Consider the following 288,358-nt stretch of genomic DNA (forward strand, 5'->3'; position numbering starts at 1 on the left):
ATTCACCGTCATCACTTTCAAATTGAGCCTCACCTAATTTCTCCCCATAGTGTTTCCACATTTCACACATGGACACCTAAATTCATATTTCTCCCATGTCCTATTAAAAGCAAATTCCACAAATTTCTTAACTCCTATTTGATATGCTTCATTAAGTCTATCATCAAGAAGGTCCATCCAATCCTTATTAGGTGCCATATTATCATAGATGGATGATAATGATGTCAAGATTACCTATTAAAGGACAATATCCACATAAAAGTTAAAAAGGAAGGATAAATTTTTAATAGACAAATATCCACATAAAAGTTTACGAAAAGTGAGTGCAAATTATCCATCATTTATAAGAAAGAGAATCTACAAGTCTAAGATATGCTCTACAAACAAACATTTTACTCTTCAAGACCTACTACTGCTCAAGAGAATTAATAAGCAAGTAGGTTATTATTATTATTATTATTATTATTATTATTATTATTCAAAAGAGTCGAGATGGAAAGGGTGAATAACAGTAAAAATATTTTTTTTTGCTAAAATATGGATCACTTCATTAGATAGCCAAAAAATTGAAGGTCGATAACTGATGATTTTTATGAAATGAGAAAGGAAATAAAAAAAAAATAAATATGTACTTTTATAATATATTTCAATTTTTAATATGTTTATTTTAATGTAATAGATAATTAATTTTGAAAAGAAAAATAATTAACATAAAAACAAAGGTATTCATATTTATTTTATCATATATAATAATGCATATAAAAAACTTATTAGAACTTTACCTTATTAAAGATTTTATTAATAAAATTTAATTTAAAATTTAATATAAATTATATTTATTAATTTAAAGTTAAATGATAATCCCAGCAAAGTATGCCTTGATTATCAACATGGTATTCCCCTCCATGATCAGCATCTAACATGCTATTTAATTTACTCATTTATAGCGATTTCTAATTAGATTTTTGTTTCATTAGAAAGGGAAGTATATGGCTGGCTAGATTGATTCCCATTATATAATATTGTGCCCTACTATTAAAAAGCTTGGAAGAAACTAATGGAATTTTTTTAGAGGTTAGACTTAGAAATAGGTTGACATCCTTTGCAAAAGCAACAAAGGCAAGCAGCCTTACTAAAGAGTTTTATCCATAAAAATTATTTTTTAAAGTAAGAGCCACAAACATATAATATCAATCGAGAATGAGAGTATTATGAAATAGAAGGCCACAAATAGATTTTATTAGTAAATAAAGGAGTCTTATCATTAATAATCAATCATTTGACAAAGAAATTTAAAATAATGCCCTTGAGGTAAATGCTAAAATCCACAATATTTAACCAAATAAAGGGGTCATGCATAGATTAAAAAATAATAATAATAATAATAATAATAATAATAATAATAGAGGGTCATGTATAGCAAGGTATGATCACCCAAAAACATTAAGTAATTGTCAAGTCCAATGGTAATCTTAATTCCTTACGCCATGCAGAGTACAAATAATGACAAAATTTGATTAAGTATATATAAATAATATAATAAAAAAGGAAATTAATTGTACAATATGAAGCAAAATGACACTGACCTTTGCTTTTGTTAGTAGCTTATAATAGATACTACTTAAGGTATAATCTTTGGAGGTACCCAGAGTTGCCTCAGTAGCCTTTAAAAGTTAAAGAAGGGATAATATATATAAAAAGTTAATAAATTAAGTATACTAGATTAAAGTTCAAAAAAGTATGAATTTTGTAACTATTTATGTAACATCCTTATTTTCGTAGTCCGTACATTCTACTGTTTTGACGGCTAATGTCTGCCCTGGAAAGTCGGAATGTCTGAAACTACACTTTAGTGATAATGAACAGACATATAATGATGAAATAAATAATAAGAAAATGCAAGAAAAATCAAAGACAAACGAAAGAGAGAAAATGAAGCTAAGTTAAACGAGCCGACATCACAGCAATGGGTGACCGCACTGGGAAGGCCGTTGCCGACACTAGGACCGCGGGAAACCCTCAGAATTTAATTCCAGGATGTAAGTAAAGGTCTATTGAAATATAATTGACACTAGAATTATTAAAGAAGAATTAATAAATTAGTACAAAGAAAAATGAAAAATCAAGAAACAGACAAAAATCGGTGTTACTGAAAAATCGGGAATATAGCCCAAAGTGGGGTATTTTGGTCATTTGACACCTAGAGTTGTCTTTTGACCTCAATGCCCATTAAAAATAAATGATATTACACTTAGAGAATGTCATGAAAAATTAAAATGGAATACAATATTTAAATAGTGAAAGAATTGAGCTAAATGTGCAAATTAGGAAACTTTTAAATCATTAAACATTAATTTATTGGTTAGTGCTCCACTAACCTTAAATAAATGGGATATATCAAAGTGGAATTGGGCAAAAGTCATCATCTTCAAGCTTGAGAAATAACCAGCCAAAACCTCCATGGAAATCCACCATGGCCAAACTCCCTCCATCACCATGCAACCATGTTCAAGCCCTCATTTCACCATAGTTTCTTCATCAAAGCTTGCACACACACCTTGGGCAGTATATTGGAAGCAAAAAGAAGAGGATTTGATGAATTTTTGGTCAAGCTCAAAAAAGGTTAGTGCTAGTTTTTCATCCCTTGCTTCATTAAAGTTTGTATTAAGGTTGAGATGAGTTGGATGGTGAAGAAATTTGAAGGATTTGATGAGTTATTGATATATTCAATTTTGGACAGCCATGAAAGTTTATTGTAGTTGAGTTTTTCTTACCTATAATGGATGGAAATTAAGGTTGAATAACTTAAATGGAGGAAGTAGTAAGTTAAAATCTAAGTATGTGCATGTAGTGCTTGAATTAAGGGTGTGTAATGGAACCTTAATGCTTTGGGCAAACTGCCATGTTTGGCAGCCTATTAAACCATGAATTTGTGTGTGAACATGTAGTTATTAATGAAATATGCTAATGTTAAATTGTGGGTAGCAAGTGTAAGTGTTATTGAAGTTTGATTATGTTGAAGTGTATGTGTAATATTGACATTGAGATATGTTGAATTTTGGTGGAAGTGAATGTTGAACTTAATGGTGAATTGTGTGCATTGAGCACTTGAATATTCTGCCCAAAAGTGTTGCTGGAATTGTGTACAATATATATATGGAAGTGTTATTGATTGAATATTGAAGTAATGAGGAGGAGAAGGAATATCAAATTGGAAGTGTATGTGCTTTGTGCAGGTTGTGTATTGAAGGCAGTACCTAAATTAGGTCATAAGTGCCAAACTATGAACCCTATTGGTATGAGGCCAAAGGGGGGTGAAACTAGACACCAAATAGGCCAAATTTCATGTAGAAATGTTGCCAAAATTCTGCCTAGAAACTGACCTTAAAAATGACCAAATCCGGAATAGCAACCTTGCAACCCAAATTTTTGACCATATGAACAGTAGTCCTTGGGATGACCATAACTCACTCAAACCAGGTCTAATTGACCTGAAATTTTTACCATGGTTAGTTTAGACATAGATCTACAATTCTTATGAAGACACCAAACCCCAGAAATGTCACACCCTACCCCTCTGTAAGGCATAACATGATCCCGTAGTATACCTAATGAATTACCAACTCCGTCTACTGATAACCCATTAAATACACTACAAGGGATTTTAAAAACTTTTCTTACTTCTTTTATAGTGGTGAGCAGTAATTACAGGTATTAAAGACTTTCGTGAACTGAAGTGAAATAACTGACTCATTTGTATTATTTGGAATTCCTGTAAAAATTTTGGCAAAGTGCCATCTGTATTTTGGACGAAACAGTTCTTCAGAAAACCTGTAAAAAGCACTTCAATATATTTTCAAATCTCAACTCCAACACATTTCTCAACACAATAATTTATCAACTCAATTTCATAGAAATTTTTCAAAGTCTGAGATAAGGAAATATAATACAATTTTTTTTTTACAAGTCAAATAACTCATAATTAATTTACAACTTCAAGGTATAATTTGAATTTACAACTGCTCAAACCAACAACAAAATATACATACAGTGAATATACATTACAGTACAAAATGCAAAATACTGGTATACTCATTATACCCGGAGATCTCTTGCTGGAGATATATGCAGCCTAGTCTGCTGCCCTATCTGTCTCTCTACCTGCGACAGCAATAAAAAGCTATCGCTGAGACAACGTCTCAGTGGTGCACAACATTAACCAAATACAAATTTAAATCACAATTCATAATTCAAATAAATGATGGATACGTAAAACCATAATTAAATTCAAGACAATAAATGTCATAAAGAATTTAACACGTTATCACCTTAAATCTCAGTAATCGAAACATAGTTAAATTCAAAAGACAGTGAATGTCAATAAGAATTTAAACTCCATTTCACAAATTATCAAATTGCATAATAATACAATTTAGTCAAATAATTTAAGAATACAGTGTTGCTAATTCATTCACATCTTAAGCCATGACACAAATTTCCGATCAATGTCGCGTTGTACACCACGACAAAGCAATCACAACCCCACTAATCGAAATCAATGAGGAAGGGAGCTAGCTACATAATGAGTACTCATCCGATCACCTCAACTGGTAAACCAGAGAGGGAAAAATAAACGATCACAACCCCATAAATGGAGAAGGAATGATACGACACTGTCATGCTAAGTGTGAACACAAAATCAATTCCAAACATTTTATTCAAATGATTCGTGAGAATCCAATAAATTTCCCAAGTCATAATTTCATTCACAAAATGGCAACACAATTCATAATTAACTTCAATTTTCACAAATCACACAAAACCAATTTTTCCACAATTTCAAACCATTTACAATGCTTTTTAAGCAATGAGTATCCATCAATATCATTCAAACAATTTTTCACAGTTTCAAATCATTTACAATGCTTTTCAAGCAATAAATATCCATCAAACTCATTTCGACAATTTAAAACAATAATATACAAATAGTCAATATTTATTTCAATTGAAAATAATTCAAAAGAAATAGTTGTTGTGCACAAACCTCTGATGACTGTCTCCTCGGTCCGACTCGGTGTTTCTTTCCTTTCCTCGAGTCTTTAGTAACTGAGAAACACAATTTGAAGTGTTTCAGTACTAAATTATATTGTCTCTATCGATAATGTTTGGTAATTAATTCACTGAAAGCTATTATTCACTGAATACCTTTATTTGCTTAATTACCTAATATACCGACCCTCGAAGCGTTTTAGGTAAATTAGGTTTTAGTGTCATTAATATGCCACATTTGATAGGGTTTTAGGGTTGGTACGTTTTGCCAAACTCTTTTCCTTGTTTAGTGCATTTTAATGCAACTTGCTGGATTCCGGAATACTAGTTGGACCTAGCCGGACGGCCTAGTTCCCTCGGTTTTCGAGTTTTGGTCAAAACTACAAACTTGTAGATCTATGTCTTATGGACCGCGGTGCAAAATTTTAGGTCATTCCGAGTTAAGTAGACCGAGTTATGGTCATTATACTATTGCTGGTCAAATGGCATCAAATTAGGTCATTTTTAGGTCAATTTGGTCAACTTTGGTTCGGCCAGTTTTTGGACCCGAACTTGTGCAAGTTGTTTGACTTGCTTATGGTCATTTCTGGGTTTTGGTGTCTACATAAGACTTGTAGGTATGGGTCTTAACTATTCGTGGTTAAAATTTCAGGTCAATTGGACCTGTTTTGAGTGAGTTATGGCCTAAACACTCACTGCTGCCCAATTGGTCATTTTTCAGGTCCTAATTGCACCTAATCCGAATTGGTCATTTTCTTAGGTCACCTTGCAAGCAGAATTTTGGTATGTTTTCTCAATTAAAGTTGGCACGTTTTGTGCCTAGTTTCACCTCCAATTGGTCTCATACCAATTGAGGTTACACATTTAAACTTATTGGTCTATTTGCACACTGCCCTCTATATGCCTTTCAAACCCCAATTCAAACACACATTTATCTTGCTCTACTTTAAATCCCCTTACCTAATTCTGATTTTATACCATTCCATATTCATTTATCACTTATTACTATGGTCAATTTGGACAGAATACAAATATTCTCAATACATCAAATACAACCCTAAACCACAAAGTCCAAATTTAGCAATATATGTACATAAATACACCTAATCATTACATATAATTTCCACTACTAATTTACATACACATTCATCAATTCTTCTATGTCAACATTCTGCCAACACTTCCATGAATATATACATTTATTCAAGTGTCCCCAAGTTGCCGAAATCTTCTTCAACACCAAATTGCCCTACAATTCATCAATTCTCATCCAAGTGCCAAAAATCACCATATAAATATGAAGTAATTCACTAGGTTATTAAATCATCATGATCAACACCATTTCTCATCAAATATATGCACAAATATTTCATCAAATACATGACTCCATGGCTGTCCAAAATGAACACAACAATAACTCTTCAAACTCAAAAATTTTCTTCACAAATCCAACACCCATAACATGCACACAAAACTTAACAAAGCTATCTTCAAAAACACTAACTTACCTTATGGTTGGAGCTTGTTAAACCTTGCTTAAACCTCTCAAATTTGGTATCAAACTCTTCCTTGTGATGAGTAGACAAAGTTTCATGAAGGAACCTAAGTGAATGGAGTTGAAATGGAGGAGTGCATGGAGCTTGATTGAAAAATGGCCATGGAGGATTTTTCTTCTTCAATTCGTCTAAGTTAAGGGAGTGAGGAAGATGAACATTCTGCTGGATATAGTGGACTTACACCTGCCCCATTATGTGTTTATTATATTCCTTTAGTGGCCCACTCACTCAATTTTAACTATATAATAAGCTTACATGTTTTATTTACACATTTTTCACTCCATTTTGGCTACTTGTATTAGGTACCCTCAATTTAATTTTTCATTTTATTTTCTAAGTGTAATATTATTTATTTTTAATGGACATTTAGGTCAAAAGACAATTCGGGATGTCAAATGACCATAATGCCCCTGTTCGGGTTGCATTCCCGATTTTTCGGTAATACCGGGTTTTGTCTGTTTTTCGATTTCTCACTTTTCTTTGTACTAATTATTTAATTTTTCTTTGACCTTTCTAATGATATTTATACTTCAATAAGGGTCTATTTAAGTCCTAAAAATATTTTCCAGGGTTTCCCGCAGTCCAGGGCTAGTCAACGGTCCACGCCGTGACTTCCAGTCTGATCACCATCGCTAGGGTTTTCGGCTCGCTTAACTTGGTTACATTTCTTTGCTATGATTTTTCCTTTGTTTTTCTTGTATTTTCTTTTCTTGTATTTCATTATTTATGTCTCCTCATTCGTATTGAAGTGTAGTTCTAGGCATCCTAGCTGTCCGGATAGCACTGGTCACCGGAGCAGCAGAACGCACTACCGAACATGGGGGTATTACAATTCTCCCACCCTTAAATAAATTTCGTCCACAAAATTTTACCCAATAGCCATCTTACAATAGCCATACGTTTATTTTCTCCTTTCTATACGATCATATAATCTTCTTTTTCTCAAATTTGTATAAGTCTTTTAACAATCTAATACAATGTTTAATTTGTTTGGATAACACCAATCTCCTCTTACTATTATGCTGTCTAATATTTCGGTTCACGTTGCTTCCTGAATGACCCTTGAGGTCATGTTAGAATCATTCATCAGTCATGGGTCCTCTGACCATTCTAATCCATAGTCTTCCTCACATTTGTAATATTTTTTTGTATATATATGAATCAACTGTTCAAATTTCTACTTCCATAACTCTTTTTATCTGTCAATATTCTATAACTTCTTTTTGTACTGAACTATAACCTTTCGATATTCTAACTTTTAAGTTTTGGATCCCTAAGTAGGATTTTCAAACTTATTTCTAACAATTAAATTCTATCCTGGCATAACTATACCAAAACAGATGTCGTTGGCAACTATTCTCATCTAGATATACTATCGGGTAGTACGTAGCTCTACACAATAATCTCAAGTTAGTACTGAAATCTGCAGCTTACTCAATAGATCAAACTTTCCTATCTTTTATCCTTTTCGAATTCACTAATATCCGAACTTATTCTTATTACAATATCCATTAACAATTACTAACAGTAACATCTCTGCCTTCATCTAGAGCAATTCTATTTCTGTAACTTACTTTTACGTCCCCTTGCCTTACATTAAGTAGGCTTGCCAATTAGCTTTATAATTTATAGTGTGTCAGGAAATACTTTTCGCTGATAAACTCTTCCAAAACTAATTTCACTTATTATCACAATCCTTATCCTAAAGGACTAATCACTAATGCATCAAAATTTATTTCCCTGACCTCCTGTCCTAGCGGACTTGTTACTAGCACCTCAAAGTCCATTTTTGTACATGGAACCGCAATGCAATCAATGATGCTAGTACACACATAAGAATGGGTAGAACCCGGATCAAATAACACAAACAAATCTTGGTTAAAAGTTGAGAAGGTACCAGCCACAACATCAGATGTCTCGGCCTCTTCCCTCTGTCTCATCGCATAGACTCTGACTGGAGTACTGTCTTGTTCTGAGTGTTTTACTGTGCCTTGGCTGCCTGCTGGGCTACCTCTACCCTTGCCTCTACCTCTGCTAGGTGGTTGTGAGCTTCTAGTGACAGGGCTTTGAACTGACCCTTCTACAGTAGTAGGAGGTGGTCCAACTCTGCGACTACTGGTGCAGTCCTTGGCAAAGTGTCCTGTGCCTCCACAGTTATAACAGGCTCCAATAGCCTTATAGCATATCCCACCATGATATCTTCCACAATTTTCACATTGGCGGGAATGGTAGGAACCTCCGATACTCTGCTGACCAGATAGAGGAGGTTTATGTCCCGAATGTCTTCCCCTACCAGACTTCTTGCCACCTCTGCTGTGTCCTTCATAGTTCTTCCTCTTTCCAGTGGGACCACTGGAACTCTGTTCTACAGATTTTCCCTCTTTCTCTGTCTGCTCTGACCTCTTCTTCTCAGGAGCAGTCTCAAACTCAATTCTTTCCAACTCTAGAGCTTGAGACACAAGTTCAGAGAAGTTAGTGTGTTTGAAGCCGATCACTTGTACTCTGATACTGGGCTTCAAGCCAGTTTCAAACTTCTTGCATCTTTCCCTGCTGGTAGAGAGTAGACTCACTGCATAATGGCTAAGGCGGGAAAATTCTCTTTCATACTCAGCCACTGATCACTTTGTTTGGACTTAGGAATTCTTGCAGTTTCTGGTCTACATAAGCATCAGGGACATATTTCTGTCTGAATTCCCTGAGGAAATCATTCCAGGTTACCACTGCTGGTTCTACCAGACTGTGGGGAATGGTTTTCCACCAGTCATAAGCATCCCCCTATAGTAGAGATACTGAGTATTCGAATCTGAGCTCCTCTGTGCAATGCAATTTCTTGAATACCCTATCCATCCTCTCTAATCACTGTTCAGCTTCTAGAGGATCTACTGTACCCTTAAACTCTGTAGCCCCATACTTCATCAATTTGTCATACTGCCTCGTAGGAGACTGTGGTTGTACTACTGGTGTCTGTATTGGGACTTGAGTAGGTGCATTACTAGCCATTTGTTGGAACATTGCAGCCATCTGTGGCGAATCGAGCAGAAGCAGATGCTGCGGTGGTCTTTGTTGAACCACTAACATTATGTATAGCTGGGGCATCCCCTTGCACCTCAGCCTCAATAGATTGATCGACTGAACGATCACCCTCTTCCATAGTCAATGCGAGGATTTAAGATCTCCTGAACAATAACACAAGGATTTTTACTCTCGTTAGTGCATATTTATACTGTAATGTACTGTATGTATCAAACAATGATATTGAGCAGTTGTATTGTGAAGAAAGAATATTCAAATAACATGTGAAAACAGAATTTAAAAACTTTGCTCTGATACCACCAAAACATGACACACCCTACCCCTCTGTAAGGCATAACATGATCCCGTAGTATACCTAATGAATTACCAACTCCGTCTACTGATAACCCATTAAATACACTACAAGGGATTTTAAAAACTTTTCTTACTTCTTTTATAGTGGTGAGCAGTAATTACAGGTATTAAAGACTTTCGTGAACTGAAGTGAAATAACTGACTCATTTGTATTATTTGGAATTCCTGTAAAAATTTTGGCAAAGTGCCATCTGTATTTTGGACAAAACAGTTCTTCAGAAAACCTGTAAAAAGCACTTCAATATATTTTCAAATCTCAACTCCAACACATTTCTCAACACAACAATTTATCAACTCAATTCCATAGAAATTTTTCAAAGTCTGAGATAAGGAAATATAATACAATTTTTTTTTTACAAGTCAAATAACTCATAATTAATTTACAACTTCAAGGTACAATTTGAATTTACAACTGCTCAAACCAACAACAAAATATACATACAGTGAATATACATTACAGTACAAAATGCAAAATACTGGTATACTCATTATACCCGGAGATCTCTTGCTGGAGATATATGCAGCCTAGTCTGCTGCCCTATCTGTCTCTACCTACTGCGACAATAAAGCTATCGCTGAGACAACGTCTCAGTGGTGCACAACATTAACCAAATACAAATTTAAATCACAATTCATAATTCAAATAAATGATGGATACGTAAAACCATAATTAAATTCAAGACAATAAATGTCATAAAGAATTTAACACGTTATCACCTTAAATCTCAGTAATCGAAACATAGTTAAATTCAAAAGACAGTGAATGTCAATAAGAATTTAAACTCCATTTCACAAATTATCAAATCGCATAATAACACAATTTAGTCAAATAATTTAAGAATACAGTGTTGCTAATTCATTCACATCTTAAGCCATGACACAAATTTCCGATCAATGTCGCGTTGTACACCACAACAAAGCAATCACAACCCCAGTAATCGAAATCAATGAGGAAGGGAGCTAGCTACATAATGAGTACTCATCCGATCACCTCAACTGGTAAACCAGAGAGGGAAAAATAAACGATCACGACTCCATAAATGGAGAAGGAAATAAACGATCACAACCCCATAAATGGAGAAGGAATGATACGACACTGTCATGCTAAGTGTGAACACAAAATCAATTCCAAACATTTTATTCAAATGATTCGTGAGAATCCAATAAATTTCCCAAGTCATAATTTCATTCACAAAATGGCAACACAATTCATAATTAACTTCAATTTTCACAAATCACACTAAACCAATTTTTCCACAATTTCAAACCATTTACAATGCTTTTTAAGCAATGAGTATCCATCAATATCATTCAAACAATTTTTCACAGTTTCAAATCATTTACAATGCTTTTCAAGCAATAAATATCCATCAAACTCATTTCGACAATTTAAAACAATAATATACAAATAGTCAATATTTATTTCAATTGAAAATAATTCAAAAGAAATAGTTGTTGTGCACAAACCTCTGATGACTGTCTCCCTGGTCTGGACTCAGTGTTTCTTTCCCTTTCCCTGAGTCTTTAGTAACTGAGAAACACAATTTGAAGTGTTTCAGTACTAAATTATATTGTCTCTATCGATAATGTTTGGTAATTAATTCACTGAAAGCTATTATTCACTGAATACCTTTATTTGCTTAATCACCTAATATACCGACCCTCGATGCGTTTTAGGTAAATTAGGTTTTAGTGTCATTAATATGCCACATTTGATAGGGTTTTAGGGTTGGTACGTTTTGCCAAACTCATTTCCTTGTTTAGTGCATTTTAATGCAACTTGCTGGATTCCGGAATACTGGTTTGACCTAGCCGGACGGCCTAGTTCCCTGGGTTTTCAGGTTTCGGTCAAAACTACAAACTTGTAGATCTATGTCTAATGGACCGCGGTGCAAAATTTTAGGTCATTCCGACTTAAGTAGACCGAGTTATGGTCATTATACTATTGCTGGTCAAATGGCATCAAATTAGGTCATTTTTAGGTCAATTTGGTCAACTTTGGTTCGGCCAGTTTTTGGACCCGAACTTGTGCAAGTTGTTTGACTTGCTTATGGTCATTTCTGGGTTTTGGTGTCTACATAAGACTTGTAGGTATGGGTCTTAACTATTCGTGGTTAAAATTTCAGGTCAATTGGACCTGTTTTGAGTGAGGTATGGCCTAAACACTCACTGCTGCCCAATTGGTCATTTTTCAGGTCCTAATTGCACCTAATCCGAATTGGTCATTTTCTTAGGTCACCTTGCAAGCAGAATTTTGGTATGTTTTCTCAATGAAAGTTGGCACATTTTGTGCCTAGTTTCACCTCCAATTGGTCTCATACCAATTGAGGTTACACATTTAAACTTATTGGTCTATTTGCACACTGCCCTCTATATGCCTTTCAAACCCCAATTCAAACACACATTTATCTTGCTCTACTTTAAATCCCCTTACCTAATTCTGATTTTATACCATTCCATATTCATTTATCACTTATTACTATGGTCAATTTGGACAGAATACAAATATTCTCAATACATCAAATACAACCCTAAACCACAAAGTCCAAATTTAGCAATATATGTACATAAATACACCTAATCATTACATATAATTTCCACTACTAATTTACATACACATTCATCAATTCTTCTATGTCAACATTCTGCCAACACTTCCATGAATATATACATTTATTCAAGTGTCCCCAAGCTGCCGAAATCTTCTTCAACACCAAATTGCCCTACAATTCATCAATTCTCATCCAAGTGCCAAAAATCACCATATAAATATGAAGTAATTCACTAGGTTATTAAATCATCATGATCAACACCATTTCTCATCAAATATATGCACAAATATTTCATCAAATACATGACTCCATGGCTGTCCAAAATGAACACAACAATAACTCTTCAAACTCAAAAATTTTCTTCACAAATCCAACACCCATAACATGCACACAAAACTTAACAAAGCTATCTTCAAAAACACTAAATTACCTTATGGTTGGAGCTTGTTAAACCTTGCTTAAACCTCTCAAATTTGGTATCAAACTCTTCCTTGTGATGAGTAGACAAAGTTTCATGAAGGAACCAAAGTGAATGGAGTTGAAATGGAGGAGTGCATGGAGCTTGATTGAAAAATGGCCATGGAGGATTTTTCTTCTTCAATTCGTCTAAGTTAAGGGAGTGAGGAAGATGAACATTCTGCTGGATATAGTGGACTTACACCTGCCCCATTATGTGTTTATTATATTCCTTTAGTGGCCCACTCACTCAATTTTAACTATATAATAAGCTTACATGTTTTATTTACACATTTTTCACTCCATTTTGGCTATTTGTATTAGGTACCCTCAATTTAATTTTTCATTTTATTTTCTAAGTGTAATATTATTTATTTTTAATGGACATTTAGGTCAAAAGACAATTCAGGATGTCTAATGACCATAATGCCCCTGTTCGGGTTGCATTCTCGATTTTTCTGTAATACCGGGTTTTGTCTGTTTTTCGATTTCTCACTTTTCTTTGTACTAATTATTTATTTTTTCTTTGACCTTTCTAATGATATTTATACTTCAATAAGGGTCTATTTAAGTCCTAAAAATATTTTCCAGGGTTTCCCGCAGTCCAGGGCTAGTCAACGGTCCACGCCGTGACTTCCCGGTGCGGTCACCCATCGCTAGGGTTTTCGGCTCGCTTAACTTGGTTACATTTCTTTGCTATGATTTTTCCTTTGTTTTTCTTGTATTTTCTTTTCTTGTATTTCATTATTTATGTCTCCTCATTCATATTGAAGTGTAGTTCTAGGCATCCTAGCTGTCCGGACAGCACTGGTCACCGGAGCAGCAGAACGCACTACCGAACATAGGGGTGTTACAAGAAATGTCCAGAACTAAGTCAAATAGCTTGCACAAATTCAGGTACCAAAACTGCCAGAACTAAACTGACCAAATTTTGCACTAAAGGTGCAATCTGTCCAGCTTTAGTAAATTGACTATATCTTGGTCTATACAACTTAGAATGACTTGAAATTTTACCCCGAGTGCAATAAGACATAGAGCTACAATTCTTATGAAGACACCAAAACTCAGAAATGGCCAGAACCAAGTCAAATGGCTTGCACAAGTTTGGGTACAAAAACTGCCGAACCAAACGTGACCTAAAATTGATCAAATTTTGCACTAAAGGTGCAATCTGTCCAACTTTAGTAAATTGACCATATCTTGGCCTATACAACTCATAATGACCTGAAATTTTGTCCTGCATGCAATAAGACATAGACCTACAAGTTTGTAGTTTGGACCGAAACCCAAAAACTAAGGGAACTAGATCGTCCGACTAGGTCAAAATAGTACACCAAAATCTAGTAAATTGCAATAAAATGCAATACACTTGGAAATGAAATTGGTAACATAGACCAACACTAAAGGGCTATAAAATGTGACATATTGGTAACATTAGAATTGACTCACGTAGAGTGCGTCAAGGGTCAACATTATAGGTCGACTAATGAAATGAATTAAAGGGAATAGTACCAAGAGAAATAGGACTTTAAGCTAGACAAATCTAGCACACAAAAATTGAGAAATTGACCAAATTTTGCAGCAAAGGTGCAATATGTCCAACTTTAGTAAATTGACCATAACTTGGTCTATACAACTCGGAATGACCTGAAATTTTGCCCCGCGTGCAATAAGACATAGAGCTACAATTTTGCTTCTTTGACCAGAAGCTAAAAACCAAGAGAAATAGGACTTTAAGCTAGACAAATCTAGCACACAAAAATTGAGAAATTGACCAAATTTTTTACCAAAGGTACAATATGTCCAACTTTAGTAAATTGACCATAACTTGGTCTATACAACTCGGAATGACCTGAAATTTTGCCCCGCGTGCAATAAGACATAGAGCTACAATTTTGCTTCTTTGACCAGAAGCTAAAATCCAAGAGAAATAGGACTTTAACCTAGACAAATCTAGCACACAAAAATTAAGAAATTGATCAAATTTTGCACCAAAGGTGCAATATGTCCAACTTTAGTAAATTGACCATAACTTGGTCTATACAACTCGGAATGACCTAAAATTTTGCCCTGCGTGCAATAAGACATAGAGCTGCAATTTTGCTTTTTTGACCAGAAGCTAAAAGCCAAGGGAAATAGGACTTTAAGCTAGACCAATCTAGCATACTAAAATTGAAAATTGGTAATTACATAAAATGATGCTTGAAGTGATTTGGCAATGAATGCCAACTTGTGAAAAGGGTAAATTGCGTTATATTGACAACATATTGAATTGTAAATTGTGACATGTTGATGCTAGAATCAACTTATCCATGATGCATAAAAAGGTCAATAATTTTATTGACTAGTGAAAGGTATAAATATGTATAAACCCTATGAATAAGGAATTAAATATGTAACATTGTAATATGCCCTAATTTGCCTAGTTGACTAGTTTGGATAGGTTGACATGCCAATAGGATTCTGACAGCTGTTTTGTAAATGACTTTATGTCATACTGTGTTTTATGGCTTATTATGCCATACTATGATTTTAATAGCCTATGGCTATACAGTTTGTGTTATTATACTCGGCTTAATGCCTGATTGATTATATGGCTTTTTAGCCACACTGTTTGCACACCGAGAGATACTTTGTGACCGATGGTGTGACGGCCCGAGGTACTAGGTACCCAGTGCTAGTATATCCATTTATTCAGTCTGGTCAGTGTATAGGCTATATGGGCAGTCATTTAAAACATTTTTCAATTTAGGAAGCTAAGTTAAGTATAATGAAATTTCAGTACAATTAAATTAAGTATAGAATGAATGAGTAAAAGAAATTAGTAAAAGAAACATAACAAAAATATAAATTGCAGAATCGTAGAGACTTGAAATACAATACAGTTAGAATAATTTGTATACTGGGTAGTATTGCTGAAAAGTTATAAACTAAACACTTCCAAAGAGGAACAAACTAGTTTATAAGATTGTTGATACTAGAAATACCATACCAAATTAAATTGATTCCTGAGTATCTGAATTATGATTTATTTCTTTCTTTATTTGCATATATTATTTCTTGTTATACTATTGCACCACTAAGCAGAAATGCTTAGCGCAATGGAATTGCTTCCTTGCGTAGGTACTAAAGGTGAAACCAGTAGACTGTCGACTGAGATTTTTGGAGTCCAGATCTGCAGAAGTGTTAGAAGAGTTCAAGGTTGTCACCTCCTCAGCAATGCATGTAGATAGGGCTCATAATTATACATGTTATGTATTTTGTTCATTCTAAGTATATTGTAATTTCATGTGTGCATTATCCTGTACTTGACAAATTTATGTACTTAATTGGAAAATTATATAATTTAATGAAATGTAAGAATTTTGATGTCTGAATTGATTATCTAATCATAACGATTCTGAATGAGATTGAGTTTAAGAAATTTTGAGAAACTGATGAGATATTATTGAGATAAATTGAGCTATGAATTTGAATATGTTATGAATTGTCTTTGGCAGGTTCAGAAGAACTGTTAGTCCAAATTACAACCGACACTTTGTCGGATTATCGTTAAAATTTTTGAAATTTCCAAATTAGTTAGATTTTGATAAAAGTAAAAATAGCCTAAACCTTAAATATAGTTTTTGAATAAATAAATCAAGAACTGTAATGAAATCATATAAGATTCAGGTGCTTCGGCACTTCGTGTAACACACTTTACTCGGCTACACTGTAGATGGGTGAGGGGTGTTACATTTAGTGGTATCAGAGCACGGTTTAGGCGTTCCTAGGCAAAGATAAGTGGAAAGATAGTGTGCATACATGCATTGCATTCATAAGAGTCGAGGTGACACTATGTAGATCTGTTTACTTTTGATTATTCAACGTTAAGATATGGACATAGAGCCACAGAGAGCATTAGAAAAAGAATTAGAAAACCTAGTTCATGAGGTTATAACGTAATAACTACGTAATGTTCTCAATGTTTGTATTGTAAGCTGCAGATTACAGTACCAACATGAGATTATTGTGTAGAGCTACGTGCTTCCTCGTGGTAGAATAAAATAAGAATATTTGTAAGTAATCTACAATTTGATACAGTTATGCTCGAATAGAGTACTATTATGGGAAATAAATGTGAAAATTCTAGTTAGAAATTTAAAACTTCAGAACTAGCCTATCGAAAGACTACACTTGTAAGGTAGCTAGAGTCAGTGACTCGGTTACATTAATGTGAACTACCTGTACCACAGTAATTGTTATAAGCATAGAGATATCAGTACGACTTATCATCCTCAGACGGATGGACAGTCAAAATGAGTAATTCAGGTAAATTTTGAAACTCAATGAGTTCCTGTAAACAATGAAATAAAATGATAATAATAACCTGTAATATGTGATAAGCCCTCGAGAATATACTGAGAACTTGTGTCATTGAATCTGAGGGGAGACGAGACAAATACCTCCCACTAACAGAATTTGTATACAATAATAAGTGTCAAGTTAGCATATAAATGGCACCATATGAAACACTGTAAGGGAAAAAGTGCAGAACACCAGTACGTTGAACTGAGTTGGGAAAAGATATCTAGACATTGATATAGAGTCTTATAATTATTTTGATACTTTTGTCAGAAAAGAATGGTTTAGGTATTTGAAAATATATTTAGAAGTTGTAGTGATATTCCCTCTGGAGGCAAGAATAGATACCTTCCATTGATGGAGTTTGTGCATGGTGATGTTTATTAAATAAGCATGATGATACCAAGGTATAAGGTCTTGTATGAGATAAATGCAGAATTCCTAGACAAAGGGTAATTTAACAGAGTTGGAATTGGTAAAAGAGACTGAAGGACTGGAAAAGAATCCTAGTATGAGAGATCAAGAAACTAATGAATAATAGAATTTTATGAGTAGGAATACTAAAGGCAGAGGAAAACAATGAAGGAAAAGTGAATAAAATTATGAGACAACGATAAGCTCGATTATTTGAATCAGATGAATTTCGAGGACGAAATTCCTTTTTCGAGGGGAAGAGTTGTAACATCCTTATTTTCATAGTCCGTACATTCTACTGTTCCGACAGCTAATGTCTGCCCTGGAAAGTCGGAATGTCTGGAACTACACTTCGGTGATAATGAACAGACATATAATGATGAAATAAATAAGAAGAAAATGCAAGAAAAATCAAAGACAAACGAAAGAGAGAAAATGAAGCTAAGTTAAACGAGCTGACATCGCAGCGATGGGTGACCGCACTGGGAAGGCCGTTGCCGACCCTAGGACCGCAGGAAACCCTCAGAATTTAATTCCGGGATGTAAGTAAAGGTCTATTGAAATATAATTGACACTAGAATTATTAAAGAAAAATTAATAAATTAGTACAAAGAAAAATGAAAAATCAAGAAACAGACAAAAATCGGTGTTACCGAAAAATGGGGAATATAGCCCGAAGTGGGATATTTTGGTCATTTGACACCTAGAGTTGTCTTTTGACCTCAATTTCCATTAAAAATAAATGATATTACACTTAGTGAATGTCATGAAAAATTAAAATGGGATACAATATGTAAATAGTAAAAGAATTGAGCTAAATGTGCAAATTAGGAAACTTTTAAATCATTAAACATTAATTTATTGGTTAGTGCTCCACTAACCTTAAATAAATGGGATATATCAAAGTGGAATTGGGCAGAAGTCATCATCTTCAAGCTTGAGAAATAACTAGCCAAAACCTCCATGGAAATCCACCATGGCCAAACTCCCTCCATCACCATGCAACCATGTTCAAGCCCTCATTTCACCATAGTTTCTTCATCAAAGCTTGCACACACACCTTGGGCAGTATATTGGAAGCAAAAAGAAGAGGATTTAATGAAGTTTTGGTCAAGCTCAAGAAAGGTTAGTGCTAGTTTTTCATCCCTTGCTTCATTAAAGTTTGTATTAAGGTTGAGATGAGTTGGATGGTGAAGAAATTTGAAGGATTTGATGAGTTATTGATATATTCAATTTTGGACAGCCATGAAAGTTTATTGTAGTTGAGTTTTTCTTACCTATAATGGATGGAAATTAAGGTTGAATAACTTAAATGGAGGAAGTAGTAAGTTAAAATCTAAGTATGTGCATGTAGTGCTTGAATTAAGGGTGTGTAATGGAACCTTAATGCTTTGGGTAAACTGCCATGTTTGGCAGCCTATTAAACCATGAATTTGTGTGTGAACATGTAGTTATTAATGAAATATGCTAATGTTAAATTGTGGGCAGCAAGTGTAAGTGTTATTGAAGTTTGATTATGTTGAAGTGTATGTGTAATATTGACATTGAGATATGTTGAATTTTAGTGGAAGTGAATGTTGAACTTAATGGTGAATTGTGTGCATTGAGCACTTGAATATTCTGCCCAAAAGTGTTGCTGGAATTGTGTACAATATATATATGTAAGTGTTGTTGATTGAATATTGAAGTAATGAGGAGGAGAAGGAATATCAAATTGGAAGTGTATGTGCTTTGTGCAGGTTGTGTATTGAAGGCAGTACCTAAATTAGGTCATAAGTGCCAAACTATGAACCCTATTGGTATGAGGCCAATGGGGGGTGAAACTAGACACCAAATAGGCCAACTTTCATGTAGAAATATTGCCAAAATTCTGCCTAGAAACTGACCTTAAAAATGACCAAATCCGGAATAGCAACCTTGCAACCCAGATTTTTGACCATATGAACAGTAGTCCTTGGGATGACCATAACTCACTCAAACCAGGTCCAATTGACCTGAAATTTTTACCATGGTTAGTTTAGACATAGATCTACAATTCTTATGCAGACAGAAAAGCCCAGAAATGGCCAGAACTAAGTCAAATAGCTTGCACAATTTCAGGTACCAAAACTGCCAGAACTAAAACTGACCAAATTTTGCACTAAAGGTGCAATCTGTCCAGCTTTAGTAAATTGACTATATCTTGGTCTATACAACTTAGAATGATCTGAAATTTTGCCCCGAGTGCAATAAGACATAGAGCTACAATTCTTATGAAGACACCAAAACCAAGAAATGGCCAGAACCAAGTCAAATGGCTTGCACAAGTTCAGGTACCAAAACTGCCAGAACTAAAACTGACCAAATTTTGCACTAAAGGTGCAATCTGTCCAGCTTTAGTAAATTGACTATATCTTGGTCTATACAACTTAGAATGACTTGAAATTTTGCCCCCAGTGCAATAAGACATAGAGCTACAATTCTTATGAAGACACCAAAACCCAGAAATGGCCAGAACCAAGTTAAATGGCCTGCACAAGTTTGGGTACAAAAACTGCCGAACCAAACGTGACCTAAAATTGACCAATTTCGCACTAAAGGTGCAATCTGTCCAACTTTAGTAAATTGACCATATCATGGCCTATACAACTCATAATGACCTGAAATTTTGCCCTGCATGCAATAAGATATAGACCTACAAGTTTGTAGTTTGGACCAAAACCCAAAAACTGAGGGAACTAGGTTGTCCGGCTAGGTCAAAATAGTACACTGAAATCCGGTAAATTGCAATACACTTGGAAATAAAATTGGTAACATATACCAATACTAAAGGGCTATAAAATGTGACATATTGGTAACATTATGTCACACCCTACCCCTCTGTAAGGCATAACATGATCTCGTAGTATATCTAATGAATTACCAACTCCGTCTACTAATAACCCATTGAATACACTACAAGGGAATTAAAAACTTTTCTTACTTCTTTTACAGTGGTGAGCACTATTTACAGGCGTTAAAAACTTTTGTGAACTGAAGTGATAGAACTAACACATTTGAATTATTTGGAATTTCTATAAAAATTTTGGCAGAGTTGTAACGATCAGGAACCAGCCACTAGAGGAATTGTCCGCTTTGGCCATAAGCCTCACGGTTTTGTCCCATAGGTGGAATGGAGAACTTCCCAGGAGGTCACCCATCCTAGGATTTCTCTCAAACGAGCACGTTTAACCCTGGAGTTCTTCCAACTCTCCAGGCCATTCCACCAAAAGGCGCCTCTAGTGATTAGTTCCCCCATCTTATATATCATTACTTTTGAGCCCAAGACCATCTCCGTGCTTTACCGATGTGGGATTTGCCTAAGGGATCATCCTTTCGCAGGACCTTTTTCCCCCCCTTTCGGGACTCAGCGTCCTCGCTGAGGTTTGCCCCACATCGCCCAAGAGGACACGCGAGTACAAAATTGGACCTAGTGTCCTACCAATGCACTGTAGTCTGTGAGGTGACACGGACGCTATGCAGAACTGTGAACTGCCTTACCGAATCTGTAGTCTACTGGGCCCTCTGTCCAAATCTTCAGTACCTACGCGTTGCAAAAGCGACGCGCTAAGCATAAAACTTAGTGGTGCCAATAATACAAGAAAATATAATATGCAAATAAAAATAATAATTTCCTTGCTATTGTGTTCATAATAAATGAATAATTACTAACTTATTGTGTAGTCGAGGCTAATCATGTTTCATAATATTAACTTCTTCATGCATTTCGTTAATTATTTTCTTCATGATATTGAGCTTCTTTGTATTTTTGTAATCATTCCTGATACTTAATTTTCGTATTTTCTTTAATAATCAGTTCAATCACAGTTATACTTTTCCGTGCCCAAGTAACCTATCTTCGACGATCGGATCGATAACGGGTCGTTGGCACCGACACCGCGGTGTCTCGTCGTCATACCATGGGACGCAGAACGCCAACCATGTATGCGATCAAGATGGCTAAAAAGCCATGATATCACATAATCGGCATAAAAGCCATGAATACCGCATAAAAGCCATGAATACGGGCATAAAGCCATGAATACAGCATAAAGCCTTTCGCGATCTTGCTAAAACAATACCCTATTGGCATGCCAATCTATCCAAACCAATCACATTAGGCTCATCTGGGCATTTTGCAATTTTAAGTTACACAATAATTGAATTTCAAGTTTTCATCTCACTATTCATTTAAGTAGTCAAATAAAATGTTGCCTTTTGCATAAACAATAGGTACATTGGTTTTAGTACTCCCAACATACCACATTTTGTATTCAAAACTTGTTGGTTTTGGTCACTTTCTCAAAGCTTAGGTCATTTTGGCAAAATTGCCAATTTTTGGTTTTAGTGTCACTATTCACCTCATTGGTCAACAAAAATGTTGACTTTTGAATAGAAAATAGGTGTATTGGTCTTAACACCTCAAACATACCACATTTTGTATTTCAAACTTGTTGGTATTGGTTGCCAATACCATTTCTAAGTTTAATGCTAATTGAACAAAATTTTCAGATTTGGTGCTTCATCTTTATTGTTCCATTTGATATTTCTACAGTGGGAATTTGAGGAAACGGTAAACATGAAAGTTGTTCCTTATTTTGTCTAGTTGAATTTCTTTTTTTGAATCACTCCATTTGGAGTTTTGTAGCTCAAGTTATGGCCAAAATAAGTTTACTGTTCACATGTACTGTTCATGCTGAAATTTTGGGTTTTGACAGATTTTGGTCCAACTTTGGTCAGTAATTTGACCAAGGTAAGTTCATAATTTGGTCTAACTTTCTTCATATGACATGTTCTACCATACCTTAGGTTTCCATCGGTTTAAGAATCGCCTAAATCCGAGTTTTCTAGAGGGAGTTATAGTCATCCAAACATTACTGTTCAAATGTAAATCTGCAGAGTTGCAGGTTTGATAACTTAACTTTGCCCAATCATTTGAATGGGTTAATGGCATTATTTGGGGTAGGTTTCTTCATGAAAGTTGTTTGTCTATATCTTATCTTGTTGCTGTAAAAATTTCAGGTCAATTAACAAAATCTACAGTGAGTTATGGCTAAATGAACAGTTACTGTTCATTTGGTCAATTCTGCAGGGGCTGTTGCAGGGTGTCCGGATTGGGGCCAAGTTTTGGTCCTTTTGCTTTGGTCTTTTGGGCATGGTTTCTTCAGCAAAAATGTGCCATTATAAGCCTAGTTTCATGTCCAATTGGCCAAACACCAATTGGACCAACACAGCCCAAGTTATAGCAGTGCAAGTGGACTGAATTTTCAGTCCCTCTCACTGCCCTAGGGCAGCCTACAACTTCACTTTGCAATCCTATTTTTTAGTCCATAATATGGTCAACTTACCTAAAATGGTCACTAATTGACCATTAAAATGTGCTCTAACAATTTCATAAGCCAAATCAATTTTCACTCCCCCAAAACCCTAGCTTCACCTTATGTTTTCTACAAGATGTCTTAGTTAGCATATCAATTTATTATCCTTGTGTATATGTATCTTAAACATCATTTCTAATCCACTCTAAGTCCAACAAAACCCTCATTTCTATTCCTTCAATATGGCTACCGAAATTCATGGCATTCATACACATGGGTTTGGTTCATTTATTCCACAATTTCTTACCTATTACACATCTCTAACATGGAATTAATGTGTTTTAAATACATATGTGCACTAACCTTGAATGGAGCCACTTCTAAGACTTCAAAACTTCACTTTCTTCCTTTCTTTTTTCTGTCCAAAGCTTGCTCTAGGTGTGAGGACCAAGTTTTATGAAGGCATATAGGGGTTTTATGGTGTAATTGGCTAGGTTTTGGAGCTTGGGTGAGTACATCAATGGAGGGAGATGGGGAGAAGTCACGTTTTGGTGAAGAAGAAGAAGAATGGCTGCTGTAATTTTTGGTTATTTGGTCTTCATTTAGTCTCTTTATTAGTTAGTCAAATGATGGCTTAATTGTGATTGGTCATAATTTATAAATGACATCATCAATATGTCATAAATGAGCTTTTCTTTGATTTTTCTTTTCTTTTCTTCACTACTCAATTTCAATTTAATTTCTAGTAATGTTTATTCATATTTTATGTCATATTAATTATTTACTTAACTGGACAAGTCGGCCAAAAATCACCTCTGAAGGCGAAATGACCAAAATGCCCTCCGTTTGGCTTAACGGGTCAAAATTGTCTGTACCGATTGAAAAATTTTTCTAAATATTTTCTTGGCATTCTAATGCCATAGGAATCTCAATGACCCTTCTTTGGAGTCCCAAAAATTATTTTATGAATTTTTCCCTGGGTCTAGGGCTCCTCGTTATAGAACCGCAACTTACCTCGTTACCCATCGCTTGGGCAGGCTCATTTGACTTAGTTGCATTTTATTTCTAAAATTTTTACTAAATTTTTCTTATTAATATTTGAGTTAATTTTGGTTCTGACTTTAGTTTAAATATTTTTACGACGTTCTAGTCCGACCGACATGGCCACCGAACAAGATCAGACGGAGTTGCTACGAGGAGGGTGTTACAACTCTTCCTCTTATTTAAATTTCGTCCTCAAATTTACTCGACTTAAGTAATCGAGGAGTTGCTACCTCCTTGTCTCTTCACTTCCTTGTATCGCCTCATCAGTGTCTGGGTTTGGCTCTTCCTGAGCTTCCATAGCAAATACTTGTGGTGCCACCCTGACTTCGGGCTTTTCAACGGTCCTAGAAATAATCTTCTGTGAAATGTCAGCCGCTCTACCCGATCTTTTACCCCTTTGAACTATAGGGCAGGTCTATCAACTTGTACCGAGCTATTGAACCACTCCTCTGAGGGCAATCTCTTATGAAATGATCCGTAGCCCCACACTTGAAACACTCTCCGCTTAAATGACACTCCCCTCTGTGTCTTCTACCACAATGCATACATTCAGGCACTGGGGTTAATCCTCTTGTTATTGTGCCCGGGGAACTAGCTATATAGATTCCAATCTGGCCTCTGTGGCCCTGTGTCTGATCTTGTAAACAAGAACCCTTAAACTTCTTACTATCAGTTGGTATACTTGACCGTCCTGGTCCAAATTCCCTCTTACGCTGCCTATCTTTCCTATTTTGTTCATTTATTCTCACTTTCTCCACTTTTAATGCAGCTTCCACTAGCTTGGTGAAATCAGTGATTCCCAAGGCAGTGATCATGAGCTTTATATTGTCGTTCAATCCCTCTTCAAATCTCTTGCACCTCTCGGCTTCATTAGGGACTATCTCCCTTCCATAGCGGCTCAATCTTACGAATTCCTTCTCATACTCGGCCACTGACAACTGTCTCTGCCTCAGGTTAATAAACTCTCTTCTTCTCTCTTCTAGGTATACAGTACCCACATATTTCTTCTTGAATTCGGAGAGAAAGAAGTCCCAAGTTACAGCTTCTGGCTGCACTTCACTGGATACCGTGTCCCACCATTCGTAGGCATCATCTTGCAACAAAGATATGACAGCTTCCAGGTTTTGCTCTGGAGTGCAGTGGAGTTGTTTTAGAACTCTGCCTGCATTCAACCAATTCTACCGCAGCAGTCATCTTCTCTCTTGCCATAGAAGTCCACAGCTCCAAACTTTCTTAGTCTTTCCAGGTGTGATTTCTGCTGTGGAGCTGGTGGTGGTGGTGGTGGTGCTGACATTACCCCAGCCATTTGTCTAAAGAAGTCGGCCATTTGCTGAAACATGGCCTGTGGAGGTGGCGAGCTCTGCTTGAGCTGGCGGAGCAGATTCTCTCATGCCCCCAGTCTCAGCTGCTGCAGGTGGAGCATGACTCTCCACTTCCTCCTCAACGGCTCTCTGAGATGAAGGGTCTATATCCTATTTAACAAAGACAAACAGATCTGCGTTAGTGTCACCTCGACTCTTACAAATGCAATGCATGGTATGGACTCAATCTAGGCCCAGAAACGCCTAAACCCGCTCGATACCACTAAATGTGACACCCTTACCCGACTACCGTGTAGCCGAGCAAGGTATGCCACTCAGTGTGCCGGAGCACTCTATTTTATCTTAATTCATTTTTATCATAGTTTTGAATATAACTTGTGAAATATAATTCATTTTAAGCCATTTATCGAAATTATTATTTATTTGAGGTTCCGAAAATATTCTAGAAAATCCGTCAGAGAAACGACTAAAAAAGGAGAAAAACGTTCTTCGGAACCTGTGAAAAACACTTCCTATATTCATATTCAATCATCTCAACTCCATTTGTTATAATCTCAACATTTTTCAACCATTCATTTCTCAATCATTCATCTCATTTGATCCATTTGCATCACATCAATTTACAACAATTTCTTAACAATTCCTCTATTTGTCCTTCATTCATTTCACATCATCATTATACTCAAATCATAAATAAATTCTCACATGTGATTTATAATCACAAATTACAAGTACTTACATTAATACAAAATTATATTACATTTGTTTCAAATACACATGATAAAATAAGAGTTTAATTACAAAATTTACAAAAAACATAAAATACAAAATTGGACCTAGTGTCCTACCAATGCACTGTAGTCTGTGAGGTGACACGGACGCTATGCAGAACTGTGAACTGCCTTACCGAATCTGTAGTCTACTGGGCCCTCTGTCCAAATCTTCAGTACCTACGCGTTGCAAAAGCGACGCGCTAAGCATAAAACTTAGTGGTGCCAATAATACAAGAAAATATAATATGCAAATAAAAATAATAATTTCGATAAATGGCTTAAAATGAATTATATTTCACAAGTTATATTCAAAACTATGATAAAAATGAATTAAGATAAAATAGAGTGCTCCGGCACACTGAGTGGCATAACTTGCTCGGCTACACTGTAGTCGGGTAAGGGGTGTCACAAGAGTGCCATCTGTATTTTGGATAAAACAGTTCTTCAGAAAACCTGTAAAAAGCAATTCAATATATTTCCAAATCTCAACTCCAACATATTCTCAACACCACATTTTTTTCAACTCAAATCCACAGTGATTTTTCAAAGACTGAGATACAAGAAATATAATACAATTTTTACAAGCCAAAATAACTCATGATTATTTTACAACTTCAATGTACAATTTTAATTTACAACTGCTCAAAACCAAAAACAATATATACATACATTGGTCATACATTACAGTAAAAAATGCAAAATGTTGGTATACTCATTATACCCGGTAATCTCTCGCTGGAGGTACTAGCAGCCTAGTCTGCTGCCCTGTCTGTCTGTCTACCTGCGACAGTAATAAAAAGCTATCGCTGAGACAATGTCTCAGTGGTGCACAACATTAACCAAATACAATTTAAATCACAATTCATAAATCATATAAATAGTGGATACTTAAAACCATAGTTAATTTCAAGACAGTAATTGTCAACAAGAATTTAAACTCCATTTCTCAATATCACAATAAATTTCAGTAAGTCAGATCATGGATAAATTCAAAAGACAGTATATGTCAATAAGAGTTTAAATTCATTTCACAATCTCACAATACATATCAATAAATCACACACAGCTTAAATCATGTTCTAAGGTTCAATTCGTCCCAAAAGCCGATGGCTAATGAGGTATTCAATTCGTCCCAAAAGTCAATGACTAATGAGGAACTGCAAGCCCTTGGGTGGTACTTATCAGAGCACTTGCAGGCGTTACGTATCGCCGTCCCTGCAAGCCCTTGGGTGGTACTTATCAGAGCACTTGCAGGCGTTACGTATCGCCATCCCTACAAGCTCCTGAGTTCACTCGTGAGAGTACCCAAGAATCATAGGCGTTACGTATCGCTGTCTCTACTTTTCTCTGATAACACTAAACACATTTTATCTCCAAATTTCCAATGCTTTTCAATCAATAAGTATCCATCAATATCATTCAAACAATTTTTCATAGTTTCAAACCATTTACAATGCTTTTCAAGTAATAAATATCCATCAAATATCATTCAAACAATTTTTCACAGTTTCACAATTCAAAACAACAATATACAAATAATCATAATTTATTTCAATTGAAAATAATTCAAAAGAAATAGCTGTTGTGCACAAACCTCTGATAATTGTCTCCTGGTCTGGACTCAGTGTTTTGTTCCCTTTTCCTGAGTCTTTGGTAACTGAGAAACACAATTTGAAGTGTTTCAGTACTAAATTAAATTGTCTCTAACGATAATGTTCGATAAGTAATTCACTGAAAGCTATTATTTGCTTAATCACCTAATATACCGACCCTCGATGTGTTCTAGGTAAATTAGGTTTTAGTGTCATTAATATGTCACATTCGATAGTCTTTTAGGGTTGGTACATGTTACCAATTTCATTTCCTTATTTAGTGCATTTTATTGCAACTTGCTGGATTCCGGTATACTAGTTTGACCTAGCCGGACGACCTAGTTCCCTCGATTTTCTGGTTTGGGTCAAAACTACAAACTTGTAGATCTATGTCTTATTGCACACGGGGCAAAATTTCAGGTCAATCCGAGTTATGTAGACCAAGTTATGGTCATTTGACTATTGCTGGTCAAATGGCATCAAATTAGGTCAATTTTAGGTCAATTTGGTCAACTCTGGTTCGGCCAGTTTTTGGACCCGAACTTGTGCAAGCTGTTTGACTTGCTTATGGCCATTTCTGGGTTTTGGTGTCTTCATAAGACTTGTATGTATGGGTCTTAACTATCCATGGTCAAAATTTCAGGTCAATTGGACCTGTTTTGAGTGAGTTATGGCCTAAACACTAACTGCTGCCAAATTGGTCAGTTTTCAGGTTTCAATTGCACTTAATCCGAATTGGTCATTTTTCATGTCACCTTGCAAGCAGAATTTTAGTATGCTTTCTCAATGAAAGTTGGCACATTTTGTGCCTAGTTTCACCTCCAATTGGTCTCATACCAATTGAAGTTACACATTTAAAGTTATAGGTTAAAATGCATGCTGCCCTTAATTACCTTGCTTAAACATACATCAATGACACATTCACCTTACTATATGTCCACTTCCCTTACCAATTCTGTTTTGGTACATTACCAAAACCATATACCACTTCACTTTAAAGTCACTTTGGGCAGATTACACACATCCTCAATACACCAAATAAACTCAATTTTACAAAGTCTAAGTACAATCACATATACACCTAAACATTACTCATTCTTACATACACTTTACACAACCAACCTATATACATATCCATCAATCCTCAATGTCAATATTCTGCCAATACCTTCATGAACTCATACATTTATCAAAGTGTCCCAAGGCTACCGAAATGTTCTACAATGCCAAAGTGTCCCACAATTCGTCAATCTCCAATTTAAGTGCACAATCACCACATTTTCATGGAAATAACTTACTAGGATATTAAATCCCTCTACTCAACATGAATTTACATCAAATATATGTAATAATAAATCATTAAATACATAACTCCATGGCTGTACAAAATGGACATATCAATAACTCCTCAAACTTGAAAATTTTCTTCACAAATCCAACACCCATAACATATACACAAAGTTTAACAAAGCAATATTCAAAAATGTAAACTTACCTATGGTTGGAACTTGCTAAACCTTGATTAAACTTCTTGATTTTGGTATCAAGTTCTTCCTTATGATGTGTAGACAATCTTTAATGAAGCAATCTAAGTGATTGGAGATGAAATGGAGGGATGGATCAAGCTCCAAGTGAAACGGCAATGGAGTTCTTCTTTCTTCTCAAATCGGCATGGTTGAGGAACTTTGAAGAAATGAATTTGCAGATTGCATATTAGGTGTACACATGCCCCATTTAACTTAGTTTATTCCTTTAGTGGCCCACTCACACTTATTAAATCATATAATAAGTTAAATGTGTTATTTACACCTTTTTCACTCCACTTTTGGCTATTTGTATTAGGTACAACCAAATTAATTCTTCATTTTATTTTCTAAGTGTAATATTATTTATTTTTAATGGAAATTTAGGTCAAAAGACAATTCGGGATGTCAAATGACCATAACACCCCTGTTCGGGTTGCATTCCCGATTTTTCGGTAACACCGGGTTTTTGTCTGTTTTTTTATTTCTCACTTTTCTTTGTACTAATTATTTAATTTTTTTTTGATATTTCTAATGATATTTATACTTCAATAAGGGTCTATTTAAGTCCTAAAATATTTTTGAGGTTCCCATGATCCAGTATTAGTCAACATCCACGCCAGTGACTTCCTACGCGATCACCCATCGCTAGGGTTCTCGGCTCGTTTAACTTGGTTACATTTCTTTGCTATTATTTTTCCTTTGTTTTTCTTGTATTTTCTTTTCTTGTATTTCACTATTTTATGTCTCCTCACTCATAAAAAAGTGTAGTTCTAGGCATCCTAGCTGTCCGGACAGCACTGGTCACTGGAACAGTAGAACGCACTACCGAACTTAGGGGTGTTACAATTCTCTCCCCCTTAAATAAATTTCGTCTCAAAATTTTACCTGGTATTAGTCTCTGAACAGCTGTGGGTGCTGTCTCCTCATATCCTCTTCACGTTCCCAAATAGCTTCCTGGCCTGAATGATGGTTCCACAGCACTTTAACCAGGTGTATCTGTTTATTCCTCAGCTGCTTCACCTCATAAGCTAGAATTTTTATGGGTTCTTCCTCGTATGAGAGGTCTCGATTTACTTCAATCTCTTCAACTAATAGTACATGAGATGGGTCTGATCTGTACCTCCTTAACATGGACACATGGAAGACATTGTGTATCCTTGCTAACTCTGGAGGTAATGCCAACTGATATGCCAAAGGACCCACTCTTTCCAGAACTTCATATGGTCCAATGAAACGAGGACTCAGTTTCCCCTTTCTGCCAAATCTCATAATTCTCTTCCAAGGAGAAACTTTGAGGAATATCTTATCACCCACTGCATATTCAATATCTCTTCTCTTTAGATCAACATAGGACTTCTGAGGGTCTGATGTAGCCTTGAGTCTGTCTCTAATTAATCTGATTTTTTCCTCTGTCTACTGAATAATTTCTGGCCCAATCATCTTCCTTTCACCTACTTCATCCCAACATAAGGGAGTTCTGCACTTCCTGCCATACAATGCTTCATATGGAGGCATCCCAATGCTTGATTGGTAGCTGTTGTTATAAGCAAACTCAATCAAAGGCAAGTGTGCATCCCAACTACCTTCAAATTCAATCACACAAGCTCGTAGCATATCCTCCAATATCTGAAAAACCCTTTCAGACTGGCCATCTGTCTGTGGGTGGAATCTTGTCTTTGAAGTTCAATCTAGTTCCTAGGGCTCTCTCAAGACTACCCTAATCTAGAAGTGAACCTAGGATCTCTGTCAGATACAATTGATACTGGCACTCCATGCAATTTTACAATCTCATATATGTACAATCTGGCCAATCTTTCCAGGCTATAGTCCATCCGAACTGGCAAAAAGTGAGCAGACTTGGTCAATCTGTCAACTATAACCCATACTACATCATGACTACTCTGTGTCCTTGGAAGTCCTGTAACAAAATCCATAGTTATTCGTTCCTATTTCCACTCTGGTACTGACAAAGGATGTAACAAACTAGCTGGAACTTGATGTTCTGCCTTTACTTGCTGACAAGTTAGGCATTTGGAAACAAACTCAGCTATATCTCTCTTCATGCCCATCCACCAGTAATGCTCTTTCAGCCCTCTGTACATTTTAGTTCCACCAGGGTGCATAGCAAATGGAGACTCATGTGCTTCCTTCATAATGATCTGTCTCAATTTAGCATCATTAGGAACGCACATTCTGCCCTGATGTAGCAATAAACCATCATCTCTTACAGAGAATTCAGGTTTCTTACCTTGCTGGACTTCTTTCAGTAGCTTCTGATATTTTTCATCACTCTGAGCAGCCATTCTGATCTGATCAATCAACACTGGCTGTACATGCCAAGCAACTACTGTCTGTCCCTCATCATCAATCTCTAAACTGGCATGCTGTGCTTTCAATTCACATACCATGGACAAAGGAGAAACTCTGAGACTCGCCATAGTCTTGCGACTTAAGGCGTCAGCCACTACATTTGCTTTCCCTGGCTGATAGTCTATTAAGCAATCATAGTCTTTAATGAGTTCTAACCATCTCCTCTGCCTCAAATTCAATTCCTTTTGGGTGCCTAAGTACTTCAAGCTCTTGCACCTTCAACTGATAATAACCAGATCGCAAATCAATTTTGGAGAATACAGCTGCACCCTCCAACTGATCAAACAGATCATCAATGCGAGGCAATGGATATCTATTCTTTATTGTCACCTTATTCAACTGCCGGTAATCTATACATAAGCGGAGAGTACCATCCTTCTTCTTAACAAACAATACTGGTGCTCCCCAAGGTGACACACTAGGGCGGATGAAGCCCTTTTCAAGTAGTTCTTGCAACTCTGTCTTCAACTCCTTCAACTCTGTTGGTGCCATTCTGTATGGCATTATGGAGATTGGTTCCACACCAGGCATAACATTAATTTCAAACTGCACTTCTCTTTCCGGAGGTAATCCTGGCAATTCATCAGGAAACACATCTGGAAAGTCATGTGCTGTAGGGATGTCCTTCAATATTGAACTCCCCACTTGGGTGTCTACCACATGTGCCAAGTAGGCTTCATACCCCTTTCTGATCATTTTTCTGGCTAGTGCAGCCGAAACGATGTTTGATGGCAATAACTGCCTCTCCCCTTATATTAGTGTAACACCCCTAAGTTCGGTAGTGCGTTCTGCTGTTCCGGTGACCAGTGCTGTCCGGACAGCTAGGATGCCTAGAACCGTACTTCAATATGAGTGAGGAGACATAAAATAATGAAATACAAGAAAAGAAAAACAAAGGAAAAATCATAGCAAAGAAATGTAACCGAATAAGTGAGCCGGGAAACCTAGCGATGGGTGACCGCACCGGGAAGTCACGGCGTGGACCGTTGACTAACCACGGATCATGGGAACCACGAAAATATTTTTTGGACATAAATAGACCCTTATTGAAGTATAAATATCATTAGAAAGATCAAAGAAAAATTAAATAATTAGTACAAAGAAAAGTGAGAAATCGAAAAACAGACAAAATACGGTGTTACCGAAAACTCGGGAAAGCCACCCGAACAGGGGCATTATGGTCATTTGACATCCCGAATTGTCTTTTGACCTAAATGTCCATTAAAAATAAATAGTATTACACTTAGAAAATGAAATGAAAAATTAATTTGATGGTACCTAAAATAAATAGTGGAAATAATGGGTTAAATGTGGATTAATTGAAAGTTAACTTATAATATGTTTTAATTTTAGTTAGTGGACCACTATAGGATTAATTTATCATTGAAATATGGCTGATATGGTCCACTCACCATCTGAAATTCCATCTTCCTCAAAATTCTCTCAAATGGCCGAATTGAAGAAACCTTGAAACTCCATTGACGTTTTTCTTTGAGCTTCATTTCCTCTCTCCATTTCAACTCCATTCTCTTAGGTTCTTTCATGAAAAATGGTCTACACACCACAAGGAAGATATTGATACTAATTTTGAGAAGTTTGGTGAAGGTTTAGCAAGTTACAAATAAAGGTAAGTTTGCATTTTTGAGAAATCCTTTGTTAAAGTTTTTATGCATGTTATGGGTATTGGTTTGGTGAAGGAAAATTTTGAGTTTGAAGGGTTATTGTTGTTTCCATTTTGGACAGCCATGGGTCACGTTTTTGATGAGGTATTTGTGCATATAATTGATGGGAAAGAATGTTAATAATGGTGATTTAGTAACTTAGTGAGTTATTGCATGTTTATATGGTGAATTATGCACTTTGATGGGAATTGGCATATGGTACGGCAATGTGATGTTGATGAATGATTTGTGGCAGCTTGTGGACACTTGAGAAATGGTGTATATTGAAGGAAGAGTGGGCAGAATATTGACCTAGAAGGATTGATGATATGTATGTGAATGAATGTTGTAAAGTGTATGTAAAGTTTGTAATGTTTAGGTGTGGTTGTAATGGTAATTAGAAATTGTAATTGTGAATGCTATTTGGTGTGTTGAGGGTGATTGGAATCTGCCCAAAATAATGCTTATGTAATGTAGAAAATGTTTTTGGTAATGTGCCAAAACAGTTTGATAGGGTATGGAAGTAAACCTTGCAAGGTAAATAATGTGTTTGAAGTTGGGGTGTGAATTGCATATTGAGGGCAGTGTATATTTTAGCCTATAACCTTGAATGTGTAACCTCAATTGGTATGAGACCAATTTGAGGTGAAACTAGGCACAAAATGTGCCAACTTTCATTGAGAAACCATGCCAAAATTCTGCTTGCAAGGTGACCTAAAAAAATGACCAATTCGGATTAGGTGCAATTAGGACCTGAAAAATGACCAATTGGGCAGCAGTGAGTATTTAGGCCATAACTCACTCAAACCAGGTCCAATTGACCTGAAATTTTAACCATGAATAGTTAAGACCCATACCTACAAGTCTTATGAAGACACCAAAACCCAGAAATGACCATAAGCAAGTCAAACAACTTGCACAAGTTCGGGTCCAAAAACTGGCCGAACCAGAATTGACCAATTTGACCTAAAATTGACCTAAAATGGTACCACTTGACCAGCAATAGTGTAATGACCATAACTTGGTCTACTTAACTCGGATTGACCTGAAATTTTGCACCGCGTGCAATAAGACCTAGATCTACAAGTTTGTAGTTTCGACCGAGACCCGAAAACCGAGGAAACTAGATCGTCCGGTTAGGTCAAACCAGTGTTCCGGAATCCAGCAATTTGCATTAAAATGCACTAAGCGAGGAAATGACTTTGGTAAAACATACCAAACCTAAAACCCTATCGAGTGTGACATATTAACGACACTAAAACCTAATTTACCTAAAACGCATCGAGGGTCGGTATATTAGGTGATTAAGCGAATAATTGAGTTCAGTGCATTATTTACCAAACCCCATCGATAGAGACAGTTTAATTTGGTATGAAACACTTCAAATTGTGTTTCTCGATTAACAAGGACTCAAAGAAAAGGGAAAGAAATCTTGAGTCAAGACCAGAGACAAATATCGAGGTTTGTGCACAACAACTGCTTTCTTTTGAATTATTTTCAATGGAAATAAATATTGATTATTTGTATATCATTATTTTAAATTGTGGAAATGTGTTTGAGGAATATTTATTGATTGAAAAATATTGTGAATAGTTTGAAATGTGAAAATGGTTTGAATGACATTGATGGATACTTATTGATTAAAAGCATTAGAAATGGTTTGAAACCACAGCTATCATGTATATTGATTGTATTCCTCTCTAGCTTGTCTAGTGGGATGAATTGAATTCCCTCTCCGCTGAAGTGTTGAGGTGTGTGCTGTTGAGGACAAATAGAATGAGTACTCATATTTTTGCTAGCTAGCCATGTTATTCCTCATTAGTCATCGACTTTTGGGATGAATTGAATACCTCATTAGCCATCGACTTTTGGGATGAATTGAATTATGGATCATGATTAAGCTTTGTGTGATTTATTTATGTGCACTATGAGAGTGTGAAATGGATTTAAACTCTCATTGACATATACTGTCTTTTGAAATCAAAACTGATCTGACTTATGGAAAATTCTGGTGATATTGAGAAATGGAGTTTAAATTCTAGTTGACAATTATTGTCTTGAATTTAATTATGTTTTTAAGTATCCACTATTTACATGACTGATGAATTGTGATTTAAAGTGGATGTGGTTAATGGTGTGCACCATCGAGACATTGTCTCATGATAGCTTTTATTGTCGCCGCAGAGAGATAAACAGTAAGCAGACTAGGTGCATATACATCCAAATGAGGGATTACAGGTATATTGAGTATACCGCTTTTGCTTTTTGTAATCAGAATGTATGACATCGTATGTACATATTGTATTTGGTTTTGAGCGATTGTAAATTAAATTGTACCTTGAAGTTGTAAATTAATTATGAGTGTTTTGGATTGTAAAAGTTGTATTATATTTCCTTATCTCGGACTTTGAAAACTTCCTATGGAATTGTGTTGATAAATTGTTGTGTTGAGAAATGTATTGGAGTTGAGATTTGGAAAATTATTGAAGTGCTTTTTTTTACAGGTTTTCTGAAGAACTGTTTTATCCAAAATACAGATGGCACCTTGCCAAAATTTTTACAGAAATTCCAAATAAATCAAATGAGTTAGTTGTTTCACCTCAGTTCACCAAAGTTTTTAACACCTGTAAATAGTGTTCACCACTGTAAAAGAAGTAAGAAAAGTTTTTAAAATCCCTTGTAGTGTATTTAATGGGTTATCAGTAGACGGAGTTGGTAATTCATTAGGTATACTACGGGAACATGTTATGCCTTACAGAGGGGTAAGGTGTGACATGTTTTAGTGGTATCAGAGCAAAGTTTTTAAATTCCGTTTTCACCTGTTATTTGAATGTTCTTTCTGCATAGTACAACTGCTCAATATCATTGTTTGATACATACAGTACATTACAGTATAAATATGCACTAACGAGAGTGAATATTCTTGTGTTATTGTTCAGGAAAGCTAAGATCCTCGCATTGAATATGGAAGAGGGTGATCATTCAATCGATCACCTATTGAGGTCGAGGTGCAAGGGGATGCCCCAGTGTACAAAATGTCGTGGTTCAAAGAAGACCACCGCAGCGATCGCAGATTCCTCGCTTCGCCGCCAGATGGCTGCAATATTCCAACAAATGGTCGGTAATGCGCCTACTCAAGTCCCAATTGGACACCCGTGGTACAACCACGCCTCCTACAAGGCAAGATGATAAATTGATGAAGTATGGGGCTCTGAGTTTAAGGGACAGTAGATCCTATAGAAGTGAACAATGGTTAGAGAGGATGGATAGGGTGTTCAAGAAACTTCATTGTATAGAGGAGCTCGACTTGAATACTCGGTATCCTTACTACAAGGGGATGCTTATGATCGGTGGAAAACCATTCCCCACATGCAGTAGAACCTCTGATCTTGACTGAATGACTTCCTCGTGGAATTGCATGTAAATACATCCTCGATGCTTATGTAGACCGAAGCTACAAGAATTCTTAAGTTTGAAACAGAGGCGGATCGGTGGTGAGTATGAAAGAGAATTTTCCCGCCTTAGCCATTATGCGTTGAGTCTACTCTCTACCAGAGGTAGAGATGCAAGAGGTTTGAAAGCGGCTTGAAGCCCAAGATTAGAGTACAAGTGCTCGGCTTCAAACACACTAACTTCTCTCGAACTTGTTTCTCAAGCCCTAGAGTTGGAAAGAGTTGAGTTTGAGACTGCTCCCGAGAAGAAGAGGTCGAGAAGACAGAGAAAGAGGGAAAATCAAGATCGAGTTCGGTGGTCATACTGGAAAGAGGAAGAACTATGGGGACATGGCGAGAGGTGGCAAGAAATCTGGTAGGGGAAGATATTCAGATGAGACCTCCCCTATCCGGTCGTGAGTACCGAAGTTCCTACCCTCCCGCCAATGTGAAACTTGTGGAAAGAATCATGGTGGAATCTGTTACAAGGCTATTGGAGCTGTTATAATCGTGGAGGCACCGGACACTTTGCCAAGGACTGCACCAGAGTCGCAGAGTTGGACCACCTCCTACTATTGCGGAATGGGTCGATTGAGCCCTGTCACGAAGCTCACAACCACCTAGCAGGTAGAGGCAGGGGTAGAGGTAACCCAAAGAGTGCCAAGGCACGATAAAGCAGTCGAGAACAAGGCGGTGCTCGATCGAGTCTATGCCATGAGACAGAGAGAAGAGGCAGAGACATCCGATGTTGTGGCTGGTACCTTCTCAACTTTTAACCGTAATGTATTTGTGCTATTTGATCCGGTTCTACCCATTCTTATGTGAGTGCTAGCATCATTGATTGCATTCTCGTTTCTATGTACAAAAATGGACTTTGAGGTGCTAGTAACAAGTCCGCTAGACAGAGGTCGAGGTTAATAGGATGTATAGAGATTGCCCTTTGGTGATCCAAGGACACACTTTCTGTCGATTTCATTGAAATGCCCTTTAGAGATTATGATATCATCTTGGGCATGGATTGGTTAGCTAGACATCATGCCATGATTGATCAGAGGTGAAGACGATCACTTTTGGTCTCCTCGATGCTGATGTGGTAATACAAGGGGAGAGGCGATTATTGCCATCAACCATCATTTCGGCTGCACTAGCGGAAAAATGATCGTGAAGGGGTGTGAAGCATACTTGGCATACGTAGTAGACACCCGTGGGGAGTCCGGCATTGAAGGACATCCCTACAGATATGACTTTCGGATGTGTTTCTGATGAATTGCCGGATTACCTCGGAAAGAGAAGTGCGATTTGAAATTAATGTTCGCTCGGTGTGGATCCAATCTCCATAACGCCATACGAGAATGGCACCAGCAGAGTTGAAGGAGTTGAAGATACGATTACAAGAATTACTTGAAAAGGGCTTCATCCGCCTAGTGTGTCACCTTGGGAGCACGGTGTTGTTTGTTAAGAAGAAGGATGGTACTCTCCGCTTATGCATTGACTACAGCGGTTGAATAGGGTGACAATAAAGAACAGATATCCATTGCCTCGCATTGATGATCCATTCGATCGATTGAAGGGTGCAAGATTCTCCAAAATTGATTTGCGATCTAGTTATCATCAGTTGAAGGTGCAAGAGCAGAGAATCCCAAAAACTGCTTTCAGAACTCGGTATGGCCACTAAGAGTTTCAAGTCATGCCATTCGGGGTAACAAATGCTCCACCGCTTTTATGGATCGATGAACACTATCTTCGACCATATCTTGATCAATTTGTGGTGGTGTTTATTGATGACATTTTGATATACTCGAGGAGTGCAGAGGAGCATGATAGACATCCATGATTGTGCTGCAGACTTTAAGGAGAAACAGTTGTACGCCAAATTGTCGAAATGTGAATTTTGGCTGAAGGAAATCTCCTTTTTTGGTAATGTGGTGTCAGCTGAAGTGATCAAGGTAGATTCCAGCAAGGTAGAAGCTATCCTTAATTGGAAGCCGCCAGAACATCACGTAAATTCGCAGTTCGGGCTTAATGGATATTACCGTCGGTTTGTGAAGGGATTCTCTATGTTATCTTCTCCACCAAGCCGCCGGAAAGATGTAAAATTTCGATGGTGATAAATGTCGTGAGTTTTGATGAGTTGAAGACGTGATTGAATCAAGCTCCAGTTCTCACTTTACCTACTCCGGGTAAAGAATAAACAGTTTATAGTGATGCTTCTCACAATGGGTTAGGCTGTGTACTGATGCAAGATCGGAATGTCATTGCTTATGCATCACGCCAGCTGAAACCGCATGAGAGGAACTACCCAACACATGATCCGAGTTAGCGGCTATTGTTTTTGCTCTGAAGATCCGAGACACTATTTGTATGGGGAGAAATGCTACATTTACACAGATCACAAGAGCTTGAAGTACTTAGGCACCCAGAAGGAATTGAATTTGAGGCAGAGGAGATGGTTAGAACTCATTAAAGATTATGATTGCTTAATAAACTATCAGCCAGGGAAAGCAAATGTGGTGGCTGACGCCTTAAGTCGCAAGACTATGGCAAGTCTCAGAGTTTCTCCTTTGTCCATGGTATATGAATTGAAAGCACAGCATGCCAGTTTAGAGGTTGATGATGAGGGACAGACAGTAGTTGCATGGCATGTACAGCCAGTGTTGATTGATCGGTCGAATGGTCGCAGAGTGATGAAAAATATCGGTTACCGAAAGAAGTCCAACAGGGCAAGAAACCTGAATTCTCTGTGAGAGATGATGGTTTATTGCTACATCAGGGTAGAATGTGCGTTCTTAGTGATGTGGAATTGAGACAAACCATTTTGAAGGAAGCACATGAGTCTCCATTTGCTATGCACCCTGGTGGAACTAAAATGTACAGAGGGCTGAAAGAGCATTACTGGTGGATGGGCATGAAAAGAGATATAGCTGAATTCGTTTCCAAATGCCTAACTTGTCAGCAAGTAAAGGCAGAACATCAAGTTCCAGCTGGTTTGTTACATCCTTTGTCGATGCAGTGGAAATGGGAGCGAATAACTATGGATTTTGTTACAGGACTTCCAAGGACACAGAGTAGTCATGATGCGGTATGGGTTATAGTTGTGATTGACCAAGTCCGCTCACTTTTGCCGATTCGGATGGACTATAGCACTGGAAAGATTGGCGGATTGTACATATATGAGATTGTAAACCGCATGGAGTGCCGGTAGCAATTGTGTGCGATAGAGATCCTAGGTTCACTTCTAGATTGCGGGGTAGTCTTGAGAGCCCTAGGAACTAGATTGAACTTCAAAGACAAGATTCCACCCACGCATGATGGCGATCCGAGAGGGTTATTCAGATATTGGAGGATATGCTACGGGCTTGTGTGATTGAATTTGAAGGTAGTTGGGATGCACACTTGCCTTTGATTGAGTTTGCTTATAACAACAGCTACCAATCAAGCATAGGGATGCCTCCATATGAAGCTTTGTATGGCAGAAAGTGTAGAACTCCCTTATGTTGGGATGAAGTAGGTGAAAGGAAGATGATTGGACCAGAAATTGTCCAGCAGATAGAGGAAAAGATCAGATTGATCAGAGATAAACTCAAGGCTGCATCAGACCGCCAGAAGTCCTATGTTGATCTGAAGAGAAGAGATATTGAGTATGCAGTGGGTGATAAGGTATTCCTCAAAGTTTCTCCTTGGAAGAGGATTACGAGATTTGGCAGAAAGGGGAAACTGAGTCCTCGTTTCATTGGACCATATGAAGTTCTGGAAAGAGTGGGTCCTTTGGCATACCGGTTGGCATTACCTCCAGAGCTAGCAAGGATACACAGTGTCTTCCATGTGTCCATGTTAAGGAGGTACAGGTCAGACCCATCTCATGTACTAACAGTTGAAGAGATTGAAGTAAATCCAGACCTTTCATATGAGGAAGAACCCATAAAAATTCTGGCTTATGAGGTGAAACAGCTGAGGAACAAACAGATACACCTGGTTAAAGTGCTGTGGAACCATCATTCAGGCCAGGAAGCTACTTGGGAACGTGAAGAGGATATGAGGAGACAGCACCCACAGCTGTTCAGAGACTAATGCTGTGTAAAAATTTGAGACGAAATTTATTTAAGGGGGAGAATTGTAACACCCCTAAGTTCGGTAGTGCGTTCTGCTGCTCCAGTGACCAGTGCTGTCCGGACAGCTAGGATGCCTAGAACCGTACTTCAATATGAGTGAGGAGACATAAAATAATGAAATACAAGAAAAGAAAAACAAAGGAAAAATCATAGCAAAGAAATGTAACCGAGTAAGTGAGCCGGGAAACCTAGCGATGGGTGACCGCACCGGGAAGTCACGGCGTGGACCGTTGACTAACCACGGATCTGGGGAACCACGGAAAATATTTTTGGACATAAATAGACCCTTATTGAAGTATAAATATCATTAGAAAGATCAAAGAAAAATTAAATAATTAGTACAAAGAAAAGTGAGAAATCGAAAAAGCAGGACAAAATACGGTGTTACGAAAACTGGAAAGCCACGAACAGGGGGCATTATGGTCATTTGACATCCCGAATTGTCTTTTGACCTAAATGTCCATTAAAAATAAATAGTATTACACTTAGAAAATGAAATGAAAAATTAATTTGATGGTACCTAAAATAAATAGTGGAAATAATGGGTTAAATGTGGATTAATTGAAAGTTAACTTATAATATGTTTTAATTTTAGTTAGTGGACCACTATAGGATTAATTTATCATTGAAATATGGCTGATATGGTCCACTCACCATCTGAAATTCCATCTTCCTCAAAATTCTCTCAAATGGCCGAATTGAAGAAACCTTGAAACTCCATTGACGTTTTTCTTTGAGCTTCATTTCCTCTCTCAATTCAACTCCATTCTCTTAGGTTCTTTCATGAAAAATGGTCTACACACCACAAGGAAGATATTGATACTAATTTTGAGAAGTTTGGTGAAGGTTTAGCAAGTTACAAATAAAGGTAAGTTTGCATTTTTGAGAAATCCTTTGTTAAAGTTTTTATGCATGTTATGGGTATTGGTTTGGTGAAGGAAAATTTTGAGTTTGAAGGGTTATTGTTGTTGCCATTTTGGACAGCCATGGGTCACGTTTTTGATGAGGTATTTGTGCATATAATTGATGGGAAAGAATGTTAATAATGGTGATTTAGTAACTTAGTGAGTTATTGCATGTTTATATGGTGAATTATGCACTTTGATGGGAATTGGCATATGGTACGGCAATGTGATGTTGATGAATGATTTGTGGCAGCTTGTGGACACTTGAGAAATGGTGTATATTGAAGGAAGAGTGGGCAGAATATTGACCTAGAAGGATTGATGATATGTATGTGAATGAATGTTGTAAAGTGTATGTAAAGTTTGTAATGTTTAGGTGTGGTTGTAATGGTAATTAGAAATTGTAATTGTGAATGCTATTTGGTGTGTTGAGGGTGATTGGAATCTGCCCAAAATAATGCTTATGTAATGTAGAAAATGTTTTTGGTAATGTGCCAAAACAGTTTGATAGGGTATGGAAGTAAACCTTGCAAGGTAAATAATGTGTTTGAAGTTGGGGTGTGAATTGCATATTGAGGGCAGTGTATATTTTAGCCTATAACCTTGAATGTGTAACCTCAATTGGTATGAGACCAATTTGAGGTGAAACTAGGCACAAAATGTGCCAACTTTCATTGAGAAACCATGCCAAAATTCTGCTTGCAAGGTGACCTAAAAAAATGACCAATTCGGATTAGGTGCAATTAGGACCTGAAAAATGACCAATTGGGCAGCAGTGAGTATTTAGGCCATAACTCACTCAAACCAGGTCCAATTGACCTGAAATTTTAACCATGAATAGTTAAGACCCATACCTACAAGTCTTATGAAGACACCAAAACCCAGAAATGACCATAAGCAAGTCAAACAACTTGCACAAGTTCGGGTCCAAAAACTGGCCGAACCAGAATTGACCAATTTGACCTAAAATTGACCTAAAATGGTACCACTTGACCAGCAATAGTGTAATGACCATAACTTGGTCTACTTAACTCGGATTGACCTGAAATTTTGCACCGCGTGCAATAAGACCTAGATCTACAAGTTTGTAGTTTTGACCGAGACCCGAAAACCGAGGAACAAGATCGTCCGGTTAGGTCAAACCAGTGTTCGAATCCAAAGAATTTGCATTAAAATGCACTAAGCGAGGAAATGACTTTGGTAAAACATACCAAACCTAAAACCCTATCGAGTGTGACATATTAACGACACTAAAACCTAATTTACCTAAAACGCATCGAGGGTCGGTATATTAGGTGATTAAGCGAATAATTGAGTTGATGCATTATTTACCAAACCCCATCGATAGAGACGGTTTAATTTGGTATGAAACACTTCAAATTATGTTTCTCGATTAACAAGGACTCGGCAAAGGGAAAGAAATCTGAGTCAAGACCGGAGACAAATATCGAGGTTTGTGCACAACAACTGTTTCTTTTGAATTATTTTCAATGGAAATAAATATTGATTATTTGTATATCATTATTTTAAATTGTGGAAATGTGTTTGAGGAATATTTATTGATTGAAAAATATTGTGAATAGTTTGAAAGCTGTGAAAAATGGTTTGAATGACATTGATGGATACTTATTGATTAAAAGCATTAGAAATGGTTTGAAACCACAGCTATCATGTATATTGATTGTATTCCTCTCTAGCTTGTCTAGTGGGATGAATTGAATTCCCTCTGCTGAAGTGTTGAGGTGTGTGCTGTTGAGGACGAATAGAATGAGTACTCATATTTTTGCTAGCTAGCCATGTTATTCCTCATTAGTCATCGACTTTTGGGATGAATTGAATACCTCATTAGCCATCGGCTTTTGGGATGAATTGAATTATGGATCATGATTAAGTGTGTGTGATTTATTGATGTGCACTATGAGATTGTGAAATGGATTTAAACTCTCATTGACATATCTTGTCTTTTGAATTCAAACTGATCTGACTTATGGAAAATTATTGTGATATTGAGAAATGGAGTTTAAATTCTTGTTGACAATTATTGTCTTGAATTTAATTATGATTTTAAGTATCCACTATTTACATGACTTATGAATTGTGATTTAAATTGGATTTGGTTAATATTGTGCACCACTGAGACATTGTCTCGTGATAGCTTTATTCTTGTCGCAGTAGAGAGATAAAGTGACAGACTAGGCTGCATATACATCCAAATGAGGATTACCTGGTATATTGAGTATACCGCTTTTGCTTTTTGTACTGTAATGTATGACACTGTATGTACATATTGTATTTGGTTTTGAGCAGTTGTAAATTAAATTGTACCTTGAAGTTGTAAATTAATTATGAGTGTTTTGGATTGTAAAAGTTGTATTATATTTCCTTATCTCGGACTTTGAAAACTTCCTATGGAATTGTGTTGATAAATTGTTGTGTTGAGAAATGTATTGGAGTTGAGATTTGGAAAATTATTGAAGTGCTTTTTTTTACAGGTTTTCTGAAGAACTGTTTTATCCAAAATACAGATGGCACCTTGCCAAAATTTTTACAGAAATTCCAAATAAATCAAATGAGTTAGTTGTTTCACCTCAGTTCACCAAAGTTTTTAACACCTGTAAATAGTGTTCACCACTGTAAAAGAAGTAAGAAAAGTTTTTAAAATCCCTTGTAGTGTATTTAATGGGTTATCAGTAGACGGAGTTGGTAATTCATTAGGTATACTACGGGAACATGTTATGCCTTACAGAGGGGTAAGGTGTGACAATTAGCACATCACTGTACTGAGGGAGACCAAAAGTGACTGTCTTCAGCCTACAGTCAATCATGGCATGATGCCTAGCTAACCAATCCATGCCCAAGATGATATCATAATCTCTGAAGGGCATTTCAATGAGATTAGACAAAAAAGTGTGTCCTTGGATCACCAAAGGACAATCTCTATACATTCTATTAACCCTGACTTCCTATCCTAACGGACTTGTTACTAGAACCTCAAAGTCCATTTTTGTACATGGAACAACAATGTAATCAATGATGCTAGCACTCACATAAGAATGGGTAGAACCCGGATCAAATAACACAAGGAGATTTCCCTCCCGCATAGCTGCAAAAAGAGAAAAATTTCAGATAAATTAAAAAAAATAACAATAAAACAAAACAAGTAAAACTTGAAATTAAGTAGAGGAAAAGACTAAGGATTTGCCTAGTTGTGGATGGAGAGAAAGCATAGTGAAAGGAAGGAGCTTAGAGATCATTCTTATGCTTCAATGGTGAAGGAAATGAGTAGATTTCCACTTTTATTACGCTGAAGGAAGTGAATGGTATGATTTTAGGTTTTATGTTTTTTTTTTTGTTGAAAATTAAATTAATTTAGTTTTTTTTTCTAATAAGCAAATAGAATTAAAAGAATTGCCTTCCTTATCCCTTTTTTTTTTTCTCTCAATAGAGACGATATCCCATTATCAATAGCGACCAAATATTTTACTCTTCGTAAAAGGGTTTAGTATTTGCAATGAGTAATAAATTTGGTCATTAATACCACCCTATAATGACCATGTTTTGCACCCTTCCCAAAAAATTGGTCACTAAAAATTCAATTTCTTATAGTGAGGGTTAAAGTGTGAAATCTTAATTCTTGAATTGTTTTAGTCAATCGATTTCTGAATTTATAACTTTGCTTTCTTATAATTCTCAACATTAGTAAGTTAAAATTAATCCCTCAATGTATTCGATAGTTTAAACAGTCAATATTGCTATCTAGATTGGTACTTACGTACATCAATTCCCTGTGAGAATGAAACTTTACTTACTATTGCATTACTTGTTCATGATCCGTGCACTTGCGGGGTTGCAAACCAATAAACAACACGCTATCATGAATAGCATCCGATTATTTGAACACTATTATAATTAGCATCTTGCCCTCAAAATTTTTCAACTCAGAATAATTTCACCCATTTGGTAATTAAGTTCAAACTCATCATTTTTCAATATATTATTTTTTCTGTTGCACTCGTTTGGTAAAAAGCTCATATTTTAATTCTTTAAAGTCAATTAGTGGAAGACAACTTATCATTACTAACTTTATAAGTGTTAACATCTAATTCATTAATCAAATATGTTTTCAATATTTGGTTGTGCCACTTGTCAAGCTTGTATAAATTAGGGATTTGTCCAAATAATAGCACTTTAGGGAGTTCCATATCCCTAAAGTGTTAAGGAATTTTCTAGTAAGCTATTAAACTAATTTTCTCTCATGACTTCTTAAGCCATAATAGCCAAATAAATTCTCCTAACTCATTAATTAATTAAACTCTTTTAATTAATTAATCAAGCTTTTATTTAAAAATTTTAAAATAGCTTAAATTCTTTCATTGTTGAATTTTGTTTCAAGTCATGCTAGGGACCTTGCAATCTAATTATGAACTAATTTCATTATTTTAATTAATCAATTAAGTTATTTAATTAATTAATCAAATTAATTATGCCTTGATCATTTTGTTATTAAGTGTGTGTGACTTTTTAGGTTCATTAGTAATTGACAATGAGAATAATTTTAATTCCTTAATATTATTGGAACTCTTTCCATACCAAGAGTGAAATTCCCTTTTCACTCTTAATTTTCATAAATCATAGTTAACACCTAGCATAATGCGCCATGACTTCCCGACTAGTGATGAATTAATTCATTTCTTATTTTTGAACCTTAATCATACATACCATGTATTAAAATCTCTCTGTTACATAATCTTGATTCTAGCTAGGGTCATGGTTTATGTTAAACCCTAATTGCTTGGAATCATATGTCCTCATCTTAATTCAAATTCTTGATTAATAAGACTTTTCAATCAGAAACTCTTTTTTGACTTAATCTATCTATCTTGGCCAGTAACTTTATTCGTCAAGGACAATTTAGATAGGCATAGAATTTTATCCCTATTTACTTAGGGTAATGAATCTCATCTTGACCAAACATTTATCTCTATATATAACTAGTCGGAGCCAACACACGCCCATATACCCACACCTAGTACAAGTATGTTAGCGGTACCAAACTCAAATCACCTATATACAAGACAATCGTATTATCTCATATCAAGAAATTATATGTACTATTATGATGTAGATGATAATGTATTGACAAAAGTAAACTCCATGTACAAGTTATCTTTATGTCATTGGTTCGACTTACTTATTTTACAAGTGCCCACTGTGTTTGTTATGTGGCATGAGACTCACTATTCTATCTTACTAGTATCTCCTACTAATCTATGGAAACAAAAGAAGTGATAGTCTATGTGGCTAAATTATGCCCAATGAGGTATCCTCGACTGTGAACTATAATTTATAGCACTTGTAGTAGATTATTTCATCACTCATATTCTTAATATCTTAAGAATGGAACATCTAACAAGCTACTAAAGGATTTTTTCAATTAAATTTAAACCATTTAAATTAAAAGAAAAGATATTTGCCATTAATAGGGAATTAATATTATAAGATACAAATTACAAATTATGTTGTAGAGCATACTACTAACAGTCTTGGCACCAAGACTAGTCGAAGAAGCTCATGACAACATTAGTGTGTTATAATGAAATCTAGCTTTTTGTATGTTTGTTTACAAATCTGCAATTTTTTTATATGCAAAATGTGTTATATGCACTTTTGTTATAAAATGGTTCTGTAGATTGTTCATCTACACTTATTTTGTATATTAGTCAAATTCATTGCTTATTTAACTGCATTTTTTCCACCTTCTACCAATTTATTTAAACCATAACAAAGGCACTTCTTTTACCAAATAATTTATTCATTTTCTTCATTAATTTAAACTTAAATACAAATAAGTCAAAATGAGTTACAATTCATCACTATCTCAGTTTTACAAGTTCATACTCAGATGTCTTATCAAATTGAATACTAGCTACACAGCTTACAAAATGTGCCCAATTCCTAACAATAATAAAGAGATTAATTTAACACAATAACAAGCAATCAAAACCAACAAGATTGTTGCTATAAACAAGAGAAACTTTCCACAAAATTTGCCTCTATTGAATCATGTCTTCTTATTAGATTCATGCTCTTTCACCCTTGGTAGCAACCCCTGAATAACACATTTCAAATGCTCAGGCATAGGAGGTTTGTATGAAGAGAAATAACCACATGCAACAGATGTCTTCATCTAAAAAATATATAAAAAAAAAAGTAAAAAACAAATTAATTATAAAATTATTACACACAAGAACAATTGCATATTACAATCACATACCCCATAATGTCTGCTACTAAGGAACCTTCTCCTAAGATTTATCCAAGTCCCAAAAACTTCCAATGTTGCTATTTCTCCAGAATGATAAACAAAATATATGAAATTTTAGCTAGACTCGATCAAATTCACAAAATCCCTATTCTCAAATAACTAGTTTTTTTTTTTTTCTCAATCCTTTAATTTTTAAAACCAACCAAATGATTAGTGGCACTAAAAGGTTTTGGATGTATAGTAATTAAGCAAGAAAAATTAAAAAAGGAAAAAGAAGATGAACTTCAGGTTTGCTAATAAGAGAAGAATGAGGATTTGGCCAAATGAGTGTCATTTTTATTTATCTGTCTCAACTAGATGTTACAGATGTCAAGCTAGCAAAGGAATTCATATTCACTTCCTTGTTAATGCGTGAGGTTCACCTTCCTACTGATTGTGCAAATTTGTGTTTAAGAGATACTTTTTTTTTTTTTAAGTTAGGGTGTGAGATAGGCAAAATATATAGATAGTTCATGTGTCTGGAGATGTATTTGGCTATATTAAAATTAAAGAACAAGAATTTTTATGATACAAATTGAAGTTGAGAGATATTACTGATACAACCAACTAATTTGGGGAACTATTTGAAATTAACCACCCAATAATCTCAAAAAATTTTATTTGTAGATAACCTAATTCTAATCCAACGTCCCCCCTTCCTATCCCCAATCCAACCCTTGCCTTCTCTAGAGAGATCACCATAAACCTAAGTAGAGAATATTCGATTGTGTGAAAGTAATGTGGAAACATATTCTTTGATCTTTTTTTTTTTTTGTCTTAGATCAAAGGGCTTTTGGGATCCATGGAGGCCGAATCATTTGATAAATGAAGCTTTGAACCTGGTTAAGTCTTTGTCCTATATTACCTTTATGCACACATTCAAATAATCAAACCATTTGGCTGATTATCAAGCAAAACCTTGAAGCTTGCGTCAAGATGAATTTATAGTGTTCCTATAGTCTTTTTATTTTACCTAGTGCTTAATATCACAATTTGTAGCGTTTTCTTATTATATTTCTTATGCTACCTCTTTTTCTTAAAACTCTAGATGCTCCATCTTGTTTTGTTTATACTAAGGGGTTTTTTCATCAACTTAGTTAGTTGTCTCTAAGTGGGTGCAAGGGGTAACACCAACTGGTTTGGGGTCCCTCCTCACTGGTTTTTCCCCTTGTTTTTGGAATTTTTAATTCTAATAAAATTTTTCTTATCAAAAAAAAAAATATTAGCCAGCTATTCTTTGCTACTTGTTTTTGCACGCCACTAATCTACGTCCATTTTATCAAGCTTGGGCATTCTATTAAATGCCAGCTTCTTTTAAGATTTATAACTTTCAATAATAATACAACAGTAGAAATAAGGCAAATGCAAGTAAAGAAGCATAAATTGAAGATGCTCCTTAAACATGGATAACTCATGGTTAGTCATTGCAGAAAAAGTTACATAAGAAAAAGTAAATAAACAATAATTTTGTTTAAAAATTTAGGGAAATAAAGCAATGTTAAACAAAATAAATATAGTCTTACTGGAAAAAGACTCACAAAAAATTATTGGTAGTCCATCTCCAATTAGCATAAATGTACCAAGAAGTATGAAAAAATGCAAAGCAATATGCAATCCTTTGTGCTTCTCAAGGTACATTTTTAACCCTTGAATTATTCTTCTTCTTTGAAGTGGAGGAATCTTAAGGTATGATGGTCAATTAAATTCACATTAGATTTTACTGGTCAGGGTCAGAACAAGTTTCCTAGAGAGGGAGGGAGGGAGGGAGAGGAGCAAAAGATTTTTTTTTTTTTTTAAGTGATGTGGCATGTGGGTTCTACCATTTAATAATAAAAAATGTCATCTGGCATGCCACATCAGTAGGAGCACACTCTCCCCAAATTTGATTTCAAATTTGGATAAAATTTCTTAAAACTTTTGAGAAATTAGTCAATTGTGCCAAAATTGAACAGATATGGCATATCAGTAGGAGCACATTTCCCCCAAATTAAATTTCAAATTTGAATAAAATTTCTTCAACTTTTAAAAAAGTAGTCGATTGTGCTAAAATTAAAAGAATTTAATTAAATTGCCAAATGGCAAAAATTGAAGAATTTTAAGTGTGATTAGGTGAGAAACATTTCTTCAATACCACGTAGAATTTCTTTTCTAAGCTATCATGTTGCCCCTTAGTCCAGCCTATGTTGCCCCTTCTAGTTTAGGTCAAGTATTTGTATTTTAATATCAAGTCCAGTTGTTCCGATCTCATTATTTGAACTCATTATTAATCAAATAATGTTTCATCCCACTAATTCATTATTCTTTAACCGATTAAATGATTTAACAACCCATTAAGTCATTATTCTTTAACCATTAAAAATTTCAATAGCCCATTAAATAGAGCTATATACCCTTAAAAGCTAAGTAACAAAAAGGAATTTGGATATTTTTTTTATTTTGCAGCAGAAGCCATCTAACATCCACATAACAATACTCGTCCTCATCTCCCATTAGTATTCCACTATGAATTTGAATGGCATGTATGTATTATTTTTTTTTTAATGTGATTTTTATCATTGATAAGGAAAAAATTTTACAAAATCTTCACCCCATAACTTAGGTTTCTAGCTTCGTTATTGTTAATTATAAATGGGTTATTTTGATCACTCATGATTAATTTTCAGAACAAGAACACTCGTGTTTCCATGTTTCCAGAACAAGCCATATGTCCAAAACAAGAACATTCATATTCAACTAGTAACTAAGCCACCATTGCAATCCTTGCTGTGAAGTTGGTAGAGTTGATTATAAAAGAGAACGAACTTGTACAATTGGACAATTTGAAATGCTCATTGTGGGAGTTTCAGTCCTTAATTTAATTTCCTATGAGTGTATTGTGAAGAGCAATGGGGAAGCCACATTTAGGGTAAGGGAGGCAATTACACTGCTGTCGCACCCCTACGTCAGCCCTAATCTTTTTTTTTTTAATTGTTATTTATGTAAATATTTTGGAATTTTCCAACTTAAAATTTAATATTTACTCCCTAAATTTTGACTTAAACAAAAAGACAAAGAAATATTTAGTTTTTGTCCTCTTTATACTATAAAAAGATAATAACTTAAAAGTTGCATTTCATTTATCTTTTTGAATAATAACTCACAGTAAAGAGAAATAAAGTTAGAAAAAGTTGAAAAAAGTCAAATACAAAGAAAGTGAATGATAAAAAATTAAATTCAATTGTGGGATCTGTAAGTAATTTTGTATTTGCATTTAGTTTTTCTTTTTCTTTTTCGTTTCGCTATTTCTTTTGAATTCTCAAATATATATATATATATATATATATATATATATATATATATATATATATATATTTGTAGTTTTATGGATTTTTGTAACTTGTAAGTACCCAAATCTATTTTATAACTTTATTTTCTATATTCTCAATTTTAATTTTTTTGTTGTTGTAAATATAATACAATATAAAAAGATTGATAATTTGTACCATAATTTCAAAGTTTTATTAATTTTAATGATTAGGTAACTTGTTATAATTATCATTGGTCCTTGATGTAATGCCCCAAATTTACAGTCTGTATTCAGTATATTTTGGAAAAAAATTCAAGTATGGAGTATGGTATGTAAATTAGATTAAATGAGGGGTTAAAGTAAAAGTTTGGAAAAGGCACCTATGGACTTTGTTGCAAAATTAATGAAGTTAGGGAGGGAAAAATTAAAATTTCTCAACTTAACACATAATTGAGTTTAATTAGAATCATTAAGTATGATTTATTAAGTTAATTAATCACTAATTAAACAAGTCAAAGAGGGGACCAATGGCAAGGAAACACATGTAAAGAAGAGATAAATATCCAAGCATATCAAACAAAGCTTGATGTCTTCTTCTTCTTCAAGATCAACCGGCCACCTCTCTCTCCCTTTCCTTCATTTTCTTTCAACTAAAGTCAAACACAAACCCTAATTCATAGATCTAAGATGATGTTTTGTGTTAGAATTAAAGGATTTGATGATCAAAGCATGAAATCAAAGTGAAAGAGAAAGAAAAAATCAAGAAATTGTGAGCTGATTGGTGAGACAGAATTGTTAGTGTGGCTAACCAAAATGAAGCACTGATTTGGCTTGGGATTTTTTATGAAAAGTGCTGGCAATTGGGAGTTAATTGCTAGAACTAAGGTGAGGTTAGAACTAAGGTGAGGTAAGTATGTTAGTAGTATGCCCTAGAGCATATCATTTAGTATGTATCTTGTACATATTTTTATTAATAAAAAGTATTTCCACTTTTCCATTTACATAATATATTTATGTGTAATAGAAAAGGTCCATCGATATTTTGTTAGAAATATTATTCTTAAGTTGTTAAGAATATGAGTGACAATATTTCTAGCACGAAGTATCATAAATAGGTTCACAATCGAGGATACTTCATAATAAGGACATGACTTATCCAGAAAGATTGTATTCATGTTTGTTCCCAAGTTATTTATATGAGATATAAATAAGATGGAATGGTGAGTTTCATGCCATATAACAAACATGATAGGCACTTATAAATGATAAGTAGGCCGAACTAGTGACACTTATGACAAGCACATGGAGTTTACTCTTATCAATGTTTTGTCATAAATCATATCAATGCATATAATCTTTAGACCTGAGATAGCACAGTTATCTTGTATATAGGTAGTTTGAGTTTGATACTGCTTTCATACTTGTACTGTGTATGGGTATATGGGCATGTGTTGGCTCCTACTAGTTATATATGGAGGTAGGTGTTGATCAAGATGGAATCTGTTCTTCTAAGTAAATAGAGATAAAATCCTATGTTCATTTAATTGTTCTTGATGTTTCAAGTTCCTAGCCAGGACAGATAGATTTATTCAGAAAAGAGTTTCTGATGAGAAAATCTTTTTAATCAAGAACTGGAATTAAAAGAGAACATAATATTCATAGCAAATGGAGTTTGACATAAACCATGACTCACTTGAGTTGGGATTTTATGCAGAGAGATTCTAGTGCATGGTAACATATGATTATAGGTTCATTTAAGGTAAACCTTATTACTAATTGAGTGGCCATGGCATGCTATGCTAGGTGTTAACCATGGTCTATGAGGTTCATAAAATGATTTAGAGAAATCATTTATGGTAAGAAAGAGTTCTGATGATATTAAGAGTTGATATCATGTCTCATTGCCAATTAGTGATAAGCCTAGTAAGTCACACACATACACAAGTTATCACCTAATTAAATATGATTTAATTAATTAATTAAAGAGTTGAATTGATTAATTAAATAGGTTTGGTTTGCAATTAGTTTGTAAAGTCCCTAGCATAACTTGAAACCAAATCTAGATTATTGGATGTATAATATAAGTTAAATTTATATTTAAAGTGTTTAAATATGAATTTAATTACTGAGAAATTAATTAATAGAGATTAATTAATTAATTTATATTTGATATAAATTAATTAGAAGAAGAAAAATAATTATTTTGGGTTGAGAACTCAAAATTAAGACACAGGGGCATTTTGGTCATTTTGCAGTGTGACACGTGGCACCATGAGATGGTGACACATGGCATAACACATAAGCTTGCCAAATGTTTTTTAATCATGTAAGATGATTAAAATCAAGATTACATATAGGTTTGACACTTGGCACAATGTGATTGGGTCACTTAAACCTAGAGCTAATCAAAGGGTGACATGTGGCAAGGGTTTAATGTGTTAACCTAGCTATTTCAGTGTTGTTATGAGAAAATAAAATAAAACCAGCAGCCACACTCCTTGGTCACGCCATTTTGCAGCCCTCCCTCTATTCTTCTTCATCTCTCATCAATTCAAAGAGATTAGCCATCAATCTCTTGAATTAAGAACCCTAGAAATTGTTTCTAGTGTCCTGTTTACATCTCTAATCTCTTAAAAGGTAGAACTTGAATTTCTAATTAATAGAAAATGCTTTAGAAGCTGTTCAAGGGTTGCCATAGGTGTTCTTGGTGTGGACAAGCTAGAGGGACAACATCTGGTGTCCTGAAGACGAATCTCAAAGGTGCAGACATACTGCAGTGCATCAAGAGGTTAGTGTAATCGTTCTTGATTTAATCTAGGGTTCTAAAATTAATCTGATTAATTTTAAAATCTTAAATGGCAAATACAGATCCAAAAACATATTAAAAGAGTTTTAATATGTTGTTTATCATTGAAATCAAATAGATAAAAATAAATCTTGCATTATGCATGTGACCCTAGGTGAAAATTTTTGAATTCAATGGTATAAACTTGTGTTTTTCACGCTTCCGTTCCTTCAATTGGTATCAGAGCCACTATATTTGCCATTTAGATTGTTTATTATATGATTTAATTGTGTGATTTGATCATGAGATGATTGATCCATTGCTGGTTGGATCAAGAGGTGTGGCGGCATGCTTGATGAACTCCAAAATGGTGCGCATGGCTTTGGAAGATCATGGTGCGCATGATTGTTATTAAATTCTGCAATTGTTGCATGATGAAAGGTTCATCATATGACTAATTAAAATGTTTAATTAGGATTTTTTAATCACACAATTAAATTATGATTCAAATCTGAATTTTAAAAGTTGTTTGAATGTGATTCAAATCTGAATTTTTAAAGTTGTTTGAATCATATTTAAATCTGATTTTTTAAAATTGATTGAATAAAATTCAGATCTGATTTTTTAAAAAATGTTTGAATATGATTTAAATCTGATTTTTTAAAAAAATGTTTGAATGTGATTCAAATCTGAATTTTTGAAGTTGTTTGAATATGATTCAAATCTGAATTTTTAAATTTGTTTGAATGAGATTCAAATCTGAATTTTTAAATTTATTTGAATCATATTCAAATCTGGATTTTTAAGTTGAATATGAGATATTCAATTTAATTTAAGTATATATGTTTTATTTAATTGTTAAATAGTGATATGCATGATGGATGATCATGGACTATAAAAGACCAATGTGATTGGATTTATTTCTTTTATGTTTCTTTGGGATTGTAAATTAATTAATTTATTTTAATTTATTTTGGGCATGTATTATTAAGTTTGTAATAATTTTTGGGTTGTAATTTCATTTATTTATGTTCTTGTAAATTCGCCTTGGTATGCCAAGGATTACTATGTAATATTGGATTGCAAGAAGTTCAAGGACGTCAAGAGCATTGGTGGGACCAGTGGGAGGAATTCAAGATCAAGTGTTGATTATGTACTCCTTCAGCAACTCTTGTAAAATGAATGAATGAAATGCACCTAGGAATGCCCTGATTCAATTCTTGGTGGCTCAAAATTGAGTCCCTTAGAAAGTCCATGATCATACCATATTTACTGCTTATCTATGAATGCATGAGATGTATGGAAATGTATGCAATTATATGATATATGCATGCTAATTGGATAATGTGCAAAGTGAGACCTTAATAGTAATTAGAATGACCATAAAATCTTCCAAACAAATGATTAAGTTGGAAATGCTATAATTAAAGTAATTATAACATAGGCCCTCCATTGGGGCAATTATTTTAAGAAATTTTAAATAGTTGCATGAGATGCAATTAATTTAAGAGATTTTCTTAAGAATAATTGTTAAGCATGAGATGTTGTAAATATGTAAATGGTTTGGTGGCCAATATTGGATGTACATGAGGACATTAAAATTATTTACATAATTACTGGCTCAATGGGATCAACTTAACTAATGCAAGATAAGTCAATAATGGATGTACCTGAGATTTTGAGTATTAGGGGCTAGGTAAAGGATTGAACCTCACATGAGATGTGATGGGCAAGGAGTTGCTCACTTATAGTTTATTGTAATTCCAATAATGGATGTACCTGAGGATGATCAATAGAATTATAAGAATTCAATCACCCACTAGAAATCCATCCAACTAGGATTTCCGTTTCCTACTTTGGAAGTGTAGGATTCGCTAAGTTAGTGGGAGGACCAATTTGATTAAAAGACCATAATCATTTTGGTTAATTACATGATACATTTACTAATTAATCTGGTTATTTTCTGCAGTTAATTTTCTGATAAAAATGAGCACAAAACAACCACCACCATCCAATATCCTTGCAAGCATACTTGATCGCAATAGGTTGACAGGACCTAATCTCTCTGATTGGCTAAGAAATTTGAAACTTGTTTTGAACCTTGAACATATAGGATATGTTCTAGATTCAAATGTTCCTGGTCCCTTACCTCCAGAGGCCACACAAGAGGAACATGAAACTTTGGACAAGTGGAAGGAGCATGATATGAGAGCTAAGTGTTACATGCTTGCTTCCATGAGTAATGAGTTACAGAAGCAGCATGAAAACATGCAGAGTGTGAGTGAGATCCTCCTTCACCTACAAGAGTTGTATGGTGAGCATAGCAGGAATGTTAGGTATGAGATATCTAGACAGCCATTCCGCATGAGGGACAGAATGTTGGGGATCATGTCCACAAGATGATTCGGCTGATTAAGTAGTAGGAACATCTTGACTTCAACATGGATTTCCAACTACAGACGGATTTGATCCTTTAGTACCTTCCTGAGTCTTTTGGGAATTTTGTGACAAATTTTCATATGACTAAACAGGAATGCACCTTAGCTGGTTTACTCAACATGCTGGTTATTGCCCAAAAGAATATGCCAGGCAATAGAGGGAAAGAGGTAGCTTTGGTTGCATCTTCTTCTGCTGGAAAGTCTAACAAGAAGAAGGGCAATAAGAAAAAGAAACCTTAGATTCCTGGTCCTTCCAAGAAAATAGCTAAACAGAAAACAAAGATCAAAGCTGACAAAGGTAAAGGAAAGTGTTTCCACTACCAGCAGGAAAATGTTTCCACTGCCAGCAGGAAAGTGTTTCCACTGTCCAGAGTATAGCAATCTAAAAGAATGTAATGTCATGATGAAAATCAACTCAAAATTCAAAATATATTTGGTGTCACACCCTACTCCCCTGTAAGATGTAACATGATCCCGTAGTACACCTAATGAATTATCGTACTTCGCCTACCGATAACCCATTAGATATACTACAAGGGATTTTAAAACAATTTTCATGAAATTTAAATCATCGATTAAAATCTGGTGTTATAAAATTTTTTTTCAAAATTTCGCCAAAGTGCCGGCTGTATTTTGAGACAACAATTCTTCAATCCTGCAAAAGAAAATGCTCCCAATATGTTTTCTCAAATACAACTTCAATAACTTCATTTCAATTCACAATTCAATTCTCAATAAACAATCAATTCATTTTCAAACTAATCTCATCATAAAGAAACATTTCATTGATTACAAGACTCAAAATTTATAATACAAAACTATTCAAGTAAATGAAATCTCAACTTTATATTTACAATAATTTACATTTAATTACATACCAAAATATTTTACAAGAGTTTTTATATAACTGCTCAAATAATTTACATACATATTATTACATGCATACATCAAAACCTATGTACATGGGTATACCTATGATATACCTGGAGCTGATCTGAATATGTCTTCAAAGAAACTTATTCACTGCTCTATGCTCTTTTACTGCGACGACATACAAAGCTATCATTGAGTGGTGAACTTCGATGGTGCACAACTATAATTTAAAACATAGTACAATATACATTGACAAAATTTACAGTAAATAATTTGAAAATCTGAATACTCATCAAATTTCAAAACTCAAAATATTCATTGCCAATAATGTAAATCATTTGTATAAATGACTTTGATCACAAAATTTAATTTATCAAATCATGACTAACCATTTAAGTAATTCCAACAAAATCAATTATACATAAACCATAATTGAAATCACAATTCTTTACCATTCAAAAGCCATTCTATTTCTCAAAAATCATTATGTATCTCAAAAATCAATCTTTATCTCACTAACTATGCAAGACTAATCCGAAAGGGCCATATTCGATGTGATTCTAACTCCCTATGGTCGGGGAGGTCGAATTATCGTGCACAGTACCATCACAATAATGAATCTTCTGCAAGGGCCATAATGATAAAATAAACTTAGATCTAACCTCAAATCAGAGGAAAATCTAAGCCTGTGCACGTACCATGGTAATCAAAACACAACTAACTCCATTGTCTTCTCAACAAATGAGAGAGACGGGTAATAACCTAGTCAAGCATATATAGTGAGATATAAAACAATATCACAATCCTTTTAGTGGGCATAAATCACAACATAATTCAATTCAAAGTCAATTCCAATATCCAATAATTTTTATGCTCATCACAATTCAAATCATAAATTTGCATTTTTTCATGAAAATTACCATCACAATTCAAAACATGTTCTATCACAATTTTCCAAAACATAATTTATTCAATCCATAACAATGCTTAATACTTGTGGGAATACCATTTCACAAAGCTAAATTCATACATACTATAACAATTTCAATAATCATTGAATTAAATCCAATGCTTATTAAACATAATACATAAGAAAATATGTCATTTAATCATATGAAATATTCAAAATAAAATCAGTTAAAAACTAGCTGTGCACAAACCTCTGATAACTGTCTCTTGGTCTTGACTCAGTGTTTCCTTCCCTCTCCCTGAGTCTTTGCTAACTGAGAAACACAATTTGAAGTGTTTCAGTACTTAATTAAACTGTCTCTAACGATAATGTTTGATAAATAATTCACTGAATGCTATTATTTGCTTAATCAACTTAATATATCGACCCTCGATGCGTTTTAGGTAATTTAGATTTTAACATTACTAATATGTCACATTCGATAGTCTTAAAGGGTTGGTACATGTTACCAAGTTCATTTCTGTGTATACTGCATTTTCTTGCAATTTGCTGGATTCCAGGATACTAGTTTGACCTAGCCGGACGACCTAGTTCCCTCAATTTTTGGGTTTCGGTCAAAACTACAAACTTGTAGATCTATGTCTTATGGAACGTGGGGCAAATTTCAGGTCATTCTGAGTTATGTAGACCAAGTTATGGTCATTTTACTATTGCTGGTCAAATTGCACCAAAATTGGTCATTTTAGGTCACTTTAGGTCATTTTAGGTTCAGCCAGTTTTTGGATCCTAACTTGTTCAAGCTGTTTGACTTGCTTATGGTCATTCATGGGCTTTGGTGTCTTCGTAAGACTTGTAGATATGGGTCTTAACTATTCATGGTTAAAATTTCAGGTTAATTGGACCTATTTTGAGTGAGTTATTGCCTAAACACTAACTGCTGCCCAAATGGTCAATTTTCAGGCCTTATTTGCACTTAATCCGGATTTGGTCATTTTTCAAGCTACCTTGCAAGCAGAATTTTGGTATGTTTCCTTCATGAAAGTTGGCACATTTTGTGCCTAGTTTCACCTCCAATTGGTCTCATACCAATTGGAGTCACACACTTAAAGTTATAGGCCTAAAACTCAAACTGTCTTATTGAAATTCTTGCATACACATCAAGCATCACTTTTAACACTCATCAAACTTAACCTTCAAACCAATTCTGGTTGTATCACAACCTAAACATAATTTATAACATATTATAGGTCATTTTGGCAGCTTACAATTACATTCAATGTGCACCAACAAGTGCAGAATTTCTCCAACTCAATTTACAACAATTCAATCACCAATTCATGCCCATTTACATGTCCCACTTTACACTACCATACATATACTCAAACTGCCATAACAACCAATACATTTCAACACCATTATTTCATAAACCAAGCATGAATTCTAGCATTCCTCAAGAGTTAACAAACTGCCACAATGGTACATTTACATTCCATTAATTTCCAAGCTTTAAATTTCATTTCACATTTACATATACCAAGTATACATCACCCAAACAATTTTCTACACAATATACATTTAATCAATCATTTAATTCACCATTTACGAGCACAATTAAACTGCCTTCAAGGTGTTTCCATGGTTGCCAAAAGTACACATTCACATTCAACATCAAACCTCAAAAATTTCTTCATAAATCAAATACCCATAACATCCTTACAAACTTTAACAAAGCAAGGATGAAGGAAATGGACATATACCTCAAGTGGAGCTTGTCAAACCTCTTCAAATCTCTCCCTTTTTGCTCCCAAAATACTGCCCAAGCTGTGTACTCAAACTTTAATGAAGGAGACTTGAAGAAATTGTGGCTTGATCTTGAGTGGATGAAGCTCCACACATGGATGGCAATGGAGGTTTTGGGAGCTCTTCATCTATGGCAATGGAGATTTCTAAAGTTGAAGATGATGTTTTAGTGGAGCAATCTGCCCACTTAATACATTTTAAATTCCTTAGTGGTCCACTCACATGAAATCAATCTTATTTTATGTTTAAAATGTGTTAATTACCTAAATTGAACCCCATTTTTGCTATTTATATTAGGTACCCCTAAATTAATTTTTCATTATATTTTCCAAGTGTAATATTATTTATTTTTAATAGACATTTAGGTCAAAAGACAATTTGGGATGTCAAATGACCACAATGCCCCTGTTCGGGTTGTATTCCCGATTTTTCGGTAACACCGGGTTTTGTCCGTTTTTCGATTTCTCAATTTTCTTTGTACTAATTATTTAATTTTCATTTAATATTTCTAATGATATTTATACTTCAATTGATGTCTCTTTAAGTCTTAAAATTAATTTCGGGGTTCCATGATCCGGGAGCTAGTCAACGGTCCCATAGTGACTTCCGTCTGATCACCATCGCTAGGGTTCCCGGCTCGCTTAACTTGGTTACATTTATTTACTATTATTTTTCCTTTGTTTTTCTTGTATTTTCTTTTCTTGTATTTCATTATTTAATGTCTCCTCACTCATATCGAAGTGTAGTTCTAGGCATCCTAGCTGTCCGGACAGCACTGGTCAGCGGAACAGTAGAACATATTACCGAACATAGGGGTGTTACATTTGGCACTTAAGATTAGGTTATGTTGCAGAAGATAGGATTGAAAAATTGGAGAAAATGGGGATTCTATCCTCATTGGGCTCTGAGCCTACTCCAACTTGTGAATCTTGCCTTCAGGGTAAAATGACTAGATCACCCTTTGTTGGAGAAGGGCTAAGAGCTAAAAATATTTTGGAGCTAATAGATAGTGATGTATGTGGTCCATTTAAAGAAATGGCTAGAGGGGGTTTTCATTATTTTATTACCTTTACTGATGATAAATCAAGGTTTGGGTATTTGTATTTGATGAAATACAAACATGAATCTTTTGAAAAGTTCAAAGAATTCAAATCTGAAGTAGAAAATCAAACAGGAAAGAATATTAAAGCTCTTCGATCAAATCGTGGAGGTGAATATTTGAGTACTGAATTTGATGAATACTTGAGAGAGCATGACATTGTTTCTTAGCTGACTCTTCCAGAACGCATACGGTGAATGGTGTATCTGAAGGAGAAATCGTACCCTATTGGATATGGTACGTAGTATGATGAGCTATCTTGATATGCCAATCTTCTTTTGAGGATTTGCATTAGAATCGACTTTGTATATTCTGAATAGGATTCCATCAAAATCAGTTTCTTCCACACCTTATGAGATATGGCATGGAAGAAAACCAAGTCTTAAGCATGTTAAGATTTGGGGTTGTCCAGCTTATATCAAAAAGCTGAACACTGATAAATTGGAGACCAAATCAGAAAAAGGTCGATTTGTTAGATATCCAAAAGATAGTTTTGGATATTATTTTTATTTGCCTACTTCACAAAAGGTTGTGATAAGTAGAGATGCCACATTTCTTGAACAACAGTTTGTTCAAGAAGGAGGCAAAGGAAGGCAAATAGAGTTAGAATTGGAGAATTCTGACCAACCAACAGATCAGATGGATATAGATCCATTTAGTCAACCAATACCCATTGATGAAACATCTACAACTGTTCCTCGTAGAACAACCAGAGTATCTCACCCACCAGTGAGATATGGTTTTCTTCATGAAGAAGAACAAGAGTTGTCTACTCATGAAGAAGTAGATCATGGAGATGATCCACTTACCTATGAAGAAGCTATATCAGATATAGACTCTTCAAAATGGATTGATGCTATGAAATCTGAGATTGATTCCATGTATAAGAATCAAGTTTGGGTTCTTGTTGACCCACCTGAAGGTATTATACCTATAGGGAACAAATGGGTTTTCAAGAAGAAAATTGGTTCTGATGGAAAGGTAGAGACCTATAAGGCAAGGTTAGTAGCGAAAGGGTTTCGCCAAAGGCAAGGAATCGACTATGAGGAGACTTTCTCGCCTGTTGCCATGCTTAAATCAATTAGGATTTTATTAGCAATAGCTGCATACTATGATTATGAGATTTGGCAGATGGATATCAAAACAGCTTTTCTCAATGAATACATTGAAGAAAACATTTTCATGGAACAACCTAGGGGATTTGAATCCCAAGATGGTTCCAAGGTATGCAAGCTATAGCGATCCATTTATGGGTTGAAACAAGCTTCGAGGAGTTGGAACATCCATTTTGATGAAGCCATTAAATCCTTTGGTTTTATCAAAAATGAGGATGAGCCATATGTATATAAGAAGGTTAGTGACAGTGCTATCACTTTCCTTGTCTTATATGTGGATGACATACTGTTGATGGGTAATGACACAGGTATGTTGACGACTATAAAGGTATGGTTGTCAAATACATTCTCCATGAAAGACTTAGGGGAGGATACCTATATTCTTGGAATTCGCATCTATAGAGATAGAGCGAAAAGAATAATTAGTTTATCCCAAAGTCTATACTTGGAAAAGGTGTTAAAGAGGTTTAACATGCTTGATTCCAAGAGAGGATTGTTACCAGTGAGACATGGTATCCATCTTTCTAAAGAGATGTCTCCAAAGACACTTGAAGAAAGAGATAAGATGGCCAGGATTCCATATGCTTCGGCTATTGGAAGTTTAATGTATGCAATGTTGTGTACTAGGCTGGATATCGCATATCTTTATTAGTTTGACTAGCGGTATCAATCCAATCCAGTTTGGAACATGGATAGTCATCAAGAATATTCTTAAGTACTTGAGAAGAACTAAGGATTTATTCTTAATTTATGGAGGTGGAGACTTGCAATTGGATGGTTATACTGATTCTGATTTCTAATCAGATATCGATGATAGAAAGTCTAACTTTGGATATGTGTTCATTTGTAATGGAGGTGCAGTCAGTTGGAAGAGTTCCAAGCGAGCACATTGCAGATTCCACTACAGAGGTCGAGTATATTCTTTGCATCAGATGCTGCAAAGGAAGCTGTTTGGATAAAGAAGTTCATGACAGAACTTACAGTAGTTCCTTCCATTGAGTCAGCAGTTCCACTACACTGTGACAATAATGGAGCAGTCACACAGACTAAGAAACCAAGGTCTCACCAGAAATCCAAACACATAGAAAGGCGCTACCACATTATCAGAGAAATAGTTGGGCGAGGCGATGTAGCCATGCAGAAAATAGCATCAGCTGAAAATCTAGCTGATCCATTCACTAAGCCTTTGTCACAGACTCAGTTAGACCGACATCTTGAGAAGATAGGTCTAAGATATTGTAATGAATGGCTCTAGTGCTAGTGGGAGATTGTTAGTAGTGTGCCCTAGAGCATATCATTTAGTATGTATCTTGTACATATTTTTATTAATAAAAGGAATTTCCACTTTTTCGTTTACATAATATATTTATGTGTAATAGAAAAGGTCCATTGATATTTTGTTAGAAATATTATTCTTAAGTTGTTAAGAATATGAGTGACAATATTTCTAGCATGAAGTATCATAAATAGGTTCACAATCGAGGATACTTCATAATAAGGACATAACTTATCCAGAAAGATTGTATTCATGTTTGTTCCCAAGTTATTTATATGAGATATAAATAAGATGGAATGGTGAGTCTCATGCCATATAACAAACATGATAGGCACTTATAAATGATAAGTAGGCCGAACCAGTCACACTTATGACAAGCACATGGAGTTTACTCTTGTCAATGTTTTGTCATAAATCATATCAGTGCATATAATCTTTAGACCTGAGATAGCACAGTTATCTTGTATATAGGTAGTTTGAGTTTGATACTGCATTCATACTTGTGCTGTGTATGGGTATATGGGCATGTGTTGGCTCCTACTAGTTATATATGGAGGTAGGTGTTGATCAAGATGGAATCTGTTCCTCTAAGTAAATAGAGATAAAATCCTATGTTCATTTAATTGTTCTTGATGTTTCAAGTTCTGGCAGACAGATAGATTTATTCAGAAAAGAGTTTCTGATGAGAAAATCTTTTTAATCAAGAATTGGAATTAAAAGAGAACATAATATTCATAGCAAATGGAGTTTGACAGAAACCATGACTCCAGCTTGAGTTGGGATTTTGTAACAGAGAGATTCTAGTGCATGGTAACATATGATTATAGGTTCATTTAAGGTAAACCTTATTACTAATTGGGTGGCCATGGCATGCTATGCTAGGTGTTAACCATGGTCTATGAGGTTCATAAAATGATTTAGAGAAATCATTTATGGTAAGAAAGAGTTCTGATGATATTAAGAGTTGATATCATGTCTCATTGCCAATTAGTGATGAGCCTAGTAAGTCACACATATACACAAGTTATCACCTAATTAAATATGATTTAATTAATTAATTAAAGAGTTGAATTGATTAATTAAATAGGTTTGGTTTGCAATTAGTTTGCAAAGTCCCTAGCATGACTTGAAACCAAATCTAGATATTGGATGTATAATATAAATTAAATTTATATTTAAAGTGTTTAAATATGAATTTAATTAATGAGAAATTAATTAGTAGAGATTAATTAATTAATTTATATTTGATATAAATTAATTAGAAGAAGAAAAATAATTATTTTGGGTTGAGAACTCAAAATTAAGACACAGGGGCATTTTGGTCATTTTGCAGTGTGACACGTGGCACCATGAGATGGTGACACATGGCATAACACATAAGCTTGCCAAATGTTTTTTAATCATGTAAGATGATTAAAATCAAGATTACATATAGGTTTGACACTTGGCACAATGTGATTGGGTCACTTAAACCTAGAGCTAATCAAAGGGTGACATGTGGCAAGGGTTTAATGTGTTAACCTAGCTATTTAAGTGTTGTTATGAGAAAATAAAATAGAACCAGTAGCCACACTCCTTGGTCACGCCATTTTGCAGCCCTTCTTCTATTCTCCTTCATCTCTCATCAATTCAAAGAGATTAGCCATCAATCTCTTGAATTAAGAACACTAAAAATTATTTCTAGTGTCCTGTTTACATCTCTAATCTCTTAAAAGGTAGAACTTGAATTTCTAATTAATAGAAAAGGCTTTAGAAGCTGTTCAAGGGCTGCCATAGGTGTTCTTGGTGTGGACAAGCTAGAGGGACAACATCTGGTGTCACAAGACGAATCTCAAAGCGCGGACATCTGCGATGCATCAAGAGGTTAGTGTAATCGTTCTTGATTTAATCTAGGGTTCTAAAATTAATCTGATTAATTTTAAAATCTTAAATGGCAAATATAGATCCAAAAACATATTAAAAGAGTTTTAATATGTTGTTTATCATTGAAATCAAATAGATAAAAATAAATCTTGCATGATGCATGTGACCCTAGGTGAAAATTTTTGAATTCAATGGTATAAACTTGTGTTTTTTACGCTTCCGTTCCTTCAAAGTATTTATCTAAGCTTGTTATAGAAATTATTACTTTATGCACTCTTAAATAGTGACTGCCAGGATAGTATATCCAGTGAGCAGTCTGTATTAATTTAGCTATAAGTTGAGTTATAGAGCTCCAATTGGGATGTAATTTGTACCAAAATTTTCTTAAGACATAGACCTACAATTTCTGTGTTTTGATCCAGGCCAAAATCTTAGGGCAAAGTGATTGAAATTTTAGAGCAATTTGGAATTGCAAAAACTGGAATTCCTAGAATTTTAGCAATCAGCCCTGTGACCTTTGTGCAGTAAACAGGGCTTATGTCCCTCTATACATCTCCAATTGAGGTGCTACAAGATGCTTTAAAAACCTAAGACTAGGCCTAAAATTTTGCTTTAGAGACCCTATACCAATTCTGGGTGTAACATATTTGATAGTTGAGTGCAAACCTAAACTAGAAATTTGGAAACCTGGAATTCTCATGACACTATATCCATGAATAATAGTTGGTAATTTAGCTATAACTCACAACATAGGCCTCCAAATTAGGTGATTCTTGAACCACTAGAAACTTAAAACATGTAGGAACATTTCTTATGAAGACTACTTTGATGGAATCTATCTTTAAAATGGTCAAATTAGCTCATAAACAGGGATTATGAATTTTGATTGTAGCCAGACCTGGTCAAGTAGAAACTGGATAGTATGTAGAAAAATGAGCATAACTTGAGATCTAGATCTTGAAATGGGGTGATTCTTAATTTAAAAGAAAGATAAGACACCAGGCTACAAATTGTATGAGGACCATAGGAGCAAATTCTGTCTTTAGGGTGCCCAAAGAATTGATAGAATATAGGATACCAAATAGGTATCCTGTAACACCTTCATATTGGACAGTTCCGTACATTTTACTGTTTCGGTGACTAATGTCCATTTGGACAGCTAAAATGTCGAGGACCATAATTAAATTATAGAGAGAAGTCATAAATTAAATAAATAAAGATTTAATGAGATTGGATAAAAATAAGAAAAATGAAGCATAAATAGGTTAAATGAGCCAAGGTCCCAGTGATGAATGACTGATATGGGAAGTGACTATAAGTTCATTTGCTACCCTAAATTTGTGTGGGACCCTATGGAAACCTTAATGAAGGAATTATTTAGAAGTTATTAGGAGTTTAGAAATTAAAGAAATGAAAAGGGAAGAAGTAAAATTAAGTGAATCAAAAATTAAGGATTCATCGAGTATTATGGAAAAAGGATGAACTATAACCCGATGAGGGGTATTTTGGTCAATTCATTTCAAGAGTTGACTTTTGACCTAAATGTTCATTAATTTGGGTAAGATTAAAACATTAAAAAAGAATTAAAAATATGAATAAGTGTATGGAAAGGAAGCAAAGAAAAATAAAGGGATTAGAATATTAAAATTTTGTAATTATGACATCACCATGATCTCATCATGACACAATTAAAATTTTAATTTAAATTAATTAAATTAGGGGATAAATATGCATATAAGACGACAAATAGAAATTAAAAATCACAAAAATGTTCTTCTTCCTCAACTCATTTGGCGGACTCCTTCCCTCTCCCTTCCTTCCTCCATTTTCACTTTCTTAGCTCTTTAAATCTTGAATTTCTCCATCAATTTCCATGATTAAACACTAGAAAACCTCTAATTAGTCTATGATTGGAAGATTGGAAGGAAGAAACTCAAGAAAATTTGAAGGATTTTGAAGATTGAAAATCACCTATTGAGGTAAGTTTATGTTCAAGCTTAGTTAACTTAGAATTCTTGAAATTAAGTTTAATTATGCTGAATTAGCATTAGAAATGAATGAAATCATGTTTGAATCTTAAAGAAGGAATTTCGGCCAGCTTGGGGACTTTAGGGTTTTGATGAGTTTGATGCAATTAAACATGAATTCTAACTTAGATGAAAGGGTATACATGATTGATGTGTTGATTTTGCATGAGCTTGCATGAATTTGGAAGATGGAAAATTAGGGTTTGGTGAAATTAGGGTTTTGATGATAGGAAGTACAATTAGGGTTCTTGATGCCAAATTAAAGTCATTTGATGTGCAATTAATGTGAATTGGAGTTGAATTGATGAAGGAATTAGTGAGAGTATAATTGAACAATTGGTGTTGAATCTGGACAGCTTGTGTCCAGTGCACTTAAATGCTCATAAGTTGAGCTATACAACTCCAATTGGTGTGAAACAAATGGGAAATGAAACGTAAGACATAATGCTCCAACTTTCATGGAGAAGGTCTGCCCAGAAAATGACCATAAGTTACCTGAAATTAGGCTTGAATCTGGAATTGTAATTCTAGACCTAATAAAAATGACCAAATGAATACAACTTAGTAAATTAGGTATTACTCACTCTAAGAAACTCAAAATTAGGTGATTCTTGAATCAATGGAAACCTGAGACGTAGGAGAACAATTCTTATGGAGATTATAGAGTCAAATTATAACCCGAACTTGATTAAATTGCTAGACAAAATTAGTCCAGCAAATCTGCCCAGATTCTGGACTAAACCTAAAAAATGTCAAGGATTAGGCATCTGACCAGTTTTGGCAAAGTGGCCATAACTGGAGTTATATAAATGCAAATTAGGTTATTCTAAAGCCAAAATTCTCATAAGACATAGGACTACAAACTTCATGTTTTAACCTGAACCCAGTTCTTATGGAAAAGTAGGGGAAATGTTAGGGTAAATTAGGAATGTCAAATATGGAATTCCTACACCTTAGCCAAATTGCCTTGTGACCACTAAATGGTTAATAGACCATAACTTCATCTCCAGAATTCCAATTGAAGTGATTCAAAATGATTTGGAAACCTAAGATAGAGACCTAAAACATTGTTTTAGAGACTAGAGCTAAATTATGAGCTTAAGATACCTGGATATAGAATAAAATTTTAAGGTACAAATTTGGAAAACTTGGAATTTCAGGATATGACACCCAAAACAGTGTTTAGTAATTTAGCGATAACTTGAGATCTAGAACTCCAACTTGAGTGATTCAAAAAGGAAAATAAAACCAAGACATAGAGGAACAATATTCATGAAGAACACCTCACCAAATTATGATTGAAACTAGGTTGAAATTGGATTATATTGTGAAGGTCCAAAACTATCCAGAATCAAGAATTTCATTGAAATTGCAAAGTTAACTTAGGGATTTATTAGACATTTATGTGATGAGTTATTGGCAATAGTTGGGATAAGTATTGAGATATTCTACTTGTGTGTTTTCAGTAGAAAAAGAGGCTTTGAAGGACAAGGAGAAATAAGTAAAGAAAAAGAAGATTCCTTGAAGGTTTGTGCACAACTAGCCTTTTCCTATGTTTTTAAATCTGTAATTGATTTGATTGAATTTTTATGACATCCTTGTTTTAGGTAGTTCTGTACATTCTACTGTTCTGATGACTAATGTCTATTCGGATAGCCAGAATATCTGGAACTATATTTAAACTAGAGTGAGGATTCATAAATAACCTAAATAATGACTAAGAAAAATTAAGGAAAAATTTAAGAAATGAAATGCAAGAAGGTTAAACGAGCTGAAGCTCTGGCGATGGGTAACCTAACGGGAAGAGACGGTGAAGATAGTTGGCAATGCTAGACCCATGGGGAACCCAGTGAAATAATTATTTGGGACTCAAATGAAGAATTATCGATGTTTAGATAACAATAGAATACCAAGAAAATACAAAAAAAAAATTATGTTAATCGACACAGATAATACAATAGAATACAAAGGGCATTTTGGTTATTTCACCCTCAAAGATGATTTTTGACCAACTTGTCCATTTAATTAAGTGAGATTTATGTCATAAAATATGAATAAATATTGATAAAAATTTTATTAGAAAAAGAGTAGAGAAAATAAGAAAAGAAAAAAAAAAGGAAATGTAAGTTAAATAAATCTTTATGACATAAGCATGATGTAAAGGTAATCTAATTAAAACTTTTAACCAATAATAATTAGACAAACACTTATATAAGAAACTAAAAAGATAATTAAAAGATAAAAGAGGTCTTCTTCTTCCTCTCCACTCTTTTGGCTGAACCCATGGAAGAGAAAGAGCTTCCACCATTGTTTGATCTTGCAAGCTTGATTTTCCCAAGCTTCTCATGTCACACCCTGTCCCTCTGTAAGGTATAACATGATCCTATAGTATACCTAATAAATTACCGAACTTCACCTACTGATAATCTATTAAATATACTACAAGGGATTTTGACAAAACAAATGCATTTTTAAAATTTAGTGTGGTGATAAAATTTATCTTAAGTGTTTTCAACTCAAGGATGTATCATAAAACTTATTTAGTAATAATTAGGCATTTTAAAAATTTTACAGAAAAATCACGTAATTACAGCTAAAAATGGGTAAAAATAGTTCTTCAATTTACCTACAAAAGCAATTCATAAAATCTCCTAATCCAATCTCAACAATTGATAAATCATTTTCAGTAATCAACTCAATTCATTTTCAAGAAAACTCATCATAAAGGAAATAATTCATTAGTTACAAAATTTAGAAAGAAATTTAAGTACTGCATTCATTGGGGTAATAAAATTTTTTTCACCAACATATACAGGTAAATAAAATTTTCAGATAATATTACAATAATCTGTATTTGATTACATACCAAAATAATATTACAAGAGTTTTTGTACATTGCTCAAACGTGCTTACATACATATAATTACATTATTACATCTCAGACTAACACATACGGGTATACATACAATATACTCAAAATTTATCGTAGCCTGCCTTCAAGTCGCAACTTCAAGTGATCTTACTCGGTTGCTCTATCCTTTCTTTCACCTGTAAACAGCATACAAAGGTATCGCTGAGCAGTGAACTCAGTAGTGCACAACTATAATTTAAAATGTAGTATACTATACTTTGAGAAAATCATAACAAAAAGGCTCAAAATATTTGAATTCTTCAAAACCCATAAAATCAAAATCGATAGTTCCAATCACACAAATTATTTGATGAATAGCGTTTGCTCAAGTACTAATAAGTTATCCAATTCATAATAAAGCAATTGAAACATTTATACTTTTCTTGAACCACAAAATAATATATCATTTTTCAACCACTAACAATTGTTTGTCTCAATAACATTTTATCAAGTTTACATAATTTAAGGATGTTGAAAACATTCACACAACATAGAGCATGACCCTAAAATAATGTCTTGTTATACACCACGACAAAGCTAATTCATCCCAATAGCCAAAGGCTAATGAGGAATACCAAGGCTAGCTGGCATAATATATGAGTACTCATTCAATTCTTCCTCAACTAGCACACATCTCAAGACTTCAGCCAGAGAGGGAATTCGATTCATCCCATTAGACAAGCTAATGAGGAATTCAATCACATTGCCATGCCGACTGTGGTTTCAAATCATATTTGAATCAATTTCTATTCACAAAAGTATTTCAAAATCACTAAACATATTTAATCATTGTAAACTCATGTACAAGGTTGACAATACTTCAAATGTACAATTCATAATTTATAATTCTCAATACCGTGCAATAAATCCTTAAATGCATAAGAGAAAACATAATTAAATCATACAAACTCATTCAATAAATTAAAGTTTCTTGCACACAAAAGAAAATACAATTATCAAATTCATTCAAAACCCATTATAAATTTAAAACATAAAAAATAAGTTAGTTGTGCACAAACCTTTTATGAGTCAACTCTTGGCCTTGACTCACTTTCTCAGAACTTAAAGTGTTTAAGTACTCATTTAAATTATTTCTAATAATAAATTCCAACAATTAAATTTTTATTGGTTACTATTCATTTCACTAGTCAATTAAATTGTTGACTTTTCGTACACAATAGGTAAGTTGGTTTTTATATCACCAATATGTCACATTTTACATTCCACATATGTTGGCATTTATTGCCAATTTTATTTTAAAGCTTATTGCACTTTATTATAATTTTTTCAAGTTTTTGTATGCTATCTTAACCTAGCTAAATGACCTAATTTCCTTAATTTCTGAATTATGGTGAAAATAGCATTATTATAGGTCTATGTCTTATTGATATTTTGGTACTAATTTCATGTCATTTAGAGTTTTCTTGACCAAGTTATGGTCATTTTGTCAAAGCTGGACAGATTGCCTTTATTTGCCAAATTTTGATCAATTTTCAATTCTGGCAGGTTTGGTACCCCAACTTGTGCAAGTAATTTGACGTGGTTAATGACATTTATGGGCTTTGGTATCTTCATAAGAGTTGTAGCCCTATGTCTAAGCTTTCTAATGGTATAAATTTTAGGTCATTTGGACCAGTTTATAGTGAGATATGGCCTAATGAATGAACATTGTTCATTTGGTGAAAATTCTGGGTTTCAAATTGTCAATTTTGAATTTGGTCACTAAATTGGTCATTTTCTAGACAGAATTTTGGCAAGGTTTCTACATGAAAGTTGGTTCGTTATAAGTGCATAATTTATTAATTTTACTCTCATCACATTTAGTGTTTCTAGTGTATTTTTATGCATAATTCAGTTGATTAAAGTATATTCATCATTTAGGCATATTTTTATATAATTGTTGGGATAATTGTGTTAAATGGAGAAATTTTAAGCATTTGACATTTGCTGTATTTTTCAGGTGTTTCTAAAGTTATGGGTCTCCAAATTGAGTGTTGTTTAATCCATTGAAAAGCTAAGATAAGCACTATAAATGATAAAGAGGGACCAAAGCCCAAATCAGTCTCCAAGGTTGACAAAATGAGTTATGGATCTATTGCAAAAGCCTAGACTTGATGTGTTACGACTAGCTTTAGTATTTATTTTGTATACGGAGTTCCAGACTTCCAAATGAAACAAGCCTAAGCCCAATTGAACCTTAAGAGCCACCTCTACAACTTCTATGAAGGGCTAGAAGTGAGATGAGGCTGTTTTAATTGTCAAAAATAGCAATGAAGTCGTCATTATGGGCTAGATGGTCTGTCAGAACCAGTTTCGAGCTTTGGGCCATAACGTGGGCTACAGACCTTGGATTTGGGCAAATGAGAACCCATTGGAAAGCTAAAAAATAGGGCTATAACTTTCCTATGGAAGGCAGAGGTAGATTCAAAAGGGAAGTGGCTGAAAAACTGCAGTGATTGCAGAGCTACGAATCTGTCTATTTTGAATTTCAAAACTTTTCCAAGTTTGGCTCCCATCTTTGGGATTAGGATTTTGATTATAAAGACCATCTTTGGGCAACAGCCGACATACATCCAACCAGACCTTCGAACACCATAGAAGACTTTTATTTTCCATTCTCTTTTTAGATTTCTTGTTTATTTTTCTTTAATTTTCTATAAGCTATGAACATGAGTGGCTAAGTTCTTCATTCAGTTCATGGGATTCAAGTTCTTTTGCATTATTTGCGAGACTAGGTTCTTAATTTAATTTATGTCTTTTGAATATCTATTGTTTTCTGATTTCATTGTCTTTGATCTATTGAATGATTTGCTAAAAAGGCCTATTAGTTAATTGTTTGATGTGATCAATTGCTAGTTCATCTTTATAATCTGTAATTGTTGTGTGAGTTGAACATGAGTAGCAATTAGATTTTATTGATTATCATCCCAGTTTTCGCTAATAACCTTAGGAAATAATAGAGTGAATTAAATGATTTATGCTTCATAAATTGTTTTTTAGCTTAACTACTTCCTATTCTTAAAGTAGTTATTAATTTGATGAGGATTGGTTAATACCAATTCAATTAGTAATTAGAGTCAACAAGAGTACTGGGCTCAAATTGATGAGTATAAGGAAGTTAGGGATTTTACCTCGCTGTTTGATAAATCTACGTTAAGTATTCAATAAGAGATAATTGTATTTCTTTTGTCTATGATCAAATCAATGCATTGGAATGCGAATTACCTTGGACTGTAGTTTGTTTAATTTGAGAGTTTCATATTTAATTTTAGTTCTTAATTTTTGATTTTTAATTTTTCTTTGGATAGCAAATTACCCCCCCCCCCAACCTTTGTTTCTTTTTCCATTATACAAGTGCACGAAATTTAATAATTCTATCTCTAAGGTTCGACCTGGATTTACCACTTACTACAGAAAATATTTCATAACTGGTAATTTCAGTTAATTTAAATTTTGGTGGATTCGACAGCCATCAAGAATTTTGGCACCGTTGCCGGAGACTGAAGTTTATTGGATTTTGTGTTTTTAGTGTTAGGATATTTTGTTATTAACTTTGTTTGTGAGTTATTACGGTTTTTAGGTTTTCAAAAAAAGTACAGTGTTACTATTCATCAGTAGATTTTTTATTGAATTAAAAGGGCAGCCCATACTTTTTTTGAAGGAAATGACGTTCTGATCAAGACCAATCAATCCTTAGGATTCCTTAGCCCCACCCTCTTAAGGCAAAATTCCATCGTTTTCTAGGGTTTTGAGGCATTTTTCTGTTTTTACTTTGATTTCTTTTTGTTTATGACAAGAACTTCTCAATTTGGTGAGTTGATCTTTGATCCAGAAGTTGAAAAAACAGTTTAACAGTTGAGAAATTTGGCTAAGCAAGCTAGGCAGATTCTGAGTACATCTGAAGGAGTCCAATCTCCAAGGGAATTAAGTTCGGATTTGGATTCCGATTTAAATTCTGAAAATAAAACCATGGCTGCTAGAACTTTGAAAGAGTTGGCTGCTCCTGATCTAAACCAATAGCCTTTGTGTATTCAATACCCTACTTTAAATGTTGCTTTTGAGTTAAAATCTGGACTAATCCATTTGTTGCCTAAATTTCATGGTCTTGCAGGCAAGGATCCATATAAGCATTCAAAGAAATTTCATGTTGTGTGTTCCAACATGAAACCTCAAGGAGTTTCTGAAGACAAGACTAAGCTTCGAGCTTTCCCTTTCCCACTGGAAGGAACAACTAAGGATTGGTTATATTACCTTCCTTCTAGATCCATCAACTCAAGGAATGTGATGAAGCAGATATTTTTGGAAAAGTATTTTCCTGCTTCCCGTGCTGCCAACATAAGAAAAGAAATTTGTGGCATCCGGCAGTACAATGGAGAGAGTTTGTATGAGTATTGGGAACGATTTAAGAAACTGTGTGCAAGAAGTAGCTATTGATTCAGTATTTCTATGAGGGATTTCTACCAATGGACCGCAGTATGATAGATGTTGCTAGTGGAGGAGCTTTGTTTGATCAAACACCAAAAGAAGTAAGGAGGTTGATTGTTAACATGGCAGCAAACTCTCAATAGTTCGGAATGAGAATGGATCACACACCTAAGAAGGTTAATGAGGTAAGTACATCTAACCTTGAGAAACAGATTTCTGATTTAACTTCTTTGGTGAGGCAGTTGGCTGTAGGGAAAATGCAAACAGTTATGGTATGTGGGATTTTTTCGGGTTCGGGTCATGCTATTGACATGTGTCCTATATTATAAGAGGATGAATCAATGCAACATGTTAATGCAGTAGGAAACTATGGATAGCCACAATGCAGGTATGATACCTTTTCTAGTACTTATAATCCAGGATGGCGAGATCATCCTAATTTGAGTTATGGGAATCAACCGATGCAAAACCAATACCAGCAGCAGAGACAAGTGAATCTACCACCTTCACCTCCCTCAAATCAAGGTATGTCACTTGATGAAATTGTTAAGCCTTTGGCTAACAATACCCAACAGTTTCAATAGGAGACCAAAAATAGCATTCAAAATATAGAGAGGCAGATTGGTCAGTTAGCTTCATCTGTGTGTAAGCTGAAAGCTCAAGGTTCTGGAAGGCTTCCATCACTAACAGTCATGAACCCTAGAGAAAATGCAAGTGCTATACTATTACGGAGTAGGAAAGAAGTTGATAATCAGACTCCGCATGAGTCAATGAAAAAGAAGAAGTAAGGAGCAATAGAGTCTGAAGTTCCTAAAATTAAGGTAAATACTAAACCTAAACTGAAAGGTTAGAAATTCTGTTCTTCCTCCATTCCCATGCAGGTTAGCTAAGACTAAGAAATAAGAACAAGAGAAAGAAATTTTGGAGACTTTCAGGAATGTGGAGGTTAATATACCTTTACTTGATGTGACCAAACAAATCCCCAGGTATGCTAAATTCCTTAAGGAATTATGCACTACAAAGTGCAAGTTGAGGAATAATGAGAATATCAGTGTGGGGGAAAATGTGTTAGCATTAATTCAGCAGAAATTACCCCCTAAGTGTAAGGATCTAGGTTCATTTTTTATTCCCTGCAAAATAGGTGATTCTAGATTTGAAGGTGCAATGGTAAATTTAAGAGCATCTATTAATGTCATGTCATATTTAGTTTTCCAAATTTTGAATTTGGGTCTTTTGAAAGAAACCAGTATCATTATTCAGTTAGCTGATCCTTGTAATGCTTACCCATTGGGAGTAGTTGAGGATCTTTTGGTGCAGGTTAGAGAATTGATTTTTCCTGCACATTTTTACATTCTAGATATGGAGGATAATGCTCTCACATCAAAGTCAGCTTTGATTTTGTTTGGAAGACCTTTCCTAAAACTGCCAAGACAAAAATTGATGTGGATGAGGGTACCTAAACTATGGAGCTTGATGGAGAGACTATTAATTTAATATCTTTGATGCCATGAAATATCCTATTGATGATCATTCTGTCTTTTCTTCTGATATTATTGATACATTTGTGCAGGATGTTTTTTAGTTAAGCATGGAGAATGAGTTAGAAAGAAAATCACAATTGCATGAATTAGAGGAAATTCACCTTAAAGCTTATGAGAATTCTAGGATCTATAAAGAAAAGACAAAAGCATTCCATGACAAACTAAGGAAGCAGTTTGTGATTGGGTAAAAAGTTTATTGTATAATTCTATATTGAAGCTGATGCCTAGTAAGTTGTGTTCTCGTTGGGTTGGACCATTTGTTGTTACTAATGTGTTTCCTTATGGTGCAGTTGAAATTCAAAGTTTAGGAACTAACAAGGTGTTCAAGGTCAACAGTCATGAACTCAAGCCATTTTATGAGAGGTTTCAGGAGCATACAGTGGAGGAGCTCAAATTGAGTAATCCAATTTATGTGGATTAAGGAGCTTTGCCATATCGAGCTAACGACGATAAACAAAAGCGCTTCTTGGGAGGCAACCTATGGGTGGCTTGTTAGCCACAATCAGATTTGTTTTCTTTCCCTTATCTTATTTTATTTTCTAGGATATTTGTTTCTTTTCTTTTGCATTTGGGCTTTACATTGGGGACAATGCGAGTTTTAAGTGTGGTGAAGGAACGGAAGCGTGAAAACACAAGTTTATACCATTGAAATTCAAAATTTTTCACCTAGGGTCACATGCATCATGCAAGATTTATTTTTATCTATTTGATTTCAATGATAAACAACATATTAAAACTCTTTTAATATGTTTTTGGATCTGTATTTGCCATTTAAGATTTTAAAATTAATCAGATTAATTTTAGAACCCTAGATTAAATCAAGAACGATTACACTAACCTCTTGATGTGCCGCAGTGTCTGCGCTTTGAGATTCGTCTTGAGGACACGGATGTTGTCCCTCTAGCTTGTCCACACCAAGAACACCTATGGCAGCCCTTGAACAGCTTCTAAAGCTTTTTCTATTAATTAGAAATTCAAGTTCTGCCTTTCAAGAGATTAGAGATGTAAACAGGACACTAGAAACAATTTCTAGTGTTCTTAATTCAAGAGATTGATGGCTAATCTCTTTGAATTGATGAGAGATGAAGAGAAATAGCTGGAGAGGCTCAAAGTGGCGTGACAATTGAGAGGAGAGGCTGCTGGTTATGTTTTCTTTTCATAACCACACTTAAATAGCTAGGTTAACACATTAAACCCTAGCCACATGTCACCTTTTGATTAGCTCTAGGTTTAAGTGACCCAATCACATTGTGCCAAGTGTCAAACCTATATTTAATCTTGATTTTAATCATCTTACATGATTAAAAAAACATTTGGCAAGCTTATGTGTTATGCCATGTGTCACCATCTCATGGTGCCACGTGTCAAACTGTGAAATGACCAAAATGCGCCTCGTGTCTTAATTTTGAGTTCTTAACCCAAAATAATTATTTTCTTCTTCTAATTAATTTATATCAAATATAAATTAATTAATTAATCTCTATTAATTAATTTCTCATCAATTAAATTCATATTTAAACACTTTAAATATAAATTTAATTTATACTACACATCCAATAATCTAGATTTGATTTCAAGTCATGCTAGGGACTTTGCAATTTAATTGCAAACCAAATCTATTTAATTAATCAATTAAACTCTTTAATTAATTAATTAAATCATATTTAAATAGGTGATAACTTGTGTATGTGTGTGACTTACTAGGCTCATCACTAATTGGCAATGAGACATGATATCAACTCTTAATATCATCGAACTCTTTCTTACCATAAATGATTTCTCTAAATCATTTTATGAACCTCATAGACCATGGTTAACACCTAGCATAGCATGCCATGGCCACCCAATTAGTAATAAGGTTTACCTTAAATGAACCTATAATCATATGTTACCATGCACTAGAATCTCTCTGTTACAAAATCCCAACTCAAGCCGAGTCATGGTTTATGTCAAACTCCATTTGCTATGAATATTATGTTCTCTTTTAATTCCAGTTCTTGATTAAAAGATTTTTCTCATCGAAACTCTTTTACAATAAATCTATCTGTCTGCCAGAACTTGAAACATCAAGAACAATTAAATGAACATAGGATTTTAACTCTATTTACTTAGAGGAACAGATTCCATCTTGATCAACACCTACCTCCATATATAACTAGCAAGAGCCAACACATGCCCATATACCCATACATAGTACAAGTATGAAAGCAGTATCAAACTCAAACTACCTATATACAAGATAATTGTGCTATCTCAGGTCTAAAGATTATATGCACTGATATGATTTATGACAAAACATTGACAAGAGTAAACTCCATGTGCTTGTCATAAGTGTCACTGGTTCGGCCTACTTATCATTTATAAGTGCCTATCATATTTGTTATATGGCATGAGACTCACCATTCCATCTTATTTATATCTCATATAAATAACTTGGGAACAAATATGAATACAATCTTTCTGGATAAGTCATGTCCTTATTATGAAGTATCCTCGATTGTGAACTTATTTATGATACTTTGTACTAGAAATATTGTCACTCATATTCTTAACAACTTAAGAATAATATTTCTAACAAAATATCAATGGACCTTTTCTATTAAACATAAATATATTATGTAAACGGAAAAGTGGAAATGCCTTTTATTATTAAAAATATGTACAAGATACATACTAAATGATATGCTCTAGGGCATACTACTAACAATCTCCCACTAGCACTAGAGCCATTCATTACAATATCTTAGACCCATCTTCTCAAGATGTCAGTCTAACTGAGCTTGTGACAAAGGCTTAGTGAATGGATCAGCTGGTTTTTCAGCTGATGTTATTTTTCTGCATGGCTATATCGCCTTGCCCAACTATATATCTGATAATGTGGTAGTACCTTTCTATGTGTTTGGATTTTGGGTGAGACCTTAGTTCCTTAGCCTGTATGACTGCCCCATTGTTGTCACAGTGTAATGGAACTGCTGACTCAATGGAAAGAACTACTGTAAGTTCTGTCACGAACTTCTTTATCCAAACAGCTTCCTTTGCAAAGATTCGATGCAAAGAATATACTCACCTCGAGAGTGGAATCTGCGATCGTGCTCTGTTTGGAACTCTTCCAACTGACTGCACCTCCATTACAAATGAACACATATCCAGAGGTAGACTTTCTATCATCGATATCTGATTGGAAATCAGAATCAGTATAACCATCCAATTGCAAGTCTCCACCTCCATAAATCAAGAATAAATCCTTAATTCTTCTCAAGTACTTAAGGATATTCTTGACAGCTATCCAGTGTTCCAAACCTGGATTGGATTGATACCTGTTAGTCAAACTAACAGCATATGCAATATCCGGCCTAGTACACAACATTGCATACATTAAACTTCCAATAGCCGAAGCATATGGAATCCTGGCCATCTTATCTCTTTCTTCAGGTGTCTTTGGAGACATCTCTTTAGAAAGGTGGATACCATGTCTCACTGGTAACAATCCTCTCTTGGAATCAAGCATGTTAAACCTCTTTAACACCTTTTCCAAGTATAGACTTTGGGATAAAACAATTATTCTTTTCGCTCTATCTCTATAGATGCGAATCCCAAGAATATAGGTTGCCTCCCCTAAGTCTTTCATGGAGAATGTATTTGACAACCATACCTTTATAGTTGTCAACATACCTGTATCATTACCTATCAACAGTATGTCATCCACATATAAGACAAGGAAAGTGATAGCATTGTCACTAACCTTCTTATATACACATGGCTCATCCTCATTTTTGATAAAACCAAAGGATTTAATGGCTTCATCAAAACGAATGTTCCAACTCCTCGAAGCTTGTTTCAACCCATAAATGGATCGCTTTAGCTTGCATACCTTGGAACCATCTTGGGATTCAAATCCCTTAGGTTGTTCCATGAAAATGTTTTCTTCAATGTATCCATTGAGAAAAGCTGTTTTGACATCCATCTGCCAAATCTCATAATCATAGTATGCAGCTATTGCCAATAAAATCCTAATTGATTTAAGCATGGCAACAGGCGAGAAAGTCTCCTCATAATCGATTCCTTGCCTTTGGCGAAACTCTTTCGCTACTAGCCTTGCCTTATAGGTCTCTACCTTTCCATCAGAACCAATTTTCTTCTTGAAAACCCATTTGTTCCCTATAGGTACCATACCTTCAGGTGGGTCAACAAGATCCCAAACTTGATTCTTATACATGGAATCAATCTCGGATTTCATAGCATCAATCCATTTTGAAGAGTCTATATCTGATATAGCTTCTTCATAGTTAAGTGGATCATCTCCATGATCTACTTCTTCATGAGTAGACAACTCTTGTTCTTCTTCATGAAGAAAACCATATCTCACCGTGGGTGAGATACCTCGTTGTTCTACGAGGAACAGTGTAGATGTTTCATCAACGGGTATTGGTTGACTAGATGGATCTATATCCATCTGATCTGTTGGTTGGTCAGAATTCTCCAATTCTAACTCTATTTGCCTTCCTTTGCCTCCTTCTTGGACAAATTGTTGTTCAAGAAATGTGGCATCTCTACTTATCACAACTTTTTGTGAAGTAGGCAAATAAAAATAATATCCAAAACTATCTTTTGGATATCCAACAAATCAACCTCTTTCTGATCTGGTCTCCAATTTATCAGTGTTCAGCTTTTGATATAAGCTGGACAACCCCAAATCTTAACATGCTTAAGACTTGGTTTTCTTCCATGCCATATCTCATAAGGTGTGGAAGAAACTGATTTTGATGGAATCCTATTCAGAATATATAAAGCTGATTCTAATGCAAATCCCCAAAAGGAGATTGGCATATCAGTATAGCTCATCATACTACGTACCATATCCAATAGGGTACGATTTCTCCTTTCAGATACACCATTCAGCTGTGGCATTCCTGGAGGAGTCAGCTGAGAAACAATGCCATGCTCTCTCAAGTATTCATCAAATTCAGTACTCAAATATTCACCTCCACGATCTGATCGAAGAGCTTTAATATTCTTTCCTGTTTGATTTTCTACTTCAGATTTAAATTCTTTGAACTTTTCAAAAGATTCATGTTTGTATTTCATCAAATACAAATACCCAAACCTTGATTTATCATCGAAAGGTAATAAAATAATGAAAACCCCTCTAGCCATTTCTTTAAATGGACCACATACATCACTATGTATTAGCTCCAAAATATTTTCACTCTTAGCCCTTGTCCAACAAAGGGTGATCTAGTCATTTTGCCACAAGGCAAGATTCACAAGTTGGAGTAGGCTCAGAGCCCAATGAGGATAGAATCCCCATTTTCTCCAGTTTTGCAATCCTATCTTCTGCAACATGACATAACCTTAAGTGCCAAATATATTTTGAACTTGAGTTGGTTTTCACCATGGCATTGCATTCTTTTAGATTGCTATACTCTAGCCAGTGGAAACACTTTCTTACTGGCAATGGAAACACTTTCCTATTGGCAGTGGAAACACTTTCCTTTGCCTTTGTCAGCTTTGGTCTTCCCTTTCTGTTTACCTATTTTCTTGGAAGGACCAGGAATCTAAAGTTTCTTTTTCTTATTGCCCTTCTTCTTGTTGGACTTTCCAGTAGAAGAAGATGCAACCAAAGCTACCTCTTTTCCTTTATTGCCTGGCATATTCTTTTGGGCAATAACCAGCATGTTGAGTAATTCAGCTAAGGTGCATTCCTGTTTAGTCATATGGAAATTTGTCACAAAATTCCCAAAAGACTCAGGAAGGGACTGAAGGATCAAATTCGTTTGTAGTTGGAAATCCATGTTGAAGTCAAGATGTTCCAACTGCTCAATCAGCCGAATCATCTTGTGGACATGATCCCCAACATTCTGTCCCTCAGACATCCTCATACGGAATAACTGTCTAGATATCCCATACCTAGCATTCCTGTTGTGCTCACCATACAACTCTTGTAGGTGAAGGAGGATCTCACTAGCACTCTGCATGTTCTCATGTTGCTTCTGTAACTCATTACTCATGGAAGCAAGCATGTAACACTTAGCTCTCATATCATGCTCCTTCCACTTGTCCAAAGTTTCATGTTCCTCTTGTGTGGCCTCTGGAGGTAAGGGACCAGGAACATTTGAATCTAGAACATATCCTATATGTTCAAGGTTCAGGACAAGTTTCAAATTTCTTAGCCAATCGCATGATTAGGTCCTGTCAACCTATTGTGATCAAGTATGCTTGCAAGGATATTGGATGGTGGTGGTTGTTTTGTGCTCATTTTTATCAGAAAATTAACTGCATAAAATAACCAGATTAATTAGTAAATGTATCATGTAATTAACCAAAATGATTATGGTCTTTTAATCAAATTGGTCCTCCCACTAACTTAGCGAATCCTACACTTCCAAAGTAGAAAACGGAAATCCTAGTTGGCTGGATTTCTAGTGGGTGATTGAATTCTTATAATTCTATTGATCATCCTCAGGTACATCCATTATTGGAATTACAATAAACTATAAGTGAGCAACTCCTTGCCCATCACATCTCATGTGAGGTTCATTCCTTTACCTAGCCCCTAATGCTCAAAATCTCAGGTACATCCATTATTGACTTATCTTGCATTAGTTAAGTTGATCCCATTGAGCCAGTAATTATGCAAATAATTTTAATGTCCTCAGGTACATCCAATATTGGCCACCAAACCATTTACATATTTACAACATCTCATGCTTAACAATTATTCTTAAGAAAATCTCTTAAATTAATTGCATCTCATGCAACTATTTAAAATTTCTTAAAATAATTGCCCCAATGGAGGGCTTATGTTATAATTACTTTAATTATACCATTTCCAACTTAATCATTTGTTTGGAAGATTTTATAGCCATCCTAATTACTATTAAGGTCTCACTTTGCACATTATCCATTTAGCATGCATATATCATATAATTGCATACATTCCCATACATCTCATGCATTCATGGATAAGCAGTAAATATGGTATGATCATGGACTTTCTAAGGGATTCAATTCTGAGCCACCAAGAATTGAATTAGGGCATTCCTAGGTGCATTTCATTCATTCATTTTACAAGAGTTGCTGAAGGAGTACATAATCAACACTTGATATTGAATTCCTCCCACTGGTCCCACCAATGCTCTTGACCTCCTTGAACTTCTTGCAATCCAATATTACATAGTAATCCTTGGCATACCAAGGCGAATTTACAAAAACTTAAATAAATGAAATTACAACCCAAAAATATTACAAATTTGTGGCATCCGGCAGTACAATGGAGAGAGTTTGTATGAGTATTGGGAACGATTTAAGAAACTGTGTGCAAGAAGTAGCTATTGATTCAGTATTTCTATGAGGGATTTCTACCAATGGACCGCAGTATGATAGATGTTGCTAGTGGAGGAGCTTTGTTTGATCAGACACCAAAAGAAGTAAGGAGGTTGATTGTTAACATGGCAGCAAACTCTCAATAGTTCGGAATGAGAATGGATCACACACCTAAGAAGGTTAATGAGGTAAGTACATCTAACCTTGAGAAACAGATTTCTGATTTAACTTCTTTGGTGAGGCAGTTGGCTGTAGGGAAAATGCAAACAGTTATGGTATGTGGGATTTTTTCGGGTTTGGGTCATGCTATTGACATGTGTCCTATATTATAAGAGGATGAATCAATGCAACATGTTAATGCAGTAGGAAACTATGGATAGCCACAATGCAGGTATGATACCTTTTCTAGTACTTATAATCCAGGATGGCGAGATCATCCTAATTTGAGTTATGGGAATCAACCGATGCAAAACCAATACCAGCAGCAGAGACAAGTGAATCTACCACCTTCACCTCCCTCAAATCAAGGTATGTCACTTGATGAAATTGTTAAGCCTTTGGCTAACAATACCCAACAGTTTCAATAGGAGACCAAAAATAGCATTCAAAATATAGAGAGGCAGATTGGTCAGTTAGCTTCATCTGTGTGTAAGCTGAAAGCTCAAGGTTCTGGAAGGCTTCCATCACTAACAGTCATGAACCCTAGAGAAAATGCAAGTGCTATACTATTACGGAGTAGGAAAGAAGTTGATAATCAGACTCCGCATGAGTCAATGAAAAAGAAGAAGTAAGGAGCAATAGAGTCTGAAGTTCCTAAAATTAAGGTAAATACTAAACCTAAACTGAAAGGTTAGTAATTCTGTTCTTCCTCCATTCCCATGCAGGTTAGCTAAGACTAAGAAATAAGAACAAGAGAAAGAAATTTTGGAGACTTTCAGGAATGTGGAGGTTAATATACCTTTACTTGATGTGACCAAACAAATCCCCAGGTATGCTAAATTCCTTAAGGAATTATGCACTACAAAGTGCAAGTTGAGGAATAATAAGAATATCAGTGTGGGGGAAAATGTGTTAGCATTAATTCAGCAAAAATTACCCCCTAACTGTAAGGATCTAGGTTCATTTTTTATTCCCTGCAAAATAGGTGATTCTAGATTTGAAGGTGCAATGGTAAATTTAAGAGCATCTATTAATGTCATGTCATATTTAGTTTTCCAAACTTTGAATTTGGGTCTTTTGAAAGAAACCAGTATCATTATTCAGTTAGCTGATCCTTGTAATGCTTACCCATTGGGAGTAGTTGAGGATGTTTTGGTGCAGGTTAGAGAATTGATTTTTCCTGCACATTTTTACATTCTAGATATGGAGGATAATGCTCTCACATCAAAGTCAGCTTTGATTTTGTTTGGAAGACCTTTCCTAAAACTGCCAAGACAAAAATTGATGTGGATGAGGGTACCTAAACTATGGAGCTTGATGGAGAGACTATTAATTTAATATCTTTGATGCCATGAAATATCCTATTGATGATCATTCTGTCTTTTCTTCTGATATTATTGATACATTTGTGCAGGATGTTTTTTAGTTAAGCATGGAGAATGAGTTAGAAAGAAAATCACAATTGCATGAATTAGAGGAAATTCACCTTAAAGCTTATGAGAATTCTAGGATCTATAAAGAAAAGACAAAGGCATTCCATGACAAACTAAGGAAGCAGTTTGTGATTGGGTAAAAAGTTTATTGTATAATTCTATATTGAAGCTGATGCCTAGTAAGTTGTGTTCTCGTTGGGTTGGACCATTTGTTGTTACTAATGTGTTTCCTTATGGTGCAGTTGAAATTCAAAGTTTAGGAACTAACAAGGTGTTCAAGGTCAACAGTCATGAACTCAAGCCATTTTATGAGAGGTTTCAGGAGCATACAGTGGAGGAGCTCAAATTGAGTAATCCAATTTATGTGGATTAAGGAGCTTTGCCATATCGAGCTAACGACGATAAACAAAAGCGCTTCTTGGGAGGCAACCTATGGGTGGCTTGTTAGCCACAATCAGATTTGTTTTCTTTCCCTTATCTTATTTTATTTTCTAGGATATTTGTTTCTTTCTTTTGCATTTGGGCTTTACATTGGGGACAATGCGAGTTTTAAGTGTGGTGAAGGAACGGAAGCGTGAAAACACAAGTTTATACCATTGAAATTCAAAATTTTTCACCTAGGGTCACATGCATCATGCAAGATTTATTTTTATCTATTTGATTTCAATGATAAACAACATATTAAAACTCTTTTAATATGTTTTTGGATCTGTATTTTCCATTTAAGATTTTAAAATTAATCAGATTAATTTTAGAACCCTAGATTAAATCAAGAACGATTACACTAACCTCTTGATGTCTGCGCAGTGTCTGCGCCTTTGAGATTCGTCTTCAGGACACCAGATGTTGTCCCTCTAGCTTGTCCACACCAAGAACACCTATGGCAGCCCTTGAACAGCTTCTAAAGCTTTTTCTATTAATTAGAAATTCAAGTTCTGCCTTTCAAGAGATTAGAGATGTAAACAGGACACTAGAAATAATTTCTAGTGTTCTTAATTCAAGAGATTGATGGCTAATCTCTTTGAATTGATGAGAGATGAAGAGAAATAGCTGGAGAGGATCAAAGTGGCATGACAATTGAGAGGAGAGGCTGCTGGTTATGTTTTCTTTTCATAACCACACTTAAATAGCTAGGTTAACACATTAAACCCTAGCCACATGTCACCTTTTGATTAGCTCTAGGTTTAAGTGACCCAATCACATTGTGCCAAGTGTCAAACCTATATTTAATCTTGATTTTAATCATCTTACATGATTAAAAAAACATTTGGCAAGCTTATGTGTTATGCCATGTGTCACCATCTCATGGTGCCATGTGTCACACTGTGAAATGACCAAAATGCCCCTGTGTCTTAATTTTGAGTTCTTAACCCAAAATAATTATTTTCTTCTTCTAATTAATTTATATCAAATATAAATTAATTAATTAATCTCTATTAATTAATTTCTCATCAATTAAATTCATATTTAAACACTTTAAATATAAATTTAATTTATACTACACATCCAATAATCTAGATTTGGTTTCAAGTCATGCTAGGGACTTTGCAATTTAATTGCAAACCAAATCTATTTAATTAATCAATTAAACTCTTTAATTAATTAATTAAATCATATTTAAATAGGTGATAACTTGTGTATGTGTGTGACTTACTAGGCTCATCACTAATTGGCAATGAGACATGATATCAACTCTTAATATCATCAGAACTCTTTCTTACCATAAATGATTTCTCTAAATCATTTTATGAACCTCATAGACCATGGTTAACACCTAGCATAGCATGCCATGGCCACCCAATTAGTAATAAGATTTACCTTAAATGAACCTATAATCATATGTTACCATGCACTAGAATCTCTCGGTTACAAAATCCCAACTCAAGCTGGAGTCATGGTTTATGTCAAACTCCATTTGCTATGAATATTATGTTCTCTTTTAATTCCAGTTCTTGATTAAAAGATTTTTCTCATCAGAAACTCTTTTCTGAATAAATCTATCTGTCCTGGCCAGGAACTTGAAACATCAAGAACAATTAAATGAACATAGGATTTTAACTCTATTTACTTAGAGGAACAGATTCCATCTTGATCAACACCTACCTCCATATATAACTAGCAAGAGCCAACACATGCCCATATACCCATACATAGTACAAGTATGAAAGCAGTATCAAACTCAAACTACCTATATACAAGATAATTGTGCTATCTCAGGTCTAAAGATTATATGCACTGATATGATTTATGACAAAACATTGACAAGAGTAAACTCCATGTGCTTGTCATAAGTGTCACTGGTTCGGCCTACTTATCATTTATAAGTGCCTATCATATTTGTTATATGGCATGAGACTCACCATTCCATCTTATTTATATCTCATATAAATAACTTGGGAACAAATATGAATACAATCTTTCTGGATAAGTCATGTCCTTATTATGAAGTATCCTCGATTGTGAACCTATTTATGATACTTTGTACTAGAAACATTGTCACTCATATTCTTAACAACTTAAGAATAATATTTCTAACAAAATATCAATGGACCTTTTCTATTACACATAAATATATTATGTAAACGGAAAAGTGGAAATGCCTTTTATTATTAAAAATATGTACAAGATACATACTAAATAATATGCTCTAGGGCATACTACTAACATGTGGGAGAGGAGAAATTTGTTGCTGCAATTTTTGACAGAAAAAAAAAATCGTTCTCATAAGCTTGATTCATGATTCTATATTAACTCCCTGGGAGAAGTGCTTTGCTTTATCCTTGAAATGACTTTTCTATTTTAGGTTTAATTTTTAAAATTTTAGGAAAGGTAATAGTAACTGTAATGATGGATTTTCCCTCTTCTCCATACCAGAGAGCAATTTTTTTTCCTGCATAAATCATTTAGGCTTGATTTAATGATGAAATGATTAGTTATCTGTGCTTTAAACTAGTGTCATGCATATTTTAGAACTTTGTTTAATTTATCAGGGCACTTTATAATATGTAGATACATAAATTGGGGGAAATAAAAGGTTAAACTTGAAAATTGCTTCACTATTTTAGTTAAGCAAAGTAACTAGGGGTCTTCATGAATCCCATGTCAATTCTCAGGCCAAAAGCTAGCTAGGAGATGAGCAAGGTACTTTTCTGAAGGTGACGATTAAAATAAAAAAATAATAATAAAAAAAAGTAACTGTGATGAGAGAGAAGTACCAATTTCAAATTAAAAAAAAGGGCCATTTCTATTTCCCCTAAGATTTGCAAAGAGCTATAATTGTTATGCCTTGATAAATTAGCCTTGTGTTTTAGTGTGTATTGATTTAAAATTTTATGGAACTTTAATTATGTGAGCTTAATTGATTTCAAGCCTTTTATTTTGTGTTGGAGAATTGTTAATATATTGGTATGGCGTTGATGGAATTTGTTGTGATGGTTATTACCTTGCTTCTTTTTTCCACTTTTAATCTTTTGTTAGAGAATATTGTGATAGGGTGAAGCTAAGTGAACTTCTAAGTGGTGTTAATTGAGAGTTGAAGTCACGCTTGAGGACAAGCATGGAATAAGTGTGAGGGAATTTGATAAGTGCATAATTTATTAATTTTACTCTCATTACATTTAGTGTTTCTAGTGTGTTTTTATGCATAATTCAGTTGATTAAAGTATATTTATCATTTAGGCATATTTTTAGATAGTTGTTGGAATAATTATGTTAAATGGAGAAATTTTAAACATTTGTTTTTAGGTGTTTCTAAAGTTATAGGTCTCCAAATTGAGTTCTGTTTAATCCATTAAATAGCTAAGATAGAGCACTACAAATGATAAAGAGGGATCAAAGCCCAAATCAGTCTCCTAGGTTAACAAAATGAGCTATGGATCTATTGCAAAATCCCAGACTTAATATGTCACGACCAGTTTCAGTATTTATTTTGTATCTGGAGTTTCAAATGTCCAAATAAAGCAAGTCCAAGCCCAATTGAACCTTAAGAGCCACCTCTACAACTTCTATGAAGGGCTAGAAGCGAGATGAGGCCGTTTTAATTGTAAAAAATGACAATGAAGTCGTCATTATGGGTTGGACTGCCTATCAGAACCAGTATCAGTTTTTGGGCCATAACGTGGGCTGCAGATCACGAATTTGGGCAAATGAGTACCTGTTGGAAAGCTAAGAAATAGGACTGCAACTTTCGTGAAGAAGGCAGAGGCAGATTTGTTAGTAGTATGCCCTAGAGCATATCATTTAGTATGTATCTTGTACATGTTTTTATTAATAAAAGACATTTTCACTTTTCCATTTACATAATATATTTATGTGTAATAAAAAAGGTCCATTGATATTTTATTAAAAATTCTATTTTTAAGTTGTTAAGAATATGAGTTACAGTATTTCTAGCACAAAGTATCATAAATAGGTTCATAATTGAGGATACTTCACAATAAGGACAAGACTTATCCAGTAAGATTATATTCATGTTTGTTCCCAAGTTATTTATATGAGATATAAATAAGATCGAATGGTGAGTCTCATGCCATATAACAAACATGATAGGCATCTATACATGATAAGTAGGCCGAACTAGTGGCACTTATGATAAGCACATGGAGTTTACTCTTGTCAATGCATTGTCATAAATCATATCAGTGCATATAATCTTTAGACCTAAAATAACACAGTTATCTTGTATATAGGTGGTTTGAATTTGATACTGCTTTCATACTTGTATTGTGTATGGTTATATTGGCATGTGTTGGCTCCTACTAGTTATATATAGAGGTAGGTGTTGATCAAGATGGAATCTGTTCCTCTAAGTAAATAGGGATAAAATCCTATGTTCATTTAATTATTTTTTATATTTCAAGTTCCTGGCCAGGACAGATAGATTTAATCAGAAAAGAGTTTCTGATGAGAAAATCTTTTTAATTAAGAACTAGAATTAAAAGAGAACATAATATTTATAGCAAATGGGGTTTGACATAAACCATGACTCCAGCTCGAATTGGGATTTCGTAACAGAAAGATTCTAGTGCATGGTAACATATAAATATAGGTTCATTTAAGGTAAACCTTATTACTAATTGGGCGACCATGGCATGCTATGCTAGGTATTAACCACGGTCTATGAGGTGCATAAAATGATTTAGAGAAATCATTTATGGTAAGAAAGAGTTCTGATAATATTAAGAGTCGATATCATATTTCATTGCCAATTAGTGATGAGCCTAGTAAGTCACATACATACACAAGTAATAACCAACTTAAATATGATTTAATTAATTAATTAAAGAGTTTAATTGATTAATTAAATAGGTTTGATTTGCAATTAGATTGCAAAGTCCCTAGCATGGCTTGAAACCAAATCTAGGTTATTGGATGTATAGTATAAGTTAAATTTATATTTAAAGTGTTTAAATATGAATTTAATTAATAAGAAATTAATTAATAAGAAATTAATTAATAGAGATTAATTAACTAATTTTTATTTGATATAAATTGATTAGAAGAAGTGAAATAATTATTTTGGGTTGAGAACTCAAAATTAAGACATAGGGGTATTTTTGTCATTTCACAGGGTGACATGTGGCACCATGAGATGGTGACACATGGCACTACACATAAGCTTGCCAAATGACTTCTAATCATGTAAGATGATTAAAATTAAGATTAAATATAGGTTTGACACTTGGCACAATGTGATTGGGTCAATTAAACCTAGAGCCAATCAGAAGGTGACATCTGGCTAGGGTTTTAAGTGGTGGCCTAACTATATAAGTGTAAGGATGTAAGAACAAATTACACAAGCTACCATTCTCTCTTTGTGCTGCCACCCTTAGCTGTCCTCTCCCCTCTTGTTCTTCATCTCTCATCAATTCAAAGAGATTAGCAAACAATCTCTTGAATTAAAAATACTAGAAATTGTTTCTAGTGTCCTGTTTACATCTATAATCTCTCAAAAAGGCAAAAATTGATTTTGTAATTCATAGAAAAAGCTTTAGAAGCTATTAAAGGGCTACCATAGGTGACCTTGGTGTGGACAAGCCAGAGGGACAACATCTGGTATCCTAAAGACGCATCCCAAAGGTGCCAAACACACTGTAGTCCATCAAGAGGTTAGTGCAGTTGTTCTTGATCTAATCTAGGGTTCTATTAATTAATCTGATTAATTCTAAAATCTTAAATGGTAAATGTAGATCCAAAAATTCATTAAAAGAGTTTTAATATGTTGTTTATCATTGAAATCAAATAGATAAAAATGAATCTTGCATGATGCATGTGACCCTATATGAAAAATTTTGAATTTCAATGATCTAAACTTGTGTTTTTCATTAAACAATGTGCATGGCTGTTTGGGTATGTTTATGGGATTTGTTCCAAGGCCCATAATTAGGCCCATGACTAATTAAAGTTTTCAATTAGGTGTTTTAATCACACAATTAAATTTTAATTCAGATCTGAATTTTAAAAATTATTTGAATGTGATTCAAATCTGAATTTTAAAAGTTATTTGAATGTGATTCAAATCTAAATTTTTAAAGTTGTTTGAATGTGATTCAAATATGAATTTTTAAAGTTGTTTAAATCATATTCTAATCTAAATTTTTAAAAGTTGTTTGAATGTGATTCAAATATGAATTTCTAAAAGTTGTTTGAATGTGATTCAAATATGAATTTCTAAAAGTTGTTTGAATATGATTCAAATCTGAATTTTTAAAGTTGTTTGAATGTGATTCAAATCTGAATTTTTAAATTTATTTGAATGTGATTCAAATCAGAATTTTTACATTTGTTTGAATTATATTCAAATATGGATTTTTAAGTTTAATATGAGATATTCAATTTAATTTAAGTATGTATCTTTTATTTAATTATTAAATAGTGATGTGTATGATGGATGATCATGGATTATAAAAGACCAATGTAATTGGATTTATTTCTTCTATGTTTTCTTTGGGTTGTAAATTAATTAATTTATTTTAATTTATTTTTGGGCATGTATCATTAAGGTTGTAATAATTTTGGGTTGTAATTTCATTTATTTAGTTCTTGTAAATTTGCCTTGGTATGCCAAGGATTACTATGTAATTGGATTGCAAGAAGATCAAGGAGGTCAAGAGCATTGGTGGGACCAGTGGGAGGAATTCAAGATCAAGTGTTGATTATGTACTCATTCAGCAACTCTTATAAAATGAATGAATGAAATGCACCTAGGAATGCCCCGATTCAATTCTTGGTGGCTCAGAATTGAATCCCTTAGAAAGTTCATGATCATACCATATTTATTATTATCCATGAATGCATGAGATGTATGGGAATGTATGCAATTATATGATATATGCATGCTAATTGGATAATGTGCAAAGTGAGACCATAATAGTAGTTAGGACAACCACAAAATCTTCCAAACAAATGATTAAGTTGGATATGCTATAATTAAAGTAATTATAACATGGGCCCTCCATTGGAGCAATTATTTTAAGAAATTTTAAATAGTTGCATATGATGCAATTAATTTAAGAGATTTTCTTAAGAATAATTGTTGAGCATAAGATGTTGTAAGTATGTAAATGGTTTGGTGGCCAATTATGGATGTGCCTGAGGACATTAAAATTATTTGCATGTTTATTGGCTCAATGGGATCAACTTAACTAATGCAAGATAAGTCAATAATAGATGTGCTTGAGATTTGGAGCATTAGGGGCTAGGTAAAGGATTGAACCTCACATAAGATGTGATAGACAAGGTGTTGCTCACTTATAATTTATTGTTATTTTAATAATGGATGTGCCTGAGGATGATCAATAGGATTATAAAACTTCAATCACCCACTAGAAATCCATCCAACTAGGATTTCCATTTTTCTATTTTGGAAGTGTAGGATTCGCTAATTTAGTGGGAGGACCAATTAGATTAAAAGACCATAATCATTTTGGTTAATTACATGATACATTTACTAATTAATCTAGTTATTTTTTACAGTTAATTTTCTGATAATAATGAGCACAGAACAACCACCACCATCCAATATCCTTGCAAACATACTTGATCGCAATAGGTTGACAGGACCTAATTTATCTGATTAGCTAAGAAATTTAAAACTTGTTCTAAACCTTGAACATATAGGATATGTTCTAGACTCAAATGTTCCTAGTCCCTTACTTCCAGAGGCCACTCAAGAGGAACATGAAACTTTGGACAAGTGGAAGGACCATGATATGAGAGCTAAGTGTTATATGCTTACTTCCATGAGTAATGAGTTACAGGAGCAGCATGAGAACATGCACAGTGCGAGTGAGATCCTTCTTCACCTACAAGATTTGTATGGTGAGCACAGCAGGAATGCTAGGTATGAGATATCTAGACAGTTATTCCACATGAGGATGTCTGAGGGACAGAATGTTAGGGATCATGTCCACAAGATGATTCAGCTGATTGAGCAGCTAGAACATCTTGACTTTAACATGGATTTCCAACTGCAAACGGATTTGATCCTTCAGTCCCTTCCTGAGTCATTTGGTAATTTTGTGACAAATTTTCTTATGACTAAACAGGAATGCACCTTGGTTGGTTTACTCAACATGTTGGTTACTGCCCAAAAGAATATGCCAGGCAATAGAGGAAAAAAGGTAGCTTTGATTGCATCTTCTTCTGCTAGAAAGTCCAACAAGAAGAAGGGCAATAAGAAAAAGAAATCTCAGATTCCTGGTCCTTCCAAGAAAATAGCTAAACAGAAAGGGAATACTAAAGCTTATGGAGGCAAAGGAAAGTGTTTCTACCACCAGCAAAATGGGCACTGGAAAAGGAACTGCCCAAAGTGTAGCAAGTAGTAACGGCTTGCACTAACGAGATATTAGACTTCAAGTTGGCAAAAGCTCAACTGTTGAAGCTTTAACCATAGGATCTAAATCTTTATACATGTGTGGACATGTTTTGTATTTAAATAAGGTTATGCATGTACCTGATGCCTTTTAAGAACATCATTTCTATATCTAGTTTGACTAGAGATGGTTATGAACTTTAGTTCATAAATGATATTTGCAATATTTATTTTGGAAATAAATATGTTGGTTCGGGTTATATGCATGATGGACTTTATTATCTAGATAATAATATTAAATACAAATCTAATATAAGCAATCTAAAAGAATGCAATGCCATGATAAAAATCAACTCAAGTTCAAAATATATTTGGCACTTAAGGTTAGGTTATGTTGCAGAAGATAGGATTACAAAGCTGGGGAAAATGAGGATTTTATCCTCATCGGGTTTTGGACCTACTCCAACTTGTGAATCCTGCCTTCAAGGCAAAATGACTAAATCACCCTTTGTTAGACAAGGACTAAGAGCTGAAAATATTTTAGAGTTAATACATAGTGATGTATGTGGCCCATTTAAAGAAATGGCTAAGAGGCAGTTTTCATTATTTTATTACCTTTACTGATGATAAATCAAGGTTTAGGTATTTGTATTTGATGAAATACAAACATGAATCCTTTGAAAAGTTCAAAAAATGTAAGTCTGAAGTAGAAAATCAAACAGGAAGAAGTATTGAAGCTCTTTAATCAGATCGTGGAGATGAATACTTGAGTACTGAATTTGATGAATACCTAAAAGAATATGGCATTGTTTCCAGTTGAATCCTACAAGAACACCACAGCTGAATGGTATATTTGAAAGGAGAAATCATACCCTATTGGATATGGTATGTAGTATGATGAGCTATACTGATATGTCAATCTCCTTTCGGGGATTTGCATTAGAATTAGCTTTGCAAAATCTGAATAGGATTCCATCAAATTCAGTATCTTCCACACCTTATGAGATATGGCATGGAAAAAAACCAAGTCTTAAGCATGTTAAGATTTGGGATTGTCCAGCTTATATCAAAAAGCTAAACACTGATAAATGGAAACCAGATCAAAAAAGGGTCGATTTGTTGGATATCCAAAAGATAGTTTTGGATAATATTTTTATTTGCCTACATCACAAAAGGTTGTGGTAAGTAGAGATGCCACATTTCTTGAACAACAGTTTGTTTAAGGAGGAGGTAAAGGAAAGCAAATAGAGTTAGAATTGGAGAATTCTGACTAAGCAAATAGATCCATCTAGTTAACCTACACCTATTAATGAAACATCTATAGCTGTTCCTCGTAGAACAACCAGGGTATCTCACCCACCAGTGAGATATGGTTTCCTTCACAAAGAAGAACAAGAGTTGTCCACTCATGAAGAAGTTCATCATGGAGATGATCCACTTACCTTTGAAGAAGCTATATCAGATATAGACTCTTCCAAATGGATTGATGCTATGAAATCTAAGATTGATTCCAAGAATCAAGTTTGGGATCTTGATGACCCACCTAAAGGTATTGTACCTATAGGGAACAAATGGGTTTTCAAGAAGAAAATTAGTTCTGATGAAAGTGTAGAGATCTATAAGGCAAGGCTAGTAGCGAAAGGGTTTCTCCAAAGGCAAGGAATCGACTATGAGGAGACTTTCTCGCCCATTGCCATGCTTAAATCAATTAGGATTCTATTAGCAATAGCTACATACTATGAAACCCAAGATGGTTCCAAATTGCGCAAGCTAAAGCGATCCATTTATGGGTTCAAACAAGCTTCGAGGAGTTGGAACATTCGTTTTGATGAAGCCATTAAGTCATTTGGTTTTATCAAAAATGAGGGTGAGCCATGTGTATATAAGAAGGTTAGTGATAGTGCTACCACTTTCCTTGTCTTATATGTGACATTTTGTTGATGGGTAATAACACAGGTATGTTAACAACTGTAAAGGTATGGTTGTCAAATATATTATCCATGAATGACTTAGGGGAGGCAACCTATATTCTTGGGATTCGTATATATAGAGATAGAGTAAAAAGAATAATTGGTTTATTCCAAAGTTTATACTTGGAAAAGGTGTTAAAGAGGTTTAACATGCTTGATTCTAAGAGAGGATTGTTACCAGTGAGACATGGTATCCACCTTTTGAAGGAGATGTCTCCAAAGACACCTGAAGAAAGAGATAAAATGGCTAGGATTCCATATGCTTTGGCTATTGGAAGTTTGATGTATGCAATGTTGTGTACTAGGCCGGATATTGCATATGCTGTTAGTTTGACTAGTAAGTATCAATCCAATCTAGGTTTGAAACACTGGATAGCTGTCAAGAATATCCTTAAGTACTTGAGAAGAACTAAGGATTTATTCTTAATTTATGTAGGCGGAGACTTGCAATTGGATGGTTATACTGATTCTGATTTTTAGTCAGATATCGATGATAGAAAGTCTACCTCTGGATATGTGTTCATTTGTAATGGAGGTGCAGTCAGTTGGAAGAGTTCAAATAGAGTACGACTGTAGATTCCACTACCGAGGCTGAGTATATTGCTACATCAGATGCTGCAAAAGAAGATGTTTGGATATAAGAAACCCCGGTCTCACTAAAAAATCCAAATACATAGAAAAGCGCTACCACATTATCAGATAAATAGTTGGGCAAAGCCATGTAGCCATGTAGAAAATAGCATTAGCTGAAAATCCACTTGATCCATTCACTAAGCCTTTGTCACAAGCACAGTTAGGCCGACATCATGAGAAGATGGGTCTAAGATATTGTAATGAATGGCTCTAGTGCTAGTAGGAGATTGTTACTAGTATGCCCTCGAGCATATCATTTAGTATGTATCTTGTACATGTTTTCATTAATAAAAGGCATTTTTACTTTTCCGTTTACATAATATATTTATGTGTAATAGAAAAAGTCCATTGATATTTTGTTAGAAATTATATTCTTAAGTTGTTAAGAATATGAGTGACAGTATTTCTAGCACAACGTATCATAAATAGGTTACAAAGTATCATAAATAGGTTTATAATCGAGGATACTTCACAATAAGGACATGACTTATCTAGTAAGATTGTATTCATGTTTGGTCCCAAGTTATTTATATGAGATATAAATAAGATGGAATGTTGAGTCTCATGCCATATAACAAACATGGTAGGCACTTATACGTGATAAGTAGGCCGAACCAGTGACACTTATGACAAGCACATGGAGTTTACTCTTATCAATGCATTGTCATAAATCATATTAGTGCATATAATCTTTAGACCTGAGATAGCACAGTTATCATGTATATAGGTGATTCGAGTTTGATACTGATTTCATACTTGTACTGTGTATGAGTATATGGGCATGTGTTGGCTCCTACTAGTTATATATGGAGGTAGGTGTTGATCAAGATGGAATATGTTCCTCTAAGTAAATATGGATAAAATCCTATGTTCATTTAATTGTTCTTGATGTTTCAAGTTCCTGGCCAGGATAAATAGATTTAATCAGAAAAGAGTTTCTGATGAGAAAATCTTTTTAATCAAGAAGTGGAATTAAAAGAGAACATAATATTCATAGCAAATGGGGTTTGACATAAACCATGACTCTAGCTCGAATTGGGATTTTGTAACAAAGAGATTCTAATGCATGGTAACATATGATTATAGGTTTATTTAAGGTAAACCTTATTACTAATTGGGTGACCATGGCATGCTATGCTAGGTGTTAACCATGGTATATGAGGTGCATAAAATGATTTAGAGAAATCATTTATGGTAAGAAAGAGTTCTGATGATATTAAGAATTGATATCATGTTTCATTGCCATTAGTGATGAGCCTAGTAAGTCACACACATACACAAGTAATCACCAACTTAAATATGATTTAATTGATTAATTAAAGAGTTTAATTAATTAATTAAATAGGTTTGGTTTGCAATTAGATTGCAAAGTCCCTAGCATGGCTTGAAACCAAATCTAGGTTATTGGATGTATAGTATAAGTTAAATTTATATTTAAAGTGTTTAAATATGAATTTAATTATTGAAAAATTAATTAATAAAGTTTAATTAGTTAATTTATATTTGATATAAATTGATTAGAAGAAGAGAAATAATTATTTTGGGTTGAGAACTCAAAATTAAGACGCAAGGGTATTTTGGTCATTTCATAGGGTGACATGAGACACTATAAGATGGTGACACATGTCACTACACATAAGCTTGCCAAATGTCTTTTAATCATGTAAGATGATTAAAATTAAGATTAAATATAGGTTTGACACTTGGCACAATGTGATTGGGTCAATTAAACCTAGAGCCAATCAGAATGTGACATGTGGCTAAGGTTTTAAGTGGTAACCTAGCTATATAAGTGTAAGAATGTAACAACAAATTACACAAGCTTCCATTCTCTCTTTGTGCCGCCATCCTTAGCTGCCCTCTCCCATCTTCTTCTTCATCTCTCATCAATTCAAAGAGATTAGCAAACAATCTCTTGAATTAAAAATACTAGAAATTGTTTCTAGTGTCCTGTTTACATCTATAATCTCTCAAAAAGGCAAAACTTGATTTTGTAATTCATAGAAAAAGCTTTAGATGCTATTAAAGGGCTGCCATAGGTGACCTTAGTGTGGACAAACTAGAGGGACAACATCTGGTATCCTAAAGACGCATCCCAACGGTGTCAAACACACTATAGTCCATCAAGAGATTAGTGCACTTGTTCTTGATCTAATCTAGAGTTCTATTAATTAATCTGATTAATTCTAAAATCTTAAATGGTAAATGTAGATCCAAAAATATATTGAAAGAGTTTTAATATGCTATTTATCATTGAAATCAAATAGATAAAAATGAATCTTGCATGATGCATGTGAACCTAGATGAAAAATTTTGAATTTCAATGATCTAAACTTGTGTTTTTCATGTTTCCGCTCCTTCAATATTCAAAAGGGAAGTGGCTGAAAAATGGCAGTGATTGCAGAGCTGCAAATTAGTCTTTTTCGAATTTCAAAACTTTTCAAAGTTTGGCTCTCATATTTGGGATTAGGTTTTTTATTATAAAGGGCATCTTTGGGCAGCAGCCGACATACATCCAACCAGACCTTCGAACACCATAGAAGACCTTCATTCTCTATTCCCTTTTTAGATTTCTTCTTTATTTTTCTTTAATTTTCTAATTTTTAATTTCTTCTTTAAACTACGAATTACCCCCCCCCCGGCAACCTTTGTTTCTTTTTCCATTATACAGGTGCACAAAATTTAATAATTCAGTCTTTAGAGTTCGACCTGGATTTACCACTTACTGCAGAAAATATTTCATAACTGGTAATTTCAGTTAATTTAAATTTTGGTAGATTCGACAGCCATCATGGGGTCACACAAATTAGGTTATGGCTCAATTTATACACCACCCTCAACAATTACACAAACATTACACATTTAAATTCCTATTCCTTTATCTCCCATACCTAAATTTATAATATTCTAGAATCATTCATCACATCTTAAATTGGTTAGTTTGAGCAGTTTATACAAGTCCTCAATATACAATATACAACCCAAATTCAAATGTCAAAGTCAACATATATATACATGAAAACACCAACTATTACAAGTAATTCCAACTAGTAATTTACCATACACTTATATTAATCCATCAAAACCATAATTCACTAATCAAATTCATGGAATTTAGAACTCTTCTTAGTTCATCAAGGCTGCTAACACTCATCAATTGCCAAAGTCTTCAACACTTCTTTAAAACCCCAATTAAAATGCTCAATCTCAACATACACATGAAGTTAATTTACTAGCATATCAAATTACCTTAATCAACATTAATTCCCATCAAATACACATAAGAATAAATCAATCACCTTGTACTTCCATGGCTGTCGAAATTGAGTTCATCAAATACTCAACCAATTCTTCAAATTTTCCCAACCATTTAACTCATCTCAACATTAATACTAAGATTAATTAAGAAAGGAAGAGGAAATGGACACTTACCTTTGTTGAGCTTGCTAAAAACTCACCAAATATCGTCTTTCTTGCTGCCAATATCTTTCCCAAGTTGTGTAGACCACTTTTAATGAAGGAACTTAGAAGGAAAATGGCTTGATCATGGAGAGAGAAAGCTTGGGCATGGAATGGCTATGGAGGTCCTTTGAGGGAAAATGGAATTCGGCTAAGGGATGTCACACCTTACCCCTCTATAAGGCATAACATGATCCCGTCGTATACCTAATGAATTACCAACTTCGTCTACTGATAACCTATTAAATACACTACAAGGGATTTTAAAACTTTTCTTACTTCGTTTTACAGTGGTGAGCGCTATTTATAGGTGTTAAAAAATTTTTCTTTTTTGAACTGAAGTGAAACAGCTAACACATTTGGATTATTGGCAATTTTTGTAAAAATTTTGGCAGAGTGCCATCTGTATTTTGGAATAAAACAGTTCTTCAAAAACCTGTAAAAAAGTACTTCAAATATATTTCTCAATCTCAACTCCAACATTTAATCAACTCAATATGTTTCTCAACTCAAATTCACAGTAATTTTTCAGTATTTTTAAAGGCTGAGATAAAAGAAATATATCACAAATTTTACAAGTCAAAATAATTTACAACTTATTTTACAACTTCAATGTATAATTTTAAATTTACAACTGCTCAAAACCAAGAACACTATACACATACAATGAACATACATTACAATACAAAATGCAAAATACGGTATACTCAATATACCCGATGATCTCTCAGTGTAGTACTAGTAGCCTAGTCTGCTGCCCTATCAGTTTGTCTACCTGCGACAGCAATGAAGAGCTATCGCTGAGTAAAATTTACTCAGTGGTGCACAATAACAATTTGAAATATGATATATAAATCTTTTATTGACAATTCATAAATCAAATAATTCACAATTCTATTTCACAATTTACAAAGTTCATATAACACAAATTTGATCAAATAATTGAATAATACAGTTTTGCCAATCAATAACACCATTTGATCAAATAACTGAATAATACAGTTTTGCCAATCAATAACACAATTTAGGCCATAACACAATTTTTCCGCACATGCCGTGTTGTACACCACGACAAGACACACTCACCCCAATAATCGAAATGAATGAGGGAGGAAGCTAGCTAAATAATGAGTACTCATCCACACTCACCTCAGACTGGCAAGTCAAAGAGGGAGGAACATAATCACACTCACCCCAGACTGATAAGTCAAAGAGGGAGGAATATAATAACAGTGTCATGCCAAGTGTGAATCAAAACAATTCCAAATCACAATATTTCATACAATTCCCAAATCACATTTTATCTCAAAATTTCCATTTGCAAAGTAGGCAACACAATAATTTCCAAATAAGATTCTCAAAGCCAAAACAATAAAAAATTATTCACAACTCATTTCTCCAAATAAATTTTCTAGTAAAAGCAATGAATATAAAGAGTATTGTGCACAGACACAATTTAAAACTATAATGTTCAAATAAATTTTTAATTAGAAAATAAGAAATCAAAATTATTGTGCACAAACACAATTTAAAATAATAACATACAAATAATCACAATTTATTTCAATTGAAAAATTTAAAAGAAATAACTATTGTGCACAAACCTCTGATAACAGTCTCTTGCCTCTGACTCAGTGTTTCCTTCCCTTTCCCTGAGTCTTTGCTAACTGAAACACACAATTTGAAGTGTTTCAGCACTCATTTAAACCGTCTCTAATAATAAGGCTTAATACTTAATTTATTCAATTCTATTATTTTCTTAGTCAACCTAAGATGTTGACCCTCGATGCAATCTAGGTGAATTAGGTTCTAATGTTACAAATATGTCACATTCGTAGCCTTTTTATATTGGTACATGTTGCCAAATTCATTTCCATGTATATTGTGTTTTATTGCAATTTGTTGGATTTTGGTATACTAATTTGACCTAGCCGGATGACCTAGTTCCCTCGGTTTTTGGATTTCGGTCAAAACTACAAACTTGTAGATCTATGTCTTATTGCACGCAGGGCAAAATTTCAGGTCATTCTGAGTTTACTAGACCAAGTTATGGTTATTTTACTATTGCTGGTCAGAATGTACTAAAATGATCACTTTAGGTCATTTTTAGGTCACTTTTGGTTCGGCCAGTTTTTGGACCCGAATTTGTGCAAGCTATTTGGCTTGGTTCTGGCCATTTATGGGCTTTGGTGTCTTCATAAGACCTGTAGATATATGTCTCAATTATTCATGGTAAAAATTTCAGGTCAATTCGACCTGTTTTGATTGAGTTATGGCCAAAACACTAACTGCTGCTCAAATGGTCACTTTTCAGGCCTTAAATGCACTAATCCGGATTTGGTCATTTTTCAAGTTACCTTCCAAGCAGAATTTTGGTAAGCTTCCTTCATGAAAGTTGGCACTTTATGTGCCTAGTTTCACCTCCAATTGGTCTCATACCAATTGGAGCCACACACTTAAGGTTCTAAGCCAAAACACACACTGCCATGCTATTCATTGTTCATCACTCATCAAATACACATCCTATGCCTACCAAGTTAACTCTTACATGTCATTCCTGTTTTGTACCTTACCATTAACACATTTCACAACACTTTTTTGGTCATTTTGGCAGCTTGTAACCACACTCAATATACACATTATAGTACAAAATTTTCCAAGTTAAAATTGTAAACAATTTCACTACATATTATAGCTCATTTACATGTCCAAACTCAAAGTCTTGTATACATATACATTCTGTCATAACAAGTACCATAATTCAACAATAATATTCCATAAACCAAACCATGAAATAACATATTTTGGTCCACACTTCAAATTCCCGAATTATAATCTTCTTCACTTAGCTTTCCAAGCTTCCAAAGTCAAGTGTACATTCACATATACATTTAGTATACATCACCCAATTTATTCCTACACACATAAACACTTCATCAACACTTTAATCTACTATTTACATGCAAAGATAAACTGTTCTTATGGAGTTTCCATGGCTGCCAAAAATATACATCTCCCTTAAAACATCAAACTCCAAAAATCTTTCCACAATTCAACTACCCATAACATCCACACAAACTTTAATGAAGCAAGCATAAAAAATACCTACTTACCACTTTGGAAACTCTTCAAAACCTTGACTAAACTTGATCTTCTTGCTGCCTATCTACTGCCCAAGTGGTGTAGAGCAATTTTAGTGAAGGAAAGTGTAAGGAAATTGGCTTACTTCATGCTTGCATGGAGCTTGGCCATGGATGGCCATGGAGGATTCTTCCAAGGGAAAGTTTCTGCTGGTTTTTTTAGGAGGGTTGAGGAAGATGAAATTCTATCCAAAATATGGTGGTCACATGTCCACTTAAGTGGAGTTAGTGGACCATTAACTTAGATGAAGTATTCAATATTCTAAAGTTTTCATATTCCTCATTTAGCTCCTATATTTTGCTATTTAAACTATGTACCACCAATTTAATTTTTCATGACTTTTTCCAAGTGTAATATCATTTATTTTTAATTTACATTTAGGTCAAAAGACAACTCAGGGTGTCAAATGACCAAAATGCCCCTGTTCAGGTTGCATTCCCGAGTTTTAGGTAACACCTAGTTTTGTCCGTTTTCTCGATTTTTCACTTTTCTTTGTACTAATTAATTAATTTTTCTTTGATATTTCTAATGGTATTTATACTTCAATAGGTCTTTAATTATGTCTTAAAAATATATTTTAGGGTTCCCTACGGTCTAGGACTAGTCAACGATCCACGCCACAACTTCCCGGTGCGGTCACCCATCACTAGGGTTCTCGGCTCGTTTAACTTGGTTACATTTCATTGCTATTATTTTTCCTTTATTTTTCTTGTATTTCATTATTTAATGTCTCTTCATCTATATCTAAGTGTAGTTCTTGGCATTCTAGCTGTCAGAGCAGACCAGTCAGTCAAAAAGCTTGATGAGCACTACCGAACATAGGGGTGTTACAATTCTCCCCCCCCCCCCCTTAAAATAAATTTCATCCATGAAATTTTACCCAATAGCCATCTTACAATAGTCATACATTTATTTTCTCCTTTCTATATGATCGTATAATCTTCTTTCCCTCAAATTTGTATAAGACTTTTAACAATCTAATACAACATTTAATTTGCTTGTATAACACCAATCTTCTCTTACTATTGTGTTGTCTAATATTTCGGTTCATGTTCCTTCTTGAATGACCCTTGAGGTCATGTTAGAATGATTTATCTAGTCATTAATCCTCTGACCATTCTAGTCAATAGTCTTCCTCACATTTGTAACATTTCTTTGTTATATCTGAACCAATTGTTCAAATATCTACTTCCGCAACTCTTTTTATCTATTAATATTCTATAACTTACTTCCTCTTGTTCTAAGCTATAACCTTTCGATTTTCTAACTTTTGAGTTTTAAATCCCTAAGTAGGATTTTCAAACTTATTTCTAACAGTTAAATTCTGTCCTGGTATAACTATACCAAAACAGATGCCGTTGGCAACTATTCTCACCTTGGTGTACTATCGAGTAGTACGTAGCTCTACACAATAATCTCAAGTCAGTACTGTAATCTGCAGCTTACAATATAAACATCAAGAACATTGCATAGTTACTACGATACATCCCAATAGATCAAATTTTCCTATCTTTTATCCTTTTCGAATTCACTAATATCCCGAACTTATTCTGATTACAATATCCACTGACAATTACTAACTGTAACATCTTTGCCCTCATCTAGAGCAAGTCTATTATCACAACTTACTTCTACGTCCTCTTGCCTTACATTAAGTAAGCTTGCCGTTTAGCTTTAAAATTTATGGTGCGTTAGAAAATACTTTTCGCCGATAAACTCTTCCAAACTAATTTCACTTATTATCACAATCCTTATCTTAAAGGACTAATCACTAATGCATCAAAATTTATTCCCCTGTAAAGGAATAATAACAGAACATATAGTTCTAACACTAACATAAAAGTATGTAAACTCCAGGTCAATCAATACATATATATATCTTAGTTACTAATTGAGAAGGTACTAGCAACAATGTCAAAAGTCTCAGTCTCTTCTCTCTGCTGTATAGCGTATACTCCAGCTGAAGCATCACCCTATTCTAGCTGATTCACAGTACTCTGACTTCTAGGTGAACTACCCCTACCTCTGCTAACTGATGGTGAACTCTTTGGGGTAGAAACTTGGGTTGATCCCTTTGGTGTAGTAAATGATCCAGAACGACATGGATTTACACAATCCCTAGCAAAATAACCAGTCTCTCCATAATTAAAACATGTTCCTACGGCTCTATAACATACCCCACTAAGTGGTTTACCTCAAGTTTCACAAAGTCAATCTGATAGCGCATTTCTAAGTTTTTGCTGGGTTTGCTAATCCGATCGAGGTGGTTTCTGTCCAGAAGATCTATCTCTACCGGACTTCTTACCACCTCTGTTGTGTCCCCCAAAGTTTTTCCTCTTTCCAGTAGGACCACTGGAACTCTGTTCTACTGACTTTCCCTCTTTTTCTATCTTCTCTGATTTCTTTTTCTCAGGGGCCGCTTCAGATTCAATTCTTTCTAACTCTAGTGCTTGAGAAATAAGTTCAGAGAAGTTAGTATGTTTGAATCCGACCACTTGTAATATGATACTAGGCTTCAAGTCGGTTTCAAACCTCTTACATCTCTCCCTGCTGGTAGCAAGTAGACTTACTTCATAATGGCTTAGGCGGGAAAATTCCCTTTCATATTCAGCCACTGATCTACTCCCCTGTTTCCGACTTAGGAAATCTTGCAGCTTCTGGTCCACATAAGCATCAGGGACATATTTTTGTCTGAACTCCCATTGAAAATCATTCCATGTTAGCACTGACGGTTCTACCATACTGTAGGGAATAGTTTTCCACCAGTCATATGCATCCCCCTGTAGTAGAGATATTGAATATTCAAATCTAAGCTTCTCTACACAATGCAGCTTCTTGAATACCCTATCCATTCTTTCTAACCACTGTTCTGCCTCTAGAGGATCTGCTGTCCCCTTGAACTCAATAGCCCCATATTTCATTAATTTGTCATACTGCCTAGCAGAAGACTGTGGTTGTACCACTGGTGTCTGTAGTGGGACTTGAGTAGGCATATTTCTAGCCATTTTTTGAAACATTGCAGCCATCTGTGGCTGGCCCGAGCGAGCGAAGCTGCGATGCGAGGGGCGATCTTTGTGATCCTTGACATTGTGTAGGGCTGGGGCATCTCCTTGCACCTCAGCCTCTATAGATTGATCGACTGAATGATCACCCTCTTCCATAGTCAATGCGAGGTTTCTTCTGTTAGTGCATATTTATAATGTAATGTACTATATGTATTAAACAATGACATTGAGCAGTTGTACTATGAAGAAAAAAAAAATTCAAATTACAGGTGAAAACAGAATTTAAAAACCAGCTCTGATACCACTAAAACATGTCACACCCTATCCCTCTGTAAGGCAAAACATGATCCCGTAGTATACCTAATGAATTACCAACTTCGTCTACTGATAACCCATTAAATACACTACAAGGGATTTTAAAACTTTTCTTATTTCTTTTTACAGTGGTGAGCGCTATTTACAGGTGTTAAAAATTTTTTCTTTTTTGAACTGAAGTGAAATAGCTAACACATTTGGATTATTGGTAATTTCTGTAAAAATTTTAGCAGAGTGCCATCTGTATTTTGGAATAAAATAGTTCTTCAAAAACCTGTAAAAAGCACTTCAAATATATTTCTCAATCTCAACTCCAACAGTTAATCAACTCAATATGTTTCTCAACTCAAATCCACAGTAATTTTTCAGTATTTTCAAAGGCTGAGATAAAATAAATATATCACAAATTTTACAAGTCAAAATAATTTACAACTTATTTTACAACTTCAATGTACAACTTTAAATTTACAACTACTCAAAATCAAGAACACTATATACATACAGTGAACATACATTACACTACAAAATGCAAAATACGGTATTCTCAATATACCCGATGATCTCTCAGTGTAGTACTAGCAGCCTAGTCTGCTGTCCTATCAGTCTGTCTACCTGCGACAGCAATGAAAAGCTATCGCTGAGTAAAATTTACTCAGTGGTGCACAATAACAATTTGAAATGCGATATATAAATCTTTTATTGACAATTCACAAATCAAATAATTCACAATTCCATTTCACAATTTACAAAGTTCATATAACACAAATTTGATCAAATAACTGAATAATACAGTTTTGCCAATCAATAACACAATTTGATTAAATAACTGAATAATATAGTTTTGCCAATCAATAACACCATTTGATCAAATAACTGAATAATACGTTTTGCCAATCAATAATATAATTTAGGCCATGACACAATTTTTCCGCACATGCTGTGTTGTACACCATGACAAAGCACACTCACCCTAATAATCGAAATCAATGAGGGAGGAAGCTAGCTAAATAATGAGTACTCATCCACGCTCACCTTAGACTGGCAAGTCAAAGAGGGAGGAACATAATCACACTCACCCCAGATTGATAAGTCAAAGAGGGAGGAATATAATAATAGTGTCATGCCAAGTGTGAATCCAAACAATTCCAAATCACAATATTTCATACAATTCCCAAATCACATTTTATCTCAAAATTTCGATTTGCAAAGTAGGCAACACAATAATTTCCAAATGAGATTCTCAAAGCCAAAACAATAAAAAATTATTCATAACTCATTTCTCTAAATAAATTTTCTAGTAAAAGCAATGAATATAAAAAATATTGTGCACAGACACAATTTAAAACTATAATGTTCAAATAAATTTTTAATTAGAAAATAAGAAATCAAAATTATTGTGCACAAACACAATTTAAAATAATAACATACAAATAATCATAATTTATTTCAATTGAAAAATTCAAAAGAAATAAATATTGTGCACAAACCTCTGATAACTGTCGCTTGCCTTTGACTCAGTGTTTCCTTCCCTTTCCCTGAGTCTTTGCTAACTGAAACACACAATTTGAAGTGTTTCAGTACTCATTTAAACCGTCTCTAACAATAAGGCTTAATACTTAATTTGTTGAATTCTATTATTTCCTTAGTCAACCTAAGATGTTGACCCCCGATGCAGTCTTGGAGAATTAGGTTCTAATATTACCAATATGTCACATGTGTAGCCTTTTTGTATTGGTACATGTTACCAAATTCATTTCTATGTATATTGCATTTTATTGCAATTTGTCAGATTCCGGTATACAAATTTGACCTAGCCGGATGACCTAGTTCCCTCAGTTTTCGGGTTTCGTTCAAAACTACAAACTTGTATATCTATGACTTATTACACGTGGGGCAAAATTTCAGGTCATTCTGAGTTTACTAGACCAAGTTATGATCATTTTACTATTGCTGGTCAGAATGTACCAAAATGGTCACTTTAGGTTATTTTTAGGTCACTTTTGGTTCGGCCAGTTTTTGAACCTAAACTTGTGCAAGCTATTTTGCTTGGTTCTGGCCATTTCTGGGCTTTGGTGTCTTCATAAGACTTGTAGATATATGTCTCAACTATTCATGGTAAAAATTTCAGGTCAATTCGACCTGTTTTGAGTGAGTTATGGCCAAAACACTAACTGCTGCTCAAATGGTCACTTTTCAGGCCTTAAATGCACTAATCCGGTTTGGTCATTTTTCAAGTTACCTTCCAAGCAGAATTTTGGTAAGCTTCCTTCAAGAAAGTTGGCACTTTTTGTGCCTAGTTTCACCTCCAATTAGTCTCATACCAATTGAAGCCACACACTTAAGGTTCTAAGCCAAAACACACACTGCCCTGCTATTCATTGTTCATCACTCATCAAATACACATCCTATGCCTACCAAGTTAACTCTTACATGTCATTTCTGTTTTGTACCTTACCATTAACACATTTCACAACACTTTTTTGGTCATTTTGGCAGTTTGTAACCACACTCAATATGGACATTATAGTACAGAATTTTCCAAGTTCAAATTACAAACAATTTAGCTACATAATATAGCTCATTTACATGTCCAAACTCAAACTCTTATACACATATACATGTTGCCATAACAAGCACCATAATTCAACAATAATATTCCATAAACCAAACCATGAAATAACATATTTTGGTCCACACTTCAAAATCTCGAATTGTTGTAACACCCCTATTTGTATAGCCTAGTATATTTCACTGTTCCGGTGACCGGTGTCGGGTCGGACAATTAAGGGGATTAGAATCATATTTAAGACAACTAGAGAAACCATAAACACAAATAATTAGTAATGTTCAATTAGTTAAGTATAAATAAGAAAACAGAACATAAGAAGTTAAACGAGCCGAGAGTCACAGCGATGGGTGACCTCCTTGGGAACGACTGCGAAGTCGTTTAAAACTCAAATTTCGAACCGTAAAATGTGACGCTGCGGTCCTCAGGACCCTTATGAACACAGTGGAAAAGAGAAAATCACAAAAAAGTACTGTTAAGCCAGTCAAATAATTAGGTCAATGAGCCGGAAGAAATATGGAATTATTTGCAAACCGGGATGAAACGGCAAGGGGCAATTTGGTCAATTGACCCGGAGAGCTGACTCCTGACCTAACTGTCAAATAAAATTTGAGAAAAGAAAATTTCAGAGTCGGGAATTAAATTAAAGAACTAATAGAAAAAAAAAAGAGAGGAAAATGAAAAAGTAAAAAGGTGATGACATCATGCATGACATCATGCATGATGCCATAAAAGGTATAATTAATAAAATAATTAAATGGGATTTTTTTGGTCTTCCATAAGCCAAAATTAGATAAAGAAAAGAAAAGAGAAAAATAAAAAATAAAAACCTCATCTTCTTCCCATTATTGCCGCCTCCCTTCCATCTCCCAAGCTCTCTCACAAACCACCATGAAAGCTCATTTTTGAGCTTGAAGAACCCAAAATCCAACCATAGAAAATTTTCCTATCATAACTAGAATTTGTTTGGGCAACTAGGAAAGAGGATTTAAGGAAAAGAAAGAAGAAAAATTTGAAGAAAAGGAGGAAGAAAATTCTGCTCAAGGTTAGTAATATAAACTTCAATTTTTTTTTGTTTAATTTGTGTTTGTATGGCATCAAGAGCTTGTAAATAAACTTAAAATGAAATAAAAATATGGGGGAAGGACCAAACTAAAATTTTTGTATGGTTTGATGGATTTGAATGAGTTTAAAAAACTTATTTAGTTGAATGGTTAGGATTAAGAGCACTAATTGTAATTAAATGCATGAGATGGATGAGTTACGGTTTTGAATATTAGGGTTTGTGAACAAAAAATGTGAGGAATGAGCAAATGATATCTTTGACCTATTGTGAAGTGAAATAATGGTCAATTATGACCAAATGAGTTGTGTGGGAATGGTAGGAAATTAAGTTAAATTCGGAGGTTGTATGGTCATGCTGCTGGCAGCATGACCAAGTCAACTTTGAAGGACCAAAACTGAAATTTTACAAGTCCAATTGATATGGAACCAATTGAGGATGAAAACAGACATAAAATGACACAATTTTCATTTAGGAACTATGCCCAAAAACTGACCAAAACTTAGTGAACAAATTGACCAAAGTTGGATAAGTGCAGTCTGCCACTGTACAAATTGACCAAATGAACAGTGTTTGTTCATTTGGTCATAACTCGAGCTAGACAGGTCCAATTGACCTGAAATTTTACCAGTGGTTAGATGAGATATAGACCTAAAACTTTTATGAAGAACACAAGTCCAAATTCTGCCAGCAACCAAGCCATTTGGCCACCCCAATTTGGTGACCCAAATCTGCCAGCACCAAAATTGCCCAGAAAATCTGGGTTGTTTTCCATCCGGCAGCCCTGGTTCAAATGGCCATAACATGAGTTACAAAACTCCAATTGGGGTGATACAAAAATGAGAATAAACTTAAGACAATAAGGAACATTTTCTATGAAGGAAGTTTTGTCAAATTCCAACAGTAGGTTGACCAATGGAACAGTGCAATTAGGGACACTAAAACTGAAAATTTGACAATTTTGCCAAAAGGACTTAAGCTTTGAGAAAATGACCAAAACTAACAAATTTAATGACCAAAATGTGGTATGTGGGTGAAGTTGGAGTTCCCATACCTATTAAGCCTTAAAAAGTCAATAATTTGACTTGAATAGTATAGTGAATAGTAACCCAAAACACAAAAACTTCGAGAACGTCGAAATTAGCACATTAAAACTAGGTAAAAATGAAGTAAAATTTATTTTTGGATTTATTCTAAGTTATGGTATTGAAACACTGTGAAATTGTGTGTTTCAGCTGAAAAAGACTTGGAAACTTGAAGAGACTGAGTCAAGGCCTAGAGGCGACTCACGTCAGGTCTGTGCACAGTAATTGTTGTTTAAATATATGATTCTTGAAAATTTGATTTTCTTTGAGTTAATTATGAATTGTGTTGCCACTTATGATTGTGAATATGACTTTGTAAATTTACCAGATTTCCAGTAAATTATTTGAATAAATTGTTTTGAATTGATTTTATGTTCACACTTAGCATGACAGTATCACATTATTCCTCCTCCATTTATGGGGTTGAGATCGTTTATTTTCCTCCCTCTCTGGCTTGTCAGTTGAGGTTGAGATCGGATAAGTACTCATTAGCTAGCTGGCCACCTCTGTAACATCCTCCCGGTAGCAATTCCGCACAGTCTACTGTTCCGGTGACCGGTGTCGGTCCGGACAGCTAGAACTTATGGAAAAAAATATTTAAACTAAAGTGAGGGACCATAATTAACTCAAATATTAATAAGAAAAATTTAGTAAAAATTTTAGAAATAAAATACAACCAAGTTAAACGAGCCGGTGCCCAAGCGATGGGTAACCAGAGGTAAGTTGCGGTTCTCGCAATGAAGAGCCCTAGACCCGGTGGAAAAATTCATAAAATAATTTTTGGGACTCTAGAGAAGGGTCATTGAGGTTCCTATGGCATTAGAATGCCAAGAAAATACCTAGAAAAATTTTTCAATTGGTACAGACAATTTTGACCCATTAAGCCAAACGAAGGGCATTTTGGTCATTTCGCCTTCAGAGGTGATTTTTGGCCGACTTGTCCAATTAAGTAAATAATTATTATGACATAAAATATGAATTAATATTGATAAAAAATTAATTGAAAGTGAGTAGAGAAGAAGAGAAAAGAAAATACAATAAAATGCCAATTATGACATATTATGAGGTCATTTAAAATTGTCCACCAATCACAATTAAGTAACCATCAAATTAACTAATAAAAAGAGTCAAAAGAGACCAAAGAATTAAAAAGCAAATAGCAGCCCTTCTTCTCCTTCAAAAACGTTTTTCACCTCCTCCCTCACTCCTCCATTAACAAACTTTCTAAAGCTTCAATTTCCATGCTTTCCTCACCCCAAAACCCTAAGTCCCTTCACTAAAAACTTGTCTCTACCTCTTGGGAAGTGTTTGGCAGCCTAAAAAGGGAAAGAAAGTGAAGATTAACTTGGGAAAATTCTTCCCTACAAGAGGTTAGTCCACATATATACTTAAAACTCTTTAATCCCATGCTAGAGACTTGAAACAAGCATGAATTTGTAACTTAAATGAATAAAAGTTATGTGTATGTCCACCATGATTTTTGGCAGCCCTAAAGAAGGAACATGATTGAGTGTCTTGATGGACTTAGAGTGAACTAGAGAGTATGTTTAAATATATATATATATATATATATATATATATATATATATATATATATATATATATATATATATATATATATGTAAGGAATGAAAGTGATTAATTAAGGTAGTTGTGAAAATTTATAATAGAAATTAGGGTTTTGAGGTGTGAAACTTGGATTTAGCTTATGAAATTGTGAAAGGACATTATAAGGGTCAATTAGTGACCATTTTAGGTAAGTTGACAATAATTTGGACTGAAATGTAGCATGGCAAAGGGAATGAGTAGGCTGCCTTGTAAGTGCAGCAGGGTGACTGAAATTTCAGTCCACTTGGACTGCCATATCTTGGGCTGTGTTTGTCCAATTGGTGTTTGGCCAATTGGACATGAAACTAGGCTTATAATGACACGTTTTTGCTGAAGAAACCATGCCCAAAAGACCAAAGCAAGTGGACCAAAAGTTGGCCCCAATCCGGATACCCTGGAACAGCACCTGCAGAAATGACCAAATGAACAGTAACTGTTCATTTGGCCATAACTCACTGTAGAGTTGGTCAATTGACCTGAAATGTTTACAGCAACAAGATATGATATAGACAAACAACTTTCATGAAGAACATCACCCCAAATTATTCCATTAACCCATTCAAATTATTGAACAAAGTTGAGTTATCAAACCTGCAACTCTACAGATTTACATTTGAACAGTAATGTTTGGATGGCTATAACTCTCTCTAGAAAACTCGGATTTGGGCAATTCTTGAACCGATGGAAACCTAAGGCATGGTAGACCATTTCATATGAAGAAAGTTAGACCAAATTATGAACTTAACTTGGTCAAATTACTGAACAAAGTTGGACCAAAATCTGCCAAAACCCAAAATTTCAGCAGAATAAAGACACGTGAGCAAAGAAACTTATTTTGGCCATAACTTGAGCTACAAAACTCCAAATGGAGTGATTTAAAAAAAGAAATTCAACTAGACAAAATAAGGAACAACTTTCATGTTTATCATTTCCTCAAATTCCCACTGTAACAGTGTTTAATGGAATAGTAAAGTTAAGCTTCAAAAACTGAAAATTTTGTTTCCCTTGGTTTTAAGTTTAGAAATGGTATGGGTGCTCAATTCCAACAAGTTTTAAATGAAAAATGTGATATCTTGGAGAACTTAGGTTCAATAAATTTATTGTGTATGAAAAAGTCAACATTTTGGTTGACTAGTAAGGTGAATAGTAAACAAAATGACACATATTACATAAGTAATACAACTTGAAATATAAAATGTAATTAACACAAGTGGATTGTTTAGAGTATAAATGAGATAAAGTTATCATTAGGATTTACGTCTTTGTTTCAAATAGGATTATAATACCTTCTACAAAAATTGGTACATGAGAGGTAATAATGTGAATACTAATTCATATAAATATTGTAACGATTAGATGAATCACATGGATGTGTAAATGGGTTAATTGCTCTCATCATGAGAGAAATGGAAATATTTCGATGTACAAATGGTACATGAAAATCGATTGATGTAAATTGCAATTAACGTGAATGGTATGATGAATGCATAAATTACATAAAAATGAGATTTGAAGATTTATGCTTATACTATAAATAAAATTAAAATACTATGAACGATAATTGGAACATAAATGAAATAATAAAACTTATGAACATTTAATGATATTATGTGCCCTAGTATACCTAACAAGAGTGGTTTGGATAGTTTGGCATGCCAGTAGGGTATTGTTTTAGCAGTACTGCGAAAGGCTTTATACCTGTATTCATGGCTTTATGCCCGTATTCATGGCTTTTATGCCCGTATTCATGGCTTTTATGCCCGATTATGTGATATCATGGCTTTTTAGCCATACTGACTGCATACGTGATAGACGTTCTGCGTCCCATGGTATGACGGCCCGAGGCACCATGGTGTCGGTGCCGACCCGTTATCGATCGATCGTCGATCCAAGATAGGTTACTTGGGAATGGAAAAGTATAACTGTGATTGAACTGATTATTAAAGAAAATACGAAAATTAAGAATCAGGAATGATTGCAAAAATACAAAGAAGCTCAAGATCATGAAGAAAATAATTAACGAAATGCATGAAGAAGTTAATATCATAAAACATGATTAGCCCTCGACTAAACAATAAGTTAGTAATTATTCATTTCTTATGAACACAATAGCAAGGAAATTATTATTTTTATTTGCATATTATATTTTCTTGTATTATTTGCACCACTAAGCTTTATGCTTAGCGCGTCGCTTTTGCAACGTAGAGTGCGAAAGATTTGGACAGAGGGCCCGGTAGACCACAGATTGAGTAAGGCAGTTCACAGTTCTGCATAGTGTCCGTGTCACCTCACCATCCACAGTGCATTGGTAGGACACTAGGTTTCATTTTGACATTTTGTAACTAATTTCTATTTTCTCATATGTATTTGAACTTATGGAATGTATTTTGAGGTTCATGTAAATAATGAAAAATTGTATTAATGAATGTAAAAGTGAATGTTTATCTGTGATTTATACATGATATCACATGAAATGAATGATTGAGAAATGAATGGTGAAAAATGTTGAGATTTTGATATTGAAGTTTGAGAGTGATGAGATGATTGAATATGATCATAGGAAGTGTTTTTCACAGGTTCCGAAGAACTGTTTTCTCCATTTTTAGCCGGTACTTTGCCGGATTTTCTATAAAATTCTCGGAACCTCAAATAAATTATAATTTCGATAAATGGCTTGAATAAATTATATTTCACAAGTTATATTCAAAAGGAAGAATAAAAATGAATTAAGATAAAATAGAGTGCTCGGCACACTGAGTGGCATAACTTGCTCGGCTACACTGTAGTCGGGTAAGGGGTGTCACATTTAGTGGTATCAGAGCACGGTTTAGGCGTTTCTGGACCTAGATAGATTGCATATCATGCATTGCATTCATAAGAGTCGAGGTGACACTATTGCAGATCTGTATTTCCTATTTATTTTAGGTTAAGGTATGGAATAAGAGAGTGAAGAGACAATGAGATAGCGAATGGAGATGAGAAGGAGACTATATTTAAGATGAAAAAGGATGAGTACATAACTGTTTGAGGATAGGATTGAGACTAAGGAGAAAGTGAAGTAGGATAACATAGAAAGGTGAAGAAATAAAGAGGTATTAGCTCCTTGGCTATTTACATTGAGTAAATTTCGAGGACGAAATTTAAATAAGAGGGGAAGAGTTGTAACATCCTCCCAGAGCAATTCGCATACCATCGTCTTGGGTGACCGTTGTCGGTCTGGACAGCTAGAACTTCTGGAAAAAAATATTTAAACTAAAGTGAGGGACCATAATTAACTCAAATATTAATAAGAAAAATTTAGTAAAAATTTTAGAAATAAAATACAACCAAGTTAAACGAGCCGGTGCCCAAGCGATGGGTAACCAGAGGTAAGTTGCGGTTCTCGCAACAAGGAGCCCTAGACGCGGGGGAAAATTTCATAAAATAATTTTTGGGACTCCAGAGAAGGGTCATTGAGGTTCCTATGGCATTAGAATGCCAAGAAAATACCTAGAAAAATTTTTCAATCGGTACAGACATTTTTGACCCGTTAAGCCAAACGGAGGGCATTTTGGTCATTTCGCCTTCAGAGGTGATTTTTGGCCGACTTGTCCAGTTAAGTAAATAATTATTATGACATAAAATATGAATTAATGTTGATAAAAAATTAATTGAAAGTGAGTAGAGAAGAAGAGAAAAGAAAATACAATAAAATGCCAATTATGACATATTATGAGGTCATTTAAAATTGTCCACCAATCACAATTAAGTAACCATCAAATTAACTAATAAAAAGAGTCAAAAGAGACCAAAGAATTAAAAAGCAAACAGCAGCCCTTCTTCTCCTTCAAAAACGTTTTTCACCTCCTCCCTCACTCCTCCATTAACAAACTTTCTAAAGCTTCAATTTCCATGCTTTCCTCACCCCAAAACCCTAAGTCCCTTCACTAAAAACTTGTCTCTACCACTTGGGAAGTGTTTGGCAGCCTAGAAAGGGAAAGAAAGTGAAGATTAACTTGGGAAAATTCTGCCCTACAAGAGGTTAGTGCATATATATACTTAAAACTCTTTAATCCCATGCTAGAGACTTGAAACAAGTATGAATTTGTAACTTAAATGAATAAAAGTTATGTGTATGTCCACCATGATTTTTGGCAGCCCTAAAGAAGGAACATGATTGAGTGTCTTGATGGACTTAGAGTGAACTAGAGAGTATGTTTAAAAATATATATATATATATATATATATATATATATATATATATATATATATATATATGTAAGGAATGAAAGTGATTAATTAAGGTAGTTGTGAAAATTTATAATGGAAATTAGGGTTTTGAGGTGTGAAACTTGGATTTAGCTTATGAAATTGATAAAGAACATTATAAGGGCCAATTAGTGACCATTTTAGGTAAGTTGACCATAATTTGGACTGAAATGTAGCATGGCAAAGGGAATGAGTAGGCTGCCTTGTAAGTGCAGCAGGGTGACTGAAATTTCAGTCCACTTGGACTGCCATATCTTGGGCTGTGTTGGTCCAATTAGTGTTTAGCCAATTGGACATGAAACTAGGCTTATAATGGCACATTTTTTCTGAAGAAACCATGCCCAAAAGACCAAAGCAAGTGGACCAAAAGTTGGCCCCAATCCGGATACCCTGCAACAGCACCTGCAGAAATGACCAAATGAACAGTAACTGTTCATTTGGCCATAACTCACTGTAGAGTTGGTCAATTGACCTGAAATGTTTACAGCAACACGATATGATATAGGCAAACAACTTTCATGAAGAACATCACCCCAAATTATGCCATTAACCCATTCAAATTATTGAACAAAGTTGAGTTATCAAACCTGCAACTCTGCAGATTTACATTTGAACAGTAATGTTTGGATGGCTATAACTCTCTCTAGAAAACTCGGATTTAGGCGATTCTTGAACCGATGGAAATCTAAGGCATGGTAGAACATTTCATATGAAGAAAGTTAGACCAAATTATGAACTTAACTTGGTCAAATTACTGACCAAACTTGGACCAAAATCTGCCAAAACCCAAAATTTCAGCAGGAACAGTACACGTGAACAGTAAACTTATTTTGGCCATAACTTGAGCTACAAAACTCCAAATGGAGTGATTCAAAAAAAGAAATTCAACTAGACAAAATAAGAAACAACTTTCATGTTTACCATTTCCTCAAATTCCCACTGTAACAGTGTTTAATGGAATAGTAAAGTTAAGCTTCAAAAACTGAAAATTTTGTTTCCCTTGGTTTTAAGTTTAGAAATGGTATGGGTGCTCAATTCCAACAAGTTTTAAATGCAAAATGTTGTATCTTGGAGAACTTAGGTTCAATAAATTTATTGTGTATGAAAAAGTCAACATTTTGGTTGACTAGTAAGGTGAACAGTAAACAAAATGACACATATTACATAAGTAATACAACTTGAAATATAAAATGTAATTAACACAAATGGATTGTTTAGAGTATAAATGAGATAAAGTTATCATTAGGATTTACGTCTTTGTTTCAAATAAGATTATAATACCTTGTACAAAAATTGGTACATGAGAGGTAATAATGTGAATACTAATTCATATAAATATTGTAACGATTAGATGAATCACATGGATGTGTAAATGGGTTAATTGCTCTCATCATGAGAGAAATGGAAATATTTCGATGTACAAATGGTACATGAAAATCGATTGATGTAAATTGCAATTAACGTGAATGGTATGATGAATGCATAAATTATATAAAAATGAGATTTGAAGATTTATGCTTCTACTATAAATAAAATTAAAATACTATGAACGATAATTGGAACATAAAATGAAATAATAAAACTTATGAACATTTAATGATATTATGTGCCCTAGTATACCTAATAAGAGTGGTTTGGATAGTTTGGCATGCCAATAGGGTATTGTTTTAGCAGTACTATGAAAGGCTTTATGCCTATATTCATGACTTTATGCCCGTATTCATGGCTTTTATGCCCGTATTCATGGCTTTTATGCCCGATTATGTGATATCATGGCTTTTTAGCCATACTGACTGCATACGTGGTAGACGTTCTGCGTCCCATGGTATGACGGCCCGAGGCACCGCGGTGTCCAGTGCCAACGACCCGTTATCGATCGATTGTCCAAAGATAGGTTACTTGGGCATGGAAAAGTATAACTGTGATTGAACTGATTATTAAAGAAAATACGAAAATTAAGAATCAGGAATGATTGCAAAAATACAAAGAAGCTCAAGATCATGAAGAAAATAATTAACGAAATGCATGAAGAAGTTAATATCATAAAACATGATTAGCCCTCGACTAAACAATAAGTTAGTAATTATTCATTTCTTATGAACACAATAGCAAGGAAATTATTATTTTTATTTGCATATTATATTTTCTTGTATTATTTGCACCACTAAGCTTTATGCTTAGCGCGTCGCTTTTGCAACGCGTAGGTACTGAAGATTTGGACAGAGGGCCCAGTAGACCACAGATTTGGTAAGGCAGTTCACAGTTCTGCATAGTGTCCGTGTCACCTCACCATCCACAGTGCATTGGTAGGACACTAGGTTTCATTTTGACATTTTGTAACTAATTTCTATTTTCTCATATGTATTTGAACTTATGGAATGTATTTTGAGGTTCATGTAAATAATGAAAAATCGTATTAATGAATGTAAAAGTGAATGTTTATCTGTGATTTATACATGATATCACATGAGATGAATTATTGAGAAATGAATGGTGAAAAATGTTGAGATTTTGATATTGAAGTTTGAGAGTGATGAGATGATTGAATATGATCATAGGAAGTGTTTTTCACAGGCTCCGAAGAACTGTTTTCTCCATTTTTAGCCGGTACTTTGCCGGATTTTCTATAAAATTCTCGGAACCTCAAATAAATTATAATTTCGATAAATGGCTTAAATAAATTATATTTCACAAGTTATATTCAAAAGGAAGAATAAAAATGAATTAAGATAAAATAGAGTGCTCGGCACACTGAGTGGCATAACTTGCTCGGCTACACTGTAGTCGGGTAAGGGGTGTCACAACCTCCCTCATTGATTTCGATTAATGGGGTTGTAGATTGCTTTGTCGTGGTGTACAATACGGCATTGATCGAAAATTTTGTGTCATGGCTTAAGTTGTATATGATTTTGGCAACACTGTGTTTAATAAATTATTTGACTAAATGGTGTTATTATGAGCTTTGATATTTGTGAAATGTGACTGAGAAGTATTCAAATGGTGTTTTATCAAGGAATGATTTATGTATTATATTTCAAATTTTTATTGTGCACCACTGAGTATATTTATACTCAGCGATAGCTTATTTTGCTGTCGCAGATAAGAGCAAGGAGAAAGCAGCAGAGTGAGCTGCTATCGAATTGTGGACCACATTGATCATTTTGTACGGGTATTATTTTATACCCTTGTAGATAATTTTGATGTAAATATAAAAATATTATATGTATCAATGTAAGTTGAGCAGTTGTAAATAAATTGTAATAATATTATTTTGGATTTCCTTCTGTAAATTTAATATTTATACAAGTGAATTTCATGTTTTATGCCTTGTGAATGAAGTATTAAATATTTTGAGATGATGAATTTTGATTTGTATTGTGGAATTACTTTGAAGTGATTTGAATTGAGTTGATTGAGATTTATTGGAGGTTGGGAGTTGTGAAAAATTTTTGGAAGTGTTTTTCTCAGGTATTTGAAGAACTGTTTTCTTCAATTACAAACGGAACTCTGTCAAAATTTTTATAAAATTTGCGGCAAAATTAAAATGGACAAAAATTTTTATTAGTATTTAAACTTTGAATAAATGGTTTTTAATTCCTACCAAAATGCTCACCACTTCCAAAATGTAAGAAAATTGTTTTAAAATCCCTTGTAGGGTACTTAATGAGTTATCGGTAGGTGAAGTTCGGTAGTTCATTAAGTATTCTACGGGATCATGTTATGCCTTACAGAGGGGTAAGGTGTGACATGTTTTAGTGGTATCAGAGCATGGTTTTTCAATTAATTTTGACTATGTCTATGAATATTTCTTTGATAAGTACAACTGCTCAAGTGTCTTTAATTGATACATATGACATATTTACATCATGAATATGCACTAACAGAGCTCAACCTCCTTGTGTTTGATCTCAGGAAATAAAAAATTTGGGAAAATGGAATGGAAGGAGGAGATCATTCTGAAGAACAATCTGTTGAGGCTGAGGTTCAAGGGGGAGCCCCAGCACTCCAGAACGTGAGTGGGTCAGCCACTCCAGCTCCTACCCTAGCACCGCAGTTCCCTGCTCAGTTTGTACAGCAGATGGCTGCGTTTTTCCAGCAAATGGTGGATAATGTGCCACACCAAGTTCAGATGCAAGTACCTATAGCACAACCACAGCCCTCAGCTCGGCAATATGAAAAATTGATGAAATTTGGGGCCACTGAGTTTAAAGGCACTGTGGATCCACTGGAGGCAGAACAGTGGTTGGAAAGAATGGAACGAGTTTTCAGAAAACTGCAGTGTACAGAAGAGATGAAGTTCGAGTATTCTGTTTCCTTGTTACAAGGGGATGCATATGAATGATGGAAGACCATCCCCCACAGCCTGGTTGAGCCACCTGTGCTGACATGGACAGATTTCCTGAGGGAATTCAGGCAGAAATGGGTTCCTGATGCATATGTGGATATGAAATTACAAGAATTCTTGAGTTTGAAAGAAGGGGACCAAACCATAGCAGAGTATGAGAGAGACTTCTCAAGGCTAAGCCACTATGCTGGAAACTTAGTCTCCACCCCCAGAGACAGATGTAAGAGGTTTGAGTTCGGATTAAGGCCGAATTTGAGGATGCAAGTCATGGGTTTCAGACATCAGAATTTCGCTGAGTTGATCTCACAGGCCCTAGAACTGGAAAGGATAGAATCAGAAGGGGCAGTGAAGAAGGGTACACAACAGAAAGAAAAGACTGAAAAGACTACGGGACAAGCATCTGAGAGTGGTTCCGGCAAGAGGAAACAGTTTGGGGGATCCAACTCCCGTAGATCTGGCAGAGGTAGATTTTCTGGCTAACGACCACCCCGGTCTGGTCAGCAGACCCAGCAGACACCCCGAGGAGCTCTATCAGTCCGGCAGTGTGAAACCTGTGGTAAAACTCATGGCGGGGTTTGTTTCAAGGCCACCGGTGCATGTTTTAACTGTGGAGGGAGTGAACATTTCGCTAAAGATTGCACTAGTCCGCGCCGTTCTGGACCTTCTGCTACATCTGAGGGATCAGCCCAAGTCTCTGCACCTAGAGGGTCACAGTCAGCTACTAGAGGTAGAGGCAGAGGTAAAGGTCCTAGTAACACTCTTGGAAGTCAAAGCACTGTTAACCAGCCAGTACCCAGTGGCGCACCAGTCAGAGTGTATACTATGCGTCAGAGGGAGGAGGCTGAAACATCAGACGTTGTAGCTGGTAATTTTTCCATCCTTGACCAAGATGTACATGTGTTATTTAATCCTGGCTCCACACATTCGTATGTTAGTGCTAGTGTGATGTGTTCTACTGCTTTTCAGTGTGTACCAATGGACTATGATGTGCTAGTAACTAGTCCATTAGGCCAGGAGGTCAGGGTAAATAGGCTATATAGGGATTGTCCTCTGGTGATCCAAGGACACACTTTTCTGTCTGATTTGATTGAAATGCCCTTCAAAGATTATGACATTATCTTGGGCATGGATTGGTTAGCCAGGCATCATACGATGATTGACTGTAGACTAAAGACAGTCACTTTTGGTCTTCCTCAATATGGTGATGTAGTAATACATGGGGAGAGACAGTTATTACCTTCAAACATCATTTCAGCTGCACTGGCCAGGAAAATGATTAAGAAAGGGTGTGACACGTACCTGGCACATGTGATAGACACCCAAGTGGGGAGTCCAAAGATCGAGGACATTCCTATCAGATGTGACTTTCCAGATGTGTTTCCTGATGAATTGCCAGGATTACCTCCAGAAAGAGAAGTGCAGTTTGAAATTGATGTTATGCCTGGTGTAGACCCAATCTCCATAACACCATACAGAATGGCACCGGCAGAACTAAAAGAATTGAAAGTGCAGTTGCAAGAGCTGCTTGATAAGGGCTTTATCCGCCCTAGTGTGTCACTTTAGGGAGCGCCAGTATTGTTTGTTAAGAAGAAGGATGTCACTCTCCGGTTATGCATTGACTATCGGCAGTTGAATAAGGTGACAATAAAGAACAGATACCCATTGCCCCGCATTGATGACTTATTTGATCAGTTGAGGGGTGCAACTGTGTTCTCCAAAATTGATCTAAGATCACGTTATTATCAGTTGAGAGTACAAGAGCGGAGTATTCCTACAACTACTTTCAGAACCCGCTATGGCCATTATGAGTTCTTGGTCATGCCATTCGGGTTAACTAATGCTCCGACTGCTTTTATGGATCTGATGAACACTATCTTCAGACCATACCTCAACCAGTTTGTTGTGGTATTTATCGATGATATATTAGTCTATTCGAGGAATGCAGAAGAGCATGATAGACATCTGCGGATTATACTACAGACTTTGAGGGAGAAACAGCTTTATGCCAAACTATCGAAATGTGAATTTTGGCTGAAGGAGATATCCTTTTTGGGGCACATAGTATCAGCAGAGGGTATTAAGGTAGATCCTAGCAAGATTGAAGCTGTCCTTAATTGGAAGCCACCCAGAAATGTCACAGAGATTCGCAATTTTCTGGGGTTAGTTGGATACTACCGTCGATTTGTGAAGGGATTCTCCATGTTGGCATCTCCATTGACCAAGCTACTTAGAAAGGATGTGAAATTTCAGTGGACGGACAAATGCTAGCAAAGTTTTGATTAATTGAAAAGATGTTTGACTGAGGCTCCAGTCCTGACTTTACCTACACCGGGTAAAGAATATACAATTTACAGCGATGCTTCTCACAATGGGTTAGGTTGTGTGTTGATGCAAGATCGAAATGTTATTGCCTATGCATCACGCCAGCTAAAACCGCATGAGAGGAATTATCTGACACATGACTTAGAGCTTGCAGCCATTGTGTTTGCTCTTAAGATCTGGAGGCACTATTTGTATGGGGAGAAATGTTACATTTACACAGATCATAAGAGTTTCAAGTATTTGGGCACCCAGAAAGAGTTGAATTTGAGACAGAGGAGATGGTTAGAGTTGATAAAAGACTATGATTGCCTGATAGACTATCAGCCAGGGAAAGCTAATGTTGTGGCTGACGCCCTAAGTCGCAAGACTATGGCAAGTCTACAGGTTACTCCTTTGTCTTTGGTACATGAGTTGAGATCATTACATGCCAATTTAGAGATTAATGATGAGGGGTAGACAGCAGTTGCATGGCATGTACAGCCAGTGTTAATTGATCAGATCAGAATGGCTGCTCAGAATGATGAAAGATATCATAAGCTATTGGAAGAAGTCCGGAAGGGCAAGAAACCAGAGTTCTCAATCAAAGATGATGGTTTACTGCTACACCAGGGCAGAATGTGTGTTCCTAATGATGTTGATTTGAGGCAGATTATTTTGAAGGAAGCACATGAGTCTCCTTTTGCTATGCACCCTGGTGGTACAAAAATGTATAGAGGGTTAAAGGAGCATTACTGGTGGATGGGTATGAAGAGAGATGTGGCAGAGTTTGTATCCAAATGCCTAACTTGTTAGCAAGTAAAGGCAGAGCATCAAGTACCAACTGGGTTGTTACATTCACTACCAGTGCCAGAATGGAAATGGGAAAGAATAACAATGGATTTTGTAATGGGACTTTCGAGGACACAGAAGAGTCATGATGAAGTGTGGGTCATTGTCGACAGACTGACTAAGTCCGCTCATTTTCTGCCAGTCCGAATGGACTACAGTTTAGACAGATTGGCCAGGTTGTACATCAATGAGATTTTAAGACTTCATGGAGTGCCAGCATCCATTGTATCAGACAGAGATCCTAGGTTCACTTCTAGATTCTGGGGTAGTCTTCAGAGAGCCCTAGGAACTAGATTGAACTTCAGTACTGCATTCCACCCATAGACAGATGGCCAGTTTGAGAGGTAATTCAGATCTTGGAGGATATGCTACGGGCTTGTGTGATTGAGTTTGAGGGTAGTTGGGATACACACTTGCCTTTGATTGAGTTTGCTTACAACAACAGCTACCAATCAAGCATTGGGATACCTCCATATGAAGCTTTGTATGGCAGAAAATGTAGAACCCCGTTGTGTTGGGATGACGTGGGTGAAAGAAAAATGATTGGACCCGAAATTGTTCAATAGACTGAAGAGAAAATTAGGGTGATCAAAGATCGACTTAAAGCTGCATCAGACCGTCAGAAGTCCTCTATTGACTTGAAAAGAAGGGATATTGAGTATGTAGTGGGTGAGAAAGTTTTCCTCAAGGTTTCTCCTTGGAAGAGGATTATGAGATTTGGCAGGAAGGGGAAACTAAGTCCTCGTTTTATCGGGCCATATGAGGTATTGGAAAGAGTGGGTCCTCTGGCTTATCATTTGGCACTACCTCCAGAGTTGGAGAAGATACATAACGTCTTCCATGTGTCTGTGTTGAGGAGGTATCGATCAGACCCATCTCATGTACTACCAGTAGAAGAAATTGAAGTGAATCTAAACCTCACATATGAAGAAGAACCCATAAAGATTCTGGCTTATGAGGTGAAGCAGCTACGGAACAAGCAGATACCATTGGTAAAAGTGCTGTGGAACCATCATTCGGGCTAGGAGGCTACTTGGGAACGAGAGGAGGACATGAGGAGACAACACCCATAGCTGTTCAGAGATTGATACCAGGTAGAATTTCGACCTGTTTTGAGTGAGTTATGGCCAAAACACTAACTGCTGCTCAAATGGTCACTTTTCAGGCCTTAAATGCACTAATCTGGATTTGGTCAATTTTCAAGTTACCTTCCAAGCAGAATTTTGGTAAGCTTCCTTCAAGAAAGTTGGCACTTTTTATGCCTAGTTTCACCTCCAATTGGTCTCATACCAATTGGAGCCACACACTTAAGGTTCTAAGCCAAAACATACACTGTCCTGCTATTCATTGTTCATCACTCATCAAATACACATCCTATGCCTACCAAGTTAACTCTTACATGTCATTTCTGTTTTGTACCTTACCATTAACACATTTCACAACACTTTTTTGGTCATTTTGGCAGCTTGTAACCACACTCAATATGGACATTATAGTACAGAATTTTCCAAGTTCAAATTACAAACAATTTAACTACATAATATAGCTCATTTACATGTCCAAACTCGAACTCTTATACACATATACATGTTGCCATAACAAGCACCATAATTCAACAATAATATTCCATAAACCAAACCATGAAATAACATATTTTGGTCCACACTTCAAATTCTCGAATTGTTGTAACACCCCTATTTGTATAGCTTAGTATATTTCACTGTTTCGGTGACCGGTGTCGGTCCGGACAATTAAGGGGATTAGAACCATATTTAAAACAACTAGAGAAACCATAAACACAAATAATTAGTAATGTTCAATTAGTTAAGTATAAATAAGAAAAACAGAACATAAGAAGTTAAACGAGCCGAGAGTCACAGCGATGGGTGACCTCCTTGGGAACGACTGCGAAGTCATTTAAAACTCAAATTTCAAACCGTAAAATGTGACGCTACGGTCCTTAGGACCCTTATGAACACAGTAGAAAAGAGAAAATCACGAAAAAGTACTGTTAAGCCAGTCAAATAATTAGGTCAAGGAGCCGGAAGAAATATGAAATTATTTACAAACCGGGATGAACCGGCAAGAGGCAATTTGGTCAATTGACCTCGAGAGTTGACTCCTAACCTAACTCTTAAATAAAATTTGAGAAAATAAAATTTCAGAGTTGGGAATTAAATTAAAGAACTAATAGAAAAAAAAAAAAGAGAGGAAAATGAAAAAGTAAAAAGGTGATGACATCATGCATGACATCATGCATGATGCCATAAAAGGTATAATTAATAAAATAATTAAATGGGATTTTTTTTTGGTCTTCCATAAGCCAAAATTAGATAAAGAAAAGAAAAGAGAAAAAAAAAAAAGCCCTCATCTTCTTCCCATTCTTGCCGCCTCCCTTCCCTCTCCCAAGCTCTCTCACAAACGACCATGAAAGCTCATTTTTGAGCTTGAAGAACCCAAAATCCAACCATAGAAAATTTTCCTACCATAACTAGAATTTGTTTGGGCAACTAAGAAAGAGGATTTAAGGAAAATAAAGAAGAAAAATTTGAAGAAAAGGAGGAGGAAAATTCTGCTCAAGGTTAGAAATATAAACTTCAATTTTTTTTTCTTTAATTAGTGTTTGTATGGCATCAAGAGCTTGTAAATAAACTTAAAATGAAATAACAATATGGGGGAAGGACCAAACTGAAATTTCAGCCTGTTGAAGGGGAGTATGATTTTGTATGTTTTGATGGATTTGAATGAGTTTAAAAACCTTATTTAGTTGAATGGTTAGGATTAAGAGCACTAATTGTAATTAAATGCATGAGATGGATGAGTTAGGGTTTTGAATATTAGGGTTTGTGAACCAAAAATGTGAGGAATGAGCAAATGATATCTTTGACGTATTGTGAAGTGAAATAATGGTCAATTATGACCAAATGAGTTGTGTGGGAATGGTAGGAAATTAAGTTAAATTCGGAGGTTGTATGGTCATGCTGCTGGCAGCATGACCAAGTCAACTTTGAAGGACCAAAACTGAAATTTTACAAGTCCAATTGATATGGTATAAATTGGGGATGAAAATAGACATAAAATGACACAATTTTCATTTAGGAATCATGCCCAAAAACTGACCAAAACCTAGTGAACAAATTGACCAAAGTTGGATAAGTGCAGTCTGCCATCAGATAAACCGACCAAATGAACAGTGTTTGTTCATTTGGTCATAACTCGAGCTAGACAGGTCAAATTGACCTGAAGTTTTACCAGTGGTTAGATGAGATATAGACCTAAAACTTTTATGAAGAACACAAGTCCAAATTCTGCCAGCAACCAAGCCATTTGGCCACCCCAATTTGGTGACCCAAATATGCCAGCACCAAAATTGCCAAGAAAATCTGGGTTGTTTTCCATCCGGCAACCCTGGTTCAAATGGCCATAACTTGAACTACAAAACTCAAATTGGGGTGATCCAAAAATGAGAATAAACTTAAGACAATAAGGAACATTTTCTATGAAGGAAGTTTTGTCAAATTCCAACAGTAGATTGACCAATGGAACAGTGCATTTAGGGACACTAAAACTAAAAATTTGACAATTTTGCCAAAAGGACTTAAGCTTTGAGAAAATGACCAAAACCAACAAATTTAATGACCAAAATGTGGTATGTGGGTGAAGTTGGAGTTCCCACACCTATTAAGCCTTAAAAAGTCAACAATTTGACTTGAATAGTGTTGTGAATAGTAACCCAAAACACAAAAACTTCGAGAACATCGAAATTAGCACATTAAAGCTAGGTAAAAATGAAGTGAAATTTATTTTTGGATTTATACTAAGTTATGGTACTGAAACACTGTGAAATTGTGTGTTTCAGCTAAAAAAGACTTAGAAACTCAAAGCGACTGAGTCAAGGCCTAGAGGCGACTCATGTCAGGTCTGTGCACAGTAATTGTTGTTTAAATATATGATTCTTGAAAATTTGATTTTCTTTGAGTTAATTATGAATTGTGTTGTCACTTATGATTGTGAATATGACTTTGAAAATTTACCAGATTTCCAGTAAATTATTTGAATAAATTGTTTTGAATTGATTTTATGTTCACACTTAGCATAACAGTATCACATTATTCCTCCTCCATTTATGGGGTTGAGATCGTTTATTTTCCTACCTCTCTGGCTTGCCAGTTGAGGTTGAGATCGGATGAGTACTCATTAGCTAGCTGGCCACCTCCCTCATTGATTTTGATTAATGGGGTTGTAGATTGCTTTGTCGTGGTGTACAACACGGCATTGATTGAAAATTTTGTGTCATGGCTTAAGTTGTATATGATTTTGGCAACACTGTGTTTAATAAATTATTTGACTAAATGGTGTTATTATGAGCTTTGATATTTGTGAAATGTGACTGAGAAGTATTCAAATGGTGTTTCATCAATGAATGATTTATGTATTATGTTTCAAATTTTTATTGTGCACCACTGAGTATTTTTATACTTAGCGATAGCTTATTTTGCTGTCGCAGATAAGAGCAAGGAAAAAGCAGTAGAGTGAGCTGCTATCGAATTGTGGACCACATCGATCATTTTGTACGGGTGTTATTTTATACCCTTGTAGATAATTTTGATGTAAATATAGAAATATTGTATGTATCAATGTAAGTTGAGCAGTTATAAATAAATTGTAATAATATTATTTTGGATTTCCTTCTGTATATTTAATATTTATACAAGTGAATTTCATGTTTTATGCCTTGTGAATGAAGTATTAAATATTTTGAGATGATGAATTTTGATTTGTATTGTGGAATTACTTTGAAGTGATTTGAATTGAGTTGATTGAGATTTATTGGAGGTTGGGAGTTGTGAAAAATTTTTGGAAGTGTTTTTCTCAGGTATTTGAAGAACTGTTTTCTTCAATTACAAACGGAACTCTGTCAAAATTTTTATAAAATTTTATGAAAAATTAAAATGGACAAAAATTTTTACTAGTATTTAAACTTTGAATAAATGGTTTTTAATTCCTACCAAAATGCTCACCACTTCCAAAATGTAAAAAAATTGTTTTAAAATCCCTTGTAGGGTACTTAATGAGTTATCGGTAGGTGAAGTTCGGTAGTTCATTAAGTATTCTACGGGATCATGTTATGCCTTACAGAGGGGTAAGGTGTGACATGTTTTAGTGGTATCAGAGCATGGTTTTTCAATTAATTTTGACTATGTGTATGAATATTTCTTTGATAAGTACAACTGCTCAAGTGTCTTTAATTGATACATATGACATATTTACATCATGAATATGCACTAACAGAGGTCAACCTCCTTGTGTTTGATCTCAGGAAATAGAAAATTTGGGAAAACAGAATGGAAGGAGGAGATCATTCCGAAGAACAATCTGTTGAGGCTGAGGTTCAAGGGGGAGCCCTAGCACTCCAAAACGTGAGTGGGTCAGCCACTCCAGCTCCTATCTAGCACCGCAGTTCCCTGCTCAGTTTGTACAGCAGATGGCTGCATTTTTCTAGCAAATGGCGGGTAATGTGCCACCCCAAGTTCAGATGCAAGTACCTATAGCACAACCACAGCCCTCAGCTCGGCAATATGAAAAATTGATGAAATTTGGGGCCACTGAGTTAGTATTCGCATATACATTTAGTATACATCACCCAATTTATTCTTACACATTTAAACACTTCATCAACACTTTAATCTATCATTTACATGCAAAGATAAACTGTTCCTATGGAGTTTCCATGGCTGCCAATAATATACATCTCTCTTAAAACATCAAACTCCAAAAATCTTTCCACAATTCAACTACCCATAACATTCACACAAACTTTAATGAAGCAAGCATAAAAAATACCTACTTACTACTTTGGAAACTCTTTAAAACCTTGACTAAACTTGATCTTCTTGCTGCCTATCTACTGCCCAAGTGGTGTAGAGCAATTTTAGTGAAGGAAAGTGTAAGGAAATTGGCTTACTTCATGCTTGCATGGAGCTTGGCCATGGATGGCCATGGAGGATTCTTCCAAGGGAAAGTTTGGGCTGGTTTTTTTGGGAGGGTTGAGGAAGATGAAATTCTGTCCAAAATATGCTGGTCACATGTCCACTTAAGTGGAGTTAGTGGACCACTAACTTAGATTAAGTATTCAATATTCTAAAGTTTTCATATTCCTCATTTAGCTCCTATATTTTGCTATTTAAACTATGTACCGCCAATTTAATTTTTCATGGCATTTTCCTAGTGTAATATGATTTATTTTTGCTGGACATTTAGGTCAAAAGACAACTCGGGGTGTTAAATGACCACAATGCCCCCGTTTAGGTTGTATTCCCAATTTTTCGGTAACACCTAGTTTTATCCGTTTTCTCGATTTCTCACTTTTCTTTGTAGTAATTAATTAATTTTTCTTTGATATTTCTAATGGTATTTACACTTCAATTGGTCTTTAATTATGTCTTAAAAATATTTTCCAGAGTTCCCCGCAGTCCAGGACTAGTTAACGGTCCATGCCGCAACTTCCCGGTGCGGTCACCTATCGCTAGGGTTCTGGGCTCGTTTAACTTGGTTACATTTCATTGCTATTATTTTTCCTTTATTTTTCTTGTACTTTCTTTTCTTGTATTTCATTATTTTATGTCTCCTCATCTATATCTAAGTGTAGTTCTAGGCATTCTAGCTGTCCGGACAGACACTGGTCACTGGAACAGTAGAATGCAGTATCGAACATAGGGGTGTTACAAGGGATGAGTGATGTTGAAGATTAATGAAGTGAAGTGGAAAAATCTATCCTTAAGTGGCCCTTATATACTCCACTAAACCCCACTAACTTAGTTTAATATTAGTTTTATAATCAATTTTCAATTATCCTAAATTTTTACCCCTTAATTTCCCTTAATCACATTTACACATAATTTCATTTTTCATGTAATTTTTAAAATTTTATACTACTTATTTTTCATGGACATTTAGGTCAAAAGTCAACTCTAGGTGTCAAATAACCAGAATGCCCCTCTTCGGGTTGTATTTCACATTTTTCGGTTATACCGATTTAATTCCAAATTCGTCGGTTTCTTTAATTTTTGTTTTCATTTTGTACTAATTCACTAAATTTTCTTTGACATTATCAATGTCAATTATACCTCAATAAACCTCTAATTAGGTCCTAAGAATATTTTCGTTTCCATTTCCCACGGTCCTAGGATCGACAATTATCCCCGCCGTAACTTCCCGGTGCAGTCACCCATCGCTACAGTTCTGGCACGTTTAAACTAGTTATATTTCCTTTCTTTTATTTTCTCTTAATTTTTCTTATATTTTCTTACTATGTTTTTCATCAATTTATGTCTCCTCAATATCATTTAAGTATAGTTCTAGACACCTAGCTGTCTAGACAGACACCGGTCATTGGAACAGTAGAATGCGTAGGCTGCTTAATATAGGGGTGTTACAATTCTCCCCTCCTTAAAAGAAATTTCATCTCGAAATTTTACCTAATTTTAGTTTTTGAATAATTGTGAGTGCTATCTTCTCATGTCCTCCTCGCGCTCCCAAGTAGCTTCCGGCCTGAGTGATGGTTCCACAACATTTTAACTAATGGTATCTGTTTATTCCTCAGCTGCTTCACCTCATATGCCAGAATCTCTATAGGTTCTTCCTCTCATGTGAGGTCTGGATTCACCTCAATCTCCTCAACAGGTAGAACATGAGATGGGTCTGATCTATACCTCCTCAACATGGATACATGGAATACATTATGTATCCTTTCTAGCTCTGGAGGTAATGCCAATCGATATGCCAGAGGACTTACTCTCTCCAGAACTTCATATGGTCCAATGAAGTGAGGAATTAGTTTCCTTTTTCTGCAGAATCTCATAATTTTCTTCCAAGGGGAAACCTTGAGGAATACCTTGTCACCTACTGTGTACTCAATGTCTCTTCTTTTCAAATCAATATAGGACTTTTGCTGGTCTGATGCAACCTTGAGTCGGTCTCTAACAAGCTTAATTTTCTCCTCTGTCTGCTAAACAATTTCTGGGTTCTATACCACAATAATTGTTTCCCCCAAATGTTATTCCTTAGCCCAACTGTCATATCAAAAGTTGGTACCTTTTTACCATTCCCAATAAATTATCTACACTGCAATATTACTCTGGATTGGTCCTCTGACCACTCTGGCCAATACTTTCAATATTCATGATATTTCTTTATCACGTTTAAATCTACTATTCAAATTTTCACTTCTATATTTTCTTTTATCTATCGATATCCTATAACTTATTTTTCACCATTTTGTAATCATTACTTTCTCTTCTACTTAACTATAAACTATCCTTTAATATCTTAAGAAGGGAGTCTACCAAATTGTCCTTTTTCTCTTGCCATTCAAAAGTTTTGCACGATTATGATCTAATCCATTTTAATCCGTACAATGAGAGTTGTGCTCTTCCTAAGGAATATCTGAGTTAATGATTTTCTATCACACTACTATTCTCATTAGAACATCATTTCTTAATCATTTTATAAGTTATAATTATCATTCATAGCATCCTGTCTCCTTCAGGGGAACAAATCATATTTTATGTCTTACTGCTACACAAATAGAATATTGTTTTACACTAGACTTTAGGCAAAAGGTCCATTGCAATACTAAAACAATTATAAACCCCATATCAGAGATCGGATAACCTCACCCTATAGGTGCTATCTTTAATTTATGACTATACTAAAATCTCTAATCTTATAGCAATTCCTAATGCATTCTAACTCATGCTAGGGTAACTGAGATGTTGACTCTCGCTACCTTCCAAACATGATCTTTCAATATTCTAATTATAGAGTTTTAAATCCCAAATTAGGATTTTCAAACTCATTTCCATTAATAGAATTCTGCTCTAGCATAATTGTACCAAAGCAGAAGCCACTTGCAACTATTCTTACCTTGGTGTACTATCGGGTAGTACGTAGCTCTACAGAATAAATCTCAAGTCAGTACTATAATCTGCAGCTTACAACATAAACATCAAGAACATTGCATAGTTACTACGATACATCTCAATAGATCACACTTCCTTATTTTTATTTATTTATTTATTTATTATTATTATTTTATTTATTTATTTTTTTCCTTCTCAAGTCCACTAATATCTTAAACTTATTCTGATTATGGTGTCCACTGATATCTATCAGTCGTCATACCTTTGCCCTACTTTAGGCAACTATATTGCTATAACTCACTTTTAGGTCCTCTTGCCTTACACTAAACAGGCACACTAATTAGCTCCACAATTTTATCGTATTATAGGAGATGCCTCTAACTAGCTAACTTTTCTAAAACTAATTACAATCACACTTATTGTCGTGGCTCTTATCCTAAAGAATTCATCACTAACAAATCAAAATTTATTTCCATACAAGGGGATAGCAGTAAAACATATAATTTTAATACTAGCATGGGGATGAGTAGGGCCAAAATCAAATAGTACATAATTATTCTTTTCAAAATTTGAGAACATACCGATAATTACATCTAAAATCTTTGCTTCTTCCCCACGATACATGGTGTACACTCTATCTAGTATACTCCTTTGCTCGGGTTGGTCCATTGTGTTAGGATTACTCGAAGTGTTGTCTCTACTTTTGTCTCTACCCCTACTGACTATCGATGTACCTCTAGAATCAGAACCATGGACTGATTCCTCCTGTGTAGTATGTGGCACAGGTCAACATGTTTTAGTATAATCTCTGACAAAATGCTCGATTCTACCACAATTGTAACAGGCTCCAATGGCCTTATAACAAATATCCCCGTGTAATTTACCGTAAATGCCACAAGTACGGATAGGAAAGAAATTCCTATTATCTGTCAATTGGATCTTGGTAGCCTCTGTCCTACTAGTTCATCTCTATCATATCTATGAGTTTGGGGTCCCCCATATTCTTTTCTTTTCCCCAAACTACTGCCTGAACTTTGGCCAACAGGCTTCACACCCTTCCCCTTTTCGTGTAACCTTTGTGGGGGTTGGGTATGTAGTTGGGCTTGGGTTGACAGATTATCAGCCATTTGTTGAAAGAATGTGGCCATTTGCTAGGCCATTTGTGCAGTAATTTGTACAGGTGGGGCTGACGCCGTCGAGCCTCTGACACTCTGAGGAGTTGGGGCCTCTTTTTGTACGTTAGCTATATCACACTGCTCTACCATTTTATCTCCCTCGTCAATATCTATTCATAGGATTTTTTATTTCTTAAACAACCAACATAAGGAGATTTCTCCCCATTAGTTCATATTCATGATGTAAATGTACTATATGTATCAAACATTAAGCAATTGTACTTATCAAAAAATATTTCAAATTCACAATTTTGAATTTACATTAGAAACTTGCTCTGATACCACTAAAACATGTCACACCTTATCCCTCTGTAAGGTATGACATGATCTCGTAGTATATCTAATAAATTATCGAACTTCGCCTACCGATAATCTATTAAATATACTACAAGGGATTTTGATAAAGCCAATGCATTTTTAAAATTTAGCGTAGTGATGAAAATTTATCTTAAGTGTTTTCAACTCAAGGATGTATCATAAAACTTATTTATTAATAATTAGGCATTTTAAAAATTTTGCAGAAAATTCACGCAGTTACGACTAAAAATGGATAAAAACAGCTCTTAAATTTACCTGCAAAAGCAATTTATAAAATCTCCCAATCCAATCTCAATAATTGTTAAATCATTTCCAGTAATCAACTCAATTCATTTTCGACAAAACTCATCATAAAGGAAATAATTCATTAGTTATAAAATTTAGAAAGAAATTTAAGTACTGCATTCATTGGGATAATAAAATTTATTTCACAAACATATACAGGTAAATAAAATTTCTAGATAATATTACAATAATCTGTATTTAATTACATACCAAAATAATATTACAAGAGTTTTTGTAAACTGCTCAAACGTGCTTACATACATATAATTACATGATTACATCACAGACTAATGCATATGGGTATACATACAATATACTCAAAATTTATCCCAACTTGTCTTCAAGTCGTAGCTTCAAGTGATCTCACTCGGCTGCTCTATCATTTCTTTCACCTCTGACAGTATACAAAGCTATCGCTGAGCGGTGAACTCAATGGTGCACAACTATAATTTAAAATGTAGTATATTATACTTTGACAAAATCATAACAAAAAGGCTCAAAATATTTGAATTCTTTAAAACCCATAAAATCAAAATCAATAGTTCCAATCACATAAATTATTTGATAAATAGCATTTTCTCAAGTAGTAACAAGTTATCCAATTCATAATAAAGCAATTGAAACATTTATACTTTTCTTGAACCATAAAACAATATATCATTTTCAACCACTAACAATTGTTTGTCTCAATAACATTTTAACAAGTCTGCATTATTTAAGGATGTTGAAAACATTCACACAGCTTAGAGCATGACACTAAAATAATGTCGGGTTGTACACCACGACAAAGCTCATTCATCCCAATAGCCAAAGGCTAATGAGGAATACCAAGGCTAGCTAGCATAATGTATAAGTACTCATTCAATTCTTCCTCAACTAACACACACCTCAAGACTTCAACCAGAGAGGGAATTCGATTCATCCCATTAGACAAGCCAATTTGGAATTCAATCACATTTCCATGCCGACTGTGGTTTCAAATCATATTCAAAATAATTTTTATTTACAAAAGTATTTACAAATCACTAAACATATTTACTCATTGTAAACTCATGCACAAGGTTGACAATACTTCAAATGTACAATTCAAAATTTATAATTCTCAATACCATGCAATAAATCCTTAAATACATAAGACAAAACAGAATTAAATCATACAAACTCATTCAATAAATTAAAGTTTCTTATACACAAAACAAAATACAATTATCAAATTCATTCAAAACCCATTATAAATTTAAAACATAGAAAATAAGTTAGTTGTGCACAAACCTTTTATGAGTCACCTATTTGCCTTTACTCACTTTCTCTCTGTTCTTCCCAGTGTATTTTTCTACTGAAACACACAATTTAAAGTGTTTCAGTACTCGTTTAAATTATTTCTAATAAGAAATTCCAACAATTACATTTTTATTGGTTACTATTCATTTCACTAGTCAACGAAAATGTTGACTTTTCATACACAATAGGTAAGTTGGTTTTTATATCACCAACATATCATATTTTACATTCCACATATGTTTGCATTTGTTGCCAATTTCATTTCAAAGCTTATTGCACTTTATTTTAATTTTTTCAAGTTTTTGTATGCTATCTTGACCTAGCTGCATGATATGATTTCTTTGATTTCTAAATTCAGGTCAAAATAGTAATATTGTAGGTCTATGTCTTATTGAAATTTTGGTACTTATTTCATATCATTTGGAGTTTTCTTGACCAAGTTATGGTCATTTTATCAAACCTTGACAGATTGCCTTTGTTTGGCAAATTTTGGTCAATTTTCAATTCTGGCAGGTTTGGTACCCCAAATTGTGCAAGTTATTTAACTTGGTTAATGACATTTCTGGGCTTTGGTGTCTTCACAAAAGTTGTAGCCCTATGTCTAATCTTTCTAATGGTATAAATTTTAGGTCATTTGGACCTGTCTACAGTGAGATATGGCCAAATGAATGAACATTGTTCATTTGGTCAAAATTATGGGTTTCAAATTGCCAATTCCGGATTTGGTCACTAAATTGGTCATTTTTTAGATAGAATTTTGGCAAGGTTTCTACATGAAATTTGGTCCATTATAGGTTTAGTTTTACCTCCATTTGGCCTTATACCAATTGGGGTCACACAAATTAGGTTATGGCTCAATTTATGCACTGCCCTCAACAATTACACAAACATTACACATTCAAATTCCTATTCCTTCATCTCCCATACCTAAATTCTGGATTTATAACATTCTACAATCATTCATCACATCTCAAATTGGTCAATTTGAGTAGTTTATACAAGTCCTCAATATGCAATATACAACCCAAATTCAAATGTCAAAGTCAACATATATATACATGAAAACACCTACTATTACATGTAATTCCAACTAGTAATTTACCATACACTTCCATTAATCCATCAAAACCATAATTCACTAATCAAATTCACGGAATTTAGCTCTCTTATTAGTTCATCAAGGTTACCGAAACTCATCAATTGCTAAAGTCTTCAACACTTCTTTCAAACCCCAATTCAAATGCTCAATCTCAATATACACATGAAGTTAATTTACTAGCATATCAAATTACCTTAATCAACATTAATTCCCATCAAATACATGTAAGAATAAATTAATCACCTTGCACTTCCAGGGTTATCGAAAGTGAGTACATCAAATACTCAACCAATTCTTCAAATTTTCTCAACCATTCAACTCATCTCAACATTAATACCAAGATTAATTAAGAAAGGAAGAGGAAATGGACACTTACCTTTGTTGAGCTTGCTAAAAACTCACCAAATATCTTCTTAATTGCTGCCTATATCTTTCCCAAGTTACGTAGACCACTTTTAATGAAGGAACTTAGAAGGAAAATGGCTTGATCATGGAGAGAGAAAGCTTGTGCATGGAACGGCTATGGAGGTCCTTTGAGAGAAAATGGAATTCAACTAAGGGATGAGTGAGGTTGAAAATGAATGAAGTGAAGTGGAAAAATCTGTCCTTAAGTGGCCCTTATATACTCCACTAAACCGCACTAACCTAGTTTAATTTTAGTATAATAATCAATTTTCAATTATCCAAAATTTTTACCCCGTAATTTCCCTTAATCACATTTATACATAATTTCAATTTTCATGTAATTTTCAAAATTTAATACTACTTATTTTTCATGGACATTTAGGTCAGAAGTCAACTCTAGGTGTCAAATGACCAAAATGCCCCTCTTCGGGTTGTATTTCACATTTTTCGGTAATACCAATTTCGTCGGTTTCTTTAATTTTTGTTTTCATTTGTACTGATTCACTAAATTTTGTTTGACATTTTCAATGTTAATTATATCTCAATAGACCTCTAATTAGGTCTTCAGAATATTTTCTAGGGTTCTCCATAGTCCTGGGGTCAGCAATTGTCTCCGCCGTAACTTCCGAATGCGGTCACCCATCGCTACAGTTTTGGCACTTTTAACCTAGTAATATTTCCTTTCTTTTATTTTTTTTATAATTGTTCTTATATTTTCTTACCATGTATTTCATCAATTAATGTCTCCTAAATATCATTTAAGTGTAGTTCCAGACATCCTAGTTGTTCGAATAGACACCGATCACCGGAATAGTAGAATGCATAGACTGATTAATATAGGAGTGTTACATCTCACCCTAAAACCCTTAGGCCCCTTCACTAAAAATTTATCCCACGCCTTAGAGAAGTGATTGGCAGCCAAGAATTAGAAAGAATTTGAAGTTTAGGCAAGTCCAAGTTGGGCACAAGTGAGGTTAGTGCTTATTTTTCTTTCCTCCCTTCTTTAAACTTTGAATTTGAGTTAAGATGAGTTGATATTGCATGAAAAAAATTAAAGAAATTAATGAGTATGCGAGGGGAAAAATTTTCGATAGCCTTGATATATGAGAATAGGATGAGTTTAATTGACATTAAACTAGCCTATGGATGGTATTTGATGTGTATATATGATAGCTAGGATGATTAGATATGAGTTTACATGAATTGTGAAAATTGGAGTTAGGGTTTTGACTTAACTTTGGGAATTTTGTATATGACATGAAATTGATGATGTTGAGCTCAATTGTTGACCAATAGAAGTGCCATGAATGTGAATTAAAGTTTGGGAGTTGGGTGGAATTGATATTAGGAGTGTTGATTTTCTATGCAGAAATTTGGACCTTGAGTCTAGTGTGGCTTTTAGGCCATAAGTAGAGTTATGCTGTGCCAATTGGTGTGAGGCCAATTGGAGATGAAACCTAGGACAATTTGCCACGTTTTTCATGGAGAGACCCTGCTCAAAAAACCAATAAAAAGTGACGTAAATTTAGCTTGAATCCGGGTAATCAAAATTTGGACCTGGAAAAATGACCATATGAACAGTGATTGTTCAAATGGGCACAACTTTGTGTAGAGAGGTCTAAATGACCTGATTCTTGAATCCATGGAAACCTTAGACATAGTAGAACAACTTTCATGAAGAAAGAAACCCAAATTTTGACCATAACCTAATCAAATTGCTAGCCAAATTTAGCTAATTAAAACTTCTAGAACCAAAACTGCCCAGAAAATCCTCGACATTGACCAACTCGACCAGCTTTTGGCAAAAATGCCATAACTTGGTCCATGATAAGTGCATAATTGACAAGTGCATAATTTATTAATTTTATTCTCATCACATTTAGTGTTTCTATTGTATTTTTATGCCTAATTCAGTTGATTAAAGTATAATTACCATTTAGGCATATTTTTAGATGGTTGTTGGAATAATTGTGTTAAATAGAGAAATTTTTAGCATGTGCATTAATTTGACCTTTGCTGTAGGTGTGTGACACCCCTTACCCGTCTACAGTGTAGCTGAGTAAGATATGCCACGCAGTGTACCGGAACATCCTATTTTAATTCAATCATTTTTTTTATTCTTCCTAATTTATTTTTTTCATAGTTATGAAGTACAATTTATGAAATATAATTCATTTAAGTCATTTATTGAAATTATAATTTATTTGAGGTTCCGAAAATTTTATAGAAAATCCGGCAGAGTACCAGCTAAAAATGGAGAAAACATTTCTTCGAAACTTGTGAAAAACACTTCCAAAATTCTCAATCAATCCCAAACTCCATTTCATCATCAAAATCTCAATATTTTCAACAACATTTCCATTTCTCAATCATTCATTTCATATGATATTCATATACAAGTCATCAATTTTTTTTCATTCATAACACAATTCTCACTATTTACATTAATACCAAAATACATTACATGAGTTTCAATTGCACATGAGAAAGTAAAAGTTAATTACAAAATATCAAAATAAAACCTAGTGTCCTACCAATGCACTGATGACGGTGAGGTGTCACGGATACTATGTAGAGCTGCAGATGGTCTCACCCAGTTTGTGGTCTACTGGGCTCTCGATCGGTCTCTCCAGAACCTACGCGTGGCAAAAAGCAATGCGCTAAGCAATAATGCTTAGTGGTGCCAATAATAAAATAAAAAGAAATAACAGAAAATAAATATGCAGTGCATGTTATGATATTTTATGTAGACTATTTTTCGATCATTATTGGTAATCTTATTTATTATGTACTTGTTATATTCATAATTTCATTAAATTTATCCACTTTCATTTTTGGTTGCCCAAGTAACCTATAGTGGATGACTGGACTGGATAAACGGGTAAATTGGCACTGGATATCAAGTACCTCGGGCCGTCACACCATCGGTCACATATGTATCTCCCGGTGTGCAACACAACAGCTAATAAGCTGTAATAACATTAGGCATAAGGCCAAGTCTCAACACAATATCAGAATGGCTAAAAGCCATGAAATCACAAAATGGCATAATGCCATGTGCAGTACTGCTAACTGAACCCTATTGGCATGCCAACCTATCCAAACCAATCTTGCTAGGTGTACTAGGGCATGTTACACTTTTAAACTTTACAATTCTTGACATTTAAGTTTAGGGGTTACTATTCATTTCATTAGTCAACTAAAATGTTGACTTTTGTATAGACAATAGGTACATTGGTTCTAATACTCCCAACATACCACATTTTTCATTCTAAAATTGTTGGGATTGGTTGACAATACCATTTCTAAGCTTAGTGTTAGTTGTTCAAAATTTTCAGATTTCAAGCCTTGCGTTTACTATTCCATTAGTCATTTTTACAGTAGAAATTTGGCAAAATTGTCTTCATGAAAGTTGTTCCTTATTTTATGTAGTTATATTTCTTTTTTTGAATCACTCCATTTGGAGTTTTGTAGCTCAAGTTATGGCCTAAACACCATAACTGGCCGGATTGGACAGAATCTAAAATTCTGGGCAAAACTGGTTCTGCCAGATTTGGTAACCTAAGTTTGGTTGGCAATTTGACTAGGTTATGGTCAGAATTTGGATTTGTGTTCTTCATAAAAGTTTTAGGTCTATGTCTCAGCTTTCTTCTGGTAAAATTTCAGGTCAATTGGACCTTTCTACACTGAGTTATGACCAAATGAATAAATACTATTCATTTAGTCATTTTGCCCAGGCAGACTGCAGGTCACTCGGATTAGGGTAATTTTTAGGTTAACTTAGTTTGGTTTTCTGGGTAGGGTTTCTTCACCAAAGTTGTGCCATTATGTATCTAGTTTCATGTCCAATTGGTCTTGCACCAATTGAACCTCTACAACTCCATTTATAGCTGCCTAAACCTGTTGGACTCATGCTTAGTCCTGTAGGTCAGCCAAGGTAGCTCACCCATGCACAAATGCCAAGCCTCAACTCACTTCAATTCCTCATCATACACAGCCAAATGGTCACTAATTGACCATTTAAACTTTTATTCACCAACACATAAATAAAATCCAAGTTTTGTGCCTCAAACCCTAACTCCAACAACTAAAATTTTTATACACATACAATCCATGAATTTCAACACCAAAATCATGTTCAATGGGAGCCATACACAAAATTTTTAGAAGAAATTGGCACTAACCTTGTGAGCAGAATTTTTCCACTCAAAATTCCTTCACTTTCTTTGGCTTTCTTGGCAGCCAAACACCTTCCCAAGAGGTAAGGATAATTTTTAATGAAGAGAACTTAAGGTTTAGTGGTGAGAATTCAAGGTTTGGAAGAGAGAAAATGAAAGGAATTTTAATGGAGGAAGAAATGGTTCACGGCTGGAAATGGGAAGAAGAAGAAAGCTGGATTTTTCTTTCATTTTCTGCCCATTTTATTCATTTTAAATGGGTTAAGGACATGTGTCACAATATGATTGGTCATTGGGGTTTTAATGACATCATAATGATGTCAAAATTCTCATTTATTCCATTTTCTTTTCTTTTTCTTTTCTACTCATTTTCAATTCAATTTTTAGCAATATTTATTCATATTTTATGTTATAATAATTATTTACTTAACTGGACAAGTCGGCCAAAAATCATCTCTGAAGACGAAATGACCAAAATGCCCTCCGTTTGGCTTATTGAGCCAAAATTGTCTGTACCAATTGAAAAGTTTTTCTAAGCATTTCCTTGGCATTGTAATGCCATAGAAACCTCAATGACCCTTCTCTGGACTCTCAAAAATTATTTTATGAATTTTCTCTCGAGTCTAGGGCTCCTAGTTGCGAGAACCGCAACTTCCCACTAGGTTACCCATCGCTAGGGCACCAGCACATTTAACTTGATTGTATTTTATTTCTAAAATTTTTCCTAAATTTTTCTTATTAATATTTGAGTTAATTATGGTTCCTCACTTTAGTTTAAATATTTTTTCGAATATTCTAGCTGTCCGGATAGACACTAGTCACCGGAATAGTAGAATGTACGGAGTTGCTACAGGGAGGGTGTTACAACTTTTCCCCTCTAATTTAAATTTCGTCCTCGAAATTTACCTGATGCAAACAGTTGAGGGAACTGTTGCCTCATCGTCTCTTCACTTTCCCAAGTTGCCTCCTCGGTGTTGTGGTGCCTCCAAAGCACTTTCACTAGTGGAATCTGCTTATTCCTCAACTCTTTCACTTCCTGAGCTAGGATTCGTATGGGTTCTTCTTCATATGTTAAATCCGGTTGTACTTCAATTTCTTCCATAGAGATGACATGTGAAGGATCTGAGCGATAACTTCTTAGCATAGATACGTGGAACACATTGTGGATCTTGTCCAGCTCTAGTGGTAAAGCTAACCTGTAAGCCACTAGATCCACACGTTCAATGACTTCATATGGGCCAATGAACCTGTAGACCCTTATTTTGTGATGAGTATGTGCATTGAGGCCGTGGGAAACCCGATGATGAAAAATTATATGACTGTAAGATGTAATTGGAGGCATTGAGCTGAATTATTAATTTCGTGGCATGATCTTGAAAAAATAAAAATAATAATAAAGTTTTGGGAAAATTAATTTAATTAAATTTAAATAAAATTTTATTTTGTTTAAATTTAATATGGGTAGTTTTTTAAATGGATCTAATTAAGTTTAATTGGGCTCCATGGGCCTAAGAAAGCCTAGTTAGAAATTTTAAATGGGACCCATTTAATTATTTTCTAAAAATTAAAATAACAAAATATCTCTCTCCTCCTTGGCCCCACTCTCTTCCTCACTCCCTATTGGTGCTTTCCATTTTTTCCTGTCTTCCTATTGGTTGAAACACCTCACCCATATCCCAGTCTTATTCGAATTCTGCAATCGCAGTTGTTTAAGTCATCTAAACTTTATCACCCTAAGACTCCAAATCCTACCACACCTCTTCCTCATTCCCTATTGGTGCCTTCCATTTTTTCCTGTCTTCCTATTGGTTGAAACACCTCACCCATATCCCAGTCTTATTCGAACTCTGCAATTGTAGTTGTTTAAGTCATCTAAACTTTATCATCCTAAGACTCCAAATCCTATCACACCTCTCTCCCAAAACCCTATAAATACCCTACTAGAGAAGAGAAGAAGGGAGGATGAAAGGAGGAGAGAGATAGAGAAAATTCAGAGTTATAAGAAATTTAGAGATATTTAAGACTCTTTGAGTTCTTCCTTATTATTTTTTTTCTTCAAGAAGATTTTCATACAAGATTTCTGGAAGGTCAGTTTTTATTGTTTTCTTTTCAAGATCTATGCCACGCAATATTTTAATTCTATGCTATTTGTCTTCAATTTATTTTATATGTTCATATAGATCATGTAATCATGTTTAATTTGAGGGGATACACAACTCTGCACATGTTTAGTTTCTGTCTCTCATATTTTTATTATTTTTCTTTATTTTCTAAATCTGTAAAAAATTTGTAAAAATTATATTCATATTCTACACGAAATTCCATTAATTTTAGGCTCAAGAATCACTAAAAAAGCTTTAATATTTTGTAAGTTATGGCTGTTTGAAGTTAGGGTTCCTGTAAAATCTGATTTGCAGGATATCCGACTTGTGGAGCCCATATCTCCTTGTTCCTTAATATTTTTGTGCAAATCTAGTGTCTAAAATTAACTTCAGAATCTTATGAATCTTTTCCAATTGGTTTTGCATTCATATCTTTTGTGGTTAATGAGTTATGAATTTTACAAAAAAGTAGTACGATTCTGTCACTTAGAAGAGTTACGATTTATGTAGATCATTCGGCTAGGGTTTTGTTTGATTTATAAATTTTATGTTATTGTATGATATGTAGGCTATCTTCTGTAATTTTTTTATGATTTTTAGGCATGTTTAACTATTTTTAAAAAATCGAATTTCTTGCTACTGTTAATCTGCCAGAATTTAAAAATTGTATATTTATGCATGTTCTTGTATTTTCTTAGGTTTTAATTGATATTTGATCTATTTTCTGTGTTCTTTTAATTCAAGAAGTGTTATGAAGTGTTTGGATAATGTTAGAAGACTTAGACCATTAGGTAGTTGTAATTAATTAGGAATCTTAACCCTTTAGGAGACTAGAGTTAGAATCCAATGTAAATTGTTATTAATATTTTCTTTATTTCTTTTATTTTCTTTAGTTTCTTTATTTTTTATTACAAACAAAATTGGTAAGTAGCCCTAAGGTAAGTACCAAAGAGGGCATTTGCGTGGAGCTTATATGGAGCTAAACGGGAGTAAGCCAGGGATATCATTGCCATACTAGAAGAGAAGACCATTTTTTAAGGGTAGCTTGCCCTAATGGCAACTGCATTTACCAACAGTTAAGTAGCTCTAAGACTTCTTGAATAACCATTGGCATGAAACTGTAGTAATAATAGAACTTTTATTTGGTAAATTAAAATTAACTTTGTTTTTAATTTAACTGACTTTTGCATGTAATTAATTTAAATAAATACTTTGTAAATTAAAATTAATCTTGTTTGTAAATTAAACTAATATTGGCATGTAAAATAAATTTAATTTAATACTTGGTAATTGTAAAATAAATTTGCATGTTAGAAATCTTTATTAGGTTGTGATTGTTTGGGACTTATGTGATATTAGAATAAATTACACATGTACATAATTAACTTAGTTCAATTATCCTTAAGGTAACTTGGTGAAAATTAATTAATTAGGTTAAATAGAAACATAGGGTTATTTGAAATTGAATTTGTTTGTAAATTAAATTCCCAATAATAAATTAATTTTAGTCATCTGTTAAATATCATTTAAATAATTAGCAACCCCATAGATAGGAATTACTTGTGCATGAAAATTGTGTGTAAACAACAACCCTTTTTTTGAATTACTTGCTTGTGTAGGATTAGAATTGCATTTTTATTATAAAGTTTAATAAATGAATAATAAACAAGACTTCTAGAAACATTAGTAGAGGACTGCACTCGAATTAACGAGGTTAGACCAGGCGTAAGGGGTGCCTAACACCTTCCCCTTACGTACCCACTATCCCGAACCTAGACATTGGGCTATGGTAATGATGGTTGTGGAAACTCTGCAAGAAGTAAGTTGCCATCCATGACCCTCGGAAGAAACACAATATGTCCCGGTTATTACCCGGGTGGCGACTCCTGTCTATCTATGCCTTTGTGGCATAAATCCTTAGTACCGTGGTAGTGTTATGGGAAGACGGTACTTACCAGTGGTTTGATTCTATTAGGATTGTATGAAGTGCATGTCTAGGAAATGCTGTCTAAGGAGGTGGTACTTAAGTGAGACCATTGTGACTCCACCATCTTTCCGGGCATTACCCGTGCATTTTATATAATTCTAATGGATGATATTTCGCCTCACGCCCCACCTCCCACGCTTTAGCGACTAATCGGGGGACTAAATGGATAGTTACTCCAACATGTTTCTATTAGTCTAATATTATTCCTTTGTTAAACTTTTTGCATTGCACTACACTATCACACGGATCACCCTTACCCTTTCAGCCTCGTTAGTACTAGCCAAGGAGACCATGGTTCTACTCGAGCTATGACGAATTGGTGAATGCTAGCACCCCATGCCCGTACCTTCGAGTATATAAAAGAGCCACAGCTCCGGCCGTTGTGCTTAATGGACAAGCTCTCGCATGGGTGACCCTTTTCCTACCCAATAAAGCCCATGAGCCATAGATTTCAACCCTAGGTACCCCGTAGATTTTTGTTGTGCTGGATTCGTATCCTTACTGTTCAAACCATAAGTTCTAGTGGTAGTTAAGATGAACCTAGGCCTATACATAAACCCAATGTGTGTATAGGCCCAAGTCCATTTTAAAACCCATGGTAAGCAAGAGGATGCTTACTTATGGTTAAACTTTAAGGATATAAATCCTTTGTTTGTGAGGGAAGGATCGTCCTGGACCACCCCCTGTTGGTGTGTCCAGTGTACCATAGCCTAGGATAGAATTTTTTCTTACCCTGTACGTGAGAGTTGAAGGTATAAGGGGGCGAAGATTCAGTTCTGGAGACATTCTTTTCGGTTTATCATTTAGTCTTTGGTCCAATTTTAGTTCGGTTTATACTGATTCGGTTTTGTCTGGCTTTTGGTCATATTAGTACAGTTCGGTTTTGGCTTTGTAAAGGCAAAGGTAAAAATTAAAGTGCATATTCATGCATTCATGCATTGCATTTGTACATAGCATAAGATGTTAAAACCTTGTATTTTTTTTTTCTTGTAGTAAACATAGCTTTAGAACACATCAAGAAGACTTCTAATCAGGTCACTTGGGTTAGGGAGGGAAAGAGATTAGTAAGAGTTACACCTGCACAAGCTAAAATGGAAGACACTAAGGTCATGTTTAGACAGATGCTTGAAGAAGCTTTGAATGCCAAGATGGCTGAACTTGAAGGAAAAATCATGGCCAACTTTGAGAAGAAGTTAGAGATGGGTGGGCCTAGTGATGTTCAGGTGAAAAGGCCTGAAGAAGAGACTAATAAAAAGAAAGCCTTTGATGATGTGTGGGATGAAGAAGATTATCTCCAAGACAAGGCCAAAAAGAAAGAAAAGGGGACAAGTGAGGAGATTAGAGTTGTTACTGAGATGATGGAAAAACTTCAGGCCAGTGTGAAAAAGCAAGCTGAATTTATCGAATGGGGTCATAGATGCAGATGACTTTGACATCCAGCTTGGATGGAAATCTACCAAAAATTCAAGATGCCCGATTTGGCTAAATTCGATGGTACCGTGATCCAAAAACCCACCTCAGGTCCTATCTTATAGTCATGAAAACAACTGGTTTGACTAAGAACCAAGTCACTCAGTTCTTTTCTATGTCACTAGAAGGGGTTGCATCTTCATGGTATCATGGGCTAGAAGCCACTGTGAGAAAAGATTGGGAAGAGCTAGTTAGGAGATTTGTGCAACAATACTCCTATAATACAGCTTTAGATGTTACCCTGAGAGACTTAGAGACCACTAGGCAAAAACCAAATGAAACCTTTTCAGAGTATCTATTGAGATGGAGGAAAAAGGCCATGAAGATGACCAATAGGCCTGCTGAAAAGGATCAAGTGCGATTGGTAGTGAAAAGTCTGCAGCCTAGTTATTATGAGAAACTTTGTTATTATCCCTTGGCTACCTTTGAACAGCTATATGATGCTGGGGTATTAGTGGAGGATGTATTGAACAATGAAAAGAAGAGTTATCAGCCCAAGAGGGGAGGATACCAGTCAGCTGGCAACATTACTGGGGAAAACAAAGTCATTGAGGTTCAAACCGTGTCCCGCACCCCTAGAAAGTTCTCTCAATTCAACCAACCTCTATCTAAAGTCTTCGAGCGACTCAAAGCTCGAGGTCTCCTCCAACCCTTGGCACCTAGACCACCACCAAACCCACTGCCACCCAATTACAATGCTAACCTATATTGCCAATTCCATCAAACTCATGGCCATGACACTGATAGATGTTTTCGGCTAAAACATGAAGTTCAGGACCTGATCGATGCTAAGAAAATAGCTGACCCAGAAAATCGACCCAACACACGCACCAACCCAATGCCCAACCATAATGTTCCACCTCCACCAGGACTTTACATGATTTCCACCACCTCAATTGATCCTGACCAAATTCTCAATCTTATCCAACCTATCCAAAAGCTTGATAAACCTCGATCTGGAATGGCAATTGATATTTGGGATAGTTCCAGTGATGAGGAAGGTTTGTTAGATGTTTGGGTTGACTCTGACGCAGAGGAAAATAGTAGAGTGAGCCACATGACCAAGAGTGGTAGATATTATCCTGATCCACCCATGGAGAAGGACAACGTGAGAGGGAAAGCCAAGGTGTTGGCTGAAGAGAACACAGATGAAGAGGATGATCAGTTCCTTAGGCAATTGAAGAGGACTCAGGCTAGTGTAACGGTCTGGGAATTGCTATTGGCATCAGAAAAACACAGAATCAAGATCGACTAAGGCCCTGAGTGTACTCAAGGTCTCCACAGAGATAACTCCAGAAGAGATTGCCAAAGTTGTGCTTATAGAAGATGGGGGTCATATTACTTTCTTTGATCATGATCTCCCAGCTGAGGGGAGAAACCATAGTAGGGCTCTGTTCGTGACCGCCGAGGTTGGAGGGTGGAAAGTGCCTTGTGTGATGATAGATGATGGGTCAGCCATCAATGTATGCCCTCTGAAGATTTTGCCAAAGTTAGGAATTTCTATGTCTGAACTAACTGGTTCTGATCTAGTTATCAGGGCCTATGATGATTCAAAGAGAAACGTGATAGGGGTATTCAAGACTATGGTTAAGGTGGGGCCTATAGAGACTGAAGTTGAGTTCACTGTGCTAGACATCCCCATGACATTCTCCTTACTATTGGGTAGAATCTGGTTCCATCCCTTAGGTGGAGTCCCCTCTACACTCCACCAAAAGATCAAGATCCCACACCAAGATGGTGTAATCACTGTCAATGCCGAAAGAGATGGGGAAGTAGCTATGCTGCAAGTGGATGGTTCGGTACCACTATTGTCTGGTTTCCAAGTTGCTGGGATCTATGGAGACTGGATGGACCCTAGGGTGGCCACTATGATGAAAGAGATGAAGTTTTTTCCTGGCATGGGTTTGGGAAAAAGAGCTAATGGCTTAGTGACTTTTCCAGAAATAAAGGGGCAGATCACTAGATATGGGCTGGGCTATCAGCCAACTGAAGATGAAGAGGGACTCAAGCCCACCAAGTTTATCAGGGAGGGTGCAATTGCATGGACTGATGACCAGGAGCTGCCGCATGTTGAGGAATTAGAACAAGAGGTCAATGCTATCAAGTTAAGGTCTACATGGAAGCCAAGCACTTGGACCTACACCCCTAAGTTTGAGTCTGTCTTTTGTAATGCTCATGAGTGATACTGATATTGTTATTTCTGATGTACTTGATGACAATTTTGAGGCAAAAATAAATAATATGACTAGTCCTTTTGCTTACTTGTTTGATGTTCATCCTAATGGCTACACGCATGGCATTCATAATCATTTAGAATCTGTTTCTGTTAATGCATTAAAATCAATCTCTATTAATTTGGGTACACCAGATGATCCTAAAGACATTAAGTTAGCTGAAGATTTAACCCAAAAAGAAAGAGATAAATTTATAGCCTTATTAATAAAGTACCAAGAAGCATTTGCCTGGTCTTATAAAGATATGCCAGGAATTGATCGAGACATAGTGCAACACAAGATCCCCATGCACTCTAACATGAGGCCAAGAAACAAAAGAAGCGCCGCTTAGGCCGGAATGGGAAGAAAAGATAGCTCAAGAGGTGAAAAAGCTCATTGAGGCTGATTTCATTGAAGTAATTGAGTATCCCGAGTGGTTAGCCAACATTGTGCCAGTCCCCAAGAAGGATGGGCGAGTTCGGATGTGTGTAGATTATAGGGACCTGAATAAGGCTACTCCTAAGGATGATTTCCCATTGCCTCACATCGATGTGCTTATTGACAGTGCTGCTTGCATGGCCATGTACTCCTTCATGGATGGTTTTTCGGGATATAATCAGATCCTTATGGATTTGATAGATAAAGCAAAGACAGCTTTTATCACTGAATGGGGAACTTATTGTTATAAGGTCATGCCTTTTGGGCTAAAAAATGCTGGTGCGACTTATCAGAGAATGGCTACTATGTTATTTCATGACATGATGCACAAAGAAGTTGAAGTATATGTGGATGACATGGTAGTAAAATCCCCAACTAGGGAGAGACATTTTGAGGCATTAGAGAAGTTCTTTCAGAGGGTCATCAAGTATAAATTGAGACTGAACCCTAGCAAGTGTGTGTTTGGGGTCACTTCAGGCAAGCTGTTAGGGCATATGATCAGTAGAAAAGGGATTGAGGTTGACCCAGATAAGGTGAAGGCAATCCAGGAGATGCCAGCCCCGAGAATAGAAAAAGAGATTAGAGGTTTCTTAGGAAAATTACAAGACATCAAGAGGTTCATAGCTAGGCTCACAACTACCTGTGAACCAATTTTTAAGCTACTAAGAAAGAATCAGCCAGTGGTGTGGAATGAGCAATGTCAAGAGGCATTTGAAAAGATAAAGCAGTACCTGAGCAATCCACCAATTTTGTCACCACCCATCCCTAACATCCCTCTAATCCTCTACCTATCAGTGGAAAACATGGCCCTGGGGGCAATGTTGGTACAAGAAGTAGAGAATCTGGAGAGAGCCATCTATTACATCAGTAAGAAACTCCTTGCTTATGAGGAGAATTATTCACTAATAGAAAAAACCTGTCTAGCTGTAGTATGGGCAACTAAGAAGTTAAGGCACTACTTTCAGACTCATCGAGTTATTGTAGTATCCCGGATGGATCCTTTAAAGTACCTATTTGAAGTACCGACGCTAGTTGGAAAATTGGCCAAATGGTTGGTCCTACTGTCTGAATTTGATATTGTGTATGAGACTCGAAAAACCATCAAAGGACGTGTAGTGGCCGAATTTCTTTCCGAAAATCCAGTTAATGAAGAGGAAGAAGTCGAAACAAATTTTCCTTCTGATGAAAGTCTCAAGCTAGTAGAGGTCCAGCCATGGAAAATGTACTTTGATGGGGCTATGAATAAGAGCGGAGCCGGTATAGGGGTAGTTTTGGAAGCACCGAATGGAGAACAATTGTTAATGTCAAAAAGGCTATGTTTCCCAACCACTAATAATATTGCAGAATATGAGGCTTGCATTTGTGGCCTAGAGGCATTAATAGCTGTTGGGGCTAAAAAAGTTGAGGTGTTTGGAGATTCAATGCTAGTAGTTTCCCATATTAAAGGTGAATGGGAATTGAAAGAAGAAAAGTTGAGGCCATACCTGGAGTATGCTAAGAAACTATTATTTAGCTTTGAGGAAGTGACAATGAAGCACATGCCTAGAGCTCGTAACTGCATGGTCGATGCTCTAGCCACGTTGGCATCCTTATGGGAGAAGGGTGATCAGAAGTTGACCCAGCCAGTTATCCTGATGAGGAGTAGAATCCCATGCTATGAAGGGTTAATAATAGCACATTTAGATCTAGAAGATGAGATGAAATGGTATGAGGACATAAGAAGATATTTAGAGGTAAGAGAATACCCACAATACCAATAGTAGGGATAGAGCTACACCGTAGATTAGCCACTCACTCACTTTGGCTGGGGGGCAACTCTACAAAAGGTTCTTCGAAGGACTATTGCTCTTGTGTGTGACAAAAAAGCAGTCTGAGCAGATAATGGAGGAAGTACATGCAGGAGTGTGTGGTCCTCACATGAACGGAAGGGTATTAGCGGGAAAAATTTTAAGATTGGGCTATTACTGGTCTACCATGGATACTGACTGCGCTAAATTTGTGAAAAAATGTCATGAGTGCCAAATCCATGGGAATTTGAATCACCTACCGTCCAGTGAACTCTACAGTATGACTTCACCGTGGCCATTCTCAATATGGGGCATAGACATTATTGGGAAGATTTCTCCCACGGCTTCTAATGGCCATAGATTTATCATTGTGGCAATTGACTATTTCACCAAGTGGGTTGAAGCTGAATCTTATAAAGTAGTAGGGGCTGCAGGATAAGTAAGTTTGTTCGAAAGAACTTGATTTGCAGGTTTGGGGTACCCCATGAGATAGTATCAGATAACGGCAGCCAGTTCAAAGGTGATTTCTTAGAATTAATTACCGAATTCAAGATTAAGCATCACAAGTCCTCCCCATACAGGCCGCAGACTAATGGAGCAGTAGAAGCAGCAAATAAGAATGTGAAAACCATTCTGAGAAAAATGGTTGAAACCTATAAGGATTGGCCTGAGAAACTCCCTTATGCTCTTTGGGGTTATCGCACTACTACAAGAACATCCACAGGGGCAACTCCATTCTCTTTAGTGTATGGGACTGAAGCAGTGCTACCCATTGAGCTAGAGGTCAAATCCTTGAGAGTGATATTAGAAGCTAAGATTCCGGAAAATGAGTGTGCCCCTAAAAGATATGAAGAACTAGCTTTGATTGATGAGAAGAGGATGCGAGCCTTGTATCATATGCAGGCTTATCAAAGGAAGATAGCAAGAGCCTTTAATAAGAAGGTGAAGCCAAGAAAGATCAAAGAGGGAGACATGGTCTTGAAACAAGCTCGCCCATCCCTTTTGATCCAAGAGGAAAGTTTAAGCCAAACCGGGATGGTCCATACATAGTCAAAAGATCTTGTCGAGGTGTGTAAGAATATCGGACTGGATGGGAATGAATTTCAAGAACTACCAACTTAGACAAGCTCAAACGGTACTTTGTGTGAGATAGGCCCGCTAGGTCAGAACTTACAAAAGACGGTCTAGGCAAAAGTAAGGGTCAAAGAAAAAAAAAAGAAAAGAAAAAAAAATGCTAGATTGAAGACCTGCAAAAGTCAGTCTAGGCAAAAGGAGAGATGAGAGAAGATTTGGATGGAAAACCTAAAAAGGCCATTCGACAGGTTATAAAGCTTATTTCTAACTTTGAAAGGTTAGAAATTTAGCAAAACTAAATGTAAGAGGGAGTAATGGTGTACCTGAATAAATAAAGAAATTTTTATTGCATTGACTAGGAATGGGTTTTATTTAATTATGATCGTGAATGTTTGTGTCTTGAGGGATACATCAAATGATTAAGTAATTGAACTGCGTTGTTTTGATTTAATCTATGTCTTCTGAGCGTGACAAGATAGATGCTTGATATGAATGTCCTGGTAATTGTCTAATTTCAAAAAAAAGAAAAAAAAAGGGAGCTTGCTAGGTGGAAAACCCGGAAGGGCCACTTAGGCAAAAGTTAGAGCAAGCCCGCTGAGATGAAAATCCGAAAGGACATTTCAGGCAAAAGTTAGGGCACAAAGAATGGAGTTCATGGAAGAGAAATGAGTCAAGGCAGAAACCATGGGGGGAGAGAAGAAAAAGAAAAATCAGAGAGAAATTGTATTGTGACCTTAAGGGAGTCTTTTTTGGTGAACAATTCTTCTAAAAAACTTAGAGGCTAAAAGAAAGTTTTTGTAAAAAGAGGTCCCTCAGAGGACTCAGTTTTTTTAGAATCTCTAGCAAAATCAGCATGCCCATGATAGGAAGTAGCATACAAGAAGCACAAAAATCACAAAAAGAGTTATGAGACCTAGTCATCCTAATTTTTCAAATCATGAATTAGATATTTTTTGGTAAGTCCTTAGACGTTGTTTAGGGCGCATGACATAGTTGTGTAAGGCATAGAAGAACATGCATCAACATGTCACCTGTGGGTGTGTAAGGCGTAGAATAACATGCATCACCACAGTTTTAATTGTCGAACTACGAGGGGGTCTGATTCTTCCTTAGGATAGCGAGGGGGATACGTAGGTAGTTTAGGACCGCGGTCCTAAATACGAACCCACAACATTTCATGACAGATTTTTTTTTGGTAAGTCCTTAGACGTTGTTTAGGGCATATGGCATAGTTGTGTAAGGCGTAGAAGAACACGCATCAACATGTCACCTGTAGGTGTGTAAGGCGTAGAAGAACATGCATCACCACATTTTTAAGTTTCGAACTACGAGTGGGTCCGATTCTTCCTCAGATAATGAGGGGATACGAGGTAGTTTAGGATCGCGGTCCTAAATACGAATCCACAACATTTCAAATCACACAATTGCCATTGTCATGAGACCATAGCTAGTCTCATGACACAGAGTGTATCGACAGAGCAAGATGCACTCAATTTTCACATGACACAGTTATCACTGTTATGAGACCGTAGCTAGTCTCATGACGCAGAGTGTATCGACAGAGCAAGATACACTCATTTTTCACATGACACAGTTATTACTGTTATGAGACCGTAGCTAGTCTCATAATATAGAGTATGTCGACCGAGCAAGATATACTTGATCCTCATAGCCAATGTTTCATAGTTATTAAAAATTCGAGTTTCACTTTGACGAAACTTGAGCAATGCTTTCGCATTGATTTCAACTTTCGCCAAAGTGGGGGGCAAACTGTAGACCCTTATTTTGTGATGAGTATGTGCATTGAGGCCGTGGGAAACCCGATGATGAAAAATTATATGACTGTAAGATGTAATTGGAGGCATTGAGCTGAATTATTAATTTCGTGGCATGATCTTGAAAAAATAAAAATAATAATAAAGTTTTGGGAAAATTAATTTAATTAAATTTAAATAAAATTTTATTTTGTTTAAATTTAATATGGGTAGTTTTTTAAATGGATCTAATTAAGTTTAATTGGGCTCCATGGGCCTAAGAAAGCCTAGTTAGAAATTTTAAATGGGACCCATTTAATTATTTTCTAAAAATTAAAATAACAAAATATCTCTCTCCTCCTTGGCCCCACTCTCTTCCTCACTCCCTATTGGTGCTTTCCATTTTTTCCTGTCTTCCTATTGGTTGAAACACCTCACCCATATCCCAGTCTTATTCGAATTCTGCAATCGCAGTTGTTTAAGTCATATAAACTTTATCACCCTAAGACTCCAAATCCTACCACACCTCTTCCTCATTCCCTATTGGTGCCTTCCATTTTTTCCTGTCTTCCTATTGGTTGAAACACCTCACCCATATCCCAGTCTTATTCGAACTCTGCAATTGTAGTTGTTTAAGTCATCTAAACTTTATCATCCTAAGACTCCAAATCCTATCACACCTCTCTCCCAAAACCCTATAAATACCCTACTAGAGAAGAGAAGAAGGGAGGATGAAAGGAGGAGAGAGATAGAGAAAATTCAGAGTTATAAGAAATTTAGAGATATTTAAGACTCTTTGAGTTCTTCCTTATTATTTTTTTTCTTCAAGAAGATTTTCATACAAGATTTCTGGAAGGTCAGTTTTTATTGTTTTCTTTTCAAGATCTATGCCACGCAATATTTTAATTCTATGCTATTTGTCTTCAATTTATTTTATATGTTCATATAGATCATGTAATCATGTTTAATTTGAGGGGATACACAACTCTGCACATGTTTAGTTTTTGTCTCTCATATTTTTATTATTTTTCTTTATTTTCTAAATCTGTAAAAAATTTGTAAAAATTATATTCATATTCTACACGAAATTCCATTAATTTTAGGCTCAAGAATCACTAAAAAAGCTTTAATATTTTGTAAGTTATGGCTGTTTGAAGTTAGGGTTCCTGTAAAATCTGATTTGCAGGATATCCGACTTGTGGAGCCCATATCTCCCTTGTTCCTTAATATTTTTGTGCAAATCTAGTGTCTAAAATTAACTTCAGAATCTTATGAATCTTTTCCAATTGGTTTTGCATTCATATCTTTTGTGGTTAATGAGTTATGAATTTTACAAAAAAGTAGTACGATTCTGTCACTTAGAAGAGTTACGATTTATGTAGATCATTCGGCTAGGGTTTTGTTTGATTTATAAATTTTATGTTATTGTATGATATGTAGGCTATCTTCTGTAATTTTTTTATGATTTTTAGGCATGTTTAACTATTTTTAAAAAATCGAATTTCTTGCTACTGTTAATCTGCCAGAATTTAAAAATTGTATATTTATGCATGTTCTTGTATTTTCTTAGGTTTTAATTGATATTTGATCTATTTTCTGTGTTCTTTTAATTCAAGAAGTGTTATGAAGTGTTTGGATAATGTTAGAAGACTTAGACCATTAGGTAGTTGTAATTAATTAGGAATCTTAACCCTTTAGGAGACTAGAGTTAGAATCCAATGTAAATTGTTATTAATATTTTTCTTTATTTCTTTTATTTTCTTTAGTTTCTTTATTTTTTATTACAAACAAAATTGGTAAGTAGCCCTAAGGTAAGTACCAAAGAGGGCATTTGTGGAGCTTATATGGAGCTAAACGGAGTAAGCTGTGATATCATTGCCATACTAGAAGAGAAGACCATTTTTTAAGGGTAGCTTGCCCTAATGGCAACTGCATTTACCAACAGTTAAGTAGCTCTAAGACTTCTTGAATAACCATTGGCATGAAACTGTAGTAATAATAGAACTTTTATTTGGTAAATTAAAATTAACTTTGTTTTTAATTTAACTGACTTTTGCATGTAATTAATTTAAATAAATACTTTGTAAATTAAAATTAATCTTGTTTGTAAATTAAACTAATATTGGCATGTAAAATAAATTTAATTTAATACTTGGTAATTGTAAAATAAATTTGCATGTTAGAAATCTTTATTAGGTTGTGATTGTTTGGGACTTATGTGATATTAGAATAAATTACACATGTACATAATTAACTTAGTTCAATTATCCTTAAGGTAACTTGGTGAAAATTAATTAATTAGGTTAAATAGAAACATAGGGTTATTCGAAATTGAATTTGTTTGTAAATTAAATTCCCAATAATAAATTAATTTTAGTCATCTGGTAAATATCATTTAAATAATTAGCAACCCCATAGATAGGAATTACTTGTGCATGAAAATTGTGTGTAAACAACAACCCTTTTGTGAATTACTTGCGTGTGTAGGATTAGAATTGCATTTTTTAGGATAGAGTTTGATAAAGGAATAATAAACAAGACTTCTAGAAACATTAGTAGAGGACTGGCACTCGAATTAACGAGGTTAGACCAGGCGTAAGGGGTGCCTAACACCTTCCCCTTACGTACCCACTATCCCGAACCTAGACATTGGGCTATGGTAATGATGGTTGTGGAAACTCTGCAAGAAGTAAGTTGCCATCCATGACCCTCGGAAGAAACACAATATGTCCCGGTTATTACCCGGGTGGCGACTCCTGTCTATTTATGCCTTTGTGGCATAAATCCTTAGTACCGTGGTAGTGTTATGGGAAGACGGTACTTACCAGTGGTTTGATTCTATTAGGATTGTATGAAGTGCATGTCTAGGAAATGCTGTCTAAGGAGGTGGTACTTAAGTGAGACCATTGTGACTCCACCATCTTTCCTGGGCATTACCTGGTGCATTTTATATAATTCTAATGGATGATATTTCGCCTCACGCCCCACCTCCCACAGAACCTAGGGCTTAACTTACCTTTTCTTCCAAACCTCAGTACCTTCTTCCACAGTGACACCTTGAGGAACACTTTGTCACCAACCGCATATTCTATTTCTTTCCTCTTCTGGTCGGCATAAGATTTCTGTCTGTCTGAGGCAACCTTCAAATTGGCTTTGATTAGTTTTACTTTCTCCTCAGTCTGTTTCACCAGGTCTGGCCCTACTAGTTTATCTTCACCCAATTCAGTCCAGCACATTGGAGTTCTACATTTCCTCCCATACAGTGCTTCATACAGGGCCATTTGGATGCTAGCTTGGTAGCTATTGTTGTATGCAAATTCTACCAGTGGGAGGTATCTATCCCAACTTCCTTCAAAATCAATGACATAACTCCTCAGCATATCCTCAAGGACCTGACATATATTTCATGTTATTATTATCATTTCAGTTCAATATTTGTGTTAGTTTAATTGGTTTCAATTGTTTACCTAGATTACTCTTTCTGATTGCCCATCCGTCTAAGGATGGAAAGCTGTGCTGAAGTGGAGTTGTGTACCCAAGGATTCATGCAACTTCTTCCAGAATCTCGATGTAAACCTTGGGTCTCGATCAGATATGATGGAAAGTGGAATTCCATGCAGTCTAACTATCTCACTGATATACAATTCTGCTAACTTCTCCAATGAGTAGTCAGTCCTAACTGATAGAAAATGTGCTGACTTTGTCAATCTATCTACTATCACCCATACTGCATCATGCTTCTTCTGGGTGAGAGGTAAACCACTTACAAAATCTATGGTGACTGTTGACACCATATTTTGGCCGATCCCCAAAATCAATAGACCTTAAAATCGACCCCCAGCACCGAGCCTCCTTGTCATTCAATTCATTTTCGATCTCTCTTCCTTGGGATCAAACCAAAGTCAAGTCTCTTTGCCAACTAATCACATTTCCGATCTCTCTTTATAAGAAATCAAACCAGTACCAGGTCTCCATCCTTACCTGTGACACCCCTTACCCGTCTACAGTATATCCGAGTAAGTTATGTCACACGGTGTATCGGAACACTTTATTTTATCTTAATTAATTTTCATCATAATTTTGAATATATCTTGTGAAATATAATCTATTCAAGTCATTTGTTGAAATTTTAATTTATTTGAGGTTCCGAAAATTTTATAGAAAATCCGGCAGAGTACCGGCTAAAAATGGAGAAAACAGTTCTTCGGAACTTGTGAAAAACACTTCCTATAATCATATTCAATCATCACAAACTCCAACATCAAAATCTCAACATTTTTCAATTTCATTTCTCAATCATTCATCTCATGTGATAATCATGTATGAATCACAGATAAACATTCACTTTTCCATTCACAAACACAATTCTCATTATTTACATGAACATCAAAATACATTTCATAAGTTCAATTACATATGAGAAAATAAAAATTAGTTACAAAATATCAAAATGAAACCTAGTGTCCTACCAATGCACAGAAAATGGTGAGGTGACACGGACACTATGCAGATCTGCAGGATGGTCTCACCCAGTTTGCGGTCTACTGGGCTCTCGATCGATTCTCCGGAACTCACGCGTGGCAAAAGCAACGCGCTAAGCAATAATGCTTAGTGGTGCAATAATAAAATAAAAGGAAATAACAGAAAATAAATATGTATTGAATGTATCGATGTTTTACTGGTTTTATACTTGTTATAATCATTTATTTCGTTAACTTTATCCACTTTCATTCTTTTGGTTGCCCAAGTAACCTATACTGGACGACTGGACTGGATAAACGGGTATACTGGCGCTGGGTATCTAGTACCTCGGGCCGTCACACCATCGGTCACGTATGCATCTCGCAGTGCAATGTAACGGCTAATAAGTCAGTAATGACAATAGGCACAAGGCCAAATATCAACACAAGGTCGAATGGCTAAAAGCCATAAAATCACGAATGGCATAATGCCATGTGCGATCTACTAATCGAACCCTATTGGCATGCCAAACTATCCAAACCAATCTTGTTAGGTATACTAGGGCATTTGATACTTTTGAATTCTTCAATTTTTGAATTTCAAGTTTTGGTGTCACTATTCACCTCATTGGTCAACAAAAATGTTGACTTTTGGATAGAAAATAGGTACATTGGTTTTAACACCCCCAATGTACCACATTTTGCATTCAAAACTTGTTGGAATTAATCACCAATACCATTTTTAAGCTTAGAACTAAGGGAGCAGAATTTTCAGTTTTTGTACCCCAACTTTACTGTTCCATTTGTGACTGTTACAGTGGGAATTTGAGGAAATGGTAAACATAAAAGTTGTTCCTTATTTTGTCTAGTTGAATTTATTTTTTTGAATCACTCCATTTGGAGTTTTGTAGCTCCAGATATGGTCCAAAAACCACAGCTGGCCGGATTGCAAAACTGCAGAATTGACCATATCTACAGTGCAGTGAACAGTGACTGCAACTGCCTTATTGGATATGTTCTGGCATAATTTGGGGTAGATTTCTTCATGAAAGTTGTTTGTCTATATCTTAACTTGTTGCTGTAAAAATTTCAGGTCAATTGGCCCATTCTACAATGAGTTATGGCCAAATGAACAATTACTGTTCATTTGGTCATTCTGCAGATTCTGGTTGCAGGACATCCGGGTTGGGGCCAGTTTTTGGTCCACTTGCTTTGGTCTTTTGGGCATGGTTTCTTCATCAAAATTGTGCCATTATGTGTCTAGTTTCATGTCCAATTGGCCAAACACCAATTGAACCTACATAGCCAGAGTTATGGCAGTCCAAACAGGCTGAACTCACAGCCTCTCCTGCTGCCCTCACTAGGCAGCATACCATTTCAGTTTGTAATACTCTAATTCACTTCAAATTATGGTCAACTTACCTCAAATGGTCACTAATTGACCATTAGAATGTTCACTCATCATTTCATAAGCTAAGTCCAAATTTCACTCCCAAAACCCTAGCTCAAATTCAAGGTTCACACAAGTTACCTTAGTTAAACTAACTAATTCATTATCCTTATGTATATATACTTTAAACATGATCTCTAGTTCACTACAAGTCCATCAAAAACAGTCAATCTTATTCCTTCCTTAGGGCTGCAGAAATCCATGGTGGACATACACATAAATTTTATTCATTTAATTTACAAATTCTTACTTATTTCAAGTCTCTAACATGGAATAAAAGAGGTATATGTATAAATATGCACTAACCTCTTGTAGGGCAGAATTTTCCCAAGCTTGAATTCACTTCCTTTGTTTTTCTTGGCTGCCAAACACTCTAGCAAGGTTGGGTGACTAATTTTAGTGTAGGGACCTAAGAGTTTTGGGTTAAAGTTAGAGAGATTTTTAAGCTTGAAGGAAGAAGAAGATGAAGACTTCCATGGCCATGGTGGTGCGGCTGAAATGAGGGAGAAGGTGGCTGATGGGTTTTTGATTTTCTTTAGTCTCAATTGTCTCTTTTATTAGTTACTTAAATGGTTGTTTAAATGTAATTGGTGGGAACTTTTTAATTGACATCATAATGATGTCATAATTTGCATTATATAAATTTTTCTTTTCTTTTCTTTTCTACTAGCTTTAAATTAATTTTTCATCAACCTTAATTCATATTTTATGTTATAATAATTATTTACTTAACTGGACAAGTCGGCCAAAAATCGCCTCTGAAGGCGAAATGACCAAAATGCCCTCCGTTTGGCTTAACGGGTCAAAATTGTCTGTACCGATTGAAAAATTTTTCTAAATATTTTCTTGGCATTCTAATACCATAGGAACCTCAATGACCCTTCTCTGGAGTCCCAAAAATTATTTTATGAATTTTTCCCCGGGTCTAGGGCTCCTAGTTGCGAGAACCGCAACTTCCCTCTGGGTTACCCATCGCTTGGGCACCGGCTCATTTGACTTAGTTGTATTTTATTTCTAAAATTTTTACTAAATTTTTCTTATTAATATTTGAGTTAATTATGGTTCCTCACTTTAGTTAAAATATTTTTCCGAACGTTCTAACTGTCCGGACCGACACCGGTCACCGGAACAGTAGAATGTACAGAGTTGCTACCGGGAGGGTGTTACATTACCGATCTCTCAAATCAATTACCAAGTTTCCTAGCTAGTCAATCACATATTCGATCTCTTGTCAAACGAAATCGAACCAACATTAGGTCTTCATGCCATCCGATCCCCCTTTCATGAATATTGTAGATAGTTGTTCAATAAAGTTAAGGTTTTAATTTGGCTTAATGGTGCTTCCGATCTTAAGTGTTCATATCAGGTTTCCAATTTTAATAATCTAAAGTTTCGTTCAGTGTTTGTTCTCGGTTTAAGCCGATCTCATGTTTACAATGTTTTGTCGATCTCTCATAGATAGATTAATAATTGCTTTCAAGTTATTCTAATATGTTCAGACAATCAGGCGCTTATGCAACTTAGATACTTTCCGATCTCATCCAGTCATGGAACAAAAAAGGAACTTCATTTCATTTCAAATTAAAAAATATACAAGTCATTCAGCTGGAGGATCACCCCCATCCTCTTCAACATTTTGTTAACCCCCTCTATCACCTTCAGCCTCCTCCTCGCTATCCTCTTCGTCTTGGGAAGCCAGGTCCACCATCCAGGAAAAGTCCTCCTCGGGATAACGCTTCCTGAGCTCGGCCAAGAGATCCCCATGGGCGTTCACATAAGCGCCGGCCTCCCTTGTCATTGCCTCTTCTTCTTTTTCTTTGAGTTCCTCAGTGAGGCAAGCGACATCAGCGGCTTGGAGTGCCCGAACCTCTTCAAGAACATGAGCTTGCTCGGCCAGTTTATCCTTGTAGAATTTCATCTGCCCCACAATTTCAGCTATGTAGTTTTGGGCGGATGAAAGTTAGGATCGGAGGGAAGTGGCTTCCTGACCCACCTTCTGGATCTCCTGCTTTAAATGATGAGCCTTTTCCCGGACGATAAGTTGGTTCACCAAACTCTCCACACTTAGGCTCATAGTCTGGATCAGGATATCATCGAGACTGTTCGGGGTTAGCCTATCCTGATCCTCCCGAAGGCAGATGGAGGCCCCCAAAACCTTAGCCAAACTCGAATTCTCCCGAATAGTTCGGTCCTTCTCTAGGGAGTGGATCAGTACTTGAGCGCCGCGGGAGAGGGTCCTCGAGGTAGGTTGGGAAGGACCCCCTTCCGCACTCGAAGTAACTGGTGGAGGTGGTGGCGGCTCTTTTTGATGGGGAGGAGACCGAACCACTTCTATTTTAGGAACCGGCGGTCTTGAGGGCTGGGATGAGCCTCCCTACATCTCTACTGAGTCATGCCTTGGCGTCTGAGAGGCCTCAGTGCACTTCATCTCTCGCACTTTTCTGGAGACCTCTCCCTTCTGCTTTCGGCTCTCCTTGGAAGCCTCGCTACCCACCATGCCTGCACAAAGAAAAGTCAGTGAGTTCGCTAAGGCACAAAGGTCAGAGATATAGAAAGTATCGAGGCCGAGGTCAGAGAGCTAAAGCCCGTGTTCTTCATCGGTAATCAGTTGCATTGTCCAATGATGCAGTTTGGCCGTCACCGCATCTAAACAGGAGAATTTCTGAGTGGCCGCCTGATCTTTCAACTCCATCACCATTATGCCCTCTTCCCTATTCAGGGTGATGCGCTTCAGAAGTAATGGGCCCTGATGCAGCCAGCTACGTGGGAAACCCTCAAAACCGCTTGGAACCTTGCTCCTCAGAATAAAAAAGCGATTCTTCCAATTCTTCAGGGAGGAGGGTAGGTCGGTAAAAAGCCCACAATGTGGTTTCGCCTGAAAGAACTAGTGTTCATCGTCCTTTCGACGAGTTAGCCTATGTAGCTCGGCGAACACCTTCGCTGTAGGACTGAGTCCCTTAGCTCGGCAGAGACCTGTGAAGGCTACCAGGATCCGCCATGAGTTCGGGTGAACTTGAGCTATGCAGACTTGGTGGAATTTTAGAACTTCCTTGAAGAAGTCATCAAGAGGAAACCGCAGCCCGGCTTTTAATTGCTCTTCGTATACCATAATCATATCATTTTCCTCGAAAAAATGATCAGCTCAGAGATCGCCATGACACCTGATAAGTTCGTATGAATCGGGTCGAAGGTTATATTCATGGCTAAATGACTGCAGATCGGATTCTTGAAGGATTGACGATAGCTCATCCACAGGAAGGCTTTCTCTCCCTGAAGAATGCGTTTGCCTCGAGGGTCCCACTCGACCACGGGATAGAACGGAGGATGTTGGAGGTTCAGATCGCTCACTTGGTCCGACCACCTCAACTTCATCTGACGACCACGAGACGTGAACGGAAGGGGGGCTCGCCTCTCTCTGACCCTCGGCGCCGCTCATTTTCAAATAAAAGAGAAAATTTAAACTAAAAGAAAGATTAAAACCCTTACTGGAGTGTGATCGGTGTCGGAAGAACTTGAAAAATTGAGAGAATTTTGGAATCACTCGTGAGATGCTTAAAATGACATAAGGGGGCAATTGTCTGACCCATCCCTTATTTATACCCGTCTGGGCATTTAATGCTCATAGTGTCCCAAGTGGCACATCGGTTAGCGGGATTCGCCAGCTTTTTCTAACACGTCTCACGAATATTCCGAAAACTCCATAATTAAATGAAGGGGGGATTGGCTAATTAAAGACCGGTAGATTAAGGTAGATGTTTTACAGATCGGTTAAGGGTTATTCAGTTGGGAATCAGATCGGATAAACATATCAGAGATCGGAAAATAACCAATGCAATAATAATAAAATGATAATTGTCAAAATAAAAATTCATTTCCAAAAAGGTCAGATTACATCATTTGGGCAATCTCTATAGATCGGATTACATTAGAGGTCAGATTACATCCTTTGGGCGATCTCTATAGATCGGATTACATCAGAGGTCAGATTACATTATTTGGGCGATCTCTAGAGATCGGTAGTACATCCTATCTAGTAAAGGCCTATGTCAAAGCCTAATCTCGTGGCTGAATCAAAAGATGTGTTTGATCAGGAGATCGGCCATTGACATCGGATAGATGTACAGCTCAGATGGGGGGACTATGACTCTCATGAGGATAAGAGAGGTCATCATCAATGTTATCGCTCCGAACTGAGCCGCTGTCGGGACACCCAATGTGGTGAGAAGCCAAATGAACTTCGAAGGGCAGTCACCAATAATAGGAGGGAAATTAGCAGTCTTCTCGCCTGAAATCAGTTCGCAGATTATATTGGTCGATCAACTCGAGATTGACACGATTGATATTCTCGATCTGGATCGGTAAATTAGTCCGGTTCTCTCACTGTCATCAAATATGGCCATAGTGATTTTCTGATCACCGGGGTCGAAAATTTTCAGTCGGTGAACAAGGTGAACAACCGGAAAAAGATCAAAAGCAGCAATCATGGCCAGGATTGTTGCCAGAGCAGCTAGAATAGGAAAAGTGAGAAAGAAAGAAGAGAAAATGAAATGTAGAAGGATTTCTTGTTGAAGGTATATATAGAGAAGGTCTGAGCATTTATTGCTAGCAGAAAACGAAGCGGATGCCTCAGAAATTAAAGGAATAAGTGCCTTGACTGAATAAGCCCGGACAAAGGAGAAGACTCTGGAGCGGGAAAGATCGGAGAGGGGCCGGGCATGAGAGATTGGAAAAGGATCGTATTAGAAAGATCGGAAGGGAGGGGAGATCGGAAAGCAAAGGGAATAAGACAACTTCCAATAACTGTCGTCATAATCAGAATCGAGGTAGTTAAAGCATTGCAGATGAGATCAAATCTCCACTGCATGCCTCATTTGCAGAATCGCCCACATTATTGGCAGGTGCTAGAGTATGTCATGATAGTCCTGTACATCTTAATCTCCACCGTTGATCTTACTTGTAAGGACAAGCTAGGAGCCCTTGGATCAAAGAAGAAGGCAATAAGATCGGCGCTTTTTATTCCCAACCCTCGGATCTCCCTTGACAAGAAAATTTTAAGCTGTCAGATTAGAATAGAGAAAGGACAAATATGTTGAAATGGATCTCAGCTGTTCATTCTAATTCTCTTTAATTCCCAAGCATCAGATCATGTCCTTTAAAATCCTAACCTTCTATCTCCCTCAAAAAAAATCCTGACCCTTCATTGGGAGCACCCGTTCCCTATAAATACCTGCATGAAAACTGTTGAAAAAAGGAGGAGGAAGAAAAGGGTGGTGACTATAGTGGAAAGACTCTAAAACTTAATTCAGTTTTGCTACTCTGCTATTTTTAAACTTTCAAAAATAGGAAAAACTTCAGAAACCAGTTTTCTAAAGTATTTTCATTGAAGAAGCATTGAATACTGAAACTCTCCATTTTCAGTTCGTTCATTACTTTGTGATACCCTCTCTTAGTTTCAGTTCTTCCTTCATTTCCACTTTCATTTTCCAAGCTCAACCTCATTCAAACTCGGTTGTTGTCATTTCAGTTTGACTGCATTTTAACTTGGTACTCTTCATTCCAAGGCAAACATTAGTCCCCAGGCTAGCAGCGCACGGCTCTACTATATTTTGTGACTCCATAGTTAGTTCTATAGAATCGATTCCCTGCAGGTAAGTGTCTATACCGCTGTTTTATCAAGTGCTCGTTTTTATTTTATGTATTTTCTTTGTTTTCATACTCGTAATTTTCGTTAAATTTATGTTATGTTAAAAACCCCACGAAGGTGGTTATCTCCCAGAATTTCCTTTTTTCATCCGTACATGTCATTTACCTTTTTCGTAGCCTCTATTACCTTCAAACGAGGGTATTTTGGTTCCGAGTAACGTATAGGTAGTTTGGTGAAATGTTGGTAGCTGTATCCTAACACGAAAGTTTCTTCAAATTAAAAGTTTGGATAATAAATCATAGGAGAATTATGAAGTTGAACAACTAGACTAGCTTAGAAAATAACTGGGCATAGAGGGGGATCGAAGTAAGGTCAGGTCCCTGACTAGTGAACGGAAGAGATTGGATGTTGCCTGTTAAAAGGTATTGGAAAGGTAATCACATAGGAGATCAGAAAAGAAATTTAGTCTGTATCCCCTACATAGTTGTGAGATACTAACGGATTAAGAGAAGCCCTGTTCGGGCTTTCAGCGTCTTCGGATGTCAGAGCCTCTAGTCTAAGGTCCTTACGATACATGATCGCAACTAAATTTCAGGAGGTCGGGAAAGAGTTCTTACCCGATCCCCACTTAAACAAAAAGAGATCAGAGGAGAGTTCTTATCCGATCTTCAATCAAAATTTTTAATAAATATTAAAAGAGATCGGAGGAGAGTTCTTATCCGATTCTCAATTAAAAGTTTTAATAAATACTAAAAAGAGATCGGAGGAGAGTTCTTATCCGATCTTCAACCAAAATTTTTAATAAATATTAAAAGAGATCGGAGGAGAGTTCTTATCTGATTCTCAACCAAAAGCTTTAATAATCATTTAAAGAGATCGGAGGAGAGTTCTTATCTGATTCTCAACCAAAATTTTAATAAATATGTGGAGATCGGAGGAGAGTTCTTATTCGAAATCCTTCATTCAAACTTTAAATAGAATATCCCCAGAGATCGGAAAAGCTTTTACCCGGATTTTCTCAAATCCAAACTAAAATAGCACAATACACAAAGTAAACCCCTAAACAAAACTGATACGCGACATCAACTCATTAAGGGTCGTCTCATTTATTTATGTATGTGGGTAACCTGAATTAGTGAAAAATCAAATATTCCCTTTTATCAAAAGGATTAACATCTCCATTCGAACCCCCGCTAACTATCGATTTTAATAAAAAGCGTAAGGTTAAATCTGCTCACCCTCATTGAGGGACAAGGTGGGGTGCCTAACACCTTCCCCACCCGTTTACGGACCCCGAACCTAGAATCTCTGTTTTTTAAGTGGTTTCATTTTAATTTATTTTCACAATTGGTTTTCTTTAATTTCCCTCAAAATTAAAGTGGCGACTCCTCACTCTTTCCCACTTCGGTGAGTGTTTGTCCAGGCGGCCGCAAAACACCTTGCGATAGCTTGGCGACTCCACTGGGGAATTAAAATCTTTCCACCTTAACCCCGGTTCAGAGGTCCAAAGGCAGATTTAATTTTATGATCAAACCGTAAGTTAGGTGGGCTTAATTTACAAAATTCCATATGTTAATTATTGTTATTTTTGCTAACAGTTTTGCTTATCTTGATTGTCTTATCTCCTACAGCACTCTTCGTCTAAAAAAAAAAGAAAAAAGAACTCCCATATTAGGAAGAGGTAAAGGTGTCCCTTCACACACTGAACACTCACACAAAGTCCTCACACACTTCAGCCCTATACCTGGGCTTTCTCATCCTCTAGGAAAATAGGAGGGAGTCACGTAGCGATACCCGTGGGTTTTACCCCATTAGTATCCATGAAGGCTTCTGCTCAGATTGAAACTCGTTTTATTTACTGTGATACCCGTGGAACTCTCCTGTTAGTATCATGGTGGTAGAATGGGGCTCTACTGTTTACAGTAGGGGCAATTTGGGAACTGGTGGCTTTTAGAAATTTAGACCTGAGCTAAATTATCACAATAGCTGGAAGCCATAGCAACTACCTCATAAGATAGAACTATACAATTAGGTAGCACCTATCCGGTATCAGGACTCTCCTTATTTTAGGACAAAAGGGACATGCTTGCTCTCACCCTATTTTGTTAGTGTTTTCTTATGTTCTTACTTTTTAAGGGTAATCTTGGATCGTACTGTTAGGAGGACCCACACACTTTCCTACTTTGATAAATGTGTAGGTGTTACCCTGCCAATAGTATAATTCAAAATTACCTAAATTCGTCCTGCTAACAAATTTTCCCTGCAGGCATCACCGAATTAAGGTCTGTAAAAGAATAAGCATCATTTTAACATGGCATCCTCGAGTCAGTCGGCAGAAGAAATTCCTAGACCGGAACAGCAGGCTAAACCGTGGTCCGAATCGCCTCAGGGTTTAGTACCTCCACGAAGTGATGTCGTCAGAGCAGATGCTAACTTGTTACCCCCGTTGGATCTGAGCAAAGTTGAAGTCAAAAGCACCTGCCTCGAAGGTTTATCCAGTAGTTGGAGGTTGCTTCCCAACCACGTTAAAGCGCAATTTGAGGAAAAATATGGAAGGATTGCGACCTTGATACGAGTCAAAGTTCAAGTCCCGGTATTAAAGGCCATGCTGTCCATTTGGAATCCCAAGTATGGGGTATTCTCCTTCAATGATATCAACACTACCCCCACTATGGAAGAATATTAGGCATTGCTAGAAATTCCTTATGCGATGCAGAATCGGATCTACCTACACCTTGAGCATAGGCAGACCTGGAAACGATTCGCACATATGTTGGGAATTCCCTCGGGAGAAGCAAAGGCAAGAGAAATGGTCAAAGGAAACATGCATGGATGGTATTGGACTTACCCCAAGAAGTGGTTAGATCAATACATCCATAATGAACAATGGGAGCAAGCTTCATTAGCACTTACTTTGGGGATATATGGCTTGATATTGTTCCCTGGGCCTTCGAGAATTATAACCTGCAGCGTTGTGGAGATATTCTGGGCTGTAGAAAAGTAGAAGGTCAACCCAATACTGGCAATTCTTACAGAGACTTTATTAACCCTTACTGTCGACAACAAGGCGAGGGGTCCATCAAGTGTTGTTCTCAATTGTTGCACCTCTGCATCATCAGTCACATGTGCCCTATAGAGACAAAGGGGTTAACTTGGTATCTTGACCAGCCTCTTATTGAAAAGATGACCAAATTAGCAATCAGTCCAAAGGATGAGCTGCAGTGGCGAGAACAGATTCTGAGTTTCAACAGCCATGACTGCTGTTGGAAGAAATTGTGGATGTCGGGTCAACCCATTTTGTTCAGCATAGGGAGTAATTGTTCAGTGTCTCTAATTAGAGTGACCAGACACACAAATTACATCCCAGCATTAGTAATGAGACAGTTCGGTTCAACCCAGTCTGCAATCAGTATTGAAGGATACCACCGAGGTCATTTCTTTCATGAGCTCGATAATGAAAAAGAATTGAAAATAGCTCGTAAGTCCTGGGAAAACATCACTATGATGGAAAGGTCACCTAAAGGTCCGAGTGTCACACACGATTATCTTAAATGGAGGGTTGGCAGGGATCAAGGACACTTAACTGCAAATCCAACAAAATTCAAAGACAGCGACCCTCGTTAAAACATCCTTTCAGAAGAAGCTAGCGCTCGTTTGACCGACTCTCTACAAAAGGCGAATACCGAAAACTCACAATTACAAGAACAAATAAAATAGTTAGAGGACCAATAGCAGATCCTCAAAAGAAAAGTAAGAAGGCACAGGGAAGATGCAAGAATAAAAAAGATAGGATTTGAAGAGCAAGAAACACGATGGGAAAGAGAAAAGAGCTCTCTCCAAGCTACAATAAAAGAAGCAGAAGTACAGAATGGCAAGCTTCGAGAGAAAATGAAATACCAGGAGATACTCATGGAGGAGTATAAACAAGAAAGCAAAAAGAAGAAGCTTGAACTGAAGGAGCAAGCACAGCTTATCAATGATATCCTAAGAGAATGTGCTAAAGAAAGGAAGGAAAAAGAAAGACAAGCCACTCTCTATCAACAGCTAAAAGAAAATGTTGACCAGCTGGAGAGAATGATAGCACAGGAGAAACAAGAACTCTTGCCTGAATCCGAGTATGCCCTGAGGATATTCAACCCTGCTAGACAAGAAGAAAGGCTTTATGAATATCTCAGGGAATGTCATTACATTATAAAGAACCTCCCTGAGCCTAGATCAATGTAAAGAATACCATGTATGAATTATTCAATTAATGGAACAACTTTTGGGCCATTGTTTAGCAAAATTGTGAATGAATAGTATGACTCCCGTAGGAACCCCCTCGCTAGGGTTATGAGAAAAATTGGATGCGCCATATGAACAGGTACCGTAAATGTGCATTTAATCCAGTCATTCACCATCGGACTATCGAACGATGTCATGATAAAATTGATGCAATTATTCTTCTGCAGATTTCATCTTGGCTCTCAGATGCCACCGTATCCTTTGTCCACACCAGGACCCTTTTAATTTTTAATTCAAAATTCTCTAAAAATTTCCTTTTTTAACTTCCTATAGAAAATCATCATTGCTTCAAACAAAGCAAGCCTGACCAGACACAGTTCAACCCAGACGAGTGTACTTAACAAGGTCACGAACAAGAAGGCTAATGGAAGACTAGGAACAAGTCCAGAACCTACAAGGACAAGTGTCGGAACTGAAAGACCAGGTCTCAGAGCTCATGAGACTAATGAGAGAGATGTCCCATAATAAGCCTGCTTTAGAGCCTAACTTACCACTACCTCCCCCACCTCCTACAACGGTTGATTCTCATCATGCTTCAACCTCTTGCACCTTTCAGCCACCTATCCCGGATCCGACAATCACTGTCAATCCGGCTCCCCTGAATAATTATCCACCTTTCTCCTATTACCCGACTATCCCAAATGCAGAGCCATACCCTTCAATCCTGATCCCTCCGGTTCATTCCGCCCCTCATTTCTTAATTGGGGGAGTATTTCATGCAATAGGAGGGGAAAATAAGACGAGAGAAAATGAGAAGCTATCCGCTCTAGAAGAGAGATTAAGAGCGATAGAGGGACTGAACATGTATGGTTCAGTTGATGTGGCGTCACTGAGATTGGTGCCTGATGTGGTGGTGCTGCCTAAGTTCAAGGTCCCAGACTTCGACAAATACACCGGGAATTCAGACCCTCGCATTCACTTGGCCACTTATATCGCTAAAATGTCTGCCCTGACAGAAGACGATAGACTCTTGGTTCACTTCTTTCACGAAAGTCGCTTCGGGGCAGCCTTGAGGTGGTGTATTCTGTTAGACAGGAGAAAATTATGCTCCTGGAAAGATTTGGCTGACGCTTTCTTGAAATAATACAAGTTCAATTGTGACGTGGCCCCCACAAGGAGAGACCTCCAAAACCTGATATAGAGGGAAAGAGAAAGCTTCAAAGAATATGCCCAGAGGTGGAGAGAGAAAGCGGCAGAAGTATATCCTCCGGTTACTGATAATGAGCTTTGCTCCCTATTCATTGAGACATTGAAGGCTCCATACTTCAATCTGATGATTGGAAACACTTCCAATAGCTTCTCGGACATCATCCAAGCTGGTGAGAGGATAGAAGCCAACTTAAGGATGGGACGAATGCAGTAGTTGACTGAGAATCCTATAAAGAAAACTGCCAGTTTTGGCAAGAAGAAAGAGGGTGATGTGCATTCCATCACCCGACAGAACACCCAATCTCCATTACCTCCAAATAACTACCGGCCATATCCTCCCCCTCATGGCCAGACCATTGCAAACATTCCACCCCCTTTCCCAAATTATCCTCCTCCTCGCCCACAGTATCCACCACCGACAAACTACCAGCCCAGACCACCTCCTCAACCTACTCAACCCAGACCACCTCAAAATAAGCCGAGACCACCAAGAAATTCTGATCCACCTCTTCCCCTGCCACTTAGCGAAATATACCGATACCTCATTGGTATAAATCAAATAGTGCTGATTCCCCTTAACCCAATTCAGCCACCATACCCCAGGTGGTATGATGCCAGTGCCTAGTGTGAGTATCATGGAGGGGCACAGGGGCACTCTACTGATAATTGTGGGGCACTCAAAGGGAGAGTGCATGCCCTAATTAGAAATGGATGGTTAAAAATTGAAGGGAATGGCTCCCTTCCCAATGTCACCTCAAACCCATTGCCCAATCATGGTGCGAGCAGTGGTGTGAATATGATAGATTTCGAAGGAGAAGGGTCAACTTTGGAGATAGATCAACTGATTCCTCACTTTGAGGAAATCTTTACAATGGCAGTGAGGGAAGGTTACCTCTACCCTCAAACACCAGAGCTTGGAAATAATGCGGGATGCCCCTATCTTTACAATGGGTTTATAGGCCGCCATCGAAATGAAAGTCAGGAAGTTAGAGGTATATGGAGATTCAGCCTTGATCATTTATCAAGTCAAGGGTGAATGGCAAACCAAGGATCCGAAGTTAATCCCATATCAGAAATACTTACTGGAATTGATCAACAAATTTGAAGAAATTTCTTTCACTCACCTCAGTCGGGACAAAAACCAATTCGCGGATGCCTTAGCCACCCTGGCTGTCATGGCCCAAATAGAAGAAGGGCAGACGACTCAGGAACTGCAGATCAAAGCAAGGAGTGAGCCAACATACTGTTTTATGATCGAGGAGGAAACAGATGGTAAACCTTGGTATCATGACATCTAGGTCTACATCAAAACTAGAGAATTCCCTCCAAGGGCAAGTAGAAATGAAAGAAGAATGATCCGGAGATTAGCTTTGGGGTACTTCCCCAGTGGAGAAATTCTATACAAAAGGAGCTTCAACGGCGAATTGTTGAGATGCGTGGATGCAAAAGAAGCAAAGAGAATCCTTTTTGAAACTCATGAGGGGAACTGTGCTACCCATGCTAATGGGCATATGATGGCTAAGCAAATCTTGCAACAGGGATACTTCTGGACTACTATGGAGAAGGATTGTATTGAGTACTTTCGAAAGTGTCACAAATGTCAAATCTACGCGGATCCGATAAATGTTCCGCCTTACCAATTATTCAACCTCGTCTCACCATGGCCTTTCGCAATGTGGGGAATCGACGTGATTAGTCCATCAACCCCAAGGCATCAATGGGCATAGATTTATCTTGGTAGCTATTGACTATTTTTCTAAATGGGTCGAAGCGACATCATATGCCCACATCACACAAAACACATTTCTCAAGTTCCTCCGAAATAATATTATCTGCCGATACGGCCTCCCCAGTGAGATCGTCACTGACAACGCCAAGAATTTGAATGGTCCTAAGGTCCAAAGATTATGTGAGCAATACAAGATCTGACATCTCAATTCCTCACCATATCGTCCCCAGATGAATGGAGTAGTGGAAGCTGCAAACAAAAATCTCAAGAGAATAATTCGGAAAATGACAGTCACCTATAGAGATTGGCATGATATGCTTCCCTACGCCCTTCACGCATACCGGACTTCCGTAAGGACATCAATTGGGGCAACCCCATACTCACTAGTTTATGGGATGGAAGCTGTATTACCTATTAATGTGGAAATTCCTTCCTTAAGAATTCTGAAGGAATCAGGGATTCATGAGTCGGAGTGGATCCAGTCAAGGTTCAACCAATTAAATTTGCTAGACGAGAAAAGGTTAGCAGCAGCATGTCATGGGCAGTTATACCAGAGAAGAATGGCTAGGGCATTTAACAAAGGCGTTCGCCCATGTGAATTTCAACCCGGGGATCTAGTCCTGATAAAGGTGCTTCCGAATCAAAATGATGCCCGGGGTAAATGGACACCAACATATGAAGGACCCTATGTGGTCAAAAGGGTGTTTTCTGGTGGGGCCCTAATCTTATCCCGTATGGATAGTGAAGAATTCCCAAGACCCGTGAATGCTGACACTGTCCGGAGATATTATGCCTAGCAGCAAAAAAAAAAAAAAAAGGGGTAGGGGTGAAAACCCGAAAGGGCGCCCCTAGCAAAATGCGTGAAGAGGTGAAAACCCAGAAGGGCGCTTTCTGTAAAATGAGTGAAGGGTGAAAACCCGAAAGGGCACCCTGAAAGAGCGAGTAAAAAAAAAAAAAAATCTAAGGGTGAAAACCCGAAAGGGCGCCCTTAGAACCAAAAAATGGAGAAATAAGGAAAAAGATATGGGACCAAGGAAGGAAAATAAATCATCGCGACATGAATCCCCGTCAGTAGAATACTTGAAATAATGGCAGTTAAGAGGATTCAAAGTTAACTACAAGAAATTTGTGAGATCTGTCCTTGTATCTTGTTTTTCTTTGGAACTGTGCCTTTTATTCCTTAGCCATAATAAATTCATCCTTTCACTTTGATCTACTTTCCTTGCACGTTTGCATTTATCTTTTTACTCATACTCTAATGCTATTTTCCGTGCGCTATTAATTTGTTAAAATTTTATTATAAGATTAGGATTTTGATATTGATAACCTCGCGTACTTTGCTAAGAGACTTGCAGGGAATGGGTGAAAGAGCAAAAAAAAAAAAAAAACTAGGGGTAAAAACCCGAAAGGGCACTTCTAGCTGGATGGACGGAAGGAAAAGTGAAAACCCAAAAAGGCGCTTTCCGCAAAACAAGAAGAAAGTCGAGAAAAGAAAAGGGGTATCCGGGGAAGTGAGTAAGGAAAGGGAAGTTGTAGGACAAGTCTTATAACTCGTCCTCCATTAATCGTTGACCATCGGGATCCTGTTAAGTACACTTTGTCGCGGAAGAACTTCTTGTGTCAGGTTAGGCTTACTTTGTGAGCATTTTTTATTTCCAGCATTTAAATTTCTGTTATCAACCTCTGGCTCCTTGATCTAAGTTGATTTTTAATTTTCAGCATTTAAATTTCTGTTATCAACCTTTGGCTCCTTGATCTAAGTTGATTTTAATTTCTAGCATTTAAATTTCCGTTATCAACCTCTGGGTTCTTGATCTAAGTTGATTTTAATTTTTCAGCATTTAAATTTCTGTTATCAACCTTTGGTTTCTTGATCTAAGTTGATTTTAATTTTCCAGCATTTTAATTTCCGTTATCAACCTCTGGCTCCTTGATCTAAGTTGATTTTAATTCCCCAGCATTTAAATTTCTGTTATCAACCTCTGGTTCCTTGATCTAAGTTGATTTTAATCTTCCAGCATTTAAATTACTGTTATCAACCTCTGGTTCCTTGATCTAAGTTGATTTTAATTCTCGCATTTAAATTTCTGTTATCAACTTCTAGTTCCTTGATCTAAGTTGATTTTAATTTTCCAGCATTTAAATTTCTGTTATCAACCTCTGGTTCCTTGATCTAAGTTGATTTTTAATTTCTCGCATTTAAATTTCTATTATCAACTCTGGTTCCTTAAGCTAAGTTGATTTCAATTCTCGCATTTAAATTTCTGTTATCAACCTCTGGTTCCTTGATCTAAGTTGATTTTTAATTTCCAGCATTTAAATTTATGTTATCAACCTTTGGTTCCTTGATCTAAGTTGATTTTAATTTTCCAGCATTTAAAATTTCTGTTATCAACCTCTGGTTCCTTGATCTAAGTTGATTTTAATTTTTCAGCATTTAAATTTCTATTATCAACCTCTGGTTCCTTGATCTAAGTTGATTTTAATTTTTCCGCATTTAAATTTCTGTTATCAACCTCTGGTTCCTTGATCTAAGTTGATTTTAATTTCTGTCATCAACCTCTGGTTCCTTGATCCAAGTTGATTTTAACTTTTTTTTTAACGTTTAAATTTTTGGTTCTTTGCTCTGGGTTGATTTTAGTTTTTCAGCATTTGAATTCCTGTTACCAACCCTAGGGTCGCTGACCTAAGTTCGTTTTAGTTTCCTAACCTTGATTTTGAGTCTCAACATTTCAATAACCAGTCGCCCAATATATGGGTCTGAATCTTTACATAATTCCTACACGGGAAAATTTTTCCCTTCAATAGAAATTATGTAAAGAGGGGCAGCTGTCGACACCATATTTTGGCCGATCCCCGAAATCAATAGACCTTAAAATTGACCCCCAGCACCGAGCCTCCCTGTCATTCAATTCATTTCTGATCTCTCTTCCTTGGGATCAAACCAAAGTCAAGTCTCTTTGCCAACTAATCACATTTCCGATCTCTCTTTATAAGAAATCAAACCAGTACCAGGTCTCCATCCTTACCGATCTCTCAAATCAATTACCAAGTTTCCTGACTAGTCAATCACACATCCGATATCTTGTCAAACAAAATCGAACCAACATTAGGTCTTCATGTCATCCGATCCCCCTTTCATGAATATTGTAGATAGTTGTTCAATAAAGTTAAGGTTTTAATCCTGCTTAATGGTGCTTCCGATCTTAAGTGTTCAGATCAGGTTTCTAATTTTAATAATCTAAAGTTCCGTTTAGTGTTTGTTCTCGGTTTAGGCCGATCTCATGTTTACAATGTTTTGCTGATATCTCATACATAGATTAATAATTGCTTTCAAGTTATTCTAATAGGTTCAGACAATCAGGCGTTTATGCAACTTAGATACTTTTCGATCTCATCCAGTCATGGAACAAAAAAGGAACTTCATTTCATTTCAAATTAAAATATATACAATTCATTCGGCTGGAGGATCACCCCCAGCCTGTTCTACATTTTGTTCACCCCTTCTATCACCTTCAGCCTCCTCCTTGCTATCCTCTTCATCTTGGGGAGCTAGGTCCACCATCCAAGAAAAGTCCTCCTCAGGATAATGCTTCCTAAGCTCGGCCGAGAGATCCCCATGGGCATTCACATAAGCGCCGGCCTCCCATGGGCATTCCTCAGTGAGGCGAGTGACATCAGCGGCTAGGAGTGCCCGAGCCTCTTCAAGAACATGAGCTTGCTCGGCCAGTTTATCCTCGTAGAATTTCATCCGCCCCTCAATTTCAGCTATGTAGTTTTGGGCGGATGAAAGTTGGGATCGGAGGGAAGCGGCTTCCTGACCCACCTTCTGGATCTCTCGCTTTAAATGATGAGCCTTTTTCATGATGATATGTTGGTTCACCAAACTCTCCACACTCAGGTTCATAGTCTGGGTCAGGATATCATCGAGACTATTTGGGGTTAGCCTATCTCGATCCTCCCGAAGGCAAATGGAGGCCCCCAAAACCTTAGCCAAAACCGGATTCTCTGGAATAGTTCGGTTCTTCTCCAGGAAGTGGATCAGTACTTGAGCGCCGCGGGAGAGGGTCCTCAAGGTAGGTTGGGAAGGACCCCCTTCCGCACTCGAAGTAACTGATGGAGGTGGTGGCGGCTCTTCTTGACAAGGAGGAGACCGAACTACTTCTATTTTAGGAACCGACAGTCCTGAGGGCCAGAATGAGCCTCCCTGCATCCCTACTGAGTCATGCCTTGGCGTCTGAGAGGCCTCAGCACTCTTCATCTCTCGCACTTTTTTGGAGACCTCTCTCTTCCACTTTCGGCTCTCCTTAGAAGCCTCGCTGCCCGCCATGCCTGCACAAAGAAAAAGTCAGTGAGTTCGCTAAGGCCCAAAGATCAGAGATATAGAAAGTAACGAGGCCGAGGTCAGAGAGCTGAAGCCCGCATTCTTCGCCGGTAATCAACTGCATTGTCGAATGATGCAGTTTGGCCATCACCGCATCTAAACAGGAGAATTTCTGAGTGGCTGCCTGATCTTTCAACTCCATCACCATTATGCCCTCTTCCCTATTCAGGGTGATGCTCTTCTGAAGTAATGGTCCCTGATGCAGCCAGCTGTGCAAGAAACCCTCAAAACCACTAAGAACCTTGCTCCTCAAAATAAAAAAGCGATTCTTCCAATTCTTTAGGGAGGAGGGTAGGTCGGTAAAAAGCCCACAATGTGGTTTTGCCTGAAAGAACCAGTATTCATTGTCCTTTCGACGAGTTAGCCTATGTAGCTCGGTGAACACCTTCGCTGTAGGACTGAGTCCCTTAGCTCGGCAGAGACCTCTAAAGGTTACCAGGATCCGCCATGAGTTCGGGTGAACTTGAGCTATGCAGACTTGGTGGAATTTTAGAACTTCCTTGAATAAGTCATCAAGAGGAAACAGCAGCCCAGCTTTTAATTGCTCTTCGTATACCATAATCATATCATTTTCCTTGAAGAAGTGATCAGCTCGGAGATTGCCATGACACCTGATAAGTTTGTATGAATCAAGCCGAAGGTTATATTCTTGGCTAAACAACTGCAGATCAGTTTCTTGAAGGATTGACGATAGCTTGACCACAGGAAGGCTTTCTCTCCCTGAAGAATGCGTTTGCCTCGAGGGTCCCACTTGACCACGGGATGGAACAGAGGATGTTGGACGTTCAGATCGCTCACTTGGTCCGAACACCTCAACTTCATCTGACGACCATGAGACATGAATGGAAGGGGGGCTCGCCGCTCTCTCACCCTCGGCACCGCTCATTTTCAAAGAAAAGAGAAATTTTAAACTAAAAGAAAGATCAAAACCCTTACCGGAGTGTGATCGGTGTCAGAAGAACTTGAAAAATCGAGAGAATTTTGGAATCACTCGCGAGATGCTGAAAATGACATAAGGGGGCAACTGGCTGACCCATCCCTTATTTATACCTATCTGGGCATTTAATGCTCACAGTGTCCCAAGTGGTGCATCGGTTAGCAGGATTCGCCAGCTTTTTCTGACACGTTTCATGAATATTCCGAAAACTCCATAATTAAAGACCGGAAGATTAAGGTAGATGTTTTACAGATCGGTTAAGGGCTATTCAGTTGGGAATTGGATCGGATAAACATATCAGAGATCAGAAAATAACCAATGCAATAATAATAAAATGATAATTGTCAAAATAAAATTTCATTTCCAAAAAGGTCAGATTACATCATTTGGGCGATCTCTATAGATCGGATTACATTAGAGGTCGGATTACATCATTTGGGCGATCTCTACAGATCAGATTACATCAGAGGTCAGATTACATCATTTGGGCGATCTCTAGAGATCGGCAGTACATCCTATCTAGTAAAGGCCTATGTTAAAGCCTAGTCTCTTGGCTAAATCAAAAGATATGTTTGATCAGGAGATCGGCCATCGACATCGGATAGATGTACAATTCAGATGGGTGGACTATGACTCTCATGAGGATAAGAGAGGTCATCGTCAAGGTTATCGCTCTGAACCGAGCCACTATCGGGACACCCAATATGGTGAGAAGCCAAATGAACTTCGAAGGGCAGTCAGCAATAATAGGAGGGAAATTAGCGCCTTCTCGCTCAAATCGATTCACGATTATATCACGATCGACTCGAGATTGACACGATTGATATTCTCGATCCGATCGAGAATTAGTCTGTTTCTCTCATCACATCAAATATGGCCATAGTGATTTTCTGATCACCGGGGTCCAAAATTTTCAGTCGGTGAACAAGGTGAAAAACCGAAAAAAGATCAAAAGTAGCTATCATGGCCAGGATTGTTGCCGGAACAGTTAGAACAGGAAAAGTGAGAAAGAAAGAGGAGAAAATGAAATGTAGAAGGATTTCCTATTGAAGGTATATATACAGAAGGTCTGAGCATTTATTGCTAGCAGAAAATGAAGCGGACGCCTTGAAAACTGAAGGAATAAGTGCCTTGACTGAATAAGCCCGGACAAAGGAGAAGACTCTGGAGCGGGAAAGATCGGAGAGGGGCCCGGCATGAGAGATCAAAAAAGGATCATATTAGAAAGATCGGAAGGGAGGGGAGATCGGAAAGCAAAGGGAATAAGACAACTTCCCATAACTGTCGTCATAATAAGAACCGAGGTAGTTAAAGCGTTGCAGACGAGATCAAATCTCCACCGCACGCCTCATTTGCAGAATCGCCCATATTACTGACAGGTGCCAGAGTATGTCATGACAGTCCCGTACATCTCAATCTCCACCGTTGATCTTACTTGTAAGGACAAGCTCAGAGCCCTTGGATCAAAAAAGAAGGCGACAAGACCGGCGCTTTTTATTCCCAACCCTCGAATCTCCCTTGACAAGAAAATTTTGAGCCGTCAGATTAAAAAAGAGAAAGGACAAATATGCTAAAAAGGATCTTAGCCGTTCATTCTGATTCTCTTTAATTCCCAAGCATCAGATCATGTCCTTTAAAATCCTAACCTTCCATCTCCCTCAAAGAAACTCCTGACCCTTCATTGGGAGCACCCGTTCCCTATAAATACCTGCATGAAAACTGTTGAAAAAAGGAGGAGGAAGAAAAGGGTGGTGACTATAGTGGAAAGGCTCTGAAACTTAATTCAGTTTTGCTACTCTGCTATTTTTAAACTTTCAAAAATAGGAAAAACTTCAGAAGCCAGTTTTCTAAAGTATTTTCTTTGAAGAAGTATTGAATACTGAAACTCTCCATTTTCAGTTCGTTCATTACTTTGTGATACCCTCTCTTAGTTTTAGTTCTGCCTTCATTTCCACTTTCATTTTCCAAGCTCAACCTCATTCAAACTCAGTTGTTATCATTTCGGTTTGACTGCAATTTAACTTGGTACTCTTCATTCCAAGGTGAACATTAGTCCCCAGGCTAGCAGCACACGACTCTACTATATTTTGTGACTCCATAATTAGTTCTATAGAATCGATTCCTTGCAGGTAAGTGTCTATACCACTACTTTATCAAATGCCTGTTTTTATTTTATGTATTTTCTTTGTTTTCATGCTCGTAATTTTCGTTAAATTTATGTTATGTTAAAAACCCCACGAAGGTGGTTATCTTCCGGAATTTCCTTTTTTCATCCGTACATGTCATTTACCTTTTTCTTAGCCTCTATTACCTTCAAACGATGGTATCTTGGTTCCGAGTAACGTATAGGTAGTTTGGTGAAATGTTGGTAGCTGTATCCTAACGCGAAAGTTTCTTCAAAATAAAAGTTTGGATAATAAATCATAGGAGAATTATGAAGTTGAACCACTAGACTAGCTCAGAAGATAACTGGGCATAGAGGGGGATTGAAGTAAGGTCGGGTCCCTGACTAGTGAACGGAAGAGATCGGATGTTGCCTGTTAAAAGGTATTGGACAGGTAATCACATAAGAGATCGGAAAAGAAATTTAGTTTGTATCCCCTACATAGTTGTGAGATACTAACAGATTAAGAGAAGCCTTATTCGGGCTCTCAGCGTCTTCGGATGTCAGAGCCTCTAGTCTAAGGTCTTTACGATATATGATCGCAACTAAATTTCAGGAGGTCGGGAAATAGTTCTTACTCGATCCCCACTTAAACAAAAAGAGATCGGAGGAGAGTTCTTATCCAATCTTCAATCAAAATTTTTAATAAATATTAAAAGAGATCGGAGGAGAGTTCTTATCCGATTCTCAATTAAAAGTTTTAATAAATACTAAAAAGAGATCAGAGGAGAGTTCTTATCCGATCTTTAACCAAAATTTTTAATAAAAATTAAAAGAGATCGGAAGAGAGTTCTTATTCGATTCTCAACCAAAAGCTTTAATAATCATTTAAAGAGATCGGAGGAGAGTTCTTATCCGATTCTCAACCAAAATTTTAATAAATATGTGGAGATCGAAGGAGAGTTCTTATCCGAAATCCTTGATTCAAACTTTAAATAGAATATTCCCAGAGATCAGAAAAGCTTTTACCCGGATTTTCTCAAATCCAAACTAAAATAGCACAATACACAAAGTAACCCCCTAAGCAAAACTGATACGCAACACCAATTCACTAAGGGTCGTCTCATTTATTTATGTATCTGGGTAACCCGAATTAGTGAAAAATCAAATATTCCCTTTTATCAAAAGGATTAACATCTCCATTCGAACCCCCCTAACTATCGATTTTAATAAAAAGCGTAAGGTTAAATCTGCTCACCCTCATTGAGGGACGAGGTGGGGTGCCTAACACCTTCCCCACCCGTTTACGAACCCCGAACCTAGAATCTCCGTTTTTGAAGCGGTTTCATTTTAATTTATTTTCAGAAATGGTTTTCTTTAATTTCCCTCAAAATTAAAGTGGCGACTCCTCACTCTTTCCCACTTTGGTGAGTGTTCGTCCAAGCGACCGCAAAACACCTTGCGATAGTGACCCGATCCCATTTCCATTCAGGTATGCATATAAGCTGTAGCAAACCCATTGGAACTTGATGTTCTGCCTTGACTTGCTGACATATCACGCATTTAGTCACATAGTCAGCTATGTCCTTCTTCAAACCAGGCCACCAATACTGAAGCTTCATATCATGATACATTTTTGTACTTCCTGGGTGCATAGCATAGACACTGGTGTGTGCCTCTTTCAGAATACTAGCTTTCAATTCCCCATCATCTGGTACACATACTCTTTCTTTGTAGTACAGACACCCATCTATTTTCACTTCATAGTCAGTTTCTTTCCCTTCTAGAATTTTGCTCATAGTAGCCTTTAGCTTCTCATCTACCTTTTACCCATCTAAAATCTGCTGTAGTAGGTTTGGCCTCACTTGCAACTCAGCCAAAATAGCTCCATCTCGAGCCAAAGATAGACGGGCATTCAATGATCTCAAAGCTGTGATGGATTTTCTGCTCAAAGCATCAGCAACTACATTTGCCTTCCCAGGATGATAGTCAATCACACAATCATAGTCCTTCAGGAACTCAATCCATCGTCTCTGTCTGAGGTTGAGCTCCTTTTGGGTAGGCAAGTATTTCAGACTTTTATGGTCTATGTAAATGTAGCACTTTTCACCATACAAGTAATGCCTCCATATCTTCAATGCGAAGATAATTGCTGCAAGTTCTAGATCATGGGTAGGGTAATTCTGTTCATGTAGCCTTAGCTACCTAGAAGCATAGGCGACCACCTTCCCCTCTTGTATTAATACACACCCTAACCCATTATGAGAGGCATCACTGTAGACCACAAAGTCCTTTCCCGACACTGGCTGTGTTAACACTGGTGCCTCTGCCAACATAGCATTCAACTTCTCAAAACTGGTCTGACACTTGTCATTCCAGTCAAATCTGAGATTCTTGTGTAATAACTTGGTCATTGGAGCAGCTATTAAAGAAAATCCCTTCACAAATCTTTTATAATACCCAGCTAGCCCCAAGAAGCTTCTGACCTCAGTTGTATTTTTGGGAGGCTTCCATTCCATCATTGCTTCTATTTTCTTGGGATCCACCCTAATCCCATTAGCTGACACTATGTGTCCAAGGAATGCAATCTCATTCAACCAAAAGTCACACTTGGACAACTTAGCATACAGCTTCTTTTCTCTTAGGGTTTGCAGAACAATCCTCAAATGCTCATCAGGTTCTTTCCTGGTCTTGGAATATACCAAAATATCATCAATAAAGACCACTATAAACCAATCTAGGTATGGATGGAAGATACGGTTCATAAGGTCCATGAATGCCGCTGGTGCATTTGTTAGGCCAAAGGGCATCACTAGAAACTCATAATGCCCATACTGGGTCCTGAATGCAGTCTTTGGAGCATCTGGATCCTTCACCCTCAGCTGATGATACCCTGATCTAAGATCAATATTAGAAAATACTCCTGCTCCCTTCAACTGATCAAATAGATCGTCAATTCTAGGCAACGGATATTTGTTCTTCACAGTCACTTTATTCAACTGCCGGTAATCGATGCATAACCTCAAAGTCTCATCTTTCTTCTTTAAAAACAGCACTGGAGCTACCCATGGCGACACACTAGGGCGTATGAACCCCTTATCCAGTAACTCCTGTAACTGGATTTTCAGTTCCTTCAATTCTGTGGGTGCCATCCTATAAGGAGCAATAGAGATTGGTGCTGTACCCGGCAATATCTCAATAGCAAATTCGACTTCTTTTCCTGGTGGCAAGCCAGGCAATTCTTTAGGGAACACATCAGGGAAGTCTCTTACTATGGCTATGTCACACAGATCTGGCTTAGCCTGCCTAGTATCCACTACATGTGCTAGGTAGGCTTCACAGCCTTTTCTCATCAGTTTTCTTGCAACTATGGCTGAGATGACATTGGACAAGAAATCTGTCCTTTCCCCCACAACTGTAATCTCATTACCCTCAGGAGTTTTCAATGAGATCCTCTTCAACTTACAATCAACCATTGCCTGATGACGTGACAACCAGTCCATTCCCAAAATCACGTCAAACTCATGGAAAGGCAACTCAATCAGGTCTGCCAAGAATTCATACCCCTGAATCCTTAACGGACAACGCTTGTATACTTTGCTCACCACTGTACTGTGGCCCAATGGATTAGTGACCAAAATGTCTTGGTCACTCTCCCCTACTAATATCCCCATTTCTATAGGTAGGTTGATGCAGATGCATGAATGAGTGGACCCTAGATCCACCAATGCATGCACAGATGTATTGTAGAGGGAGAACGTACCCCTGATGACATCCGGGGCATCTTGCTCCTCCTGAGCGCTCATGGCATAAGCTCTGGCAAGTGGTCTGCCCTTAGGCCTCTCTGCTGGCTCAGATGTAAGCCTCTGTGATGGTCCTACTGCCTAAGATTTGCCAGATTTCCTACCCCTTTGTGGTGTAGGAGCACGTCTGTCTGCTTGTATTGGAGTAGCTATTGTAGTCCTGCGTGGACAGTTCTTCAGCTGATGTTCTATCGACCCACACCTTAAGCAGGCACTCGTCACTCTCCAACACTCCCTCTTATGCCACTTCAGGCAATGCGGACATGTAGAAGATGCTGGGGCTGGTCCCTTGAACCCCGTCCCTAGAGAGCTACCCACTGATGGTGTGGACTGACCTCTCCTAGGGGTAAACTGTGGCCTGCATTCCTGGGACTGACCCTGACCTTGTGGTTGACCTGAACTCTGTGCAGGTGGACCTTTGAACTTCTTTCCTGGTGTAGGAGATGAGCTAGACTGACCCGAGCCCCTCTTCTGCTGTCTCTCTCTTCTGATTTGCTCACTTATTCTCACTTTCTCCACTTTTAATACAGCTTCCACTAACTTGGTGAAGTCTGTGATTCCCAAGGCAGTGATCATGATCTTTATATTATCATTTAATCCCTCTTCAAATCTCTTAAACCTTTCGGCCTCATTAGGGACTATTTCCCTTCCATAGCGGCTCAGTCTGACAAATTCCTTCTCATACTCAGCCACTGTCAGCTGTCTCTGCCTCAAGTTAATGAATTCTCGTCTTCTCTCTTCTAGGTATACACTACCCACATACTTTTTCTTGAATTCTGAGAGGAAGAAGTCCCAAGTTATTACTTCTAGCTGTACTTCACTAGACACCATATCCCATCATTCATATGCATCATCTTGTAATAAAGATACAGCAGCTTCTAGATTTTGTTCTGGAGTGAAGTGGAGTTGTTTTAAAACCCTTCCTGTTCTATTCAACCAATTTTCGGCTGCAATACAATCATCTTCTCTCTTGCCAAAGAAGTCCACTGCTCTAAATTTTCTCAATCTTTCTAAATGTGATTTCTACTGTGGAGGTGGTGGTGGTGGTGGCATTACCCTAGCCATTTGTCTGAAGAATTCGGCCATTTGCTGGAACATGGCCTGTGGAGGCTGAACAGGCTTTGCTGGAGCTGGCGGAGCAGGTTCTCCCCTACCCCCAGTGTCAGCTGCTGCAGGTGGAGCATGACTCTCCACTTCCTCCTCAATTGCCCTCTGAGATGAAGGGTCCATATCCTATTTAACAAAGGCAACAGATCTGCATTAGTGTCACCTCGGCTCTTACAAATGCAATGCATGGTATGGACTCAATCTAGGCCCAGAAATGCCTAAACCGTGCTCTGATACCACTAAATGTGACACCCCTTACCCGTCTACAGTGTAGCCGAGCAAGATATACCACGCAGTGTACTGGAACATCCTATTTTAATTCAATCATTTTTTTATTCTTTCTAATTTATTTTTTTCATAGTTATGAAGTACAATTTATGAAATATAATTCATTTAAGTCATTTATTAAAATTATAATTTATTTGAGGTTCCGAAAATTTTATAAAAAATCCGGCAGAGTACCAGCTAAAAATGGAGAAAATAGTTCTTCGGAACCTGTGAAAAACACTTTTAAAATTCTCAATCAATCCCAAACTCCATTTCATCATCAAAATCTCAATATTTTTCAACAACATTTCCATTTCTCAATCATTCATTTCATATGATATTGATATACAAGTCATCAATTTTTTTTCATTCATAACACAATTCTCACCATTTACATTAATACCAAAACACATTACATGAGTTTCAATTGCACATGAGAAATTAAAAGTTAATTACAAAATATCAAAATAAAACCTAGTGTCCTACCAATGCACTGATGACGGTGAGGTGACACGGACACTATGTAGAGCTGCAGATGGTCTCACCCAGTCTGTGGTCTACTGGGCTCTCGATCGGTCTCTCCAGAACCTACGCGTAGCAAAAAGCAACGCTCTAAGCAATAATGCTTAGTGGTGCCAATAATAAAATAAAAAGAAATAACAAAAAATAAATATGCAGTGCATGTTATGATGTTTTATGTAGACCATTTTTTGATCATTATTGGTAATCTTATTTATTATGTACTTGTTATATTCATAATTTCATTAAATTTATCCACTTTCATTTTTGGTTGCCCAAGTAACCTATACTGGACGACTGGACTGGATAAACGGGTAAACTGGCACTGGATATCAAGTACCTCGGGCTGTCACACCATCAGTCACATATGTATCTCTCGGTGCAAATGTAATGCGGCTAATAAGTCAGAATAACATTAGGCACAAGGCCGAGTCTCAACACAATGTCAGAATGGCTAAAAGCCATGAAATCACAGAATGGCATAATGCCAGGTGCAGTACTACTAACTGAACCCTATTGGCATGCCAACCTATCCAAACCAATCTTGCTAGATGTACTAGGGCATGTTACACTTTTAAACTTTACAATTCTTGAAATTTAAGTTTAGGGGTTACTATTCATTTCATTAGTGAACTAAAATGTTGACTTTTGTATAGACAATAGGTACATTGGTTCTAATACTCCCAACATACCACATTTTTCATTCTAAAATTGTTGGTATTGGTTGCCAATACCATTTCTAAGCTTAGTGTTAGTTGTTCAAAATTTTTCAGATTTCAAGCCTTGTATTTACTGTTCCATTGGTCATTTTTACAGTAGGAATTTGATAAATTTGTCTTCATGAAAGTTGTTCCTTATTTTGTCTAGTTACATTTCCTTTTTTGAATCACTACATTTGGAGTTTTGTAGCTCAAGTTATGGCCTAAACACCATAACTGGCCGGATTGGACAGAATCCAAAATTCTGGGCAAAACTGGTTCTGCCAGATTTGGTAACCTAAGTTTGGTTGGCAATTTGACTAGGTTATGGTCAGAATTTGGATTTGTGTTCTTCATGAAAGTTTTAGGTCTATGTCTCAGCTTTCTTCTGGTAAAATGTCAGGTCAATTGGACTTTTCTACACTGAGTTATGACCAAATGAATAAACACTGTTCATTTGGTCATTTTGCCCAGGTAGACTACAGGTCACCCAGATTAGGGCAATTTTTAGGTTAACTTAGTTTGGTTTTCTGGGCAGAGTTTCTTCACCAAAGTTGTGCCATTATGTGTCTAGTTTCATGTTCAATTGGTCTTGCACCAATTGAACCTCTACGACTCCATTTATAGCTGCCCAAACCTGCTGGACTCATGCTCAGTCCTGCAAATCAGCCAAGGTAGCTCACTCATACACAAATGCCAAGCCTCAACTCACTTCAATTCCTCATCATACATAGCCAAATGGTCACTACTTGACCATTTAAACTTTCATTTACCAACACATGAACAAAATCCAAGTTTTGTACCTCAAACCCTAACTCCAACAACTAAAATTTTTATACACATACAATCCATGAATTTCAACACCAAAATCATGTTCAATGGCAGCCATACACAAAATTTTTAGAAGAAATTGGCACTAACCTTGTGAGTAGAATTTTTCCACTCATTTTCTGCCCATTTTGTTCATTTTAAATGGGAAAAAGAAGAAAGCTGGGTTTTTCTTTCATTTTCTGCCCATTTTATTCATTTTAAATGGGTTAAGGACATGTGTCACAATATGATTGGTCATTGGGGTTTTAATGACATCATAATGATGTCAAAATTCTCATTTATTCTATTTTCTTTTCTACTCATTTTCAATTCAATTTTTAGCAATATTTATTCATATTTTATGTTATAATAATTATTTACTTGACTGGACAAGTCGGCCAAAAATCATCTCTGAAGACGAAATGACCAAAATGCCCTCTGTTTGGCTTATTGAGCCAAAATTGTCTGTACCAATTGAAAAAATTTTCTAAGCATTTTTTTGGCATTCTAATGCCATAGAAATCTCAATGACCCTTCTCTGGAGTCTCAAAAATTATTTTATGAATTTTCCCTCGGGTCTAGGGCTCCTAGTTGTGAGAACCGCAACTTCCCACTAGGTTACCCATCGCTAGGGCACTGGCTCATTTAACTTGATTGTATTTTATTTCTAAAATTTTTCATAAATTTTTCTTATTAATATTTGAGTTAATTATGGTTCCTCACTTTAGTTTAAATATTTTTCCAGATATTCTAGCTGTCCAGACCGACACTAGTCACCGGAACAGTAGAATATACGAAGCTGCTGCAGGGAGGGTGTTATAAGGTGTTTCTAAAGTTGTGGGTCTCCAAATTGAGTTCTGTTTAATTCATTGAAAAGCTAAGTTAGAGCACTACAAATGACAAAGAGGGACCAAAGCCCAAATCAGTCTCCAAGGTTGACAAAATGAGCTATGGATATGTTGCAGAAGCCCATACTTGATTTATCACGATCAGTCTTGGGATTTATTTAATATCTGGAGATTCGGAGGTCCAAATGAAGCAAGCCCATGCCTAATTGAACCTTAAGAGCCACCTCTACAATTGTTGTGAAGAGCTGGAAGCAAGATAAGTCCATTTTAATTGTAAAAAATGGCAATGAAGTCAAGATTGTGGGCTGGACCGTCTATTAGAACCAGTTTTAGTTTTTAGCCTATAACTTGGGCTGTAGACCTCGAATTTAGGCAAATGAGCACCCATTGGAAAGTTAAGAAATAGGGCTATAACTTTCCTTAAGAAGGCAGAGGCAGATTCGAAAGGGAAGTGACTGAAAAACTGCCGTGATTCCAAAGCAGAAAAATTTGTCTTTTGAATTTCAAAACTTTTCTAAGTTTAGCTCTTATCATTGGGATTAGGTTTTTGATTAAAAGGACCATCATTGGGTAGTAGCCAAAATACATCTATTCAAACCTTTGAACACCATAGAAGACCTTTATTCTCCATTCTCTTTTTAGATTTCTTCTTTATTTTTCTTCAATTTTCTGTAAGCTATTTCTAAATTCAGTTCAAGGGATTCTAGTTCTATTGCATGCTTTGCGAAACCAGGTTCTTAATTTAAATTATGCCTTTTTGAATATCTATTGTTTTCTGATTTAATTGTTTTTGATCTATTGAATGATTTGCTAAAAAGGCCTATTAGTTAATTGTTTGATTTGATCAATTATTAGTTCATCTTCATAATCCGTAATTATTGTGTAAGATTGAATGTGAGTAGCAATTAGGTTTTATTGATTATGATCCAATTTTTCGATAATAACCTAAGGAAACAATAGGATGAATTAAATGGTTTATGCTTTGTATATCGTTGTTCAACTTAACTACTTACTGTTATTAAAGCAATTATTAATTTGATGAGGATTGCTTAATACCAATTCAGTTAATAATTAGAGTCAATAAGAGTGTTGGGCTCGAATTGACGAGTATAAGGAAGTTAGGGGTTTTACCTTACTATTTGGTAAATCTACGTTAAGTATTCAATAAGAGATAATTGTATTTCTTTTGTCTATGATCGAGTCATGCATTGGAATGCGAATTACTTTGGACTGAAGTTTGTTTAATTTGAGAGTTTCATATTTTAAATTTAGTTCTTTAATTTCTGAATGTGTGTTACAACCCCCCCTCCCCCCCCCCCCTCCACCACCTTTTCTTTTCCAGTTACACTAGCGCAAGAAATTTAGTAACACGGTCTCTAGGGTTTGACCTAGATTACCACTTGCTATAGAAAATATTTCATTATTGGTAATTTCAGTTCATTTAATTTTTGGTGGATTCAATAACCAACAAGAAATTTTGGCGCCGTTGCCGAGGACTAAAGTTTATTGGATTTCGTGTTTTTACTGTTAGGATAATTTGTTATTAACTTTGTTTGTGAAGTGTTGCTATTTTCAGGTTTTCAAAAAAATTTACGGTGTTACTATTCATCGATAGATTTTTAGTTGATTTTGGAGGGCGCTCTATATTTTTTTTGAAGGAAATGATGTTCTGATCAAGACCAATCAATCCATAGGATTCCTTGGCCCCACCCTCTTGAGGCCAAATTGAAGGAGCGGAAGAATGAAAATTATTAGATTAGAATATTGAATTTAAAAAATTTTCTTATAGGGTCTCATGCATCATACAAGATTCATTATGTACCTAATTGATTTCAATGTTTAATTGCATATTAAAACACTATTAATATGTATTAGGGTCTATATTTGCCATTTAAGATTTTAGAATTAACAAATTGATTCATTAGGACCCTAGATTGGTACAAGAATATGTGCACTAACCTTTTGATACACTGTAGATGTGATTGGTACCTTTATGAAGCACCTAGGGCCCCAAATGTTGTCCCTCTAGCTTGTCCACACCCTAGCTTGTGCACACCAAGATCACCAATGGGCAGACCCTAAACCTGCTTCTCAAGCCTTGCCAACCAATTATAAATTAGGAATTTGCCTTTAGAGAGGTTATAGATGTATATAAGACACTAGAAACAATTTCTAGTAATTTTAACTCGAGAGAATATTGGCAATTCTCTTTGAATTGATGAGATAAGAAAAAGAAGAGAGGCAGAGAGCTTTATGGGTGGCGGCACATCTTTTGAAAAATTAGAATGTATGTTTTGTTCTTTCATTCTTTCCCTTTTATAATTAGATCATCACTTAAAACCCTTGCCACATGTCATCTTCTGATTGCATCTTAATTTTAATTGACCTAATCATATTAAGCCAAGTGTCAAAGCTAGGTTTAATCATGACTTTGATCATCATGCATGATAGGAAGAAAAATGACAAACCATGATGCCGTGTGTCACCATCTCTTGGTGCCAGATGTCACCCTGTGAAATGACCAAATTACCCTTATATTGTAATTTTGAGTTCTCAACCCAAAATAATTATTTCTCCTCTTCTAATCAATTTATATCAAATATAAATTAATTAATTAATCTCTATTAATTAATTTCTCATAATTAAATTCATATTTAAATACTTTAAATATAAATTTAACTTATACTATACATCCAATAACCTAGATTTGGTTTCAAGCCATGCTAGGGACTTTGCAATCTAATTGCAAAGCAAACCTATTTAATTAATCAATTAAACTCTTTAACTAATTAATTAAATCACATTTAACTTGGTAATTACTTGTGTATGTGTGTGACTCACTAGGCTCATCACTAATTGGCAATGAGATATGATATTAAATCTTAATATCATCAGAACTTTTTCTTACCATAAATGATTTCTCTAAGTCATTTTAGGCATCTCATAGACCATGGTTAACACCTAGCATTGCATGCCATGGTCACCCAATCAATAATAAGGAATACCTTAAATAAACCTTTAATCATATGTTACCATGCACTAGAATCTCTCTGTTACAAAATCCCAATTCGAGCTGGAGTCATGGTTTATGTCAAACCCCATTTACTATGAATATTATATTCTCTTTTAATTCCAATTCTTGATTAAAAAGATTTTCTCATCAAAAACTATTTTCTGATTAAATCTGTCTATCCTAGCCAGAAGCTTGAAACATTAAGAACAATTAAATGAACATAGGATTTTATCCCTATTTACTTAGGGTAACAGATTCCATCTTGATCAACACCTATCTCTATATATAACTGGTAGGAGTCAACACATGTCCATATACCCATACACAGTACAAATATGAAAGCAGTATCAAACTCAAACCACCTATATACAAGATAATTGTACTATCTCAGGTCTAAAGATTATATGCACTGATATGATTTATGACAAGGCATTGACAAGAGTAAACTTTCACGTGATTGTCATAAGTGTCACTGGTTCGGCCACTTATCAAGTATAAGTGCCTATCATGTTTGTTATATGGCATGGAACTCACCATTCCATTTTATTTACATCTCATATAAATAACTTGTGAATAAACATGATTACAATTTTTCTGGATAAGTCATGTCCTTATTGTGAAGTATCCTTAACTGTGAACCAATTTATGATACTTTGTGCTAGAAATACTGTCACTCATATTCTTAACAACTTAAGAATATAATTTCTAATAAAATATCAATGGACCTTTTCTATTACACATAAATATATTATGTAAGCAGAAAAATGAAATTGCCTTTTTTATTAATAAAACATGTACAAGATACATACTAAATGATATGTTCTAGGGCATACTACTAACAATCTTCCACTAGTACTAGAGCCATTCATTACAATACCTTAGACCTATCTTATCAAGATGTCAGTCTAACTGAGCTTGTGACATAGGCTTAGTGAGTGGATCAGCTGAATTTTTAGCTAATGCTATTTTCTGCATGGCTACATCGCCTCGGCTAACTATCTCTCTGATAATGTGGTAGCGCCTTTCTATATGTTTGGATTTCTGGTGAGACTGGGGTTCCTTAGCCTGTATGACTGCTCCATTATTATCACAGTAGAGTGGAACTGCTGATTCAATGGAAGAAACTATTGCAAGTTCTGTCACAAACTTCTTTATCGAAATAACTTCCTTTGCAGCATCTGATGCAGCAATATAATCTGCTTCTATAGTGGAATCTGCAGTCATACTCTGTTTGGAACTCTTCCAACTGATAGCACCTCCATTACAAATGAACACATACCCAAAGGTAGACTTTCTATCATCGATATCTGATTGGAAGTCAGAATTAGTATAACCATCCAATTGCAAGTCACCACCTCCATAAATCAAGAATAAATCCTTAGTTCTTCTCAAGTACTTAAGGATATTCTTGACAGCTATCCGGTGTTTCAAACCTCGATTGGATTAAAACCTACTAGTCAAACTAATAGCATGTGCGATATCTGGCCTAGTACACAATATTGCATACATCAAACTTCCAATAGTCGAAGCATATGGAATCCTGGCCATTTTATCTCTTTCTTCAGGTGTCTTTGGAGACATCTCTTTAGAAAGGTGGATACCATGTCTCACTGGTAACAATCCTCTCTTGGAATCAAACATGCTAAACCTCTTTAACACCTTTTCCAAGTATAGACTTTGGGTAAACCAATTATTCCTTTTGCTCTATCTCTATAGATGCGAATCCCAAGAATATAGGTTGTCTCCCGAAGTCTTTTATGGAGAATGTATTTGACAACCATACCTTTACAGTTGTTAACAGACCTGTGTCATTACCCATTAATAAAATGTCATCCACATATAAGACAAGGAAAGTGACAGCACTATCACTAACCTTCTTATATACACATGGCTCATTCTCATTTTTTATAAAACCAAATGACTTAATGGCTTCATCAAAATGGATGTTCCAACTCCTCGAAGCTTGTTTCAACTCATAAATGGATCGCAGCTTGCATACCTTGGAACCATCTTGGGATTCAAAACCCCTAGGTTGTTCCATGAAAATGTTTTCTTCAATGTATCCATTGAGAAAAGCTGTTTTGACATCCATCTACTAAATCTCGTAATCACAGTATGCAGCTATTGCTAATAAAATCCTAATTGATTTAAGCATGGAACCAGGCAAGAAAGTCTCCTCATAGTCGATTCCTTGCCTTTAGCGAAACCCTTTCACTACTAGCCTTACTTTATAGGTCTCTACCTTTCCATTAGAACCAATTTTCTTCTTGAAAATCCATTTATTCCCTATAGGTACAATACCTTCAGGTGGCTCAACAAGATCCCAAACTTGATTCTTATTCATGGAATCAATTTCAGATTTCATAGCAATAATCCATTTTAAAGAGTCATATCTGATATAGCTTCTTCATAGGTAAGTGGATCATCTCCATGATCTACTTCTTTGTGAGTAAACAACTCTTGTTCATCTTCATGAAGAAAACCATATCTTACTGGTGGATGAGATATCCTGGTTGATCTGCGAGGAATAGCAGTAGATGCTTCATCAATAGGTGTAGGTTGACTAAATGGATCTATATTCATCTGATCTGTTGGTTGGTCAGAATTCTCAAATTCTAACTCTGTTTGCCTTCCTTTGCCTCCTTCTTGAAAAAACTATTATTCAAGAAATGTGGCATCTCTACTTACCACAACTTTTTGTGATGTAGGCAAATAAAAATAATATCCAAAACTCTCTTTTGGACATCCAACAAATCGACCTTTTTCTGATCCGGTTTCTAATTTATCAGTGTTCAGCTTTTTTTATATAAGCTGGACAACCCCAAATCTTAACATGCTTAAGACTTGGTTTTCTTCCATTTCATATCTCATAAGGTGTGGAAGATACTGATTTTGATGGAATCCTATTCAGAATATGCAAAGCTGATTCTAATGTAAATCTCAAAAAGGAGATTGGCATATTAGTATAGCTCATCATACTACGTATCATATCTAATAGAGTACATTTCTCCTTTCAACTACACCATTCAGCTGTGGTGTTCCTGGAGGAGTCAGCTAGGAAACAATGCCATACTCTTTCAAGTATTCATCAAATTCAATACTCAAGTATTCACCTCCACGATCTGATCGAAGAGCTTTAATAATTTTTCCTCTTTGATTTTTTACTTCAGATTTAAATTCTTTGAACTTTTCAAAGGATTCATGTTTGTTTTTCATCAAATACAAATACCCAAACCTTGATTTGTTATTAGTAAAAGTAATAAAATAATGAAAACTGCCTCTAGCCATTTTTCTAAATGGGCCACATACATCACTATGTATTAGCTCCAAAATATTTTTAGCTCTTAGCCCTTGTCCAACAAAGGGTGATCTAGTCATTTTGCCCTGAAGGCAGGATTCACAAGTTGGAGTAGGTTCAAAACCCAATGAGGTTAAAATCCCCATTTTCTCCAGTTTTGCGATCCTATCTTCTGTAACATGACCTAATCTTAAGTGCCAAATATATTTTGAACTTGAGTTGATTTTCACCATGGCATTGCATTCTTTTAGATTACTTGCATTCATTTTGTATTTTTCATTATTATCCAAATAATAAAGACCATCATGCATATAACCCAAGCTAACATATTTGTTTCCAAAATAAATAGTGCAAACATCATCTGTGAACTGAAATTCATTGTCATTTCTAGTTAAACTAGATATAGAAATGATGTTCTTAAAAGCATCAGGTACATCTAAAATATTATTCAAACACAAAACATGTCCAAACATATGAAAAGATTTATATCCTATGGCTAAAGCTTCAACAGTTGAGCCATCGCTAATCCGGAGTCTAATATCTCAAGAATGCAAGCTGCTACTGTTTGCTAGTTCCTACATATCATAACAAATGTGAGAACTAGCACCAGTATGTAAAACCCAAGCTGTAGATGAACTATGAGTATCATCAGAATCTAAATAACATGACACAGACATACTTCTGAAGGTCTATCCTCCTTGTCCTTCAGAGAAGCAAGATACTCTGGGCAGTTCCTTTTTCTAGTGCCCATCCTTCTAGTAGTGAAAACACTTTCCTTTGCCTCCATCAGCTTTGGTCTTCCCTTTCTATTTAGCTATCTTCTTGGAAGGACCAAGAATTTGAGGTTCCCTTTTTTTATTTCCATTTTTCTTATTGGACTTTTCAGCAGAAGAAGATGCAATCAAAGCTACCTCTTTTCCTTTATTGCCTGGAATATTCTTAGTCATATGGAAATTTGTCACAAAATTCTCAAATAACTCAGGTAGGGACTGTAGGATCAAATCCGTCTGCAGTTAGAAATCCATGTTAAAGTCAAGATTTTCCAGCTGCTCAATAAGCTGAATCAACTTGTGGACATGATCCCTAACATTTTGTCCCTAAGGCATCCTCATTCGAAATAGCTGCCTAGATATCTCATGCCTGGCGTTCCTGCTATGCTCACCATATAACTCTTGTAGGTGAAGGAGGATCTCACTTGCACTCTGTATGTTCTCATGCTGCTTCTGTAACTCATTAGTCATAGAAGCAAGCATGTAACACTTGGCTCTCATATCATGCTCCTTTACCACTAGTCCAAAGTATCATGTTCCTCTTGAGTGGCCTCTGGAGGTAAGGGACCAGGAACATTTGAGTCTAAAACATATCCTATATGTTCAAGGTTCAAGAAAAGTTTCAAATTTCTTAGCCAGTCAGAAAGATTAGGTCCTGTTAACCTATTGTGATCAATTATGCTCACAAGGATATTGGATGGCGTTAGTTGTGGTGTGCTCATTATTATTAGAAAATAAACTATAGAAAATAACCAAATTAATCAGTAAATGTATCATGTATTTGACCAAAATGATTATGGTCTTTTAATCAAATTGGTCCTCTCACTAACTTAGCGAATCCTACACTTCCAAAGTAGGAAACGGAAATCCTAGTTGGATGGATTTCTAGTGGGTGATTGAATTCTTATAGTCTTATTGATCATCCTTAGGCACATCCATTATTGGAATTACAATAAACTGTAAGTGAGCAACTCCTTGCCCATCACATCTCATGTGGGTTCAATCATTTACCTAGCCCCTAATGCTCAAAATCTCATGCACATCCATTATTAACTTATCTTGCATTAGTTAAGTTGATCCCATTGAGCCAGTAAACATGCAAATAATTTTAATGTCCTCAGGCATATCCACTATTGGCCACCAAACCATTTACACATTTAAAACATCTCATGCTTCACAATTATTTTTAAGAAAATCTCTTAAATTAATTGCATCATATGCAAGTATTTAAAATTTCTTAAAATAATTGGCTCAATGGAGGGCCCATGGTATAATTACTTTAATTATACCATTTCCAGCTTAATCATTTGTTTGGAAGATTTTGTATTGGCTTAATTACTATTATGGTCTCACTTTGCACATTATCCAATTAGCATGTATATATCATATACTTGCATACATTTCCATACATCTCATGCATACATGGATAAACAATAAATATGGTATGATCATGGACTTTCTAAGGGATTTAATTCTGAGCCACCAAGAATTGAATCAGGGCATTCCTAGGTGCATTTCATTCATTCATTTTACAAGAGTTGCTGAAGGAGTATATAATCAACACTTGATCTTGAATTCCTCCCACTGGTCCCACTAATGCTCTTGACCTCCTTGATCTTCTTGCTGAAGGAGTGGAAGCATGAGAAACACAAGTTTATACCATTGAATTCAAAAATTTTCACCTAGGGTCACATGCATCATGCAAGATTTATTTTTATCTATTTGATTTCAATGATAAACAATATATTAAAACACTTTTAATATGTTTTTGGATCTGTATTTTCCATTTAAGATTTTAAAATTAATCAGATTAATTTTAGAACCCTAGATTAGATTAAGAACAAACACACTAACCTTTTGATGCACTGTAGTGTATTTGTGCCTTTCGGATGTATCTTCAGGACACCAGATGTTGTCCCTCTAGCTTGTCCACACCAAGTTCACCTATGGCAGCCCTTGAACAGCTTCTAAAGTTTTTTTCTATTAATTAGAAAAATCAAGTTTTGCCTTTTAAGAGATTAAAGATGTAAACAGGACACTAGAAAAAATTTCTATTATTTTCAATTCAAGAGATTATTTGCTAATCTCTTGGAATAGATGAGAGAAGAAGATGAAGAGAAGGGAGAGCCTCTTGGGTGGCGGCACCAAAGAAAATAGCTGCTGGTTGTGTTGTTTTCTTATCATAACAACACTTATATAAGTAGCTCAACACGTAAAACCCTTGCCACATGTCACCCTCCGATTAGTTCTAGGTTTAATTGACCCAATCACATTATGCCAAGTGTCAAACCTATATTTAATCTTAATTTTAATCATCTTACATGATTAAAAAATATTTGGCAAGCTTATGTGTAGTGCCATGTGTCACCATCTCATGGTGCCACATGTCACCCTGTGAAATGACCAAAATGCTCTTGTGTCTTAATTTTAAGTTCTCAACCCAAAATAATTATTTCTCTTCTTTTAATCAATTTATATCAAATATAAATCAATTAATTAATCTTTATTAATTAATTTCTCATTAATTAAATTCATATTTAAACACTTTAAATATAAATTTAACTTATACTATATATCCAATAATCTAGATTTGGTTTCGAGTCATGCTAGGGACTTTGCAATCTAATTGCAAACTAAACCTATTTAATTAATCAATTAAAGTCTTTAATTAATTAATTAAATCATATTTAATTAGGTGATAACTTTTGGATGTGCGTGACTTACTAGGCTCATCACTAATCGGCAATGAGATATGATATCAACTCTTAATATCATCAGAACTCTTTCTTACCATAAATGATTTCTCTAAATCATTTTATGCATCTCATATACCATGGTTAACACCTAGCAAAGCATGCCATGGCCACCCAATTAGTAATAAGGTTTACCTTAAATGAACCTATAATCATATGTTACCATGCACTAGAATCTCTCTGTTACAAAATCCCAACTCAAGCAGGAGTCATGGTTTATGTCAACTCCATTTGCTATGAATATTATGTTCTCTTTTAATTCCAGTTCTTGATTAAAAAGATTTTCTCATCAGAAACTCTTTTCTGATTAAATCTATCTGTCCTGGCTAGGAACTTGAAACATCAAGAACAATTAAATGAACATAGGATTTTATCTCTATTTACTTAAAGGAACAGATTTCATCTTGATCAACACCTGCCTCCATATATAACTAGTAGGAGCCAATACATGCCCATATACCCATACACAGTACAAGTATGAAAGCAGTATCAAACTCAAACCACCTATATACAAGATAACTGTGCTATCTTAGGTCTGAAGATTATATGCACTGATATGATTTATGACAATGCATTGACAAGAGTAAACTCCATGTGCTTGTCATAAGTGTCACTGGTTTGGCCTACTTATCATGTATAAGTGCCTATCATATTTGTTATATGGCATGAGACTCACCATTCCATCTTATTTATGTCTCATATAAATAACTTGGGAACAAGCATGGATACAATCCTTTTGGATAAGTCATGTCCTTATTATGAAGTATCCTCGATTATGAATCTATTTATGATACTTTGTACTAGAAATACTATCACTCATATTCTTAACAACTTAAGAATAGAATTTCTAACAAAATATTAGTGGACCTTTTCTATTACATATAAATATATTATGTAAACGAAAAAGTGGAAATGCCTTTTATTAATAAAAAAATGTACAAGATACATACTAAATGATATGCTCTAGGGCATACTACTAACACTTGCAATCCATTACATTGTAATCCTTGGCACACCAAGGCGAATTTACAAGAACATAGACTTTAAAGTCCTCAAATAAATAAAATTACAACTCAAAAATATTACAACCTTTATAATACATGCCACCGAAATAAATTAATTAATTTACAACCCAAAGAAAAATAAAAGAAATAAATCTAATCACATTGGTCTTTTATTGTCCATGATCATCCATCATGCATATTACCATTTAACAATTAAATAAAACATACATACTAAAATTAAATTAAATATCTCATATTAAATTAAAAATTCATAGTTGAATCTCATTCAACTAAATTTAAAAATTTAGATTTGAATCTTTTTCAAAACAAATTTAAAAATTCTGCTTTGAATCTTATTCAAACAAATTTAAAAATTTAGATTTGAATCTCATTCAAACAAATTTAAAAATTCAGATTTGAATCACATTCAAACAAATTTAAAAATTAAGATTTGAATCAAAATTTAATTGTGTGATTAAAACTCCTAATTAAACATTTTAATTAATCATAGGATGGGCCTTAGATCATACAACAATTGCACGTTCAAAACCCATGAAGGAACGGAAGCGTGAAAAATACAAGATTATACCATTGAATTCAAAAATTTTCACCTAGGGTCACAAGCACCATGCAAGATTTATTTTTATCTATTTGATTTCAATGATAAACAACATATTAAAACTCTTTTAATATGTTTTTGGATCTGTATTTGCCATTTAAGATTTTAAAATTAATCAGATTAATTTTAGAACCCTAGATTAAATCAAGAACGATTACACTAACCTCTTGATGTCTTGTGCGTGCTGCGTCGCTTTGAGATTCGTCTTCAGGACACCAGATGTTGTCCCTCTAGCTTGTCCACACCAAGAACACCTATGGCAGCCCTTGAACAGCTTCTAAAGCCTTTTCTATTAATTAGAAATTCAAGTTCTGCCTTTTAAGAGATTAGAGATGCAAACAGGACACTAGAAACAATTTCTAGTGTTCTTAATTCAAGAGATTGATGGCTAATCTCTTTGAATTGATGAGAGATGAAGAGAAATAGCTGGAGAGGCTCAAAGTGGCGTGACATATGAGAGGAGAGGCTGCTGGTTATGTTTTCTTTTCATAACCACACTTAAATAGCTAGGTTAACACATTAAACCCTTGCCACATGTCACCCTTTGATTAGCTCTAGGTTTAAGTGACCCAATCACATTGTGCCAAGTGTCAAACCTATATTTAATCTTGATTTTAATCATCTTACATGATTAAAAAAAACATTTGGCAAGCTTATGTGTAATCCCATGTGTCACCATCTCATGGTGCCACGTGTCACACTGCAAAATGACCAAAATGCCCCTGTGTCTTAATTTTGAGTTCTTAACCCAAAATAATTATTTTCTTCTTCTAATTAATTTATATCAAATATAAATTAATTAATTAATCTCTATTAATTAATTTCTCATTAATTAAATTCATATTTAAACACTTTAAATATAAATTTAACTTATATTATACATCCAATAACCTAGATTTGGTTTCAAACCATGCTAGGGACTTTGCAATTTAATTGCAAACCAAACCTATTTAATTAATCAATTAAACTCTTTAATTAATTAATTAAATCATATTTAAATAGGTGATAACTTGTGTATGTGTGTGACTTACTAGGCTCATCACTAATTGGCAATGAGACATGATATCAACTCTTAATATCATCAGAACTCTTTCTTACCATAAATGATTTCTCTAAATCATTTTATGAACCTCATAGACCATGGTTAACACCTAGCATAGCATGCCATGGCCACCCAATTAGTAATAAGATTTACCTTAAATGAACCTATAATCATATGTTACCATGCACTAGAATCTCTCTGTTACAAAATCCCAACTCAAGCTGGAGTCATGGTTTATGTCAAACTCCATTTGCTATGAATATTATGTTCTCTTTTAATTCCAGTTCTTTATTAAAAGATTTTCTCATCGAAACTCTTTCCGAATAAATCTATCTGTCTGGCCAGAACTTGAAACATCAAGAACAATTAAATGAACATAGGATTTTAACTGTATTTACTTAGAGGAACAGATTCCATCTTGATCAACACCTACCTCCATATATAACTAGTAGGAGCCAACACATGCCCAAATACACATAAATAGTACAAGTATGAAAGATCAAACTCAAACTACCTATATACAAGATAACTGTGCTATCTCAGTCTAAAGATTATATGCATTGATATGATTTATGACAAAACATTGACAAGAGTAAACTCCATGTGCTTGTCATAAGTGTCTAGTTCGGCCTACTTATCATTTATAAGTGCCTATCATGTTTGTTATATGGCATGAGACTCACCATTCCATCTTATTTATATCTCATATAAATAACTTGGGAACAAACATGAATACAATCTTTCTGGATAAGTCATGTCCTTATTATGAAGTATCCTCGATTGTGAACCTATTTATGATACTTTGTGCTAGAAATATTGTCACTCATATTCTTAACAACTTAAGAATAATATTTCTAACAAAATATCAATGGACCTTTTCTATTACACATAAATATATTATGTAAACGGAAAAGTGGAAATGCCTTTTATTATTAAAAATATATACAAGATACATACTAAATGATATGCTCTAGGGCATACTACTAACAACCCAAACACCATGCGCATGCTTAGACCCATCAAACATGGCCAAACCATGAGCACCATCATGGTGATAACCAAGCCGCCACCTTTGTTCGTCCAACCAGTAATGAAACAATCAACTCTTGATCAAATCACGCAATTAAATCACATATTGAACTATCTAAATGGTAAATATAGTGGCTCTGATATCAATTTAAGGAGCGAAAGCATGAAAATTATTAGATTAGAACATTGAATTCAAAAATTTTTCTTCTAGGGTCACATGCATCATGCAAGATTCATTATGTACCTAATTGATTTCAATGTTCAATTACATATTAAAACACTTTTAATATGTATTAGATTTTACATTTGCCATTTAAGATTTTAGAATTAATAAATTAATTCATCAGAATCCTAGATTGACATAAGAATATGTGTACTAACCTTTTGATGCACTGTAGATGTGATTGGTACATTTATGAAGCACCTAGGACCCTACATGTTCTCCCTCTAGCTTGTCCACACTAAGATCTCCAATGGGCACCCCCTAAACCAGCTTCTCAAGCCTTGCCAACCAATTATGAATTAGGGATTTGCCATTAGAGAGGTTGTAGATGTATATAGGACACTAGAAACAATTTCTAGTAATTTTAATTCAAGAGAATATTAGTAATTCGCTTTGAATTGATGAGAGAAGAAGAAGAAGAGTGGAAGAGAGCTTTATGGGTGGCGGCACCTCTTTTGAAAAATTAGAATGTATTATTTGTTCTTTCATTCTGTCCCTTTTATAATTAGGTCATCACTTAAAACCCTTGCCACATGTCATCTTCTGATTGCATCATAATTTTAATTGACCTAATCACATTAAGCCAAGTGTCAAAGCTAGGTTTAATCTGGACTTTGATCATCATGCATGATAGGAAGACAAATGACAAACCATGATGCCATGTGTCACCATCTCTTAGTGCCACATGTCACCCTGTGAAATGACCAAATTACCCTTGTGTTGTAATTTTGAGTTATCAATCCAAAATAATTATTTCTCCTCTTCTAATCAATTTATATCAAATATAAATTAATTAATTAATCTCTATTAATTAATTTCTCATAATCAAATTCATATTTAAATACTTTAAATATAAATTTAACTTATACTATACATCCAATATCCTAGATTTGGTTTCAAGCCATGCTAGGGACTTTGTAATCTAATTGCAAACCAAACCTATTTAATTAATCAATTAAACTCTTTAACTAATTAATTAAGTCACATTTAACTTGGTAATTACTTGTGTATGTGTGTGACTCACTAGGCTCATCACTAATTGGCAATGAGATATAATATTAGCTCTTAATATCATCAGAACTCTTTCTTACCATAAATGATTTCTCTAAGTCATTTTAGGCATCTCATAGACCATGGTTAACACCTAGCATAGCATGCCATGGCCACCCAATCAGTAATAAGGAATACCTTAAATGAACCTTTAATCATATGTTACCATGCACTAGAATCTCTCTGTCACAAAATCCCAATTCGAGCTGGAGTCATGGTTTATGTCAAACCCCATTTGCTATGAATATTATGTTCTCTTTTAATTCCAATTCTTGATTAAAAAGATTTTATCATCAGAAACTCTTTTCTGATTAAATTTGTCTGTCCTGGCCAGGAATTTGAAACATAAAGAACAATTAAATGAACATAGGATTTTATCCCTATTTACTTATGGTAACAGATTCCATCTTGATCAACACTTATCTACATGTATAACTGGTAGGAGCCAACACATGCCCATATACCCATACACAGTACAAATATGAAAGCAGTATCAAACTCAAATCACCTATATATAAGATAATTGTGCTATCTCAGGTCTAAAGATTATATGCATTGATATGATTTATGACAATGCATTGACAAGAGTAAACTTCCACGTGATTGTCATAATTGTCACTGGTTCAGGCTACTTATCATGCATAAGTGCCTATCATATTTGTTATATGGCATGATACTCACCATTTCATCTTATTTACATCTCATATAAATAACTTATGAACAAACATGATTACAATCTTTCTGGATAAGTCATGTCCTTATTGTGAAGTATCCTTGATTGTGAACCAATTTATGATACTTTGTGCTAGAAATACTGTCACTCATATTCTTAATAACTTAAGAATATAATTTCTAACAAAATATCAATGGACCTTTTCTATTACACATAAATATATTATGTAAATGGAAAAGTGAAATTGATTTTTTATTAATAAAACATGTACAAGATACATACTAAATGATATACTCTACGACATACTACTAACACAAATTCCATCATTTTTTAGGGTTTTGAGGCATTTTTCTATTTTTTCTTTGATTTCTTTTTGTTTATGACAAGAACTTCTCAATCTGGTGAGTTCATCTTTGATATAGAAGTAGAAAAAATAGCGAAACAGTTGAGAAAATTGGCTATGCAAGCTAAGCAGATTCCAAGTACATATGAAGGAGTCCAATCTCCAAGGGAATTAAGTTTGGATTCGGATTCGAATTTAGATTTAAATTCCAAAATGAAACTATGGCTGTTAGAACTTTGAAAGAGTTGGCCACTCCTGATCTAAACCAACAGCCTTTGTGTATTCAATACCCTGCTTTAAATGTTGCTTTTGAGTTAAAATCTAAACTAATCCATTTGTTGCCTAAGTTTCATGGTCTTGCAGGTGAGGATCCACATAAGCATTTAAAGGAATTTCATGTTGTGTGTTCCAGCATGAAACCTCAAGGAGTTTCAGAGAACCAGATCAAGCTTCGGGCTTTCCCTTTGTCACTGGAAGGCATAGCTAAGGATTGGTTGTATTACCTTCCTTCTGGATCCGTCAACTCATGGAATGAGATGAAGCGGATGTTTTTGGAGAAATATTTTCCTGCTTCCCGTGCTGCTAATATAAGAAAAGAAATTTGTAGCATCCGGCAGTACAATGAAGAGAGCTTGTATGAGTATTGGGAGTGATTTAAAAAGCTGTGTACAAGCTGTACCCATCATAAAATAAGTGAGCAGCTATCGATTCAGTATTTCTATGAGAGACTTCTACCAATGGACCGTAGTATGATAGATGCTGCTAATAGAGGAGCTTTGGTTGACAAGACACTAGAAGAGGCAAAGAGGCTGATTGCTAACATGGCAGCAAATTCTCAGTAGTTTGGAATGAGAATGGATCACACACCTATGAAGGTTAATGAGGTAAGTACATCTAACCTTGAGAAATAAATTTCTGATTTAACTTCTTTGGTGAGGCAGTTGACTGTAGGGAATATGCAAATGGTTAAGGTATATGGAATTTGTTCAGGTTCAAGTCATGCTACTGACATCTGTTCTACATTACAAGAGGATGAATCAATGCAACATGTTAATGCAGTAGGAAATTATGGACAGCCACAACGCAGGTGTAACGCCCTCACTTTAGGTAATTTCATACGTTCTACTGTTCTGGTGTCCAATGTCTGTCTTGACAGTCAGAATGTTTGGAACTATAATTAGACTAGAGTTGTCACACCCTACCCCTCTGTAAGGCATAACATGATCCCGTAGTATACCTAATGAATTACCAACTCCGTCTACTGATAATCCATTAAATACACTACAAGGGATTTTAAAAACTTTTCTTACTTCTTTTACAGTGGTGAGCACTATTTACAGGTGTGAAAGACTTTGGTGAACTGAAGTGAAACAACTAACTCATTTGATTTATTTGGAATATCTGCAAAAATTTTGGCAAGGTGCCATTTGTATTTTGGACAAAACAGTTCTTCAGAAAACCTGTAAAAAGCACTTCAATATATTTTCAAATCTCAACTCCAACATTTTTATCAACACAACACATTTCTCAAGTCAAATCCACAGTGATTTTCAAAGACTAAGATACAAAGATATAACACAATTTTTACAAGCCAAATAACTCATAATTATTTTACAACTTTACTGTACAACTTAAATTTACATCTGCTCAAAACCAAGAACACAATATACATCCAGTGAATATACATTACAAAATGCCACATGTGGTATACTCACTATACCCAAAAATCTCTCACTGGAGATACTAGCTAGCTTTTTGCCACGCCTGCTCTCTCTACCGCGCGGCAATAAAAAGCTATCGCTGAGACAATGTCTCAGTGGTGCACAACATTTACCAAATATAAATTTTAAATCACAATTCATAAATCATATCAATAGTGGATACTTAAAACCATAGTTAAATTCAAGACAATAAATGTCAACAAGAATTTAAACTCCATTTATTAATATCACAATAATTTTCAATAAGTCAGATCATGGTTGAATTCAATAGATATGTCAATAAGAGTTTAAATCAATTTCACAATCTCACAATACATAATAACACAATTCGATCAAATAACTGAAGAATACAGTGTTGCCAATCTATAACACAATTTAGGCCATGACACAATTTTTCCATATATGCCGTGTTGTACACCACGACAAGACATGCTCACCCCAATAATCGAAATCAATGAGGAGGAAGCTAGCTATATAATGAGAACTCATCCATACTCACCTTTTGGGAAGTCAAAGAGGGAGGAACATAATCATACTCACCCCAGACTAATAAGTCAAAGAGGGAGGAATAATCACACTCACCCCATTAATGGAGGAGGAACATATTATCAGTGTCATGCTAATTGTGAGTCAAAACAATTCCAAACATTTTATTCAAATGATCCGTAAGAATCCAATAAATTTCCAAAGTTATAATTTCATTCACAAAATGGCAACACAATTCGTAATTCACTTCAATTTCCACAAAAACCATTTACAGTGCTTTTCAATCAATAAGTATCCATCAAATACCATTCAAACAATTTTTCACAGTTTCAAACCATTCACAATGTTTTTCAATCAATAAGTGTCCACCAAACACATTTCCACAATTTAAAACAATGATATGCAAATAGTCAATATTTATTTCCATTGAAAATAATTCAAAAGAAACAGTTGTTGTGCACAAACCTCGATGATCCGGACTCAGTGTTTCCTTCCCTTTTCCTGAGTCTTTGGTAACTGAGAAACACAATTTGAAGTGTTTCAGTACTAATTTAAACTGTCTCTATCGATGGTGTTTGGTAAATAATGCACTGAACTCAATTATTCACTTAATCACCTAATATACCGACCCTCGTTGCGTTTTAGGTAAATTAGGTTTTGGTGTCGTTAATATGTCACATTTGATAGGGTTTTAGGTTTGGTATGTTTTACCAAAGTCATTTCCTTGCTTAGTGCATTTTAATGCAAATTGCTGGATTCCGGGACACTGGTTTAACCTAACCGGACGATCTAGTTCCCTCGGTTTTTGGGTCTCGGTCGAAACTACAAATTTGTAGATCTAGGTCTTATTGCACGCGGTGCAAAATTTCAGGTCAATCCGAGTTAAGTAGACCAAGTTATGGTCATTACACTATTGCTGGTCAAGTGGTACCATTTTAGGTCAATTTTAGGTCAAATTGGTCAATTCTGGTTCGGCCAGTTTTTGGACCCGAACTTGTGCAAGCTGTTTGACTTGCTTATGGTCATTTCTGGGCTTTGGTGTCTTCATAAGACTTGTAGGTATGGGTCTTAACTATTCTTGGTCAAAATTTCAGGTCAATTGGACCTGGTTTGAGTGAGTTATGGCCTAAACACTCACTGCTGCCCAATTGGTCATTTTTCAGGTCCTAATTGCACCTAATCCGAATTGGTCATTTTTTTAGGTCACCTTGCAAGCAGAATTTTGGCATGGTTTCTCAATGGAAGTTGGCACATTTTGTGCCTAGTTTCACCTCAAATTGGTCTCATACCAATTGAGGTTACACATTCAAGGTTATAGGCTAAAATATACACTGCCCTCAATATGCATTTCACACCCCAACTTCAAACACATACTCACCTTGCAAGGTTTACTTCCATACCCTACCAAACTGTTTTGGCACATTACCAAAAGCATTTTCTACATTACATTAGCATTATTTTGGGCAGATTCCAATCACCCTCAACACACCAAATATCATTCACAATTACAATTTCTAAATACCATTACAACCACACCTAAACATTACAAACTTTACATACTCTTTACAACATTCATTCACCTACATATCATCAATCCTTCTAGGTCAATATTCTGCCCACTCTTCCTTCAATATACACCATCACTCAAGTGTCCACAAGCTGCCACAAACCATTCTTCAACATCCCATTGCCGTACCAATATACAATTTCCCATCCAAGTGCATAAATCACTATATAAACATGAAGTAAATCACTAGGTTACTAAATCACCATGATCAACATTATTTCTCATCAATTATGTGCATATTAAATCATCAAAAACGTGACCCCATGGCTGTCCAAAATGGAAACAATAATAACCCTTCAAACTCAAAATTTTCCTCCACCAAACTAACACCCATAACATAAACATAAACTTTAACAAAGAACTTCTCAAAATATCAAACTTACCTTTAATTGTAAATTGCTAAACCTTCACCAAACTTCTCAAAATTGGTATCAATATCTTCCTTGTGGTGTTTAGACCATTTTTCATGAAAGAACCTAAGTGAATGGAGTTGAAATGGAGAGAGGAAATCAAGCTCAAAGAAAACGTTCATGGAGATTTCAAGGATTCTTCAATTCGGCCATTTGAGAGGATTTGAGGGAGATGGAATTTCAGATGGCATTTTTGAGTTACACCTGCCCCATTACATGTTTAATTTATTCATTAGTGGACCACTCACCCATTTAACAATATAATAAGCCAAATTCCCATTTATTCCACATTTAACCCATTATTTCCACTATTTATTTTAGGTACCACCAATTTAATTTTTCATTTTATTTTCTAAGTGTAATACTATTTATTTTTAATGGACATTTAGGTCAAAAGATACTTCGGGATGTCAAATGACCATAATGCCCCTGTTCGGGTTGCATTCAGATTTTTGAGAAAATCGTATTTTGTCGCATTTTCGATTTCTCACTTTTCTTTGTACTAATTATTTAATTTTTCTTTAATCTTTCTAATGAGATTTATACTTCAATAAGGTTCTATTTATGTCCTAAAAATGTTTTCCAAGGTTCCCCGCAGTCCAGGGCTAGTCAACGGTCCACGCTGTGACTTCCCGGTGCGGTCACCCATCGCTAGGTTTTTCGGCTCGCTTAACTTGGTTACATTTCTTTGCTATGATTTTTTTTTCCTTTGTTTTTCTTGTATTTCCTTTTCTTGTATTTCATTATTTTATGTCTCCTCACCCATTTTGAAGTACGGTTCTTGGCATCCTAGCTGTCCGGACAACACTAGTCACCGGAGCAGCAGAACGCACTACCGAACTTAGGGGTGTTACAAGAGTGAAGAGTCATAAATAATTCAATTAAGATTAAGAAAAATTAAGGAAAAATTTTAGAAATGAAATACAACAAAGTTAAATGAGCCGGTGCCCCAGTGATGGGTGACCCTAACAGAAGTTGCTGTCTTCACAGGTAGTAGCCCTAAACCCGAGGGAAATTCCATGAAATAATTTCTGGAATGCCAAAGAAGAGTTAGGGTGCCCTAGGTAGCATTAGAATGCCAAGAAAATGTTAGGAGAATTTTTAAGATCGGTACAGACAGTTTTGGCTCCTTAAGCCAAACGGAGGGCATTTTGGTCATTTTGTCTTCAGAGATAATTTTTGACCAACTTGTCCAATTAATTAAATAATTATTATGACATAAAATATGAATAAATATTTCTAAAACTTTAATTGAAAATGAATAGAAAGGAAAGAGGAAGAAAATGAATCAAATACCCAATTATGATATCATAATGATGTCATTTAAAATCTATCCACCAATCACATTTAAACAAACCTTCTTAAAACAAATAAAAAGGGAAAAATTAAGTTAAAAATGAGTCATCTTCTCCCCATTCTTCATGCTGGCCGAAATCTTGAGAGAGAGAGAGAGAGAGAGAGAGAGAGAGAGAGAGAGAGAGAGCCTTCCACCATTTTTGGTTTCACAAAGCTTGATTTCCTCTTGTTTTTCACCCTAAAACCCATAGTTATCTTCAGAAAAACTTGAACCCACACCTTGGAGAAGTGTTTGGAAGCTAAGAAATAGAAGGAAAGTGAAGATTGGGCAAGGTCAAAATTGGCTCCAAAGAGGTTAGTGCTAGTTATTACCACTCTCCCTCTTTATTCTATGTTAATAGCTTAAATTGAGTAAGAAATTGCAAGAAAAAGAAATAAAATATATATGTATGAACACCATATATTTTTAGTGGCCATGAGAGAGTTTGAGAATTGTTGGTTGTTGCTGAAATTAAGTGGTTTATTTATGCTATTGATGAGTATAGATGATGGATAAAGTGATTGGTATGAGTTTGGTGTTGTATGCCATGAATTGGAAATTTGAAGTTAGGGTTTGGGGCAAAAATTTGAGTTTTTCTCATGTGTTGGTGAATGGAAGTCTTAATGGTCAATTAGTGACCATTTGGCTATATTTGATGAGGAATTGAAGTGATTTATGCCAATGGAATTGAGGTTAGGTATGCTACCTTAGGTGACCTGTAGGGCTTGATGTGAGTCCAGTAAGTTTGGGTAGCTGTAACTTGAGAGGTGTAGGTTCAATTGGTGCAAGGCCAATTGGACATGAAACTAGACACATAATGGCACAAATTTGATGAAGAACCCTTGCCCAGAAAACAAACTTAGAATATCCTAAAAATTGACCAAATCTGGGTAACTAACCTGCTGGTCCTGGAAATTGACCAAATGAATAGTATTTTTTCATTTGGCCATAACTCAGTGTAGAAATGCCCAAATGTCCTAAATTTTATATCAATAGAAAGCTTAGACAATTTAGAATAACTTTCATGAAGAACACCAACTCAGATTCTAAATTTAACCCATTCGAAGTGCTAGCCAAAGTCAGGATATCCAATCTGCTAGAACCAGTTTTGCCCAGAATTTATGGGTAGGAAGCAATTCGACCAGCCGTAAAGAAATTAGCATAACTTGAGCTGGAAAACTCCAAATGGAGTGATTCAAAAAGGGAATCAAAGAAGACACAATAAGGAACAACTTAGGCTTAACAAATCTATTATGAATTAAAAAGTCAACTTTTGTGTAGGAATGGCCAAGTGAATTGCAAAAACCAAAATTAATGGAGTGAAAGGTACCCCACTTAAATGATTTAATGAATGTTTAAATTATGTAAATGTATAGATGAGGTTTGTATTTTCATCACAAATAAAACTTAGGGGATATTGTTAATTTAATTTGAAATGTGATTTATAAATGACTATAAATGAATAATTAAAGGTATAAAGGATGTGCAAATAATATTTGAGACTTAGGTTCCTTTTATGAATACAAATGAAAATACTTGAATCTAGGTACATATAAATGAAAATACTTGAACCTAGGCACTTGTAAATTGGTGTGATAAATTAGCTAAATGATAAATAGATAGTGACGTTGATAAATAATGAACTATATAAATGAAATTTATGAATGATAATTTACATAAATAGGGTAACAAATAAATGGATGTATAAATTTGACATTAGTTCTCCTCATGAGAGAAAGGAAAAATATTTCGATGTACAAATGGTACATGAAAATTGATTGATGTGAATTGAAATGATCATAAATGGTATAATGAATTTTATAAATTGTGTGGGGATGAAATTTGAGTATTTATGCTTTTGCTATGAATAAAAGTTAAAATACTATAAATTAGGATCAGAGTATTTAATAAATAATGATATTATGTGCCCTTGTATTGCCTACATATGTGTGTCAGATTGGATAGATTGGTATACCAATAGGGTATTGTTTTAGCAGTAATGTATAAGGCTTTATACCAGTATTCATGGCTTTATGCTCGCACTCATGGTTTTTATGCCTGATTACTTGTTATCATAGCTTTTAGCTATACTGATATGTTATCATGGCTTTTTAGTCATACTGACTGCATACATGGTTGACGTACTGAGCTTACACGTCCCATGGTATAATGGCCCGAGGCACCACGGTGTCCAGTGCTAACGACCCGTTATCCAGTTTAGTCAGCCTATCATAGGTTACTTGGGCAGTGAAATTTATTGAAATAAGTTAAGAATATTAGAATTAAAAATATTAGAAATTAAATTAAATAAATGAGTAAGATGACCTAAAATAAATTAGAATAGTTATTTATTAGAAAGAATCTAAATGAACTTGACCGATATTAAATTTTTCTTATTATGAAATAATCTGAGACAACCTAGAAAGTATTGAGAAAATGCTAAAAGATTAGTAAAGGAAATTATAACATAAATAAATATTGCAAATGTGACTTATATAATAATATAAGCATAAATTTATTATTTTTAGATTATTTTTCTATTGTACATTATTACTGTACATTTGTGAAATAAACACTTCCAAAGAAGACTAAATTAGAATAAAAAATATTAAATTTTAGAAACCGCATGTGAAGTATAAATAAATCTTAATTATCCGAATTATGTTTTGTTTCTATCTTTATTTGTATATTATTTTCTTGTTATATTATTGCACCATTAAGCAGCAATGCTTAGCGTGATGGAATTATTTCCTTCATGCAGGTATTGAAGCTAAAACCCAGTGGACATTTGACTGGAATTTTTGGGAGTCCAGATCTGCAGAGTGTCAAAGGTTATCACCTCCTTAGCAATGCATGTAGCTAGGGCCCATGTATATCACATTATATATTTTGTATGTTATAAATATTTTCTATGTTGTAATATAAATTAAGAATTTGTAAGTAATATTTATGTGATGTAAATTTATAAATTGATTATTTCATATGTAATTATTGTAAAATATTATTGAAAATTTCAAGCAGGTGAATAGTAAAATGTGCCAAACGATAATATAATAGAGGAAACTCCATCAGTTTCTCCATCAAAAAATAATTGATATTAAATTAAACGAATTCAAAATTACTAAAATAATAAAGTAAGATAAGATAGGGTGCTTCGACACTAAGTCTGACATGTCTTGCTCAGTTACACTGTAGGTGGGTAAGGGGTGTCACAGCAGGTATGATCCCTTTTCTAATACTTCTAATCTATGATGGCGAGATCATCCCAATTTTAGTTATGGGAATCAACCAGTGCAAAACCAATACCAGCAGCAAAGACCACAAGTGATTCAACCACCTCCACCTCCCTCAAATCAAGGTATGTCACTTGATGAAATTGTTAAGGCTTTGACTAGCAATACACAACAGTTTCAACAGGAGACCAGAAATAGCTTTCAAAACATAGAGAGGCAGATTGGTTAGTTAGCCTCATCTGTAAGTAAGCTGGAAGCTCAAGGTTCTGGAAAGCTTCCATCCTAAACAGTCATGAATCCCAGAGAAAATGTGAGTGCTATAGCGTTGCGGAGTGGGAAAGAAGTTGATAACCAAACTCCACATGAGTCAATAAAAAAGAAGAAGCAAGGAGCAAAAGAGTTTGAAGTTCCTGAAATTGAGGTAAATATTGAACCTAAACTGAATAAGGTTAATAATTCTATTCTTCCTCCATTCCCCTGCAGGTTGGCCAAGACTAAGAAAAAAGAACAAGAGAAAGAAATTTTGGAGACTTTCAGAAAGGTAGAGGTTAATATACCTTTACTTGATGCGATCAAACAAATCCCCAGGTATGCTAAATTCCTTAAGGAATTATGCACTACAAAGCTCAAGTTGAGGAATAATGAGAAGATCAGTGTGGGGCAAAATGTGTCAACATTAATTCAGCAAAAATTACCCCTTAAGTGTAAGGATCCAGGTTCATTTTTTGTTCCCTACAGAATAGGTGATTCTAAATTTGAACGTGCAATGGCAGATTTAGGAGCATCTATTAATGTTATGTTAAATTCAATTTTCCAAACTTTAAATTTGGGTCCTTTGAAAGAAACAAGTATCATTATTCAGTTAGCTTATCGTTCTAATGCTTACCCATTGGGAGTAGTTGAATATGTGTTGGTGCAGGTTAGAGAATTGATTTTTCCTGCAGATTTTTACATTCTGGATATGGAAGATAGTGCTCCCACATCAAAGTCAACTTTGATTTTGTTTGGAAGACCGTTCCTAAAAACTACCAAGACAAAAATTGATGTGGATGAGGGTACCTTAACTATGGAGTTTGATGGAGAGACTGTCAAATTTAATATCTTTGATGCCATGAAGTATCTTGCTGATGATCATTCTATCTTTTCTATTGATGTTGTTGATATATTTGTGTAGGATGTTTTTGAGTTAAGCATGGAGGATGAGCTAGAAAGAAAATTACAATGGCATGAATTAGAGGAAATTCGACTTGAGGATTATGAGAATTCTAGGATCTTTAAAGAAAAGACCAAGGCATTCCATGACAAACTAATTCTAAGGAAGTAGTTTGTGATTAGGCAAAAAGTTTTATTGTATAATTCCATATTGAAGCTGATGCCTGGTAAGTTGCGTTCTCGTTGGATTGGACCCTTTGTTGTGACTAATGTGTTTCCTTATGGTGTAGTTGAAATTCAAAGTTTCGGAACTAACAAGGTGTTCAAGGTCAACGGTCATAGACTCAAGCCATTTTATGAGGGGTTTCAGGAGCATACAGTGGAGGAGCTCAAATTGAGTAACCCAATTTATGTGGATTAAGGAGCTTTGCCATGTCGAGCTAACGACGATAAACAAAAGCACTTCTTGGGAGGTAACCCATGGGTGGCTTGTTTGCCACAATTAGATTTGTTTTCTTTCCCTTATCTTATTTTATTTTCTAGCATTTTTTTTTTCATTTTCTTTTGCATTTGGGCTTTACATTGAGGACAATGTAAGTTTTAAGTGTGGGGGAGGAGAAATTTGTTGCTACAATTTAAAAAAAAAAAAAAGGTTCTTATAAGCTTAATTCATGATTCTATATTAACTCTCGGAGAAAAGTGCTTTATCCTTGAAATGACTTTTCTATTTTAGGTTGAATTTTTGAGACTTTAGGCAAGGTAATAGTAACTTTAATGATGGATTTTCCCTCTTGTCTATACCATAGAGCAATTTTGTCTGCATAAATCATTTAGGCTTGATTTAATGGTGAAATGATTAGTTATGTGTGCTTTAATCTATCAGGGCACTTTGTAATATGTAGATGCATGAATTGGGGGAAATAAAAGGCTGAACTTAAAAATTGCTCTGCTAATTTATTTAAGCAAAGTAACCAGAGGTCTTCATGAACCCCATGTCAATTCTCAGGCCAAAAGCTAGCTAGGATATGAGTAAGGTACTTTTCTGAAGGTGACGGTTAAAATAAAAAAAAAATAAAGAAAAAAAAAGTAACTATGACGAGAGAGAAGTACCAATTTCAAATATGAAAAAAAAAGCCCATTCGTATCTCCCCTAAGATTTGCAAACAGCTATAATTGTTGTGCCTTGATAAATTAGCCTTGTGTTTTGGTATGTATTGATTTAAAATTTTATAGTACTTTAATTATGTGAGCTTAATTGATTTTAAGCCTTTTGTCTTATGCTGGAGAATTGCTGATATATTGGTATGGTGTTGATGGAATTTGTTGTAATGGTTATTACCTTGCTTGCCTCTTCTTTCAAACTTTTAATCTTTTGTTATAAAATGTTGTGATAGGGTGAAGTTAAGTAAACTTCTAAGTGGAGTTAATTGTGAGTTTAAGTCATGCTTGAAGACAAGCATGGAATAAGTGTGGGGAAATTTGAAAAGTGCTTAATTTATTAGTTTTACTCCCATCACATTTAGTGTTTCTAGTATATTTTTGTGCCTAATTCAGTTGATTAAAGTATAATTATCATTTAGGCATATTTTTAGATAGTTGTTGGAATAATTGTGTTAAATGGAGAAATTTTCAGCATTTGCATTAATTTGACCTTTGCTATATTTTTTAGGTGTTTCTAAAGTTGTGGGTCTCCAAATTGAGTGTTGTTTAATTCATTGAAAAGCTAAGTCAAAGCACTACAAATGACAAAGAGGGACCAAAGCCCAAATCAGTCTCCAAGGTTGACAAAATGAGCTATGGATTTGTTGCAAACGCCCATAATTGATTTGTCATGACTAGTCTTGGGATTTATTTTATATCTGGAGCTCTGGAGGTCCAAATGAAGCAAACCCATACCCAATTGAACCTTAAAAGCCACCTCTACAATTGTTGTGAAGGGCTAGAAGTGAGATAAGGCCATTTTAATTGTCAAAAATGGCAATGAAATCAAGATTATGGGCTGGACCATCTGTCAGAACCAGTTTTAGTTTTTAGCCCATAACTTGGGCTGTAGACCTCAGATTTGGGCAAATGATTACCTGTTGGAAAGCTAAGAAATAGGGCTACAACTTTCCTGAAGAAGGCAGAGGCAGAGGCAGATGCGAAAGGAAAGTAGCTGAAAAATTGTCGTGATTATAGAGCAGAAAAATCTGTCTTTTGAATTTTAAAACTTTTCCATATTTGGCTCTTATCTTTGGGATTAGATTTTTGATTAAAAAGACCATCTTTGGGCAACAGCCGAAATACATCCATTCAGACCCTTGAACACCATAGAAGACCTTCATTCTCCATTCTCTTTTTAGATTTCTTCTTTATTTTTTTTCAATTTTCTGTAAGCCATGTGGCTAAGTTCCAAATTCAGTTCAAGGGATTCTAGTTCTATTGCATGATTTGTGAGATCAGGTTCTTAATTTAAAGTATGCCATTTTGAGTATCTATTATTTCATGATTTAATTATTTTTGATCTATTGAATGATTTGCTTAAAAGGCCTATTAGTTAATTGTTTGATTTTATCAATTGCTACTTCATCTTCATAATTCGTAATTATTGTGTAAGATTGAATGTGATTAGCAATGAGGTTTTATTAATTGTGATCCAAGTTTTTGATAATAACTTAAGTAAAAAACAGGATGAATTAAATAGTTTATGCTTTGCAAATCGTTGTTCAGCTTAACTACTTTCTATTCTTAAAGTAGTTATTAATTTGATGAGGATTGCTTAATACTAATTCAGTTAATAAGTAGAGTCAACAAGAGTGCTGGGCTCGAATTGATAAGTATAAGGAAGTTAAGGGTTTTACCTCACTATTTGGTAAATCTACGTTAAGCATTCAATAAGAGATAGTTGTATTTCTTTTGTCTATGATCGAGTCATGCATTGGAATGCGAATTACCTTGGACTGAAGTTTGTTTAATTTGAGAGTTTCATATTTTAAATTTAGTTCTTTAATTTCTAAACATGTGTTATAACCACCCTCCCCCCCCCCCCCCAACCTTTTCTTTTCCTGTTAAATAAGTGCATGACATTTAGTAACACAGTCTGTAGGGTTCGACTTGGATTACCACTTGCTACAGAAAATATTTCATTACTGGTAATTTCAGTTAGTTTAGTTTTTGGTAAATTCGATAACCACCTATAATTTATTAATTTTACTCCCATTAAATTTAGTGTTTCTAGTGTATTTTTATGTCTAATTCAGTTGACTAAAGTATAATTATCAATTAGGCATATTTTGAGAGAGTTGTTGGAATAATTGTGTTAAATAGAGAAATTTTCAGCATTTGACCTTTACTGTATTTTTTCAGGTGTTTCTAAAGTTGTGGGTCTCCAAATCTAATGTTGTTTAATTTATCTAAAAGCTAAGTCAGAGCACTACAAATGACAAAGAGGGACCAAAGCCCAAATCAGTCTCCAAAGTTGTCAAAATGAGCTATGAATCTATTATAAAAGCCCACAATTGATGTGTCTTGACCAGTCTTGGGATTTATTTTATATCTAGAGCTCCGGAGGTCCAAATGAAGCAAACCCATGCCCAATTGAATCTTAAGAACCACATAAAGGGCTGGAAGCCAAATAAAGCCGTTTTAATTGTCAAAAATAGTAATGAAGTCATCATTATGGGCTAGATACTCTGTCAAAACCAATTCCGGTTTTTGGCCCATAACTTAGGCTATAGACCTCTGATTTGGGCAAATGAGTCCCCGTTTGAAAGCTAAGAATTAGGGCTACAACTTTTCTGAAGAAGTTGGAGACAGAATCACAAGGGAAGTGGCTTAAAATCGACCTTGATTGCAGAGCAAAGAATCTGTCCTTTTGAATTTTGAAAATTTTCCAAGTTTGATTCTTATCTATGGGGTTAGGTTTTTTATTGCGAAAACATCTTTGGCAACAATAGAGATAGACATCTATTCAGACCTTCAAAATAGCTTGGAGACCTTCACAATACCTTTATTCTTCATTCACATCCATACTTTTAGATTTCTTCATTATTTTATACAATGCAGTGCAGATTACTCTGGACTCCTATGCAGATCTGATGTCTCACCTGGTCGTAGGTCTGCTGGGCTCCCTAGCTGTGTCTCCAATACCTATGCGTTACAAAAGCAACGCGCTAAGCAATTTTACTTAGTGGTGCCAATTATAAAGAGAAATAAATAAAATAAAATAAAATAAAATAATTATTTATGATTTTCAATGCCTATAGTCTTTGTAGACTAATTCTTCAGAAATCTTTAATAAGATTGTTCATCTAAAGCTTTTCATGTTTTTATTGAGCATATTTTATTTATACTTAATTTAGTTGTACTGCATGTCAATACACTTAGTTTAATGGTCTGAATTTAATAACACTTAAATTAACTGCCCGTGTAGCCTATACACTGACCAGACTGGATAAACGGATATACTAGCACTGGGTATCTAGTACCTCGGGCCGTCACACCATCGATCATGAAGTATCTCCAGATGTACAAATGGTATGGCTAAAAAGCCATATAATCAATCAGGCAATAAGCCGAATATAATAATAAAATCTGTATAGCCATAGGCTATTAAAATCGCAGTGCGGCACAATAAGCTGTATAAACACAATATGGCGTAAAGCCATTTACAGAATAGCTGTCAAAATTCTATTGGCATGCCAACCTATCCAAACTAGTCAACTAGGCAAACTAGGGTATATTACAAATTGATTGTTTAATTCTTTATTTTTAGGGTTTACTAGTTATTATGCAATTTACAAGTCAATGCAAATATTGACCTTTTAGACATCATGGATAAGTTGATTCTAGTATGAACATGTCACAATTTGCATTTCAATATGTTACCAATATAGTGCAATTTACAATTCTCACAAGTTGGCATTTATTGCCAAATTACTTCAAGGTTTCATTGTATGTCAATGTCAAATTTTCAGTTTTAGTGTGCTAGATTGGTCTAGCTTAATGTCATATTTCTCTTGGTTTTTAGCTTTTGGTCAAAGAAGAAAAATTGTAGCTCTATGTCTTATTGAACTTTTGGCACAAATTTCAAGTCATTCTGGGTTGTATAGACCAAGATATGGTCAATTTACTAAAGCTGGACAGATTGCATCTTTAGTACAAAATTTGGTCAATTTTTAGGTCAAATTCAGTTTTGGCAGTTTTGGTACCCTAACTTGGGCAAGCAATTTGACTTGGTTCTGGTCATTTTTGGGCTTTGGTGTCTTCATAAGAATTGTAGCTCTACGTCTAAGCTTTCCATGGTATAAATTTTAGGTCATTTAGACCTGTTTTGAGTGAGTTATGGTCATTTTAGTAACTACTGTTCATATAGTCAAAAATCTGGGTTTGCACATTACCAATTCCGAATTAGGTCATTTTTTTAGGTCACTTCTAGGCAGAATTTTGGTAACATTTCTACATAAAAGTTAGCCTATTTTATGTCTGGTTTTGCCTTCAATTGGCCTCATACCAATTAGGATCACAAATTTGCACTTATGGTTCAATTTACCTACTGCCTTCAACACACACAACCTGCACATAAAAGAACACTCCCAATTGACATTTCTCCTCCTCCCAAAACTACAATTATACATTTATAACACTTCTATACCATTCATCATATCTCAATTATTTCCATTTGGGCAGAATATACAAGTGCTCCATATACATTATATGTAACACCCCTATGTTCAGTAGTGCATTCTACTGTTCCTGTGACCAGTGTTATCCGGACAGCTAGGATGCCTAGAACTACACTTAGATATGAGTGAGGAGACATAAAATAATGAAATACAAGAAAAGAAAATATAAGAAAAACAAAGAAAAAAAATAGCAATGAAATGTAACCAAGTTAAACGAGCCGAGAACCCTAGCGATGGGTGACCCCACTGGAAAGTTACTGCGTGGACCGTTGACTAGCCCTAGACTGCGGGAAACCCTGAAAAATATGTTTAGGACTTAAATAAATATCTATTGAAGTATAAATACCATTAGAAATATCAAAGAAAAATAATTTAATTAGTACAAAGAAAAGTGAGAAATCGAGAAAATGATAAAACTCGGTGTTACCGAAAAATCGGGAATGCAACCCGAACAAGGGCATTGTGGTCATTTGACACCCCGAGTTGTCTTTTGACTTAACTGTCCATTAAAAATACATGATATTACACTTGGAAAATGTCATGAAAAATTAAATTGGTGGTACATTAATTAAATAGCAAAAGTAAGGGGTTAAATGTGGGAATTTGGGAATTTAAGATTAAATAAACATTAAACATCACTTAGTGGTCCACTAACTCCCTTAAGTGGAGCATTAACCTTCATTTGGCTAAAATAACTTCATCTTCTTCCACCTTTAAGACAGCCAGCCGAAAATGGGAGAGTGAAAACCTCCATGGACGCATCGTTTACAAGCTTCATGCAAGCTTGATCCAAGCCTCCTTCCTCGCACTTTCCTTCATTAAAAGTTGTCCATACACCTTGAGCAGTAGATAGGCAGCAAGAAGACCAAGTTTTGGTGAAGTTTTGAAGAGTTTCCAAAGTGGTAAGTATGTGTTTTTTATTATTGCTTCATTAAAGTTTATGAGGACGTTATGGGTACTTAAATTGTGGAGAGATTTTTGGAGATTAATGTATTAAGGGAGATGTGTATTTTTGGCAGCCATGGAAACTCCTTAAGGGCAGTTTATTCTTGCTTGTAAATGGTAGATTAAAGGGTTGATTAAGTGTTTATATGTGTAGGAATAAATTAGGTGATGTATACTAAGTATATGTGAATGTATACTTGAATTTGGAAGCTTGGAACTTTATTCAAAGTGAGGTACAAATCGGCAGCTTGAATTGTGAACTAAAAAAATGTTATTTCATGGTTTGGTTTGTGAAATATTATTGTTGAATTATAGTATTTGTTATGGCAGCTTGTGTATGTGTATGAGGGTTTGAGTTTGGGCATGTGAATGAGCTAGGTTATGTGATTAAATTATTGTATTTGGACTTGATAAATTCTGTACTATAAGGAGCATATTGAGTGTGATTATAAGATACCAAAATGACCAATATTGTAAATTAAAATGTGTTTAGGTTATGGTACAAACCAGAATTGGCATGAGTGTGTAACTTGGTAAGTGTTAAAGGTGTATTTGGTATGTGATGAAGAGTATTGCAATAGGACAGTGTGTATTTTGGCCTAAAACCTTAAGCATGTGACTTTGATTGGTATGAGACCAATTGAAGGTGAAACTAGGCACAAAATGTGCCAACTTTCATGAAGGAAGCTTACCAAAATTCTGCTTGGAAGGTAACTTGAAAAATGACCAAATCCGGATTAGTGCATTTAAGGCATGAAAATTGACCATTTGGGCAGCAGTTAGTGTTTTGGCCATAACTCACTCAAAACAGGTCCAATTGACTTGAAATTTTTACCATGAATAGTTGAGACATATATCTACAAGTATTATGAGACACCAAAGCCCAGAAATGACCATAAGCAAGTCAAATAGCTTACACAAGTTCGGGTCCAAAAACTGGCCGAACCTAAAATGACCTAAAATGACCTAAAGTGACCAATTTTGATGCACTTTGACCAGCAATAGTAAAATGACCATAACTTGGTCTAGTAAACTCAGAATGACCTGAAATTTTGCCTCGCGTGCAATAAGACATAGATCTACAAGTTTGTAGTTTTGATCGAAACCCGAAAACCGAGGAAACTAGGTCATCCAGTTAGGTCAAATTAGTATACCGGAATCTGACAAATTGCACTAAAGTGCACTATACATGGAAATGAATTGGGTAACATGTACCAACACTAAAAGGCTATAAAATGTGACATATTGGTAACATTGAAACCTAATTCACCTAGACTGCATCAAGGGTCGACATCTTAGGCTGACTAAGGAAATAATAGAATTCAATAAATTAATTATTGAACCTTATTCTTAGAGACAGTTTAAATGAGTACTGAAACACTTCAAATTATGTGTTTCAGTTAGCAAAAACTCAGGGAAAGGGAAGGAAACACTAAGTCAGAGCCAAGAGACAGTTATCAGAGGTTTGTACACAATAGTTATTTCTTTTGAATTTTTCAATTGAAATAAATTATGATTATTTGTATGTTATTGTTTTAAATTGTGTTTGTGCACAATAATTTTGACTTCTCATTTTCTACTTAAAAATTTAATTGAACATTATAGTTTTAAATTGTGTCCGTACACAATACTTTTATATTCATTGCTTTTGCTAGCAAATTTATTTGGAGAAATGAGTTATGAATAATTTTTTATTGTTTTGGTTTTGGGAATATTATTTGGAAATTATTGTGTTACCTACTTTGTAAATGGAAATTTTGAGATAAATTGTGTTTAGTGGTATCGGGGCAAAGTAGGAACGACGATACGTAACGCCTACGATTCCTGGGAACTCTCACGCGTGAACCCAAGAGCTTGCAGGGATGGCAATACGTAACGCCTGCAAGTGCTCTGATAAGTACACTATATTCCTCCCTCTTTGACTTGTCAGTCTGAGGTGAGTGTGGATGAGTACTCATTATTTAGCTAGCTTCCTCCCTCATTAATTTCGATTATTGGGGTGAGTGTGTCTTGTCGTGGTGTACAACACGGTATGTGTGGAAAAATTGTATCATGGCCTAAATTGTGTTATCGATTGGCAATACTGTATTCTTCAGTTATTTGATCAAATTGTGTTATTGATGAGTAAAACTGTGTTATTCAGTTATTTAATCAAATTGTGTTAATTGGCAAAACTGTATTGTTCAGTTATTTGATCAAATTGTGCTATTGATTGGCAAAACTGTATTACTCAGTTATTTGATCAAATTTGTGTTATATGAACTTTGTAAATTGTGAAATGGAATTGTGAATCATTTGATTTGTGAATTGTCAATAAACGATTTATAATCGCATTTCAAATTATTATTGTGCACCACTGAGTAAATTTTACTCTGCGATAGCTTTTTATTGCTATCACAGGTAGACAGACTGACAGGGCAGTAGACTAGGCTGCTAGTACTACACTGAGAGATTATCGGGTATATTGAGTATACCATAGTTTTCATTTTATATTGTAATGTATGTTCACTGTATGTATATAGTATTCTTAGTTTTGGGCAGTTGTAAATTAAAATTATACATTGAAGTTGTAAAATAAATTGTAAATTTTTTTGGGCTTATAAAATTTGTACTATATTTCTTTTATCTCAGCCTTTGGAAATATTGAAAAATTATTGGGGTTTTGAGTTGAGAAACATATTGTGTTGATTAAATGTTGGAGTTTGAGATTGAGAAATATATTTGAAGTGCTTTTTACAGGTTTTTGAAGAACTGCTTTATTCAAAATACAAATGGCACTTTGCCAAAATTTTTACAGAAATTCCTAATAATTAAAATGTGTTAACTGTTTCACTTCAGTTTAAAAAAAAAAATTTAACACCTGTAAATAGTGCTCACCACTATAAAAAGAAGTAAGAAAAGTTTTAAAATCCCTTGTAGTGTATTTAATGGGTTATCAGTAGACGAAGTTGCTAATTCATTAGGTATACTACGGGATTATGTTATGCCTTACGGAGGGGTAGGGTGTGACATTATACACCCCTAATTCACAAAGTTAAATTCAACATAACATATACATGAAATCACTTAATTATTACATATACTTTCCAACCATTACTTCACATACACTGCCCTCAATTCATCAAGGAAATTCATGAAACCAAACATTAATTCATGAATTTAAAGGCTGCCAAAAGTGGCAGTTTGCTTAGGTATTCAATTTGCTTTTCCAAACCCTTAAATTCAAGTACTCAAAATACCTATACATGGAACTAATTTACTATAACTTTAAATTGACTAAATCAACCTTAATTCCGTCCATTAGAGGTAAGAAAAACTCAAGCAATTCATGCTTTCATGGCTGCTAAAAAAGGCTCAATTCCAATACTCAACAATTCATTAAATTTTCTTCACCAAACAACATCCCTTAACTCAAGCATCACTTTTACTAAAGAAAGGAAGAGAAATTGGACACTTACCACTTGAGAGCTTTTCCCAAACCTCGCCAAATCCTTCTTTTCTTGCCCCCAAAAGCTTCCTCAAGGTGAGTGTGCAAGCTTTAATGAAGAAACCAAGTGGAAATAATGGCTAAATCAATGGTGCTTGGTGATGGAACTCATTTGGCCATGGTGGACTTCAATGGAGATTCAATCAGCTGGTTTATTTTCAAGGTTGAAGATGATGGTTTCTATCCAAAAATGACTTATATAGGTGTCCCAAGATTTGAGCTAGTGGAGCACTTAAGTAAATTTTATTGTTTAATAATTCAAAGTTTCATAAATTGCACATTTGCCTCAATTCTTTCACTATTCATATAATGTATCATATTTTTATTTTTCATGACATTTTCAAACTGTAATACCACTTATTTTTAATGGAAATTGAGGTTAAAAGGCAACTCTATGTGTCAAATGATCAAAATGCCCCTCTGCGAGTTGTATTCCTAATTTTTCGGTAACACCAATTTTTATCGGTTTCTTGATTTTTCATTTTTCTTTATACTAATTTATTAATTTTTCTTTGATATTTCTAGTTTCAATTGCATTTCAATAAACCTTTAATTATGTCCCCAAATTTAATTTCGAGGGTTCCCCGCGGTCCTGGAGTCGACAATTGCCTTCGCCGTAACTTCCCTGTGTGGTCACCCATTGCTACGGTTCCGGCTCATTTAACCTTGTTTCATTTTCTCTCTTTTATTTTTCTTTAATTTTTCTTGCATTTTCTTTTTATTTATTTCATCATTATATGTCTATTCACTATCACCAAAGTGTAGTTCTAAACATCCTGACTTTTCTGGACAAACATTAGGTCACCGGAGCAACAGAACGTACAGACTACGTACAGGGAGGATGTTACAGGTAAAGTAAGGACTAAAGCTTTAGTGAAACACCTCTTCAACTCATCAAAACTCTGCTGGCGTTTATCCGTCCACTGAAATTTCACATCTTTTCGAAACAGCTTGGTCAATGGAGAAGCCAATATAGAAAACCCTTTCACAAATCAGCGGTAGTATCCAGCTAAACCCAGAAAGCTGCGAATTTCTAGGATATTTCTGAAGGAGAGGAAGCATGAAAAACACAAGTTTATATCATTGAAATTTAAAATTTTTCATCTAGGGTCACATGCATCATGCAAGATTTATTTTTATCTATTTGATTTCAATGATAAACAGCATATTAAAACTCTTTTAATATATTTTTGGATCTATATTTTCCATTTAAGATTTTAGAATTAATCAAATTAATTCATTAGAACCCTAGATTAGATCAAGAACAAGTGCACTAACCTTTTGATGCACTGCAGTGTGTTTGGCACCTTTGAGATGCGTCTTAAGGACATCAGATCTTGTTCCTCTAGCTTGTCCACACCAAGATCACCTATGGTAGCCCTTGAACAGCTTCTAAAGCTTTTTGTATGAATTAGAAAATCAAGTTTTGCCTTTTGAGAGATTACAGATGTAAACAAGACACTAGAAATATTTTTTAGTAATTTTAATTCAAGAGATTGTTTGCTAATCTCTTTGAATTGATGAGAGATGAAGAAGAAGAGAAGGGAGAGGAGCCAAGGGTGGCAACACCTTTTTGAGAATGAGCAGATTGTGTTTTTGTTCTTTCATCCTTACACTTATATAGTTAGGTCACCACTTAAAACCCTTGCCACATGTCACCCTCTGATTGGTTCTAGGTTTAATTGACCCAATCACATTGTGCCAAGTGTCAAACTTATATTTAATCTTAACTTTAATCATCTTACATGATTAAAAGACATTTGGTAAGCTTATGTATGGTGCCATGTGTCACCATCTCCTGATGCCACATGTCACCCTGTGAAATGACCAAAATAATTATTTCTCTTCTTCTTACCAATTTATATCAAATATAAATTAATTAATTAATCTTTATTAATTAATTTCTCATTAATTAAATTCATATTTAAACACTTTAAATATAAATTTAACTTATACTATACATCCAATAACCTAGATTTGGTTTCAAACCATGCTAGGGACTTTGCAATCTAATTGCAAACCAAACCTATTTAATTAATCAATTAAATTTTTTAATTAATTAATTAAATCATATTTAATTTGGTGATTACTTTTTGTATGTGTGTGACTTACTAGGCTCATCACTAATTGGCAATGAGACATGATATCAACTCTTAATATCATCAGAACTCTTTCTTACCATAAATGATTTCTCTAAATTATTTTATGCACCTCATAGACCATGGTTAACACCTAGCATAGCATGCCATGGCCACCCAATTAGTAATAAGGTTTACCTTAAATGAACCTATAATCATATGTTACCATGCACTAGAATCTCTATGTTACAAAATCCCAATTCGAGCTGGAGTTATGGTTTACATCAAACCCCATTTGCTATGAATATTATGTTCTCTTTTAATTTCAGTTCTTGATTAAAAAGATTTTCTCATCAGAAACCCTTTTCTGATTAAATCTATCTATCCTAGCCAGGAACTTAAAACCTCAAGAACAATTAAATGAACATAGGATTTTATCCCTATTTACTTAGAGGAACAGATCCCATCTTGATCAATACCTATCTCCATATATAACTAGTAGGAGCCAGCACATGCCCATATACCCATACACAGTATAAGTATGAAAGCAGTATCAAACTCAAACCACCTATATACAAGATAACCATACTATCTCAGGTCTAAAGATTATATGCATTGATATGATTTATGACAATGCATTGACAAGAGTAAACTCCATGTGCTTGTCATAAATGTCACTGGTTCGACCTACTTATCATGTATAAGTGCCTATCATGTTTGTTATATGGCATGAAACTCACCATTCTATCTTATTTATATCTCATATAAATAACTTGGGAACAAACATGATTACAATCTTTCTGGATAAGTCATGTCCTTATTGTGAAGTATCCTCGATTGTGAACCTATTTATGATACTTTGTGCTAGAAATACTGTCACTCATATTCTTAATAACTTAAGAATAGAATTTGTAACTAAATATCAATGGACCTTTTCTATTACACATAAATATATTATGTACATGAAAAAGTAAAATGCCTTTTATTAATAAAACATGTACAAGATACATACTAAATGATATGCTCTAGGGCATACTACTAACAATTCTTGGGTGGCTTCCAATTAAGGATAGCTTCTACCTTGCTGGAATCAACTTTGATCCCTTCAGCTGACACAATATGTCCCAAGAAAGAGATTTCTTTCAGCCAAAATTCACATTTTGACAATTTGGCGTATAGCTGTTTCTCCCTTAAGGTCTGTAGTACAATCTGCAAATGTCTATCATACTCCTCGAATATATCAAAATGTCATCAATAAACACCACCACAAACTGGTCGAGATATGGTCTGAAGATAGTGTTCATCATATCAATAAAAGCAACTAGAGCATTAGTTAACCCGAATGGCATTACCAGAAACTCATAGTGGCCATATCAAGTTCTGAAAACAGTTTTTGGAATACTCTGCTTTTGCACTTTCAACTGATAATAACCAGATCGCAAATCAATTTTGGAGAACACAGCTGCACCCTTCAATTGATCAAATAGATCATCAATGCGAGACAATGCATATATGTTCTTTATTGTCACCTAATTCAACTGCTGGTAGTCAATACATAAGCGGAGAGTGCCATCTTTCTTCTTAACAAACAATACTGGTGCTCCCCAAGGTGACATACTAGGGCAGATGAAGCCCTTTTCAAGTAGTTCTTGTAACTGTACCTTCAACTTCTTCAATTCTGCTGGTGCCATTCTATATGATGTTATGGAGATTGGATCCACACCAGGTATAACATTAATCTCAAATTGCACTTCTCTTTCTGGCGGTAATCCTAGCAATTCATCAGGAAACACATCTGGAAAGTCATATACTGTAGGGATGTCCCTCAATGATGGGCTCCCCACTTGGGTGTCTACCACATGTGCCAAGTATACTTTCACACCCCTTTCTGATCATTTTTCTAGCTAGTGCAACCGAAATAATGTTTGATGGCAATAGCTGCCTCTCCCCGTGTATTACCACATCACTGTACTAAGGGAGACCAAAAGTGACTGTCTTTAGTCTACAGTCAATCATGGTATGATGCCTGGCTAACCAATCCATCCCAAGATAATATCATAATCTTTGAAGGGCATTTCAATAAGATCAGACAGAAAAGTATGTCCTTGGATCACCAAAGGACAATCCCTATACATTTTATTGACCCTGACCTCTTATCCTAGCGGACTTATTACTAGCACCTCAAAGTCCATTTTTGTACATGGAATAGCAATGTAATCAATGATGCTAGCACTCACATAGGAGTGGGTAGAACCCGGATCAAATAACACAAACACATCTTCATTAAAAGTTGAGAAGGTACCAGCCACAATATCAGATGTCTCAACCTCTTCCCTCTGTCTCATTGTGTAGACTCTAGTTGAAGCACTGCCTTGCTCTGACTGATTCACTGTGCCTTGGCTGCTTGATGGACTACCTTTACCCCTGGCTCTACCTCTGCTAGGTGGTTGTGAACCTTTGGTGGCAGGATTTTGAACTAACCCTTCTGTAGTAATAAGAGGTGGCCCAACTCTACGGGTACTGGTGCAGTCTTTGGCAAAGTGTCCTATGCCTCTGCAGTTATAACAGGCTCCTATGGCCTTGTAGCATATCCCACCATGATTTCTACCATAAGTTTCACATTGATGGGGAGGGTCGGAACTTCTAGTAGTCTATTGATCAGATAGAGGAGGTTTCTGTCTCAAAAATCTTCCCCTGCCAGACTTTTTACCACCCCTGTTATGTCCCCCAAAGTTCTTTCTCTTTCCAGGAGGACCACTAGAACTCTGATCTACTGATTTCCCCTCTTTCTCTTTTTCTGTCTTCTCTGATTTCTTTTTCTCTAAGGTCGATTCTGACTCAATTCTTTCTAATTCAAGTGCTTGAGAAATGAGCTCAGAGAAGTTATTATGTTTAAATCCAACCACTTGTAGTCTAAGACTAGGCTTCAGGCCGGTTTCAAACCTCTTACATCTTTCTCTGCTGATAGAAAGGAGACTTCCTGCATAGTGGCTCAGGCAGAAAAACTCCCTTTCATATTCTGCCACTGATCTACTTCCCTGTTTCAGACTTAAGAACTCCTATAGCTTCTGGTCCACATAGGCATTTGGGACATATTTTTGTCTGAACTCCCAAAGAAAATCATCCTAGGTTAGCACTGGAGGTTCCACCAAACTATGGGGAATGGTTTTCCACCAGTCATATGCATCCCCCTATAGTAGTGACACTAAATACGCAAATCTTAGCTCATCTGTGCAGTGCAGTTTCTTGAACACCCTATCCATTCTCTCCAACCGTTGTTCTGCCTCTAGTGGATCTACTGTCTCCTTGAACTTAGTAGCCCCGTATTTAATCAGCTTGTCATACTGCCTAGCTAAAGGCTGTGGTTGTACCACTGGTGTTTGTAGTGGGGCTTGAGCAGGCATATTACCAGCCATTTGTTGGAACATTGCAGTCATCTGCTGAGCAAATTGAGCAGGGAACTGCGGTACTGAGGGGGCTGGTGCGGCTGATCCACTCACAATGTGGAGGGCTGGGGCTTCCCCTTGTACCTCAGCCTCTATTGATTGATCAACTGAACGGTCTCCTTCTTCCATAGTCAATTAGAGGATATTATACCTCCTGAACAAATAACACAAAAGGATTTCCTCCCATTAGTGCATATTTATAATGTATTGTACTGTATGTATCAAACCATGACATTGAGCAGTTGTATTATGAAGAAAGAATATTCAAATTACAGGTCAAAACAGAATTTAAAAACTAGCTCTGATATCACTAAAACATGTCATATCTTACCCCTTCGTACGACATAATATGATCCTGTAGTATACCTAATGAATTACCAAATTTTGTCTACTGATAACCCATTAAATACACTATAAAGGATTTTAAACCTTTTCTTATTTCTTTTTACAGTGCTGAGCACTTTTAATAGGTGTTAAAAAAAAATTTTAACAGAAGTGAAACCAAATAACACATCTGAAGTATCAATAATTTTCGTAAAAATTTTAGCAGATTGCCGTCTGTATTTGGAGCAAAATAGTTCTTCATAAACCTGTAAAAAGCACTTTCAATATATTTTTTCCAATCTCAAACTCCAATATGGCTCAACACAAATCAATTTTCTCAACATTTGTCAAACTCAATTCAACCTCATTTTCAGTAGTTCTAAAATAGAATACAAAATGACTGAGTAGTTCAAAAGCTGAGATAAGAGAAATATATTATAACTTTAGTCTACAACTGCTCAAGACCAAGTATAATATATACATACAGTTCACATACATTACAATAAAAATTACAAGGAGGTGGTATACTCAATATACTAGGTAAAATCCCAAAAGTGTAGTACAAGCAGCCTACTCTGCTGCTTTGTCTGTCTGTCTACCTGCGACAGTAATGAAAAAGCTATCGCTGAGCCAATGTCTCAGTGGTGCACAACATTAAGAAAATGCAATTTAAAATCATAAACCATAAATCATATAAATTGTGGATACTTAAAATCATAGTTAATTTCAAAAGACAGAGAATGTCATAAAGAATTAAATTCCATTTCACAATGTCTCAATAAATACCAATAAATCACACACACAGCTTAATCATGATTCCAAAGTCCAATTCATCCCAAAAGCCAATAGCTAATGAGGAATAACATAGCTATCTAGCAATTATATGAGTACTCATCCTATTCGTCCTCAACTGGCACGCACCTCTACACTTCAGTCAAAGAGGGAATTCAAAGCCAATTCATCCCACTAGACAAGCTAACGAGGAATTCAATCAAATATACATGATAACTATGGTTTCAAACCATTTGCAATATTTTTCAAGCAATAAGTATCCATCAAATTCTATTCAAATAAATTTTCCACAATTTAAGCAATAACATACAAATTGTCATAATTTATTTCAAGTGAAAATTGAAAAGAAATAACTTTTGTGCACAAACCTCTGATGAGTAGCCTCTTAGCCTTGACTCAGTGGTTCTTTCCCCTTCTCTGAGTCTTTGCTAACTCAAACACATAATTTAAAGTATTTTAGTACTCATTTAAATTGTTTCTAATAATAAGGTTCAATAATTAAATTTTATTAATACTATTACTTTCATTAGTCAACCTATAATGTTGACCTTTAATACACTAGGTGAATTAATTTTAATGTTATCAATATGTTACATTTTATAGTCCTTTAGTGTTGGTATATGTTACCAATTTCATTTTCAAGTGTATTGCAGTTTATTGTAATTTATCAGATTTTTATATGCTATTTTTATCTAGCCGGATGATCTAGTTCCCTCAGTTTTTGGGTTCTGATTAGAATTACAAACTTGTAGGTCTATGTCTTATTGAACTTTTGCCACAAATTTTAGGTCATTTGGAGTTTACTAGACCAAGTTATGGTCATTTTACCAATACTGGTCAGGTTGCACTAAAATGGCAAACTTAGGTCATTTTTAGGTCACTTCTACTTCTGGCAGGTTTTATACTCGAACTTGTGCAAGCATTTTGACTTGCTTATGGTCATTTCTGAGTTTTGTGATCTCTACAAAAGATGTAGCCCTATGTCTAAGCTTTCCAATGGTATTAATTTCAGGTCATTTGGACCTGTTTTGACTTGCTTGTGGTCAATTTCTGGGTTACCAAGTTTGCAATTCCGGATTAGGTCAGATTTATTGTCACTTTTTGAACAGAATTTTGGTAGGTTTTCAACATGAAAGTTGGCACATTTTGTGCCTATTTTCACCTTCAATTGGCCTCATACCAATTGGGGTCACACATTTAGAGTTATAGGCTGAAATGCATATTATCCTTAAATACATTGCTTAAACATCTATCAATTGCACATTTACCTTGCTATAAGTCCACTTCTCTACCCAATTCTGATTTGGTACATTACCACATTCATCAATCACTTTATATTATAGTCACTTTGGGCAGAATATAACCAATTGACAATGCACCAATTACACTTCTAATTCACAATATCCAATTCTAAACAATATATACACATAACACTCCTAACCATTACATATAACTTTCATCATCAATTTATACATACTGCCCCTACATCATCACCACCAGAATTCATCAATAAGTTTCGTGATATCATACATAAATTCATGAGTTTAAAGGCTACCCAAAAATGGCAGTTTACTAAGGTAATGAATTTCCCTTTCAAACCCTTAATTTCAATTCTCAATTCACACATACACATAAATACATTGGCTAAAACATCTTATGGCTTTAATCAACATGATTTCCCATCAATTACATGTAAAAGAAAGCTAAACACTTTGAACTTCCATGGCTGCCGAAAATGGTACACTTCAATAACTCATCAATTCTTCCAATTTCTTCCATAAATCAACTCCTCTCAACACTAACACAAACTTTAACAAAGAAAGGAAAGAAAATTGGACATGTACCTCAAGTGGAACTTGTCAAAACTTCTTCAATTCTCTCCCTTTTTGCTCCCAAAATGCTGCCCAAGATGTATACTCCAACTTTAATGAAGGAACTTTAACAGATGGAAGCTTGGATCACAGTGAGAGAGAGCTCAAAGGTGGACGTTAATGGTGGACTTTGGGAGGAAGTTTCATTCGGCCAAGAATGGAATTGAGGAAGAAGATAGTGAATAGTTATACACATGTCCATTAGTGAATTTATATAATCCCATAGTGCTCCACTAATTCCTTATTAACATTATAATAATGAATTTTAGTTAATTTCAATTACACCCCTTAATTTCTTCCTAATTACCTTTTATACATAATTTCTTTTTTTTTTGTGATTTTCTGTCACACCCTACCCCTCTGTAGGGCATAACATGATCCTGTAGTATACCTAATGAATTACCAAACTTCGTCTAATGATAACCCATTAAATACACTACAAGGGATTTTAAAACTTTTCTTACTTCTTTTTACAGTGGTGAGCACTTTTAACAAGTATTAAAAAAATTTTAAACTTAAGTAAAATAAAATAACAAATTTGAGTATCAATAATTTCTATAAAAATTTTGGCAGAGTGCCATCTGTATTTTGAATAAAATAGTTCTTCAAAAACCTGTAAAAAGCACTTCCAATATTTTGTTGAATTCCTAAACTCCAATATCTAATCAACACAATAAGTTTCTCAACATTTGTCAACTCAATTCTACAATAATTTTCCAGTGTTTTCAAAAGCTGAGATAAAAGAAATGTATCACAATATTTACAAGCCCAAAATAATTTACAAATTCAGTTTACAACTTTAATGTACAATTTTAATTTACAACTGCTCAAAACCAAGAACAATATATATATATAGTGAACATATATTACAATACAAAATGAAAAATATGGTATACTCGATATACCCGATGAACTCTCAATGTAGCACTAGCAGCCTAATCTGCTGCCTTGTCTGTAACACCCCTATGTTCGGTAGTGCGTTCTACTGTTCCGGTGACCAGTGTTGCCCGGACAGCTAGGATGCCTAGAACTACACTTCAATATGAGTGGAGAGACATAAAATAATGAAATACAAGAAAAGAAAATACAAGAAAAACAAAGGAAAAATAATAGCAAAGAAATGTAGCCAAGTTAAGCGAGCCGGGAATCCTAGCAATGGGTGACCGCACCGGGAAGTCACGGCGTGGACCGTTGACTAGCCCTGGACTGCGGGGAACCCTGGAAAACATTTTTAGGACTTAAATAGACCCTTATTGAAGGATAAATATCATTAGAAAGATCAAAGAAAAATTAAATAATTAGTACAAAGAAAAGTGAGAAATCGAAAAACGGACAAAACTCGGTGTTACAAAAAAATCGAGAACGTAACCCGAACAGGGGCATTATGGTCATTTGACACCCCGAATTGTCTTTTGACCTAAATGTCTATTAAAAATAAATAATATTACACTTAGAAAATAAAATGAAAAATTAATTTGGTGGTACCTAAAGTAAATAGTGAGAATTAAGGGTTTAATGTGGGATTAAGTGAAAGTTTAACATATTATATGATTAAATTTATGAGTGGACCACTAATGAATAAAATAAGCACATAATAGGGCAGCTGTAACTCCACTAAACCAGCAGAAATATTCATCTTCTTCATTGTACCAAACCAGCCGAATTGAAGAACCAAGAAAAAACTCCATGGGCGTTTACATGCAAGCTTGATCCATTCCTCATTTCAACCCCAAATCACTTAGGTTCCTTCATGAAACTTTGTCTACACATCACAAGGAAGAGTTTGATACTAAATTTGAGAAGTTTAATCAAGGTTTAACAAGCTCCAAACATAAGGTAAGTTCATATTTTTGAAGATAGCTTTGTTAAGTTTTGTGTGCATGTTATGGGTGTTGGATTTGTGAAGAAAATTTTTGAGTTTGAAGAGTTATTGTTGTGTTCATTTTGGACAGCCATGGAGTCATGTATTTGATGAAGTATTTGTACATATAATTGATGAGAATTATATTGATCATGATGATTTAATAACCTAGTGAATTGCTTCACATGTATAAGGTGATTTTTGCACTTGGAATGGGATTTAATGAATTGTAGGACACTTGGTGTTGAAGGACAATTTTCGGCAGCTTGGGGACACTTGAATAACTGTATGTATTCATGGAAGTGTTGGCAGAATGTTGACATAGAAGGATTGATGGATATGTGTATGAAATTATTTTGTAAAGTGTATGTGAGAATTAGTGATGTTTAGGTGTGTATGTGATTGTATTTAGACTTTGTAAATGTGAACTTTAATTGGTGTATTGAAGATAATTGTAATCTGCCCAAAGTGGGGATAATGTAAAGTGGGATGTGGTTTTGGTAATGTACCAAAACAGATTGGTAGGGAAGTAAACATATTGCAAGGTAAATGTGTGTGATTGATGTGTGTTTAAGCAAGGTAACTAAGGGCAGTGTGCATTTTAGCCAATAAGTTTAAATGTGTAACCTCAATTGGTATGACACCAATTGGAGGTGGAACTAGGCTCAAAATGTGCCAACTTTCATTGAGAAAGCATACCAAAATTCTGCTTGCAAGGTGACCTAAGAAAATGACCAATTCGGATTAGGTACAATTAGGACCTGAAAAATGACCAATTGGGCAGCAGTGAGTGTTTAGGCCATAACTCACTCAAAACAGGTCCAATTGACCTGAAATTTTAACCATGAATAGTTAAGACCCATACCTACATGTCTTATGAAGACACCAAAACCCAGAAATGACCAGAAGCAAGTCAAAAAGCTTGCACAAGTTCGGGTCCAAAAGCTGGCCGAACCAAAGTTGACCAAATTGACCTAAAATTGACCTAATTTGATGCCATTTGACCAGCAATAGTATAATGACCATAACTTGGTCTACTTAACTCGGATTGACCTGAAATTTTTCCCCGCGTGCAATAAGACATAGATCTACAAGTTTGTAGTTTTGACCAAAACCCGAAAACTGAGGGAACTAGGCCGTCCGGTTAGGTCAAACTAGTATCCCGAAATCCAGCAATTTGCAATGAAATGCAAGAAAACGCAATACACATAGAATTGAGTTTGGTAACACGTACCAACCCTAAAACCCTATCGAATGTGACATATTAATTACACTAAAACCTAATTTACCTAAAACGCATCGAGGGTTGGTATATTAGGTGATTGAGCAAATAATAGCCTTCAGTGAATTACTTATCGAACATTATCATTAGAGACAGTTTAATTTAGTACTGAAACACTTCAAATTGTGTTTCTCAGTTACCAAAGACTCAGGAAAAGGGAAGGAAACACTGAGTCTAGACCGAGAGACAGTCATCAGAGGTTTGTGCACAACTAGTTTTCAACTGATTTTGCTTTGAATATTTCATATGATTAAATGACATATTTTTCTTATGTATTATGTTTAACAAGCATTGGATTTAATTCAATGATTATTGAAAATTGTTATAGTATGTATGAATTTAGCTTTGTGAAATGGTATTTCCACAAGTATTAAGCATTGTTATGGATTGAACAAATTATGTTTTGGAAAATTGTGATAGAACATATTTTGAATTGTGAAGGTAATTTTCATGGAAAAATGCAAATTTATGATTTGAATTGTGATGAGCATAAAAATTATTGGATATTAGAATTGACTTTGAATCGAATTATATTGTGATTTATGCTCACTAAATGGATTGTAATATTTTTTTATATCTCACTATAGATGCTTGACTAGGTTATTACCCGTCTCTCTCATTTGTTGAGAAGACAATGGAGTTAGTTGTGTTTTGATTACCATGGTACGTGCACAGGCTTAGATTTTCCTCTGATGTGAGGTTAGATCTAAGTTTATTTTATCGTTATGGCCCTTGCGGAAGATTCATTATTGTGATGGTACTGTGCATGATGATTCGACCTCCCCGACCATAGGGAGTTAGAATCTGATTCGACCTCCCCGACCATAGGGAGTTAGAATCACATCGAATATGGCCCTTTCGGATTAGTCTTGCATATTAGTGAGATAATGAATGATTTTTGAGATAAAGAATGATTTTTGAGATAAAGAATGAGTTTTGAGATACAGTATGATTTTTGAGATACAGTATGATTTTTGAAATACATAATGATTTTTGAGATCTGAGAATGGCTTTTGAATGGTAAGGAATTTTGATTTCAATTATGGTTTATGTATAATTGATTTCGTTAGAATTATTTAAATGGATAGTCATGATTTGATAAATTGAATTTTGTGATCAAAGTCATTTATACAAATGATTTACATTATTGGCAATTAATATTTTGAGTTGTGGAATTTGATGAGTATTCAGATTTCCAAATTATTTACTGTAAATTTTGTCAATGTATATTGTACTATGTTTTAAATTATAGTTGTGCACCACTGAGTTCACCACTCAGCGATAGCTTTGTATGCTGTCGCAGGTAAGAAGAGCATAGAATGATAAGTAAATTTCCTTGAAGATATATTCAGATCAGCTCCAGGTATATCATAGGTATACCCATGTACACAGGTTTTGATGTATGCATGTAATAATATGTATGTAAATTATTTGAGCAGTTGTATAAAAACTCTTGTAAAATATTTTGGTATGTAATTAAATGTAAATTAGTGTAAATGTAAATTTGAGATTTCATTTACTTGAATAGTTTTGTATTATATTTCTTGTATCTCAGTCTTTGAAAAATTACTGTGGATTTGAGTTTGAGAAAAATGTTGTGTTGAGAAATATGTTGGAGTTGAGATTTGCAAATACATATTGAAGTGCTTTTTACAGGTTTTCTGAAGAACTGTTTTATCCAAAATATAGATGGCACTCTGCCAAAATTTTTACAGAAACTCCAAATAAGTCAAATGTGTATCACTTCAGTTCAAAAAGGTTTTTCACACCTGTAAATAGTGCTCACCACTGTAAAAGAAGTAAGAAAAGTTTTTAAAATCCCTTGTAGTGTATTTAATGGGTTATCAGTAGACGGAGTTGGTAATTCATTAGGTATACTACGGGATCATGTTATGCCTTACAGAGGGGTAGGGTGTGACATGTTTTAGTGGTATCAGAGTAATGGTTTTAAAGTAAATTTTGAACTGTGAATTTGAAATCTTTTTGTCGGTAACTACAACTGCTCAAATGTTTGATACATATAGTACATTTACATCATAAATGTGAACTAATGGAGAGGAATCTCCTTATGTTGGTTGTACAGGAATAGAAAATCTTGTGAAAAGATATGGAAGAGAAGAATGAGGCAATAGAACAGTCTATGATGGCAGAAGAACAAGCTGAGGCCCCAGCTCCACAAAACGTCGAAGGCCCGACTGTACCAGTTTTACCGGTACAAATTACTGCACAAATGGCCCAGCAAATGGCCACTTTCTTCCAACAAATGGCTGATAATCTGTCAGCCCAAGCCCAAGTACAGACCCAACCCCCACAAGGGCAACATGAAATAAAAAAGAGGGAGAAACCTATGGGTCAGAGCTCGAACAGTAATTTGAGAAAGAGAAAAGAATTTGAGGAACCCCGAGCTCAGGGATACGATAGAGGTGGATCATTAAGACAGAGACCACCAAGGTCCAGTCGTCGAACAACTAGAAGTTCCTACCCTTCCCGCCAATGTGAAACTTGTGGAAAATATCATGGTGGGATATGCTATAAGGCCTCTGGAGCCTACTACAATTGTGGAAAACTTGGACACTTTGCTAAAGATTATACTAAACCACCTCGATCTGCTCTCCAGAGTTCACAGACCGTCAGTCAGAGTCAAGATAAAAATAGAGTTAGTACTCCTCACCACTATAACACAGTGAATCAACCCGAATATGGTAGTGCACCAGTCAGAGCGTCCACTGTGCGCCAAGGAGAAAGAGCAGAAACTTCAGATGTAGCTGCTGGTAAGTTCTTAATTTTTGAAAGAAACAATTAGTTATTATTTGATCCCAGCACTACTTAGTTGTGTGTTAGTGTAAGAACTATATGTTCTGTTGTTATTCCTTTACATGGGAATGAATTTTGATGTATTAGTGACTAGTCTTTTAGGATAATAATTGTAATAACAAGTATGATTGACATTAATTTTGGAAGAATTGTTAGTTAAAAGTATTTTCTAACATACCATAAATTATAAGGCTAATTGGCAAGCCTACTTAATGTAAGGCAAGAGGACCTAAAAGTAAGTTACAGTAATAGAATTGCTCTAGATGAGGGCAAAGATATTACTGTTAGTAATTGTCAAAGGAAATTGTAATTAGAATCGGTTTGGGATATTAGTGGATTCGAGAAGGATGAGATGTTAGAAAACCTAGTCCATGAGGTTATAATGTAGTGACTATATAATGTTCTCGATGTTTGTATTGTAAGCTGCAGATTATAGTACCGACACGGGATTATTGTGTAGAGCTACGTGCTTCCTTGTGGTATAATAAATTAAGAATATTTGTAAGTAATCTATAAATTGATACAGTTGCACCCGAATAGAATACTATTACTGGAAATAAATGTGAAAATTTTAGTCAGAAATTTAAGACTTTAGAACTAGCCTATCAAATGACTACACTTGTAAGGTAGCTAGAGTCAGTGACTCAGTTATATTAATGTGAATTACCTGTACCACAGTAATTGCTATAAGCTTAAAGATATCAGTACGGCTTATCATCCTCAAATGGATGGACAATCGAAACAAGTAATTCAGGTAAATTCGGAAACTCATTGAGTTCCTATAAATAATGAAATGAAATGATAATAATAATCGGTAAAATGTGACAAGCCCTTAAGAATATATCGAGAACTTGTGTCATTGAATCCGAGAGGAGATGGGACATATACATCCCACTAACAGAATTTGTATACAATAATAAGTATCAAGCTAGCATACAAACGGCACCCTATGAAACACTGTAAGGGAATGGATAACTATGGATTTTATGATGAGATTTCCGAGGACACAGAATAGTCATGATGCGGTATAGGTCATAATTGACAGACTAACCAAGTCTGCTCACTTTTTGCCAGTTCGGATGGACTATAGCCTGGAAAGATTGGCCAAATTGTACATATATGAGATTGTAAAATTGCATGGAGTGCCAGTATCAATTGTGTCTGACAGAGATCCTAGGTTCACTTCTAGATTAGGGTAGTCTTGAGAGAGCCCTAGGAACTAGATTGAACTTCAAAGACAAAGATTCCACCCACATGCAGATGGCGATCACCGAGAGGGTTATTTAGATATTGGAGGATATGCTACGGGCTTGTGTGATTGAATTTGAAGGTAGTTGGGATACACACTTGCCTTTTGATTGAGTTTGCTTATAACAACAGCTACCAATCAAGCATTGGGATGCCTCCATATGAAGCTTTGTATGGTAGAAAGTGCAGAACTCCCCTATGTTAGGACGAAGTAGGTGAAAGGAGGATGATTGGGCTAGAAATTGTTTAGCAGATAGAGGAAAAGATCAGATTGATCAGAGATAGACTCAAGGCTGCATCAGACCGTCAGAAGTCCTATGTTGATCTAAAGAGAAGAGATATTGAATATGCAGTGGGTGATAAAGTATTCCTCAAAGTTTCTCCTTGGAAGAGAATTATGAGATTTGGCAGAAAGGTGAAACTGAGTCCTCGTTTCATCGGACCATATGAAGTTCTGGAAAGAGTGGGTCCTTTGGCATATCGGTTGGCATTACCTCCAGAGCTAGCAAGGATACACAGTGTCTTCCATGTGTCCATGTTAAGGAGGTACAGATCAGACCCATCTCATGTACTATCAGTTGAAGAGATTGAAGTAAATCCAGACCTTTCATATGAGGAAGAACCCATAAAAATTCTGGCTTATGAGGTGAAGCAGCTGAGGAACAAACAGATACACCTGGTTAAAGTACTGTGGAACCATCATTCAGGCCAGGAAGCTACTTGGGAACGTGAAGAGAATATGAGGAGACAACACCCACAACTGTTCAGAGACTAATGCCAGGTAAAATTTCGAGACGAAATTTATTTAAGGGGGGGGAGAATTGTAACAACCCTATGTTCGGTAGTGCGTTCTACTGTTCCGGTGACCAGTGTTGCCCGGACAGCTAGGATGCCTAGAACTACACTTCAATATGAGTGGGGAGACATAAAATAATGAAATACAAGAAAAGAAAATACAAGAAAAACAAAGGAAAAATAATAGCAAAGAAATGTAGCCAAGTTACTCAGCGGTGCACAATAACAATTTAAAATGCGGTATGCAAAACTTTTATTGACAATTTACAATCCAAAGAATTCACAATTTTCAAAGCTCATATAACATAAATTTGATCAAACAATTGAATAACACAGTGTTGCCAATCAATAACACAATTTGATCAAATAACTGAATAACACAGTGTTGCCAATCAATAACACAATTTGATCAAATAACTGAATAACACAGTTTTGCCAATCAATAACACAATTTAGGCCATGACACAAATTTTTCGAGCATGCCGTGTGTATATCACGAAAAGGCACACTAACCCCAATAATCAAAATCAATGAGGGAGGAAGCTAGCTAGATAATGAGTACTCATGCACACTCACCTCAGACTGATAAGTCAAAGAGGGAGGAATATAATCACACTCACCCCATAAATGGAGGAGGAACATAGTAATATTGTCATGCCAAGTGTGAATCAAAACAATTCCAAATCACAAAATTTAAATATTTCAGACAAACCACAAATCATATTTTATCTCAAAATTTCTATTTGCAAAGTAGGCAACACAATAATTTCCAAATAAAATTCCTAAGTCAAAACAATAAAAAATTATTCATAACTCAATTCTCCAAATAAATTTTCTAGTAAAAGCAGTGAATATAAAAAGTATTGTGCACAGACCTCTAATATATGCCTCTTAGCCCTGACTCAGTGTTCCTTACGCTTCTCAATATCCTTTTCAACTGAAACACACAATTTAAAGTGTATCAGTACTCAATGAATTTGTTTCTAACAACAAAATCCAATATTTAAATTTTCTTGCTACTATTCCCTTCAATTCATTTTATTAGTCAACCTATAATATTGACCCTTGATGCACTCTAAGTGAGTCAATTCTAATGTCATCAATATGTCACATTTTATAGCCCTTTAGTGTTGGTATATGTTACCGATTTCATTTCCAAGTGTATTGCATTTTATTGCAATTTATTGGATTTCGGTATACTATTTTGACCTAGTTGGATGACCTAGTTTCCTCGATTTTTGAGTTTCAGTCCAAATTACAAACTTGTAGGTCTATGTATTATTGCAAGCGGGGCAAAATTTCAAGTCATTCTGAGTTGTATAGACCAAGATATGGTCAATTTACCAATGCTGGACAGAATGCACTAAAATGGTAGGCTTAGGTCATTTTTAGGTCACTTTTGGTTCGGTCAGTTTTGGTACCTGAACTTGTGCAAGCTATTTGGCTTGGTTTTGGCCATTTCTGAGCTTTGGTGTCTTCATAAGAATTGTAGATATATGTCTAAAATTTTCATGATAAAAATTTCAGGTCATTTGGACCTGTTTTGAGTAAGTTATGGTCAAAACACTAACTGCTGCTCAAATGGTCAATTTTCAGGCTTTCAAGTCACTAATCCGGATTTGGTCATTTTTCAAGTCACCTTCTAGGCAGAATTTAGGTAAGCTTCCTTCATGAAAGTTGGCACTTTTTGTGCGTAGTTTCACCTCCAATTTGTCTCATACCAATTAGAGTCACACACTTATGGTTCTAAGCTAAATTGTACACTGCCCTGTTACACATTATTCAACACTTACCAATTACACATTCAATACTTACCAAGTTTACCTTTCATGCCAATTCTGATTAGGTACCATAACATTAACACACTTTACATCACATTTTGGTTATTTTGAGTAGCTTGTAACCACCCTCAACATACACATTATAACTCAGAATTTTCAAAGTCCAATTACAATAATTTAACCACATGAACATACCTCATTTACATGTCCAAATCCAAACAATTATTCACATACACATGCTGCCACCATAAGCAACATAATTCAACAATATTTCATGAACATAAATACTTCAATCTTCTTCATGAGGCTGCCACAAGTTTACACATACCCATCAATTTCTATTTTCACTTTTCAAGCTTACAAATCAAACCTTACACATGGAATTCAACTTCAATACAATTAAACATTTAAATCATCATCCAAACAACTATTTACATGCAAGGACAAGCTGTTCATGGTGAAGTTTCATGGCTGCCTAAATGGTTCAACTCCAATAATTCATCAACATCAAAAATTCTTTCATAAATCAACTACCCACAACCTTGGTTACACTTTTAATAAAACAAGAATTGAAAACACCCACTTACCTCTTTTGGACTTCTTCAAAACCTCACCAAAACTTATCTTTCTTGCTCCCTTATTGCTGCCCAAGGTGTGTAGAAAAGATTTAGTGAAGAACTTTTGAAGGAATTAGGGCTTGATCATGGTAGAGTGAAGCTCCATGCAAGGTGTGGCAATGGAGTTTTATGGGAGTGGAACAATTCAGCAAGAAGAAGAAATGAAGGTTGAAGATGACTTTAAGTGGAGAAATCTGTCCACTATGGCCCTTTTTATGTCCCATTAAATCCTACTTAGTGCTCCACTAATTAACTTTAAACATTATAATAATTAACTTTAATAAATTCTAATTACACCCCTTTAATTTTCCTTAATTATTATATATATATGATTTCTAATTTTTCATGGCATTTTCAAATTTTAATACTATTTATTTTTCATAGAAATTTAGGTCAAAAGTTAACTCGAAGTATCAATTGACCAAAATTCCCCTCTTCGTGTCAAATTCAGACTTTTTCGGTGCTACTGATTTACTCCTTGTACCGTCGATTTCTTTAATTTTCATTTTTCATTTATACTAACTTATTAATTTTTCTTTGACATTTCTAATGACATTTATACTTCAATAAGTCTTTAATTATTTCTCAAAACTAAATTCCGAGGGTTCCCTGCAGTCCTGAGGTCGGCTATTGCCTATACCGTAACTTCCCCATGCAGTCACCCATCGCTGCGGTGCTAGCTCATTTAACTTAGTTTCATTTCATTGCCATTATTTTTCCTTTGTTTTTTTTGTATTTTCCTTTCTTGTATTTCATTATTCTATGTCTCTTCACTAACATTTAAATGTAGTTCTAGGCATCCTAGCTGTCCGGACAGACACTGGTCACCGAAACAGTAGAACGCACTAACGAACATAGGGGTGTTACAATTCTCTCCCCCTGAAAATAAATTTCATCCGCGAAATTTTACCCAATGGCCGTCTTACAATATTCACATGTTTATTTTCTCCTTTCTATATGATCGTATAATCTTCTTTCCTCTGAATTTGTGTAAAACTTTTAACAATCTAATATAACATTTACTTTGTTTGTATAACACCAATCTTCTCTTACTATTGTTCTATCTAATATTTCGGTTCATATTTCTTTATTGAATGACCCTCGAGGTCATTTTAGAATTATTTATCTAGTCATTGGTCCTCTAACCATTCTAGTCAACAATCTTACTCACATTCGTAATATTTCTCTGTTATATCTGAACCAACTATTCAAATTTTTACTTCCATAACTCTTTTTATCTGTCAATATTCTATAACTTACTTTCTTTTGTACTAAACTATAACCTTTCGATATTCTAACTTTTGAGTTTTAAATCCCTAAGTAGGATTTCCAAACTCATTTCTAATAATAAATTTTGTTCTGGCATAACTATACCAAAACAGATGCCGTTGGCAACTATTCTCATCTTGGTGTACTATCGAGTAGTACGTAGCTCTACACAATAATCTCAAGTCAGTACTGTAATCTGCAGCGTACTATACAAACATCAAGAACATTGCATAGTTACTACGATATATTCTAGTAGATCAAACTTTCCTATCTTTTATCCTTTTCGAATTCACTAATATCCGAAACTTATTCTGATTACAATATCCATTGACAATTACTAATTGTAACATCTTTGCCATTATCTAAAGCAATTCCAATACTGTAACTTACTTTTAGATAACTAAATTTTTTTTTTTATACGAGGGACAGCAGGAAGGTAAACAATACTGGCACTAACATAAAAGTATGCAGACCCCAGGTCAAACAATACATATATATATATATATATATATCTTAGTTACTAATTGAGAAAGTACCAGCAACGATGTCAAAAGTTTTAGCCTCTTCCCTCTGTTGTATAGCGTATACTCTAACTGAAGCATCACCCTGTTCTGGCTGATTCACAGTACTCTGACTTCTAGGTGTACTAAACCTACCTCTACCTCTGTCTCTACTAACTGATGGTGAACTCTTTGGGGTAGAAACTTGGGTTGATCCCTCTAGTGTAGTAAATGATCTAGAATGGCATGGATTTATACAATCCCTAGCAAAATGACCAGTCTCTCCACAATTAAAACATGCTCCTATGGCTCTATAACATAACCCACTATGTGGTTCACCACAAGTTTCACAAAGTCGATCTGACAGCGTATTTCTGGGTTTCTGCTGAGTTTGCTGATCTGATCGAGGTGGTTTCTGTCCAGAAGATCTATCTCTACCTGATTCACGTGAACTAGATCCTCCAAAGTACTTCCTCTTTCCTAACCCACTATCAGGAACTTGATCAGTAGTCTTTCTAATTTTCTCTTTTTCTTTTGTACCCTTTTTAACTGTTTCTTCATTCTTAATTCTTTCTAGTTCCAGGGCTTGCGATATTAGCTCTGAGAAATTCTGGTGTCAGACCCACAACCTGCATTCTTAGACTAGGCCTTAGTGCAATGCAGCTTCCTAAAAACTCTTTCCATCCTTTCCAACCATTGTTCTGCCTTTAGCGGATCCACTGTCCCCTTAAACTCAATAGCCCCATACTTAATCAGCTTTTCATACTGCCTAGCTAAAGGTTGTGGTTAAACCACTGGTGTTTGTAGTGGGGCTTGAGTAGGCATGTTACCAGCCATCTGTTGGAACATCACACCCATTTGCTGAGCAAATTGAGTGGAGAACTATGGTATTGAGGAGACTAGTGCGGTTGATCCATTCACATTGTGAAGGGCTGGGGCATCCCCTTGTACCTCAGCGTCTATAGATTGATCGACTGAATGATCCCCTTCTTCCATAGTCGATTTGAGGATCTTAGACCTCCTCAACAATAACACAAGGAGATTTCCTCCTGTTAGTGCATATTTATAATGTAATGTACTATATGTATTAAACAATGACATTGAGCAGCTGTACTATGAAGAAAGAATATTCAAATTACAGGTGAAAACAGAATTTAAAAATTTACTCTGATACCACTAAAACATGTCACACCCTATCCCTCTGTAAGGCATAACATGATCCCGTAGTATACCTAATGAATTATCAAACTTTGTCTACTGATAACCCATTAAATACACTACAAGGGATTTTAAAACTTTTCTTACTTCTTTATAATGGTGAGCACTTTTGACAGGTATTAAAAATTTTTAAATTGAAGTGAAATAAAATAACAAATTTGAGTATCAATAATTTCTATAAAAATTTTGACAGAGTGCCATCTGTATTTTGAATAAAACAATTCTTCAAAAACCGATAAAAAACACTTCCAATATTTTGTTCAATTCCCAAACTCCAATATCAAATCAACACAAGAAGATTATCAACATTTTTCAACTCAATTCCACAATAATTTTCCAGTGTTTTCAAAAGCTGAGATAAAAGAAATGTATCACAATATTTACAAGCCCAAAATAATTTATAAATTCAGTTTACAACTTCAATGTACAATTTTAATGTACAATTTTAATTTACAACTGCTCAAAATCAAGAACAATATATACATACAATGAACATATATTACAGTACAAAATGCAAAATATGGTATACTCGATATACCCGATGAACTCTCAATGTAGCACTAGCAGCCTAGTCTGCTGCCCTGTCAGTCTGTCTACCTGCAATAGCAATGAAAAGCTATCGCTGAGTAAAATTTACTCAGTGGTGCACAATAACAATTTAAAATGCGGTAAGTAAAACTTTTATTGACAATTTATAATCCAAACAATTCACAATTTTCAAAGCTCATATAACATAAATTTGATCAAACAATTGAATAACACAGTGTTGCCAATCAATAACACAATTTGATCAAATAATTGAATAACACAGTTTTACCAATCAATAACACAGTTTTGCCAATTAATAACACAATTTTACTAATCAATAACACAATTTGATCAAATAATTGAATAACACAGTTTTGCCAATCAATAACACAGTTTTGCCAATCAATAACACAGTTTTACCAATCAATAACACAATTTAGGCCATGACACAAATTTTCTGAACATGCTGTGTGTACATCACGACAAGGCACACTCACCCCAATAATCAAAATCAATGAGGGAGGAAGCTAGCTAGATAATGAGTACTCATCCACACTCATCTCAGATTGACAAGTCAAAGTGGGAGGAATATAATCACACTCTCCCCATAAATGGAGGAGGAACATAGTAATATTGTCATGCCAAGTGTGAATCAAAACAATTCCAAATCACAAAATTTAAATATTTCATACAAACCACAAATCATATTTTATCTCAAAATTTCCATTTGTAAAATAGGCAACACAATAATTTCCAAATAAAATTCCCAAGTCAAAATAATAAAAAATTATTCATAACTCAATTCTGCAAATAAATTTTCTAGTAAAAGCAGTGACTATAAAAAGTATTGTGCACAGACCTCTGATATATATCTCTTGGCCCTGACTCAGTGTTCCTTACGTTCTCAATATCCTTTTCAACTGAAACACACAATTTAAAGTGTTTCAGTACTCAATGAATTTGTTTTTAACAATAAAATCCAATATTTAAATTTTCTTGCTACTATTCCCTTCAATTAATTTTATTAGTCAACCTATAATGTTGACCCTTGATGAATGCAAAGACAAGCTGTTCATGTTGACCTATAATGTTGACCTTTAAATCATCATCCAAACAACTATTTACATGCAAGGACAAGCTATTCATGGTGAGGTTTCATGGCTGCTTAAATGGTTCAACTCTAATAATTCATCAACATCAAAAATTCTTTCATAAATCAACTACCCACAACCTTGGTTACGCCTTTAATGAAACAAGAATTGAAAACACCCACTTACCTCTTTTGGACTTCTTCAAAACCTCACCAAAACTTATCTTTCTTGCTCCCTTATTGCTGTCCAAGGTGTGTAGAAAAGATTTAGTGAAGAACTTTTGAAGGAATTAGGGCTTGATCATGGTAGAGTGAAGTTTCATGCAAGGTGTGGCAATGGAGTTTTATGGGAGTGGAATGATTTGGCAAGAAGAAGAAATGAAGGTTGAAGATGACTTTAAGCGGAGAAATCTGTCCACTATGGCCCTTTTTATATCCCATTAAATCCTACTTAGTGCTCCACTAATTAACTTTAAACATTATAATAATTAACTTTAATAAATTCTAATTACACCCCTTTAATTTTCCTTAATTATTATATATATATGATTTCTAATTTTTCATGGCATTTTCAAATTTTAATACTATTTATTTTTCATGGACATTTAGGTCAAAAGTCAACTCTAAGTGTCAATTGACCAAAATGCCCCTCTTCGTGTCAAATTCAGACTTTTTCAGTGCTACCGATTTATTCCTTGTATCGCCGATTTTTTTAATTTTCATTTTTCGTTTATACTAACTTATTAATTTTTCTTTGACATTTCTAATGACATTTATACTTCAATAAGTATTTAATTATTTCTCAAAACTAAATTCCGAGGGTTCCCTGCAGTCCTGGGGTCGGCTATTACCTATGCCGTAACTTCCCCGTGCAGTCATCCATCGCTGCGGTGCTGGCTCATTTAACTTAGTTTCATTTCATTGCCATTATTTTTCTTTTGTTTTCTTTGTATTTTTCTTTCTTGTATTCATTATTCTATGTCTCCTCACTAACATTTAAATGTAGTTCTTGGCATCCTAGCTGTCCGAACAGACACTGGTCACTGGAACAGTAGAACGCACTACCGAACATAGTGGTGTTACATTTTAAAATTTTAGTATTACTTATTTTTAATGGAAATTTAGGTTAAAAGTCCACTCTAGGTGTCAAATGACCAAAATGCCCCTATTCGGTTTGTATTCCCGATTTTTCGGTAACACCGATTTTTGTCGGTTTTTCGATTTTTTATTTTTCTTTGTACTAACTAATTAATTTTTCTTTGACATTTCTAATATCATTTATACCTCAATAGATGTTTATTTAGGTCCCAAAAATATTTCTCAGGGTTCCTCGCGGTCCAGGGCTAGTCAAGGATCTCCACCGTAACTTCCCAGTGCGGTCACCCATCGCTACGGGTTTGGCTCATTTAACTTAATCACATTTCATTGCTCTTTTTTTTCTTTATTTTTTTTTTGTATTTTCCTCTATTGTATTTTATTATTTCATGTCTCCTTACTAACGTTTAAGTATAGTTCTAGGCATTCTAGTTGTCCGGACAGACACTAGTCACCTGAACAATAGAACGCACTATCGAATATAGGAGTGTTACATATCTAGTTGTCTTAGATGTGGTTCTAATCTCCTTAATTTTCCGAACCGATACTGGTCACCGGAATATAACATTTACCAGGCTATGCAAATAGGGGTGTTACATTCTAGGCAAGGTGTCTTCATGAAAATTCTATCCCTACATCTTAAATTTCATCTCCAATTGGCCTCACACCAATTAGAGTTGTGTAGCTCAATTTATAAGCTACCAAGCACACTGGACTCAAGTGTCCAGAATTTCAGCACAATGACACACTACCAATCCATCAATTTCTTTTATCAAATCCATACCAATTCACACTCAATGCACTTCAAATTACCATAATTTACCACTATAATCATCAATTGAATAATATATCACAAAACCTTAATTCTCCATAAACCCTAATTTTTCCATCTTACCAATTTATGCAATTTCATAAAATTTCACTACACTAATCATACATACATCATCACCTAAGCTATAAATTATGTTCTATTTAAATCAAACACACCAAAACCCTAACTCCCTTCATCTTGACCGAATTCCCTTAATCCCATTTCATGCAATAATTCTTTCATTTTTCAAGTCTATCCTTTATAATTAAACTCAATTCCAAGAAATTGAAGATAATTCAAGCTTGAACATAACTTACCTTTAAGGGAGCTCTTCCAACTCTTATAATCTTCAAGTTTCTTCAACTTTTCTTGTTATCACTCTTCTAATCAAGGTCTAATTTAGAGTTTTTATGGATTTTTGTAGGAAACTAGGGAAGAAAGTGGAGGTAGCAAAGTTTGTGTCAGGCAAAAATGGAGGAAGAGAGGTTGGAGATGGTGGGCATCCAAGATGGATAGGGAAGAAGAAATGAATTTTCTAATTTAAATTTTTGTCTTTTTAATGTCATAATTATCCCCAATTTTTGTAAATAAAAATCATAATTTTTAATTGTGTCATGTTTACATTATGGTGATGTCATAAAGGAAACTAAATTTTGAAATTTTCATTCCTTTCTTTCCTTATTCATGCACATCCTCATTTTCAATTCTTTTTCAATAATTTAATCTCATACATTTTAATGGACATATTGGTCAAAAGTCACCTTTAGGAGTGAATTGACTAAAATGCCCCTCATCGGTTATAATTCATCTTTTAAATAATACTTGATAAGTCCTTAAGTTCTGATTCATTTATTTGTGCTTGTTCCCTTTTTATTTCCATAAATTTCTAGTTCTTAATAGTTTCGCAATTATCCCTTAACTAAGGACGTCATGGAGTCCCCACGAATTAAGGGTAGCAACTAAGCTCACAGTCGCTTCCCGGGTCGATCACCCATCGTCGGGACATTCGGCTCATTTAATCTATTTGTGCTTCATTACTCCTATTTTAATTCAATCTCATTTGATCTTTATCAGTTTTATTTATGGCTTTTCTCTATAATTTAATTATGGTTCTTGGCATTCTAGCTGTCCAAACAGACCTTAGTCACTGGAATAGTAGAATATACGGAACTGTCCAATGTGAGGGTGTTACATGTTTTACATATAATCTAAGTAGTGGAGTTGAGATGAATAAGCAAGCTTATAGTAGGTCATGTTCATAGATTGAATTTTGATAGCAAACACATTAAACCTAAACACATGAGAGATAGAGTGATTCTTGTGCCTATGTGAGGATCCTCCATATTGGTATGTTTAGCTTTTTGATGAGAGTACTCTGTTAAGTTCTAATGTTTGTGAGGAGATTTGTTCATGATATTTATGATTCTTAAAAGGCTTGATTATTTTAATGCATATGATATGCTTGTCTTTGATGATCTTAGGAAGTGTAGATTGAGTCTTTATCTAGGTTTTCATTTTGTTTTGTTCAAGGATGATACAAAAGCTAAGTGTGTGGGAATTTGATAAGTGTATTAAATGTCATACATTTGCATACTTACATTTATTCTACTGTCTATATTCTTGATTTATTTTAGAGTTTCTTATGTTTAATTTATGTTTGTAGGTGCTCAAAATGATTGGAAGTGATTTGGAGCTTAATTAAGCAAAATTAGAGAAATGCATATTTTGGTGGGGACCACTGATGATTTGGCATGTATGATGACATGGCCTACACATGTAGAACATCCATGTGACACCCCTTACCCGTCTACAATGTAGTCGAGCAAGATATGTCACACTCGGTGCCGGAGCACCCTATCTTATCTTACTTTATTCTTTTAATAATTTGTTCTTGTTATATTTTAATATCAACTATTTTTTCTAAGGAGAAACCAGCGGAGTTTCCCGTGTTTCTATTACCATTTGGCGTATTTCATTATTCACCTGCTTGAAATTTTCAATAATATTTTACAATAAAAATCTCGTGATTTAGAATATCATCCATATATATTATGCCCATAATCATTTCCATACATTTCCATTCATACTCAATTCATATGTAAAAATTCTCAAATTACATAAATTTACATGATTTATAAACTGATTACATAAATTCATAATTTACATGATCTACAAATTAATTACAATTCCATAATCTATATTTCAACATACAATTCATAATTTACATTACAATTAATAACTAATTATAATGTACAAAATACATAATATGACCTATATGGGCCCTATCTACATGCATTGCTGAGGATGTGACAACCTTGAACACTCTGCAGATCCGAACTCCAAAATCCCAGTCTCATGTCTACTGGGCTTTGTCTTCAGTACCTGCGTAAGGGAAACAAATCCATCGCGCTAAGTATTTTTGCTTAGTGGTGCAATAATATAACAAGAAAATTAATATATACAAATAAGGAAAGAATGGATCATAATTTGGATACTCTAGAATTTAATCTAATTTAATATAATACTTCTAGTATTAACTATCTTTTATTCTAATTTATTCCTCTTTAGAAGTGCTTAATTCCTAAATTCAGAGTAATAATATACAATCCACAAAAATTCTAAGAATATTATTCTTAACTTTATATTAGTATAAAAAGGTGCATTTGTAATGGTTATTTAAGTTATATTTCTATTGCTAATCTTTTTATCATTTCATTCAATACTTGCTAGGTTATCTTAGATTATTTTATAGTAATTAACGTTCTCAGAGTCATTTCATAATAGATAAATTTTAACATCAGTCCAGTTCATTTCAGTTCTTTCTATTAAAAAGATTCTTAGAGCTAATCTAATTTATTTCAATAAATTACACTGCCCAAGTAACCTATGACAGGCTGACTAAACTGGATAAGCGGATCATTGGGCACTGGACATCGTGGTGTCTTCGGCCATCATACCATGGGACGTGAAATACAGAACGTCAACCACATATGCAATCAGTATGGCTAAAAGCCATGATAACATATCAGTATAGCTAAAAGCCATGATAACAGATAATCGGGCATACAAGTCATAAATACATATATAAAGCCTTATGCAGTACTGCTAAAACAATACCCTATTGGCATGCCAATCTATCCAATATGATACACGTGTCTAGGCAATACATGGGCACATAGTATCATTAAGTGTTGATAAATTTCATTATTTCCTTGTATATTCTAATTACAATTTCTAGCATTTTAACCTTTTTCATAATAGAAACATAAATCTTCAAGTCTAATATTTACCTAATTTATGCATTCATCATAATTTATATATTCATTATATTATCCATATGGATTACAATTCAAAACAATGGTTCTCATGTACCATTGTACTCAAAACATTTTTCCTTTCTCATTTATACATTTGAAAATCTACTTATGTAAATTAAAAATTTTATATTTCAAGTTGAATTACTAATATTTTATGAATTCTATTTGTGATGAGCGTATAAGCCCTAACTACCTATTCACATGAATTAGGTGACTTACTTTTCATGTTTCAAGCAATCCATGAACATTTCATAGATTTTAAATTTATGGCCTTAATTTCCCTCTAACAATTTTGACTAAGATGCATAGTCCACATTTGTCATACAATTCTAAGCATTTAAGCTTAGAATTGGTTCTAGGTCTTTATCTTAATTTACCAATCATTTTGATTACTATTCACCTTACTAGTTAACCAAAATGTTGACTTTTTCATACTTATTGGACATGTTAATTCTAATTACACCAAGATCCCATTTTTTGAGTTTTACATTTATTAGTATTAATTGCCAATTGTAATTTAAAGTCCCCTAAATGCATTTCTAAATTTTCAGTTTTAATTACCTAAGTTTACTATTCCATTGGACAATTCTACAGTGGAAACTAGGCTAACTTTTCTTCATCAAAGTTGTTCCTTAATGTCTCTACTTTAATTCCCTTTTTGAATCACTCTATTTAGAGTTTTGTAGCTCAAGTTATGGTCAAATTACCGTAACTGGTTCATTGATTCTTTCTGGATCTAGATCCAGGTAGATTCTGGAGTCCAATTTATTCTAATTATTTGGGTATGCTACAGTCATTTTTTGACCTAATATCCTTCATATGAGTTGTTACCTTATGTCTTAGGATCATTCAGGTTCAAGAATCATAATTTTTGTAGTTATGTAGAGTGAATTATTGCCAAATAACTGACCTGGACTCATGAACCCAGTGCCTTCAGGATTTTAGGTTCAAGTCAACATCTTTGATTCCCATTATAGGGTACTTGCACTCAAAATTTGAAGAAGGTTCCAAAATAAAAGTTGGATTCCTAATTCTTAGGTTTCCAGAGCAATTTGTTTCATCTCAATTGGAGTTTCCTAGTAGGAGATATGATCTAAATACTATTCTAGGGTCAAGTGTCTATTTGGTTGAATTTCAATATTTGGAATGTTAAAATATCCTAGCAATCACTTCAAGTTCCATCAGGTTCTGGGTTTTGGTCAAAATACCAAATTTGTATTTCTAGGTCTTATAGAAATTTTGACTTTGGTTTCACTGCATTTGCAGTTTTGTAGACCAAGTTATGACATTTTTTCCAAAACTGGTCAGGCTGGTCAATGTCTAGAATTTTCTGATCAGTTTGGTTCTAGCAGTTTTGTTGGACTAAATTTGGTTAATAATTGGATTAGGCTAGGGTCAGAACTGAGCTCTGAGTTCTTCATATGAAATGTTCTCCTATGTCTAAGCTTTCCAATGGTTCAAAAATCAAGTCATTCTAACCTTCCTAGAGTGAGTTATGGCCATTTGAACATTTACTGTTCATATAGTCATTTTTCCAGGTCTAGCATATGGTTAGCCGGATTCAAACCAATATTTGATCATTTTGTGCTTGGTTTCTGGGTATGGTTTCTTCATGAAAAATGTTGCATTAGGTCTTAAATTTCATCTCCAATTGGCCTCACACCAATTGGAGCTATCTAGCTCTACTTATGTTCATCTAAACACACTGGACTCATAGGTCCAGAATTCCCTACATAAGAACAACACTCTCAATTTTCAATTCCACCCAACTTCCAAACTTCAATTCACATTCATAGCACTTCTAATAGTCAATAATCAACCTCAACATCATCAAATTCAAGTCACAACACAAAATTCCCAATTTTAGCAAACCCTAAATCAACTTGCATAAACTTTAAATTCCAAGAGAATTTCTAGCACTAACCTTATTCTTCTAGCTCCAAGCAACCTTCAATCAACCCAACACTTGATTCACCTCTTTGGGGCTGCCAACCAGATTTTCCTTTCACTTTTCTTCCCACTGTCCTTGGGTTTATGGCTAGCTATGGAGGTTTATCAAGGCTGACAACTATTTTTGTGAAGGAAGGTAATGGTTTGGAAGCTTGAAATGGTGTTTTAATGATAGGAAAATGAAAGAATTTGAGAGGAAAATGGAGAAGAAAGGCCTGGACGGGAGAATGACTGCAGAAGAAGATGGCTTTTTCCAATTTTTAACTCATTTATCTCTTTTACATTCATTAATTAGATTTGTTAAATTTTAATTGGTTAAACTTTTTAATTGCATCATCCTTACATGTGCATGATGTCATAAGTCTCATTTTATTTCATTTTCTTTTCTTCTTTATTTTACTCAGATTTAATTAATTTTCCATCAATATTATTTCACATTTTATGTCATAAATTTCACTTACTTGACTGGACAAGTTGGTCAAAAATCATCTCTGAAGGTGAAATAACCAAAATGCCCTTCGTTTAGCTTATTGAGCTAAAGTTGTATGTTCTGATTTAGAAAATTCTCTAAACATTTTCTTGGTATTCTAATGTCATCTAAAGCTCAATAACTCTTCTCTGGAGTCTCAAAAATTATTTCACTGAATTTTCCTCGGGTTTAGGGCTACTAGCTGTCTTCACAACAACTTCCCGTTAGGTCACCCATCGCTAGGGTACCGGCTCATTTAACTTCATTGTATTTCATTGCTAAATTTTTTTTCCTTAATTTTTCTTACTATTATTTGAATTATTTATGACTCATCACTCTAGTTTAAATATAGTTTCAGACATTCTGGCTATCCGGACAGACATTGATCACCGAAACAGTAGAATATACGGACTATCTAAAATGAGGGCGTTGCAATCCAAAGGTGATGTGGCTGCCAAAGGTGGCATCTCCAATGATGGTGCAAGTCTTTTGAATAATTGCTCTCCTTAGAAGACTAAGATCTAAGATTTGACTTTGTCAAACTTCCTATATTGTGCATTTAATGTGAGATTCTTTTCTTCCTAATGAGAGAGTATTCTTTCCTAATAAGTATGGGAGACAAAAATAGGCAATTTAATATGAGATATTCCTATAAAAGATTAGTAAACACTAAAGAAGAAGAATTGCAATCAAATCCTACTTTAATAAAAGTGGTGCACACTTTAGGTAGCATAAGGAGGACGTTTTTCATGCTTTGGGTAGCCTATATGCACTTAGTTTCTTTTTCACTTGCTTTTTGGCATGTAATCATCTCATCTCCTTAGCTTAAAATTGTGCTTCTTCAATATCTTACTCTGGTGCATCATCTTCCATCGCTTTTGGTGTGTTCTTGGCTGTATTTTAGTGTCTTGTTCGTAAGAAAGTGTTGTTGCTTTGGCATGAAGGTGTTCTTCCCTTGGTTGCATGACTTTGCTTCTTCCAACCTTTATGGCGTGTGCTTGCATCTTTCAAGCTTCTTAGTTGTGCATCACTCTCCATTAAAGGGCAACATGTTCTTTGTTTTTGTCATTTTTATTGTGTTTTCTTTTTGTTACCAAGAGTGAGTAATTTTCCTTGTACAGTAGGGAGGATTATTGAAACCATGAAATAATTATCATAAGACTATTTCAAGCTGTCAATTAAATTGGCATTTTCTTCACTTTATACCTGTGTTTCTCTGGTAATTCATGAAAAGATAGAATGGGTGAATGATTAGGAAGCTACTACTTGATTATGCATGTTGATCTAATGCCAGTTAGAATTATTAAGTTTATAATTGTTTGATTTGCCTAAGTAGCAAAGGTAATATTATGTGAATTCATTATATTGCTTAGTGATTCATAATATAGGTTAAATAATTATGACGCTTGTTGTGTAATTGTTATCTAGAACTGGTGATATTTTTCTAGTTTGTCAAATCTGTTTTGAGCTAAATCTTGCACTTGACTAAGGTTGTTCAATTGGTTAGGAGTTGATTAGACGCTTGCTTTAAATAATCTAATAACTAAAGAGAGAGGGAAATCAACACTTGCTTGGTTTCTTTAGCCAATTTGTTTGATTGAATGAATTTATGCATTAGTGTCAATGATTGATAGTTAATATCTATGATGGACACACATCTCTCTACTGAGCCATTTAACAGTTATTTATGTTATTTGTATTATGTTCTCTTGTTTCATTGGTGTTGCACATATTCTCTCTTGTTTTTGTATTTTAATTGACTTAGTTTAGTTTGCTTAGAATTCATTAGAATCAAAATCCCTAAACATTACTTAGAATTCATTAGAATCAAAATCCCCTATTTTCTTTATTATTTAGCATGTGTATTCGAGTTCATCTTACTAATTAGTTAGTCATTCTCTGTGGGATTAACCTCTGCTTACTCTTGCTATAAGTTAATTAGTCTAGTAGAGTTTTTTTTTTTTTTTTTTTAAATTGATGTATTTGATACACATCAGAAATATTGGGTAGACTGGTACTCTTGTAAAAGAAGAATAATCAATTTGAAATAATAAAAGAAAAATTGAAAGAATAAACCAAAAAAAAACACTATTCACAAAAATAGTCTAAGGGATTCTATTTTAGCATACAACTAGCATTTTTTACATGCATAGTACATTATCTGTATTCGTTTTTTCTTCTTTTTATGTAAATTTTTTTAAAAAAAATTCCTCTTAATTAATTAATAAATTTTAAAATTAATAAAATATTTTATGAGAGCAAGTATAATAATACAATAAAATATAAAAAAAACACCTAAAATACATTTCTATTATATTTTAATTATATGCAAATAAGTAAATAATTATTAGAAAAAAAAAAACTTTCAAATTAAATTGATTTTAAAATCTTTAATTCATTTTATTTAGTGAAAGCAGGAAAAGCATAGCCTGTTTAATCATACAACATCCATAATCTAAAAACATAAAATATAAGAAAAATATTCATAAAATAAAAATTCATTTACTTCGTTGGAAATTTATTTAACTATGGACGTTGTATATTAAAACCTTAATCCACTTGATTAATTAAATTTTAATTCATTTCATTTTATATTTTAATATAAATTAAATTTTATATCTTTTTAATAAAAAAGTATTTTAATGTATTTATCTTTTTTAGCTATTCTATTATTCTCCATCCTTCTCACTTTTATTAATAGTAATTTTTACAAAATGTGAGTTGCATGTTATTATACTTGTTATAGAAACTCATAATTTAAATTATATTTGTATAATTTTCTATTAACCTTTTATATATTATGTAATATTATTATAATATTATAAATATTATATTTAATTATTAAAATTAAATATTAATTTTTATTAATTATATAAATAAAAATATTTATCAATTTGAATTTTTTTTATTCAATCGTATTTTTATGAAAATATGTGTTATATTATTAACATATAAATTAACTGAATTATAAAATTAAAAGTAATATAATAAAAAAATATAATAATAAGTTTTAAAAATATAAATAGGTGAAAATATTTATTTGCATTTATTTATTTTAATTTTACATAATTTAAAATAATGTTAACTTGCATAATGAAATTGCATACTTAAATTATTGTGAAAGAAAATTATTTATAAAATTAGAAAATAGAATAATTTTTTAAATTAATTTTTGTTAGTTTAGTACATTATTATTATAAAATTTTCATTTTCATTATATTGATATCTTGAAATTTTATATTGTCACATTATTTAAGAAAAAAAATTTTAAAAATCTATTTAATATATTTAATAAGTATTTTTTTTAATTATAGATTGTATTATATATGTTATAAATACATTATTAATTAAAATATAAATATACTAATTAAAATTGAATTTATAAGTGTTATGATATACAACAGATAAGAATTATATATATATATAATTTATATAAAATAATTTTTAAAAAGTAAAGTTTATAAAAGAAAAATATAAATTTATATTATTAATACTTATTAAGAATATTTTATTAGTTCAAAAAGTTACTCCCTCACTCATACTTATATCTACATATTGTAGTGCATATAATATATTATTATAAATGCATTGTATTTATTACGTATTTAAATTTTAATTATATTAAAATTATATTATATTTTTAAAGAAATCATAAAAAAATTATTTTTATAAGATTTATTATTTTGTTTTGTATTTAGGATTGAATATAATATGATTTTCAATTCAATTATTAATAAACACAATAAAATAAATTTAATCCAATTAAATAAAATTTTGAAATTATAATCTTATAGATATTTAAAACAATTAAAAAATAAATTAATAACAATAATATTCAGTGTTTAATGTTTCTTATTAATTTTATTGAAATAAATTATATAATTTTTAATGAATTAATAATACTTATAAGATTATAATTATAGAACTATTATATCAAGAATTATAATATATTTTTTTTAGTACAAGTAGATTATTATTAAAATAACATTAAAATTTTAATTTATATTAATTATTGTAATGTTCAATGATAAATATTTTGTTGCTAAAAGCTATTAGGGACAATAGAGTATATTGTAAAATTGGCATTATTAAGGATTTGATAATAAATTTTTTGTCCCTAAATGTTCAACGAGAATAATATTTGAAAGCCACTAATTGTTAAAATTATTAGCAATGTATGTTTTTTTGCTGCTAAATAATATTAGCGACGAATTTATATTACTTAGCGACAGGTTATTGTTATTAATATGCATTATTGACAACGAATTATTTATATGAGCTATAAATATATTTATTGGTATTTTTATAAATAATAGATAGATTAATAATATTTTATATTTTTATTTATTAGTTTCTTATTTTAATTAATTACTTCCCATAAAGTTTTATATTTAATTAAAGTTAAATGTAAGTAGAATTAAGAATTTTAAATTTATATAAATTTTAAAATTAAAAATTTTCAATTTATATAAATTTTAAAATTAATTTAAATAATAAATATATAATTATAATTAATTTTAAGAATAAAGGGTAATTTTGGTAAAACTAATATTCCATCCTCCTTTCATACATTTATATAAGTTAGTTTTTCTTTCTTTAAATGTGCGTTGTATATTTTCTGTATTCGTTATATGAACTCGTAATTTAATATTTTTATATATAATTTTTTTTAATTTTTTATATAATATAATTTTATTATAATACATTAATTATTATTATGATAATATAATAAATTTTCATTTTTCATGATATGTGCATCGTATATGCATATAAGTTAATGAAAATGAAAATAAAAAATTATAGAGGTTAAATTCATTATGAAAAATTAATTATATAATTTTATAATTATCAGTGTTATATCAATATATAAATTTAACTATTTATTATTTTGTTGGTTCATATATTTTTGCATTAAAGTTTTTTTTCAATAATGAAGTGTTGAATTCATTAAGTTTAAATAAAACATATATAATTAGCTTGAAAAATCTTAACTTCTTTCATACTATTTAAGAGTTTATAAATATAATAGTATAATAAATTCAATTTGGTATAGTTTCATATAGTATTGATTTTTTTAATTTTTAGCCATTTTCAATTTTATTTTTTTTATTTTGTTTGATAAAATTAATTGTACACGCTCATATCAATAAGTATTAATATTATTAATTTTTATTTACATATAATATTTTATATAATTTTATATTTTCTTATGATATAAAGAAAACTTAAAAAAATAAGATTGCCAAATATATTAATACTAATAAAATATTTATAAATAATAAATTAATAATTAAAATATTCTTTTTATATAGAAAATAAAAAATTGATGTTAACAAAATAATTAATAATAATTATTTAATTTACAATAAAATGCTTTGTAAAATTAACTTATATCTCATTTTTAAATTAATTATTTTCTAGAAGTAAATATCAAATTTCAATAAAAGAAGTTGAATTCAAATAAATAAAAATTTTATTATATGATGTAATGTTGACTTTCACATAAAAATTAAACTCTTTTTAACTTAAAATATCAAGTTGTGTTTATATTTAAATATAAATTTATTAAATTAAAATAACAATTCTATATTCAAACTATTTGTAACACCCCTCACCCGACTACAGTGTAGCCGAGCAAAGTGTGCTACATTCGGTGCCGAACCACCCTATCTTATCTTACTTTATTCCTTTCATAATTTGATCTCATTATATTTTAATATTAATTATTTTTTGACGGAGAAACCAGCGGAGTTTCCCCTATTTTATTACCAGTTGACGTATTTTACTATTTACCTGTTTGAAAATTTCAATAATATTTTACAAATAAAATCTTATCAATTATTTTCATAACCATCTCATAATTCACATCTCATTCATATATCTCAATTTCATATTCATTTCCATGCATTATCTATATATTTCAAATCTGTCTTCGAATCCATACAATCTCATTCATGCTCAAATCACATAAGTAAAATTTTCAAATTTCTTTAATTTACATAATTTCATAATTTACATGATATATAAATTAATTACATATGAAAAAGCTAATTTATTAAATTAAATTACATTTCCATTAATTACCTGCTCATAATCTACATTATAATACAATATCTAGCATTTTATACTAAATACAAAATATGATCTATATGGGCCCTATCTACATGCATTGCTGAGGAGGTGACAACCTTGAATACTCCAGCCACTTCGCAGATCCGACTCCAAAATCTTAGTCAAAGTACCTGCGCGAGGAAACAAATCCATCGCGCTAAGCATTGCTGCTTAGTGGTGCAATAATAGAACAAGAAAATAAAATATACAAATAAAGAAAGAACGAAGCATAATTTGAATATTTAAGAATCTGTTTAATTTAATACAAGGTGTCTAATATTAATTATCTTTTGTTCTCATTTGTTTCGCTTTGGAAGCGTTTAATTTCGAAATTCACAGTGATAATGTACGATATACATAATTAATAAAAATACTCAATTTATATTCGTATGGCAATAGGTGGTACATTTAAAATATTTGGTTAAGTTATACCTATTTTTGCAACTCTTTTGTCATTTTACTTAATAATTTTTAATTACTAATAGTCTTAATTTATTTTAACAAATTACACTGCCCAAGTAACCTACGACAGGCTGACTAAACTGGATAACGGGTCGTTGGCACTGGACACCGCGGTACCTCGGGCTGTCATACCATGGGACGCAAAACGTCAACCACGTATGCAGTCAGTATGGCTAAAAAGCCATGATAACACATAATCGGGCATTAAGCCATGAGTGCAGGCATTAAGCCATGAATGCGGGCATAAAGCCATGAATACAGGCATAAAGCCTTTCGCAGTACTGCTAAAACAATACCCTATTGGCATGCCAAACTATCCAATCTGACACACATGTCTAGGCAATACAAGGGCACATAATATCATTAAATATTAATATATTGTGTTTTATGAGTTTATTATTTCATGATAAATTTCAATTATAATTCATACATTCATTTGATCATTTATATGATCACAATTCACATCAATTATCCTTTTATATTATTGTGCTCAAAATACTTCTCCTCTCTACAATAATGAGAACTAATGTCTCATTCATACATTAATATGGTTTATTTATTCATTCATTATGTTATTCATATTGATCACAATTCTAAACAATGGTTCACATGTTCCATTGTATTCAAAACATTTTTCCTTTCTCATTTATACATTCAAGAATCTACTTATGTAATTACAAATTTTATATTTCAAGTTGAGTTACTAATATTTTATGAATTCCATTTGTGATGGGCATATAAGCCCTAACTATCTATTCACATCAATTAGGTGACTTATTTTTCATGTTTCAAGTAATCCATGAATATTTTATGGATTTCAAATTTATAACCTTAATTTCTTTTTAACAAATTTGACTAGGATGCATAGTCCACATTTGTCATACAATTCTAAGCATTTAAGCTTAGAATTGGTTCTAGGTCTTCATCTTAATTTACTAATCATTTTGATTACTATTCACCTTACTAGTCAACCAAAATGTTGACTTTTTTATACTTAATGGATATATTAATTCTAATTACACCAAGATCCCACATTTTGAGTTTTACATTTGCTAGTATTAATTGCCAATTGCAATTTAAAGTCCCCTAAATGCATTTCTAATTTCACATTTGAATTTCAAGTTTTTGTGTCACTATTCACCTCATTGGTCAACAAAAATGTTGACTTTTGGATAGAAAATAGGTACATTGGTTTTGACACTCCAAACATACCACATTTTGCATTTAAAACTTGTTGGAAATGATCACCATTACCATTTCTAAGCCTAACACTAAGTGGTAGAATTTTCAGTTTTTGTACCATAAGTTTACTGTTCTATTAGGGACTGTTACAGTGGAAATTTGAGAAAATGGTAAACATGAAAGTTGTTCCTTATTTTGTCTAGTTGAATTTCCTTTTTTGAATCACTCCATTTGGAGTTTTGCAGCTCCAGATATGGTCCAAAAACCACAGCTGGCCGGATTGCCAAAACTGCAGAGTTTCCAAATCTACAGTACCATGAACAGTGACTGTGATTGCATGTTTGAATAGGTTCTGGCCATAATTTGGGGTAGGTTTCTTCATAAAAGTTGTTTGTCTATGTCTTAACTTGTTGCTGTAAAAATTTCAGGTCAATTGACCATATCTACAGTGAGTTATGGCCAAATGAACAGTTACTATTCATTTGGTCATTTCTGCAGGTGCTGTTGCAGGGTATCCGGATTGGGGCCAACTTTTGGTCCTCTTGCTTTGGTCTTTTGGGCATGGTTTCTTCAGCAAAAATGTGCCATTATAAGCCTAGTTTCATTTCCAATTGGCCAAACACCAATTGGACCAACACAGCCAAAGATATGGCTATCCAAGTGGGCTGGAATTCCAGTCACCCTGCTGCACTCACAAGGCAGCCTTCCATTTTAGTTTGCAACACTCTAATGCACCTCAAATTATAGTCAACCTACCTCAAATGGTCACTAATTGACCATTATAATGTTCTTTACCAATTTCATGAGCCAAGTCAAATTTTCACTCCTCAAAACCCTAATTCCCATTTCCATTTCACACTAGTTACCCTAGTTAACTAGCTAAGTCATTATCCACATAATTATGTACTTCAAACATGATCTCTAGTCTACTTTAAGTCCATCAAAACTATCAAACTCATTCCTTCCTAGGGCTGCTGAAAATTGAAGATACTCTAACATATATATTTTACTTCAAATTTTTAAAATTTCTTAACTTAAATTGATGCTTTAACAAAGATTAAAAGAGTGAGAGAGGAAATATAGCACTAACCTCACTTAAGAGCTTTTCCAAGAGCTCAAATTCTTCACTTTCTTTCCTTTCCTAGGCTACCAATCACTTTCCCAAGAGGTATGGACAAGTTTTAGTGAAGGTGACTTAGGGTTTAGTAGTGGAATTTCATGGGAAATGGAAGTAATCAAAGGAAACTCTCATGGAGGGTTATGGAGGAGAAACTCACGTTTTGGCTGAAGAAGAAGGCAGCTGTATTTTAATTCCTTTGGCCATGTTTATCTCTTTTTATTAGTTAATTAAATAGTTGTTTAAATGGGATTGGTGGAAGCTTTTAAATGACATCATAATGATGTCATATTTGACATTTTTATGGATTTTTCTTTTCTTCTTTCTTTACTAACTTCAAATAAATTTTTCATCAACATTAATTCATATTTTATGTCATAATAATTATTTACTCAACTGGACAAGTCGGCCAAAAATCACCTCTGAAGGCGAAATGACCAAAATGCCCTCCGTTTGGCTTAACGGGTCAAAATTGTCTGTACCGATTGAAAAATTTTTCTAAATATTTTCTTGTCATTCTAATGCCATAGGAACCTCAATGACCCTTCTCTGGAGTCCCAAAAATTATTTTATGAATTTTTCCCCGGTTCTAGGGCTCCTCGTTGTGAGAACCGCAACTTCCCTCTGGTTACCCATCGCTTGGGCACCGGCTCATTTAACTTGGTTGTATTTTATTTCTAAAATTTTTACTAAATTTTTCTTGTAAATATTTGAGTTAATTATGGTTCCTGACTTTAGTTTAAATATTTTTCCGGACGTTCTAGCTGTCCGGACCGACACCGGTCACCGGAACAGTAGAATGTACGGAGTTGCTACCGGGAGGGTGTTACACTATTAATTCCCAATTCTTTTTATTCATTTTTATTATTTGTGAAGTTAAAATAAGATTATAGCATTAAAAAAATAAAAAATATTATTTTTTTATAAAAATCTACACATTAACATTTTTAAACTTTTAATAATGTATTATTTTAAAATTAAAAAAAATTAGAATTAGAAATTATAATTACTCTATTAATTATATTAATTTTATAACTAAACTCAAGCATAATATATTATTTTAATTATTCATTTTTTAAATAGTATATATTTATCTGTTTATATATATATATATATATATATATATATATATATATATATATATATTATTAAAGATTTTCTATTCATATAAATTTATTATGTATTACATCGTAATATTGCAGCAATATTTACATAGGATTTATATTTTTAATTTATATTATAATAAAAATTTAATTAAGGATAATTATAATTCAAGTAGGACTAAAAATTTTAAATTTATATAAATTTTAAAATTACAAGGATGCGCCGGGGTCGAAAGGGGGATGAGCTAACAGGAAAGAAACAAAATCTAGATCTTGAACAATATATAAACAATTAAAGAAATAAACAAAATGCACAAGAAAGGAAATCTTCATAAATAAAAATTAAATTTGTAAATTAAAGATTAAATATATATATTCTATAGGCGGCAGAGCCAGTCCGTTAAGAATATATATACTTACCAAAATAAAAATTAAACTTGAAATTTAAATATGAATATGCATGTATATATTCAATAGGCAGCAGAGCCAGTCCGTTATGAATATATATATACGTATATTTATGCAGATCAGGCTGTTGAACCAACCATATGCATGAAAAATAAATTTTAATTTTTGTAAAAGAAATTGAAGAAAACTTACTTTAAAATCTTATAAATTTTGTAAGATTTATACAAAGGTTTTGGAGATGTAATTCCGGGTAAGACTTACAAAGGTTGCTCAGCACATGAGCTTCCTAAGATCTACTACAAGGAAGTTACAGGATTTGTAGGTTTGTAGGTGAGGTAGAGGTAGGACAGGATAGGAAGTGACATTCTTGCTCCTTACTTCACCTCGGGGTGAAACTCCTTTAGGACTTTCTTCGGTTTCTCTCGGCTTAAGAAGCTTGAAAGGGAGAAGCTTGGGCTAAAGAAGCTTGAAGAATGGCTTGAAGTAGCTTGCTTTGCCTTGGATAGGTGCCCCCTTATATAGAAGTGACAAGGGGCAGTTTTGTAATTTTTTGGAATCTTGAACACTATCTGCCACCTACTTTTTCACGTGTGAACAATACTTGAACAGTGTTTGAACAGTTCTTTCTGTCAGGTGAACAGTGCTCGAATAGTGCTTGAACAGTTCTTCCTGTTGTCTTCACATGCGAATAGTGATAGGTGAGCAGTATCCTGTCAGATTTTTTGTAAGAAAGAAAAGTAAAAGTGCAAAATTATAAGAGTAAAAATAAAAGCAGAATGGAAAATAAAGAGAATGAAAAGCAAAAAGGATAATTTTGCCGCCATAAATTTCTTTTGCCAGTCTTAAATTCTTTCTTTTTCTTTTTCTTTTCTTTTCTTTTCTTTTTCTTTCTTTCTTTTTTTTTTTAATGGAGTAGAGCTAGAACCACTCTTTTATCCTTCCATCATATTGTGTAAGTTGTGCCATGTCTCCTCGTCGTCACTCGTTTCGTCATCAAGTCGTAGTGACTTTCATATTGAACCATGCAATTTTCATACTGTGTTTCAACATGAAAGGGTTTTGGACTTGGCAAATATTCATAGTGGACATATATATGAGAATATGTACCCGTATGGACTAGCGCATATTTTGGATATCGGTGTTTTCGCCAATTTTCGACGACTATCTTTGCTCGTCATTTGTTGAGTTGGACGAAATGGTCTTCATGATTTCATGGCCAATCTGAAAGATGATAGAGATGAGGAAGTTTTGTATCCACGTAGAAGTAATGGATCGCTTGTTGTAGCTCTCCATTTGCTAATACTTCTGGAGGTATTGAAATGATTTGTATGTTGATTGGTTTTTGGCAGAATAATAGTCTTCTGACTTCTTGAAGGACTCTATTTCCCAAAAACCTTGTCATTTCACAATCAGATCTTGTGACTCAGACTCCAGCTAACATATCCCATTTGAATAGTTATCTAGCATCTAAATAACGAGTTCCAGACATCTAAGTGGTTTTGAAGCGGGGGATACTAAAATCTAAGCTGTGTTCACAGTCTGGATAGCACAGAGGATATTGGTTAGGATGTTTCTGAGTGCAATGAAAATGGGGTTTTGAATGGTACTCCCATTCCCATTACCATCCATTGTGACCTTGCTGATTGCTTTTTGTAAAATTGAGATATTTTTGGAGAACATCCAACTATTCTTTGATTCTGGACTGGATGATGATTTGTAGAATCTGCTCGCGGATCTCTTGAGGAAGACTGTTGAGAACTTGTTGCCTGAATTTTTTCGAAAGACAACGGGTTTGGAAATGTTCTAGGGACCCATTGGCACCAAGTGAAGCAAAAGGGACTTCACTGTGGTGATAATTTTTCACATTGACCAGTGGGGCTAATGGTAATTTTACACTAGAATCCAGTGGGGATCCTAGGCCTTCAGTCCTTCGCTTTTGAATTCTTACACTAGAATCCAGTGGGGATCCTAGGCCTTCAAATTCCTATTTTTGTAATTCAATGTGATGATTTTGGTTAGAAGTGGATGGATTTGATGGACTAATTCTGGATGTAATGGATTTGTATAAATTTTGGTTTTGTAAAAACTCAATGAATGATTGAGCTACCATGATATGATCCTCATGATATTTAATTCTACTAAGGAGGTTAGCCACATATTTATTAGCTTCCTCAAACTCAATACAAAGTGCATTGAGAGCTATTACTCCCAACCTTTTGTTTTGTATTAAAGTCCAAAGATTGTCTAATAAACATTGGTGCCTTTCCGTGGGAACATATGCAGTTCTGGCTACATTAATTCTAAATTTTTGAGCAGGAGTTTTGGAGAGGACTATTGGTCCAAAATGGACTAAATCACTATTGTTGGATGATTCTGCCATCTGCAAAAACTCACAAGGGTTAGTTTGTAATAAGCAGTAATAAAAAAATTGATTTTTGAAAACAAGCTCATTTAAAGAAATTTCTTTTTGTAAATGTTGTCTTGTTTCCTTTCCAAAACATTTATTTGATTATCAAAAATGGAATAAGCCTTTATGATATTCAAATTCTTTGTTTTGGGTTTTTCAACAAAAGGAAAAACAAGGTTTTGATTTTTTGTTTTAAAAGAAATACTATCATAGTTGACTCTATAGGGAGTAATTAAATTGATGAACAGCGTCCCTAAAATGACACTATAACTGATATCTTTTATTAAAACAAATGAAGTTTTTAGAAGAATATTTGAATTGGCTATTGAAGCCTCTGTTTTGTAATTAATTTTGATTTTGGAATTGTTTGCAGCTGAAAGTTTTTCAGTAATTTTTTCTTGGAATTTCTTTGGAACAATGCCTTCTTTAATACAATTTAAATCTGCACCTGTATCAAATAATGCAATTTTATCGAACTTGAAATCTTTTGAAAAAACTATCGAAATTCTAATCAAATATTTTCTGGAAAAAATCTTATTAAGAATGAAGAGAAAATCCTTTGTAGGTTTTTCAAGATTTTGAATTTCTAAAGTATTTTCTTCATCTTCTTCTTCAAGTTCTTCATTGATTTGTTTTCAAGTAATTTTTGAGTTATTTCTGCGTCCTGTGCCTATTTTTCTTTAAGCTCTTTAAGCTCAATCTTAACATTTTTTATTTCTTCTTGGAGGCTTTAGACTGAAACAGTTGATTGTTTTGAAGTCTTCTTTCTACCCAATATGGCCGTAAGGTCATATGTGTTTTTTGCAATAGAGGGTAGAATAGAAGGTTTTTGTATTGGTTGTTCTTCAAAGGTTTTTAAAAGTTTTCCTAAAAATTCTTTTTGTAGTTGAGAATCTTCAACTTGTGTAAGAATTTCTAAGAGTAACTTCTGGTCTTTTGAAAGAACATTGATTTTCAATTTTGGTTTTGTAAACAGTTCATTTTCTATTTCAGAATCAGGACTGGATGATGAATTTGTGATTAATTCATCAATTTGTAATCCTTCTTCATTTTCCGTGGGTTTAGAATTACTGGACTCACCTTCGGTTTCAACCAAAAGAGCAATTATCTTATCAATAACTTCTTCTTCTAATTGCAACTCATAAAGTTTTTTGTTTATCTTGCAAAAATTTACAGTGTGGCCTTTGTTACCACATTTGTAGCAAGTTAAATTTTTAATCTTTGTTTTGGATTGAGGACTAGGTGTACTAGTATTTTTTGAAAGTTTTTTGTAATAGGAATCTTTTTCTGGTTTTGAAGAGTTTTTGTATTTTTGGGATGATTTTTTGTAAAGTTTTCTGCTACAACTTCCTCTACAATCTGGAGTGGGATTCTTGGTTCCTATTTCAAATTGTTTGCAGAAAGATCCTAACTCTTGGCGAGTTTTTCTCATTTCCCATTTCTGATGTTTTTGTAATTTCAAATCCTAACAAATCTTTAAACCTTCTTTTTCAGTGAGACTGACTAGTTCACCATAGGTTAATTTATCATACAAGATTTGATTTCCAAATGCTTCCTTGATTTTATTCCTGACTTTTTCTCCTAAAAGGGTCAGAAGTCCAGCAAGAAATTTTTTTTTTCAAAAGGGTTGATTAGAATCTTCTCTAAGCATTACCCTCGTAAGAAAAATATTTTTGTAATACTGAAAATCACTCAGTTTTTTTGCATCTAAGGTTTGAAAGGAGTTCGACATTCTTATCCTTAAGATGAGATGACCACTTACGAAATGTAAGGAGATTATTACTATCAAGGTGGCTACTGCATTTGGGATTGATTGGCCTAACTCATCAAGAATTGGCACGCCATCTTCTTGAGTTTGTATGGATTCTAGAATCTCAGATTTTTGTAGGTTGGTGAGATGATAATCCCATCATCCTTTGAGCTGTCTTGAGAATCCTGCAATGAGGAGTTCAGCAATGGCTCTGTCTAGGGTTCCAATTTAGGTTTTGTAAGCATTTGCTGCCATGGTCATTTGCTGGAGCAAATTCAAGATATTGTATTCAGACATACCATCCATGTTCCATTCATAGACAGTAGAGGCATTGAATTTAGACTGGGTCAGAATTTCATATCTATTTTCTATGCCTAATTCTGGAGCTGTTATTGGGAGGGGTGTTGCTACCCGCAACCAATAAAGTCTATTGATTTATAAAGGTTTTGAAGACTGAATTTCTCCAGCTTGGATAGGCTGGTTTTCTTGGCTTTGGACATCTGAATCTGAATCTTCCTCAATTATATTGACACTTTTTTGGGAAATTTGAGGTGTTTTAGGTGCTACTGGAGTAGAAGTTGAAGCTTCTAGCCTAGTTTTCATGTCTCTCAAAGCTAGGATGAATTCAGAATTGTTGTTGTTTTGTAAATCTTTTTTACTGTTTTTGGAAACTTGGAATGGTTTGAAGATTGAGTTTTTCAATTTTGTATCTGGCTTAGTTTCAATTTGGGAAACTGTAGCCTGTTGGTTTTGTTCCATTTTTTGTAATTGCTTACCTATGGTATGCAAATGGGCATTTGTAAAATTATTCTGTAGAACAATATTTTTTATATTCACAGAATCATTTTCATTTGGAATTTTGTAAGGGGCTGCTTCTATTGTTTGTTCTAAGTGAGAAATTTTTACCTTCCTAAGAAGAGGATGTTCAGATTGTATTTTTCTACCATTTGAAATTTCCCATTCAGGAACTTTATTTCTAACAGTAACAGGATTAACAGACAGTTTTTCCTCTGTTTTCTTTAGAAGAGCTTTTAAAGCCGCAATGAACTCTGATTGATTATCTTCTGACTCCTGTTGTTTAGGTTTTGAAATCTAAGAAGGTTTTGAAACTGGATCTGATTTTTTGAAAGTTTTTTGAGTTTTGGAAAACGAATATGAAATGTTATGCTGTTTAGCATACATCTCAAACCAATCAAAGAAAAGAATATGAACTTTGTGTTGGTATATAAAGTCATAATATTCCTTTTGAATTTCTTTTCATTGATTATTGAAATTTTTAAAAAACCACATTTGCTTTTTATGATTTTTAGAAGAATAAAAATCATCATGCAAATATTGTTTGTCTACTTCAAATTCTTTTTCAAGCACATTAAGTTTATGGTTTATGTAACACCCTCCCTGTAGCAACTCCGTACATTCTACTGTTCCAGTGACCAGTGTCGGTCCGGACAGCTAGAACGTCCAAAAAAAATATTTAAACTAAAGTGAGGAACATAATTAACTCAAAAATTAATAAGAAAAATTTAGAAAAAAATTTTAGAAATAAAATACAACCAAGTGAAATGAGCCGATGCCCAAGTGATGGGTAACCCAATGGGAAGTTGCGGTTCTTGCAACTAGGAGCCCTAGACCCAAGAGAAAATTCATAAAATAATTTTTAGGACTCCAGAGAAGGGTCATTGAGGTTCCCATGGCATTAGAATGCCAAGAAAATATTTAGAAAAATTTTTCAATCGGTACAGACAATTTTGACCTGTTAAGCCAAACGGAGGGCATTTTGGTCATTTCGCCTTCAGAGGTAATTTTTGGCCGACTTGTCTAGTTAAGTAAATAATTATTATGACATAAAATGTGAATAAACATTACTAAAAATTAAATTGAAAATGAGTAGAGATGAAAAGAAAAGAAAATATAAGAAAATACCTAATAATGACATCATATGATGTCATTAAAAACCTATCCACCAATCACAATTAAGAACCACTTAAATTAACCTATTAAAGAGGATAATTGAGAAAAATAAAAACAAAAGCCATCTGCTCTTCCTCACCCAAAAACGTTACACTCTCTCCCAAACCCATTCCTCCATGGAAGCTTAATGGAAGCTTAAGACAACCCACCAAATCACCTTGAAACCACAACCTTGCTTCACTAAAAATTGATTTTGCAACTTGAACAACCTCTAGCCAGCAAAAAGAAGAAGGAAGAAGGGATTTTTGGAGACTTAGAAAAGTTAGCAAAAGAGGTTAGTGCCCAATTTATTCTCTCTCACTCAATTCATGTTTAAGAACATGATTTAAGTTGAAATTGTAAGTTTAATGTATAAATTGAACTTTGAGAACTTGGAGACTTGAACAAAATTTAGGGTTTGCTCATGACATGGTATATGAACATTCTAATGGTCAATTAGTGACCATTTGAGGTAATTTGATCATAACTTGGAATGAATTGTAGCATTAGAAAACTGATTTGGTATGCTGCCTAGTGAAACCAGCAGGGAGGCTGTGAGTCCAGCCTGTTTGGACAGCCATAGCATGGGCTGTGTAGGTTCAATTGGTGTTTGGCCAATTGGACATAAAACTAGACACATAATGGCACAATTTTGGTGAAGAAACCATGCCCAAAAGACCAAAGCAAGTGGACCAAAAACTTGCCCCAATCCGGATGTCCTGCAACCAGATTCTGCAGAATGACCAAATGAACAATGATTGTTCATTTGGCCATAACTCATTGTATAATGGCCCAATTGACCTGAAATTTTTACAGCAATAAGTTAAGATATAGACCAACAACTTTCATGAAGAAACCTACCCCAAATTATGACCAGAACCTATCCAACAAGGCAGTTGCAGTCACTATTCACTGCACTGTAGATATGGTCAGTTCTGAAATTTTTCAATCCGGCCAGTTGTTGTTTTTGGACCATAACTTGAGCTAAAAAACTCAAAATGGAGTGATTCAAAAAAAGAAATTCAACTAGACAAAATAAGGAACAACTTTCATGTTTATCATTTTCTCAAATTCCCACAGCAACAGTAACTAATGGAGCAGTAAAATTAGGGTATAAAAACTGAAAATTCTGCTCCATTAGTTTTAAGCTTAGAAATGGTATTGGTGATTAATGCCAACGAGTTTTGAATGCACAATATGGTATGTTGGGAGTGTTAAAACCAATGTACCTATTTTCTATGCAAAAGTCAACATTTTTGTTGACTAATGAAGTGAATAGTAACACCAAAGCATGAAATTCAAAAATTTCAAAATTCAAAAGTATCAAATGCCCTAGTATACCTAACAAGATTGGTTTGGATAGTTTGGCATGCCAATAGGGTTCAGTTAGCAGTACTGCACATGGCATTAGGCCATTCTGTGATTTCATGGCTTTTAGCCATTCTGACCTTGTATTGAGATTTGGCCTTGTGCCTGATGTCATCTGACTTATTAGCTGATACATTTGCACCTTGGGAGATACATATGTGACCGATGGTGTGACGGCCCGAGGTACTTGATACCCAGTGCCAGTTTACCCGTTTATCTAGTCCAGTAGTCCAGTATAGGTTACTTGGGCAACCAAACATAAAAGTAGACAAATTTAATGAAATAATGAATATAACAAGTACAAAATAAGTAAGATTACAAATACTCATCGAAAATTTATTTGTAATGAAACATCAATACATTCACTGCATATTTACTTTCTGTTATTTATTTTTATTTTATTATTGGCACCACTAAGCATTATTGCTTAGCGTGTTGCTTTTGCCACGCGTAGGTTACGAGAATCTTGTGAGAGCCCAGTAGACCACAGACTGGGTGAAACGTCCTGCAGCTCTGCATAGTATCCGTGTCACCTCACCATCTTCAGTGCATTGGTAGGACACTAGGTTTCATTTTGGTATTTTGTAATTAACTTTTATTTTCTTTTGTGTAAATGGAACTTATGTAATGTATTTTGATGTTAACATAAATAGTGAAAAATTGTGTTTATGAATGGAAATTTCTTTTATTATTATTGCTTGTATATGAATGCTATGAGAAATGAATGTTTGAGTAATGGAAAGGTTGTTGAAAAATAATTGAGACCTTGTTGATGATTATTGGAGTTGAGATTGATTGGATATGAATATTGAAAGTGTTTTTCACAGGTTCCGAAGAACTGTTTTCTCCATTATTAGCCGGTACTCTGCCGGATTTTCTATAAAATTTTCGAAACCTCAAGTAAATTATAATTTCAATAAATGACTTAAATAAACTATATTTCACAAGTTATATTCAAAACTATGATAAAAATTAATTAAGGAAGAATAAAAATAATTAAGATAAAATAGAGTGTTCCGGTACACCGTGTGACATAGCTTACTCGGATATACTGTAGACGGGTAAGGGGTGTCACATTTAGTGGTATCAGAGCACGGTCTGGGCCTAGATTGAGTCCATACCATGCATTGCATTTGTAAGAGTCGAGGTGACACTAATGCAGATCTGTTTATCTTTGTTATTTTGAATAGGATATGGACCCTACATCTCAGAGGGCAGTTGAGGAGGAAGTGGAGAGTCATGCTCCACCTGCAGCAGCTAAGACTGGGAGTAGGGGAGAACCTGCTACGCCAGCTCAAGCAGAGTCTGCGCAGCCTCCACAGGCCATGTTCCAACAAATGGCCAAATTCTTCAAACAAATGGCTGGGGTAATGCCACCACACCACCACCTCCACAACCAAAATCACCCCTGGAAAAATTGAGAAAATTTGGAGCAGTGGACTTCTTTGGTAAGAGAGAAGATGATTCTGTTGCAGCCAAAAATTGGTTGAACAGAACAGGCAGAGTTTTAAAACAACTCCTGTGACACCCCTTACCCGTCTACAGTATATCCGAGTAAGATATGTCACATGGTGTACCGGAACACTCTATTTTATCTTAATTAATTTTGATCATAGTTTTGAATATAACTTGTGAAATATAATTCATTTAAGTCATTTATTGACATTATAATTTATTTGAGGTTCCAAAAATTTTATAGAAAATCTGGCAGAGTACCGGCTAAAAACGGAGAAAACAGTTCTTCGGAACCTGTGAAAAACACTTCCAAAATCATTTCCAAACAATCCGAACTCCATTTTATCAACAAAGTCTTAATATGATTTTCAACAACCTTTCCATTACTCAAACATTCATTTCTCATGATACTCATATACAAGCAATAAATAAACACTCAAATTTTTACATTCATAACCACAATTTTCATTATTTACATGGACATCAAAATACATTACATAAGTTCAATTACATATGAGAGAATAAAAATTAGTTAACAAATACCAAAATGAAACCTAGTGTCCTACCAATGCACTGAAGATGGTGAGGTGACACGGACACTAAGCAGAGCTGCAGGATGGTCTCACCCAGTCTGCGGTCTACTGGGCTCTCGATCAGTATCTCCAGAACCTACGCGTGGCAAAAGCAACGCGCTAAGCAATAATGCTTAGTGGTGCCAATAATAAAATAAAAAGACATAACAGAAATAAATATGCATTGAATGTATCGATGTTTTACTTGTTTTGTACTCGTTATAATCATTTATTTCGTTAATTTTATCCACTTTCATTCTTTTGGTTGCCCAAGTAACCTATCTTGAGCAATCGGATGGATAAACAGGTAAACTGGCACTGGTTATCAAGTACCTCGGGCCGTCACACCATCGGTCACATATGTATCTCCCGGTGTGCAACAGAACAACTAACAAGCTGTAAATAATATGAGGCACGAGGCCAAGTCTCATCACAATGTCAAAATGGCTAAAAGCCATAAAATTACAGAATGGCATAATGCCATATGCAGTACTGTTAACTGAACCCTATTGGCATGCCAAACTATCCAAACCAATCTTGTTAGGTATACTAGGGCATTTGATGCTTTAGAATTCTTCAATTTTGGGATTTCAAGTTTTGATGTTACTATTCACTTCATTAGTCAACAAAAATGTTGACTTTTGCATAGAAAATAGGTACATTGGTTTTGACACTCCCAACATACCACATTTTACATTCAAAACTTGTTGGCATTAATCACCAATACCATTTCTAAGCTTAAACTAAGGGAGCAGAATTTTTCAGTTTTCATACCTAAACTTTACATTTCCATTAGTTGCTGTTGCAGTGAGAATTTGAGAAAATGATAAACATGAAAGTTGTTCCTTATTTTGTCTAGTTGAATTTCTTTTTTTGAATCACTCCATTTGGAGTTTTGTAGCTCTAGTTATGGTCCAAAAACCACAGCTGGCCTGATTGAAAAATTACAGAACTGACCATATCTACAGTGCAGTGAACAGTGACTGCAACTGCCTTATTGGATAGGTTCTGGTCATAATTTGGGGTAGGTTTCTTCATGAAAGTTGTTTTTATATATCTTAACTTGTTGCTGTAAAAATTTCAGGTCAATTGGGCCATTCTACAATGAGTTATGGCCAAATGAACAATTACTGTTCATTTGGTCATTCTGCAGAATCTGGTTGCAGGACATCCGGATTGGGGCCAGTTTTTGGTCCACTTGCTTTGGTCTTTTGGGCATGGTTTCTTCACCAAAATTGTGCCATTATGTGTCTAGTTTCATGTCCAATTGGCAAAACACCAATTGAACCTACACAGACAGAGTTATGGCAGTCCAAACAGGCTGGACTCACAACCTCACCTGCTGTCCTCACTAGGCAGCATACCAATTCATTTTGTAATACCCTAATTCACTTCAAATTATGGTCAACTTACCTCAAATAGTCACTAATTGACCATTAGAATGTTCACTCACCATTTCATGAGCAAAGTCCAAGTTTCACCCCCAAAACCCTAATTCCCATTATGAATTTACACAAGATACCTTAATTACCTCACTAATTCATTATCCACATATATATATTCTTTAATCATGATCTCTAGTCCACTCTAAGTCCATCAAAAACAATCAATCTTATCCCTTCCTTAGGGCTGCTAAAATTCATAGTGTACATACACATGAATTTTATTCATTTAATCCACAAATCCTTACTCATTTTAAGTCTCTAACATGGAATAAGAGAGATTTATGTATAGATAGGCACTAACCTCTTGTAGGGCAGAATTTTCTCAAGCTTAAAATTCACTTTCTTTCCTTTTCTAGGCTGCCAAACACTTCCCCAAGAGGTATAAACAAGTTTTAATGAAAGATGTCAAGGGTTTTGTAGTGAAAATTCATGGGAAAATGGAAGTGATGAAAGAAATTTTAATGGAGGGAGATGGAAGAGAGGGTCACAGCTTGAAGAGGAAGAAGAAACTAGAAATTGGTTTCTTAATTTGTCATTTTTCCCTTTTTAAAGAATTTTTGTTGTGTTGTTGAATGTTGATTAGTGGAGGGCATTTAAATGACATCATAGTGATGTCATAATTAAGGATTTAAGTCATTTTCTTTTTCTTTCTTTTCTATTCATTTTTTAATTTAATTTTTAGCAATATTTATTCATATTTTTTATCATAATAATTATTTACTTAACTGGACAAGTCGGCCAAAAATCGTCTCTGAAGGCGAAATGACCAAAATGCCCTCCGTTTGGCTTAACGGGTCAAAATTGTCTGTACCGATTGAAAAATTTTTCTAAATATTTTCTTGGCATTCTAATGCCATAGGAATCTCTATGACCATTCTCTGGAGTCCCAAAAATTATTTTATGAATTTTTCCCCGGGTCTAGGGCTCCTAGTTGCGAGAACCGTAACTTCCCTCTGGGTTACCCATCGCTTGGGCACCGGCTCATTTAACTTGGTTGTATTTTATTTCTAAAATTTTTACTAAATTTTTCTTATTAATATTTGAGTTAATTATGGTTCCTCACTTTAGTTTAAATATTTTTCCGAATGTTCTAGCTGTCCGGACCAACACTGGTCACGGGAACAGTAGAATCTACGGAGTTGCTACAGGGAGGGTGTTACAACTCTTCCCCTCTACTTTAAATTTCGTCCTCGAGATTTACCTGATGCAAACAGTTGAGGGAACTGTTGCCTCATCATTTCTTCACTTTCCCAAGTTGCCTCCTTGGTGTTGTGGTGCCTCCAAAGCACTTTTACTAGTGGAATCTGCTTATTTCTCAACTCTTTCACTTCCCAAGCCAGGATCCGTAGAGGTTCTTCTTCATATGTCAAATCCGGCTGTATTTCAATTTCTTCCCTGGAGATGACATGTGAAGGATCTGAGCGGTATCTTCTGAGCATGGACACGTGGAACACATTGTGGATCTTGTCCAGCTCTGGTGGTAAAGCTAGCCTATAGGCCACTGGACCCACACGTTCAATGACTTCATATGGGCCAATGAACCTAGGGCTTAACTTACCTTTTCTTCCAAACCTCAATACCTTCTTCCACGGTAACACCTTGAGGAACACTTTGTCGCCAACCGCATATTCTATTTCTTTTCTCTTCGGGTCGGCATTAGATTTCTGTCTGTCTGAGGCAACCTTCAGATTGACTTTGATTAGTTTCACTTTCTCCTCAGTCTGTTTCACCAGATCTGGCCCCACTAGTTCGTCTTCGCCCAATTCAGTCCAGCACACTGGAGTTCTACATTTCCTCCCATACAGTGCTTCATACGGGGCCATTTGGATACTAGCTTGGTAGCTATTATTGTATGCAAATTATGCCAGTGGGAGGTATCTATCCCAACTTCCCTCAAACTCAATGACACAACTCCTCAGCATATCCTCAAGGACCTGACATATATTTCATGTTATTGTTATCATTTTAGTTCAATAGTTGTATTAATTCAATTGATTTAATTGTTTACCTGGATTACTCTTTCGGATTGCCCATCCGTCTGAGGATGGAATGCTGTGCTGAAGTGGAGTTGTGTACCCAAGGACTCATGCAACTTCTTCCAAAATCTTGATGTAAACCTTGGGTCTCGATCAGATATGATGGAAAGTGGAATTCCATGCAGTCTAACTATCTTACTGATATACAATTCTGCTAACTTCTCCAATGAGTAGTCAGTCCTAACTGGTAGAAAGTGTGCTGACTTAGTCAATCTATCTACTATCACCCATACTGCATCATGTTTCTTCTGGGTGAGAGGTAGACCACTTACAATGTAACACCCCAAAGTTCGGTAGTGCGTTCTGCTGTTTCGGTGACCAGTGCTGTCCGGACAGCTAGGATGCCTAGAACTACACTTTGACACGAGGGAGGAGACATAAAATAATGAAATACAAGAAAAGAAAATACAAGAAAAACAAAGGAAAAATAATAGCAAAGAAATGTGATCAAGTTAAGCGAGCCGGGAAACCTAGCGATGGGTGACCGCACCGGGAAGTCACGGCGTGGACCGTTGACTAGCCCTGGACTGCGGGGAACCCTGGAAAATATTTTTAGGACTTAAATAGAACCTTATTGAAGTATAAATCTCATTAGAAAGATTAAAGAAAAATTAAATAATTAGTACAAAGAAAAGTGAGAAATCGAAAAACAGACAAAATACGGTTTTACCAAAAAATCGGGAACGTAACCCGAACAGGGGCATTATGGTCATTTGACACCCCGAATTGTCTTTTGACCTAAATGTCCATTAAAAATAAATAGTATTACACTTAGAAAATAAAATGAAAAATTAGTTTAGTGGTACCTAAAGTAAATAGCAAAAATCATGGGTTAAATGTGGAATAAATGAACAATTACATTATTATATGATTACTTTGAGTGAGTGGGCCACTATAGGATAAATTAAACATAAAATGGGCAGGTGTAGGTTCATTAAACAATCTGCAATTCATCTTCCTCAATTGAAAAGTCCCAATGCCGTGAATGAAACTCTCAAACCTCTCCCATGGCCACCCACCTTCAAACCATTACAACTCCATGATCAAGCCTCCTTTTCCCACACCTATCTTCATGAAAGTTTGTCTACACATCATAAGGAAGAGATTGATACCAAATTTGAGAAGTTTGGTGAAGGTTTAGCAAGTTACAATTAAAGGTAAGTTTGCATTTTTGAGAATTTCTTTGTTAAAGTTTATGTTCATGTTATGGGTGTTGGTTTGGTGAAGGAAAATTTTGAGTTTGAAGGGTTATTCTTATTTTCATTTTGGACAGCCATGAGTCACGTTTTTGATGAGGTATTTGTGCATATAATTGATGAGAAATAATGTTAATCATGGTGATTTAGTAACTTAGTGAATTATTTCATGTTTATATGGTGAATTATGCACTTTGATGGGAATTGGTATATGGGACGGCAATGTGATGTTGAAGAATGGTTTGTGGCAGCTTGTGGACACTTGAGTAATGATATATATTGAAGGAAGTGTGGGCAGAATATTGACCTAGAAGGATTGATGATATGTATGTAAATTAACATTGTAAAGTGTATGTAAAGTTTGTAATGTTTAGGTGTGTTTGTAATGGTACTTAGAAATTGTAATTGTGAATGATATTTGGTGTGTTGAGGGTGATTGGAATCTGCCCAAAATAATGCTAATGTAATGTAGAAAATGCTTTTGGTAATGTGCCAAAACAGTTTGGTAGGTAAGTAAACAAATGGCAAAGGTAAGTGTGTGTTTGAAGTTGGGGTGTGAAATGCATATTGAGGGCAGTGTATATTTTAGCCTATAACCTTGAATGTGTAACCTCAATTGGTATGAGACCAATTTGAGGTGAAACTAGGCACAAAATGTGCCAACTTTCATTGAGAAACCATGCCAAAATTCTGCTTGCAAGGTGACCTAAAAAAATGACCAATTCGGATTAGGTGCAATTAGGACCTGAAAAATGACCAATTGGGCAGCAGTGAGTGTTTAGGCCATAACTCACTCAAACCAGGTCCAATTGACCTGAAATTTTGACCAAGAATAGTTAAGACCCATACCTACAAGTCTTATGAAGACACCAAAGCCCAGAAATGACCATAAGCAAGTCAAACAACTTGCACGAGTTCGGGTCCAAAAACTGGCCGAACCAGAATTGACCAATTTGACCTAAAATTGACCTAAAATGGTACCATTTGACCAGCAAGAGTGTAATGACCATAACTTGGTCTACTTAACTCGGATTGACCTAAAATTTTGTACCGCGGTCCATAAGACCTAAATCTACAAGTTTGTAGTTTCGACCGAGACCCGAAAACCGAGGGAACTAGATCGTCCGGTTAGGTCAAACCAGTGTTCCGGAATCCAGCAATTTGCATTAAAATGCACTAAGCAAGGAAATGACTTTGGTAAAACATACCAAACCTAAAACCCTATCAAATGTGACATATTAACGACACTAAAACCTAATTTACCTAAAACGCAACGAGAGTCGGTATATTAGGTGATTAAGTGAATAATTGAGTTCAGTGCATTATTTACCAAACACCATCGATAGAGACAGTTTAAATTAGTACTGAAACACTTCAAATTGTGTTTCTCAGTTACCAAAGACTCAGGAAAAGGGAAGGAAACACTGAGTCCAGATCAGGGAGACAGTCATCAGAGGTTTGTGGACAACTAGTTTTCAACTGATTTTACTCTGAATAATATTTCATATGATTAATTGTATGTTATTGTTTTAAATTGTGTTTGTGCACAACTAGTTTTTAACTGATTTTGTTTGAATATTTCATATGATTAAATGACATACTTTTCTTATGTATTATGTTTAACAAACATTGGATTTAATTTAATGATTATTGAAATTGTTATAGTATGTATGAATTTAGCTTTGTGAAATGGTATTTCCACAAGTATTAAGCATTGTTATGGATTGAATAAATTATGTTTTGGAAAATTATGATAGAACATGTTTTGAATTGTGCTGGTAATTTTCATGGAAAAATGCAAATGTATGATTTGAATTGTGATGAGCATAAAAATTATTGGATATTGAAATTGAATTTGAATCGAATTATATTGTGATTTATGCTCACTAAAAGGATTGTGATATTGTTTTATATCTCACTATAGATGCTTGACTAGGTTATTACCCGTCTCTCTCATTTGTTGAGAAGACAATGGAGATAGTTGTGTTTTGATTACCATGGTACGTGCACAGGCTTAGATTTTCCTCTGATTTGAGGTTAGATCTAAGTTTATTTTATCGTTATGGCCCTTGCGGAAGATTCATTATTGTGATGGTACTGTGCACGATGATTCGACCTCCCCGACCATAGGGAGTTAGAATCGATTCGACCTCCCGACCATAGGGAGTTAGAATCACATCGAATATGGCCCTTCGGATTAGTCTTGCATAGTTAGTGAGATAAAGATTGATTTTTGAGATACAACATGGTTTTGAGATGCATAATGACTTTTGAGATACAAGATGATTTTTGAGATACAAAATGATTTTGAGATCTGAGAATGGCTTTTGAATGGTAAGGAATGGTGATTTCAATTATGGTTTGTGTGTAATTGATTTTGTTGGAATTACTTAAATGGATAGTCAAGATTTGATAAATTGAATTTTGTGCTCCAAGTTATTTATACAAATGATTTACATTATTAGCAATGAATATTTTGAGTTGTGAAATTTGATCAGTATTCAGATTCTCAAATTATTTACTGTAAAATTTGTCAATGTATATTGTACTATGTTTTAAATTATAGTTGTGCACCACTGAGTTCACCACTCAGCGATAGCTTTGTATGCTGTCGCAGGTAAGCAGAGCATAGAGCAGTGATTAAGTTGCTTTGAGGATACATTCAGATCAGCTCCAGGTATATCATAGATATACCCATGTACATAGGTTTTGATGTAAGCATGTAATAATATGTATGTAAATTATTTGAGCAGTTGTATAGAAACTCTTGTAAAATATTTTGGTATGTAATTAAATGTAAATTATCGTGAATGTAAATCTGAGATTTCATTTACTTAAATAGTTTTGTATTATATTTCTTGTATCTCAGTCTTTGAAAAATCACTATGGATTTGAATTGAGAAATATATTGGAGTTGAGATTTGCAAATACATATTGAAGTGCTTTTTACAGGTTTTCTGAAGAACTGTTTTATCCAAAATACAGATGGCACTCTGCCAAAATTTTTACAGAAACTCCAATTAAGTCAAATGTGTCAGTTTTATCACTTCAGTTCAAAAAGGTTTTTAACACCTGTAAATAGTGCTCACCACTGTAAAAGAAGTAAGAAAAGTTTTGAAAATCCCTTGTAGTGTATTTAATGGGTTATCAGTAGACGGAGTTGGTAATTCATTAGGTATACTACGGGATCATGTTATGCCTTACAGAGGGGTAGGGTGTGACATACAAAATCCATGGTAACCCGATCCCATTTCCATTCAGGTATGCGTATAGGCTGTAGCAAACCCGATGGAACTTGATGTTCTGCCTTGACTTACTGACATGTCAAACATTTAGTCACATAGTCAGCTATGTCTTTCTTCATACTAGGCCACCAATACTGAAGCTTCAGATCATGATACATCTTTGTACTTCCTGGGTGCATAGCATAAACACTAGTATGTGCCTCTTTCAGAATACTGGCTTTCAATTCCCCATTATCTGGTACACATACTCTTCCTTTGTAGTAGAGACACCCATCTGCTTTCACCTCATAGTCAGTTTCTTTTCCCTCAGAGATTTTGCTCATAATAGCCATTAGCTTCTCATCTACTTTCTGCCCATCTAAAATCTGCTGTAATAGGTTTGGCCTCACTTGCAACTCAGCCAAAATAGCTCCATCTCGAACCAAAGATAGACGGGCATTCAATGATCTCAAAGCTGTGATGGATTTTCTGCTCAAAGCATCAGCAACTACATTTGCCTTCCCAGGATGGTAGTCAATTACACAATCATAATCCTTTAGGAACTCAATCCATCGTCTCTGTCTAAGGTTGAGCTCCTTCTGGGTTGGCAAGTATTTCAGGCTTTTGTGGTCCGTGTAAATGTAGCACTTTTCACCATATAAGTAATGCCTCCATATCTTCAGTGCGAAGATAATTGCTGCAAGCTCTAGATCATGGGTAGGGTAATTTTGTTCATGTGGCCTTAGCTGCCTGGAAGCATAAGCGACCACTTTTCCCTCTTGCATCAATACACACCCTAACCCATTATGAGAGGCATAACTATAGACCACAAAGTCCTTTCCTGACACTGGCTGTGTTAACACTGGTGCCTCTGTCAACATAGCCTTCAACTTTTCAAAACTGGTCTGACACTTGTCATTCCAGTCAAATCTGACGTTCTTGTGTAACAACTTGGTCATTGGAGCAGCTATTAAGGAAAATCCCTTCACAAATCTCCTGTAATACCCGACTAGCCCCAAGAAGCTTTTGACCTCAGTTGTATTTCTGGGAAGCTTCCATTCCATCACTGCTTCTATTTTCTTGGGATCCACCCTAATCCCATCAGCTGACACTATGTGTCCAAGGAATGCAATCTCATTCAACTAGAAGTCACACTTGGACAACTTAGCATACAGCTTCTTTTCTCTCAGGGTTTGCAAAATAATCCTCAAATACTCATCATGTTCTTCCCTGGTCTTGGAGTACACCAGAATATCATCAATAAAGACCACTACGAACTGATCTAGGTATGGATGGAAGATACAGTTCATAAGGTCCATAAATACTGCTGGTGCATTTGTTAGGCCAAAGGGCATCACCAGAAACTCATAATGCCCATACCGGGTCCTGAATGCAGTCTTTGGCACATCTACATCCTTCACCCTCAACTGATGATACCTTGATCTGAGATCAATCTTAGAAAATACTCCTGCTCCCTTCAACTGATCAAACAGATCATCAATTCTAGGCAACGGATATTTGTTCTTCACAGTCACTTTATTCAACTGCTGGTAATCAATGCAAAGCCTTAAAGTCCCATCCTTCTTCTTTACAAACAGCACTGGAGCTCCCCATGGTGACACACTGGGGCGTATAAACCCCTTATCAAGTAACTCTTGCAACTGAGTTTTCAACTCCCTTAATTCCGTGGGTGCCATCCTATAAGGAGTAATGGAAATGGGTGTTGTACTCGGCAGTGTCTCAATAGCAAATTCAACTTCCCTTTCTGGTGGCAAACCAGGCAACTCTTCAGGAAATACCTGCAGGAAGTCTCTTCACGTGGGTATATCACTCAGGTTTGGCTTAGCCTGCCTAGTATCCACCACATGTGCTAGGTAGGCTTCACAGCCTTTTCTCATCATTCTTCTTGCAACTGTGGCTGAGATAACATTGGACAGGAAATATGTCCTTTCACCCACAACAGTGATCTCATTACCCTCATAAGTTTTCAGAGAAATTCTCTTCAATTTGCAATCAACTATTGCCTGATGACGTGACAACCAGTCCATTCCCAAAATCACGTCAAACTCATGGAAAGGCAACTCAATTAAATCTGCCAAGAATTCATACCCCTGAATCCTTAACGGGCAACCCTTGTACACTTTGTTCACCACTACACTGTGGCCTAATGGATTAGTGACCAGGATGTCTTGGTCACTCTCCCCTACTAGTATCCCCCTTTCTACAGGTAGGTTGATGCAGATGTATGAATGAGTGGATCCTGGATCCACTAATGCATGCACAGATGTATTGTAGAGGGAGAACGTACCCCTAATGACGTCTGGGGCATCTTGCTCCTCCTGAGCTCCCATGGCATAAGCTCTGGCAGGTGGTCTGTTATCAGGCCTCTCTGCTGGCTCAGATGCAGGCCTCTGAGATGATCCCACTGCCACAGATTTGCCAGATTTCCTACCCCTTTGTGGTGCAGGAGCAGGTCTGTCTGCTTGCGTTGGAGCAGCTGTAGTGGTTTAGCATGGACAGTTCCTCAACTGATGCTCTGTTGACCCACACCTTAAGCAGGCACCAGTCACTCTCTAACACTCCCCCTTGTGGCACTTCAGGCAATGTGGACATGCAGAAGATGCTGGGGCTGGTCCCCTGAACCCCATCCCTGGAGAGCTGCCCACTGATGGTGTGGACTGACCTCTCATAGGGGTAAACTGTGGCCTGGGCCCTTGAGACTGACCCTGACCTTGTGGTTGACCTGAACTCTGTGCAGATGGACCCTTGAACTTCTTCCCAAATGCAGGAGATGAACTAGACTGACCTGGGCCCCTCTTCTGCTGTCTCTCTCTTCTGGTCTGCTCACTTATTCTAACCTTTTCAACCTTTATTACAGCTTCCACTAACTTGGTGAAATCTGTGATTCCCAAGGCAGTGATCATGATCTTTATGTTGTCATTTAGTCCCTCTTCAAATCTCTTACACCTTTCAGCCTCATTAGGGACTATCTCTCTTCCGTAGCGGCTCAATCTAACAAATTCCTTTTCATACTCGACAACTGACAGCTGTCTCTGCCTCAGATTAATGAACTCTCTTCTTCTCTCTTCCAGGTATACACTACCCACATATTTCTTCTTAAATTCAGAGAGGAAGAAGTCCCAAGTTATAACTTTTGGCTGCACTTCACTGGATACCGTGTCCCACCATTCATATGCATCATCTTGCAACAAAGATATGGCAGCTTCTAAATTTTGCTCTGGAGTGCAGTGGAGTTGTTTTAAAACTCTGCATGCATCTGTTCAACCAATTCTACCGCAATGTAATCATCTTCTCTCTTGCCAAAGAAGTCCACTGCTCTAAACTTTCTCAATTTTTCCAGGTGTGATTTTGGTTGTGGAGGTGGTGGTGGTGGTGCTGGCATTACCCCGGCCATTTGTCTGAAGAATTCTGCCATTTGCTGGAACATGGCCTGTGGAGGCTGAGCAGGCTCTGCTTGAGCTAGTAGAGCAGGTTCTCCCATACCCCCAATCTCAGCTGCTGCAGGTGGAGCATGACTCTCCACTTCCTCCTCAACTGCCCTCTGTGATGTAGGGTCCATATCCAATTCAAAATAAGAAAGACAAACAGATCTGCATTAGTATCACCTCGACTCTTACAAATGTAATGCATGGTATGGACTCAATCTAGGCTCAAAAATGCCTAAACCGTGCTCTGATACCACTAAATGTGACACCCCTTACCCGTCTACAGTATATCCGAGTAACATATGTCACACGGTGTACCGGAATACTCTATTTTATCTTAATTAATTTTGATAATAGTTTTGAATATAACTTGTGAAATATAATTCATTTAAGTCATTTATTGACATTATAATTTATTTGAGGTTCCGAAAATTTTATAGAAAATCCGGCAGAGTACCGGCTAAAAATGGAGAAAACAGTTCTTCGGAACCTGTGAAAAAAACTTCCAAAATCATTTCCAAACAATCCCAACTCCATTTTATCAACAAAGTCTTAATATGATTTTCAACAACCTTTCCATTACTCAAACATTCATTTCTCATGATACTCATATACAAGCAATAAATAAACACTCAAATTTTTACATTCATAACCACAATTTTTATTATTTACATGGAC

The 288,358-nt window shown here is 35.1% G+C and overlaps 1 non-coding gene across 1 annotated transcript; it reads right to left on the bottom strand.

Moving 5' to 3' along the window:
* Positions 1-205,876: 205,876 nt before the first annotated feature.
* LOC131181867 (small nucleolar RNA R71) lies at positions 205,877-205,983 on the bottom strand. Its single transcript, XR_009150342.1, has one exon. It is a non-coding gene; the product is annotated as a small nucleolar RNA R71 (small nucleolar RNA).
* Between the last annotated feature and the right edge of the window lie 82,375 nt (positions 205,984-288,358).

The sequence above is a fragment of the Hevea brasiliensis genome, chromosome 7, assembly GCF_030052815.1.
Source record: "Hevea brasiliensis isolate MT/VB/25A 57/8 chromosome 7, ASM3005281v1, whole genome shotgun sequence".
Classification (NCBI taxonomy): domain Eukaryota; kingdom Viridiplantae; phylum Streptophyta; class Magnoliopsida; order Malpighiales; family Euphorbiaceae; genus Hevea; species Hevea brasiliensis.